General features: G+C 42.0%; 3 protein-coding genes, 2 long non-coding RNA genes, 1 other non-coding gene and 1 pseudogene across 15 annotated transcripts; 2 read left to right on the top strand and 5 right to left on the bottom strand.

Moving 5' to 3' along the window:
- Window positions 1-3,816: 3,816 nt before the first annotated feature.
- On the bottom strand, window positions 3,817-12,981 carry LOC139036555 (uncharacterized). The gene is made up of 2 exons (XR_011489343.1): window positions 12,895-12,981; window positions 3,817-7,867 (listed from the first exon to the last, which is right to left on the bottom strand). It is a non-coding gene; the product is annotated as an uncharacterized lncRNA (long non-coding RNA).
- A 19,226-nt stretch (window positions 12,982-32,207) lies between these two features.
- ECHDC3 (enoyl-CoA hydratase domain containing 3) lies at window positions 32,208-50,592 on the bottom strand. The gene is given in 8 exon segments (XM_070471862.1): window positions 32,208-35,735; window positions 35,737-35,828; window positions 39,170-39,370; window positions 42,891-42,995; window positions 44,394-44,451; window positions 44,453-44,500; window positions 49,839-50,017; window positions 50,584-50,592. Coding segments are annotated over 8 exon segments (888 nt in total). The 3' UTR covers window positions 32,208-35,539.
- A 2,494-nt stretch (window positions 50,593-53,086) lies between these two features.
- Window positions 53,087-62,478, bottom strand: LOC139036554 (uncharacterized). 2 transcript variants are annotated; one of them, XR_011489342.1, is made up of 3 exons: window positions 62,305-62,478; window positions 56,598-56,711; window positions 53,087-53,625 (listed from the first exon to the last, which is right to left on the bottom strand). It is a non-coding gene; the product is annotated as an uncharacterized lncRNA (long non-coding RNA). The 2 variants fall into 2 exon arrangements; XR_011489341.1 differs by having other exon boundaries at window positions 53,087-56,711.
- A 41,735-nt stretch (window positions 62,479-104,213) lies between these two features.
- TRNAK-CUU (transfer RNA lysine (anticodon CUU)) lies at window positions 104,214-104,286 on the top strand. Its single transcript has one exon. It is a non-coding gene; the product is annotated as a tRNA-Lys (tRNA).
- Window positions 104,287-142,369: 38,083 nt separating this feature from the next.
- On the top strand, window positions 142,370-282,558 carry USP6NL (USP6 N-terminal like). Of its 8 annotated transcripts, none has more exons than XM_020892951.2 (16): window positions 142,370-142,706; window positions 160,721-160,807; window positions 195,056-195,195; window positions 229,287-229,354; window positions 231,158-231,240; window positions 239,246-239,285; window positions 253,074-253,154; window positions 258,772-258,879; window positions 262,754-262,863; window positions 265,139-265,187; window positions 266,779-266,899; window positions 270,028-270,122; window positions 270,813-270,878; window positions 270,971-271,070; window positions 273,553-273,705; window positions 279,232-282,558. In XM_020892951.2, exons 3-16 carry the CDS (start codon window positions 195,147-195,149, stop codon window positions 280,590-280,592), a joined length of 2,484 nt encoding a protein of 827 aa, XP_020748610.2. In that variant the 5' UTR covers window positions 142,370-142,706; window positions 160,721-160,807; window positions 195,056-195,146; the 3' UTR covers window positions 280,593-282,558. The 8 variants fall into 8 exon arrangements, with proteins under 8 accessions (XP_020748610.2, XP_020748629.2, XP_070328070.1 ...); XM_070471969.1 differs by lacking the exon at window positions 142,370-142,706 and adding an exon at window positions 142,880-142,953; XM_070471970.1 differs by lacking the exon at window positions 142,370-142,706 and adding an exon at window positions 143,153-143,404.
- Window positions 218,949-219,417, bottom strand: LOC110136978 (nuclear nucleic acid-binding protein C1D pseudogene; annotated as a pseudogene).
- LOC110136967 (protein phosphatase 1 regulatory subunit 14A-like) lies at window positions 245,636-246,170 on the bottom strand. Of its 2 annotated transcripts, XM_020893098.2 has the most exons (2): window positions 245,982-246,170; window positions 245,636-245,903 (listed from the first exon to the last, which is right to left on the bottom strand). In XM_020893098.2, exons 1-2 carry the CDS (start codon window positions 246,168-246,170, stop codon window positions 245,742-245,744), a joined length of 351 nt encoding a protein of 116 aa, XP_020748757.1. In that variant the 3' UTR covers window positions 245,636-245,741. The 2 variants fall into 2 exon arrangements, with proteins under 2 accessions (XP_020748757.1, XP_020748748.1); XM_020893089.2 differs by having other exon boundaries at window positions 245,636-246,170.
- Window positions 282,559-284,209: the final 1,651 nt, after the last annotated feature.

Below are 284,209 nucleotides of genomic sequence, written 5' to 3'. Positions count from 1 at the left end.
GGACCCAGTGAGACCCAGTCCTGTTTGTGTCAGGGACATTTGGAAGGAGAGATAAGTACAGTGCATTGGAATACTTAACATTTGTAGCTTGTGTTACCTTCTGCTAAGTTGAATTCTCCTAAAACAATTTCAGTGAAAGGATTTCATTGCACCCAGTTTCTAAGTTTGAGGGCTGATCACAGTGACCAAGCCATAACTTCTTCTTTGAAGTGACCCTTAACTTAAGGATGTTGATTCTCTGATTTCAAGGGAGCAAGATGTGCCTAGTGTTACAGTCAGAGAGTCAGAGGAATCACCAAGCAGGGTCGTTGACCACTTAGCCGGACAGTGCGGTCCAGGTCTGTCCCCAGCTTTACGGATTCAATAACTCGATTCCTTCAGGACCATCTGGATGTGACCAGGCGCTCCGACACTGGGTCTCAATTGTATTCCCAAGTGACAATATTGGTGGAGGAAAGGATGGGGAAAATCAAACTGGCAGTTCTTTGATAAGCTTAAAAATATTTTACTTCAATTTCAAGATTTTTAAATAGGATTTAAAGTATTCTCTCTACAGAGAGTCACAATAGGAAAAGAAAAAGGAAATTACACCAAATGCTTCCATTCACTGTGTGATAAAATGTGAGATTTTTTTCCCCCTTCTTGTCCTAAAATTGCCCTGAGAGCCAAAATACTTGTTATCTCTTACACTCCCAGTTGAAGACGTCACTAGGAACTAAGCCCCTCCTCAAGACTTATTGACAATTGACGCTTCAGAACTGGCCCTTCTGACATCCACACTCTCAACCCCATTTTCAAACCAGGAAGCTTGCGGGTCCTAAGCTTTGTGGAGGTGCAGTTAGTATTCACAGTGGGAAGCTGGTTCCCCACTATGGGGGGAAGCTCCCCCCATAGGGGACTGGAGGCAGGGGCAGAATACATTCCCTTTCTGGCCGCCCCAGACCATCTCCTTTCTAATTCTCTCCACGTCGACTGATGAGGGACTTTACATCCACAGAACCCCTTTTGCCATAAAATGTGGCATAATCACAGAGGTGACATCCAAGCATATCTACAGGCTCCACTCATGCTTCAAGGGGCTGGAATCTTGGGGGCCAGTTTAGAATTCTGCCTGCCACAGAGAGGATGAGGGATGAGGTACCTTTAATCCCTGAAGCCAAGTCTGAGGAGAGTCTTAAGACAGTCACTTATGGAGACTGGAGCACAGCAAAAGAGGGAAATTGGACTCTTGCTGGGGTGACCCTGTAGTTGTCCCCGGGTCACAAGATGCTTAGCAGGGTGAGAAGGTCTTAGCAAGCATTCTAGGAGCCCAGGAGCAAGGCACAGTGTGTCCTCCCCTCTGAAGTTTGGGAGCAGCCATAAAAGGCTTGTTACTTTCCCAGGTGGAGATTTCAGGGTGGTCCCTTCCATCGGGACTAAAGGGCTGCAAGAACAGTAGGCCAACAGCAATCAGGGCAGAAAAAGAAGTAAAAGGAATCCAGATAGGAAAAGAAGAAGTGAAACTCTCTCTGTTTGCAGATGACATGATCCTCTACATAGAAAACCCTAAAGACTCTACCAGAAAATTACTAGAGCTAATCAACGAATACAGTAAAGTTGCAGGATATAAAATTAACACACAGAAATCTCTTGCATTCCTATACACTAACAATGAGAAAACAGAAAGAGAAATTAAGGAAACAATACCATTCACCACTGCAACAAAAAGAATAAAATACTTAGGAGTATATCTACCTAAAGAAACAAAAGACCTATACATAGAAAACTATAAAACACTGATGAAAGAAATCAAAGAGGACACAAACAGATGGAGAAATATACCGTGTTCATGGATTGGAAGAATCAATATTGTCAAAATGGCTATACTACCCAAAGCAATCTATAGATTCAATGCAATCCCTATCAAACTATCAACGGTATTTTTCACAGAACTAGAACAAATAATTTCACAATTTGTATGGAAATACAAAAAAACCTCAAATAGCCAAAGTAATCCTGAGAAAGAAGAATGGAACTGGAGGAATCAATCTGCCTGACTTCAGACTATACTACAAAGCCACAGTCATCAAGACAGTATGGTACTGGCACAAAGACAGAAATATAGATCAATGGAACAGAATAGAAAGCCCAGAGATAAATCCACAAACCTATGGTCACCTTATCTTCGACAAAGGAGGCAAGGATATACAATGGAAAAAAGACAACCTCTTTAACAAGTGGTGCTGGGAAAACTGGTCAACCACCTGTAAAAGAATGAAACTAGAACACTTTCTAACACCATACACAAAAATAAACTCAAAATGGATTAAAGATCTAAATGTAAGACCAGAAACTATAAAACTCCTAGAGGAGAACATAGGCAAAACACTCTCCGACATAAATCACAGCAGGATCCTCTATGACCCACATCCCAGAATTTTAGAAATAAAAGCAAAAATAAACAAATGGGACCTAATGAAACTTAAAAGCTTTCGCACAACAAAGGAAACTATAAGCAAGGTGAAAAGACAGCCCTCAGATTGGGAGAAAATAATAGCAAACGAAGCAACAGACAAAGGATTAATCTCAAAAATATACAGCTCAACTCCAGAAAAATAAATGACCCAATCAAAAAATAGGCCAAAGAACTAAACAGACATTTCTCCAAGGAAGACATACAGATGGCTAACAAACACATGAAAAGATGCTCAACATCACTCATTATCAGAGAAATGCAAATCAAAACCACAATGAGGTACCATTATACGCCAGTCAGGATGGCTGCTATCCAAAAGTCTGCAAGCAATAAATGCTGGAGAGGGTGTGGAGAAAAGGGAACCCTCTTACACTGTTGGTGGGAATGCAAATTAGTACAGCCACTATGGAAAACAGTGTGGAGATTTCTTAAAAAGCTGGAAATAGAACTGCCATATGACCCAGCAATCCCACTTCTGGGCATACACACCAAGGAAACCAGATCTGAAAGAGACACGTGCACCCCAATGTTCATCGCAGCACTGTTTATAATAGCCAGGACATGGAAGCAACCTAGATGCCCATCAGCAGACGAATGGATGAGGAAGCTGTGGTACATATACACCATGGAATATTACTCAGCCATTAAAAAGAATTCACTTGAATCAGTTCTAATGAGATGGATGAAACTGGAGCCCATTATACAGAGCGAAGTAAGCCAGAAAGATAAAGACCATTACAGTATACTAACACATATATATGGAATTTAGAAAGATGGTAACGATAACCCTATATGCAAAACAGAAAAAGAGACTCAGATGTATAGAACAGACTTGTGGACTCTGGGAGAAGGCGAGGGTGGGATGTTTCAAGAGAACAGCATTGAAACATGTATATTATCTAGGGTGAAACAGATCACCAGCCCAGGTTGGGTGCATGAGACAAGTGCTCAGGCCTGGTGCACTGGGAAGACCCAGAGGGATCGGGTGGAGAGGGAGGTGGGAGGGGGGACCGGGATGGGGAATACATGTAAATCCATGGCTAATTCATTTCAATGTATGACAAAAACCACTGCAATGATGTAAAGTAATTAGCCTCCAACTAATAAAAATAAATGAAAAAAAAAAAAAGAACAGTAGGCCGGAGGGAAGATGGGGAGCTCTAACCACCCCACTCTTCAAGTCCATCCTGGTTTTTGAAGGGGACCCCTCAGTTCCTGGGGCTCCATAAGAGGGAATACATTTACTGACGGGGCAGAACCAGCAAGCTGCTGGTGGGGAAAGCGGGCAATGGGCCAGCAATTGAATTTCAGATGGAATGCCTATGACTGAATCTTTTTAAAGAAAATTTAAAACATTGTGGTAAAATATACATAAAATTTACTGTTTTGACTGTGGTAGTGTACAGTTCAGTGCCATTAAGTACATGCACAATGTTGTGCAACCATCACCATTCTCCATCTGCAGGGCTTTTCCATCATCCCAGACAGGACCTCTGTCCCCATTAATCTTTCCCTCTCATTCCCCAGCCCACACCCCAGGCACCCAGCACTCTGCTTGCTGCCTCTATGATTCTGATGACTCTAGGGACCTCACATAAATGAAATCACACAGTACCTGTCTTTTCGTGTCTGGCTCCTTTCATTTAGCACATTTTCAAGTTCACCCATGTCATAGCATGGACTAGAATTTCCTTCCTTTTTATCAGTTCAGTTTAGTCGCTCAGTCATGTCCAACTCTTTGCGACTCCGTGAATCACAGCACACCAGGCCTCCCTGTCCATCACAAACTCCCGGAGTTTACTCAAACTCATGCCCATCGAGTCGGTGATGCCATCCAGCCATCTCATCCTCTGTCGTCCCCTTCTCCTCCTGCCCCCAATCCCTCCCAGCATCAGGGTCGTTTCCAACGAGTTAACTTTCTGCATGAGGTGGCCAAAGTATTGGAGTTTCAGCTTCAGCATCAGTCCTTCCAATGAACATCCAGGATTTATCTCCTTTAGGATGGACTGGTTGGATCTCCTTGCAGTCCAAGGGACTCAAGAGTCTTCTCCAACACCATAGTTCAAAAGCATCAATTTTTCGGTGCTCAGCTTTCTTCACAGTCCAACTCTCACATCCATCCTTTTTATAGTTTGGTAATAATCCATTGTATGTATGTGTTCGACTCTTTTTGACCCCATAGACTGAAGCCCGCCAGGCTCCTCTGTCCATGGAATTTCCCAGGCAAGATGGTGTGAGTGCCATTTCCTTCTCCAGGGCATCTTCCTGACCCAGGGATCGAACCTGAGTGTCCTGCATTGGCAGGAGAATACTGCCACTGTGACACCTGAGAAGCCTCACTGTATGTATAGGCTACACTTTTTTTTAATCCATCCTTCTGTGGGACATTCTTCTAGGGACTTCCCTAGTGACTCAGATGGTAAAGAATCCGTCTGCAATGTGGGAGACCTGGGTTCGATCCCTGGGTTGGGAAGATCCCCTGGAGAAGGGAATGGCAACCCACTCCAGTATTCTTGCCTGGAAAATCCCATGGATAGAGGAGCCTGGCCAGCTACAGTCCCTGGGGTCGCAAAGAGTCAGACGCGACTGAATGACTTTCACTTCACTTCTGTGGATGGATGCTTAGGTTGTTTTCACACTTTGGCTATTGTGAATAATGCTGCAGTGAACTTGGGTGCAAAAAATTGAGTTCCTGCTTTCAATGATTTGGGGTGTATACCCAGGAGTGGAATTTCTGAATGGTATGGTGTGTCCATGTTTACTTTTTCCAGGAGCCACTATACTGTTTTCCACAGTGTCTGCACCGCTGTAGATTCTGACCAGCGATGTCTGTCTGAGGGTTTTAGTTTCTCCACATCTTCATCAACACCTGCTATTTTCTTTGTTGTCAACATTGTTTAATAATTAGAATTGAATCTTAAATAGAAAAATGAGACTGGTCTAATAATCAAAACATTAGGCAATTTTTACAATCTAGCCAATCTGATCACCAGTGTCCTGCTACTCTGTGGGAAATGGGAACTCCAGCGGAGAGCAGCTGGGGACAGATGCTGATAACGATGGAACCATTCCATGCTCACACCCTAACAAGGTGAGAATCTTCTGTAAACCAGTTACAGGCATAGAGTTCTTTTTCTTAAAATGCTTACTAGCTTTGAAAATGATTCATGTAAGAATACAGCAGCCCAAACATATTTACAGCCTTTTCCATTTCGCCTCCATTTGCTTCCTAAACCCTGGCTGTCCGGGTTCTGTTGCCACGGATGTTTGGAAGCTGTCTTTTCTGAGTTCTTATCCCAGCTTACAAGCATCTAGCAGCTTGGACCATCCATTAAATAGAAGTATTTTTTCCCAGAGTTGAGTCTGTAGCAGAGTTCACTCTTTTCTCCTTGGGCAAAGACATTCATCACCCTGGCCTCAAGTATGACTTCTGAGACCATGACCTGAACAGTCTCCACCTCTGGGTGTTATCCACTTTGTTGAACAAGCTGGTGCCTCCTCTGTGTAGTCAGGAGTCATGTTTTGAGTTGTCCGTCGGGCATCTCATTAAACTTAAATTCATTCATTCATCTGTCATCCCTACTGGGTTGTGAAAGGTAAGTCTCTCTCCTTAGGATGCTTGAGTTGGGAGAAGTATAAACCAAAAAAAAAAGTTAAATCATTCTGCATGATATAGAAACAGGAGTAATTCACTGGTATCTCAAGAAGGGAGTAGAGGTCTTGAAGAAAGCAGTGTAAGAGTCTAGAGGAATGGGGTTGAGGAGGGCTAGCTAGAAACATGGGAGAAAACCAGAGAGATGTGGATAGATGTGTGTGTAGACATTCTGTATGTGGGGGGTGATGGGACTTAGGGCAGCAACATCCAACATTGAATTTGAAGGGTTTGCACATCATGTGGTAATTCTCTCTGCTGCTCCCAAGCTGTGTAATATCGGCAGTGCTTTAGGGGAACAGAAGGGGTCACATTCCACGATTTCAGGACAGCAAGGATGGCTAGAGCAGGGCTGGGAGTAGTGGTGTCAGAGGACAGCAAGGAAGTTGGTGACCGTGTGCAGGAGAAGGAAAACCCCTTTGCTCTCAGATATTTTAGAGAAAAAGACAAAAATGTTCTAGATTCAGCTGTTGTGACTGCATTTCATTTTGATATTAAGTGAAACAGTGACCTCAACAAGAAGTTGGAGGCCAGGGAAATGCTTAGATTATAGAACCTTCATGAAAAAGAATTGACCTGGGGCACGAAGTGCCTGTTCTTCATACAAGCTAGCATCCTCATAGGACCAGCAACGTGTGTTTATCATGCCAAATGTTTGGCCCTTGTCTTTTGGGCTCATCATCTCTCAGATCCTGACCTTCTTTCTTAAACACTTTAAAAGACCTGGAGGGAATTCCTTGGTTTCCCAGTGGTTAGAACTCTGAGTTTCCACTACCAGGAGACCCAGGGAGCTAAGATCCTGCAAGCCATGTGGCATGGAAAAAAAAAAAAAAAAAAGGTCTGGAGCCTCTCTTGCTCACATTTCAGGAGTGTAAATAATAATAACCCTTACATCCTTATACCATTTCATGGTTAACAAAACTCATTCACTCACATTTAATCTTTTTAGAAGGTGTGATTATTCCCATTTTATAGATGAGGAAACTGAGGCTCAGAAGCATTCGGTGACTTTGTTCAATCTCACTCGAATAGTAAGTGGCAAAGTGGCCATTCTAATCCACTGCTCTCTGCTTTTCACCAGAGCTGCTGTTCCTGAGTCTGTGTTGACTGGGTATAGCAGTACTTTTTCCATGTATTTTCTCTCTATAAAGCCAATCAAGGGATTTGTGCTCATACTGTTGACTATTTTCAAGGTTATTAAATTACTGTTGGGGGAAAATATAAAATTTTTTTAATAAGAGTTTCAGGAATAGTCAGACTTTAGAAATGTGGAAATCTCATTAGAAATCTAGAAGTCTCATCTTATTAAACATTCATCTGAGTGGAATCAGCTGAGGAAATACTATGGGAAGGCTATGGGGATGGCAAAAAATAGAATTTGTGTTTCAGCTAAAGGTTGAGAACTACATAAAAATCCATTATTTCAATGGAATGCACCAAAATATTTTCCCAAAGCATTCCACAATTACTGAATGCCAAATACAAAGTACTACTACAGACTTGTGAAAAGATTCTGTGCTTTCATAAATCAAATAAATCTAAAGCAATAATTCCACGAGTAAGGATAATGTACTTAAAGCAGCATCTCCTCCAACACAGACCAAAGGCTTCATTCAAGCAAAACCGCAGAAACTACAAGGAGTTAAGGCTATGGACTTACCTGTAGACATCATTGTTTTGGCCATCATCACATCTTCCTTTGGTTTTATTTGAAATCCTTTAGCCCGACTGACAGGGGTCACAGAAACAGACTCAAGACCCTGTAGGTGAGGGGCAGAGCTGGTCAGAGAGGAGACGTAGTCTACTTCCTACTGACCACCCCCGCCCCAACCTGGGCAGGACAGATGGTCCATCCTGCAAGACCTGTATTATGGTTGGGGAATAATTACTCCCAACAGGGAATCTAGACATCCCCATTTTCCAACAGCTGTTTGAGAGTAGCAGGGTTAATTGATAACACAAATGTCTCCGTGATAGGTTTTGAGTTTTGTCTTCCATCAGCTCATTTCCCACATTTACTAAAAATACAGCAAAATTAACTTAATTTTCATTGGCTTTCCCTTCCCTTCATCTCCTGGGACAATGTGCTTATGAGCTCTGAAGAGGAACAGGCCTGCCTAGATTCATAAATTGCATCGTTGAAGCAATTGAGGTCTGACTCTAGAGCCAAATGCAATATACTCGTAAGGTTGTCTGATTTCATCAGCAGAGAGCATGACAGATAACAAGCCTCTCTGACTCATATTGTATTAAAGTGTCCTGTTAAGAAATTCCAAATGTCTGAGACATTTCTAAGAGGGCCACATAATTTTTCCTTTGATAAATGCATTTACTAAAAGATGTACTTAAATTGTAAGCTCCTCTGGTGCATTAAGAATATTCAAGTTACATATAAGACTATGTCTGCAGCTTAAGCTATATCTGCAGCTCTGGTCTTAGAGCAGTTTTTATACCTCATCCTCAAAATACTTTTCAGATACCAATTCATTAACTAGATGACATTTTATATTCCATTTTCAGAAGAAGAAACTGAGGCTTCCAGAAAACCTGCAGAAGGATATGGTTTCTGCTCCCCCATCTGTAGTTTTCTTCAATAAAAGACCTTTGCAAATTCAGGGACACTGCCCAGCAGGTAGAGTGATTATAAAAGCAGGGTGTTTTTACAATAGGGGTAGCTCAGTGGTAAAGAATCTGCCTGCAATGCAGGAGACACAGGTTCCATCCCTGGGTTGGGAAGATCCCCTGGAGGAAGAAATGGCAACCCACTCCAGTATTCTTGCCTGGAAAATCCCATAGACAGAGGAGCCTGGTGGGCTACAGTTCATGGGGTCACAAAGAGTCAGACATGACTAAACAACTATATAACAAATTATTACAGTAAGGCAGTAGTAGAAAACCACACTATGATTTTTGGCAAAATTGCTTTCAGACAGTTGAAGAAAGCCATAAGCATTGGAATAGAGGGATAAAAGGCTATTTAAATGTATGTAAAAAAATAAAGCATTTGTCCTCTGGCCCAGTGAAGGGTGGGAGTGGCATTGCCTGGACATCTTTAAATAAGTAAAAAAGTATCTAGTAACTAGAACTGCAGGATCCATGCGTGCCAAGGCTGTGTGTCATTTCTGCGCCAGCCTGTGGGCCCACCACCCCCTGGGGTCTGATCACTATCTCCTGGGCACGGTTTGCTATCTGAAGGCCTTCCATTTCACCAGGGCTTGCCTCCAGGAGCAGCGTACGCAGTCCTGCGGGGACAGAGCCTTCTTGGCAGCCATTTCAAGAATGTGAAGTGATGACCCAGTTCCCTTAAGAAATAAACTGGGAGGAGACCATGGATGAGGGGTGGAGGCGGAAGGCCTGGGGCTCATCAAATCCCCCCAGACATCAGAGACCCACCCTTCTCCCCTGGTTTGGCTCATGAGGCACATGTCCACACATTTTTTCACGGGAGGTCAGAATGGAACCTGCTGCTCATGTCAAGATGTTGAGGTCAGGGGCTTCCTTGATGGCTAAGTGGTAAAGAATCCACCTGCCAATGCAGGAGACACAGGTTCAATCCCTGGTCCAGGAAGATCCCACATGCCGCCGTACAGCTAAACCCATGTGCCACAACTACCGAGCCTATGCTCTAGAACCCAGGAGCCATAACTACTGAGCCCATGTGCCACAACCACTGAAGCCCAAACACTCTGGAGATTGTGCTCCACAACAAGAGAAGCTGCTGCAATGAGAAGCTCATGCACCAAAACTAGAGAGTAGCCCTTACTCTCTGCAACTAGAGAAAAGCCCTCACAGCAACAAAGACCTAGCACAGTCAAATAAATAAAGTCGTATTAAAAACAAAATGCTGAAGTCACTTACTCATTATGAAGCCATTGAATGGTCTCTTTTTTTTTTCTTTTTCACAAGTGGGACTGAACCACCAAGCTTGATGCAACAGAACTTGGGGATCTACTGTAATAATGACTCAGTTCTTTTGTGGCTAATAAGCAGACAAGTCTGAGTGAAGCCCCAGTTGGTGAGGTGTGACTGTTGCTGATAAAGGTTCCTGCTCACACATGCCAAGCTTAGGCCCACCTTCTCAGCTGCATTCCCAAATTCATCATCATATGCTTCCCACCCCCAAATTCCCTCTTCACTGGATCCTTGCTGCTTCTGTGGCCTGAATTCTTCCTGACCTGCACCCCCATCTGCCGGTTTGCTCTCATCCTGGCTCCTTAAAGATCTTGCTGGTCCTTGAAGCTCACAGCTTGAGTGCTGCTTCTTCATGGAGATTTCCTGTGTGTCCCCCAAAACTCCCACCTCCTCCTCTCTCTTTTGTTTTTGCCTTAAATATATATTTCTTTCTTTAAATTGAAGTATAGTTGATATACAATATTTTGTTAGTTTCTGGTGTACAGCAAACTGATTTGGAGGCATGTATATATAAAACTAGAGAGTAGGATTTCTATATATACATATATTGAATTGATATATATATACCAATCCTAAGGGAAATCAACACTGAATATTCATTGGAAGGACTGATGCTGAAGCTGAAGCTCCAATACTTTGGCTACCTGGTGCAAAGAGCCAACTCATTGGAAAAGACCCTGATGCTGGGAAAGATTGAGGGCAGGAAGAAAAGGGGACAAAAGAGGATGAGATGGTAGGATGGCATCACCGATTCAATGGACAGGAATTTGAGCAAACTCGAAGTGATAGTGAAGGACAGGGAAGCCTGGTATGCTACAGTCCATGGGATCACCAAGAGTTGGACACAACTGAGTGATTGAACAGCAACAACAATATTATTTTTCAGATCATTTTCCAGTATAGTTTATTATAAGATATTGAATATAATTCCCTGTGCTATACAGTTGATCCTTGTTTGTTTATCTATTTTATGTATAGTACTGTGTATCTGTTAATCCCATACTCCTAATTTATCACCCCCCCACCAAACTTTTGTAACTGTAAGCTTGTTTTCTGTCTGTGAGTTTGTTTCTGTTCTGTAAATTAGTTCATCTGCATCACAGTTTAGACTCTACATATAAGTAATATCATATGATATTTGTTTTTCTCTGTCTGAGTTACTTCACTTAGTATGATGATCTCTAGGTCCAAATGGAAAATGGCATTATTTCTTTCTTTTTTATGGCTGAATAATATTCTGTGGATATATATACACCACATTTTCTTGACCCATTCATCTCTGGATGGACATTTAGGTTTGTTCCCATGTCTTGGCTATTGTAAATAGTGCTGCTCTGATCACTGGGATGCATGTATCTTTTCAAGTTATAGTTTTTCTTTTTTTTTAGCTACATGCCTAGGAGTGGGATTATTGGATCATATGGTAATTCTATTTTTTTTCTTTTTTTAAAGAACTGCCATCTCTTTTTCTCTTTTTATAGTGCTTGAAACATTTTGTCTGGCGGCGTGGTTGTCTCTACATCAGCCTAACTGAGCAGGCACAAGGCCCAGGAGAGGGAGGCCAACCTGGAGCCTGAAGGACCGCTCTGAAGTGACAAGAGCTAAAGTGCACTGTTCTAGATTAGGGAGGAAGGCTCTGGGGCTCAGGGGGTGGAGGTGGAGAAGTGCAGACAATTGTAGGCCAGGCTGGATTAAGACAGTAGTAAACAACCCATTCAACCTCTGCTCCCAGCTTCAGCTCCCTCACTCACCCATCCATTGCACAACTGCCTAACTTGTTTCTCATGACTCAGGCCTTGACCACCCAGGGTCTTATCATGTCTCTCAGGAATATATGCAATGTAGTGGGGGACCCCTGAAGATGGCACAATATCTGTTCCTCCCCCAGTGATCTCCATTGGTAGAGTTTCATGACAATGGTGGAGAAAGCATTTGGAGTAAAGGCCTTTCCTAGGTGGCCTTCAGATTATATCACTTCGGGGACTGCCAGCTATTTCTACTCTTAAGGCTTCCCTGGATAAAGAAGGAAAAAATTTTAAAAAAAAGATATGGACTGTGGGATACAAAACTGAGTTAAAAAATTGAACAAAATCTTCAATGTGGCATCCCCAGGTGGAGTCCTATGTCTTACTCATTCTCAGATATTGATTCCTCTCTTTTTTTACTTTAGTCCCTTAAAACAATCAACAGAGACTTCCTTGTAATCCAGTGGCTAAGACTTCAAACTCCCAGTGCAGGCGGCCCAGGTTCAATCCCTGGTCAGGGAACTAGACCCCTCATGCCACCTCTAAAGAGGTCGAATGCCACAATTAAAGACTTCCCATGCCACAACTAAGACCTGCCAAATTAACTAATTAATTAAAAAGAAAAAACAACCAACCTCAAAACATAACTGAACATGGGCCAGTATTGAAGGTTTTCCTGTTGAGTGGGCTCAATTCTTTCCCCAAAAGTGGGTTATTTTACTACTTAGTGCCTTGATTTTCCATGTGCAGAACTGTTGGTCATGCTAGCCATTGCCTCCTTGCTCAAAATGCCATCAGGGACATTCAAGCTGAAAAAAAGATTTAGGTTCTCAGTAAATATTTGTTAAATCTCTTGCTCCAACCTACTTACTAGAAGCGAGAAATACAGTGACCTAGACCTAAGTTCCCGTTTTTAATTTTTCAACTTGGAGGAAACTTATTGTTTTTTATGGAAAAAAATTCACTTGGTTCATTAAAGTGTTATAATTTTCTTTTTAATAATAGGTCTGTAAGAGATAGAAATGTCCCCAAATTGTGGAAAGTATGACTTCTCATCGCACTATAATTCTGATAATTATAGCTAACAGCTGCTCATTTAGTTGGTATCACTTGGGAGAACTGAGACTTACCTCTTCATTGTCCTCACTATTATAGTTCATGTTTTGATAGAATCTCTTCAAAATCCATTAAATATCCTTTTATCTTCCTAAACACTGGATATGTAACACAGTGCTACCTAGTCATCTGGGTTGCTCTGCACCATCTCCCCCAACCCGTTACCAGACAACAGCTGGGCAGTTTGGGCGGAGACTGGGGGCGGGGCAGGGACCATTAGTAGTCCTGTCATTGGTCTGGCACCAGAGTGGGCCCCTCCCCCAAGCAACCAACTGTCAATGAGCGACCGTTAGTGGTCTCGCTCAGCCATTGGTCAGCACCGTTATGGCCCCTCCCCCAAGCAAGCAACAGTCAGTGAGCTACCGTTAGCGGTCCAGCTCAGCAAAGGGTCATTGGAGTGGTGCTCGGGGGAGTGGTGGTCGTCAGGCGGGAGAGTGAGGTAAGAGGCGGATCCTGGGCCTCTCCCAGGGGCCCTCCAGCTCATCTGGCCTCAGGTCGGCAGATGAACTGAGGGGCCCAGGAAACAGGTTGGGGGCCGTGTCCTGCAGGCTCCAGAGCCCTCATCAGCTGCCACCCACTGGCCAGGCCCAGGCCTTGAGGTGACCCTCTCCCCCACCTCTGTGACCTCATGGCAGCGGCCGTCTGCCGGGGTCACCGTCTGCGGAACCTGCCCTTCCTTCACCTGCCATACAGGCAGCCTGAGGGGCCTGAGCTCTGGTTGCATCCCGCAAGCCTGTTTTTCTCAGGGGTGACGGCTGGACCGGGTCTGGAGACCTGGCCCTGAGGGAGCCCTCAGCTGAGATCTGCGCCTCTCAGCCAGGACTGGACCTCAGAGGGTGACGGTTCTCCCTGGGGACTGTGTCCTTTCTTGTCAGAACAGAGAATAATATTCATTTGGTGGAGGTTTGTAGGAGCATCATTCCTTGACTGTGACCTGACCTCAGGAACACAGGCTCTGCCACCAAAATGTTTGCAACAACTCACTCGCCCCTCCCTCCCCTTCCCTAGAAAAGGGCTTTGCTGAGAGTTCCCAGGGACTTTGGGGTTTGGGGGGGCTTGAGCCATCCATCTCCTTGTGTGGCCCTACAGTAAACCTTTCTCTGCTCCAAACTCTGACGCTTTGGTGTCGTTTGGCCTCACTGTGCATTGGGTACACAGACTGGTGTTTCGGTAACAGATAGTTTAGAAGTGTCATTCCTTCAGGTTGTCATACCATTCCTGTCACACTGAGGTATAATCGGGGTGTCATTGGTGAGCCACTGTGTTGGCTCTGACCTACATGGGTTGGGAGCACTTTGGTGAAAGGGTACAGTGGACATTTGTGAACACCATCCCAGCTTGCATCACTGCCTTTTCAGTCCCTGAGTTCTTTTTTTAAAAAATTTATTTTTTGAAGTATAGTTGATTTACAATGTTGTGTCAACTTCTGCTGTCTAGCACAGTGATTCAGCTGTGCAAATATATATATGTACACACACACACGCATATACATTCTTTTTCCTATTCTTTTCTGTTATGGTTTATCACAGGATATTGACTATAGTTCCCTGTGCTATACAAGTAGAACCTGTTTATTCATTCTACATATAATAGTTTGCTTCTACCAACCCCAGAAACCCAATCCATCCCTCCCCTATCCTCCCCTTCCTTGCTGAACACGAGTTTGGTCCTCTATGTCTGTGAGTTTGTTTCTGCTTCATAGATGGGTTCATTTGTGTTATATTTTAGATCCCACATATAAGTGATATATCATATGGTATTTGGCTTTCTCTTTCTGACTTACTTCACTTTGCATGATAATCTCTAGATTCAGCCATATGGCTGCAAATGGTGGTATTATTTCATTCTTTTTTATGGCTGAGTAATATTCCATTGTATATATGTACCACATTTTCTTCATCCATTCTCTGTGGATGGACATTTAGATTGCTTTCATGTCTTGTCTATTGTGAATAGTGCTGCTATGAACATCGGGGTACATGTATCTGCCTATGAATTTTTAAAATTGGGACTTTATATGATAAATTTCCTCATTGTTTAAGCCACTCTGAGTCAGCCTTTCTGCTATTTATGTCAAAGAGAGTTCTAACTGACTGATAATGGAAAAGAATTTAGTACTTGACAGAAAATCTATGTTGTTACTTTAGAAGATATCACTGGTACACTTCATGGAAGTACATGGATGTGCACTTATTCTTTAAATTGTACATATGCATTATGTTCATTTTTTTATATATGACATTTCACTATCAAAAAGAAAATAGTTGATATCATTATCCACCCAAGCAGGCAGAATAACCAATAGCATTCATTCAAAAAATATTTATTGAATGTCTATTATTTGTCAGATACATTCTAAGTCTTAGGGATATGGTTGGGGAACAAGAGAAAAATCCCCATTCAAACCCAGAGGATCTATAGGAATGTCAGGGAATGATGTGTGCTATGAAGGAAAGTAAAGAAGGTTAAGGGAGGCACAAAGAAGTGCTGTCATTTTAGGCAGTGTGGCTGGGAAGTCCTCTCTGATGAGATAACATGAACAGAGACCTGAAGAAGTGAGGGTGAGCCTTGCAGATACTGGGGGATTCAGAAAGAGCTCTCTATGCATGGGAGCAGTGTGTGCAAAGGTCCTGAGGTAGGAGTGAGCTCGGAGCACTCTGGACACAGCATGGAAGCAGGTGGGCTGGGGTGCAGGGAGTAGAGAAGTGGGCATCAGAAAGGGATCCAGGGACTTCCCTGGTGGGCTAGTGGTAGCTGCTGCTGCTGCTGCTAAGTCGCTTCAGTCGTGTCCGACTCTGTGCGACCCCATAGACGGCAGCCCAACAGGCTCCTCTGTCCCTGGGATTCTCCAGGCAAGAACACTGGAGTGGGTTGCCATTTTCTTCTCCAATGCATGAAAGTGAAAAGTGAAAATGAAGTCGCTCAGTCGTGTCTGACTCTTAGTGACCTCATGGACTGTAGCCCACCAGGCTCCTCCGTCCATGGGATTTCCCAGGCAAGAGTGCTGGAGTGGGGTGCCATTGCCTTCTCCAGGTCTAGTGGTTAGGACTCTGCAATTCCACTTCAGGGGAAAGGGGTTCCATCCCTGGTCAGAAAAATAAGATAATAAGATGCCATGTGGTATGCCTCCACGTCCGCAAAAACAAAAGGCAGCCAGGAAATCCAGCAATGACAAGGACTTTGATTACCTCAGAGAGAGATGTAGTCTGTTGGGAGGATTATGAAGGAATATTAGGACCCGAATCAGTATTCAAAAAAATCACTGTTGGGATTTGAGACAAACAGTCTGTAGAGACTAAGGACATGGGGGCTCTGATGCTGCTTGCAAAAGCTTGCAAAAAGCACTGACCTGAAAGAGAAGAACACACAGGTTATTGCATTTCATGTTTTGTCCCCAGAGTCATTCTGCAGGATGCCCTTCCCACTGATGAATAGGGAGCCTGTCAACACAGCTGGAGTGGTGCCTGTGACTTTGCAGAATGTGGGAGTGCCTGCCCTGGGTGTTGGGTAGCCTCTGACCTGGAGGCAGCCCTGGGAAGCCAAAGCAGCAGTGAGCATGAACCTCATGATCCTGCTGGACCCCGGGCTCTGCTTCTTCTCTTCTGTCCAACACATCTGTACTTTAGCCCATGGGCTGGTTCTATGTAACATGATTTCAAAATGAATATTTAACATAATGTTCTAGGAGTTGAAATTTAAAATGCTCACTTAACCTAACCAGATTTTTTCTATGTTTTCCAAAAGGGAGAGGGTAAAGAGAAGAGGTTTGAAAGAGCATTAATAACTCTCCAGATGATCTCTGAATACTCTTTCTATGGAAGGATTAAAGGTTTCTTTGAGGCCACAGGCCAAAATGCCCCCCTGTGGCGTTGCATTCAAATTAACTAATGAGATAAGCCTTCTATTTTAGTTTCCTGTCTTGGGTTATAATTGCTGCTGCAACTTCACTCATCATTTCCTGCAGGTTTTCCTTCTCTGGCTGTGATAAATATTAATGCCTTTAATTTTTCATTCCTCCCTTGGGCCTGGAATTCTGTGAAAAGTGAGATTTTCTTGTTCTTGAGGCTTTTTCAGTGATGAGCAATTTTCATTTTTTGTAAAAGATTCTCTTAGGTTAGTTTTAAATTTAGACCTGCACTTTGGTTTTCTTTGACTGTTTTAAAAAGACAGAGAAGCCTATAGCAGCCAGAGCTGAATTCAAGGATTTGAAGCTCATCATAGTTTCTTTTTCATTTTTTTCTCTTGAGAGAGTCCTTCACCTGGGTTGTCAGTTCCCTGTGATTCTAAACAGCGTTCTGTGTGTATAGGAGCATGTCCTTTACTTTGCCCAGATACAAATGTCATATGTTTCATCAGGTTTTCAAAATATTCTTACTAAAATAAATTTAAAACATTCAGAATCCTTGCTTAATTAACCATTCCGGGGAGTATTGCTTTGGGCAAATCTAGTGACTAATCCTTAAGATATGTGGAAGCAAACATAATCATATCTTCTAGAGACTGTAGGGAAAGGCTCTCTCCTCCCTTAGAACCACAGGGCATTTGAATTAAAGATGACTTCCACTTCCCCACTCCTCCTGCACTGCACAGATGCAGAAATGGATTTCTCAGATCTCACAGCTCTAAAGCAGCAGAGCTGGGATGTGGGATTCTGTTTATAATCATAAGCAAGGTGACACCCTAGCACTCTGCCTTCCAGACTCTTCTCTCTCTATTAGGACACACTAGCTTATTCCCTCCAATGTCGGCAATTTCATTCCAAGTACCTAAGTAACATTTAGTAATGGACAAGAAACCTAACAAACCACACAAAGGGTCTGAATGTCATAAACCTGAGAAGTTTCCTGACCAGGGGTTGAACCTGTCTGTGCTCCCTACAAAGGAAGCACTGAGTCTTAACCACTGGATTGCCAGGGAAGTCCTAGAAATCATTTCTTGTCCTTTGCAGCCTACAGAAAATAGCCCTGTGCTTATCATGGGCTCCAGCCATTGCATTGTTGGTTATCTCTTTGTATCCATGTTCCCCATCTCCCCTGGGATTTTGGGGGCCCTGAAGATAAGGACCTTATTATGAATGCTTTTCTGTCCAAGAGGATGTGGCACACAGGCCTGAGCACTATTTGTACATTCCATTGCACATTTAAGGGCTTGTCTAGGTTTTCACTCTGGATCATTATTCTTAAGCTCAGTGCCTTCAAGGGTGGGGCAGATAATGAAGCACAAGTGTAGAACCGCCCGGACCCTGGAAACAACAGAAAACCAGGACGTTCTCGCTGCATCACAAACATTTGACAAAATACTTCTGAGGCCAGACTTCCAGCTATTATGGCATGTAAAGGTCAGTAAATCCTCTCCTCTGCAAACAGCATGAAACTGGACAAAAAATTGAGAAGCATTTACTCATGAAAAATAAATAGAGCTTCAGGCAAGAACAGCAGGGTCTGCAGCCTCTGTGTCTGCCTCCATCCCAGCCCTCTTCCCAGTTCTGGTCGAAATTTTATCAGCAAGGGATTGACCAGAAAAAAAGATCAAGTTCACTGCCAAAGGGTCAAATCAAAGTTGGGCAATGGGTAGAAACCTGCAGCATTGACAATAACAGGAGAAATTGGCAGGAGACAAATGGGGAAAACTCCCATCTCTGCAAGTTTGAGAATGTCTCCTGATTGGGGTAGGTGGTGAGCCAGCTACAAATTTAACAGAAAATCTTGGAATGGGAGTGCCAAAGGGTTGAAATGGACTCCCCACACATCCCTGCCGTCTGGGAAACTGTGCATGTGTGCAGGAGGGACATAGGAAGTGCTCCGTGTATGTCGAATCCATGAGTGCTCATTGCCATATGCAGTATAGCTGTGAGTTGCTATAATCGCTTTTCAGAACAATACAGGGTGTAAATAAATATATTAATTAAAAGCTGTATTATTAAATAATATATGTTGGGAGAGGGCTCAGGAGAAAAGAGCCATTAAAGACGTGGGAGCAAATCCAGGGAGAAGCGATGGACATGGTAACAGACAAAGCATTTGCTTACCTGGAAAAGCTCTTTTCCTGACACCCTAAATATACAGGCCTGACTCTTGGTGCTTTTCTCAGTGCAGGCTGGCTCCTTCATGTTGTTTAAATCTTGCTTGGGAGGAAAACACTGTGCTTAACACAGTGTTGCAATGAGAAAATTCAGTATAAATGTGTGTTGTTAGGAATGGTATAATAAGGTCTTAAAGACATTCCTGCCTTGATCCAGATTTCATGGCTCCATATCATTTTGCCAGGAATGATGAAGACCCAAATGTTAAGACACCTCCTCCATTGCCCACTCTTGATCTGTAACTTCCCTAGGGAACACAATAAAGCCCAGTAGACCAGAGGTTTGCTCAGAATTTGGGGCTGATTCAGCCTGGTTCTTGGGCAGAAGACTGGCTCCATGTGTGCTCTGCTGCTTGGGGCTTGTGAGACCAAGAAAGGCCTTTTCTTGAGGCTGGAACAGAGCCCAGAAATATGTGAACATTTGGGTGTGTTGGGCTGGCATGAGTGACTGATGATCCCCAAAGACACCCCACTTCCTTCCTCAGGGTACAGTGGCTTCTATTTACAAGGAGGCAATGAATCCCTAGGAGAAGAGACACCCAGCAAATATCTGGTGGAAAACATCCAGCCAGGTTCCTAAAGTGCAGTCCTCCCAGGGCCTTGCAGCTATTGGGTGCCTCATCCTACCATACTCAGGTTCCCAAGAGGTACCCCAGGAGGCCAGCAACACTATATTTGTACTCTCAGCCCTTTTCAGTGAACCACCAAGATGCTTCTTGGACCTGAGGGGCTAGCCCCTTCCTTCTGAGGAGTGAGGTAATGTGGCGGGTGGTTACAGAGTAGCAGGGGTGTATACAACAGTAAACCACCACTTGTGCCTGTGGGGAAGGTCCTCTCCCTAGAGCTTTCCTTTTGATTTTCTTCCACTGCTCCTGAAGTCTAGCCAGGGTCCAACCTCATGCCTCTGTACACAATTCTGAGTTTCAGATATCTAAAGTCGGGGACCTGCCTCCTACAATGTTGTGCTCAGAAAGTGGAAAGGAGGGACTTTGCTGGAGATCGAGTGGTTAGGACTCCACACTTTCACTGCAAGAGGTATGGGTTCAGACCTTGTCACGGAACTAACATCCCACATGCCACATGGTGAGGCCAGAAAAATAAATAAATAAAAAATAAACTCAAGTAAGGATCTAACAAAAAAGTGGAAGGGATAAGTAGAGAGGTCAGCAGGCACATTTTCTCACTGGCAGTAAAATTCTCTGAGAGGATGCCAAGGGCAATATAAACCCAGCCCGACCAAGAAATCAAAGCATCATTTAAAAAGCAAACAAGCTTCATGGGCAAGGATTTCTACTCCCTTGTTAAAGGCAACTTTAGGACTAGACAAAACAAACAGCAGTGGAGGAGGGTTATTAAATGCGAACTTGTGTGTGCTGTACAGAAATATTTTCTACTTGATCACTCGGTCTGTCTCTCTCCCCCTCTTGATATTCTGTATAAGGATCAACAGAGGAACTTGTTAAATTTGCAAATACCTGCATTCCTCCAAACCCTGAGGTTCTGCTTCAGCAGGTCTGGTATGAAACATTCCAGGTGATTCTAATATGCATGGCCCTAGGAGGAAATTCTGACAATCATTGATGATTGTTTCTGAGCTACCAAGAGGCTCAGACCTACCGTCTGGTAGTTCAAACGGTAAAGCGTCTGCCTATATCGCGGGAGACCTGGGTTCGATCCCTGGGTTGGGAAGATCCCCTGGAGAAGGAAATGGCAACCCACTCCAGTATTCATGCCTGGAAAATCCCATGGACTGAGGAGCCTGGTGGGCTACAGTCCATGGGGTCGCAAAGAGTCGGACACGACTGAGCGACTTCACTTCACTTCACTTCTGAGTTACCAAAGTGAAGACAGCTTTAGTCCACTCTTGAACACTCTAACGAGTGGGACCCTCATACTTCTTTTGATTTCCTGCAGTGCCTCTCTCTACAAAATTTTATTAGGTGCATAGTAGTTCTCTAATAAAAAAAATTATTTTGTTATACAGCATCATGTTATATAATGCTGACTCTAAACATGTTGAATCCAGTGCCTTTTGCATGTAGCAGTCTAGTTTTCCCAATTAGGCTTCCCTGGTGGCTCTGGTGGTAAAGAATCTGCCTGCAATGCAGGAGACCTGGGTTCAATCCCTGGGTTGGGAAGATCCCATGGAGAAGGGAATGGCAACCCGCTCCAGTATTCTTGCCTGTAGAATTCCATGAACAGAGAGCCTTATGGGCTACAGTCTTTAGAGTCTCAAAAAATCAGACACAACTGAAGTGACTTAGCAGCAGCAACATGCCAATACTATCCTGTTTTGATGGCTGTTGCTTGTAGTATAGTTTGAAGTCAAGAAGCATGATGCCTCCAGCTTTGTCCTTCTTTGTCAAGCTTGCTTTGGCTATTTGGAATCTTTCTTGGTTCTATACAAATTTTAGGATTATTTGTTCTATTTCTGTGAAAAATGCCATTGGAATTTTGATAGGGATTGTATTAAATCTCAAGGTGGCTTTGGGTAGCATTAACATTATTAGTTAATATGGGCATATTAACAATATTAGTTCTTCTAATCCGTGAGCATGGAATATCCTTCCATTTATTTGTAGCATCTTCAGTTTCTTTCATCAGTATCTTCTAGTCTTCAGGGTACAGGGCTTTCACCAGCAAGGGGAATTCTCGAGTTCCCATGCTTCATCCTTGCTTCTCCGCCTCTTCATTCTCTCTCTTTCTCTGTTAAGAATTCTTTCTCCTTGACCTTTCTTCCTTTTGTAATCCTTTCACTAGTTGTAAAGAGCTTTCCAAGCAAAGCCAGAAACTGCTGAAGCAAGATAAGAAGCCTTCTCCTCCTTGCCAAGAGCTCACTCATTCATTCACTCATTCATTCGTTAATTCCATAAATAATGGTTGAGTGCCTACTTTATGCCAGACATGTCCTCAGAATGAGAGGTACAGAGGTGAAGAAGACAGGCAAAGTGCCTGCTCTCAGGAAACTGATAATTGTAGTGGAAGAAAATAGACGAGAGGAAGTAAGAGCAGAGGAAAGAAAGAAAAGCAGGGTTGTAACTGCTGAGAAGAGAATTAAAGTGAGATGGCAGATTGTGTGACCAGAAGACTCTAGACTGGGTGGTTAGGGAAAAGTAATCTCAGATTAAACATCTGAGAATCATCTCAACATCAAGCAGTCGTTAGGCTAATATCAGAAAGATGTGCATTCAGCCAAGAGGGACTATGTGCTCAGGCAGTTTAAGATCAGACCAAATGAAATAGTTAATGGTATAATTTTGTGCCTCCACTAAGTACATTTTCAAAAAATCTTATTTCTCCTTTTCATATCTCCATTAAAATGGACTATTCAGAATCATAGTCAACAGTGGAGAAATGGAGCTTAGCAAGTAAGAGCCTACTGAGAAACGTTAGCCATTGAACAGAATAATCAGTTCTGATAGATTTTCTTTCCACAGTAATTAATTTGCCACCCTTCCTAGGTGGGAATCCTGCCTTTTCTTATTCTCAGAGTAGAAAAGAAGAAAAAACCCAAGCCCAACCCAAAACATCCCATCTCACCCCATACAGAAATAATCGCTATTACTCACCAGCTCCAGCCGTGAAAGAAGAGCTTGCCATCAGGGTACGAGGTCATTAAATTCTGTAGTGATTGGAGCAAAGGAACAGAGAAGAGGTGAAGTTTTTGGAAAGAATGCTTCGGGAACTATACCCTTCCTCCTTTGTTGTTTAGAGCAAACTTGCAATAAAATACTAAAGCTATACGTTATAAATTGTTTGACCAATACACCAGCTGTGGACTGGATTGTCATTCCCAAATTCATGTGAAGTTCCAAACCCCTCATGTGACTGAACTGGAGATGGGGGCCTTCAAGGTGGTGATTGAGGTTAAAGTGGGTCATAAGAGTGGAGCCCTGATTCCATGGGCCTGGTGCCCTTATAAGCAGAGGAAGAAACACCAGAGATCTCTCTCTGACACATGAGGACTCAAGGAGAAGGCAGCCATCTGTAAGTCAGGAAGAAAAGCACTTGCCAGGACCAGGCTGTGCTTGCTCCTTGAACTTGGACTTTCAGCCTGTAGAACTCTAAGAAAATAAATTTCTGTTGTTTAAGCACCCTAGTCCATGGTATTGGGTTGGCAAAAAAGTTTGTTCGGGTTTTTCCATTATGGAAATACTTTGTTATGCTGCCTGAGCAGACTAAGACATCACTCATCTCCACTGGTATGGAGATGGTGCAGTAAAAGAGTGGAGGAGCATGATTCCCCCACCCCTGGTCCAGGGCTGGAAAAGTATCTAATGAGATCACAGTGCCTCAAATTAAAAAAAAAATCTCATTTTCATAACTTGTAACTAATGTAGTATTTAAGTGAAAGTTTAATAATTTAAAACTGCCATATGACCCAGCAATGCCACTCCTGGCCATACACACCGAGCAAACCAGATCTGAAAGGGACACGTGTACCCCAGTGTTCATCGCAGCACTGTTTATAATAGCCAGGACATGGAAGCAACCTAGAGGCCCATCAGCAGACGAATGGATAAGGAAGCTGTGGTACATATACACCATGGAATATTACTCAGCCATTAAAAAGAATTCATTTTAATCAGTTCTAATGATGTGGATGAAACTGGAGCCCATTATACAGACTGAAGTAAGCCAGAAAGATAAACACCAATATAGTATACTAACGCATATATATGGAATTTAGAAAGATGATAACAATAACCCTATATGCAAGACAGAAAAAGAGACACAGATATATAGAACAGACCTTTGGACAATATGGGAGAAGGCAAGGGTGGGATGTTTTGAGAGAATAGCATCTAAACATGTATATTATCAAGTGTGAAATAGATTGCCAGTCCAGGTTGGATGCATGAGACAAGTGCTCGGGGCTGGTGCACTGGGATGACCCAGAGGGATGGGGTGGGGACGGAGACGGGAGGGGGGTTCAGGATGGGGAACACACGTAAATCCATGGCTGATTCATGTCAATGTATGGCAAAAACCACTACAGTATTGTAAAGTAATTAGCCTCCAACTAATATAAATAAATGAAAAATTTAAAAAATTAAAAAAATAAAATTTTAATTTTTTTCATTTGCAGCAAGATATTTGAAATGTTTTTGAGTGAATAAATAAATCTATGAAAATGATACCATAATATGACCCCACAATAGGTAAGAGTTGTACGTTTACATTTTTCTGCCAGTATTAAGGTCAGCTTTATGTTGGGCCGAGACTGGACCTGTATTAAGCAGGTGTATATCAAGAGCAGAGCCCAATGTCGGGGTGCAGGATGACTTTAGGGGACCCCAAGAACTTTTGACTTGATGAGTTCCTTCCTCCATGAAAAAAATTTAGTTATGTTTTATGATGACATCCTTCTGATTTTAGAAGAAATGAACATGAAAACATTTTTGTGAGCTGGTGAAAGGATTGTGCGCCCCGACAGAGGTTCCTTCTCTGCATCTGGAGTCTGAGTACTGTTTCCATACTTCTTAGCTGTGAGATTTGGGAACAAGCCCTTGACATCCTTATCTATAAAAATGAAATGAAAGAAGGTGTAACAATATGGAGAAAAATCTTTGTTAGAAAGAAACTTGTTTGATGGAGGAGTTCTTGGATAAGGGTCTCAGGATGGGGTGCCCTGGAGGAGTCATGCTGCCTTGTGAGGAGTGTGGAGTGAACTGGAGCCAAAGACAGAAGAATCTGCCCCTCCCTCACCAGGCCTGGCCAAGGAACTTTGGGGTCAAAGGACAGAAACTTCAAAGCCAGAGTCTTCGGAAGAGGCTTATCTTCATCTGCTCAGGTCATCCTCAACAATATTCCCATTTCCCTTTAACGCTTTCTGAGCGCTGAATCTATGTTGGGGGAGAAGACGGTGCTGAGTTCTGCTCCGAGGGCCTGGATCTAGCACAGAAGCAGCCTCCCCCTTCCCCTGCCCTGAGTTATGTGGGGAGATCTTGGCCCAGTGCCTGAGAGCTCTCAGTACACACTGCCTTCTGATGTGAGCAGTCCAAGGCAGGCGTGAAAACATGGTTCTGGCCTCATTCGCAGCATCAGCACTATGTTTAGCTAATAAACTAACCAGCCAGATGATTGTCCAGGGCAGAGCTTCTCAATTCAATTGGTGGTGATCTTGTCCCTCCCTTCTCCCCAGAAGACATCTGGCAAAGTCTGGCCACAATTTTGGTTGTCACAGCTGGCCGGGGAGGGTACTATGGGCGTCTAGCAGACAGAAGCTGCGTTGCACAGACAGCTCCATGACAAAGCCTCATCTGGCCCTGAATGTCCACAGCGCTGAGCCTGAGAACTCTGAGAAGGAGCCCTTCCTCTGATGACCACCCAGAATGAAAACTCAGAGAGCAGTCTTTATAGCACACTATGAGGTCGGCTTTTTCATACTGCTCATGGGGTTCTCAAGGCAAGAATGCTGAAGTGGTTTGCCATTCCCTTTTCCAGTGGACCACATTCTAGCAGACCTCTCCACCATGACCTGGCCATTTTGCGTGGCCCCACACGGCATGGCTTGGCTTCACTGAGTTAGACAAGGCTGTGGTCCATCTCAGCAGTGGCCACAGGCCTGGAAAAGGTCAGTTTTCATTCCAATCCCAAAGAAAGGCAATGCCAAAGAATGCTCAAACTACCGCACAATTGCGCTCATCTCACACGCTAGTAAAGTAATGCCCAAAATTCTCCAAGCCAGGCTTCAGCAACACGTGAACTGTGAACTTCCAGATGTTCAAGTTGGTTTTAGAAAAGGCAGAGGAACCAGAGATAAAATTGCTAACAGCTGCTGGATCATCGAAAAAGCAAGAGAGTTCCAGAAAAACATCTACTTCTGCTTTATTGACTACGCCAAAGCCTTTGACTGTGTGGATCACAATAAACTGTGGAAAATTCTGAAACAGATGGGAATACCAGACCACCTGATCTGCCTCTTGAGAAATCTGTATGCAGATCAGGAAGCAACAGTTAGAACTGGACATGGAACAACAGACTGGTTCCAAATAGGAAAAGGAGTACGTCAAGGCTGTATATTGTCACCCTGCTTATTTAACTTATATGCAGAGTACATCATGAGAAACGCTGGGCTGGAAGAAGCACAAGCTGGAATAAAGATTGCCAGGAGAAATATCAATAACCTCAGATATTCAGATGACACCACCCTTGTGGTAGAAAGTGAAGAACTAAAGAGCCTCTTGATGAAAGTGAAAGAGGAGAGTGAAAAAGTTGGCTTAAAGCTCAGCATTCAGAAAACTAAGATCATGGCATCCGGTCACTTCATGGGAAGTAGATGGGGAAACAGTGGAAACAGTTTCAGACTTTATTTTTTGGGGCTCCAAAATCACTGCAGATGGTGACTGCAGCCATGAAATTAAAAGATGCTTACTCCTTGGAAGGAAAGCTATGAGCAACCTAGACAACATAGTAAAAAGCAGAGATGTTACTTTGTCAACAAAGGTCCGTCTAGTCAAGGCTATGGTTTTTCCAGTGGTCTTGTATGGATGTGAGAGTTGGACTATAAAGAAAGCTGAGTGTTGAAGAATTGATGCTTTTGAACTGTGGTGTTGGAGAAGACTCTTGAGAGTCCCTTGAACTGCAAGGAGATCCAACCAGTCCATCTTAAAGATCAGTCTTGGGTGTTCATTGGAAGGACTGATGTTGAAGCTGAAACTCCAATAGTCTGGCCACCTGATGGGAAGAGCTGACTCATTTGAAAAGACGCTGATGCTGGGAAAGATTGAGGGCAGGAGGAGAAGGGAATGACAGAGGATGAGATGGCTGAATGGCATCACTGACTCAATGGATATGAGTTTGGGTAAACTCTGGGGGTTGATGATGGATAGGGAAGCCTGGTGTGCTGTGGTTCATGGGGTCACAAAGAGTTGGACACGACTGAGTGACTGAACTGAACTGAACTGATGAGGTCAGTTATATAATTTTTTATTTATATTTATGAGCTTTTCCCTCTCCACTGCCTCATAACATCCGACAAACTTACTAGCATTGAACCTGCTAAATATGCTTTTTATTCTCAGGATTTGAAACCATATGTGGTTTTTCAGTCCAGGTAACCTGGCCCTGGAGAAGGAAAGGGCAATCCACTCCAGTACTTGTCTGGGAAATCCCATAAACAGAGGAGCCTGGCAAGCTACAGTCTATGGGGTCAAAAGAGTCAAACACAATTTAGCAACTAAACAACAAACCTAGCTGCATTTCAATTCAGTTCAGTTCAGTTCAGTTTGGTTGCTCAGTCCTGCCTGACTCTTTGCAACCCCATGGACTGCAGTACACCAGGAGGCATGCTGTCCATCACCAATTCCTGGAGGTTGCTCAAACTCAAGTCCATCAAGTCGGTGATGCCATCCAACCATCTCATCCTCTGTCATCCCCTTCTCTTCCTGCCTTCAATCTTTCCCAGCATCAGGGTCTTTTCCAGTGAGTCTGCTCTTCATATCACGTGGCCAAAGCACTGGAGCTTCAGTTTCAGCATCAGTCTTTTCAATTAATATTCAGAACTGATTTCCTTTAGGATTGACTGGTTTGATCTCCCTGCAGCACAAGGAACTCTCTAGAGTCTTCTCCAACACCACAGTTCAAAAGCATCAATTCTTCAGTGCTCAGCCTTCTTTATGGTCCAACTCTCACAACCACACACCACTACTGGCAAAACGATAGCTTAGACTAGACAGACCTTTGTCAGCAAAGTAATATTGCTGCTTTTTAATATGTTATCTAAGCTTGTTATAGCTTTTCTTCCAAGGAGCAAGCGTCTTTTAATTTCATGACTGCAGTCACCATCTGCAGTAATTTTGGAGCCCACCAAAGATAAAGTTTGTCACTGTTTCCACAGTTTTCCCATCTATTTGCGATGAAGTGATGGGACCAGATGCCATGATCTTTTCTGACTGTTGAGTTTTAAGCCAACTCTTTCACTGTCCTCTTTTACTTTCATCAAGAGGCTCTTTAGGTCTTCTTTGCTTTCTGTCATAAGGGTGGTGTCATCTGCATATTTGAGGTTATTAATATTTCTCCCAGCAATCTTGATTCTAGCTTGTGAGTCATCCAGCCCGGCATTTTGCATCATCTACTCTGCATATAAGTTGAATAAGCAGGGTGACAATATACAGCCTTGACGTACTCCTTTCCGAATTTGGAACTTGTCCATTGTTCCATGTCTGGTTCTAACTGTTGTTTGTTGACCTGTATACAGATTTCTCAGGGGGCAAGTAAGGCTCTAGGTCTGGCTCTAGGTGAATGATCACTCATTGTGGTCATCTGGGTCATTAAGATCTTTTTTGTATAGTTCTTCTGTGTATTCTTGCCACCTCTTAATATTTTCTGCTTCTGTTAGGTCCATACCATTTCTGTCCTTTATTGTGCCCATCTTTGCATGAAATTTCCCCTTGGTATCTCTAATTTTCTTGAAGAGATCTCTAGTCTTTCCTGTTCTATACTTTTCATCTATTTCTTTGTACTGATTACTTAAGAAGGCTTTCTTATTTCTCATGGCTATTCTTTGGAACTCTGCATTCAGATGGGTATATCTTTCCTTTTCTCCTTTGCTTTTTGCTTCTCTTCTTTTCTCTGCTATTTGTAAGGCCTCCTCAGACAACCATTTTGCCTTTTTGCATTTCTTTTTCTTGGGGATGGTCTTGATCACTGCCTCCTGTAAATGTCATGAACCTCCGTCCATAGTTCTTCAGGCACTGTCTATCAGATAGATCTAATCCCTTGAATCTATTTATCATTTCCACTGTATAATCATAAGGGATTTGATTTAGGTCATACCTGAGTGGTCTAGTGGTTTTCCCTACTTTCTTCAATTTAAGTCTGAATTTTGCAATAAGGATTTCATGATCCGAGCCACAGTCAGCTCCTGGTCTTGCTTTTGCTGACTGTATAGAACTTCTCCATCTTTGGCTGCAAAGAATATAATCAATCTTATTTTGGTATTGACCATCTGGTGGTGTCCACATGTAGAGTCATCTCTCGTGTTGTTGGAAGAGGGTGTTTGCTGTGACCAGTGAGTCATTCTCTTGGCAAAACTCTGTTAGCCTTTGCCCTGCTTCATTCTGTACTCCAAGGCCAAACTTGTCTGTTACTCCAGGTATCTCTTGACTTCCTACTTTTGCATTCCAGTCCCCTATGATGAAAAAAGCATCTTTTTTTTTTTTTTGGTGTTAAGTTTTAGAAGGTCTTGTAGGTCTCCATAGAACTTCATGGCTGCACTTAGGCCACTGAGATTTCTATCTAGAGCTAAGCTACCACTGCCCTCTGCTGGAGACGTTTGGAACTGCTGCTTTAAGTGCTGAGACTAAGAGAGTAATTCAACAGAGGTCTTGTGCCAGGTGATCACCCAGGACTCCCTTTACTGGATTCTTGGAACTCTCTTCGCCCCTCTCTTGGGCTGGCGCCTCAGCCTGGGTTTTCTCGGAAAGCAGAGCCTGAGCCCAGGTCTGCACGGAGGTAGTTATTTTGGAAAGTGATCCCTTGGAACCTGAGGGAAAGACATCCAAGGGGGTTGTTGTGAGATGAGAGAACATGTGCTTGCTTGTCATTGCCCACCCTGGCCCTGGTGCAGGGCTCCTGAGACTCTTGGAATATCCTGGGTGACAGCAGCGTTTTCTCTTCTGAGGAGGCGACTCTGGGATCCACTTCAGCATAGTCAGGGGTTGGCTGGGAGGAGCAGGGATAGGGCGGGCAGCACAAGATTGGCCATAATGGCTATGAAAGCTGGGCCATGAGTACCAGGGTAGTTTATTACTCATCCTCTTGATTTTTCCCTATGTTTGAAATTGTTCAAAATAATTAAAAAAATCCTTTTTTGGGGAAAAATAGTCATCCAGGCTAGATTCATGTATCTGGTGGTAGGGAAGATGGAGGTATGTATGAAGGTTGACATCAATACTGATGAATGACAAGGGCCTCAGACGTCCCCAGATGCCTTCCTGAAGCATTGCTGTGTGCAGACAATGCCTGTCAGGGGCAAGATAAACAGTCCGTTAAGGAAACCAGACACCTTGCACCAATACCTGCTGGTTCCAGACTTTTCCAAGGCCGGACTTGTCATTCATGGTGAGATCTTGTCGTCTCTGAGAAGTGAATCCTAGTGATCGTTTCACCAGCAAGTTCTCTGTAGTTCATTTTAAAAAGAAACAGAGAATCCGACCTGAAATATGTCTTTAAAGGGATAGGGAGTGCCACGCTGGAAGCTGGCTGGTTGTCTGAAGTCAGTGCCAGAGCCCCAGGGTGGCTGTCAGCCCAGAGGAGTGTTTAAGTGGGATTATCTGAGCTCCTTGCTGCTGCAGGGATGGATGTTTTCTAAGTGGAACCTCTTCTCCTCACAGTGATCAGGCGAGTGGACGAGTAAAATCGTGGTCACAAAGAACATCACCAGGCCCCTAATGAGAAGCTGTTGACAGAAAAATTGCTCTGACATTCATCAAAATGCCAGTAAATGTCAAGGGAGGCACTAGAGACACCGCAGCTCATAAATTCTTTCTCCAGGGGCCTCTAGAGCAGAGTTTGGGGACGAAACACTTGCTCTGCCTTTCTCCTGAATGGTGCTAAGGAAACTTCCGGAAAACTTGGAGCACTTATTGGGCATTTCACCCTGACGGTCTGGGGGGGGGGTGTCACTAGGAGGGGCACCCCAACTTTCAGTCAGAGCATCCTGTGTTGGGTACCAAGACTGGCTAGGTCTGTATCTCTAGTCATTTAGACCTTGTCTGTGTGATGTCACAGTTTGTAAGGTAGCTGGGTGCTGAGTTCCCTCCTGACTTGAAATGCTAAAGCTTCACACAGAAGGAGCCATCGGCTCACGAATAAGTCAGAATTTATTTTTCCTCTTGGTTCCTGTAGTACTTACTGCCTGTGCTGGTCATTTGGCAACCGGCCCGGTGGCCTCATTGTAAGGTGTGTTCCCTGGCTAAATCCTGTTTCTACTTTTTTTGTGAGGGGAGGGGGTGTTCTTTACCTCTTGCCAACCAACCATAAATTTTTTCTCTCTCTGTTTTATCACCAGAAATGTAAGCATTTGGAGGCCAAAACATGTGTCAGCTGTGCTTTAAAGAAAGCAAATGGACTTTTCAGAACCCCCTGGGTCTGATTTCATCCAATGTGACTCCTGAATACTAACCTACACAGAAACTCTATAAACTTTCTTGGACATACAGAGAAAACATGGATTTAATTCACGTTCTGTTCAACTGCTTAACTTTGCAAGACTGATTTAGAAAATATGGTCTTGAGAATTTTAAAGAAATTTCTCATGTCTGTATCTTGAGCTTGGATGGGGTTGGGGGAAACTGTTCCCTGGCTACATTGAACTGGACCCGGCAAATATCATGGGAGATCTGCTCCGTCCTGGGCAGCGTCCAGGCTCTGAGAAATAAATGACAAACAAGACTGATGTGGCCTGCAGTGTTGGAGCACTGGGGGCATGATACACTAGACTGTGAGTTAAAATAATAATTCAGCGTGCTTCCTGCACAACGAAAGAATCTACAAAGTGATGGGACGTCGCCTTCACCTAAAAGCCTGTACAAGGGGTGGAACCCCTGGATTTCAGACTCAACCCTGCCCCCTACTGGCTGTGTGCTGACAGGCACATCACCTAGTACCTTTGTGTTTTAGTTTTTTTTTTTTCTGTAGAATAGGGTTCTTTATGAACCTCTGTGCCTAGTGCACAGAGATTTTGTGAGGATTTATGTATTTACATCCATAAAATGCTTCAATGGTGCCTGGCACAGAGCAATCACTACATCAATCAAAGCACTGGTAAGCTTTAAATCACACGACATTTTGACCCATACATTTCCCCCCCTCTTTCTAAATTCCTAGAAATTTCTTAAAGTGGTAAGTACCACCTCAATACAAAACTTGGTAAGGTATATATTGAAAACATAGAACATAAAAGCGAGAGACTTCTTAAATGTGTAGACAAATACCTGCAAATTGTTTTTTGGGTCAAAGCTGAGACATCATTATAAAATCAATGAGGACGTCAGGGTACATCCATGGTGGGAACATAAACCCCACAACACTGGACTCACCCAGCCCCTAGTCTTCCTCCCTGCCTTGCCTGTGGCAACAGCCATCTCCCTCTCCCCCAGGGAGCCAGAGAGGGCCAGGTCATCCCACCAAGACACCCTACAGGTCCAGGATGGCCTGCCAGTTTCTCAGGGGGCCTCTGTTTGGAACCTGAAAGATACATTTGGGGCTCCAGACCATGAAATGAAAACCCTTGCATAACTGAAATTTCACAAGTTTATTAATGGTAACAGGTCAACTTCAACCAACTCTGGCCTCTTGATGACTGCAAGGAAAGAATACTCATTCATTAATCAAATATTTTAAAACAATTTAAAAGCTTAGCCCAGTGGGTTTGCAGAAAGCAGAGAGGAAAGGGGGGCCCCTAGACAAAACTAGGCTTCCCTGGTGGATTAGTCAGTAAAGAATCTGCCTGCAATGTAGGAGACCCAGGTTCAATCCCTGGGTTGGGAAGATCCCCTGGAGAAGGAAATGGCAATCCACTCCAGTACTTTTCCCTGGGGAAATCTCATGGATACGGGACAGAGGAGGCTGGTCCATGGGGTTGCAAGAGTCAGACACAACTTAGTGACTAGACCGCCACCAGAGAGAACTAGGGTGATTGCCAGTTTCGATAGAGTTCTGCCCACCGGGTTAGCTGGACACCTTTAAAAGGCTCATGTGTGGCTCCCAAGAATGGAGGATCTATGATGGAGCTCTTGTTCTCCAGGGTAATCAGGTGTTTTCACTCTTCACTACTTCCAGGGAAAAATCCATCTCCATTTGTAGAAGAACATTTTCTTTGGGCAAAGCTACCTGTTTTGGGGTCTTGTGGCAAGTTTCCAATCCAGTGCTGCAGAATCCACAATGTCACAACCAGGAGGACAAAAGGGTCCACGCAGCATTTTTACAGAAGGGGACCTGGGCGCTGAAAGAGGCCCCATTACCCGCACGGACACACGGCTGGTTCGTGGCAAACCTGGGACTTGAACCTGGTGTTCTTCGAGGTCAAACCTGTGCTTTCCTCATAATTCCCTTGGTAAGCAAAGCTGTGTTGCTGCGGCTTGACAGTTTCTGATTGGTTTCCTTTGAGTGCGTCGTTCGTCTGTCTCTCTTGGCTGGAACAGCGATCTTTGGGGGGAGAAAAGAAATACGTATGGTGTCAGGGGGAGGGGATCCACAGTCAGCTAAATGCTGGTTCGACTGTGGCCACTGCCTTCACTTCTCTGAGCCTCTCAACTACCAGGGCAGCGGAGAGAGATCCTTCCTAGGCTAGCCTGGCTCAGCGTATCTGCTGGGTCTCCGCACAGTCGCTGCGGGGAAATTAATCACGTATCCGCGCTGTTTTCTCGAGGGCTCAGGCCGAGCAGGAGCAGATGCCCCTTTCACAGACTTTCCAGCCCCGTCCCCTCCGGGCGCGGGGACCACTGAGCTCAGAGAATCTCCCTGAGCAGCGGACGGTGCAGAAGGAAAGGTGAACACACGCTTTCCAAACGCGGTCGTCCTGTGTGCCGACCAGAGAGCTTTTATTCACTGTCCCAGTGGAAGGAAGTAGAGATGCAAATTAACCCCCAATTTATATCTGCCTTGGGGATGAATTATGTGACACTGGTGGTTGGGTAGCAGGTTTTATTCCAGGATTATTTTCCGCTCCGACGATTATTAGGATTTATAGCGCGTCCCGCGAGGGCACTTCAGCTCACAGGCTGGGAAGCCGGCCTGGAGGCCTGAGAATTTCCTGGTTGGGAGCTATGGTTCAGCGCGTACCGAAACTGGAAAGGCAACTTTTGGTTTTCACTGGGACGTGGGAGAAGGTTTTGCTGACTTTCAACAAAAGCCCGGAGAGTATAACACCCTCTCCTCACTGTGGGGTTTGAGATGGCCGCACAATGACCCCCACGGCGGGCAACCCGAAAGGGCCCCGCCGGCGGCGTTATTAGTGAGCAGATCATCATGGCCAGTCCTTCACAGCCTGGTCTGGAATATCAGCCCGTTGTTTGTCAGACTCCTAGTAAAACAACAAAACTGCGCTGGTGGTTTGCCAATAGTCAAATCCCACGTCGCCGGTGAGCTTGCAAAGTCCTCCAGCAGGGGGCGCGCTTGGCCCAGCTCTGGGTTCTGAAAGGCTGCCCGGTGGCGGTCAGGTCTGCAGGCCCGCCTCACTGCAGCCCAGGTTCCCCCACAAGGTGGGCAGGCTGGGGAGGGCACTCACGGCTTTATCAGCAGACAGAGCCTGGGACACTCACTCTACCCCGTCTCCCCCACTCGTCTGCAAGCTGGAGGTGATGGTGGCCCTGCTCGGCGGGGTGCTGGTGGGCAATGAATGAGGACCTATGGGGTGCTGGCATGTACTGGTGGCGGCTCTAATGATCTCTCTTCTGAGGAACATTCTTAGCAACAAGCTTCTCCTTTCCAAGAAAACACTCCTTGTCACCTTTCTAGACTCTGGCAAGGAAAAAAAAAAAAATCCAATCTCAACAGAAACCCACTAGGAGACTGCCCTTCCAGGGGCTGATTGCCTTACTGGCTTAGAATGAGAACCAGTTAGTGAAGCCTCAAGGTTCTGTCTTTGGTACTAATTACACTTATAGCCACTCAACTGGTAGGTTAAAAAAAAATCAGCCCCAGGCGTGACCAGAGGTCTAGGACATTTCTGGAGCCTAAATGGGCCAGAAGCCAGAAAGTAAGATGTTCAGGTCCTAAACCATCTTTGGGAAACTTAAACACTTGAAGTTAATCTGGACTCTTTACTGGAAGCTGAGCAGAGCTTGGAAATGCTTCCGGAGAAGATGATTCTTCACGGGTACAATGTGTGTTCTGTGTCCCTCCTTTTCTTCTGCAATACTTGAATTCTCAGTCCAGGGTCCAGGTTCCTAGTACCTGGGACCTTCATTAGAGAAGCACCAGGCACCTGCTAGATGTCCATTAGCACAGGCATCAAAGAAAGAGCTAACTGATTTTCTTCTTTTAAGCAGCTTGGAAAATTGGGAAGATAAAATGATCAGTCTCACTAAATAGGTAATCTTTCAAAGACCCCAAAGATTATCCCAAAGCCATAGGTGTGATTATTTTTCAAAAGAACCAAGATTTTCAGAGTGAAGAGTATCTTGTGGAGATTTGAAATGCTTCACCTGTGAAGGCAAACAGCACCACGTCCACCTTGGGGGTACTTTCTGGTAAGAGTCAGGCTGAAATCCTTCCTTCCTGCCTCAGTTTACAGCACCTTCTCCCCCTGTGGGGCGTCCTCTCACCTAAGGTCCCAGAAGGAGCATCACAGGTGGGCTTTCTCACACAGCTGACTCAGCTGAGGTGCGCACGGCCCTTCTGCTGACATTGGCCCTTCTCCTGACTCTCCAGGTCGCCCCTTTCCCAAGGAGTCGTGGCTCCTAACACAGACCGTGTGCACTGAGACCATTACCAATTCTGGAAGAGCAGCTGACAGCTACAGTCACAGGCAGCGGCGGTGGTTGGGGGTTGGAAGGCTGGGCATGGGGTGGTGGGGTCCTGAGTACTGCCCACTGGGCTCACGGCCCCTGGTTCCTCTGATGAGGCTGCTCAGTGTGACCAGACGGGCTTCCTCTTCTGGAGGAAGGCCTTGACCCCCTCCTGGCCATCCAGCAGGCCCAGGTTGTTCACCATGGTCCGGGAGGTGAGGTGGTAGGCAGTCCTGAGGTCCTGGGCCAGCTGCCAGTAGAAGGTGGCTTTGCCCAGCGACAGCACCGGCCGGCTCAGTGAGGCCACCTTCCTCCCGCCACTCCTCCGGCACCACCCTGCTCAGCAGCCCGTGGAGCAGGGCCTCTTGGGCAGAGATGGGCTCCCCAGGGAAGAGCATCTCCAAGGCCACCTGCGGGAGGAGATGGAGCTGTTACTAAGTCGTCCTGCAACCTGGGCCCCACCTGCTCCCGTTCACTCTCCTGACAGCCTCTGCCCAGTTACCTCCTCCTCAGACACTATGTCGCCCATCACCTCTAAGGTCCTCTGTCCCCAGACTCTGGCTGGGATGGCATCTGCAAGTGCCCAGGAGAGGGGGACCCTCCTTGTCTCCTTCTGGTCACATGTCACTGCAAATCACACCGCAGCACCATTCCTCTTTCAGGCTGCATTTTCCTTTTTTGCACTTTCACCACTTACTATAGATTTTACATTTGTTTATTGTATTATCTCCTTTGTTGGCATGTGAACCTCTCTAGGTCAGAGACTTCTTTTTTTACTGCTCTGTTTATTTCTGTATCACCAGCACCTGAAGATGTACCTTGTACATAGTAGGCAGCTTATAGGATATTTATTGGTGAGTGTTGTCCCCCCACCCCCACCCCGACTGTGCCAGGTCTTAGCTGCGGCACACTGGGTTTAGTTCCCTGACCAGGAATCTGATCCGGGCCCCCTGTATTGGGAGCTTGAAGTCTTAACCACTGGACCACCAGGGAAGTCTCTTGGTGAGTGAATTAAGGAATAGATGGATAGAGGCGATGCTACAGACCTTCAGAGGCCAGGCCAGAAGCAGACACAGCTTCTGCTGAGGCCCCATTCCCCATACTCTCTGGTGATTTGCACACGGGCTGGGTAGCTAGGCTGTCACCTAACGCTCTCCAGCTTGTGGGTTCTGATTAACCAGACGGTGAGAACTCAGATTCCCCAGATACACAGAGCCCCTGTGGATAAACAGGGGGAAGCGAGCGTTCCTGCAGGGAGACGTGGCTGGTCTGGGAAGCGGGAGCTCTGGTCTTTCACCGTGCTCCTGGGGCCCAAGGTACCCACTACTGGAGGGGCTGGGCGAGGCCAGCTCTGGGGGAGGGAGCAGCCGCACCAGGAAGGTTGTTTATAAGGTGCAATGAAGATGCAAGTTGAAGTCACCCCGGGGGCGGGGACACTTTGCATGTGGGGGAAATGATGCGCGCCCAGGTTCAGCCTGTTCGGTTCAGTCTGGTTGGCACACGAGAGCTCCTCGCCACGGTTGCTGGTCCAGTGGACAAAAGGCTGCAGCCACCTCACAGCTGGGCAGTTCCCGACGATGACCAGCAGAGGGCACTGGCGACACACGCCTGCTGCTGCAGCAGCCGGCGTGAAAGGGGCGGAGCTTCCGGGCGGGGCCGGTGTGCAAAGGCACCCGCTAGGTTTGCGAAGGTTTTGCGGTTTTGCTTCCCGGCGGATGTGCACGGGGGTGCGGTCCTGTCACCCGTACAGTCGGTGGCCGCTGTACCAATATGTCCCCGAGGGGTGCAGGCAAGCATCGACCAGGCAGGTGTGTTTTGGTTAGGTTTAGATTTCTGTGACTCCCTGGTTTTCCTCTTAGAGAGGCCACGCCTCAGGTGAGGTTTAAGCCGCTTGGTTCTGGGACCTGGGTTCCCTGGGAATTAAAGGCCTGTTTTGTCGCATTTTCCCCCCTTCTTTCTTCTGAAAAACTAATTTAAAGGTTGACACATATGATCAACTTGTAAGTTTCTAGGACTCAATTGCAAACCTTGATTTTAAAAGTTTGTTTTGAGAAAGAATAGATTCTTAGCTTGGAGAAGGAAAGGGCAACCCACTCTAGTGTTCTTGCCTTGAGAAGTCCCATGGACAGAGGAGCCTGGCAGGCTACAGCTCATGGAGTCCGCAAAAGAGTCTGCTATGACTGAATAAACAACAGCAGCAGATTCTTATCTGGACATAAGGGCTGATCTAAAGGTTTCAAAGGCCTCAACACAGAATCTTCCAGAATGTCAGGGGTTGGAACTGAGCAGTGGCAGGTTGGTCAAGCAGAGAGCCACCACTTTTAATGTGCAAAAGGCCTGGAGATGAGAGTTGATTTGCAATTATAACAATTATAAAACTGTTCATAAGCTCCAACAATATCTTTGTGATGTGTTTTAATTTAAGATCCTGGTGCTGAATAGGGACTTAAGTATTTATTGAATATATAACATTTAAGGTAAATGTGTATCCTGGTGGGATCTAGACACCCCCTGACTGAGGACACTGGAGCAAGCTGTTGTGTTCTGAGGGTCACCTTCTCTCACCTGGAGCCCACGTCCAGCTGGTTTTCATGGTGTGGGTGTTTGTAGGTACTTGTGATCAGAATTTTCTCACAAACATATTTCTGTAAAAGTTCATGAGGAGGCACACGGAAGGCAGGCGTGCGCCCCTGAACTTGGACCCTCGGCCTGATTTCCCTTGGGTCTCATTTCTTTTGTGCCTCAGGCTACGAGCAACTGCTGATTTTCCTAGTTGGTGCTAAAATGGACAATATATTCTAGAAAGCAGTTTAGGTTCCCCACCTGCTATGAATCTGCATGTATGCATGCTAAGTCAATTCAGTCATGTCTGAATTATGCAATCCTATGGACTGTAGCCCGCCAGGCTCCTCTGTCCATGGGATTCTCCAGGAAAGAATACTGGAGTGGGTTGCCGCGTCCTCCTCTAGGTGATTTTTCCTGACCCAAGGATCAAACCCACATCTCTTAGATCTCCTGCATTGCCAGGCAGACTCTTTACCACTAGTGCCACCTGGGAAGCCCTATGAATCTGACCCTCCTTTAAAAACAGATTTTCAATTGAGAATGAGGATGTATTTTTCTAGAATGAGGAAACCACCAGTTTTTACTTGAGATGTTCAGTAAACACTCTCACAATGTTATAGGAAGGAGGAAAGCTTTGTGAAGACAGTGGACTTCACTCAGGGCAACGATGGCAGGAGAGCTCTGGGCACGTTCAACACACCGCGTGCAGGACGCCCCTGCAGCCACCGCGAAAGAGACGCACTCAGTGTATCAGCTCCTTTCCAAGCATTCTGGAGCGAGACAGACTGTCAGCAAACAGAAAGCCAGCGACAGTGTCCTAGCCTCTTACACTGGCAAATGTCACCATGCTGTTACGGCTCATGGGCGGCCTTTCTGTGCAATGAAACTGTGTCTCAGTTGCATTTCACATGAGCGCAAAAGATGTTTGCCTTTATGAAGACAAAGCAAATCTGGAAACTTAACCAGCTGTACTGAGGGGCAGGCAAGAGTGAAAAACAGTGATTTACAGACAGCTACAGGGATAACGTCCTGACACAGGATGTTAGTACATTAGCCAGCGCTGCTTTGGGCAGAATGTCCTGACTCACACTGTACTTTCAACAAGAAAGTTCTGGAGCTGACCCTCACAGGCACTCAAGGATCACAGCTGCGGGAGGGGCAGGGGGAGGGCACAGGGAGTCGTTACCTGTCTCGGCACTGCTCTCCCCAAGGCCGCTGCGGGGGTGGAACAGAAGAGCCCTCTGTTCACACCTGGCGTGGCAAAGGAGGATGTGTCACTTGCCACGGCAATGTCACAGCTGGCAACCAGCTGACACCCAGCCGCGGTGGCCAGGCCATTCACCATGGTGATGATGGGGACTGGATGGTTCTGGATCAGCATCATGACCTGAGAAGCAAACACACCTGCTTCATTTCCCTCCAAGAGTGAGGTGGACGTCAAAGCTTGTCATTTTATGTGATTTTACTGATCAGAGCCCCTTTCAAATCCATAAGTGTATCAGATTCTATGGCCAAGGAGAATAAGTTGCATGAAATCTCAACTGTGAATCAGACTGTATGATTTGGTCTCCTTGAGATCCAGGAGGAAGGATCCAGGACTCCCAGGCTCACCAGGCAAGTGACTCCCTAAGGCCATCAGGCCCAAGAGTGGGGTTGTGGGGTCTGAGCCGTCTCTGTCTGACTCCAGGCCCCTAGTCTGACCCTGAGCATGACTTCAGTGAGGGCGCTGTCCTCCGGACCACTCCGCTCACAAACCCCTAGAGAAGAGGGTTGAGTGACTGTGGGAAACAAGCTGCTCTGTTCCAGTGATGGTGGTGTGGAGCTCTCATGTTAAAAGCTGGGACACAGCTTCCTTACTGATTACTTCTCCAGTTGCCACCGTGATTCTCACTTCTACTAAGATGGGGGGAACACCCTGCTGTCATCAAAGTAAAATTCCAAAGTGCACAGAGAGGGGAGCCAGAAACTGGCTTGCGTGAGACCTCTGCCCTCAAATCTCCCGAATTTTAACTTATTTTTGCAGCTTGTGAAATAACTTGGCTAATTTCTCCATCTTTTCCCTGACATGCTTAACCGATTGTGTTGCTATGATAACTTCGGTGTCAAAATGTTTGCCCTTAGACCCTGGCTGGAGGAAGAGGAGGAGGGACTCTGGGTTGGCTTCCCAGCAGCCACTCCAAGGAAAATGACCTTCACGGGTTCCCAGGTTTTGCCTAAGGAACTCACCTTTTGTGTTCATGAACATTTGGCACTTGTCAGCTTTATTCTAAAATGACCAATTGTGCATTTAGGGATATGATATCATATTCTTGACTTCAAGGGGGTCACCTTTTCAGATTCTGGTAAATGCTAATGGCCCTCCTCCAGAGGAATGCACCTATATACCCCCACCCCAAACTGTTGGTGGGTTTAGGGAGTTTGTGCCTATAGGTGAGGGTGGAGATGGTGGGGACTATGGTAGCCAGGAGGCTACATAAAAGCTTCTGAGGTCTGAGGTCTGAGGTTGGACTGCAAAGACAGAGAAGGCTGTTTCAGCTCTGAGTGTCATCTGTGGCCTGATCAACTGAGGGTGTGAAAACTCCGTTGGCTATAACTTGGGCAGCACAGTCTGTCTCCCGCCTTTCGTCTATGAAGGCCTGAGATTTCACATGAGCTGGTTGAGTGATACTTAGGCAATCCAGTAGATCACTAACATTAAAAATATCCTACCCTGATCAAGTGTTTCTTCTCCTTCTCATTTTGCCCCATTCTTGATGTGTAAGTAATTAACCCTCGTGAGGCACTTGTGTTCAGTGACAAATCTACTATAAGATTCAGATGCCAAGCCAGTCCATGGATCTTCCTTCCTTTCCACCATCCCCTCTTCTTGTGCATGCTTAGTCACTCAGTCGTGTCCGACTCTTTGCGACCCCATGGACTGTAGCCCACCAGTCTTCTCTGTCCATGGGGATTCTCCAGGCAAGAATACTGCAGTGGGTTGCCATGCCCTCCTCCAGGGGATCTTCCCGACCCAGGGTTTGAGCCCAGGACCCCCACATTGCAGGCGGATTCTTTACCATCTGAGTCACCGGGGAAGCCCTCACCTCTTCTCATGCAGGAACAAAATGAGGAAGTATTGGCCTCATTCTGCTCCAATCTGCCTGCTGGTTACACCTGCAAACTGAAATCTTGCACAAGTTCATGGTGCTCAGACTTATCAGGACGATTTGATTTTCTTAGACAAAGTCTTAAAGAAGTCAGTACACTTAAACCTCTCTTTTACTACGTCAGGACAAGGTCCTATCTGTGTTTTTTTTCAGTGATCTGCGGGCATCCATATGGTAGAAGCTTCCAAGAAACCTGGCCTTTGTCCTCTAAAGAAGCTTGGCTCCCCTGTGGCCCTTTGCTGACTGTTTAAGATCTCAGTTCATGAAAGTATCACAGCAAAGTGACAAAAGCAGGCCATTTAGGGGAAGATGGAAGGGCTCTGCTGGTTCTCTTTGCCGATTTTCTATTTGGCCAAACATATCAGTAGGAAATAACTTTTAAAAGCACCAAGTCCTATCAAACAAACGGCAGAATGTCCCATAAACATCATTAATGTGAAACGAAAGACCAGGTCTTGGTTCTGACTTGCTTCTATCTCTATGAAGTCAAGTCAATCACTTTTCAGGTTTGTCCCTCCACAAAATGAAAACTATGATCTCCTTAGGGGGTTCTGGAAGGGCGAGGAAAACAAGAACGTATCTCAATCACCTTCCCCTTCCCCTTTCTGATGCTCACTGCTGTCTGGTCTGCATTGAAGGTCTCCTCAAGTATTTGTTGAATCATTAATGACCAAAGAAATGAATGAATAAGTCAATGTATGAAGGATAAAATTAGGTGAAGTAATCCTAGGGTTATGAAACTGCTTTATACACCTTCTTTCTCAACTCTATTTCCAGTTTTCAGGTCGGCTGGAAATTCTCTGTTCCTTCTGTTTCCCTCAGTATCTTGCAAGTATGCATATAGCAGGCGCTCCGGAGAGGCTCATTAAATGGACAGTGTGTTACTTAAGGTGGATTCTATATTTTTGATTATCCGGTTGATCTGATACATGTATAAGTCATCCCCAATTTTGGGCTTCCTCCTATAGGTTGTTGATGTTGTTTAGTCACTAAGTTGTGTCTGACTCTTTGCAACCCCGTGGACTGTAGCCTGTCAGGCTCCTCTATCCATGGGATTTTCCAGGCAAGACTACTGGAATGGGTTGCCATTTCCTTCTCCAGGGCATCTTCCCCACCCAGGGTTTGAACCTGCATCTCTTGCATTGGCAGGCAGATTCTTTACCACTGAGCCACCAGGGAACCCTCTTCTTCCTCTATATCTGTTGTCAATTTCCCTTCTTAATATGGTTAAAGAGACGGAAAAGGGAGAAGAGGAAAAATGAAGAGGTTGATTTTCCTACTTGGAGGCAGTGATTATAAAGGTTAATTGAAAGAAGGGTTTGGAAATAATTTTTTAAATCATTATTGTTATTAATGCTCTCTTTCCCATTGACAGAGTTGTTTTAGTCTAAAACTTTAAACATTTTAATAATCTTAGGTCCTTCTTTTCTAAAAAGCTATAGTTCCACTCTTTACTTCTTACTTAAGATGTGGATACCAAGATGTATCCCATAAGGCAGGAATGGCAAATCTTGGTAGCAGTGTGTGTTTTCCTTTCTTTGGCCCATTGCATGATCAAATGCTAACCACAGTCACTTCTGAAAAGTTGAAACCAAATATTTGCTTGGATGAAGGGTTCACCAGTGACCACAGAGGTTTCAGTAGTTCTGCAGTGGTGACGTATCATAGCTTACATACTTATCTGTACACTAGAAGCCTAATTCAATATTTCATACAGTTATCACTCTCAGGCTTGCAGTGTTGACCATCACCCTGGCTTACCTCAGAACAAGTTCAAAATACTTCTGCATGATAATCTGGGCCTTGTTCATCCGTCAGTTCCTTTAAATCATGTCCAGAAGAAAATACAGGCCCTTCAGCTGCAACGTTTCCAGTTGAGAAAAGAAAAGACAAAGATGTAAACAGCCAGAGCTGAGACAGTCACTTACCTGTCTACTGAATAACTTCAGGGAGTGATCGAATTGATGCTCTGGACACTTAGAGAAAGCTGTTCCTTTTCTTTTTTCTACTTCTTTCACTATGGAAACAGCCTTAGAGAAAGTTAGTGGCCTGATTTTGATAAGAATAATTCCAGTTAGCTGGAAGAGCTATAGCCAGTATTTTATGATGACAGCCCAGGGTGAGGCTCTAAAAAGGTCCCTGGTGGAGACCAGTGACAATACGCATTGTGAAAAGGAGAAGGCTCAGTAACCAACTATCTTCAGAGTTGTCCCCTGGGTCTCAGCTTTTTTTTTGAGACTTGGCCTGGCCTGAGTGTATCAACTCACCCAGGGCCACGTCAATCCACCAGAGCCTTTGGCAGCATCCCTGTCTATTTAGTCTACCCCAAAGGCTGGAATTAGGAAGGTCAGGGCGTGAAGAGAATCCCTTTATTGTAAAAACAAGGGACCTGAGGAGGTGGTTTAGTTGTCATTGTTGTCATTAGCAACAACAGCAAAATGTGATCCCATGACGAGCTGGCAACATTTTACATTTCCTCTGATCACGGCAGTTGTGACAGGAAGTACTGTTCCTTTTAAGCAAGCCAAGGAACAGTGTCATTTGGAAGTGACCTGCCTTCGATGTATCCAGGTTACAGCAGTCAGAGGACTGCTGATCTCTACCAGCTGTATTTCTTTTTTCTTCACCACATAAAACAGTTGAAAATGTATATTCAACTACTGATAAAAGGTCACATTCTCCAGAAACACTGATCCTTAATTAAAGAAATACAAAAGCATCACAGAGCAGTTTCCATATTACTTGTCTGCGACTACTTTAAAATGCTGATGTTGCTATTATTTATACCATCATCATCATCACCAGCTCATCTGCTAAAAATTCTTACTGGAAAAAAGAGCAAGGAAAGAACTGGGCAATATCTGGCACGCATTCTGGCACCACTGAAGAAGGCTGCACACCTCAGCTGAGAGCCTGGTAAGAGTCGGAAGACACCCATCGTACATCCTAACAGCCTGGTCCTAGCCAACCAGGCACTCTACCAAAAGGAGTGGCGATTAAACCCATCGCATAGAGCCCACAAGGACATCAGTTCTCAGCATAGCCTCGTATGGCAATGTTCAGTATCCACCAAAAATGGAAACACATGCTTTTACTGCACGGTAATGTTTGCTATAATTTCCATAGCAGACAGTGTCAGGACCAAGGTTCCTGCCATGTACAGTTTAAGGAGCTTCAAAATAATGCCCTAGTTAGCGAAATTTGAGACACCTCTTCTGGGTTCTGCAGAATGCTGAGGATGGACATTTCATCAATCCCTGAAATGAAAATGACCTTCAGATCCTTGCTTTCAGCTTCAGGAAGGATGTCGCTCTGGAGAGATGGCCGGTGACAGCGCGTTTCTTCTCTTTGGATCACTTAAGATGATGGTCCTGCAAAGAACATTTTATAATTACTGGTTGTGTGCCAGTCAAAACAAATCAGGACCCCTGCAATTCCTTTCTAATTTGGGAACTGTTTTTTTTTAATTGTTGTTTTTTTTTTTTAACTTTGTACTATGTATTGAGGTATAGCCAGTTAACAAAGTTGTGACAGTGTCAGGTGAACAGGGAAAGGACTCAGCCATACATATAAACGTATCCATTCTCCCCCAACCCGCCTCCCATCCAGGCTGCCACATAACATTGAGCAGAGTTCACGTGCTATATAGTAGGTCCTTGCTGGTTATCCATTTTAAATATAGCAGTGTGTACATGCTCATCCCAAACTCCCTAACTATCCCTTCCTCCTAACAACCATAAGTTCATTTTCTAAGTCTGTGAGACTCTTTCTGTTTTGTAATTAAATTCTTTTGTATCATTTCCTTTTAGACTCCACATATAAGGGATGTCATATGATATTTCTCCTTCTCTGTCTGATTTACTTCACTCAGTGTGACACTCTAGGTCCATCCATGTTGCTGCAAATGGCATTATTTCATTCTTTTTAATGGCTGAGTAATATTCCATTATATATATATATTGTATATATATATATATTGTATATATATATACATATATATATGCCCCACATCTTCTTTACCATTCTTCTGTTGATGGACACTTAGGTTGCTTCCATGTCTTGGCTATTGTAAACAGTGCTGCAATGAACATTGGAGTGCATGTAACCTTTCGAATCGTGTTTTTCTCCAATATATGCCCAGGAGTGGGAATGCAGGTCATATGGTAGTTCTATTTTTAGTTTTTTAAGGAACCTCCATACTGTTCTCCATAGTGATTGCACCAATTTACATTCCCACCAACAATGTAGGAGGGTTTGGGGACCTATTTTTAAACCCCTGGAAAAGAGAGCTGTGGGCACTCAGAGGACATTGAGAGGGTTTGTCAACTCTCTGGAGTGACAGCTCAGTCAGAACAAGGGGACTACCTGAAATGTGGGGGCTTTCCTCCCCTTGCTCTCGAGTTGTTTCCCTTTTTTTCCACGTCTGTCTTGGACTATTACCGCCAGCTCCACAGAAAGGGCAGGCATAGGAGTTCCAACATAATCACCACCTAGGCTGAGTGGCTGCGTGGAGTGTCAGACAGGTGGGGCTGGAGGAGTCCAGCATACAGCGCCACCTTCAACCTGCTTCTTCCCATTGTTCTTCAGAAAGAATGCGTAGAAAAGGAGCCAGGAATGAACAACATACGCCCCCGATTCTCCTCCCACCCACACCATGGAAGAGGCAGCCGAGGTGCAGACGCCAGCAGGCACATGCATCTCCCCACCTTTCCTGTAGCGACACTGTGTAAGCCAGCAACATCATTCCTGCCGTCTGAGAATGGGGTGCTACGTGCAGAACTGTTGCAGCAAGAGGGTCTCCCGGCCATGTCGTCCCTCAAAAACCAGCGTTCAAAGGCTTGCTTGCTGTTTTAAGGTACTCCATGAGCTGGTGGTGATAACCCGGGTTGTCACCTTACTGCCTGCACACAGAAATGTCTTGTTTTTGCTCTTATAAGGAACAGCCAACAAGCTAGTTGCCAGGTGTATTTTCTGGTTCCCAGCTGCCTCTGGCTATGTCTTTTCTGCCTTCCTCATTCTGCATCTGGTATTTCCACTGCTGTGTGTGTCACCTTGCGTCTTCCTTAAATAGCCTCTGTGCCTGTTTTCTGGGAAACCCACTGATGACTGAGTTTATTTCGGAGCATTAAGAATAACCATTTTCTCTGGAATGCCACTTTGGTTTTGCTGCCATCTTTAGGTGGTTGCGATAGTCATCATAGTCATCATTTGGTTTCTCATACTCTCTCCTAAGCACAAAAATGACTCATAACTGATATGCTGACAGCCCCAGAAACCTATATTCTGGCAGTGGTGGAGAGAGACTGCTGATAAACCTTCCAGTGAAATAATTAGTGTGCTCACTGTGACAAACCTAAAAGGCTGCCCTCCTATCGGTGACATAGGCTTAAATTAAGTCCTAAGGCCTTGGGCAAAATTGTGTAAAAAGATGCCAGTCCTCAGATGCCCTTGATTTGTTGTGTGTCGCATTATTCCTTTGGCCTGAGCGTCACACACCCTGTCAGAGTGCTCTGAATTGGGAGTTCGCTCTTCAGCCCCATATCACCAGGCTTCTGTTCCTGCCATTCCACTGAGGCTGTTGCCACCGAGAATCCCGATTGCCAGAACTAAACCCAACGCCACTGTGATCCCACCTGCCTTCTGGAAGCATATCCCTCCTAGCTCATTTTTTTGGTGCTTCTCCGGCCACTCCTCCTTGACTTTGGGGATGGGTTCCTCACCTTCTGCTCACCTCTAGATGCCACAATCCTCAGGGTTTTCTCTTCTTGTTTCATACACTCCTCCTGGGTACCTTCCCCGTGGCCTTGGCATCAGCTACACCTCTGTGCTGACCATGCCCAATCTTTGCCTCAGTTCAAACCTCTGAGCGCCAGACCCACAAGTTCACTAGCATGGCTTCTGGACTCTCCTGCCAAGGTGCCCCTTGAGCCTCCTTTTTCCAGTGACCAAACAGACCCCCTGTCTTTGCTTATCTCAGAAAGCCATCCTGGATCGCTGTTCAATGGGTTATTGAGACCTGATTGCTCCATTCCATGTCAAAGGTCATCAAACCCGGTGGATAACACCTCCTGAGAATCTCGCGGGTCTGAATTCCCCAGTGGCTATCTTGTCTTGCACCTGGAGCTTTAACACCGCCCCTTCTGAAAGGGGATCTCTTTAAGAGTGAGGTCACCACCAGGTGATAAAAATGTAAACTTTTTTTTATTTTTTATTTTATCACCACCAGGTGATAAAAATGTAAACTTTCCATTTATGAGGCAAGAGACGGTCCCTGTTGATGCCACAGTGAGCTGCCTGGAGTCCATCCCATTGCCATAAACCACCCACAGGTCTGTGGGGCAAGACGCTGCCAGGCTCCCATGTGGAGGAGACACTTGACATGTATCTGTTGATTGAATTCATGACCAAAAGGAGCACTTCTATTTTGCAAGGCCAGTTCCACCAACCGCCGTGGATTTTCCCCTCGTCTAGTCTCCTGGTATCTCTTTTAAACCCAAGTGGAGAGCACCCTGGAATGGCTCAGCAAGAGTGGGGGCAGCTTTGGAGGCAGATGGACCTTTCTCTCTCAGCCCCCCTGCCTCCTAGCTGTGTGGCCTCCAACAGGCCATCCTCTGAGCTCTTTTCCTCACTGTCAAGCGGGGATGATGTGATCTATAATGCCTGGTGGCTGTCGGGAGGGTTGGGGGTGAGGAAGGCGCAGCACCACGCTCAGCACTGGCCCTCACAGGAGGCAGCACACAGGCGGCTGTTGAAAGCGACACATCAGTGAGTTGCTGCAGCTTGCCCCTCAGCGCCTGACGTCATTCTGCTTTAGTGCTGGCTTGCCTTCCTTCCTACTAAACCATTCCTGACATCCTCCTTTCTTATTTATGTTTGTTTTACCTCTGGAGAATCAGGGAGCCTCCCCAGTGATTCACTGGTAAAGAAACCACCTGCAGTGCAGGAGACATCAGAGATGTGGGTTTGCTCCCTGGGTTGGCAAGATCCTGTGGAGGAGGAAATGGCAACCCACTCCAGTGTTCCTGCCAGGAGAATCCCATGGACAGGGGAGCCTGATGGCCTACAGCCCATGGGGTCACAAAGAGTCGGACACGACTGAGCGACTGAAAACATACACACACTGGAGAATCAACAACACCTTCTGTCATCTGGTTGCCATGCCAAATGGGCCAGATTTGAAGAAACAGAGTTTTTTAAGGGCCCTTCTTTGCCCTTAAAAATGGGCAAGTAGGGCCCCTGCCCTGGCCCTGCACTTTGGAGAACTCTGCTCCGACAGGCCCCCTTCCAGCGGTACCCCTCCTGGAGAGCAAGGAGTCCAGTGGGATGTTGAGATGTGTGCACCTGGAAACCACCACACCCTTCCACACTCCACTGCAGTCACCTGAAACCCTGGAATTCCATGGCTCTGCAGTGGGCACCCTGAGACCTACGGGGTGGCTGTGAGCAGCTGAGTGTAGGTGAAGGAGTAGACAGACTGTGGGCATGCTGCACACGATGTCTGGGACCTGTGTGCCAAGACCCCAGCAAAGCAGCAGGACGGAGTGGGAGAGAGGTGAGGTGGGCCAGGGCAGGGTGGGAAGAACAGAACAAAGCTGAAGGCCAAGAGTGCGCTCCACTGCTTTGGGGGAGCTCCTCAGAGCCTGAGGACTCAAACAGCCTTCCAAGTCTTGGGCTTCCCTGCTGGCTCAGCTGGTGAAAAAACCTTGCCTGCTAATGCAGGAGACACAAGAGATGTGGGTTTGATCCCTGGGTAAGGAGGATCCCCTGGAGAAGGAAGGGGCAACCCACTCCCGTATTCTTGCCTGGAAAATTCTATGGACAGAGGAGCCTGCTGGGTTACAGTCCATGGGGTGGCAAAAAATCAGACACAACTGAGCACTCACATACACCAGATTTTAGCGCTGCCTACTTGTCAGGAGAGAAGGAAATATATTGACCTATCTTGCAGTTTGCTTGATTTGTAAGGTCTAAATACTCAAGACATGTCAGGTAGGCCTCCCTCTGCACTCTTGCTTGGGCCAGGCAAAGGTCAAGGTGAGGCCTGGATGGAGCTGAAGGCCTTCTGCCTTCACCACTCCGCCGTCCAGTTTCAAGTGTGTGCCCAGGCACGTTTTTGTAAAAGGGGTTTAGGTTTGTGGAGCCAAAGGGCAGAGCTCAGTACGGTGTGTCCTTCCTCCTACTTATTTACCGCCCTCACGTGGGCACTTCTGGCTGCGGGCCAAGGAGCAGCTCGGCTAAGGCTGGCGGTGCCTTGGAGCCACGTCAAGTCTGTGAGGCCCAGAGCCCTCTCTACTGAAGGGCTTTCTCAAAGACACAGCAGCGGAGGGGCCTCCCACAAGGCTGTCCACGCTGAGTCCAAGTGCGAGGTCGACTCGGTCTGCGGTTTACGGGCAGTGCTGGCGCCGTCGCAGGCAGCCCCACTTAAACCCTCGGTGTGAATCCTGCAGGGTGCCAGAGGCCATTGAACCCAGGCAAGGGACCTCTGTAAACGCCGCAGCCGCGGATTCCTTTCACGTCGGACACTTCCGCCGGACACATGGACTGCGATGGATAAACGGCTCTGCGGCGGGCGGAGCTGACCACCGACGGAGCCGCTCTGGACTCTGCGTGGGGTGGCACGGTTGGCAGCCGGCCTCCTGCGCCCCTCTCTCTCTGTGTCCCGCCGGCCACCCCCAGCGGAACAGCCCCGCAGCCAGGCGGGCCGCTGACCTGATGCCGTCCCGCTGCCGCGCGATGGTGGGTCGCGGCCCCGGCTCCGGCCGCCTGATCCTGGCCGGCCCCCTGCTGTAGAAGCCGGTAGTGAGCGGAGCCCACGGATCACGCCGGAGCCAGCCCGACCCCTTCGCTCCCAAGACCCGCAGGCCCGCGGCCGCGGCCGGCCGTGGCGGCTAGAAACGCGCCGGAGTCGGACGCCGCTGAGCTTGACGCCGGGGCCCGCGGGCTCTGGGCGCTCCGATGGGCGCGGGTGCGGGCCGGGCCGCTGCGCTCCGATCGCTCCAGGCCGCAGGCAAAACTGGATCGGAGACCCCGGGCCCAGGCTGGGACCTGACTCTTTTCCACAGGTCGTTCCCCTCCTCCCCGCCCCGCCCTGCGCGGGGCCGGGAATCCTCCCGCGGGGCCGCTAGTCCTCCCGCTGCGCCCCGAGGCTCCGCCCCCGTAACCCCGCCCCTGGCGCCGAGTCCGCCCTTGCCCCGCCCCTTGCCTTTGGCGCCCCGCCCCCGAAATCCCTACATCGCCTCTGACCCCGCCCCTCGTGGCGCCCCGCCCCCGAGGCCCTGGCGCTCCGCCCCCGGAGGACTTGAGGGATCAGGCCAGGGGTGATCACAACCTTGCAGGCCTGGGGTGAACACAACCTTGCAGGCGTGCTCTGAGGTTTGTTTGCTTTAGCAAGCCCAGATGAAAGGGTTTAAAAGAGGCGAGGCGTGGGTTGGCTTGTTCCCTTTTGTTACAACACCAAGAACATGGTGGTTTGCCTAGATCAGAAGAAACATGAGAGCCATAGGGAGCGAATGATGTGAGCTACGGGACGCTGCTTTTTTTTTTTTTTTTTCAAATTGCTTCATCCTACTCATCCTATCCCAGGCCTTGCAGGTGGCCCCAGGTCACTACAGGACCTGTGTCCCACTCAGGTACTGGCTTTTGAATGCTCTGTGTCTTCTCTTATCGAGAACCTGTGGGATCTAATTTGTATTGTGCGTTTTTTCAGTGCACCAAGGAGGGTGCATTTCAATGCTTCTAGGCCTTTGGCTAACATCACGAGTAGTATGAGGGGCTTCCCAGGTGACACGGGGGTAAAGAATCCGCCTGCCAATGCAGGAGATGCAGTAGACATGGGTTGGATCCCTGGGTTGGGAGGACCCCCTGAAGGAGGGCACGGCAACCCACTCCAGTATTTTTGCCTGGAGACTCCCATGGACAGAGGAGCCTGGCAGGCTACAGTCCATAGGGTCGCAAACAGTTGGACATAAGTGAGCGAGAGAGCACACACACAAGGAAGGAGAGGGAGGCCCTTCCCAGGCTCCAGGTGGCTGGCACCAGACACTGGTCCTGTGGCTGAAAGCTCAGGTGTGATAAGGGTCCCGGTGTCACTTGCTATTAAACAGCTTCCTGTATTCATCTAATTCACAGAGTCTGGAGATTTGCATGACCCTTGGAAGGGAAGGTCTGGCCCTCAAGGCTCCTCCCTAGTCTGTAGGACGACCCCTCCCCTCAAACTGCCCCCCCCCCCCCCCACAGCAACACACACATAAGGAGCTTTCACACTGAAATTTTGCAAGGATCACAATTATACAAAGGCATCCTCAAGCAGGGCTACTGAACTTGCACAGAGACAGGCTGGGTTCCTTTGAGTGAGGCTCCCTTCAATTCTCAGCTTTATGATTGCTCAGAACACTTCTGTACAGAATAATATTTTGAAATATCAATTGAGATCTCTACCAACACCACCCTCGCTCCATTTCTTGGGTCCTTGTTCCATTCAGGCACAACTCAGAGACACACAAGGGCAATTCTTGGCTTTTGATTTGTAAAAGCCCAGCCCTTGGAAGTCGGAAGGAACAGGCATGATATTGATTGATTTGGGAGGCCACTGATGAATCAAAACAAGTCTCCAATTTGAGACCAGATTAAGATCCCCTAGTTGTTGTTTTTTTTTTTTTTTAAGATCCCCTAGGTTTGAGGGCATGGATAGGGCAAGTAGGACTTGTAGGAAAAACCAGAAGATGGTAACTGGCTTTCTGTGGGGTTCTGAAAAGGGGTAAACAAAAGCCTCCTGGAGGAGAAGTGGGAAAAAGACTTTGAGAACTGTAAAAAAAAAAAAAAAAAAAAGAAGGAAGGAAAAATTGTTCAAACATAGTAAGTCAACTATACTTCAATAAAATATATATGTTAAGAAAAAAATTTTTTAATTTAATAAGTCGCTCCATACAAAGCCCTGATTCTGGGCCAGTACGTGCACTTGGTCCTCCACTTATGACACCTCAAGATCACTTATGAGACAGGTACCATTAACCTAGTTCAGAGCACTCAGCAGAGCAGTTACAAAGTTGGGACTGGGAGCTGGAGGTCACCTGAAGGATGGGCTGTGAGGGAGGTCTCTGTGCTCATCTAAATTCCTCTGCCTGCTCCCCCATCCCTTTCAAGTCTCCTTCCTCCCCTCCTGTCTTTTGGAGCCTCTAGCCCTGGTTTTTGGGAAGTGGTGCTGGTCAGCCATTGTGTTATTCATGCAGAAGTCGATATCACTTGCAGAAACGCTCGTCCATCCTTAAGCAGCGCAAGAATCTTTTCTGTCAGGCTGTTCTCCAGGCCTCCTCTGCCTCTCATTAATTTTAGTAGGGGCTGCCTGTCTTTCTTCTCTCTTGTTCAGTGCCCTTCTAATCTATTTTTCTGCCCGGGCCTTCTCCCTGACACAGTTTGATTTCCAGGCTGCTAGCGGGCTTCTTTCTGGCTTTGATTTATGTGCGCCGTGTCTGTGCTACATGTCTTTGCCGAACGGATGTGTCTTCGTTACCTTTTTACAGTCCCTTTAAAGACCCACCGGTGCTTGGCAGAACGTCGAAGAAATAATACAGAATAAAAGACAGTTCTGGGGAGCCTGGCTTCTCTGGCTTGATGTTGGAATGAGGGAAGATTTAGAACTCCTCAGGGTACAGGCAAAGAAAAGTGAAGGGCAGATTTTCAGCTGCCTAAGGAGCAGTTTTTGAACTTCTTTTTTTTAATTGATTTCGGGCCCTTCGAAGATAGGCATGAACTGACATGGTTCAGAGTACAATGTGAACGATCTGGGGGCTTAGCTTCAGTGGAGGTTCCTCTGGCACCTGACTTAGCCCCTGCTCTAGCTTTTCCCCCTCATTCTCCCCCGTCTGTCCGTCTTCCCCACCCCCAAAAGAGTCATGGGAGGATTAAACACCCGCAAACCAGACACGTTTCAGACGTTCTTCATTTCACACAGCTGCAGATGGTTTTCAGTGCCCCAGCTTTATTTTATATTTTATTTATAATCCACCAGTCATTATCCAAATGCCTTTTGCAAACCTAAAACTTCTTCACAGAGATCCATGCCCCAAGCTGGGTGAAAATTAATTTAGAAACGAAGTGGGGTGGGGAGCATGGATGAAATGAGCTTCCTTTATCCCCATTTAATTTAGTACAAATTCTTGAGTTTGCTCTGATGCCTTAACCCAATGAACTCAGTAACTGCAGGTAAAAGTTATGGAAAAGTGGTACAAACAGACGAAGAGGGTGTGTGGATGATGTTTTGAGTGAGCTTGCCAAGTTAAAGGGTTCTATTGGTTGACTTGATAGAGACCTTTTGGATGGCTAAGATTCACTTAGGAGGGGCACGTCGAATGTTTGCTCCACTGAATAGTGCAACAGAAAGAGCCATGCAGCCCAACACTGTTCCGGTCCCTGAACAGAGCATTGCAGGGGCGGGAGCCACTGGTTCCTGCCTTTCCCACCTTCTGCAGCTGCATCACACCTCCCAGTAATTACAGTCCTGCAACAGCAGAGGAGGGTAAAAGGAGTCAGTACTTGAAAAAGAAAGGAAGAGCGGTGGATATCCTGGCATGGAACAGGTTAACCTTCGGTCAGAAGGAACATTCCACCGTGCAGAGTGGTCTACTGCCGGAAGATCCCGGATCGCCTCAGCAGCAGTGACTTAATCGGGTGTTTAAGGGGCGGGAGGATGGAGGCAGGTTTGCTTGGCTGGAAGCGGAGCATTTCATTGAACCCCTCTATTTCTCCGTCTACTGAGTGCTGATAATAGCGCCACCTACCTCACAAGTGGATGAATACATGTGAAAAACTCGCACCCCTATCTGGCATCTGCTAGTGCCCTATACCTGTTTGCCGTTGTCCCCTTCCATGATACACATGCAATGTATGCGTGTACACACATGTGTAATATGAGCTGGCGCACTCAATGCTTAGCTGCTATTTGTTTATTTTCAACAAAAATTTACTGAGGTAAAAGGCCAAGGTTGTAAACCAAAAAGATTCTAGTTCAGTTGTCCAGATGCTCATAAAGTAGGAGGACATGAACCTAGAGACAAAATTTGCATATGATAATAGTACAGACTTAAGTGGATACTTATGCAAACATGAGGGAGACTTTAGAAAGATCTACATATGAGGTTGTTAAGAAGGGTTTCCTGGAGGAGGGAGCTAAGCCTTAAAGATGAAGAATTGGGACTTCCCTGGTGGTCCAGTGGTTAAGAATCTGCCTTGCAATTCAGGGGTTGCAAATTTGCTCCCTGGGCGGGGAAGTAAGATCCCACATACCTTGGAGCTACTGAGCTCTCGTGCACATGCTGCACCTAAGAGCCAATGCAGCCAAACCAATAAATAAAAAATAGATTTAAATAAGTAAAGATGAAGAATCAAAGCCCCAGAGAAGTGACTATGAAGCCACATGATTGAATAGTAGAAGATGCAGAAAGAAAACATCAGAATTGCAGAGCTTACAAAAGGTGTGGGAGGGCCAGCAGGCATAGCTGATTCCTCTGGGGCTTTTGCAGGGAGATTGGGTCCTTACAGAGTGAAAATACCAAGAGGGTGGATGTGAGCCAGCCCCCTATTTGGCAGCCTTCCGAGTCTGCATCCCTCTGGTAAGCCCTGTGCAGAGCTGAGCAGCTCTAAGGCTCTTGGTCTCTTTTTTTAATTGACATGTAACAGTATATTCATTTTAGATGTACAAAATAATGGTTCAATGTTCGTATATACTGCAAAAGGATCACCACAATAAGTCTAGTTAACATCCATCACCACAGATAGTTACAATTTTTTCTTGTGATGAGAACTTTAAGATTTACTCTCTTAGCAACTTTCAAATATGTAATATATTATTGCTAACTATACTCACCATGCTGCAGATTACATCCCCATGACTTATTAAGCTTATAACTGGAAGTTTGTGCAGTTTGATCACCTGCACCCATTTCACCCACCCTCCAATCCCTGCCTCTGTAACCATCAATCTGCTCTTTGTGAGTTTGTTTTTTGTTTTTTAAGATTTCAAACGTAAGTGAGATCATACAGCACTTGTCTTTTTCTGTTTGACTTATTTCACTTAGCAGAATGCCCTCAAGGTCCTTCCATGTTGTTGCAAATGGCAAGATTTCCTACTTTTTATGGCCAGGTAATATTCCATTACATGTATTCACTGTATTTTCTTTATCCACTTATCCGTTGATGGACACGTAGGTTGTTTCCTTGTTTTGGCTATTGTCAGTAATGCCTGAAACGCATGTAGGGGGTGCAGATATCTTTTAGATTTAGTACTTTCATTTCCTTTGGATAAATACCTAAAATTACAATTGCTGGATCATATGGTAATTCTATTTTTAATTTTTTGAGGGGGAGACAATTCTGTTTTCCATAGTCGTCACACCAATTTATTCTTTCACCAGTAGTGCACAAGCATTCCTTTTTCTCCACATTCTTGCCAACACTTGTTATTTCTTGTCTTTTTGATAATAGCCTTTCTAACAAGTGTAAAGCTGTGGTTTTTATTTGCGTTTCCCTGATGGTTAATGATGTTGAGCATCTTCTTGTGTATCTGTTGGCCATCTGTATGTTTTCTTTGGAAAAATGTCTGTTCATATCCTCGGATCATTTTTTAATTGGGCTTTTGTTTTGCTATTGAGTTGTATGACCTTTATATTTTGCATATTATCCCCTTATCAGATATATGGTTTGCACATATTCCCTCTTATTCAGTAGGTTGCCTTTTCATTTTGTTGGTGGTTTCATTTGCTGTGCAGAAGTTTTTCAGTTTGATGTAGTCCCACTTGTTTATTTTTGCTTTCATTGCTTTTGCTTTTGGTGTTAAATCCCCCAAATTGTTTGCCAAGACTGATGTCAGGAAGCTTACTGACTGCATTTTCTTTTAGGAGTTTTATGGTTTCAGGTCTTATGTTCAAGTCTTTAATCCATTTTGAGTTGTGGTTATTTTTATAGGCCACATGTAATTCTATTTAAAAGTAGGTGAGAGTGATTTTCGGTAACTTAACGTGCATTTGTATTTCACTTTTAGGCAGAGCTGCCTTGGGCAGCTTTCTCTTCTCAAACCCCTCACCCTGCCCACAGTGATACCCTCACTGGTCCTCCTGCACTCCACACCCCGTCTGCCTCCCCCTCCCACATAGGGGCATCATCCCATGCTCCAAGTGAGCCAGTTTGTCAGAGGCTAGAGAATCACAATCTATCAAGAACCCACAGCTTCTGGCCTTATTTCTCGCTGCTTTCTGTACATCTCCCCAAAGTTGAGAGGCCCCAATCCAAACTCATCCTCTGCCCTCACTCCATCACACTTCTTCCCTTTATTCCTGCACAGACTCAAAGCTTTCGTGTCTCCTTGAAGGCTTTGAGTGCCTCCTTGCTTCATTTTGGGCAGCGTGTGGGATCCTTGTTTTCTGACCAGGGATCGAACCTGTGCTCTCTGCATTGGAAACATTTGTCACTTTTTACCTCTTTTTTTCAGGTTTCTGTCTGTGAGTCTGATTTTCTTTATGAACCACGAGTCTCTTGAGGGCACGATCTGTGTTCTGATCATCTGGGTATATGCCTCCATGATATTTCAGTCTAAATAAAGTAAAAAAAAATTATGGATTATGAATCAATGTGATTACGATTTTTCAGGCCGTAAATGTTAGTTCCCTCTAGAGACACGTGGGGGCGCCTTAACCAAGCAAAATGATGTAAATTCTTACAGATGGATTCCTTTTTAAACTGCTATTTCTTTTTATTCAAGTATAGTTGATTTACAATGTTGTGTTAATCTCTGCTATAGAGCAAAGTGATTCAGATATATATGCACATATATTCCATAATCATTGGAAAAAACCGTGATGCTGGGAAAGATTGAAGGCAGGAGGAGAAGGGGATGACAGAGGATGAGATAGTTGGATGGCATCATGGACTCGATGTACATGACTTTGAGCAAGCTCTGGGAGTTGGTGATGGACAGGGAAAACTGGCGTGCTGCAGTCCATGGGGTCTCAAAGAGCTGGACACGACTCAGTGACTGAACTGATATGCACATATTCTTTTTTAAAAATATTTTTTTTTATTATGGCTTCTCATAGGATATTGAATATAGTTTTCTGTGTTATACAGTAGGGCCCTGCTTTTTTTTTTTATTATCCATTCTCTAAATAATAGTTTGCATCTGCTAATTCCAAGCTCCCACTCCATCCCACCACACTACTCCTTGACGACCACAAGTCTGTTCTCTGTACCCATAATTCGGTGTTTCTAAACTATTTGATTAAGAAAGTTGACCGCCAAAGAATTGATGCTTTTGAACTGTGGTGTTGGAGAAGACTCTTGAGAGTCCCTCGGACTGCAATGAGATCAAATCAGTCAATCCTAAAGGAAGTCAGTCCTGAATATTCATTGGAAGGACTGATGCTGAAACTCCAATCCTTTGGCCACTTGATGCGAAGAACTGACTCCTTGGAAAAGACCCTGATGCTGGAAAAGATTGAAGGCGGGAGGAGAAGGGGACGACAGAGGATGAGATAGTTGGATGGTATCACTGACTTGATGGACATGAGTTTGAGCGAGCTCTGGGAGTTGGTGATGGACAGGGAGGCCTGGCGTGCTGCAGTCCGTGGGGTTGCAAAAAGTCGGATACGACTGAGCGACTGAACTGAACTGAAACTATTTGATAGATGATGGAGCCCCTTCTGAATTCTGTCTCACTGATCATCATGTTGACTGAGTGTGGATGACAAGAAAGGAATTTAAGAAATGATTTAGTGGGTAAAGCCAGAGAGTTAATAAATCAAATCCAAAGGTTGCGTCTGGTCAGAGAGACAAGGCAAAACATAGCACCTGCTTCTCTGAATGAGGGGCCCTATGATCACAGACTATGAATATGACATTGATATCATGGACCTCCAAGTAAAGAATGGCTGGGGGTTGTGTTATGGAATTAATTGCGCCCTGTGGAAATTCCTATGTTGAAGCCCCAACTCCCAGTGGAGTGGTATTAGGAAATGGGGAACTTCGAAGGTTTTAGGTTCACATGAGGTCACGAGGGAGGGGCCCTGTGGTGGGACCTGCACCCTTAAAAGTAGAGAGACCAGAACTGTCTCTCTGCTGTGTGTGGAGACAGTAAGAAGGTGGCCGTCTGCAAGATAGCTGGCCACGCTGGCCCACTGATCTCCAGCTTCCAGCCTCCAGAACTGTAGGAAAATAAGTCTGCTGTTGAACCCCCTAGTCTACAGGGTTTTGTAGGCATCCCAGGCTGATGCAGGCAGACTGTGTGAATGGGAGGGGCTGCCTTTCAAGCTCTTTTTCTTGTCAAGGAAAACTCAATAGATAAGAAAGTGTTGAAACATAAGTCAGGATTAAACAATGGGATTTCAAGCTCCTATCAGATCCTCTGATTTTATTTTCTTAAAGTATATGTGGTGTTTTGAATACTTATCTTGCTTGTCATACAGAAGCACTGTTAGCCTTTGCTTTCCTAACAGGCATATTGGTGTCAAATCTCTTTTGTTAGTTTGTTTAGACCAGAATTTTATTTTGATTAATATTTTTGAATGTAATCCATCCCATTTTTTTTTTTTTTTTTGGTGGTGCCATGCATCTTATGGGATATTAGTTCTCCTACCGGGGATCAGACCCAGGCCACCTGCAGTGGAAGCATGGAGTTCTAACAACTGGACCACCAGGGAACTCCCAATGCTTTCCATCCTTAATGTTGAGACATTATGTGGGAAATGGGCTCTGAGAGCTTTGTTACGTTTTCTTTCTTTCTTTTTTTGCTATTGGTCTAAATGTGCAAAGCGTTAATTATAATTGATCGAGTTGTCTGTACAACAATAGCCATAGAAACTGCCATCCAGGGCACTGGACAGGCCTGGCTTTACATGTGTCAGACCATTGCTTTCCTGATTCCTCCTCACTACCCTGTGTTACTGTAAGACTTCACATTTTTTAAATTTACATGTTTGTTTATTTGAATAAACTGAATTTGAATTAGATGGATATATTGGTAGAGCTCAAAGGTACAATTTAAGGTGGTTTTCAAGCTGAAATGGGGCTTTCCCAGTGGCTCAGCAGGCAAAGACTCTGCCTGTGATGCAGGAGACACAGTAGATTCAGGTTCAATCCCTGGGTCAGGAAGATCCCCTGAATAAGGAAATGGCATCCCAGTCCAGTATTCCCTGGAAAATCCCATGGACAGAGGAGCCTGGCAGGCTATAGTCCAAAGGGTGGCAAAGAGTCAGACACGACTGAGCAACTAAGCAGGCATAAGCTGAAATAGAAACCCTTCCTTTCTGTCCTCCAGCCCTCCTCCCCACTCCTCCATCCTCCCCAATGGGCTGGCTATTGAGTGCCTGTCTCTGTGTGTGGGTGTCTGTGTATAATTACACGGTGCACAAAGACGGGGCTGAGTTTCACATCTTGGTCAACTGGTGTAGCCATGATAACATAAGTGTCTTCTCCCTCATCCTTCTCCTTGGGAACCTCAGGAATCTCAGGGAAGGCTCTGAACTTCCATATGCATAGACCTGCTGAGGGGGTACTGAACCCATGATCTTCAGAAGTAGAGAGGTCTCAGTTTATAGCTACATCACAGATCTTTTCTAAATGTGTGTGTTTCATAACATATCATATAAACTTAGAATAATACAGTGTAATGTTTTACAGCCTGCTTTCCCCCCTAATAAATTGTAAATACTTACATGATGCTGAATATTCTACAAACGATTTGAATGGCAGCATGCTATTTTATTCTATTTTTTAAAAATTGCTGCTATAAGCCCATCTATTTATTTATTTGCTTGTTTATTTTATTGGGGGTACAGTTGTTTCTACAATGTTGTGTTAGTTTTTGCTGTCCAACAAAGTCAGTCAGGTATTTGCAGACATATAGCCCCTTCCTTTTGGACCTCCCTCCATCCCCCACCATCCCATCCCTCTAGTTCATCACAGAGCACCGAGTTGAGCTCCCTGCACTATATAGCGGCTTCCCACTATCTATCTGTTTTATACAACAGCATGCTATTTTATAATACTGCCTTACCATAATTTATTTAACCATTCAGCTCTTAACCGACATTTAAATTGTTCCTAATTTTTAATATGATAAGTAATATCACAATAAGCAACCTTTTGCATAAGTTTTTCTGCACACCTCTGGTATTTCTCTAGGATGAATTCCTAGAAGCAGAGTTGCTGGACCAAAGGATAAGAACATATCTGATGGGCTCTGGTACTTGTTGCAAAATTGTCCTCCAAAAGTGTGGTTCCTTTGGTCTCAAGTATTTTAAAGAGAAAAGGTCTAGGACCTAGGATCAGACTTAGTAATCATCTATCGATATGGTTTCCCTTGTGGCTCAGCTGATAAAGAATCCACCTGCAATGGAGGAGACCCCAGTTTGATTCCTGGGTCAGGAAGATCCCCGGGAGAAGGGATAGGCTACCCACTCCAGTATTCTTGGGCTTTCTTGGTGGCTCAGCTAGTAAAGAATCTGACTGCAATGCGGGAGAGATTCCTGGGTTGGGAAGATCCCTTGGAGAAAGAAACGACTACCCACTTCAGTGTTCTGGCCTAGAGAATTCCATGGATTCGCAAAGAGTCGGACATGACTGAGTGACTTTCACTTTCATCAATATGGTTATTTTCTTCAGGGAGATTAAAATCCCCATTGGATATCTCACATGGTATATGTACATGCAGCTGTATCTGTTGACAAGTTTTTTGGATAAAGACTTCCTTTGCATTCATGACAATGGAGGGAAATGTGGCTGAGATGGGGCTGGGCAGAGGGTGCATGAGGAAATCTTAAGAGTCACTGCAACTTTGCTATGTTTCTAACGGTTCCAGACAGTTCACAGATTGATTAGCAAAAACTCCAGAGAAAGACCCAAATGTTAAAACTTTGAGTTTAGATTACCATTGATTTAAGAAACAGAAGTTTATGAAATGCCCATTTCCATAAGTAGGCTATCTCAGTAAGTCATGCCATGCCCCTTTGGAGCAAAAGTGGGGTGGTCCTCCTGGCCCACCAAGCATCCTCTCCCCTGTTCTCATCTCATGAGAAAGGAATCTCCTTCTCCTTGTCTGCACTGCCTTAAACACAAAGGAAATGCCTCTGACATCCTGCAGTCAGATATTGTTTAGTCGCTCAGTTGTGTCTGACTCTTTGCAACCGCATGAACTGTATAGCTCGCCAGGCTTCTCTGTCCATGGGATTCTCTAGCAAGAATACTGAAATGGGTTGCCATTTCCTCCTGCAGGGGATCTTCCCTACCCAGGGATTGAACCTGCATCTCCTGCTTAGCAGGCAGATTCTTTATCACTGAGTCAACTGGGAAGCCCTGCAGTCAGATAAGCACCCTTGGTTTTCTTCTGTTTTGTAAAAATGTTGCTCACACCCATCTGTTGGCTTTTGTCCTTATCCTCCCCTCCCCTTGCTGACTTGCCGCCATCGCCACTTCCATCACCCCGTTATTGACGGCTCCCATCGTTCACAGCCTGGTGTAAAAGGAAAGAACTGAGTCAGGAATCAAGCCATCCAGGTTCTACTAATCCTTGTCTACTAATCTATCAAATGAAAGCCTGAAGCTAACTAGGGTTGTTTAAGAAAACCCAGAGCTAGACTGACTCTGGTTAAAGCAGCAAAACCATATTTTATTGAGAATTATTGCAACAGAGAAGAAAGACCTGAATGTAGAACCAGACAAATCCAGCATTAACAGTGGGAGTGGGTGGAGTAAGTGGATGGATTCCTAAGAAAAAACACCAGGGGAAGGGGGGATTCTGACTAACCTGCCCCAACAGGATTCTTGCTGAGGGCAGGACAGGGTGATCAAATATCGCCAGGGAGTGGTAGAAGATGAGGAACCTGATCAATATTGAGGGTCATCAGATATGGAGGGTTGGGAGTCTAGCTAAACCAAATCAGCAGTATTTTTGCTAAAATCAGACAACCCAGAGATGAAGATGGAAGTCCTAAAAGTGAGGCCTGAAAAAGTTCAGAGAGCCTGCGTAGGGTTTTATCAAGAAGAGATCTTTGTCAGGATGTTTTCAAACAGTCCTGAGAAGCCCCAGGGGTCCTGAGGAGGGGACTTAGGATTGTGGGTTGCAAGAAGGTGGGGCTGAAGGCCCCGAGCAGACAGACCAGCCTCACCGCCAGCCCAGCAGTTCCTCTCTTACCTTGCTGATCTGTTGGGCTCTAGCCAAAATTCCTGTTTGTGTTGTCAGTAGAACCCTTTCTTCAAACTTAGAAGAACATTAAACCAAAAGGTGTGTGAAGACCCTTCCAGATACATGTTTATAGGACTTGAAGTCAGCCTCCAGCCATTTAAGCACTTTTCTTTCTAACAGACATCTCAGGGAAATTTGCATGAAAGGAAGGGAGGCTTTTTGTGAGTTACGGAAACTCACAATGCTCAGAGTGCCCCTTCCTTCTGTCAGCAGCATCTCCTTCAAGGACACACCCTTCTTAAGCACATTAATACAACCAGACCCAAAACATCTGAGCGCATCTCTCCCGCTTCCTAGAGATGAGTATTCTTCGTTGCTCCTGACTTGCGTTTTAGGGCATCTGTCCTCTGTGGGAGGCCCTGATTATTCATCCATTTCCACAACACATGCTGTAGTATGATTAGAGCCTGTTCTGCAGAAGAGGAAACTGGGGCACAGAAGGAGTGAACGACTGACCTCAAATAGCACGGATTGTCTCTCAGGGGGAGAGAATCAGGGCTGGCGCTTCCCCAAATCAGTTCCCTTCCTGCTAAATGCCATCCTGCTCATTTCTCTTTTCTGATCTCTTGATGGCACCGAGTGCTTCTGTCTTTTGATTTTACTCGTCTGGGAAGCCAGCCCATCACAGTTTGGCTGCAGCACACAAGGGGGCAGCCTCTAGGCTGGGAGGGCAGGGCTCAGAGCTGAAAGACACCCCTCTCTGGCATGCTTGGGAGAGTGACAACACCTTTCCTGTGTGGTTGGGTCATAGGAGATGGTCAGTGGGGTCTGACCATGTTGCTCCACCTTTACCCCTTGTTTTTGTTGCCATGGGGACAGTCATGGGCTGTGGTAAGAAGATATCACAGAATATTCTGGAGGCAACCTAGATGTTGATTGCATCTCAAATAACATTTAAACTCATCGTCATCAGTCATGACCTAAAAGTCCAGTCATTTGCAAGAGTTTTTTTTTTTTTAAGTTAATAGATTTTACAGTTCCAAAAGTTTAACTTTCAATCAAGAGGGAAAGTCCAAAGAACTCAACAAAGGTTTTATCATAAGAGCACCCCCAAAGGTTTTCATTTTGTGGCATACAGAGAAAATACTAATACCGTATTCATACAGTATACTGGCAAAGCCACCGGCCACCAACTCAGGGTGACCACCTCAAGGAAGGTCAACTCAGTCTACCTTGCAGTCCAGCTGACCACCTAGAGGCTGAAGGGGTCCACATCTAATCCCACCTGTAAAGAAAAGAATGTTGCCCATCATTCAAATTCTGTAAGGATCAAGCCATCAGCCACTGCAGGGCATCCTGGGAGGAACTGAGTTTGGCAAAGCCCAGGAAGCATTCTGTGCTTGGGAGACACATCCTTAGATGGATAAGATGCATATTCAAGGAAAAACTTCAGTAACTGTGGATTCTTGCATCTTCCCATATAGAGAAAAGCACTAGAATCATTAACTTGAGATATCTGTGTGTGTGTGTGTGTGTGTGTGTGTATGTGTGTGCACATGAGCATGCAATTAGCAGTTATCTTTTACCAGGATGTATGCTTGACTACACGTATTTCCCAGCCAGAAAAAAATTGAATACATCCTGGCTCCTCACCTATCTCTACAGAGCAGTTCCTCAGAGCTGTCTGAGAGGCTTGTCTCCTGGGCTATCAGTTCAGTTCCTCAGTCATGTTTGACTCTTTGCAACCCCATGAATCACAGCACCCCAGGCCTCCCTGTCCATCACCAACTCCCGGAGTTTACTCAAACTCATGCCCATCGAGTTGATGATGCCATCCAGCCATCTCATCCTCTGTCATCCCCTTCTCCTCCTGCCCCCAATCCCTCCCAGCATCAGGGTCTTTTCCAATGAGTCAACTCTTCGCATGAGATGGCCAAAGTATTGGAGTTTCAGCTTCAGCATCAGTCCTTCCAATGAACACCCAGGACTGATCTCCTTTAGGATGGACTGGTTGGATCTCCTTGCAGTCCAAGGGACTCTCAAGAGTCTTCTCCAACACCATAGTTCAAAAGCATCAATTTTTCGGCGCTAAGCTTTCTTAACAGTTCAACTCTCATATCCATACAGGACCACTGGAAAAACCATAGCCTTGACTAGACAGACCTTTGTTGGCAAAGTAATGCCTCTGCTTTTTAATATGCTGTCTAGGTTGATCATAACTTTCCTTCCAAGGTAAGCGTCTTTTAATTTCATGGCTGCAGTCACCATCTGCAGTGATTTTGGAGCCCAAAAAAATGAAGTCTGACACTGTTTCCACTGTTTCCCCATCTATTTCCCATGAAATGATGGGACCGGATGCCATGATCTTAGTTTTCTGAATGTTGAGCTTTAAGCCAACCTTTTCACTCTCCTCTTTCACTTTCATCAAGAGGCTCTTTATTTCCTCTTCACTTTCTGCCATAAGTGTGGTGTCATTTGCATATTTGAGGTTATTGATATTTCTCCTGACAATCTGGATTCCAGCTTGTGCTCCCTCCAACCCAGCGTTTCTCATGATGTACTCTGCATATAAGTTAAATAAGCAGGGTGGGTGACAATATATAGCCTTGATGTACTCCTTTTCCTATTTGGAACCAGTCTGTTGTTCCATGTCCAGTTCTAACTGTTGCTTCTTGACCTGCATATAGGTTTCTCAAGAGGCAGGTCAGGTGTTCTGGTATTCCCATCCCTTTCAGAATTTTCCACAGTTTATTGTGATCCACACAGTCAAAGGCTTTGGCATAGTCAATAAAGCAGAAATAGATGCTTTTCTGGAACTCTCTTGCTTTTCCGATGATCCAGCGGATGTTGGCAATTTGATCTCTGGTTCCTCTGCCTTTTCTAAAACCAACTTGAACATTTGGAAGTTCACAGTTCAAGTACCGTTGAAGTGTGACTTGGAGAATTTTCAGTATTACTTTACTAGCGTGTGAGATGACTGCAATTGTGCAGTAGTTTGAGCATTCTTTGGGATTGCCTTTCTTTGGGATTGGAATGAAAACTGACCTTTTCCAGTCCTGTGGCCACTGATGAGTTTTCCAAATTTGCTGGCATATTGAGTGCAGCACTTTCACAGCATCATCTGTCAGGATTTGAAATAACTCAACTGGAATTCCATCTAGCTTTGTTCGTAGTGATGCTTTCTAAGGCCCACTTGACTTCATTTTCCAGGATGTCTGGCTCTAGGTGAGTGATTACACCATCGTGATTATCTGGTTCATGAAGATCTATTTTGTACAGTTCTTCTGTATATTCTTTCTTTTCACCTCTTCTTAGTATCTTCTGCTTCCATTAGGTCCATACCATTTCTGTTCTTTATCGAACTCGTCTTTGCATGACATGTTCCCTTGGGATCTCTAATTTTCTTGAAGAGATCTCTAGTCTTTCCCATTCTGTTGTTTTCCTCTATTTCTTTTCATTGATTGCTGAGAAAGGCTTTCTTATCTCTCCTGGCTATTCTTTGGAACTCTGCATTCAAATGGGAATATCTATCCTTTTCTCCTTAGCTTTTTGCTTCTGTCTTTTCACAGATATAGTCCTCAGTAAGGTCCCCAAACAAAACTTAACTCACAACCTCTACACTGTGCATTTTTATCTCAGCTGATGCACCATCCTGGTTACTACTCAGCATAGGGAAGGTCTGCCAGATAAACAAGAGTTGGGGAAAATCACAATAATGTGACAGTAAATATTTCCCATAAAAATAACATTAAGATAGCAAAGAAGGGAGTGAGACCCTGATGTGGATACCCTGAATGGGGCTTTCTCTGGGGGAGGGGGGATGGTCTTGAATGTACTGGAAATAAATTTTTAAATCTTCAAGATAGGACCATGAAGGGATACCACCCCACATCCACTAAGATGGCTACTATATAAAAGAAAATAACAAGTGTTGATGAGAATGTGGAGAAATTGGAACCACTGTGCACTGTTGGTGGGAATGTAAAATGATGCAACAAGTATGGAAAACAGTATGGAAGTTCCTCAAAAAGTTAAACTAGAACTACCCTATGATCCAGCAATTGTATTTCTGGAAGTACACCCAGAAGAATTGTGAGCAGAGACTTGAAGAGTTATTTGTACACCACATTCATAGCAGCATTATTCATAATAGCCAAAAGGTGGTAACAAACCAAGTGTCCTTTGGCAGATGAATAGATGAGCAAAATGTCTTATATACATTCAGTGCAATATTATTCAGCCTTAAAAAGGAAAAAAAATTCTGGCACATGCTATAATATGGATGGACACAATGTCCTCAAAAAGACATTATGCAAAGTGAAATCAGCCAGGTCCCTAAAAGACAAATACTGCACAATTCCACTTATAAGAGACACCAAGAGTAGTCAGATTCATAGAGACAGAAACTAGCATGAGGATTGCCAGGGCTGGGGGAAGAGGGTGAGAGAACAAGTTGTTTAAAGGGTGTTGAGTTTCAATTTTGCAACAGGACAAGAGTTCTGGGATGGATAGTTTCAAAACAGTATGTGCTTAATTCCACTGAACTGTACACTTAGAAGTGGTTAATAACCTTTTTCAAGAATATTCTTTTCTAATTTTAATTTTTTGGCTGTGTAGTATGTGGGATCCTAGTTCCCCAATCAGGGATCAAACTCATGCCCCCTGCATTGGAAGCACAGAGTCTTAACCGCTAGACCTCCAGGGAAGTCCCTAAGATAGTCAACTTTATGTTACATGTATTTCAGGACAACTTAAGAAAAAATCAACAAGTAGGATTAAAAAAAAAAGAAAATCAAGATAGATTTTGGGAGGATCTCAAAGAGAAAAGGCTTGTGTCTTAATTTTCTAGAAAAGCACCAGAAGGCTACAAGCCTTGGAGAGGAGTCACTTTGCTAAAGCAAGTGACATCTCTGCAGAAGCTCGTAGGACAGAAAGTGGCCTCTCTTTATCCCCCTACGTCTTCTGGCCAAAGGAGAAGCCGGGGAAGGAGACGATCTGACGGACTCAGAGTGATGGGGGTGTCATTGAATTGTCTCAGGCTGCTCCGAATTGACTGGATCAATTTCTGCCAGCAAGGACAAATCAGGTTATAGAAATATAGAGAGCACATCCTTCCACATTTGAGGTCACGACCCTAAAACTCACAATCTGAACAAAGAACAACATACACCACGAGAAAACAAGACAGCGGCTGGATTCGCCCCAGAGCCCTCAATCATCTGGCCTTGACTTTAACGGTAACCGTCACTTCCTCTCCTCCATGGGGTCCTACCCACGTGAACTTCCTTAGTAGATGTGACTGGAGGCCCAAGGCAAGTTATCATTTGGGTCCCCCACGGGTACAGAACCCTTGCCCATTTTACAGAGTCTAAGAGTTTTAGCTGTGCCTGTGATTGGTCCTGATAGAAAACTTTAGCTTTTGTGAACTGTCAGACTGTAGTAGCAAATTTTTTAAAGATTATGTTGGACTGTTTTATTGTAATCGGTGTGCCCTAAACATCCCCAGTAGATCAGGCCTCATATACACTCATGTCTGCACTACCACATGGCTGTGCTTCTATCTTGCCTACCTAGAAGAGCTTCTTTCCTAGGGTTTCCTGCTGAAGCATTTTTGGGGCTTTCCAAGGACACTGACATGTTCTGTGAATCCATGCTGGTGCTCTCTGCCCGGGGGCCCGTGCAGAACTCTGAGCTGGGACCACCGCCACCACGGCTCCCTCCGCTTTCTGTGCGAGTTTCTGGAACAAGGAATTCCCTCCGGCTCCCACCCAAGGTGGGCATGAGCTCTTCTCACTCCCCTCTCCTGCAAAGTGAAAGCTCAAGTCAGGTTGTCACTTTGGCAAGACTTTAACTTTATAAATTAATTTTTAATGGAGTATAGTTGCTTTACAATGTTGTTAGAAGCCTATTTTTAAGAAAGTATAACACAGAGATTAATATCAGGATGGTGACAGGCACAGGGCCCTGAATAGATACTGGCTGAATAAATGAATTATGCTCACAGTCTATGAGGGTTCTAGGAGGCAGAAACTGACTTACCCTTGAACCAATCTCAACAATGAAGACTGGGCCCAGCTTTCTCCTCCAAAGAACCTAAGGGAGAAACCTGTTTCTCTCGCGCTCCTTCCCTCCTTATGGGTGGCTTCTAGCATGACAGGCAGGGGGCACACCCACCCCTTACTCATGGGAGTGGGGTCTTGCCCAGCTACAGCCCAAACCCAGCCCCTTCCAAGTCTTCAATCTTGGACAACCTGGTGGTTTTCACAGCCTCTCCTTTCCCCATGTCCTTGCCCCACTAAGAATAAACAACTCACAAACACAACAACAACCAGAACACCCCATATTCCAACCAAAGAATAAGCAATGTTTCCTGCAAAACATCCTCTCAACCTATGAGCATTGCTTTCCAGTCATCATTTGTTGATTCCAACCACCCGCTTCCAAAACAATTGGGAAAAAAAAAGTTATTCTTAGTATACTTTCCCTTTTCTGGCCATCCTTTCCCACCTCCTTGCTCTCTCTCTCTCAGAGGTTGGATGTTGCTGTGTCAAGTGGAGGCCTTGATGCCTCTTTTGTGTTGAAAGGGAGAGAGGGGGCCTTCCCTGGTTAAGACTCCACACTTTCACTGCAGGGGGCACAGGTTTGATCCCTGGTTGGGGAACCAAGATCCCGCAAGCCCCACAGTATGACCAAAACAGAACAAAAACAGTAAGGAAAGAGAGTGGGCATCTCGATTTCTGCTGTGGGGGTGGTTGGGGCAAGGCCCCAAGAGTCTTCTCCTTCGGCTCCTACTGGGTCAACCTTGCTCTGAGGGGAGAGAGTGGGGAGGTCTGATACAGGGGTGGCTGCTCAGACGGCTCTTGGGGGTTCCTGGAGTGCAGACTTCTCCTCCTGTTCCCAGCACCAGCTGGGCCTCCATCCCTAGCTGCTGACATCCGGCCAAGCCAGAGCAGAGTGTCTGAGCCTTGGGTCCACTGCAAGCTCCCGGAGAGAATCCTCTTAGTGGAACTTTCCAAGGCTTCCTGCGTGATCGCAGTGTTGCAGATCCTTCTCGGCGCGTATGTGGATGTTAGTGTGTGTGAATGCATGGGCAGCCTCTTGTCTGTGCTGCCAGGCCACCCAGGCCTTCCTCCCACTAGCGTTTGTACACTCAGAGGGGTAGGAGGCCAAACAAACTCACTCCCATTGAGGCTTCATGCAAATGTCTCGTGTGCTCCCTGAGATGCCACACAAGAGCAGTGCCTCATCTGTCTCTCTCTACTTCGAGTTCTGGAAACACAGACACCTACACCACAGCAGGCTTCCCAGTGAGGGCTGCCAAGGGGAAAGCTGGAGCCGCTGGGTGTCTGTGGATGCCCCAAATAGCAGCTGTTTCTCACACAAATATTGCAAGGATTGTGTGATTTTTCTCAGAGGCCTTTTCATCAGGAAAGAAAACATAAGTTGATATTTCTACTGCTTGCATGATGAAGATGCTCCTGTCAGTTCAGTTCAGTTCAGTCGCTCAGTTGTGTCCAACTCTTTGCAACCCCATGGACTGTAGCACAGCAGGCCTCACTGTCCATCACCAACTCCCAGAGTTTACTCAAACTCACGTCCATTGAGTTGGTGATGCCATCCAGCCATCTCATCCTCTGTTGTCCCCTTCTCCTCCTGCCTGAAATCCCTCCCAGCATCAGGGTCTTTTCCAATGAGTCAGTTCTTCCCATCAGGTGGCCAAAGTATTGGAGTTTCAGCTTCAACATCAGTCCTTCCAATGAACATTCAAGACTGATCTCCTTTAGGATGGACTGGTTGGATCTCCTTTCTGTCCAAGGGACTCTCAAGAGTTTTCTCCAATGCCACAGTTCAAAAGCATCAATTCTTCAGTACTCAGCTTTCTTTATAGTCCAACTCTCACATCCATACATGACTACTGGAAAAGCCATAGCCTTGACTAGACAGACCTTTGTTGACAAAGTAATGTCTTTGCTCTTTACTATGCTGTTTAGGTTGATCATAACTTTTCTTTCAAGGAGTAAGCGTCTTTTAATTTCATGTCTACAGTCTCCATCTGCAGTGATTTTGGAGCCCCCCAAAATAAACTCTGCCACTGTTTCCACTGTTTCCCCATCTATTTGCCATGAAGTGATGGGACCGGATGCCATGATCTTAGTTTTCTGAATGTTGAGTTTTAAGCCAACCTTTTCACTCTCCTCTTTCACTTTCATCAGGAGGCGTTTTAGTTCTTCTTCACATTCTGCCATAAGGGTGGTGTCATTTGCATATCTGAGGTTATTGATATTTCTCCCTGAATCTTGATTCCAGCTTGTGCTTTATCCAGCCTATCATTTCTTATGATGTACTCTGCATATAAGTTAAATAAGCAGTGTGACAATATACAGCCTTGATGTACTCCTTTTCCTATCTGGAACCAGTCTGTTGTTCCATATCCAGTTCTAACTGTTGCTTCCTGACTTGCCTACAGATTTCTCAAGAGGCAGGTCAGGTGGTCTGGTATTCCCATCTCTTTCAGAATTTTCCACAGTTGGTTGTTATCCACACAGTTAAAGGCTTTGGCATAGTCAATAAAACAGAAATAGATGTTTTTTTCTGGAATTCTCTTGGTTTTTCAGTGGTCCAACGGATGTTGGCAATTCAACCTCTGGTTCCTCTGCCTTTTCTAAAACCAGCTTGAACATCTGGAAGTTCACGGTTCACGTACTGTTGAAGCCTGGCTTGGAGAATTTTGAGCATTTCTTTACTAGTGTGTGAGATGAGTGCAATTGTGCGGTAGTTTGAGCATTCTCTGGCATTGCCTTTCTTTGGGACAGATGCTTCTGTGCAAGCTGATCACCTGATCTCCGAGCGCTACCGCCCCCTGGCTTCCAGGTAGGGGAAAGCAAGACGGCTGAGGTCAGCGGGCCTATTCCTCTGCCTGGCTTCCGTCCTGTGAAGTCCCTCTATGCTAATGGAGAGTCAGGCCCTTCCTTGGACTAGAATTCACAGTGGATACTGATTTCACTTGCTTCTGAAAAAACTTCAGCTTCTTTGGAAAATCTGTAGATCAAGAGGCGCTTTTACCACTGTAGCAATGGTGGCAAATGGTGATGCTTCTGGTTTTCAAAAGTTCTACATACTGAAAGTCTGACTTAAGAATGAAGACTTGGGGATGATGGCAATGTATTTATTTTTTCTGATGGCAAAAGAGACTGTCGACTTTGAAAAATGCACAACGTGAAAGTTTTATTTGTGGCAAAATGAGGACAGTGTCCCAGAAGACAGCACCTCAGATAGCTCTGAGAGACTGCTCCAGAGAGGCAGGGGGGAAAGGATAGTATATAAGTGATTTTGGTGAAGAGGCAATACATGGAATCAGGCACGTATTTTTCCGGAAGGTTTCTACTAGTTTTGTGGAGCTTTTGCAAGTCATGAGGAACAGTCGTCACCATGAAGGATTTTGGTGCTTTTCTAGATATGAAGAGACATAAGAATTGGGCTCAAAAAACTGGCTCCTGAAAATACCTAACTCTTTGAAGACCTGTCCTGTCAGTTTCTCCCTAAGCACAGAGTGACTCATTTCTGCTCTCCACCCAGAACTCCATTCAGGGGGTGTTGAAGGTCGTCAGTACATGATTTGATCCTTGTAGAGGTAGATGGTAAATGCCAATTTGTAGTTGACAACACTGTGAGTCAAACTTGTTTTCATCTCTAATAAAGAAATTGTGTTTTGTTCTCCCGGGGACGGCGTACAGGAGGCGTCGGAACCTTGTACACTCAGGGCAGTCTGTTTAGAGCAGCAGGCACTGTTCTTTCCCCTTGTTTTCTGGATGGCCTGCTTCCTCAGGGGCTGTTTCTCAAGAGGAGGATTCCTGACTCAAGTTAGGTCTGGGAAATGCAAAACAAAAGCAAAGTTACACGGGCAGGTTTATTACAGAACTTCTGAGTCCTTCATTTGCTAAATCAGCCATCAAGTCAGCACCTACCTCTCGACCACCCAGTCTGGGTGATGTTATAGGAGGTGCTGCAAACACGGGGATGAGAAGCTTGGTATGAACTTTATGTGCCAGCAGCAGCCAGACAGGAAATAACTACTTCTCCACTGAGAATGCACTTTTGACCATCAATAAGCACCACACAGGAGAAAAGCTCGCTGCTGTGAGAACCTATCACTAGGTCCTGATCAGCCCAGGGAATCCTGGAATGCCTTTTCTGGGAAGATGGGGCTCAAGAGAAGCTCTGAGGAAGAAAAGGCTGTGGACCTGGAGGAAGAGGTCTGGGTGTAAACACCTCAGGCACAGGGTGATTTATGCAAATTTCTTGAGTAGGAAAGGGCTGGGCATCCGTGCATGTTTTGGAAATAGATCTGGTTTCTGATCAGAGGACTCCTTCTCTACAACCCACCTGCCCTCCCGTGTGTGGGATCAGCATTTACCTGGCTTTGATTTTATAGAAAGATCCCTGGCGGGGGTTCGGGAGACTCTGGCTGCGGTTGCCACCTGTCAGAAGTTGTTGGGGAGACAGTGCCCTAACATCTTTGAGCCTTGTCTTTCTTACCAAGAAAGCCAGGGACAGACAGTATGATTCTGAAGGTCCTTTCCAGCTGCAGCTTGCTGCAAGTTCATGGGACTGAATCTCAGTTTCTCAGGGTGGAGAGAAAGGGGCAGTCGAGCTCATATGAAACAGAGCTCATGGTAAAAAGCTCTGAGGCTAGGAGGGCTTCCCTGGTGGCGCAAACGGTAAAGAATCTGCCTGCAATGCACAAGACTCGGGTTCGATCCCTGGATAGGGAAGATCCCCTGGAGAAGGGAATAGCCACCCACTCTAGTACTCTTGTCCGGAGAATTCCACAGACAGAGGAGCCTGGTGGGTTACAGTCTACCGGGTCGCAAAGAGTCAGAAGCTACTGAGCAATTAACACTTGAGGCTAAGAGCAAAATGGTTCCGTACTTTGGAGGCTGAGATAGAAAAATGCAGCATGTTGACTATCCTTAGGCCTGAGACAGGATGTTCTGTACTCCCTGGGGCCCCATGTCACCACGCAGTTATCATTTATCAAAGAGCTGCTCTTTCCCAAGTGCCCTGGGGGATGCGGGGCCTTGCTGTGAGTCAGGAGGGCAACCTGGGAGGGTGGGGGCTATTCACCCTGCAGGCTTTCTCCTCTCAAAGGCAGGATTTTCAGGGACATGACACCTAAGGGGCTCTATTGGGGACAAAGGGCTCTGCTCTACACTGCACAGGCCAGAGCGCTGCCCAGGAGGGGCCGGCATCTCTTCCTGCCATCTCACCCCCATTCCAGGAGACCCTGGAGCGGGAATCCCAGAGAACCCAGCAGGAGACTTTTAGAGGAGCATTTATTTGGCAAGTAACTGGTGCACTCAGAATGCCAACCAGTCCTGTTTTTCAAACTCCTGCTGGTCAGAAAAGAAGACACCCCCAGCACCAGCCTACAAATAAGGACTGAAAACCATGATCTCCCAGGATCCCTGTTTCTCTGTTTTTCCACTTTTAATCACTCTCTCTCACTTTTTTCAGCTCCTGAGGGTCAGACGCTTTGTTCCATCTATTCCTCCCTGTCCCAGAAAACAGACCCTGGCTTTTCTGCTGCTCTCAGATTACTTTGCTGGAAGAACTTGGTGCGAAAGGTTTTCTCCCTGCTCAGAGGGAATGAAGTCCTATCTTTGAGCTGTGGCTTGAAGCATTCTGCACCCTGCCCCCAGGCCCACGGAAGATACACTTCTTGCTGTGGGGCTGGTGTCTTTGTTCACTTTGCAGCTTAAACAGCAGGCGTCTATGATCTCGCGGTTCTGGAGGCTGCCGACCTGAGACCAAGGGGCTGGCAGTGAGGGGCGGTGAGGAGGGTCTGTTTCAGGCTCTCTCCTTGGCTCGTTGACATTGGCCACCTCCTCCCTGTGTCTTTTCCATCATTTTCCACCTATGCAGGTTTCTGTGTCCCCATTTCCTCTTATAAAGACACCAGTCATGCGGGATTAGGGCACACCCCAAGGCCCTTGTTTTGACCTGATTACCTCTTTGAAAACCTTATCTCCAAGTAAGGTCCCATTCTGAGGTCCTGGGAGCTGCAACTCTGACATATGAATCTTGGGGAGATGCAGTTCAACCCATAAGAGCCAATAAGTCTTAAAAAAAAAATTCATTGGCATATAGCTGCTTTACAATGTTGTGCTACTTTCTGCTGTGTAGCAAAGTGAATCAGCTGTAAGTATACATATCTCCCCTCTTTCTTGGATTTCCTTCCCATTTAGGTCACCCCAGAGCGCTGAGCAGAGTTCCCTGTGCTCCAGGGCAGGTTCTCACTAGTTATCTGTTTTATACAAAGTCTGTATGTCAGTTCCAATCTCCCAAGTCACACCACCCTACCTCTCCCACATTGGTGTCCATATGTTTGTTCTCTACATCTGTGTCTCTATTTCTGCCTTGCAATTAGGTTTATCTGTACCATTTTCTAGATTCCACATATGTGCATTAGTGCACAATATTTGTTTTTCTCTCTCTGATGCGCTTCACCATATATGACGATCTCTAGGTCCATCCATATCTCTTCAAATGGCACAATTTCATTTCTTTTTATGGTTGGGTGATACTCCATTGTATTTGCGTACCACATCTTCTTTATCCATCATCTGTTGATGAACAGCAGCAAGGTAAGTCTTAAATGTCAGTGTATTTATGGCTTCCATCAGGGCTTATTAAAAACAGAAGTGCCGGTGACACTCCCACAGATTCTGACTTAATGGATCTGGGGTGGAGATCAGGACTTTGTATTCTCACAGCCCCCGCCTGGGGAAGTATGATGTGTCCCCTCTCCCCATAAAACCCTCCTAGATTTCAGACAACAAACCCAGCACCTTGCTTACTGAGGGCCAATAAGGGCGTTGGTCCGATCACCTCAAACTGCAAAGAAATGACTTTCTCTTGTATCTAGCTTTTCTAAGTCCCCACTGCAGGGCCAGGCCCTGCTCACATGTCACTGTACACCCTCTTGAACTTTCCGGTCAGACCCTTGTCATGTCTGGAGGCTGCCAGGCCCACTTTGATAGTCATTGTCCTCTCTGACTGACAGGTGTATGGTGTGACTTGAGCTTGGGACTTTGGGGCCCAGCTCTACTGCTTGCTTGCTGGTTGACCTTGGAAATATCCCTGGGCCTCTTGAGGGTGAGTTCATATGCTTCTGCATTGACAAGCTTCCTTGCCCATCTCAGAGGGCCCCTGCCCGGATTGAAGGAGGCAGTGTTTTCAAAAGGTAAGTTACCTGGTGTGTAAAGAGGACAGAATGGACTTTGGTTACTATTATAATCCTCTACCTGCCTCAGATGGCAAAACCAGATTTAGCTCATTTCTTTGCAGTTTGAGGTGACTGGCACAGCAGGAGGAGGTGGGTTGGCCCATGTGGGGCCCAGAGCCCCCTGTCTGACCACTGCCTCTGAAACCATGAAAGAATAATTTCTGTTGTTTGAAACCACCCAGTTGGTGGTCATTTGCTATGGCAGCCCTAGGGGGGGCCCTCCAGGCTAGATTTAGTCCCCGGGGAGTGGCTGACCCCACCTCTAAGGGCCCAGGCCTCCTGTACTCAGCTCTGGCCGGGGGTGGACAGCTATGGCTGGTGGGATCAAGGAAAAACAGTTTCCAGCAGCAGCGCTGGGTGGCCTCCAGGAGCAAAGACATTGTAGACTAGATGCTTTTCTCTGCTCAGGTGGTGTGGATCGCTTGGGGTGAAGAGGGGGAGATCCCTGAAGCAAGTAAATGAAATTCCTGATAGTTACACAGGGTCTGAGTATTAATGGTAAAAAAAAAATAAAAGGGATGTGACCCTATGTGCACGCCATGGGAGTGGTTTTTACTGGTCACACAGGGCTGGACCTGCCTGGGTAGGTCTGCTCCGGGCGCTGCCTTTGAACGTGGAGATTCCTCACGTCTGTTTCTGCGATCACATCTCAAACAAAGGGTATCACAGTGCCGCCATTCAGATGTTTGAAAGAAGACAGTTACTATTAATTAAACTAGAAACAGCAGTGGACTACTGCGGGTGACCTGCCCCTCCCCCACCCCGTGCTCCCCCTGAGCCAAATACCAGACCAGACGGCCCCCTGGCACTGCCAGGGGGAACCACTGCTTGTTATGGGAGTGTCTGTGGCCAGGAATCAGGTGAGGAATTCCCAGCAGCTCTGGCAGGCGTAGGCGTGGGTTTGCCAAATAGCGGCTCTGCTTCCTGCCAGATTCTTCCTGCTGGCCAGGAGCTGCACCCAGCTCGAGGTGTCTGGCCCTTCTCTCTCTGTTCAGCAGATTCTTCCTTGGCTTCCTCTGTGCCCAGGCCCACTTCATACACCATGTGAAGGAAATCAGGTAAATTAAGGACATAGGTGATCACGCCCTGCGGGGGTAGGAGAACCTCGTGTCAGGAGAGCCTGGAGCCCCACCCGAGGGCTTGGAGTCGACCAGGAGCCTCCCTGGGACAATGTGAAGCCCAGGTCAGGGCAGAGAGGCTGGGCTAACACCGGATGCCAAATTGTATAGGGTGCAGATTTTTAAAATAACGGCTTTTTGTTTGTTCGTTTTTGCCACATGACAATGTGTGCTTAGTCGCTCAGTCACGTCCAGCTCTCTGCAACCCCAAGGACTGTAGCCCACCGGTCTCCTCAGTCCATGGGATTTCCCAGACAAAGATACTGGCGTGGGTTGCCATTTCCTCCTCCAGGGGTTCGTCCCAACCCAGGGATCGAACCTGTGTCTCTTGGTCTCCGATACTGGCAGGTGGGTTGTTTATCACTAGCGCCACTTGGGAAGCCACAGGTGGGATCTTAGTTTCCTGACCAGGGATGGAACCCATGCCCCCTGCAGTGGAAGGTGAAGTCTTAACCAATGGACCACCAGGGAAGTCCTGAAAAGATGCTTTTAGAAGACTGTAAAGTCCTAAGCTGGTAACTCTTAAGGAAATGCCCTACCACATTCCTTGCCTCTCCCATCTGCACCTGAGGGCAGCTTCACGCTGAAGTGGCCAGGTGACCCCTGTCCCTGTTTCAGCCTCGGTGGGCACCAGGGTTCAGGGAGGGAACTTTGTCTACGTAGGAGTCACTCTCCCCTCGCCATCTGGTATATGGTTGTTCCCTTGACCTCAGAGTACTTTTCACATTCCAAGCCTCAAGAGCCAGAATTGCTAGTTACCACCTTGGTGAAAGATGCTCCCTGGGGGGAAGACGGACTCCTGTGTGCCTGGAGAAGGACTGGATGGAGGGATCGGAGAAGGGGGTCCTTGACAAGAGCCCACCGAGGTGCCAGCCACAGGCGCCGTCTGCACGGGTGGAGTAGACAGATTAACTGTGAGGGTGGAGGCTCCTAACAGAAATGAAAGGATTCCTTTTTCTCCCATGTCAGCTCAGTTGAAAACAGGTCCCTGTGTTTCTGGCTCTGGCTGAGGCCGTGAGGACATCTGTCTCTGGGAGGGGGACTAAGGGCTGACAGTGGTATTGTGGGGATGTCACCGAGGCCACTGTCCCAGAGCTGGGAGATGGTGACCCCACAGCCTGGGTGCCTGTTCTCTGCCACCCACACCCTGCTGGGTGGAACCCTGATCTCCAGTTTCATGGATCTGCATTTCCCCAGAATAAATGAAGTCAGACCACAACTCTCTCAGTCCCCAAAGCTTAATGAGATCAGAAGATGGTTGTGTCCAGCCTCAAATCTCACTGTCAAATGGGGAAAAGGGTACGATCCCACGCTGTAACCTTTGAAAAGTGGTCGCTGAGAGAAGAAATATGATACTCTAAGTGGCTCCTCATTCCACCTGCACCCCCACAAAAGTCCTACAAAAGCAAAATGTAAAAAGGACAGTTAATCAGTAAAATTAGGAACATTCTCTAGTGAATGAGGCAGGTTGACAAGTATTGATAAGGAAACTGTTGTTGTTCAGTCACTCTTTGGACATGCAACCCATGGACTCCAGCATACCAGGCTTCCCTGTTCATCACCATCTCCCAGAGTTTTATCAAACTCATGTCCATTGAGTTGGTGATGCCATCCAACCATCTCATCCTCTGTTGCCCCCTTCTCCTCCTGCCTTCAATTTTCCCCAGCATCAGGGTCTTTTCCAATGAGTCAGCTCTTCGTATCAGGTGGCCAAAGTATTGCAGCCTCAGCTTCACCATCAGTCCTTCCAATGAATACTCAGGGTTGATTTCCTTTAGGATTGACTGGTTTGATCTCCTTGCTGTCCACGGGATTCTTAAGAGTCTTCTCCAGCACCACAGTTCAAAAGCATTAATTCTTTGGTGCTTAACCTTCTTTATGGTCCAACTCTCACATCCATACATGAGTACTGGAAAAACCATAGTTTTGACTATATGGACCTTTGTGGGCAAAGTGATGTCTCTGCTTTTTAACACACTGTCTTACAAAAGCAAAATGTTAAAGGAAGGTTAATCAGTAAAATCAGGAATATTCTCTAGTGAATGAAGCAGCCCCAGGAATATCCATAAAGAAACTGCTTGAGGGTAAAATCTCTTACCCAGCCCCCTGGGGGTAAGCCCCCCCCAGGCTCTCAGGATCTCAGGCCCTTTCCAGAACTCCACAAAATCTGGAGGAATCACCCAAAGAGCCAAGAAATCCATACAGTAGTTAGAAATACTCTCAACGAGGTAGAGTGAAATCTAAGACATTTCACAGGATCTCAGGAGAGAAGGCCAGATGCAGCATTGCCAGCAAAGTTTGCTCAGAACTCCACATAAATGCCCCTGTTCCCATCCTTGCCAAATAACTGGGTATAGAAAAATGACTATGAGTGCAAAACCCTCGTCAGAACTGTAGCTTGGAAGGGGGAACATAAAAATGATCTGATAAGGACTTAAGTATGTCTCTGAATGGACATTCAGCCACACTCTCTCTAGGAGAGAGAAACGGAAGCCTGGAACACCAAACGTGCAAAAATAATCAAGGAAGCAAAGGTGGGAAGAAATAAACATCCATACAGATGATGGACTAAGAAACCAGTCTGTGAAAAACCTCATCAAAGTAATAGAAGTAGACTGGAAGCCATGTTTCAGGCCGGAATAGATCCAGGTGGTTCCCCAGATTGCCTCTAACCTAGCAGGCTGTGTTGGCCACTGACTGCCCTTGGCTGCCCTTCTGTCTTGCACCATCTCCCCACTCGCCCTTGAGTCTGGAAGGCAAGGCTGCCTCAGGGTGAAAGTCTGGCCCCTCGCCTTAGGTGGACCAGCCCCATGTTCAGTGCTGGCTTGTGGGGCTCACAACTCTACCCATCAGTTTGTGGGCAGAGCTGGAGGTGCATATGGGGGAGACACTTCATACCCACTGAGACTCACGGGTCACCTATTTCTCAACAAGCACAGAAAGTCTTGCTCTCTCCCACGAAAAAATAGTTCTAGGCCCTTGATGTGGCTGTAAAGGGAGGTTTTTCTGCCTAGGAACTAGGTTTCGCTGAGGCTCTTCCTTGACCTGGCATCCGAGCCCAGCATCAGCAGGCTGTGGGCAGGGAGCAGCCGGTGTAACTGGTTCTCTGGGCGATGGCAGTAATGAGGTCACTGACGAGCCAGCCCTCCTGTGTGTTTCAATGGCACAAGCCCAGAGTACCTGTGTCCCTCCTGGGGACACACCTGGGGCCAGTCTGACTCTGCCAATACCATTTTCTTTTCAGATACTTCCCTCAACCGTGTGTGTGAAGCCCTTTTACAGGGAAGGTCTCCTTTCCTGGCAGTCAGAGTTTCCACCCCCCAGCATGGAGCACTGCCAGGCTTTGGTCACTCTTGTCCTCTGGTTAATTAGCTGATCAAAGGTGGTTTCTCCTGAACAACTGGTCTACCCCGTAACACCTGGCCTGGTCCTATGTATGGTTCATGTTGGTAATATCTCCTCCGTGTGACTTCAGAGATCCTCTGTGGCTTTCTCCCTACCCCTTGCCTTGTCCCATAGCTCCTCCTTCTGACATCTGAAATCCAGTTAAACCATATTCCTCTTTGTATTAGTCAGCTTCTTCAGAGAAACAGAACAAATAGGATGTATATATATAGACAGACAGATATACAAAGGAGATTTGTTGTGAGGGATTGGCTCATGTGATGTTGGAGGCTGAGAAGTCCCACAATCTGCCATTTGTAAGCTGGAGGTCCAGGAAAGCCAGTAGTATGGTTCTGGTCCAAACCTGAAGGCCTGAGAACCAGGGTTCTACTGAGGTGAGTCCCAGTTCTGGTCTGGGAACCAGGAGTGCTATTGTCTGAGGGCAAGAGAAGATGGACGCCCCAGTTCAAGAAGAGAGAGCAAATTCATCTTTCCTATGCCTTTTTGTTCTATTCAGGCACCCCATGGATTGGATGATGCCCACACATATCAGAGAGGGAAATCTTTACACTCTCTAGATAAAAGCTAGTGTCTTCCGAAAACGTCCTCCTAGGCACACCCAAAAACATTATTTAACCAGCTATTTGTGCATCACCTGGCCCAGTCAAGTGGACAGTTAAATTACCCATCACTTCAAGTTTTGTCAAGAACGCAGATGCTGTTCAGAGAGGCAATAGCTCAGCCGCTGAAGAGCAGCCATGGACATCTTGATGAAAGACCATCACATTTTCCCTTAAAGCCTAAGCTTTAGGAGTGCATAGGGCAGGACTGGGGCCTACAGGAAGAAGGAAAGGAGTGAGATGGACATTTGGGCGGGCAGGTAGAGGAAGCTGAAGATTCCTTTATCTACTTTACAGTCTGTCCCTGGGCTGGGCTAGCTCTGGACCAGGTGTGGGAGAGAGGGACACGGGTACAGAGGTCCGCTGGGACCCTAAGTGCTTCTTCCCAGACCTCTGCCGAAGCTAACGTTGCCTGAAAAATAAGGTCAATGCATCAGTGAGCTGCGGTGAGCTCTGAGGGCTGTGGAGGAACCCAGCCTGGCCGCCCCAACCTGTCCACTTAAAACTAGGGGGAACCCGGGAGTGTAGCTGCCTTGGGCTTCGTACTCTGTGGGTCTGCCTAATGACTAAGGACACCTTCTCTGAGTCAGGTTTGTGGAGTTTGGCTCCTGGAGTGCATTGTTTTCTTTCCTTTTTAAGACATGTGAAGCCCTTTGATGAGCTGATGTTTATATTTCATGTTTTCTCATGCCAAATGAGCACTTATTGTTATCTACAATTACAAAAGCATTTGCTGTTTTCCGAGCTTAGCTAGCTTCAGATTCCAAGAATATTTTGCTTTTTATACAATAGAGGGGTTCTGAAGCAGTTGGATGTAAATTAGATTTCTGACAATTTAGTAATGCTTAAAATTCACTGGTGACCAAAAGGAAACTTCTGGTGGATTTTTTGGGTGAGAAATAAAATTAACATTCTGTAATGATAATAGCTGCCTCTGTGCTAGACAAAGTGTCATAAGTTGAGATTTCGGGTTGGCGTTTTTTTTCATTAATTAATTAATGAGTTAATTTGTGTGTGGGGGTGTCTTTGTTGCTGTTCGTGGGCTTTCTCTAGTTTCGAGGAGTGGAGGCTGCTCTCTAGCTGTGGTGTGTGGGCATCTCATTGTGGTGTCTTTTCTTACTGCAGAGCATGTGCTCTAGGTTTGCACTGGCCCAGTAGTCGAGGCACACGGGCTTAGTTGCCCTGTGGCATGTGGAATCTTCCCAGACCAGGGATTGAATCCATGTCTCCTGCATTGGCAGGCGGATTCTTAACCACTAGACCACCAGGGAAGTCCTGGGTTGGTGTTTTTAGAGCAAGGCGTCCTGTAACATACATGCTTACTGGTCTTGTATCTTCTATGGAGTTCGGTCTTTTCTTCAATTTTTTTTTTTTCCTCCGCCACTTTTATTTTAATTGGACTATGACTCACAGAACAAGTCAAACGCGTTAAAAGCCAGACTGAGACATTCAGGGATAGTCCCCAGAACCCCCAGGGCTGGCAAACACCTTGGCTGCAGGGGAAGCCATCCGTTTCTTCAACTGGTCCAACTGGCATAATGTATTAATAATTATAGTTTGCAGTGCTTGTTAAAGCAGCTGGTGGAGGGAGAGCAGGTTGAGCTGCCTTTTCCCTTGGTCTCCAAACATATGAAACACCTCTTGTTCACCGCCCCATCCTAGGCGCTGGTGCAAAGAAGGCCTTCTCTGGATCTTTAGAAGTCGACCTTGAACATGGGTCCCTGCTGCCTCTGAATACTCATAGGTGAGTCCCACCAGGAGGCAGGGGTGCTCAGAGCCTGGCCTTCCCTAGACCTGACACCGGACTTCCCCTGCTTCCCCGCCCTGAACCAGAGTCCCAGAGTCCTGGTAACTGGTCAGGCTAGCTGTGGTTTTAAGGTGTGGGGAGCCAGCTCCCGGGCTCCCATAAATGAAATGCAACCTTCTCTTCTTCCTTCCGAGAGGGAGCAGCAAGAACCCTGGTTCAACACGGGTTAGACAGGTGCCAGAAAGAACAAAGAACTCCGGGCCTGCTGATCTGGTTTGAACACTGCTTGTGCAAGCGGCCAGGGCAGGGCCACCCCCGTATTTCTCTGCCCAGCCCTCCTGCAGCCCAGCTGTCCTGAGGTGGCTGTGTGTTCTGGTGTGAGGCCATTGGCCAGTATGGGCGCACTTATCTCCACGATCAAGAGCAGGCCTGGAATCTAAAGGGCAGAATCTTGTCCTTCTTTTTCCAAACATGTGTGTGTGTGTGTGTGTGTGTGTGTGTGTGTAAGGAGTTGAGAGCGGGGGTGGGTTGAGATGTGACGAGGGGAGTCCTGCCGGAGAAAGAACAGCTTCTCCCACTCCCAGTGGGAGTGTCTCTGTCCTGTCTGTTTCACTCACATTGGAGCTGGGCAGTGCACGAGTCTGAAGTCAGTGCTACTCCACTAACAGAAAGAAGCTTTTCTGTTAGTGGCTTCTTGGCTCAGGCCTTGGTGATAGCAGGCAGAGGTGTTGTTAATAAAGGGAGCGAGATAGTAAAGTTGCCCTGTTTCACGGGGCCCAGAGACCCGGGTCCAAATGGAGGGAAGATGAACACTTGGGAGCCGGCTCTGGTTAGGATGATGGCAGATGGGACTTTGCAGCTTTGTGCCTTTTTAGGAGGTCAAGCTCTTTCTGCTCAGTGCCTTCTCCGAGAAGCAGGCTGGGGAGAGCAGCTCAGATGGCTGGATTGAGCATGGGATGGGGCATGGAACCCTGGCAGCCTTTTGGGAGAAAGTCAGAACAAAAGCCAAGGCCAGGCCAGTCAAATAACAAGGGTTGTTTCACCTTGTTAAATCAACTCTGACCCCAGGACACTGTGTTGAGAAGGATGCCGAGTCTCTATCGTAGCAATCTTTCATGTTCCACCAAGGCTGTCAGGGGCCCTTAAGCAGCAGACCGCCCGGCTCATGGAGCTGTGCATCTTTCCTCATCTCTGACATGCGTGTGACCCCGGTCACACAGAGCTCTGATTCCTGGGATGGGAAACCCATTTTGCTATAGGGCAGCCATACCTGGGCTGGGAAACAGGGGCAGGCCAGGACCTGGGAGGTTGAATCCAGATCTCTTCCTCGTCAATGGACAAAGAGCTCGTAGCTAAAAGTGGGGCCCCATCTCCGGAAACTCTGGCAAGTTGGGGCAGTTTTCTGACCATTGCCCTGGGGGTTAGGGTGGATGTGAGAGTTGGACTATAAAGAAAGCTGAGCGCCAAAGAATTCGTGCTTTTGAACTGTGGTGTTGGAGAAGACTCTTGAGTGTCCCTTGGACTGCAAGGAGATCCAACCAGTCCATCCTAAAGGAGATCAGTCCTGGGTGTTCATTAGAAGGACTGATGTTGAAGCTGAAACTCAAATCCTTTGGCCACCTGATGGGAAGAGCTGACTCATTTGAAAAGACCCTGATGCTGGGGAAGATTGAGGTCAGGAGGAGAAGGAGACGACAGAGGATGAGATGGCTGGATAGCATCACCGACTCAATGGACATGAGTTTGGATAAACTCCGGGAGTTGGTGATGGACAGGGAGGCCTGGCATGCTGCAGTTCCTGGGGTCACAAAGAGTCGGACACAACCGAACGGCTGAACTGAACTGAACTGGGGGCAGGGGCTTACAATGTGGTGTGTGCACTCCTCCCAGAAAGGCCTGAAGTCTAGAATGGAGGGTGGTCTCTGGACACCTGACCAGGTGCGGTTGCTGACTGCCTTGCACAGAACCCAGAGGATTTTGTTTGGGATTAAATGAACTGAAGCACATCAGTTATGGTGGTGCTGATATATGTTAGGTGCTCTATGAATATTAATTCACTTTCCCTTTCTTTTTAAGAAAAATCTGGCAAAAATATGCACAATGTGAAATTTACCATTTTAAACATTTTAAGTCTACAGTTGAGTGGACTTAAGAACATTCACATTGTTGTACAACCATTACCACTGTCTGTCTCCAGAACTTTTTGATTTTCCCCCATAAAAACTCTTGTCTGCATTAAACACTGCCTCCCCAGCCCCTGGAAACCTCCATTCTACTTTCTGTCCCTATGATTCTGACTCTTCCAGGAACTTCATATAAGTAGAATCACACAATACGTCCTTCTATGACTGGTTTCTTTCACATAGCATGGCGTGTGGGCTTAGGTGAGTCCCACTAGGCATCCACGCCCTCCCTGGTTGGACAGTTCTGTAAAGCTGAAGGTTAACAGAAACACTGAGGGCTCTTCGAAAGGGAGAAGCCACTAAAGGACATGGCATAATTGGAAGTTGTATGTGGAGCATAGTGGGGTGATGTGGTTCTGTATGGGTTATGCATACAGATTTACATGCACAGATCAATGTGTGAATCTATATGTGTAGACAGAGCTCTATAGGAGTCTTGGTGTTTTCTCAGTAGCCGTGAACAGCACTGCCTTCCTGACTTGTCCCCTGGTCCCCAAGGTCCCATGGCAGGGAATGGGGGAGGGGTCAGAGAGCAAGGTTAAGCTTTGCTCTGTCCTGGGAATATTGCTTTTTCCATCTAGGTTGTGACTTACATATTAATAACTCTGTTTCTTGCTGTCCTCAATCTGGTAGGTTGGTCCTCCCCCATGGGGTGCTTGCCCTACATGAAGGCACATTCTTCCTTGTTCTCCGGTTCAGACTTAAATACTACCCTTTGCAGAGAATGTGAATGCTAGGATGAGAAAGCACAGAGTTGTTGGTTATAACTAGTGATTATACCACTTTCTCAGCAATACCTGCCAACAATCAGCACAGTGTATATGTTATACCCCACATATGGGGGCTGCTTAAATCTCCTTGGTAGAGACAGACTTCAGCTGCAGCTGCACTGGTTTTAAAATCAGATCAGTTTAGTGTGTGAGAGCACATTTTGTCACCGGAAGCCAAAGTCATTGTGACACAGCTTGAACCACTTAACCTTTGAGTCATTGCAACAGGGGTTGAACCATTGAAACTTGGGGTCATGGCAGCATTTGTCTGATGGGTATTTTTCTGTTTTCAGTATATTTAAAAAAAAAAAAAAGGAAAGGAAAAAAAAGCCACACAAAGCCCTGTGTAAGGAGGACAAACCTTCCTTTCGGTTCATCCCTCTGTCTGAGGCTGGAAAGAGATAAGACGGAGCTCTCCAGAAGAGGCTTCCCTGCGCAGGCCAGCTCTGCTGACCCATCCTAGCTGGGATTCCATTCCAAGCTGGGGTCATCCCTCAACCTGTGGGATGTTGCAAGAGAGTTCCCCACCAGCCTATACACAACCACCTTTCCCACAGTATTTCTTCCCTCCACTCTGTTCTCCCTGGTCTCTGCCCTTAGGAAGTTTGCAGACACACAGGAGATCATTATGGTAATGGAGGAGATGATTGCAGGAATGCAGGAGAGCCAGATGGAGAGCCCAGCCCAGGGGAGGGGAGCAAGGCAGGCACTTAAAGGAGGTGACTGCCCGGGGATGGGGGGCAAAATCGAGAACACTTCTCAACTTCCTGATGCTTCCTACCAGGTAGAGGAAGCTTTGGTAGTATAACACTCCCAGTCTCCTTCTGCCATGTAGCTTAGAGGAAGAGGAATTCCTTACATTTGGAAAGAGATACTGGGTTTTTAGGGTTCAGGTATGTCCTCTCCTCTTTTAGAGAATCAGACTGTCTGCAGAGAATGCAGATCTCCTCTGCCCTTCCCTGCTGTCAATATCCCAGGGGCAAGACCCCCACACCGGGAGGTGTGCTCTGACATAGCACAGCCTGTTACTGGTGGGGGCAGGTCTATTTGAACCTGGTGATAGTGTTCAGAAGCCACTTGTTTGCAGATAATATAAGCTACATTCTCTGAGATCTATTTTATCTGTTGTAAAGGCAATATTTGGGCTTCCATCTGCTTGGCTCCTTTGACTTATTTCTTAATGACTCAGAACTTAGATAGAGAAGAAGGGTGCCATTTGGGGGGCCATGTTGAATTCTAGTAGTGACAGTTCAGCCCCAAATCCTGATCATTTAAAGAAAAAGGCAGTTGAGAGCACGCTCTATGGTCAAAGTGGCTGTCTTTGAAGTATGTGGGGGTGCACTGTGCAGACATAAGGAGAAGGATTGGCATGCAAAGACTGGAACATACCATTGTGGCTGGAACATTGTGACTGAGGAAGGAATAATTGAGCAAATGCTCGAAAAATTACCTGACCAGACCATGCAGGCTTTGCAGGCTAAGAAAGAAGAGTTTCAATTTTATTCTAAAAGTGATGGTAAGTCAGTGAAGGTCTTAACAGAGCAGTGATACAGTCTTATTTACACTTCAAGTCATTCTTTTGAATGGTCTGTGGGCTTGGTAATGACAATAGGAGAATTGAGATGAATCCTAAATCTGGCTTGATGTGTGGATGGTTGTGCCATTTACAGAACTGGTGAAGACCAAGAGAAAATTATCCAGGAGGAGTATGGGGAAGGTAATTAAATTTCAGTTGTTCTGAGACTTCTCAGGGGCAATGTCAGATCAGCAGTTGGATATGGGCTCTGTAACTCAGAGGATCTGGAGGAACCCAATATTTAGAGGGGTGTGTATGTGTGTGTGTGTGTGTGCGTGTGTGTGTGTGTATACCTCACAACAGAAACAAATGAAAACATCCGTAACCAAGCCATGTCATCCTGCCTGGACACTCACTGACAAGGAACACTAGCAAAACACCATTTTTTTTTTTTTTTTTTAGCAAAACACCATTTTTTTTTTTAACTTAAGTTTTTATTTTTATTCAGCAAGGTTTGGGGCTGAATAATACAGACAAGATCCCTTGGAAAATTCTGTATAGAAAACCTAGCATTATAAAGAACTATCACATGATTTTATTTGGGAGAAATTTTCATAACTTCCAGGATATTTTTTCTTCTCCACACAATAACTAGTTGTCAATCATTTTCCTGTTGAGGGCAAAGAATTCAGAAGACTTTTTATTCACTACAATTGATGTCTTTTGCAAAAGGACCCCTTAATTAATGTTTATATGGGGCACATAGATTTTTCAAAGACATCTGGCCCTTCCTAACACACACAGCTGTGTTTGAGAGCCTGATTTTTCACCCAGCCAAAGGACCCCACAGGGATCCACTATTCATCTCAACCTCTGCCTCTCCACATTTTTCATAATGGAGCCACTTTCCTGCAATGCTCCTGCTGGCTGAAACCCATTCATCTCCATGAAAGGGGATGCCGATATTTAAAGTTCATTTCAGGAAGGTTTCATAATAAGAACTGGGGAAAATAACATAATCTCATTTTAAAACATTTCCTTCCTCTGTTCTGCTGATGGAATCAAACAATTCAGAGTTCCATCTGTCCTGTAACAGGTCCAGATTGCCTGATGTGGTTTTGAAGTTGTTTGTTTGCTTTGTTTCAGGGCACCTCTGGTGGGATTCCCTCCCCTCCTTGCTGTATTCAGACTGTGCCATTTGATCCTCAGATTTGCAATTCCAGGAGCAAAAATAATGAGCCAGCATTGTAGGAAAATGTCACTCACCCCCAACATGGTCAGAATGCAGGGCTGGTGAGGGATGTCAGACTCTAAAAGGCAGAGTGGATTTTTGCTTAAACGAACATTTTTATTTTCTCAAATTTTATTTATTTATTTTTGGCTGTGCTGGGTCTTTATTGCCACGAGGGCTTTTCTCTAGTTGGGAAGAGTGGGGGCTAATCTTTAGCTGTGCATGAGCTTCTCATTGCAGTGGCTTCTCTTGCGTGGAGCACAGGCTCTTGGCATGCAGGCTTCAGTAGTTGCGGCTCTTGGGCTCTAGAGTGCATGCTCAAAAGTTGTGGTGCGCGGGCTTAATTGCCCTGCAGCATGTGGGATCTTCCCGGATCAGGGTTCAAAACTACATCTCCTGCATTAGCAGGCAGATTCTTTACCACTGAGCTACCAGGGAAGCCCAAGGAACATTTTTTAAGTTAGCATAAAAACACACAAACATCAAATAAGACAACAGTAATAATAATCCAAATGTGAGTCTATATGTAATGTGCTGACAGGCTGCATGGTGTGTTCATCTTTTTCCCTTCCCCAGGCCTCTGAACTACCAAGGCATTGTAAGATACTGCAAGCCTCACAGACAGACCCTTTTCTGATGCGAGCTCAGTCCTGGATGAAGGTGGGATGGGACGACCTTCTACAGCTTTGCCTGACTCTTCCTTTCTTGAGTTTCTGATCTGTCCATTCCCTTTAACCTTGAGGGCTGGCAAACCTTTTCTGTAAAGGGCTATGTCTTATTGGTTTAGGCAACTATAACAAAAATACCACAGACTGGTGACTTGTAAACAGAAATTTGCTTCTTACAATTCTGGTTACCAGGACATTCAAGATCAGGGCACCAGCAGATTCAATGTCTGGTGAAGGCCCACTTCCTAGTCTGTGCCTTCTATTGTAACTTCACATAGTGTAACAGAGGGGCGAGGGAGCTCTCTGGGGTCTCTTTCATAAGGGCACTAATCCCATTCATGAGAGCTCCACCCTCATGACCTATTCACCCCCAAAGCCTTCACATCCTAATACGATCACATTGGGTGTCAGGTTTCAACATAAAAACTTTGGAGAGATACAAGTATTCAGACCAATACAAGCCAGATGTTAAATATTTTAGGCCTTACAGATCACATGTCTCTTTTACAATGACCCAGTTCTGTCTCATAGCATGAGAGCACCCCCAACGAAGGGTGATCCAACAGGATTATTTATGGATGTTGAAATTCAAATTTCAGATATATTTCACATGTCATGAAATAGTATTCTTTTCGTTTTTAGAAAACCATTTAAAAATGTAAAAGGGATCTTTGGCCCACAGGTTGTACAAAAACACATACAGGCTGTGGGCAGGACAGATTTGACCTGTGGGCTGTGGTTTGCCAACTCCTATTCAAGTCTGTTGCTTTTGTGCTAATATTCCTCCTGGCCACTGGGGCACTTGACTTTCTCTTCACACTGATCAGAATTCCTTCTCTACAAAAGTAAGGATGAGAGAGTTTCTATCAGATTGGAGTTGAAAGGTGGAAGGATCCTTCTTATTTTAATTTTTAACCCTCCCTTTTTACTCATTATCCTTGGTAATGTGGTGAGCCTCACCCTATCAGTTCAAGGCCCAAATAGAACAAAAGGTTGATTTCTCCTGAGCTTGAAGACTTCCTGCTGCCTAAAAGTCTTTGGATTAGTACATTTGCTTTTTTTCTCTCTTTAGACTCAAACTAAATCTTTGACTCTTTCTGGGTCTTAAGTCTATTGGACTTGAGACTGGACTACATCATCAGCTTCCCTGGGTCTCAGGCCTTCAGGCTGGGATTGGAGTTATACTCTCAGGTCTCCTGGGTTTCCAGCTCTGGGTCATCCTTCAGGTATTAGGACTTACATGCCCCCAGAAACACACGAACCTATTCCTTATAATAAATCTCTCTCTATATATACACATCCTACTTGTTCTGTTTCTTTGGAGAACTGTAACTAATACAATCCCTTCCCATTTTATTTTATTTTATTATTTTTTTAATCCCTTCCCATTTTAAATGGCAAACCACTCCAGTATTCTTGCCTGGAAAATCCCATGGACTGAGGATCCTGGTAGGCTACAGTTCATGGGGTTGCAAAGAGTCAGACACGACTGAGCGACTTCACTTCACTTCCCATTCTAGTTACCTGTAGCAATCTGATCTTTCAGTTCCTTGAAAGCACTGAGTCCCTTCCCTCTGCGAGGACCCTCCCTCCCTCCTTCATGTCCTGGCTAAGGCCTAATCCACCTCAGGCCTCAGCTCAAGCATTATATCCTTAAGAAAGCCTGACCCCTTGGCATCTTCACTCCCACTGCTAGACCAGCTCTCTCTAAACTTCTTTCCTAATACTTACCATTGTGTGAAGTGTTACTTGCTAAGTTGTGTCCAGCTCTTTGCAACTCCTTGGACTGTAAACTGGCCAGGTTTCTCTGTCCTTGAATTTTCAATAAGAATACTGAAGTGGGTTGCTATTTCCTTGTCTAGGAGAGCCTCCTGATGCAGGGATTGAACCCCAGTCTCCTGCATTGCAGGCAGATTCTTTACCATCTGAGCCACCAGGGAAGCCCAGTTCTTACCATAACTGTAATTTAAATGTTTATTTGCGAATTTTCTTGTTTAATGTCTTGTGCCTTCCGGGACAGGGTACTTCCTAAGGGCAGGGACCATGCCTATTTTGTTCAACACTGTGGTCCCAGCACATGGACGTGGCCATGCACGAATTGATGAAATGATTGCGTGGACTCCTGTCCCCACGGCTGGTAGTGTTCTGGAACTGATTATGTTCTGCAGAAGACAACAAATGTGTCAGGGCAAGGTAAAGAAATAAACAACCTGCCTGCCTTCATCTGTATCAAGAAGTCTAGATCCTGAAGAGAAAAATGTTTTTTTCTTCTAGTTAGAAATATCACTATTGCTCAGTCATAGTTAAGATGAAAATCAATCTTATTAAGGCAACAAGGTATTTTCCGGCTGGATAATTTTATTTGTTGTGGTTTTTAAAGTTTGTGTGTATAGCTAGGTGATAATACATGACTAAGAGTCAGGATAGATGAAATTTTAATGTTTGCTTCTTCAGTTTTATCCATCTTCCACTTTGTATAATGACTTTCGTGTGGGGATAAACGTGATTCATAACTCATGTTTTTAAGCTAAAAATGTATAAATTGTAGCTCCTCAGTCTGCCTCATTTGTTTCAGTTTACAGAGACTTCCTCTGAAACCAGGTTGTCCTTCATTACTGAGGCCTCCCTGGACAGAGGGCAAAATGGATCTGAACTCCCTGAGGCTGAGTTTCCCACAGAAAGACCTTACAGTTCCCTCCTTCCATCTTTTCTGCCTACCTTCTTCCTCCCACACACCGACTTGACTGGTTTCCGTCAAAGATTTGGAGTGGGATATTTCTTTTATTCCCTTACCATGTGCTAAGTTCTATTAACAGTTTTCCAAAGGACATAACTTGAAATCAAAGGAAGAAAATGTTCCTAAAATAGTGGTGAAGATTTTAATAATATTAAAAGTATGTACATATTAGTCACTCAGTTGTGTCCAGCTCTTTGCAGACTCCATAGGCTGTAGCCTTCCAGGCTCCTCTGTCCATGGAATTCTCCAGGCAATAATAATGGAGTAGGTTGCCATTCCCTTTTCTGGGGGATCTTCCCAACCCAAGGATTGAATCTGGGTCTCCTGCATTGCGGGCAGATTCTTTACCATTTGAGCCATCAGAGATATTTTGATAATGAAAGGCCATTAAATAATAAATCAGTTAGCAGACTTGATTTTGAAAAAATTTTATTGAAGTAAGGTTGATTTACAATGTTGTGTTAATTTCTGTGGTAGAGCAAAGTGATTCAGTTATATATATCCTTTTTCATATCCTTTTCCATTATGGTTTATCACAGAATATTGAATTTATTTCCCTGTGCTATACAGTAGAGCCTTGTTTATCCATCCTATATATTAATATAATAGTTTGCATCTGCTCATCCCGAACTCCCAATCCTTCCCCCCATCCCCTTGGCAACCACAAACCTGTTCTCTATGGACAGACGTGTTTTTGAGTGTCTTCTTTGAGATATGTGCTGTAGTAGACAATCGCGAGATACAGAAGTACACAGTTATCTATTTGCTCCCTACCTAATATAGTATGCATTGGACATTTGCCTTAAGCAATGTGGAAGCTTTTGTTGGAGCGGCAAAGCTCCATGTACTGAAGTGGGGTGTGTCTGGAGGAAAGAAAAGAGAAAGCCAGTTAAGAATCGTGTCCTCTGGTGTGAGTTGCTGAGTACCCGAGTGCCCACACCTGAGAGGTGATACAACCTCACCAGGCTCATCCCCTGCTGGGTTCCCTCTGCATGGCTGCCCTGAATGCTATTTCTTTAAGTATTTCATGGCCGACTCCCTCATCTTCTTCAAGCCCTTATGCAAATATCACTGTCTCAATGAAACCTCGTTATTTGCTATATTCTGAGTTTTGTATTTGGTGTCTCCCCCCCAAATTATGTGGTGAAACACTAATCTACAACTATGATAGTTTTAGGAGATGGGGACTTTGAGAAGTGATGAGGTCAAGAGGGTAGGGCCCTCATAAGTGGGATTGTTGTTGTTTAGTTGGCCAGTCATGTCCGACTCTTTTGCGACCCCATGCACTATAGCCTACCTGGCTCCTCTGTCCATGGGATTTCCCAGGCAAGAACACTGGAGTGGGTGGCCATTCCCTCCTCCAGGGGATCTTCCCAACCCAGAGATTGAACCTGAGTCTCCTGCATTGCAGGTGGATTCTTTACCTCTGAGCCACTGGGGAAACCTCTATGAGTGGGATTATCACCCTTATAAAAGAGATATATATTAGTTATGTTTGCACCCCTGCTCCCCACAGAATATCTGCTCTTTGAGGGCTTATCTGTATTATTCATTGATGTATCTTAAGTTCCCAGAAAAAGCACCTGCATAGATACTCCATCAGTTTGTGTTGAACAAACACACGGCAGGGTCACGTACTCTTAGCTAATTTGCTTTTGTGTTCCTCTAGAGCATCACTGCATTGAAAGTGGTAAATAATTTACTTTCCAACACCTGTTAGTTGATGCTTGTTCTTTTCATCTCCTGGTTTTTAAGTAGCTGAGAGGGAATCACCGAGGTGGTAACTTCACTGAGAATGCAAATGCTCCATTTGCATGCTAGGAGCAAGTGGGTACTCTTTCCGGGTGTACATGGTTTGGACTCCAGGTGCTAAAGACAAGGGATGAGTGCGGGCAGCGAGACGTAGGCTGGACTGGAATAGCTGGACCTTAGATCAGTCATAGGAAGCACCTTTCTGGCACGATGCCCAGGGGCAGAGATGCATGATAAGACAGAGTGTTGGTGAGCAGACCAGCTCCTGGATGATGGGGACCAAGGAGAAACAGGGGAGAGGGCCGGATGCTGAGAACAGGGAAAGCTGGGCAAAGAGCTTTGACATTTTGTGATGAGCCACAAGGAGACAGGGAGTGGTCCAAAGACAGCTTATTTTAGAAGAGACATGGAGCTTCGTTACACAAGCTGGCCTTCAAAGTAGAGTCAGAGAAGGTCAGAGCCATCTGCCTCTAAGTTATCACACAAGAGAAAGCCAGAAAAAGGTGTAGTAGTACTGGGATCACCTCAAAGAGATTTTGAAAGAAGCAACTGAATTTCTTCCAATTTTTATTACGAAAAAATTTCAAACACACAGAAACATTTGAAATATAGTGTATTATACATATACATGTATACACACATCGCCTGGACTCAGCAACTGAAGCAGCACAATTAAAAAAACTTTTTTTGTTTTATTTTTAATTGAAGGATAATTACTTTACAATATTGTGATGATTTCTGCCATACATCAACGTGAATCATCCACAGGCATACGCATGTCCCTCGCCTCCCAGATCTCCTTCCCACCTCCCTCCCCATCCCACCCCTCTAGGAAACAACAGAATTTTAAGTGGGTTTTATTTCATTTACCAAGAGCCAACGAATGGGTTACAGTAGGGATACTATATACACAGAATAATATTTCTCCAATTGTTGCAATAAGACCTTTGATTCAATATATGATCACATTGCCTCATTATAATTTCAATGAGTCAACACTATAATACCACTTTTAGGAAACTTAGTTCTTGAATATGAACCTCTATGTGAAGTCACAATTCATTAAATTAATGAGGAAGGCAATGTGATGTTGTTTGGTTCAGCGCATCTGTGATTATAATCTCTGCCAGCAAAATATTTTTTAAATGTTCCTGTTAGCTGGGTTGAGATGGAAAATATTGTTTTGTTCCCCTCTAAAGAAAATAAAAGCTTGTACAGTTATTTTTTTATGCCAAACATTCTCTGAGGATAAAGGGCTCATTCATGCTTCAGTATTTTCACCTGTCATGTAGGAAAATGAAAAAGTAAAAGAGTAAAGTATGAAGGTGAAAATACTGAGGAAAATGAGACTTAGCAACTTAATTTGGAGGGTTTTTTTTTGTGTGTGTGTGTTTGTTTTTTTTTTAAATCAAGTTTCTTCCTTTCCGCAGTCTTCTGGTTTAGGTTGTTTTTGTTGCTGTTTATCTGTTTTGTTTTGTTTTGTTTTGTTTTTTCCCCAGTCTTTTCATCTGAAAGGGTTACTTTCTGTGCCCGTCAATTCATAGGTCACCTTTGTCACCAGTTCTCTTGTGGGTGACTTGTTAAAGAGCCAATTCAGTACATTCAAACTAGTCTGGTGTATCTGTTCTAAAACCACAGATACTGCAGACTCACTGAGACTGAGGTTCTTTGAATTCTCTGTGTAATAAATCAAACTCCCTTGGAGGTAAGTCAAGGAAAACGGTCTGACGGTGAGTTCTCAAACTATATGTTATCGAGTTACAGTGAGGACCTAGCGGGGAAGTTCCCATAGGGTGGTTCTTAGTCCAGTGTCTTCCTCATTCTGTGGAGGGTGGGTCAGTGGTTTGGGGTACCACTGCTTCAGAATAGATTGCTGGGGCCACCCGGCCAATAGTGATGGATGGGACCATGTGTCAAACATCCAGTCAGTGCTGAGGGAGAGGGTGTAGGGCGAGAAGGACATGGGTAATTTAGCTTCATTCCCTGGGAAGAAGCTCCATCCTTCTCAGCGATCAGCTCTATTTATTTGTCTGGCTCATGAAGACAGATGCTCTGTTCATTCCCCTCATTCTTTTTCTGCTTTTATTTTTTAAAAAATTTTATTGAAATTTTAGTTGACTTACAATGTTGTGTTAGTTTTAGGCTCACAGCAAAGTGATTCAGATAAATACATATGTATATATATATTCTTTTTAAGATTCTTTTCCATTATAGGATATTACAAGATATTGATCATAGTTCCCTGTGCTACCCAGCAGGTCCTTGCTGGTTATTTATTTTATATAGAGCAGTGTGAATATTTTAATAAAAACTCCTAATTTATCCCTCCCCACCCTCTTTCCCCTTTGGTAACAAGTTTCTTTTTTGTTTCTTTTTTAAAAAGTTAATTAATTTTTGGCTGCCCTGGATCTTCACTGCTGCACACCGGCTTCTATCTAGTCGTGGTGAGCAGAGGCTTCTCTCTAATTGTGGCACATGGGCTTCTCATCGAGGTGGCTTCTCTTGTGGAGCGCGGGCTCTAGGGCACTGGCTCACTAGTTGTGGCTCAACGGCTTAGATGCCCTGAAACATGAGAATCTTTCCAGACCAGGCATCAAACCCATGTCCCCTGCATTGGCAGGCAGATTCTTAACCACTGGACCACCAGGGAAGTCTAGTAACCATAAGGCGGTTTTTTTTTTTTCTTCTATATTTGTAAGTTTATTTTTTGTTTTGTAAGTTCATTTGCATTCCTCATTCTTTTAAAATCCATTTTTAACTTGCACAAGTAACCCATGAATATATTCTCATTGTAAGAGAAAATTCTATGCAGATAAAGACAAAAATCCCTCTGAATTCCCCACTGCCCAACCTACCTCCTCCCCTAGACATAATTGCTAGTATCAGTTATGGTTTAGTACAAATGTCCAGACTTTCTTGTTTTCATTTGAGTGATCATATTTACATAGAGAAATATATAATTTAGTGTATGTATTTGCATGAACAATGTCATGTAGCCTTCTGCAACCCCAGATTGCAGTCAGTGATATATCTTTGAAATCTTGACATAAGGCTATTGATGTGGTCTTTTCCATATGAATTTACTTCGTTTATTTAATTTTTTTGCTGCTACAGTGTATTCCATGGATGTGCAAAGTTTTAACTAGTGTCTCTCATGATAGCTTTTAAAATTGTTTCCTTTTTTTTTTTTTCCAAATTTTAGACACTGCTATAATAAACATTCATTGCTTCTTCTGTGCATACACTTGAATAACTCTCTAGGACAGATGGAAACTGGGACAGACATCCAGAAGTGAATTGCTAGCTGAAAGGCATGGACATTTCATAAAGATAGATCCTGTCAAATTCCCATTCCTTAAAGTGTTATCAGTAGACTGCCAGTGTATGGAAGAGAATCTATTTCTCTACCTTAGCTATGGACAATCTTGAATTTTTACCACTCTGTTTTGCAAAGGTGTAGTATCTCACTGTCATAATTATAATTGGTGTTTCATGAGAATTAGTGGCCACTGAACGCATTTATTGGCTATATGCTCTCCATCTTCTTGTTCCCTCATTTAGATGCCTTAGATGTTTCTTTTAACATACGTGCATATTCATGGGAAGACGTGTGTTATTTGAAGGGGTTGAAATGAGATGCTTCAATCTGGGACCCAGCCCCTCTCTACAGGTGCATTATCTGTGTGTGGGATCTGGACTGTGGTGGGACCAGGCTTCTACCTGCGGTCTAAAAAGGTCTAGAAAGCTTGTAGTTATTAATTAGCAAATCTGATGACTTTTAAAGACAAAATTCTCTTTTCCTCTGGGGGCTTCATGACACCAAGTTGGGTTTGATACTCACCCCTATCCTTGTACAAGGCCTGATCGTAAACTACAGTCAGGGGATCAGCTGAGATGTTCTGGCCCCTGTTCCTCCCATTCCGAGTGGTTTTCACTCATCTACAGAAATACCAAGGGCTTTGCTGGGGTCTCCTCATCCCGGAGAGCAGACTTAAAGATTCTCCTGGTACATTTGGTCCGGTCACTTGTCAGGACTCCCTGTTTGTGCCCTTCACTCCTTGACTCGGCTCCACAAGTGTTAACCTCACCGGGATCCTCCTCTTCCCCGCCCCCACCCGTCACAACCATCCTGGGATCTACCTGAGGTCCCTTAGCCCAGTGGAAGGCTTCGAAACACCTTGGGCTTAAAGGCACGGGTGGCGCTGCCCGCGGCCGCTCTTCTGTTGTGTCCCCTCGCCTGTCCCTCTCTCTCCGCTTCGCTGACCTCTGCTGGTCACACCCGCACTGCTTGCCCTCTGCCCCTCCTCCTCCACCCAGTCCAGCTGTTTATCCACTTCCTCCCTCCTGGCCGCAGTCTCATCCAAAAGCCTGCTCTGCCGATTTCTTCCAAGAGACATGGGCAGCGTCTGCGATTGAACCCAAGGTCCCTGGGAAACTGGACAGCCCCTCACCCCCACATGCTTTCTCCTGGCTCCCCACCCCGAAAATGCACTGACACGGAGCAGGTGAATGCTTCAGCGGCCAGCCACTGGTGTGTTTTCAAGTTCCCACCTGCTATCATTTCGTCCTGAACCTGTTTATCCCGGTGAATTCTGCTTCCCGTAGAAGGTGAGGTCTTGAAAACAAGAGAGAGACCAGCTCTATGCAATTCCCTCTGCACAGAGCTTCGTCCAGAACCACAAGCACTTAGGCATTTCACAAATGCTTCCTGGTGGTAGACTACTACAGGAAATCTTTTCTTTAATTGTGTATATCTCGGACTTTCTTGGACTTATGAATTAGGTGGAAAGTAGGTGGAGTAAGGGTGAGATGGTGGTGATTATGTTTTAAAACTTTTCCCAGGGCTCAAACTTCTAATTTGCATAAACATGATTGCATAGACATGCATAGAATGTCTGATTTGACAGACATTCTGATTGCCTGGTTCTGGAAGAGTGAAGTGTATTCACTTTATGTCTTACGTTTCAAATGTGAAGCATATTCATGGGCTTCCCAGGTGGCTCAGTGGTAAAGAATCCAACTGCCAATGCAGGAGATTCAGGTTCAACCCCTGGCTCAGGAAGATCCCCTGCAGAAGGAAAGGCAACCCACTCCAGTATTTTTGCCTGGGGTATCCCATGGACAGAGGAGCCTGGTGGGCTACACTCTGTGGGGTTGCAAAGAGTCGGACACAACTGAGCACATACACACAGAATGTATTCAAAAAGCCAAGTCACATTTAGTCCCCAGATGAGCTGCCGTACACAGATCTGAACAAATGTGAGTGAAGCCACCCCATTCTTGGCCTCGAGTGGGTGTACTTCTGCTTTGGACACTTGTTGTGCCAAAACAAATAAAACAGGAAGGGCAGGCTGAGGAGGGAGGAGATGTACTATACTTATATATGATTCATCTACTGTGCAGCAGAAACCAATGCCACATGGTAAAGCAGTTATACTCCAATTAAAAATAAATAAATTTACAAAATACAGAATAAGCCCCACGAAGGGCGAAGAGCATGTCCCCATCTCCACCCCCACCACCCCCCACCCCCAGACTGTCTTAGGCAGGCAGGACACCTTCCTTTATGTCCAATTTTTCATTTTTAAATAATAAACTTCTACAATTTTAAGAATTTTTTAAAAATTTACACAATCTAAAGTTTTAACTGTGACTCATTTGTTGGGGAGGGATGTGGGTGTGTCTATCGTATTATTTGAAGAATAGATAAATTAGAGGAGGAAGAAAGCTGAGCACCGAAAAATTGATGCTTTTGAACTATGGTGTTGGAGAAGACTCTTGAGAGTCCCTTAGACTGCAAGGAGATCCAACCAGTCCATCCTGAAGGAGATAAGTCCTGGGTGTTCATTGGAAGGACTGATGCTGAAGCTGAAACTCCAATACTTAGGCCACCTCATGTGAAGAGCTGACTCGTTGGAAAAGACCCTGATGCTGGGAGGGGTTGGGGGCAGGGGGCGAAGGGGGCGGTAGAGGATGAGATGGCTGGATGGCATCACTGACTCGATGGGCATGGGTTTGAGTAAACTCCGGGAGTTGGTGATGGACAGGGAGGCCTGGCGTGCTGCGATTCATGGGGTCGCAAAAAGTCGGACACAACTGAGCGACTGAACTGAGCTGAACTGAACTGATAGGGCTTGGGTTGCCCAGGAGGTGCTAGTGGTAGAATCCACCTGGGTTCTTCCCAGGGGGCAGAACCTACCTGCCAATGCAGGAGATTTAAGAGATGCAGGTTCGATCCCTGGGTCAGGAAGATCCCCTGGAGGACTGCATGGCAACCCACTCCAGTATTCTTGCCTGGAGAATTCCATGGACAGAGCGTCCATGGGGTCACAAAGAGTCAGACACGACTGAGGTCATGTAGCACGCACCCATAGGATTTGGAACCAAGAAAGCGAAGAGTTTTTGTTGTTTGTCTGTTCTAGTCTAGGCAACTTAACCTTTCTAAGTTTTAACTCTCTTACAATAAAACAGGTGTAACATTTTTTAAAAAGCCGATGAGCAGACTATTATAATAGCTCTCATAGCTTTAAGTTTAAGGCATCATCAGAGTGTCACCCCAACAATTAACCTGGGCCTGTTTGATAAGACGTAGATCTGGTTCCTGATGCATTCTGATCTTGGCCTAACCCAGCGACTCACTATGTGACCAAGAGACGGTTGGTTTCCCCATTCAACTTTTAGAATTGTGAGATGGGAACCCTAACAGCGACCAGGTTACTGTCTGCCACCCTGATCTACTCAGAATAAAAAGCTGCTACATGCATGCAGCATAGAAAACGAGCTCTGTGTTGAAAGGACTTGCCCCCAGACCACATGTCACAGCTAAAAACAAGTGCTCAGGACTTCCTGCCTCATGGTCTAGTGCCCAGGCCAGATGTTTGGTGAGAGAGGAAGTACAACTGACCCACTCCAGAACTGTCTGCTCTCACAAGCTGCCAGTTGGCCTGGCATCAAGGGACTTTCCCGGTTACTCAGTGAAGACAGTTTCTGCTTGGCTGTATCCAGCCTCCTGGTGAGGGCCAGGGACACGGCTTCCCTGGTAGCTGGATGCTTGAGGGAGCTCGTGCCAGCCCCATAACCCTGCTCAGCCCCTGTGTGTGTTCCCGAGGCCCCTGCTTTCCAGGGCTTGTCATCAGAGCAAGGCCCAGGGCCCTCCAGGAAGGACCTCTTTGGCGTGATGGGAAGGGGCAGGGTCCCACTTGAGCCTGTTGTGAGCAGAGCTGGGATAGGAAATCCTAGGAAATCTGCCGGGAAGACAAGGAGCGGGAGCAGAGAAGGCGGAGGGAGAAGGGTCTGTGTTGCAGAGGCCAAGAGAAAGTGCGCTCTCCTGTCTCTTTCGACTTAATTTTTATCTCAAAATTCTTTCCCTGTCTCTCTGTCCTGGGCTGTATTTTCCACTCTGCTTTCTGATGTCCTGACTCTCTGCTTTGGTGCATATAATCTGCTGTCAGCCTTGCCCTCTGTCTTGTTTCCCACATTTGCCACATGGATTCGGGCTTCTCTCTCTCTCTCTCTCTCTCTCTCTCTCTCTCTCTCTCTCTGTTTTTGCCTTCCTGCAGTTTCCAGAACACAACTTTAGACACAGCAGTCTTCTCAGGTATTAGGTGAAATCCCTTTTCTGATTTTTTGTAAGAACATACTTTTTCCTTCCTCCCAGGAACTCTCTTGATCTCCCTCTGATTTTCCCCAACCTCACAGTTCATTTCCTTCTATGTTGTCTTTTCCTTTTCCTGCTTTCTCCTCATTGTCAGCTGTGTTTTGATAACAGCCTTGTGGAGATACAACTCATGTATCATACCATTCTCCCACTTAAAATGCATAATTCAGGGACTTGCCTGGTCATCCAGTGGTTAAAACTTTGCCTTCCAGGGCAGGGGGTGCAGGGTCGATCCCTGGTTGGGGAGCGAAGATCCCATATGCCTCCCAAAATGCCAAAATATGAAACAGAAGCAATACTGTAACAAATCAAATACAGACTAAAAAAGCTCTACATAGAAAAATAAAATCTTAAAAAAAAAAAGTACGATTCAGTGGCTTTCATATAGTCACAGAACTGCATACCCCTCACATCCCAAAGAAACCCTGCACTCATCAGCAACCACTCCCCACACCCCCCACCCCCAGCCCCTGGCAAGCAGTATTCTGCTTTCTGTCTCTATGAATTTGCCTGTTCTGGATACTTCATATAAATAGAATCACCATATAATATTTCATCTTTTGCGACTGGCTTCTTTTGCTTAGTCTGGTGTTTCCAAGGTTCATGCATATCATAGCACCTGTCAGTGCTTGTTCTTCGTTATTGCTGATACCCAGAGATTTCGTGCATCCAAGTAGCATGGATAAGGCTGGGGCAAGTGTCAGATGTGATAAGAACAACATGCATTGTGAGGAAAAGAATGCAAAGCGATGTTATTGAAATACAGTTGGAGCTTTTGCCAAAAATAGTGCTAAAATCATATTAAGGATCATCAAATAATCCTGGCAGAAGATATGACATAAATCTCCATCATTCAAGAAGGCCCAGTCTAGAAAATTCCTTCCACGCACATCTCAATGCTCCCAAACTCCCTCCTCTTGTCCCTTTCTTCTTTTTTAACTCTGCTCTGTCTGTACAAAGCAGCAACACCACCCTACTTGGAACAGCATGTCCTTGAGGTTGTCCCCATGCCTGGGAACTTCAGTTCAGTCTTGGTCAAGAAAGAGGGACATGCTTTCTTTGCTGGGAATTTGGAAGGGCTTGCATGAGAAAGCATCAGTCAATAGAGAGGTTGAGTTGGCTTCTTATGGTATCAAAAGATGTTATTGACTCAGGAGGAGATGAAAATGGCCAAAGATATTGATAGTCAACAACTTAGAGACTAATTGGCATTGAGGTCTGATGTCATAACTAGTCACTCAAGAGCCAGCAGGCGCAGGATCAGGGAGTAAATGTTGGTAGGTGTGGGTGGAGGGAATCGAGGAAATGGTGTCTTGAATTTTCTTCATTTTCAGGGCAGAGGTCGGAAACCATCCTTGGAGCCTCCAGTGCAGCTGTTGTAAATGGGAACAGCCTCCGGTGCAACTGTGGTAAACAGGAAGAGCTGGCCACGTTTAAAGTTGAGGAGTAGATCCATTGGTGTTAATATGAACCAGAAGCTGAGAAGCTGAGAAAAGGATAGAGGAGCAGGATGGAAAAGTGCTCCTCTTGCAAAAATATCTCAGAAGTTATATTAATCATAACAAAATCCAATCACTTTAAATTTCATGAACTTGATCCATGAGGCTCTAAAACATTAATATAGAAAAAGGGAGAAAGGCCATTTGAAGCTCTGAGATGGCTGACGTTAAGATATTTTGAGGTTGGATTGGAAAGAAAGCAGAAAAGTCAAGGTGTGGTTTGCCATGTTCCATTGGCAGGGGATACTGCTGCTGTGAACTCTGAAATCCTGAGACTCAAGCCCATCCCAAAGGTCCTCATCTGCCTGCCATGTTCTCTAAAGAGCCTAAGTAGTGTTGCTCATGCCCCAGAGTTTGACAGAGTTCACAGCGACAGTTCTTTTATTTGCAGTTTCCTGTGAGCCCAGGACCCACGTATGCATCCCCAGAACTGGGCAGGAACAGGGATGCTCCCCACCACCACACAGTGTTCTGAATCCCTTCAGTCCCTTAAAGAGGGAATGGGCAGGTATTAGTACTAACAGTGGGAGTCAGCTGGGTGGTGGGGGGACAGAGCCATGAATAAAATAATCATGGTCCTGCCTGTGAACTGAATGTGCCTCCCCCTCCCCCTCCGCATTTTACACGTTGAAATCTTGACCTTCAGGGTGATGGTGTAGCCTCTGGGAGGTGATTAGGTCAGTGGATTAGTGTCTTTATAAAGAGACCCCAGAGAACTCCCTTACCCCTTCCACCTTGTGAAGACATAGCAAGCAGACAGCTGTCTATAAATAAGACAGTGAGTCCTTACTTACCACTGCCTTAAAATTTTTAAATTTTCTATACAATTTTTAAAAGTTACTTTCCATTTACATTTATTATTACATATTATCTATATTTCCCATGTTGTATAATACATCCTTGAGCCTATCTTGCCCAGTAATTTGTCTGTCCTACTCTATCACCCTCATATTGCCGCTCCCCACCTTCCCAGTGATAACTACTAGTTTGTTGTCTATATCTGTGAGATTGCTTCTTTTTTTGTTATGTTCACTAGGTTGGTTTTTGGGTTTTTTGTTTTTTTTTTTTGGTTCCACATATAAGTGATAGTATGTGGTGGCAGTCTTTCTCCATCTGGCTTATTTCACTCAGCATAATGCCCTCTAACGCCAACCATGTTGCTGCAAATGGCAAAATTTCTTTTTTTTTTAAAGGCCGAGTAGTATTCATTGTGTATATGTACATACACATCTTCTTTTGGAGAAGAAAATGACAACCCACTCCAGTATTTTTGCATGGGAAAGCCCATGGACAGAGGAACCTGGCAGGCTACAGTCTATGGGCTTGCAAAGAGTTAGACACAACTTAGCGACTAAACAGCAATAACACAGACATACTCTTTAACCACTCATTTGTTGATGGACACTTAGATTACTTCTGTACCTTGGCAATTGTAAATAATGTTGCTGTGAACATTGGGTACATGTCTTTTAAAATTTGGGTGGTTTTTTTTTTTTTTTTTTCAGATATATACCCAGGAGTCAAATTGCTGGGTCACATGGTCATATGCTAGGGCTTCTCTGGTGTCTCCACTGGTTAAGAATCTGCCTGCAATGCAGGAGACCTGGGTTCGATCCCTGGGTTGGGAAGATCCCCTGGAGGAGGGAAAGGCTACCCGCTCTAGTATTCTGGCCTGGAGAATTCCAAGGGCTGTGTAGTCCATGGGGTCGTAAAGAGTTGGACACAACTGAATGACTTTCACTTTAGCAGCTGCCTGGCTAGCTCAGTCAGTAGAGCATGAGACTCTTAATCTCAGGGTCGTGGGTTCAAATCCCATTTTGGGCTTCCCTGGTGGCTCAGATAGTAAAGAATCTGCCTGAAATGCAGGCAACCCAGGTTCTATCCCTGGGTCTGGAAGATCCCCTGAAAGAAGAAACGGCAATCCACGCCAGTATTCTTGCCCGAAGAATTCCATGGACAGAGGAGCCTGGTGGGCTACAGTCCCTGGGGTCGCAAAGAGTCAGATGTGACTGAGTGACGAACACTACTACATATGGTAGTTCTATTTTTAGGTTTTAAAGAAGTCTTCTTATTTTTTTCCACAGTGGCTGCTCCAATTTACATTTCCATCAAAAGTGTATGAGGGTTCCCTTTTCTCGCCAATATTTGTTATTTGTGTCCTTTTTGATAATAGCCATTCTGACAGATATGGACTAACATCTCTTGTCTCATTGTGGTTTTGATTTGCATTTTCCTGATGATTAGCCATGTTGAGCATATTTTCATGTGTCTGTTGGCCATCTGCATTTCCTCTTTAGGAAAATGTCTATTCAGTTCTGCCCATTAAAAATGTTTTTGGTGCCCATTTTTAAATTAAATTGTTTGGGATTTTTTTATGTTGATTTATATGAACTGTTTATATATGTTTGATGAAAGTGAAAAGTGAAAGTATTGTCGTTCAGTCGTGTCTGACTCTGTGAACCCATGGACTGTAGCGCACCAGGCTCCTATGTTTGATATTGAATCACTTAGCATTTGCAAATGTTTTCTTCCATCCAGTAGGTTGTCTTTCTGTTTTGTTAGTGGTTTCCTCTGCTGGGCAAGAGCTTTTAAGTTTAACTGGGTCCCATTGGCTTATTTTTGCTTTTATTTTCTTAAGTTCAGGAGATAGATCTTAAAAGATGTTGCTGTGATTTGTGTCAAAGAGCGTTCTGTCTGTGTTTTCTTCTAGGAGTTTTATAGTATCCAGCCTTACATTTTAGGTCTTTAATCTTGAGTTTATTTTTGTGTATGGTGTTAGAGAGTGTTCTAATTTCATTCCTTTACATGCAGCTGTCCAGTTTTCCCAGCACCACTTATTGAAGAGATTCTTTTTTGCATGGTGTATTCTTGCCTCCTCTGTCATAGATGAGTTGCCCACAAGTGCATGGATTCATTTCTGGGCTCTCTACTCTCCTCCACTGATCCACGTGTCTCTTTTGTGCCAGTGTCATACTATTTTGATTACTGTGACTTTTGACACTACTGAAGTCAGGGAGTTGGTGAATTTGCAGGTGTCTTGACCTTGGATTTCCCAGCCTCTAGGACTGGGAGAAGTAAATACCTGTTGTTTGTAAGATCCCAGTTTATGGTGTTCTGTTACAGCAGCTGGCATGGACTAAGGGATGCTCATGCAGTTTGGAGTGTGTGGCAGCAACAGGCATTAAGCACATCTTTCTCTGTAATTGCAGGAAGGGCTATACAGACGCTAAAGGGAAGAGTGTACTCAAGGACACTGAAGGGGAGAGTGTGCTCTATGGGCCCCTCCCTGAATTGGAAAATTGCTCTTGCCCTGTTCGGAGCCAGACTTTGTTTCTGGACCAGCTCCCTGGTGCCTGGGTCTTTCTTCTTTTTCAATGAATTCCCAGTCCTCTTGCAAATAAAATTCTTTCAGGCCACCCCAACATTTCCCCAAATCTGCCCAGGTATATCCCACCACAGGACAAGGTTACAGTCTGAACTCAAGTAGAGGTCCCTATTGTGTGACAGGAATTTTAAAAGTTTTCTGTTTCTTTTATTTTTAAGTTATGGTTTAAAAAATACATAACATGAAAGTTGTCATCTTAACCATTTCTATATACAGGGTTCAGTAGCATTCCCTGGGCTTCCCTGGTGACTCAGCTGGTAGAGAATCCACCTGCAATTTGGGAGACTTGGGTTCAATCCCTGGGTTGGAAAGATACCCTGGAGAAGGGAAAGGTAACGCACTCTAGTATTCTGGCCTGGAGAATTCCATGGACTATAGAGTCCATGGGCTGGCAAAGAGTTGAACATGACTGAGCAACTTTCACTTTCAGTAGCATTAAGTACATTCGTATTGTTGTACAACCATCACCAACATTTAACTCCAGAATTTTTCCATCATTTCAAGTGGAAACTGTGCTCATTAAGTAAAACTCCATATTCCTGTTTCCCCAGCCCCTGGTAACACCATTCTACTGTCTATCTCTATGCATTTGACTATTCTAAGAACCTTATATGGTAAAGTCATATATATTTATCTTTCTGTGTCTGGCTTATTTCACTTGCCATAGTGTTTTCAAGGTTCATCTATGTTGTAGCATGTGTCAGAAGTGTGTGTGTGCATGTGTGTTTAACCCATCATGCCAAGGTTTTATTGTTCTTTGTAGCCTCTATTGCAGGCATTAAGTCTCACTTCAGTCTTATTCAGTCTTATGCAAACTCAGAAGACTCATGGTAGGAAGGCTTTCTGGTGATGACAAAGCCCATAGAATAAATCCTCCACTCTCAGGCACCTGCAACAGGTATGTTTCTTTATATGTCAGTTTCCACAGAGAATTGAGGTACTTTCAGGCATTGCTGGCCAGAGTTCAAAGCAGCTTAACAACTGAGGAGGAGGACTTTGTAACCTTTAATAAACATAAATGGGTCTCACTAAACTGAAATGAAAGTGTCAGAAGGTCTGCATTCCCTTTGATTCAGCAATTCAGCGTAGACTCATTTATTCTGAAGAAACAACCTCCCAGATGCAAAATGCCAAATGAAAAATGTTATTGATTTTGGAATTTTTTATAATATCATAACACTGAAAGCACAACCAAAGTTCTTGTCCATAAGAGACTGGTTGAATCCGTCGTGGAGCAGTCATGTTATGGAGTATTATGGCTATGAAAAAGAGTGACTGAATCTGTATGAACTGAAGTGTAAGGATTTATAAGCTATATCATTAAGTGAAAATGCGGAAAAGAATGTATAAAGCATGTTACAATTTATGTAAAAAAAGAAGTTTGTGGGGAGATAAGTATGTGTGTGGTTGCTAGTTTCCATCAGATTCACAGGACAGGTAAATCAGAAACAAATGAAGATGATCACCTATAGAGCATAGATGTGAGTGGAGTGGAAGGAATACAGATGAGAGTAATAGTTTTCACTCTTTGAGGTTATAAGTATTTAAAAAATGAAATTAAATCTAAGAGGAGTTTTTAAAAAACCCTGGAAGCTGAATGTGAACAGAAATAAAAGGATCTGTGTGGTTAGCAAATTGACGGCGTAACAGCACAGATAAGAACGACATGTAACTTTTGAACCTTGTGTTCTGATGTGTGCTCCTGCTCAGTGGCTCAGTCATGTCTGGCTCTTTCTGACCCCACGGGCTGTACACGGACTTCCCCAGGCAAGAATACTAGAGTGCGTTGCCATTTCCTTCGCCAGGGGATCTTCCAGACCCAGGTATCAAACTCATGTCTCCTGCATTGGCAGGTGGTTTTTTACCACAGAGCCGCCAGGGAAGCCCCATGCTCTGACAGGGGAGAAGACCTGCAAGAAGTTTATGAATTAGGCTAGTAATTAATATCGGGGTCATCATGTGAACCTCTCTTCTGCGTGTTGTAGGATACAGCAAATGAGTCAATGTATTAATTGTGTGTGGGTGACCTAAGGCTCTCATTGTAGTGGGGGAGAAGTAACATAGAATGGAGGTAAATATGGAATGGTAATATGATCCTGAATGAGAAATGGAGGTATCAGTAGGCATTCATGGTGTTCCAGTTCGATCTACAATTAAAGGCAAAGGGGAATATTAGTTAAAGCTGTGAAAACATATTTTATTCAGTAACTAGTGACTGTAGGAAAAGAACTGAGACTGTTTTATTTACTTCTTTCTTTTCGGTTGTGCTGGGTCTTTGTTGTTGCACATATGCTTTCTCTAGTTGCAGCAAGTGGGAGCTACTCTTCACTGCAGTGCTTGGCATTCCGTTGTGGTTCAGGTCAGTTCAGTTCAGTTCAGTCGCTCACTCATGTCTGACTCTTTGCGACCCCATGAACTGCAGCACACCAGGCCTCCCTGCCCATCACCAGCTCCCGGAGTTCACCCAAACCCATGTCCATCGAGTCAGTGATGCCATCCAACCATCTCATCCTCTGTCGTCCCCTTCTCCTGTCCTCAATCTTTCCCAACATCAGGGTCTTTTCAAATGAGTCAGCTCTTCACATCAGGTGGCCAAAGTATTGGAGTTTTGGCTTCAGCATCAGTCCTTCCAATGAATATTCAGGACTGATTTCCTTTAGGATTGCCTGGTTGGATATCCTTGCAGACCAAGGGACTCGAAAGAATCTTCTCCAACACCTCAGTTCAAAAGCACCAATTCTTCAGTGCTCAGCTTTCTTTATAGTCCAACTCTCACATCCATACATGGCCAATGGAAAAACCATAGCCTTGACTAGACGGACCTTTTTTGGCAAAGTAATGTCTCTGCTTTTTAATATGCTATCTAGATTGGTTATAACTTTCCTTCCAAGGAGCAAGCGTCTTTTAATTTCATGGCTGCAGTCACCATCTGTAGTGATTTTGGAGCCCCCCCAAAATAAAGTCTGCCACCATTTCCACTGTTTCCCCATCTATTTGCCATGAAGTGACGGGACCGGATACCATGATCTTAGTTTTCTGAATGTTGAGCTGTAAGCCAACTTTTTCACTCTCCTCTTTCACTGGTGGCTTCTCTTGTTGTGGAGCACAGGCTCCAGGGTGGCAGGCCTCAGTCATTGTGGCACACAGGCCTAGTTGCCCTGCTGCTTGTGGAATCTTCCCAGACGAGGGATCGAACCCATGTCCCCTATATTGGCAGGCGGATTCTTAACCACTGGACCACCAAGGAAGTCCAATGTCTTTGTTTTTAGAAGATACTAACATTTAAGGGTGAAATGCCCCAATGTCTGCAACTTATTTTCAAATAAAAGAGAGAGAGAAAGGGAAAGGGGAAGAGGAATGAGGAGGGAGAAGAGGGAGGAGGGGGGAGGGGTGAGGAGAGAGGGAGATGGCAAATGTGGCAAAATGTTAACAACTGTTTGAATCTGGTGACAAGTATACAGTATTCCTTTTTCTTTTATTTTTTGCATGATAACAATGTAATAATGTTAGTCGCTCAGTCATGTTTCTTTGCGATGCCATGCACTGTAGCCCACCAGGCTCCTCTGTCCATGGCATTCTCCAGGCAAGAATACTGGAGTGGGTTGCCATTTCCTTCTCTAGGGGATCTTTCTGACCCAGGGATTGAACCCAGGTCTTTTGCATTGCAGGCAGATTCTTTACTATCTGAGCCACCAGGGAAGCCCATATAAAAGGAAGGGAAGCTGCATGATAGGAGATTTATTAGAACAAATTCCATGATAAATCATATAAAATAGCCATTTTTGAAAGACATCTATAAAGACCACCTGAGGAGAGACTCACAGAGGTGCCTCCAAGAAGCCAGATGAATAAGTTACCAATCCCAAGGTGAAGGCTGGAGGAGAAAGGGGCACAAAGGGGTGAATGAAAAATTGTACAGTGATCATCATGGGGTGTGGGGGGTAGATGGAGGTGACGTGAATGGACAGCCACTGCTTGTTTCTGAGGGACAGCTAAGTGGGGCATGGTCAGGGGGCAAGCACCTCCTCCGTGTGGACACAGCAGACTCGAGGGTGGGGCTGGGCATATACAGCTATTCTTGTACTATTCTTTCACTTTGCTGTAGGAGAGATATTTTTAAAATAAAAACTTGGGAGAAAAAGTTTTCCTAGCAGAAGTCACCTATCAATGAGAAACATGGTAATACATCAAGGGCAGAAAGCCTCTCTAGGTTGATTGGCAGGACCCCGGAAGCTGCAGACATGCCCCCCTGGCACTTCAGCATCATTCAGATTGTCTTCCAATCTGTGTGCCCAGCACAATCAGTTGTGGTGAGCAGAGCAGAGCTGACAGCAGACAGGGATGTGAGATGGGCCCTTTCCCCATTGTGGGCTAACAAGATGAGCAGAGGCCAGATTGGTAGACCAGCTGGCCAAAGGCAGAGGTTCCTTCTGTACAGTGAGAAAGGGGGAAGTCAGGTGCCAGTTCAAGCTTGGACAACTTATTTGGGTCTTATTTGAAAACTGGGGAAAATATAGTCTCTTTATTTATGCAACAGAGATCAAATAAGGTCTTGTACAAGGCAAAACAGTCTTCACAGATTTTTCTTACTATCTTGTTTTGCAGATTATCTCATTTCATTTTATAGATTTTTTAATTCTGGAAATATGATAGCTTTTTTCATATCTGGGTTGTTACAGATGTACTTGCTCTTTGTAGTTCTTTGTAGTTCTATTACAGTTTCTAGTACAGGATTTATGATCATTCCACTTCACATGATTCCCATCAAAAAAAAAAAGAAGCACTATGTCTAAAAGGGTGTTTGCCATGTTGTTGAATCCTGCTAACTCTTTAGGAGTCATAAGCAGAGGCCTTCTTTTTTGACTGGGCTTCACTGAGAACTGATTGCATATTTCAAACTTGTTTCTCTTTCACTATTGATACGCTTTCAGGGCCTGGTGCAGTAGGACACTTTCATATTAAGACAGGCTTTCTAGGTGAATCAGCCTAATGTATAGTAAGAAATATTTCTGGAAGCTATTCCTACACTAGGGGGGCTGATAACAACCATACACCCAAGTGATTGTGAACCACATGGTATCCCAACAAACCCAATAAGATGTATCCCTAGGTCAACTAACTTCCCCTTAGCTGGAATCCAAAATGCCATAGGTTTCTAATCTATCTGTGCAAGGGGAAGGAGGATGGAGAGGAACCCAAGAGGAAAGACATGATCTTAATTAATTATAGTTAAAATATCTTACTTTAAAGCGAGAGAGGGGGAGAGGTGGTCAGGGAGAATTTCTTAGTCTTACGTTTAACAGGAGATAGAAAGGTCCATCAGGTAGTCAGAAATGTGGGTCTGAAGAGATAGTGAATGGTAGCACAGAAGTTAAGGATGTCATTTCACAATCATAGCTGCATGAATGGATGAATTCCCCAAATGAAAGAAAAGAGAACTGAGGACAGAATATTGGGCAATGCCTAAGTTTCGTTGCGAGGTATAAGGGAAGAGATGGCTATAAAATCTTAGTCTGAGACTCTGATTACAAACAAGATATGAAGAATGAAGATAGGTTGGTTTGGGTTTTTGTCATTTATAACAGAAAGACTTTTAATAATACATACATTGAAATATTTAAGATGAGCTATAAACCTATATTTATAGCTCTTCTACAATTATAAAATAAAAACATATTAAGTACAAGCAGAACTACAAAACTCAAAAAATAGAAATTGACATTCTGTATGACAGATGGTATTGTTTTGCTGAAATAAAATAGCTGCTATTGGCGTTAATAGTTGAAAATCTATTTATATTGTTTAGATTTCTCTTGTTTTGTTATTTTGATTTTGAGCATACTTCCCATCATTTGGGTAATTGTCATGATCTCTCTGGTGATATTTTTCCTTTTTTGACAGAGTTTATTTTATATCCCCTATCCATTATTAAGAAGAGACCATCTAATGCTGCATCTCAGATATGATGGCAAAAGTATCAGATAACAACATTTATTCACTGAGTGTTCACTGTACCCACTAGTGGCTTCCCAGGTAGCTCACTGGGTAAAGAATCTTCCTGTAATGCAGGAGATGAAGGAACCGTGGGTTCAGTACCTGGATCAGGAAGATTCCCTGGAGTGGGGCATGGCAACCCACTTCAGTATTCTTGCCTGGAGAATCCCATGGACAAAAAGGTGCTTATAGGGCTTATAGGACAGAGGGGACTATAGGGCTATGTAGTCCATGGAGTCACAAAGAGTTGGACATGACTTAGCAACTGAACAACAACAACTGTCAAAAACATGTCTGTGTCAAGCTTTCCACATCAAAGCCCTAATGGGAGTCAGTGTACAAGGAGTGTGGGTGTGGAAGTCAGACAATTTAGAATTTGGTGATGCTCTCACTAGCTTTAACATTGGGAAGTTATTCAATCACTTGTTTTTCTCATCTGTAGAGAAGTGTTATGATGGTTAAATGAGGTTATGTAGCTAAAATGCCTCAAGCTGCCTGACACATAGTTGGTGTTTGGTAATAGTTGCTATTATCAGTTTTAGACTTTTAGTAGGGCTAGGATAAATGTGGAGCTCAAACTGCTGGTAGATTAGGTAAATAAGGCTCAGAGGTCTGATAGGTCTGGACCAACCAAACTAAGGTTGGGCGTTGGCATGTTGGATGATTCAGAGTCTGTATCCAGGTTATTGCTTGTTCTAAATTTTTGCAATGTGATGTCCTGCTGTGTTTGTGTCTAGATAATGCACCCGCCTCCGAGCTGTTCAAAAACCCAGAGTCACTTACTCATCACATCTTTTTGTAAATTTCATTATCAATTTGGGGGAAAGGCTTTGGTACACAATCCATTCCTGGGGGGTAAAGTGATTATTTCCTTCCTCTTTGAGGATGATGATCCTTTTGGGTTTCTCTGGACTTTCTTCCCTTAGTCTTTCTTAAAGAACTAATTTCTGTTCTTTTGCTGCTGTTGTTGTCATTGTTAGTCTAAAGAGTTAAGTGCTAATCATGCAGGAGCAGAGATTAAGTTCATGCAGACCTGATTTCGTCCTGGGTCTGTCACTTCACTGTTGCTTTTTCTTTCTGAGCATAAGTTTCCCCTGCTGGCAAATAACGAACAACAAAACTCACCTCCTGGATTGTTAGGAGGATCAAAGGAGAAATGGCGGTGAAACCCTGGACCCTTCAGCACTGTTCACATCTTCCTAAGTTCTCCCACCCCACTTAAAGAGCTCTTTTTAAGATCAGCAGTTCTTTGGCATGCAAAGAAAGCATTTTTAATTCCTGTTTGGAAAATATGAAAAATGATAGCACCAAGCTGAATTTTAACCACATATGAGAAAATTGGAGAGGAGTTTTAAATTGGAAGCTTACTTTATTCAGGATGAAGAAATCCAGGGGGGAAAATCTGCTGTTAACTTAAATACATAATTATTACCATAATTTCTTTATTTTTTTTAACACTGAGGAGTACAACTAAAACACAAGTGATTTCCAAAGATTGTCTGCAAATGCAGTTAGCATGACACGGTACAGGGCAGGGGCCCTGCCACTAATGAGCTCTAGAGTCTCAGCAGGTCCCCCCTCCCTCTCTCCTCAGTTTCCCACCATAAAATGAGTTGGTTGTGCTTAACTGGGAATAGGAGCACGGCTTGGGTGTGTGTGGGATGTTTCTGTTCTCACATGGGTGATAGGTATATGGTAACCAGCTTCCCAGTTAGCCCCCACTGACCCCTAGCTCTCTAGGCACCTCCTCCCCAATATTGCAGCAAGATTGATCTGTGTGACCATCTTCAAAAGCGAGGGCCATTCATCTATCGATGGACACTCAGGTTGCTTCCATTTCCTAGTTGTTGTAAATAGGGCTGCAGTGAGCATTGGGGGTACATGTGTCTTTTTGAATTATGGTTTCCTCAGGGTATATGCCCGGGAGAGGGTTGCTGCATCATAAGGTAGCTCTATTTTTAGTACTTTAAGGAACCTCCAAACTGTTCTCCATAGTGGCTGTATCAACTGAGGTGGGAGGGGGTTCCAAGAGGGAGAAGATATACATATACATATAACTGATTCACTTTGTTGTCCAGAAGAAATTAGCACAACCTTGTAAAGCAATTGTACTCCAATTTAAAAAAAAGTGAGGGCCGGTCATTCTGAGATAAGGTTAGGAAATGTACCACGGCCTCTGTCTTGAGCTTCCTCTCTCCTTCCTCCCCCTCCCTTTCTATCTCTCTGTCTCTCTCTCCATTTGATCTGTGGAAACCCTATAGAGAGCAGCTCGGGGGAGAGGTTCACAAGACCAGGGGCTGAAGCCTCCTGCAACCCAGCCATGTGCGTGAACTTGGAAGCTGGCCCTCCAGATCGGTCAGCTCACACCTTGACTGCAGGCTCGTGAGAGACCCTGAGGCTGGAGCAGCCAGCCGAGCTGCGTCCAGGTTCCTGAGCTACAGAATCTGTGTGATAACATCAATAAGTGGATATTTGTTTTAGGATGCGAAGTTTGGAGTGATTGGTTTTTCAGCAATTGGAAACTGATAAAGGATGCATATGATGATCCAGTTGCTAAGTTGTATCCAACCCTTGCGACACCATGGTCTGTCTGTAGCCTGCCAGGCTCATCCGTCCATGGGATTCTCCAGGCAAGAATACTGGAGTTGATTGCCATTTCCTTCTCCAATATAGGATGCTACTGGCTTTTAATTAGCAGAGTCAGGAATACAAATTGTCCTGTGGTCTGTGGGACAGTCCTGCTCCCCAAATTTCTATATTGGAATCTAATCCACAAAGGTGATGGTATTTGAAGGTGGGGACTTTGGGAGGTGATTAGGTCATGAGAGTGGAGCCTACATCAGTGGGGTTAATGCTCTTATAAAGGGACCTCAGAGAGTTCTCACTCCTCCTGCCATGGGAGGACACAGAGGGAAGATAGCTGTCTATGAACCAGAAAGTGGGCCCTCACCAGACACTGAATCTGCCAGTGTCTTGATCTTGGGCTTTCAGCCTCCATAGCTGTCAGATGTAATTGTTTATTGTTTAAGTTGCAGAGTCTATGGTATTTTTGTTAAAGCAACATGAATGGACTAAGACACAACCCCAGTGTGGAGACCAGGCCTCTCCCAACACTGGCACGACCTCTCTCAGCTTGAAATATGTATGATTATCTTTGGTGAGTATCCAATAGCCCAATGATCCTTTTTTTTAATCTATTCTAAGAAATCTTGGCAGATGTGAGCAATATTATGTACAAGGATATCTCTTGTCCCTTTGTTTACAAATCTCACTGAAAATAACCTAAATGTCCACCAACAGAGGATTGTAAGTTGTAGTACATCTGAAATATTATGCAACTCCTAACAAAAATGAAGTCAACCTATCTGTAATGGCATAAAATGATCTCAAATGCCAAAGAATGCTCAAAGTACCACACCATTGCACTCATCTCACACGCTAGTAAAGTAATGCTCAAAATTCTCCAAGCCAGGCTTCAACAGTATGTGAACCATGAACTTCCAGATGTTCAAGCTGGATTTAGAAAAGGCAGAGGAACCAGAGATCAAATTGCCAACATCCACTGGATCATCAGAAAAGCAAGAGAGTTCCAGAAAAACATCTATTTCTGCTTTATTAACTATGCCGAAGCCTTTTACTATGTGGATCACATCAAACTGTGGAAAATTCTGAAAGGGATGGGAATACCAGACCACCTGACCTGCCTCTTGAGAAATCTGTATGCAGGTCAAGAAGTAACAGTTAGAATTGGACGTGGAACAATAGACTGTTTCCAAATTAGGAAAGGAGTACGTCAAAGCTGTATATTGTCACCCTGCTCATTAACTTATGTACAGAGTACATCATGAGAAATGCTGGGCTGGATGAAGCACAAGCTGGAATCAAGATTGCTGGGAGAAATATCAATATCCTCAGATATGCAGATGACATCACCCTTATGACAGAAAGCAAAGAGGAACTAAAGAGCCTCTTGATGAAAGTGAAAAAGTTGGCTTAAAGCTCAGCATTCAGAAAACTAAGATCACAGCATCTGGTCCCATCACTTCATGGCAAATAGATGGGGAGACAATGGAAACAGTGGCTGACTTTATTTTTCTGGGCTCCAGAATCACTGCAGATGGTGACTGCAGCATGAAATTAAAAGATGCTTGCGCCTTGGAAGAAAAGTTATGACCAACCTAAACAGCATATTAAAAAGCAGAGATATTACTTTGCCAACAAAAGTCTGTCTAGTCAAAGATATGGATTTTCCAGTAGTCATATATGGATGTGAGAGTTGGAATATAAAGAAAGCTGAGCGCTGAAAAATTGATGCTTTTGAACTGTGGTGTTGGAGAAGACTCTTGAGAGTCCCTTGGACTGCAAGGAGATCCAACCAGTCCATCCTAAAGGAAATCAGTCCTGAATTTTCACTGGAAGCTGAAACTCCAATATTTTTACCTCCTGATGTGAAGAACTGACTCATTTGAAAAGACCCTGATGCTGGGAAAGATTGAGGGCAGGAGAAGGGGACGACAGAGGATGAGATGGTTGGATGGCATCACCGACTCAATGCATACGAGTTTAAGTAAAATCCAAGAGTTGGTGATAGACAGGGAGACCTGGTGTGCTGCACTCCTTTGGGTTGCAAAGAGTCAGACATGACTGAGCAACTGAACTGAACTGAAAGTGAATTATTAAATGAAAAATCTAAATCACAGAGCACTATAAATGTTATACTATTTAGGTTTTTAAAAGCAATAGGCTGGGGTGTGTGTGCACATGTATGTAAATGCACATAAATAGATAAGATATGTATGATTCCCCTCACACCCTTAACGGTAAACTGCTATGCAGGAAGGGGCTGTGTTAAGTAGAACTTAGTCTTTCATTCTCCAAACCACTGTTCTGTTTGAACTTTTTACAAAAAAGCATTGCTTTGTCATTATAAAATGTTTTAAGTCATTATATTCAGTGACATTGGTAATGTCCTGTGTACTTTGGGTGCCACAGAGGTTGGCAGAGCAACAGAATTGAGGACATTGGTGTGGAGCATATTTCACACTGTGGCCACAGCCCCCTCAGCCCTGTGAATTCCCAGGTCCCTAAAGGACCCATTACTAGCTGATCTGGAAGCATTAGAAGCAGCTCCGCACCCAGAGATGGAACTGGGAACTCTTGGACTCAGAATGTCCTGAAGACCCTCTGTTTCTTCTTGGCTCATTTAAAATTGAAGCTGTGTTTCCACCAACATTTCCAGTTTAAAAGTGGAGTCAAAGATTTCTGAAGTATGAAGTAAGAAGTATGACTTTACATGGGTTGGACTGGAGTGCGTCTACTCTGCTCACAGCTGGCCTCCCCCTGCTCATAGGCTGGCTGCATTCTACCTCTGCAGGTCCTTGCCAGATAAGGAGACCTCGCTCATTATATATCCAAAGTCCAAAAGTGTACAAACAATGAGATGAAAATGAGAGTAATAAATATGACTAAGGAAACGCAAAGTTAGATTTATGTGTGAAGATAAAACAACAAGGGGCTAGGGCTTCCCTCATAGCTCAGTTGGTAAAGAATCTGACTGTGATGCAGGAGACCTGGGTTCAATTCTTGGGTTGGGAATATCCCCTGGAGAAGGAAATGGCAACCCACTGCAGTGTTCTTGCCTGGAGAGTCCCCTTGGGCAGAGGATCTTGGCACGCTACAGTCCATGGGGTCACAAGAGTTGGACACGACTTAGCGACTAAACCACCACCACAATAAAACAATAAAGATAAGTAGTATAGACATCTCAGATAATGATAAATAAGATCCAAAGATGAGAGGGGAACAACTATAGCAAAAAAGTACATTTTTGAAGACCTGGTTGGTTACTGCTTGACAATCATCTCAGAATAATATGAAATCGTGTTTTCTAGGTTGAACAAAAATTCAAAGAACTCCCCTGAGGCCCTTTGGTTTGTTACAAACAAGACTTGTTCAAGATGTGTGGAGCTGAAGATGTTGTTTTTCTCCACAATCCACAAAACCCTTACTTAGGACAGGAAATGTACATTCAGCGAATGACTGTGTTGAAAACACAATAAAAGAATGGGAAAGCCTTATTTTTTTCCTTTGTATGGAATTAAACTGTTGGAAGGAAGCCAAGGAAATGACACATCTCACCTCTGTTCTGGCTAAACAACCATTTAATCATTGATAGTTGTTAATCAAATTGTTTAGGGTCTTAGAGACTGTAGGCTAATTTACTTATTTTCCAGCCAACCAATTTTAATTTTTTTGTATTTCCATGAAGAAATGAGATATGGTGCTTTTACGTAAATTATAAATCTGTACTACTTTAAAAATGGAAACTAGTGGAAAATTATCCTTTGTATTATCTACTTGAGTAGTTGTTTGGTTATTTGTGCTGATTCTTTTTTTTTTTTTTTTTTTACAAAGACTGTAATGTTTTTTTTTTTTTTTTTTTCATTTATTTTTATTAGTTGGAGGCTAATTACTTTACAACATTGCACTGGTTTTTGTCATACATTGAAATGAATTAGCCATGGATTTACATGTATTCCCCATCCCGCTCCCCCCTCCCACCTCCCTCTCCACCCGATCCCTCTAGGTCTTCCCAGTGCACCAGGCCCGAGCACTTGTCTCATGCATCCAACCTGGGCTGGTGATCTGTTTCACCCTAGATATGCTGATTCTTAATATCTTTATTTAAGTAACTTCTCTCCAACCAAGTCAGTGTAGAGAATAAATCTTTCTTTTCCTTTGTGTTTTTCTGAATATATGGGGTTGGCCAAAAAAGTCTTTTGGGTTTTCTGTACAATGTTAGGGAAAAACCCAAACAAACTTTTTGGCCAACCCAATACTTGACTTTTCACTTTACCTCTCAGTCTTAGTTTCCTTATCTGTACAGTATAAGTATTTACTATATGAGTTACAGGTGTACTTTATTTACTTTATACTATACACAAATGTCTGTAGATGAAAGCACTTTGTAAACAGTAAAGTGACAGAAAAATAATAGCTACTTTGTTTCCTGTTCAGTTTATGGAATTGAATATTTTTTCATAATTCTTGGATAGGATATGTCTAGAGCCAGACATCCTGGAATGCGAAGTAAGTAGGCCTTAGGAAGCATCACTAAGAACAAAGCTAGTGGAGGTGATGGAATTCCGGTTGAGCTATTTCAAATCCTGAAAGATGAAGTTGTGAAAGTGCTGCATTCAATATGCCAGCAATTTGGAAAACTCAGCAGTGGCCACAGGACTGGAAAAGGTCTGTTTTCATTCCAACCCCAAAAAAGGCAATGCCAAAGAATGCGCAAACTACCACACAATTGCACTCATCTCACACTCTAGCAAAGTAATGTTCAAAATTCTCCAAGCCAGGTTTCAACAGTATGTGAACCATGACCTTCCAGATATTCAAGCTGGTTTTAGAAAGGGCAGAGGAACCAGAGATCAAAATGCCAACGTCCGTTGGATCATCGAAAAAGCAAGAGAGTTCCAGAAAAATATCTACTTTTGCTTTATTGACTATGCCAAAGCCTTTTACTATGTGGATCACAACAAACATCTTCAAGAGATGGGAATACCAGACCACCTGACCTGCTTCTTGAGAAACCTGTATGCAGGTCAAGAAGCAACAGTTAGAACTGGACATGGAACAACAGACTGGTTCCAAAATGAGAAAGGAGTATGTCAAGGCTGTATATTGTCACCCTGCTTGTTTAACTTATATGCAGAATACATCATGAGAAATGCTGGGCTGGATGAAGCACAAGCTGGAATCAAGACTGTCAGATAGTGAAGAAATATCAATAACCTCACATATGCAGATGACACCACTCCTATGGTAGAAAGCAAAGAAGAACTAAAGAGCCTCTTTATGAAAGTGAGAGGGGAGTGAAAAAGTTGACTTAAAGTTCAACATTCAGAAAACTAAGATAATGGCATCTGGTCCCATCACTTCATGGCAAATAGGTGGAGAAACAATGGAAACAGTGGCAGACTTTATTTTCTTGGGCTCCAAAATCACTGCAGATGGTGACTGCAGCCATGAAATTAAAAGACGCTTACTCCTTGGAAGAAAAGTTATGACCAACCTAGACAGCATATTAAAAAGCAGAGATATTACTTTGCCAACAAAGGTCTGTCTAGTCAAAGCTATGGTTTTTCCAGTAGTCATGTGTGGATATGAGAGTTGGACTATAAAGAAAGCTGAGTGCCAAAGAATTGATGCTTTTGAACTATGGTGTTGGAGAAGACTCTTGAGTCCTTTAGACTGCAAGGAGATCCAACCAGTCAATCCTAAAGGAAATCAGTCCTGAATATTCATTGGAAGGACTGATGCTGAAGCTGAAACTCCAATACTTTGGCCACCTGATGCGAAGAACTGACTTCTTGGAAAAGACTCTGATGCTGGGAAAGATTGAAGGCAGGAGGAGAAGGGGACGACAGAGGATGAGATGGTTGGATGGCATCACCGACTTGATGGGCATGAGTTTGAGTAAGCTTCGGGAGTTGGTGATGGATAGGGAAGCCTGGCATGCAGCAGTCCATGGGGTCACAAAGAGTCGGTCATGACTGAGCAACTGAACTGAACTGATACATATAAGAAAGCTAATCAAACCTAGTTGAAAAGTGAAGATATTGAAGAGTCAATTGAATATATGGTTTTTAGATGAAGGATAGGAGTCTGAGCTGAGAGGAGGCATTTGGAAGTTTTCAGCCTCTCTATGGCAGCTGAAGCCAAAGATGTGGCTGAGGTCACATAAGGAGAGTATGCAGTGTTAGAGGAGATGAAGATATGGCTTGAGGCTGAACCCAAACTAATACTAGTGGTTTATGGCAGAGGTTTTTGTGACGTGTTAGTTGCTCCGTCATGTCTGACTCTTTACAGCCACTTGGACAGTAGTCCTCTAGGCTCCTCTGTTCATGGAATTCTCCAGGCAAGAATACTGGAATGGGTAGCCATTCCCTTCTCCAGGGGATTTTCCCAACCCAGGAGCCAAAGCTGGGTCTCCTGCATTGCAGGCAGACTCTTTACCACCTGAGTCACTAGGGAAGCCCATATCTTTCTTTACGTCAGAGGGCTATAAACTGGGATAAATTCCTCCCAGTGAGGACTTTGTAAGAGATGGAAGAGTATGGATGTTTTAAGGGGACTCCATTTATAGATCCCCAGCTTCCATTCCTAAATCTGTAGTAGTGGTGGGAGGGTGGTTGGTGAATGGGGGAGAGGGTCTTCTTCCTTATTTTTTCACAGTTGCCTCTCTTCCACTTTCCAGAAGAAAGGCACAGTCTTTACCGCACCATGTTACATTACCCTGGAGGGTGAAAAACCTCAGGGGTGTCAAACAAAGAGGCAGTTGGAAATACTGTTGACACTATTTCTGAGGAAGTGAATGACTCTACTAAGTAACAAACCCTCTGCCAGAAGAGTGGCCTCCAACCTTGTGCCTTAGCAGAATTGAAGTTGTCAGCCTTACTGAGTAGTTAGCTGTTAAGCCATCACAAGTGATTTGTGATTGTAGATCACTCTGCAATTTGGGGTACAACGAAAAAAGAGTTCAAAGATTTGAGAGACATTGCTATTAAAAAAAAAAACAAAAAACAGCTTTTCTTTTCCCATCCATTTATTTATGTGAAAAAGGTTTCTCAAAGCTTCCATCTGTAAAAGTGAAAAATAGGGATGAAATTAATGCTGAACCCTATCTCATTCTGGTGACAAGTCATATTTACCAACAGATGACTAAGATGACTACATACTACACTGGGGGAGCAGGGCACAGAAATATATATCTCTGGTCGCATAAATTAAGAGATGACTTTCTGTCGTATTCTGTTCAGGCTGCTATAACAAAATACCACAGACTGGGTGCTTTATTAATAACTTTATTTTTCACAGTGTTGGAGGATGGGAAGTCTAAGATTGAGGTGTCAGCAGATTCTGGTCTGCTAAGAGCATAGTTTCTGGTCCATAAATGGTATTTACTATGTCCTTACAGGGTGGAAGGGTCAAGAGAGCTCTCTGGGGTATATTTTATAAGTGCACTATCCCCATCATTAGGGTTCCATCCTCATGATATAATCACCTCCCAAAGACCCCACTTTTTTTTTTAAAATATTATACTCTGAAAGAGATCAACCCTGAATATTCATGGGAAGGACTGATGCTGAATCTGAACCTCCAGTGTCAGTGGCTACCTGATGAGAAGAGCTGACTCACTGGAAAATCCCTGATGCTGGGAAAGATTGAAGGCAAAAGGAGAAGAGGGGAGCAGAGGATGAGACAGTTAGAGAGCATTACCGACTCAATGAACATGAATTTGAGCAAACTCCAAAAGAGTGAAGGACAGGGAAGCCTAACGTGTTGCAGTCCATGGGGTCTCAGAGAATTGGACATGACTTAGTGACTGAACATCAACATACCCATAAATTAGTTGCTGAGGTCTCTTTTGTTTTGATTTTTTAAAATTTATTTGTTTATTTATTTTGGCTGCACTAGGTCTTCACTGCTGCCTGAGGGCTTTCTGTAGTTGCGGCAACCAGGGGCTACTCTCTAGCCGTGGGGCCCGGCCTTCTCATTATGCTGTCTTCTCTTGTTATGTTGCATGGTCCCTATGCACCGGCTTGGTAGTTGTGGCACATGGGCTTGGTTGCCCTCAGGCATCTGGGATCCTCCCAGAGCAGGGACTGAACCCATGTCCCCTACACTGGCAGGCGGATTCTTAATCACTGGACCACTAGAAAAGTCCAAGGCCCCATCTTTCAATACCATTATATGGGCATCAGGATTTCAAAATCTGGATTGGCAGAGATAACAACATTCAGACCATAGCAACTGGCAAAAATAGTCACAGAGAGCAGATTAGTGGCTGCCTAGGGTTAGGGGCAAGAGTTGGAGATTGTCTGCAAAGAGGCAAGAGGGAAATTTTGGAGTTAAGAAAATGTTTTAGATTTCGATTTTGATTGTGGTGTTGGTTACATAATTGAACACAATAGTCTAAATTCATCAAAATGTACACTTAAAATGGATGAATCATTTTTGGATGAAAATGATACTTCAGTGAAATTGCAGGAAAAGTTTACTTTTCTATTAAATATCTATCAAATTTATAATATTTTTATTGTTTTGATCAATTATGTACCAATAATTATTGTAATGACAACTCAGCACAGAAGTCTTTTTTCTTTTTTGCCTTTTTGGTTCTATTTATTTTATATTCACTCTAGATCTTAGTAAAAAAATAATTACACAAATTGTACTATAAGCCAATATAACTATGCTTTTCCATATTTTATCAAAGAACAATATACATACAAAAAAGTATATATTTCATAAAGTATTCACAGTCATACAATGAACTTGGACATAAATAGTGAAATAGTCCAAAGTATTCTACAGTGAATATTAACTATTCAAAAGATCAAAACACCTAATCTTCTATATCATTTATGATAGTAAATGCTACATAAGGCTAACAGACCCATTGAAATTGAACTGAACCTTCAGAATAGTTTATAGTTGCATCCATTAAATTTATTAATATTGTTCTTGGAAATCACTGCAACAAAGTCAATGAAATCACAAAAGAAATCTTTAACACTTAGAGGCTTATGGCTATGTTAAACACTGCAATTTTTAATTTATACTTTTTTTTTCCAGAGAAGTAAGAAAGTGATCAGTTAAAGGCTGTAAAGTGTAAACTACATTAAGGAAAAATTCTTTGGGAAAGGAAATGTGATATCAAAGGGGGGAAAAACATAAAATACCATCTGTTAAAAAAGAGATTGTTCAAATATTTAAAAATATGATAGTGGGTTGTAATAAATCATCATATTTTGTATATTTCAGTAGATTTATTTAGAAGAATGATTATAACAGCTTCATTTGAAAACACTTGTATTTATGCTATATTAGAAAACTCATTCTTGCAGCTATTTAGAGTTGTTGTCATTGTTTAGTCGCTAAGTGAAGTGAAGTGAAGTGAAAGTCACTCAGTAGTGTCCAACTCTTGGGACCCCATGGACTGTAGCCCACCAGGCTCTGCTGTTCATGGGATCCTCCAGGCAAGAATTCTGGAGTGGGTTGCCATTCCTTCTCCAGGGGATCTCCCTGACCCAGGGATCGATCCAGCATCTCCCACATTGCAGGCAATTTCTTTACCACTGAGCCACCAGGGAAGCCCATTTAGACTTGAGATAACATTTTTTTAAATGTTGGCTTCAGAAGGTACAGAGATAGTGTATAATCTTTCAAAGTACTTTTAGGAGAAAAAAAGGAAAAAAGAACTATTGATTTAGGGGTAGGTAGAAGAAAGAGGACTAAGAAAGAGTAGTCAGGAGAAAGAAGGAAAACTCAGGAAGCATGTTCACAGAATTCCAAGGAGGAGAGGCTTTGGAGGAGGGGAGATTGTTCTGGGCCTCAGAGAGCAAGCAAGCAAGCTCTAAGAGCTCATCTACGGAGTGCATAGGTCAGTGGGACGTAGTGCGTCTTTCCCCTGCTCCAGGGGCATTTGAGTTTGGAGATCAAGGAGATCCTTGTCCCCTTAGGAGCTCAAAAGGATTTGGCTTGTTTTAGAGCAGAGGAAGGACTCCAAGGAGGCTGCAAAATGGAGAGCGGACCTGTTAGCGAGAAGATGGTGTCTTGAGGGGTGGAGAAATGAACTGAGGCCTGTGGACTTGAGAGCAGTGGGGCCCAAGGTCTCCCCACTTAGGATGAGTGGGCACATCTTAAGTGCAGTGTTCACCGAGGGGAAAATCAGCTTATAGATAGCACCCCCACGCCCAGCCTAGAACAGAAGCAGGGGGACCATTCATCCCTGATGGAAGCATATGGGGTGGACAAAAAGCAGATCACTCCAGACTCTAGGGAACCAAAGACCCCACCTTCAGTGTTGTGTGCTGTCTAAAACTCTCTGGAATCTTGCTGACCCGGGTCCCAGAAACAGAACCTCAATAATAGCAGAAATTGGATTTCTTCCCTATCTAGTGGGAAAGGGAGCTTAGATTAATTTTTAGAAAGGGAAACATAAATAGAACATTTCTTAAAGTCTGCCTGTTGTTACATATTCAAAGCTGCTCCGTAAGGAATGAAAAGCATTTGGTTGTATCTGACAGCTAGAAGGTCATAGGTGCAGTTTCAGCAGAGTTTGGGGGTGAGATCTAGATTTTATGGAATGAGGAATGAGTGGGAGGTGAGGAAGCAGAGGAAACACATGCAGATGGCTATTCCTAGAAACTTGGCTGTGAACAGAAGGCGAGATGAAGGATGCAAGCTTGAGAGGATGCAGAGGAGAGGGTTCTCCCGTGAGGCCCCCACAGCAGTGTTGGAACCTCATTCTTGCTGACTGTGTTCCTCCCATCCTGTTTCCTTGGGCATCTTTTTATTGTTTCCTTGGTATTTATAGAGGAATGTATAACAATAATAAAGATACTTAACAACAAGGTCCTACTGGATAGCATAGGGAATTATATTCACTATCCTGTGATATGCCATATTGGAAAAGAATATGAGAAAGAAGGTTCAGTTCAGTTCAGTTGCTCAGTCGTGTCCGACTCTTTGCGACCCCATGGACTGCATTACACCAGGCTTCCCTGTCCATCACCAACTCCCGGAGCTTGCACAAACTCATGTCCATCGAATCAGTGATACCATCCAACCATCTCATCCTCTGTCGTCCTCTTTTCCTTCCACCTTCAATCTTTCCCAGCATCATGATCTTTTCCAGTGAGTCAGTTCTTTGCATCAGGTGATCAAAGTACTGGAGTTTCAGCCTCAGCATCAGTCCTTCCAATGAATATTCAGGACTGATTTCCTTTAGGATGGACATACAAAGAATGTATACATATGTACAACTGAATCACTTTGCTGTACAGAAGAAATTAACACAGTATTTGTAAATCAACTATACTTAAATAAATTTTTAAAAAATCTAAAGAAAATAGGGATATACCAAATTCAACAACACCAATAATAACAAAGGTATTTATTGTTAAGTGAGCTGCTTCAAAAAATGAACCGCCAACTCTCAGTGGCTTAACACAGTAAGGTTTTCTTTCTCATAAAGACAAAACCCTTTTGGGTTTTCCTGATGGGACCCAAGCTTATTCCATCCATATCATCTTCCACACTTGCTTCCAAAGTTGCCCCGGAAAGGAAAAAGAGCATAGAGAACTGCCTCTGGGAGGGTTCAGCGGGCCGTGACGGGGGGGGATGAACACGACTTCTGCACACTTCGAGCAGAGCTCAGTCACGTGACCACAGGTTATCACAAAAGGGCTGGAATGAGTCTGTAAGGAGATGAGGCTGATGAATGTGAACGTGTCTCCACTACGTTACTTACTCACTTACCACTATGACCCACTTAGCCTATATCTTAGCCTCTCAGGACCCTCAGGATCTTGACTAGGGTGCTGCTCAGATCCCTCCCCTAATATTTCCAGCCTGATGCATTCAAATCTCAGAGTTTCTCATTGAGACAGTAAGGGAAGAAGTTAAATCACAAAGCTCCTATATTCTGGGCTTGGGAAGTACCAGAGGGGAAGGTTTAGGGAACTGGGCAGCAGGATCAAACACCCTGCCCTCGAAACATGAACATTTCACTTTCTCCTGGGGTTCTCTACTGTGATGACTACTGACACCACCGTGGCACAGATACTTTCCCAACAAAGAGACTTTACTACATTCTACTGCCACCTAAGTGAAGAGCTGACTCTTTGGAAAAGACCTTTATGCTGGGAAAGATTGGATTTCCCAGGTGGCACTAGTGGTAAAGAGCCTGCCTGCCAATGCAGGAGATATAAGAGATGTGGGTTCGATCCCTGGGTCGGGAAGCTCCCCTGGAGGAGGGTATGGCAACCCAGTCCAGTATTCTTGCCTGGACAATCCCACGGACAGAGAAGCCTGGTGGGCTATGGTACATGGGGTCTCAAAGAATCAGACACGGCTGAATCGGCTCAGCACACACGCACCCTGGGAAAGGTTGAGGGCCAAAGGAGAATGGAGACTCAGAGAATGAGATGGTTAGATGGCATCACCAACTCAAGGAACATGAATTTGAGCAAACTCCAGGAGATAGAGGAGGACAGAGGAACCTTCTGCAGTCCATGGGGTCGCAAAGAGTTGGACAGAATTGAGTGACTGAGCGATAGCAACAAGGGATGACAAATGAACACAGCTCCACCAGCTTTTCCTTGTAAGCATCCTGGTTAGCCTATTGTCTGCCTCCAGCTATTATCCTCCGTGTCAGGTAGCTGAAACATTAAAGACTCTGCCTTGCTTTGTAATCCAGGCTGCTGGGCAGCCAGCATCTGGAGCCTTGCTTTGCTCGCCGTCATCGCTTGTCATCATTGTGACAGAGAGCTTTGGAGGGTAGCGTGCCAGCAATCACGTGTTTCACACAGAAGTTTTCCATGCCACATTCTCTTCATAACTCATTAGCCAGAAGGACCCCACCCAACCCAAAGGGGCTAGGAAGCAGTTCTACTGAATGTCTGAGAGGTAGAGAGCCAGCAATATTTGTTGAACATCCCTAACGACTGTCACACCCACTGAGCAAACCCAAAGGGGAAATGAAACTCAGGTGCAGAGGCAAGTCCTCCATTGTCAGCATCTTGTCCTCCTGAGGAGCGTCTTCTCTCAGAGACAGGGGAGACAGAAATTCCTTATATTTGTGGGATTTTTTTTAAATGTATATTTAAAAATTATATTCCATGTGTTTTGCTTACCATGCCTTTACAGGTTATTTTTACTATGACTAATTTTTTGAGGAAGGATTGCAAGGACTCCAAGATTAAATACACAAGTTTCTCTACTCCTGAAGTAAGTGATGACATTCTTTTTAACCTCAACATAGTTAGGTCTTATTAATAGTTTTATTTGTATATGCCCTGTTTACTCAAAGACACTCACAGCTTATACCCAGTTAAGTACACAGTGTAGAAGTGAATCACTGGCCATTATCTATAGCAACAACTGCCATCTTGTGTCTGCCTACCAGAGCAAATTTCACTATATTTTGGTCCATTGGTGTAATGAAAATGAAAAGATGGTTCCATATTGATTTGCGTCCTAGATTTTGCAACGTCAGAAAAGGTGGATCTTAACTTTTTTTTTTTTGTCAAAAAGAGTGTATTTGGTATTCTTTGAGATATGTCTTGATGCTGGTACCACACACATGTTCGCCATTAGACATTCTTCCACTGAACTGCATCTTTTTAGCTTCTTGAGAATAAAGTCACGTCAGAATCTTTATTGAAGAAAGATGCTGTAGATCATAGTTACGGCTCCTTATCGGCATAGCCTCCACTTCATCCTAGAAGGAAACGAAATTGCACTGGCACAGTTTGCTCTGTTCAGAGCTCTCTCTTCTATTGCACTTTTCTCTGCCCCTCGATACTTATTTTTGTTGCTGTCCTTCCTTTTATTTGGCAATGGATTATTTCATAGTTATCTTAGTATCTCCTGGTAGCAAAGATGTAAATGTGTGATTTGTAATTCCAGGGTTGTCTTTTATTTTTCCACTTTCAAAGATCCTCCCCCCTCCAGTTGTAAGTAATACGGGACTTATTGTCATGACCACATAATATACTCTAGGGTTCCCCTTGTACTTCTTGGTGAAGAGTGAAAAATGAACAAATAACATGTTAAAAAAAAAACTTGGGAAGAGCATTAATGTACAAAGGACATCTGTTTTGAGTCTTTGCCTGGAGACCAGCAGGGATTAGGTTAGCCTAAGAAAGGATTATTAGCCCAAAGTTATCCCAGATGAGGAAAAGATTGACAATCTTGATCTAAGAGCAGTCATTCCTTTATTCAGTCAGCCTGTCAATCATTCACTGAGTGTTCACAGGCACTTTGCTTTGAAGCTCTGAACTAGCAGCTAAGTGACACGGTCAGATTTAAACAACAGGAAAATCATGCTGTGAACAGTGTGAGCCATAGCTGTGTAAGACAGAGGGAGGAATAGGCGGGAGATAAAGAGATTTGTAGTAACCCAAATGCAAAGTGATGAGAGATTGAATCAAAAGAGTGATGGTGGTGGGAACAGATGAGGAGGAAATAGATTCAGGAATTATCTGAAGATGGAACCTGTTGACTTGTTGGAAATGGGGATGGATGAGAAGGAATGGGAGAGAGAATGCCTTGGTGGCTGGCTTGGGCAGTTAGGTGGATGGTGGTGCTAGTTATTGAATGTGAATATGAAAGGAAGAATGGTGTGTGTGTGATGAAATTAGTAGTAGAGGAGTTCCTGAGAGGGATATGATGAGTTACTTATGTGGGTCTGCAGATCAGCAGAAAGTTTCATTTATTTAATAAGTCACAATGGGCCTGGGCTCCAGCTACAAGTGGGGCAATTGGATCATTCTCATATAAAGTGAAAAAGTGTTAGTCGCTTAATTGTGTCTGACTCTTTGTGACCCAATGGACGGTAGCCCACCAGGCTCCTCTGTCTGTGGATTTCTCCAGGGGAGAATACTGGAGTGGGTAGGCATTTCCTTCTCCAGGGGGTCTTCCTGACCTAGGGATCAAACCTGCATCTCCTGCATTGCAGGCAGATTCTTTATTGTCTGAGCAACCTGGGAAACCCCATTCCCATACAATGTGGTAGTTAAAAGTATGGTGTGGATGAAATTGCGCTAGACTGTGAGTGCAGTTAGAAGAGCCCCCTCTCCCCTGGACCTTCAATCTCTTTCCTGCTCCTGGATGCTTTTATCAGCAGTGAAACATGCTCTCAGGTTTCCCACCTTGAAGATCCTCTCTGGACCCCTCCTCCCTTCACCTCTGGCTTCACCCTCTCCTGAACTTGCTCTTTCTAAGGCATCTTCAGAACGCTCCATTTTCTGCAGTGTCGTTGGAGCAATATCATTGTTCTATTTCTAGCAACGTGAGGATGATCCCACAGATCCTCACTGTTCTCTGGCTGCTCTGAATGTAGGAGAATGAATCTTTGTCTTCCTCTGGGTGACCTGCCATGTGCCCTATCTGGGCATTGAAGTTAACACTGTTTATGCCTCTTTGTCTCACAGTGTCCCCTGGGAAAACATCCCTTTTGGTCCTTGCTTACAACCTGTTTCGCCGTTAGGCTTGACTCTAGTCTGGGGGCCTGGGCTGCAGGTTAGACCGTGGCTGTCCCATTTCTCAGCTTCTCCATACTCCCCATCTCCTCCCCATAAAGGCATCCCCAAACTGCTTTAGACACTTCCTTCAATGAAAATTCCCATGCAAATAGGTGTAGCATGTTCGGATGTTTATTTCACAAAATGCAGAGTTTTAGAGGAGAAGAGATGTTTATAGTAATACAAGCTTACTGTAGAAGTTATTCAGAACATGTGAAAATGTATAAATACAAAAAAATTTCCAGTTATTATTATTCAGAAATGACCACTCTTTAACATTTTCAATGGGCTTCCTTCCCTTCGCACTTTTGTCTATGTGTTTTATACATATTTTACTCAAAATAAGATTCTACTATATATGTAGTTTTTAAAAAGTCAGTTAAAGGTATATTTCCATTGTTAATAAATACAAATGGACACAGTTTTAAAAAAAATTGTTTTATTGAAGTATGGTTGATTTAGAGTGTTGTGTTAATTTCTGGTGTATAGCACAGTGACTCAGTTATATATATGTGTATTCTTTTCATATTCTTTTCCATCATGGTTTATTACTGGATATTGAATATAGTTTCCTGTGTTATATGGTAGGAACTTGTTGTTTATCCATTCTATACATAATTGTTGGCATCTGCTAACCCCAAATTCCTAATCCATTCCTTCCCAACTACCCCTTCAGCTTGGCAACCGTAAGTTTGTAGATGGACATAATTTTTTTTGGACATAATTTTTAATGGAATTGCATTCTGTTAGATGGGTTGCTCTATTTTAATCAATTCTTTATTGGCATGCAGGTGGCTTCTGATTTTTTCATATTATAAACAAGGCTGTGATAAATGGCCTTGTTATACATAGATTTTTGTGGGGCCTTTCTGTGTGTGAGTTAGTTCCTTTAAAAATATGGCTAGACACTACAATATTGTGAAGTAACTAGCCTCCAATTAATAAAAAAAAAAAAATTGATCTCAATCATAAAAAAAAAAAGGCTAGAAAGTAAATTACTGGATCAGTGCATTTACATTATAAAATCTAATACATACTGCAAAATGCTTTTTAGTTAAAACCTACCAGTTTACTCTTCGGCCAGCAAGATATTCTCAACATATTCTGGGTGTTTTAAAATCTTGGCCAATATGATAGATGAATAATTAACATTCTATTGGCCTCAATTTAGGTTTGATTACTTGAGAAACAGAACAGGTGGTTATTAATCATCTGTGTTTCTATTTCTTATGAACTTGCTTGCCGTGGACGTTGGTGGTTGCCCAGTTTGCTACTGGCACATCCGTATTGACTCTCACTACATCTAGACAGGGTAACAACAATGATTACTGTCGTTATTTAGAGTAAAATTGACTGAATCTGATGAACACATTCATATAAGTTCTGTGAGGGCAGGAACCATATGTGCCCTGTTCATTTTTGATGTTATAATGTGTTTCACAGTACTTGGCATATCTAGGGAATTAATAAATATTGGTTGAATTAATATAACCCCCCTTTTTTTCATTGGTTTTAAAAAATAGACTTTATGTTTTAGAGTAGTTTTCAGTTCACAGCAAAATTGAATGGAGGGAACAAATATTCCTCATATGCCATATATCTCCTGCCCCACCCCAATAGTCTCCCCCAATATCAGCATCCTTCACCAGATGATACATTTGTTACATCTGATGAACCCGCACTGACACAGCATCACCACCAAGAGTCCATAGTTCACATTAGGGTTCATGCCAAGCCGCTTCAGTCATGTCCATCTCCTTCTGACCCATGGAATGTAGCCTCCAGGCTCCTCTGTCCATGGGATTCTCCAGGCAAGAATACTGGAGTGGGTTGCCATGCCCTCCTCCAGGGAATCTTCCTGATCCAGGGACTGAACCCACGTCTCCTGTGGCTCCTACATTGCAGGCAGATTCTTTATTGCCGAGCCACTGGGGGAGCCCACTCTGATTTTAACATGATAATATTTAGGTCATCAATGAGGCAAAGCAAAATTGAAGTAAAGAAGTTCTTTAGGTGTACCTCGTGTCCTTTTATCCAATTAGGGCTAAAGAATGACCTTTCTGTAGTGAAGTATTAACCAGACTCAGAAAACTCATGATAGGAATGGATAAACTTGGCAAGGAACATGGAGGTCTTGAGAACCTTCTTGGTCTCTGAACTAACCCTGATCAGCTTTGGTGACTATAATTTAAATGCTTTCTTACCTTGCTCTCCACTGGCTATGAGTGGTTCAGTGGCTGTAATTCTCTTCTGGCCCAGAATTTAACCAACACTTTCCAAAGGCAGATGAAACATTAGAATCTGATGACATGATGAGTTCTTCATTGACTAATACCCTACCCAAAGGTGATGACAGTTCTTTTGCCACTGAATCACCAGCTCATTACAGTGCACAGCATATATTAGGGATTCAATGAATATCTGTTGATTGAATGAGTGAATGAATGATTTTCTTTTTTTTATGAATGATTTTCCATAAATGATTAATATCAAATACCAAGTCCTTGCATTAAAATGAATTTTCCTAAATTCTTTCTTTTTTGATTTCACCTCAAGTCATGATATTAATTTCTTGATCTGGGATCAAACCCACACCTGCTATGGTGGAAGCATGGAGTCTTAACCACTGGATCACCAGGGAATTCCCCTTTAAATTAAAAAATATATATTTTTATATTTTTAATAAATTCTTTCATTTCTATACAGTTTTAATTAAAGAAACCTCCCTGCTTCTTTTTCTTTTCATAGAGTTTTTTTTTAAACCCCCACCACCATTTTTGCTGCTATTTAGTTAATTAAGTTTAGTGAATTAAGTCTAAACTCATTAGTCAAGCATTTGAAGTCCTCCATAACGCTATGCTCTCAAACTATCCTCCTAGGATTACTAATTTTCATATGGGCTTCCATGGTGGCTCAGATGGTAAAGAATCTGCCTGCAATGCAGGAGACCTGGGTTCGACCCCTGGGTCAGGAAGATCCCTGGAGAAGGAACTGGTAACCCACTCCAGGTTTCTTGCCTGGAGAATTCCATGGACAGAGGAGCCTGGCGGGCTACTGTCCACGGGTCTCAAAGAGTCGGACGTCACTGAGCAACTAACACTACTCCTACTCAAACTATTTTGCTATTTGGCTCCCACTGACCAGGTCAAATTCCATCTCCTCTGTTACAGTGCCTGTAAGATTACCTGTGGTGAATACTATGACAACCTCCCCCATAGCCATTCCTCTGATCTTTGTCATCAGCCTAATTTTGCTTGTGAGAACCATGCCTTCCCCATGTGGGAAGAAGCCTAACTCCATTTTTGGCGCTAAACGGAGTTGAAAGCAATTAACACAATCCTATATTCTGGCCATGAATATTGATTCAGAAATGGGTATGTGATTCAGTTCACACCAGAGCCTGAAACAGACTAGGTTTGCTGGGAGTTGTTCGTTTTCTCTGAGATAAGGAGGCATGAAATTGTGGAAATTGTTGGCAGCTGTCTTGCTTGGGTGGAGCTGACATAATGGGAAGCTGAGAAAGAAGCTGGTCCTTGACAATATCATCAAGTCCTACAAAGCCCATCTTCTAGTAGATTTTCAGTGATATGAGTGAAGTGAAAGTGGCTCAGTCATGTCTGACTCTGCGACCCCATGAGTCCACCAGGCTCCTCTGTCCATGGAACTCTCACTGGAATACTGCAGTGGGTAGCCATTCCCTTCTCCGGGGGATCTTCCCAACCCAGGGATTGAACCCAGGTCTCCCGCATTGCAGGTGAATTCTTTACCAACTGAGCTATCAGGGAAGCCCCCAGTGACATGAGATGAGCCAATAATTCAGCTTTATTATTTAGCCTAGTTAGAGTTGGGTTTTTTGTTGTTATTTGCAACTGTTCTACCTGCCTTCTCCTAAGTTCAATCCAGTCTCTCTCCTAAGCACTTTCTTCTAGTACTTTTTATATACTTCCTATTATTTTATATATATGTATTTGTTGTTGTTCATTCACTAAGTCGTGTCTGATTCTGTGACCCCTTGGACTGCAGCACACCAGGCCTCCCTATCCCCCACCAACTCTTGGAGTTTGCCCAAGTCCATGTCCATTCAATTGGTGTGGCTCAGATAGTAAAGAATCTGACTGTAATGCAGGAGACCCAGATATCTGGGTCAATCCCTGGGTAGGAGAAAGGAATGACAACGCACTCCAGTATTCTTGCCTGGGGAACCTGGAGAATTCCATGGACAGAGGAGCCTGGTGGGCTACAGTCCATGGGGTCACAAAGAGTCAGACACGACTGAGCAGCTAACACTAACAGTTATTATATAGCAAAAATATGCTGTTCTAATAAATATACTAACAAATATACATAGATATATGTATGTGTGGATTGACTTCTATTGATGGTAGGTAAGATGGACAAGCCTTTAAATAGCATTGCCTTTCATAGTGAGAAATTTAATTTCTTTTCAGTGATTTCAGTCACCTTTTAGTCCTTGTGAATTTATCAATGACAATCTCCACCTATTGCCAGGATGTTTAGTACTTTTAACATCTCTCATACATGCTAATCTCCCTTTTCAACAAAGAGAACTGGCTTCAGACTCAGAACCCTCTAGGCAATGCTATCTAAGTGGTTTTAATATTACTGTTTTCAGTGTATTCATTTTTACTTTATCTTCTGTTTATGTCACATGACATCTCTTTTCTACTTCAGTAATTTGCATCCTACTTTAGATAGTGATGCAAAATTTCCTCTTTAGATTGCTCTGAGAAATGTGAATCAATAATAATATAAATGGTATGAAGATTTAAGGGATAAGGTAGAACTCAGATGATTAAATAGGACACTCTGGTGTAAAGACACACTCTCTAGATCTGGAGTGCAGGACCAGAGTCTCTCCTTCCCCATGCGACTCCAGACGCACCACTTGGCCCCTTGTGCTACAATTCCTGCCTATCTCACAGTGCTTTACAAATACCGATTATCCTTATCAAATTACTGTTTGTGTTGGGTATTGCCTGTGGTGCTAGCGGCAAAGAACCCGCCTGCCAATGCAGGAGACAAAAGAAATGTGGGTTCAATCCCAGGTCAGGAAGATCCCCTGGAGGAGGGCATGGCAACCCACTCCAGTATTCTTGCCTGGAGAATCCCATAGACAGAGGAGCCCGGTGGTCTACAGTCCATGGGGTCCCAAAAGAGTCAGACGTTGCCTGTATCTCAGAGCTGTATTTCCCAAAGTCCTTTGCCAGCAGGTTCTGATAAGGTTTACATTCTGCCAGTGAGATGCACTTGGGATTTGAACAGCACAAGGATTGTGTCATTCTTCCTCCTGCAGACACTCACACGATATAAATTTGTGCAGTGAAGCTAGATGCCAAAGACTGCTCTTGACAGGCACTAGCTTCTAAACTGCAGGGTGGCTGTGACATTCGCCATGGTTTCCTGTCATTTCCTGCAATTTCTGATCTCTGGGTGCAGTGGCTTCCTGACATAAGGTCCACAGCTGATGCGGAATTACCTGAAAGTTACAGGGGATCCCTCTCTACCTTCACCCATCCCCTCCTTCCAAAGCCCTTGTGCGCATCTGATTTCATGGGTTCAATATCTTTCTTCTGATAATACCTTGAGTCGTCTCTTTTTTCCTCACTGAATCCTGAGATGTTATTTGTTTTACTGAATTTATTAAAAAAAAAACAAACAACCACTTATGTTTAATAATAATACAATAAGAGTGAACAAAAAGTTATTATTAATACTCGTCACTTGGGCTAAGCATTTTGCAGGCATAACCTCCTTCTGCCCTCTTAAGAACCCACGAGGTAGTTTTTATTACTCTCCTCATTCTGCAGAGGAGGAAACTAAGGCAGAGGGTTGCACACTAACCCAGGTCTCAGAGGCGGCCAGCGGTGGACCTGGAGTTTGACCTTCATCTGTGTGAATTCAGAGTCCTCAGTGACTCTGCAGTAGACTGCCCTGCCCCTCGCAAGAAAGAGTTTACTTTAGGTCACCTATAAAGTCAACTTTGGGTCTGAAACCAGAAGTGTTTTTAAATTCAGAAGTTTCCATTTTTAGGAGGGTGACACAGTACACATATTGCATGTTACTTGCAGGGACAGCACAAGTGGGGTCTGGGATAGGACGCTGCAAGCAAACATACTAATTCTGCAATGAAATGAGTGTTCATTTAAATAAGATAAAGCCTGTAATAAATAGTCATAGGGCATTTCAGTTGCTACCCAGTGAGTTTAAGTGGCAAATTATTCACAAAAAAATCTTTTTGTAAAAAGAATCTTTTCAGAGCTTTGTTGATTTCAAAATTACAGATTAGGAATTATGGACCTGAATTTGTTTTTAATTTTTGTTTTTTTGCCACCCCTCATGGTATATGGATCTTAGTTGCCCAACTAGGGATCGAATCTGGGCCCTTGGCAGTGAGAAAGCAGAGCCCAAACTACTGGACTTTCAGGAAATTCCTTGGACCTGTATTTTTAATTAAGTATTAGCAAATAGAAAAGATAAGCTGAATAGATTTAAAAAAATTTTTTTTCATCTATTGTCTTATTTTAAGTGTGTCTTTGGTTTAGCTTCTTGTAACCACTCCTTCTTTCCTCTTTTAGCCAAAGCATGCAGGCAAAGATTTTCATATTATTTATGTCATTATTTCATATTTATTTATGTCGAATGTACTTACAAGTATATTTACTTTATAGACACCAAAAGGTTGTCTGTCCTGTTGTTTCACAATGCCTAGCGTATCACTCTGCATCAAAGGAAAGAACCAGACAGAAAATCAGCAACTTAGTAGTGAAAAGCATGCTCGAAATACGTTAGGTTCACCTTCTTCTAATACAACTTGACCTTCTTATATGGCATTTCTGTTAATATTAAGTTATTTGTTCATTAAGGTCTTAGCTAAAATATAAGTATAGCTTTAACACTATGTTAATCAATATATTCCAGTTATTTGTAAGTGGATAACAAACTGTCCTAAACTCAATGGCTTAAAATAATTTATTATTGCTCTCATGGTTCTGTGGGTCCCATGGGTTGACTGAGATGGCCTCATTTGGGGTTTCTCATGGGGTTGCACAGTTGGGGCTAAAGGCACAGTGAAGGTTTGACTGTGTAGAATGTCCAAGATGGCACAGGCATCTGGCTAGCAGTTGATACAAAGGCTCAGCCAGGGTTATCATTCAAGCCACCCGTGTGTGGCCTCTCTGGCTTGGGCTTCCTACAGCATGATGGCTGAGTTCTGGGAGAGAGCCCACTAAAAAGAAATATTCCAGAGACCCAGGTGGACGCAGAAAGACTTCTTATGATCCAGCCTTAGAAATCACCTAACATCACTTCTACCTGATTCTTTTCATCAAAAGTGAGCCACAGGCCCAGCCCAAATTCAAGAGGAGGATGATATGAAAGGATGTGGATGTTGGAGGCATGGCTCATTGAGGGGTGGGGTCATCTTTGAAAACAACTCTCAGACAACATATATAGATATATGTTTACAGAGTTTAAAAGTAAATTAAAAAATCATATACACAGAGACAAAAGTTTTATTGCCCTGCAATGGAGACAAAAATGCCTTGAAATTGTACTTCAATTTTTTTTTCAATATCTTAGAACTTTTGAACACAGGCAAAAAACAAATAAATAGAATGACTGACATCTAAGAGGTAGTCAAATGTAGAGCCGAAGTAAGGAAACTCTGAATTGAGCAGACAGCAGAAATTCTCTAAAGCTTTAAAAATATAAGGACAGGCTTTTCAAATGCTGTGACATTATTATAGGTCTCTGGCAAACCACGATAACCCTTCTGGTATATAATCAGGATCAGGTTGGCTTACGAACAAAAGACGGGAGGAGATAATGAGGTGGCCTCTGTAGTTGTAAACCAATCATTCTTACCTTTTTTTTTTCTTTTGAGTCACACACCCTGTTGAACATATGAAAAAAGTTAGGAAATTTTTTTCCAAGAAAAAAAATGTATTTTTAAAATTTAAGTAGAGTTGATATACAGTATTATACAGAAAAAAATGTATATTTGTTTACTTTTGTTCCCTCCTCTATTCTTTCTTCCCTTGTTTCCTTCCCTCTTCCCTCCTTCTCCTCCTTCATTCCTTCTACGATTATTTATAGAGCACTGATTCTGCATTTCAGACACTGATCTGGACCAAGGGATAGAGTAGGGAAGACAGATCCCTTCTCTAGTCTCACAGCATGTCCATTCTTATGATACAGAGACAGAAAAAACCCAAGTATACTAATAAGACAACCCCAGAATGTTATAAGGAACAAACTGTACACAACATCTTGCATACAATTTTATTGGGGTTCACAGTCATGCCATTGACCCTCCTTCCTTGCTGTGCAATCAGTAACTTCTCTTTTAAACCAAAGGGTAAGTTTTCAATATAAGCAGTGTGGATATGGTTGTTGATTATCCATTGCTTTGTCACTTATACATGGAACAAAGGTGTTGACTGGCCCAAGTTGTTTCCAACAATGAGTAACAATTATATGAAGTGTCATTTGAGCTATTTTCCTAATCAATGGAAAAGCACTGATGGCTTCTGATGACATTTCACAAAGTACTACTGCTGGTGAGCACAAAAATGTGCATTGCAAGGCTTTCCATAGCTTTCAGTTCAGTTCAGTCGCTCAGCTGTTTCCGACTCTGTGATCCCACGGACTAAAGCATGCCAGGCTTCCCTGTCCGTCACCAACTCTCAGAGCTTACTCAAACTCATGTCCATCAAGTTGGTGATGCCAACCATCTCATCCTCTGTCATCGCTTCTCCTCCCACCTTCAATCTTTCCCAGCATCAGAGTCTTTTCCAAGAAGTCAGTTCTTCCCATCAGGTGGCCAAAGTACTGCAGTTTCAGCTTCAACATCAGTCCTTCCAATGAATATTAAGGACTGATTTCCTTTAGGATGGACTGGTTGGATCTCCTTGCAGCCCACAGGACTCTCAAGAGTCTTCTCCAACACCACAGTTCAAAAGCATCAATTCTTTAGTGCTCAGCTTTCTTTTTAATCCAACTCTCATATCCATACATGACTACTGGCAAAACCATAGCTTTGACTAGACAGACCATTGTTGGTAAAGTAATATCTCTGCTTTTTAATATGCTGTCTAGGTTGGTCATAGCTTTTCTTCCAAGGAACAAGTGTCTTTTAATTTCATGGCTGCAGTCACCATCTGCAGTGATTTTGGAGCCCAAGAAAATAAAGTCTGTTACTGTTTCCATTGTTTCCTCATCTATTTGCCAGGAAGTGATGGGACCGGATGCCATAATCTTAGTTTTCTTTTTTTTTTTTTAATCTTAGTTTTCTGAATGCTGAGTTTTAAGCCAACTTTTTCACTCTTCTCTATCACTTTCATCAAGAAGCTCTTTAATTCTTCTTCACTTTCTGCCATAGTGTTTCCATAGCTTTACTAAAAACAAAAAACTGCCCCTGCTAGGGAGCTATCTGCTTCCCTTTATTAAAAAAATTAAATGAATCCATTAGCCTTGGGTTCACATTTCAAATTCTCATTTTACAGGAGACTTTAGGAACCCACCCTTTCATCCATATTCTGAAGATGATAGTGAAGGGTGTATGATTTGCTTTGGAGATTTTTTGCCTTTATGTCCTATGTTCTTCTGTTTTCACCACAAATTGTGCTTCTGGCCTTGGTTATTATGACACCCTGTGAGCATTTAGACATATACTTTTACCTCTGGCAACATTTTAAGTTTTTTTCACTAGCGTAACTTTTGCAAAAGTGAAATGCAAATATCCACCTATCTTATTCCATCATAATATGTGAGACATAACTCTAAACTTTTTGTTATTTGAGAAATATTTTAATTGGTAACATAAAACTGTTACTCCATGTTTTTTTCTACTTTCTGGTGATTTATGAATATCAAGCTTTTATGCTTTCTTCAGTTAAAGGGTATTTTAATATCTGGCATTTCATTGGAATGAATGTAAAACTGGAGTGAGTATAGTCCAGATATAATTATTTAAGGAGTTGGTAAAATACATCCCTGTGGGTCAGATCCTCCTATTTTCATAATAAATTTCTAGTGGAATACAGGCACACTCATTCTTTTATATATTGTGTATGGCTGTTCTCATGTTTGCTCTTTTCCCTTTAAAAACAAATTTGCCCATACCTGATTTAGAGGAAAAATGATTCTATTTCCTTGCTAATGATTGACACAAATTCTATGTATTTATCACATGCCATAGATAAGTCAATTTACATGACTACTATGTGTCAAACACTATGCTGGGGATATGAAGACAAAAAATTGTGTTTACAGTTTAACAATAGTTCCAAGATGATTAATTAAAAAAAAATTATGGTAAGTCCCTAAAGTTATACCTTCCTATCATAGCTCAGTTGGTAAAGAATCCACCTGCAATGCAGGAGACCCCTTGGGAAGATCCCCTGGAGAAGGGAAAGGCTACCCACTCCAGTATTCTGGCCTGGAGAATTCCATGGACTGTATAGTTCAGGGGGTCGCAAAGAGTTGGAAATGACTGAGCGACTTTCACTTTCACTTTTCAAGAATGAATACAGGTTTTATACCGAGATGACACAATTCATTGGTGATACTTTGACTTGGGAGAAAATGTGGGTTTTTCTGAACTTTAATCATGCTATAATTGCAATGTAAAATTGAGTCAATGCTGCCCAGAATTAGGTCTAAAGTTTAAAAAAAATTACCCATATAAATTTACGGAAAAAAACATATCTGAAATTTCCATTTCATTTTGCCAAGTGAGCCTGGGGCTGGGGTTGTTCATCCAAAATCCTATTAACTCATTATCTGGTGACTCCAGGTCCTCGTTTACGAAGTTCTCAGGGAAGTCCCTTGAGTAACATCTCCTGTGAGTCTGTTGTCCCCAAGGCCGCCTGAAATGAGAGCTCAACCACAAAAATGGTGATTTAATTCAATAAACTTTTATTGAGGGCCTACCACGTGGGAAGCAATCTACTGGTGCAGTGGGGGCTCCTGCCTTTTATAGATTCATAAGATCCCAGTCTGCAGGATCTTAATGAGAGCAGTCTATAGCTTGTGGAGAAGTTTAGGTGTTGAAAAAATTACCCATGTCCTGCCAACTCCTGATCTATTTTTACCCCAATTCATTTCATGTATCAGACTGTTCATGGGTTTTGGCTGTTCCTTGAAGGATGTGGGATCTTAGTTCCCCAAGTAAATATCAAACCTGTCCTCCCTGCAGTGGAAGCACTGAGTCCTAACTACTGGACTACCAGGGAAGTCCTGCTCTTGTTGGATCAGAATCATTAAACATCAGTCTTCACAAATCTGGCTTAAATATATGAAGGCAGACCCAAAAGGAAGTATACAATTGTATTTTCTTAAAGAGTGTATAAACAAGGTCACAAGACTTGTGAGCTATAGAGAGAAGCCTAAAGGCTGTTAGAGACCTAACCAACAGTAGGCTCGGTTCTTTTAAAAGAATCCTTTGGAAGAGCCCAGTGACCCTGCCTCCTCCTCCACCCCTCCTCTCCCAGAGCACCCAGTTTCTTGGTGTCAGTTTTCAGCAGCTGGAAAGAGAGATAATAGCAGCCATGCAGAGTTGCCAGCTTTAGTAACTCTAGTTCCTGGAATGAAGGACAGGAAGCCTTTAGATATCAGCACACCCTAACTCTGCTAGCTCCTATTGCATAAATCATTTAGCTGTCAGCTAATTACAGTATTGGAAAGTTTACATCATTCATCTTTTTATGGAACCTCTTGATGGAGGATTCTGGAGACGAAAACTCTTGACAATTTCCACGATCTTAAAAAAGGAACGCTGACCTAGAGAAAGATGGGACAAAAGATGAGCATCTGATAAGTTTCAAGCAGCAATGAGATCTTACACAGTAGCCTATTTAAAGTGGTGCTGATGAGCACTTAGATTAAGTTCTTGGGAAAAGAAATGTGACTTTTGTCAGACGCAATGCTATTTTATTGAAAGCATGGTTATTTTGCACTTACTGAAGTATCAATACTATGCACTTGCTTCCAGGTAACAACCCTATGAGGCAAGTATTAAACCGCCACTTTACAGATAAACTGAGGCATACAGAAAATTAAAGTGTCCAAGCTCTGACAGCTGGTGGGTTGTAGAGCCAGAAACGAAATACGAGGCAATCTGGCTCCTGAGCCCATGGCTCTCGGCCGCTGCTCTGCTGACCTCACCCCTGGTCTCAGCCATTCCTCGACCTGCCAGTGGACACCAGCTGAAGCCTGTCGTTTTCGTGCAATTACTCGAAGCCCCGGTCCTAGCTCTCCAGTCCCCCCTGGGCCCTCTCTCTCTCCCTCCCTCCCTCGGGGTCCCGGGGGCTGCTCCTGGCCGCGCCTCCCGGGGAGCGGCGCCAGCACCCTGCGGCCCTGGCAGCGCGCCCCCGCGGCCGGCGGGAACACGCGGGAGCGGCGCGCACGTGCCGCCGGGAAGGGGCCGCCCGGGCCGCGCCAAGATGGCGGCGGCTGCGGCCGCAGCGGCGACGGTTGGCGGCGGCCCGTGAGGCGGGCGGGGCCGGCGGCTCGGAGGCGGGGTCCCGGGCGAGCCGCTCTGGGAGGCGGGGGGCCGTTTCCATAGCGGCGGCAGGAGGTGTCGCGCCGGGGAACTTCCTGGTTCCCGGGCTCGGCTTTGCCGGGATCCTCTCGGAAGGGAAACAATGGGGCGGAGGGCACTGCGGTAGCCGCCGCCGCTGCGCCGGGACCTGCTCGGCCCCCCGGGACCCCCCGCCCTCAGCCTCCGTCGACGGGACCGTTCGGAGGTAAGTTCATTTTCCCCTTTCCCACTGCGAGGGGCTGGCGGCTGCTGAGCTCGGCGGGCTTCCTCCGGGCACGGACTCGGAGGTGGCCCCAGGGAGCCGGACGCCGCCATTCGCGGCCCCGGAGGAGGTGGACGAGCGGCACTCCCGGCCCCCGCCCTCGAGGGGGCCGGCTCCGGAAACGCGCGCGGCCGCCGGGCCCCCGCCCCCTGGAGCCCCGACGGCTGGGTGCTGCGGGTGTGATTGGCAGGTCTGCGGGCACCGGGCGAGGGGCGCCGGGGGGCGAGCGGGCAGGATCTGGCTGGGACGGCGCGGGAGGGGGACCTGTCGATCTGTGAAGGGGGCTCTTGGAAGGAGCGGGGGCCGGCCAGATTCCGGGGGAGGGGAGACCCGCTGCCTCTCCCCCCTCCCCCCACCCCCGGCAAGTTTCGGTCCCCGGGAGACGTGTCTCCCTTGCAAGTTTCAGTTGCGTCCTCCAGAGTCCAAGTGGGCAGGACTGAGGCAAACTTCGTTCTCTTAAAATTATTGCCTTCCTGCCGCGGAACTTCATTTCGACTAGGCAAGGGGAGGATGGGAATGAATGAGGGCTTTGGAGAACCTGGAAATCTGTGCGCCTTTGCAAAGTTTGCAAAATACTTAGGAGCTCACAGCCGGGTGGTGTTGGTGCGGCAGTTGTGATGCGGGCGAACGGTTACTCGTAGGTATTTTAATTGAAATTGTGAGGGATCTGTGGATCCACGGGTGAGCATTTCAATACATTGAAATGCCCGCGTCCCCCCGCCCTTCATTTTAATCCCCAGATGCTTTTTAGTCGGTAGATTCCAACATGAGTTAAATGAGTCACTTATGGGACTGGGAAGGAGTTTTGAATTGGGGCAATAACAAGTCATGAAAATAATGTGACATATAGAAAAAAAGTGGGGACTCGGTTTTAAGTACTTTGCTGGAAGAAAGTGATTTCAATCGTGTATTAATCCATTTATAAATAGAAGTAAGTCTTTGGGATACGTAATATTTCGTAGCGCAGAGAGGTCGGACAAAACTTTAGATACCACTCTGGCCAACTCTCTCATATATTGAATCTACGGGAAGTTCTGTTCAGGAAAGTCAGGGTGCTTTTTTCTTTTGTGAAGTCATCTTAATAAGAATCAGATTAGGCAGCATTAAATGGACGGTGCTTTATTTGCTTATATTTCTCACTCTGTCAGACCCTAAATTTAAGAAAAAACGATACTGAGCTTGCTTTTTTTTTTTTTAATAATAAAGTTTGTAAACATCATCTAGTTTATTACTTAAAATGGGTGTTGTTCCTATGTTATGTTCTATATAGCCAATTGAAATATGTAAAAATGTAAGAGAAAAGAAGCTACACGAATAAAAGTATAGATTAAAAAACCAGAGCCTTAATTACCAGTACAGGTATTCTGAGTTAATAGAAATTCCTTTGCTGATTATGTCTTTAAAGAATCACTCAGGTATTACGAGGGCCTCAGAGAAGCATCCTTTCCCAAACATTAAGAACCTGGGCCCTAAGTCTTGCTGTTGGTGCCTACTTAATGTTTTTAACTAGCAAACCTGGGTCTCTGGGGTTAGGGTTATGTTTCTGGTGAGAATAGCCCATTACCAGTTATAACATTGTTTTGATATGAAGTAGCTCCGTGGGAGGACAGCTGCCATTGGTTAAACAAGCCAGTAAGTACAAGTGTTGGCTTTGGCACCATCTGTTAATTGGCTGGTCATCCTTGGGAACTGAGACAACTTCCTGGTATGGCAGATGCAAGCTGGGCCCCAGTGCCAGGCAGAGGTTGCATGGTCAGTTCAGTTTTTGGTCAGTTCAGTCTTTGAGCATGGTGTTCCCATCTATCTCAAGTTACTGTTAAATTTTGTAGCTGAAGATGAGTGAAAAAGAGGCCAGTAAATTGAAGCTAGTGGCAAATTGAAAAGAAACAAAATAATTTTGATTGTAATTGCTAGGAATGTTAAGGCAGTTTGAAGTCCTGCAAAAAACTTAGACATAATACCAGAACTTTTAAGAATTGCTGCTTCAGTTAGAAAGTGGCAAGGGATTACATTTTCTGGTTTATGCTTGCAATTTCACTTCAACCATTTTTGGTTTGTTTAGTGAAATAGTACTGTTACCAATAATACTCTGATCATTTATTACTAGATAAAGGTAATAGTTTGTCCCTTCAGTGTGATTTTTGAAAGGTGTATTGCCTTGCTAGATATGATTTGTTTATATTCAGTGTCTCATTTTTTCCTTTAGGAAGTGTCTCAATTTTTACAGTAAAAGTCAATACCAAAATATTTCATTTGACAGGAATCTGACTTCTACAACACTTCTTTATAGTACGTGGACATTAGAGCCTGAGAATTAATCACAAACACTTGAAGTCTTAACTGTTCTCTGCCATTTCCAGGTTATGGCATTTCATGAAAATAACTTAGTTTTTAAAAGGTTGTTTCTTTGTAAAATTGGGGAGAATTATAAATTCACATTTGTTTATTCAACAAATATTTCTTGGGTGCATTTTTGTACCCACAGCCTTGTGTCATGTACCTTGTTTTGAAAAACTAGAGCGATCAGTCCTTTGAAGTACAGTGCATGGAACTATAAAACCTGTCACCAGGGAACCTGACTTGATTGGGAGGGGCAGGGCAAGCTGTCCTGAGGAAGTGGCTGGTAAGACCTGAAGGATGAGGAAGAGATGGCAGGTGGGAGGGCGGGACACTGAGCATGAGGGAGCGCATGTAGAGAAGAGAGTGCGTGTGGGTGAGTGAGTTCTCGCTGCGGCTCCTGTCCCGCCACTGTTGCTTGTGGAGAGAAGGTAGGCTCTTGGCCTCATGAACTGTCATTGTCTGAACCAGGTGGCTGAGCCTTTGTAGAAAGAGTCCATCCAGATGACTCCGACCTCGCCAGGCTGGAGATGACTCTCTTCGGTGTCCACTACTATACAACTCTGGCACTGATTACTTGATAATTTCTATATCTGTAAAACTGGAATTAATTATTAAAAGATTCTTTGATTTCCTTAGACAGACTGTATAATATTGGTGTTTTTAAATTTTGAGAATGTTTTCCTTGGAAGAGCTTAGACTGCCTAATTTAAAATGTCTACTCGCAAAATGCAAGTAGAAATTCACTGTAAGCTCTGGAGTTTCACATCTTGTTTGGTTAAGTATTTGGGGCTGTAAAAGGATTACTTAATTATCCTCTGAGAGAGGTATACATTGCACCTCCGTCTTGATGACATTGATACTAGTGTAGAAGTTTTCATTTAATCCTGGGATTTTCCTTCACTGAATTAACAAGGGAATTAAAAAATATTAGAGTAATGCTTCTCATGAAATAAGTGAAAGATGATCATTTTAAGCTTCTTAATATATTAATTTTGGTTGTCCTGTGTACTCAGTCGTGTCTGACTCTTTGCAACCCCATGGACTGTAGCCTGCCAGGCTTCTCTGTCCATGGGATTTTTCAGACACGAATACTGGAGTGGGTTGCCATTTCCTTCTCCAATGAGTGTGAACTCAGTGCAGAGTATGGAATTTTGTGGACAAGAATACTGAAGCAGGTTGCCATTTCCTACTCCAGGGAATTTTCCCCAGCAGGGATTGAACCAGCGTCTCCTGTATTGGCAGACAGATTCTTTACCACTAGCGCCACCTTAGAAGCCCCCACATGCCCCCTAAAAGGGTGGAAAATGTGTGAGACATATAGTATAGTTAAAATCCTAACGTACACGTAATTTAGTGCCAGAGGAGAGGGAGAAGAGTAAGACAGATTCAATATTTGAAGAAATATTTCACATAGAAGTATTCTAAATCTTAGACTCTTTCAAAATGAAGCCACAGACTGAAGAATATCCATAAAACAACCCTCTTCCCCCAAATCTAAATACATCACAGTAATCTGGAGAAAACAGAGACAAAGAGCATATCTTAAAAGTGAAAGCATTTACCTCAGATTGGGACTTGAACCCAGCCACAACCCAGTGTGGGACTCAAACTCATGTGGGTGGGACTCGAACCTAGCCAAAACCCTGCTTGGGACTTGAACCCACGTGGCTGGGACACAAACCCAGCCAAACCCCACGGTACCTGATTTAAGGACCTGGTGAAGCTCAGCTTCTTGATGCCTCATCAAGTAAAGAATTCAGTGAGAGAAAAGGTGATAGCTGAGAAGAGGATTTATTCAGACTCCGAGAGTGGCACACTGCCCAGACGGAGTGTGGGCCGTCGCAGAGGGCGAGTGTGCCCTTAGTGATATTACATAGATCAGTAGCGGCAGAGTAATGTTTTATTGTGGAATTAATGCAGCATTTGTAAGCCAGTTCTCTGGGGTTTTTTTCCCCCTCTTGTTTCTTTTTGTTTGTTTTCTTTTTGAATCTTTTAATGCTTGTTAGCATATCTGTTGGAGAAGGCAATGGCAACCCACTCCAGTGTTCTTGCCTGGGGAATCCCAGGGACAGAGGAGCCTGGTGGGCTGCCGCCTATGGGGGCACACAGAGTTGGACACGACTGACGCGACTTAGCAGCAGCAGCAGCATATCTGTCGTTAGAAAAGAAAAGGTGAAATAAGGCTTTGAAAACTGAGTGACCCTGGAAATAAATGTGGAAAGTAAAATTTATAAAGGTTAGGTATGTGAATGGGAGATAGATATTTCTGTGTATTTTGCTGATGCCTATTATAAAAAATGAATTGGCAGATAATAACAATATGAATGTTTAAAAATTAAGAGTAATGTATTTGTCTCACCTGTTCCATGTTATTTTTTTCTGGATTTGTTTTGGGTTGATTTAAAAAAAATAATTATTCCATTTCCTCCTTTTTTTTTTATTACCTTGGGATTATATATTCTTTTACTCTTCTTTAGTATTTGCCTAAGAAATTCTAACCTTTTCTCTACTTATTAAAGTGTAATATTGAGACTTTCACCTTTTTTCCAGATAATATGTCTTTTAAAAACATGTAAGTCAATTTCCTTCCTTTTTTTAGTATTTCATTGTTATTATGTTTTAAAATGTATATGTTTTATACCCCCAAAGACCTATTTTTATTGTGTTGTACCATAATTATTCAATTAGGCTTACTGCCTTTCTTTTCTTCATTCTTATGTTACTGACTTTCTGTCTGGAAAAATTTTCCATCTGCCTGTAGAATACCCTTTAGTATGTTCTTTAGAGTGGATTTAGTATTGACAAAATCTAAAACTTTTAGTTTGAGAATGTTTTTATTTCACCTACATTTTGCTAGGTATAGAATTATAGATTGGCAATACGCACATACATATATTTGTATATTCTTTGGAGAAGAGATTATTCTATAGTATTTGTCTTTGTTGCTATTGAGAAGGCAGCTGCTGTTTATCACTTCTTTGTTGATAATTTGTTACTTCCTCAGGCTATTTTTAAGATTTTCTTTTTGTCTTTCAGATTTGATTTCTTTTTTTTTTTTTTTTTTATTAGTTGGAGGCTAATTACTTTACATCATTACAGTAGTTTTTGTTATACATTGAAATGGATTAGCCATGGATTTACATGTATTCCCCATCCCAGTCCCCCCTCCCACCTCCCTCTCCACCCGATCCCTCTGGGTCTTCCCAGTGCACTAGGCCTGAGCACTTGTCTCATGTACCCAACCTGGGCTGGTTATCTGTTTCACCCTAGATAATATACATGTTTCAATACTGTTCTCTTGAAACATCCCACCCTCGCCTTCTCCCAGAGTCCACAAGTCTGTTCTTTACATCTGAGTCTCTTTTTCTGTTTTGCATATAGGGTTATCGTTACCATCTTTCTAAACTCCATATATATGTGTTAGTATACTGTAATGGTCTTTATCTTTCTGGCTTACTTCGCTCTGTATAATGGGCTCCAGTTTCATCCATCTCATTAGAACTGATTCAAATGAATTCTTTTTAATGGCTGAGTAATATTCCATGGTGTATATGTACCACAGCTTCCTCATCCATTCGTCTGCTGATGGGCATCTGGGTTGCTTCCATGTCCTGGCTATTATAAACAGTGCTGTGATGAACATTGGGGTGCACGTGTCTCTTTCAGATCTGGTTTCCTTGGTGTGTATGCCCAGAAGTGGGATTGCTGGGTCATATGGCAGTTCTATTTCCAGCTTTTTAAGAAATCTCCACACTGTTTTCCATAGTGGCTGTACTTATTTGCATTCCCACCAACAGTGTAAGAGGGTTCCCTTTTCTCCACACCCTCTCCAGCATTTATTGCTTGTAGACTTTTGGATAGCAGCCATCCTGACTGGCGTATAATGGTACCTCATTGTGATTTTGATTTGCATTTCTCTGATAATGAGTGATGTTGAGCATCTTTTCATGTGTTTGTTAGCCATCTGTATGTCTTCCTTGGAGAAATGTCTGTTTAGTTCTTTGGCCCATTTTTTGATTGGGTCATTTATTTTTCTGGAGTTGAGCTGGAGGAGTTGCTTGTATATTTTTGAGATTAATCCTTTGTCTGTTGCTTCGTTTGCTATTATTTTCTCCCAATCTGAGGGCTGTCTTTTCACCTTGCTTATAGTTTCCTTTGTTGTGCAAAAGCTTTTAAGTTTCATTAGGTCCCATTTGTTTATTTTTGCTTTTATTTCTGAAATTCTGGGATGTGGGTCATAGAGGATCCTGCTGTGATTTATGTCGGAGAGTGTTTTGCCTATGTTCTCCTCTAGGAGTTTGATAGTTTCTGGTCTTACATTTAGATCTTTAATCCATTTTGAGTTTATTTTTGTGTATGGTGTTAGAAAGTGTTCTAGTTTCATTCTTTTACAGGTGGTTGACCAGTTTTCCCAGCACCACTTGTTGAAGAGGTTATCTTTTTTCCATTGTATATCCTTGCCTCCTTTGTCGAAGATAAGGTGACCATAGGTTCGTGGATTTATCTCTGGGCTTTCTATTCTGTTCCATCTAACCCTAACCCTAACCACTACTATTCAACATAGTTTTGGAAGTATTGGCCACAGCAATCAGGGCAGAAAAAGAAGTAAAAGGAATCCAGATAGGAAAAGAAGAAGTGAAACTCTCGCTGTTTGCAGATGACATGATCCTCTACATAGAAAACCCTAAAGACTCTACCAGAAAATTACTAGAGCTAATCAATGAATACAGTCAAGTTGCAGGATATAAAATTAACACACAGAAATCTCTTGCATTCCTATACACTAACAATGAGAAAACAGAAAGAGAAATTAAGGAAACAATACCATTCACCATTGCAACAAAAAGAATAAAATACTTAGGAGGATATCTACCTAAAGAAACAAAAGACCTATACATAGAAAACTATAAAACACTGATGAAAGAAATCAAAGAGGACACAAGCAGATGGAGAAATATACCGTGTTCATGGATTGGAAGAATCAATATTGTCAAAATGGCTATACTACCCAAAGTAATCTATAGATTCAATGCAATCCCTATCAAACTACCAACAGTATTTTTCACAGAACTAGAACAAATAATTTCACAATTTGTATGGAAATACAAAAAACCTCGAATAGCCAAAGTAATCCTGAGAAAGAAGAATGGAACTGGAGGAATCAATCTGCCTGACTTCAGACTCTACTACAAAGCCACAGTCATCAAGACAGTATGGTACTGGCACAAAGACAGATTTGATTTCAAATGATCTCTCTCTCCCTCTCCCCCCTTTTCTTTTCACAGCTGTTTATGCTGTGACCTGATGTCTTTCATCTGTCTTGGATAGTTCTCAGCTGTCATCTCTTCGAATATTGCTTCTCCCCATTTCTCCTGCTTAATCTTTCTGAGACTTCAGTTACCCAGTGTTAGGTCTCAGTAACTCCACTGTGTTTCACCTGCCTTCTAGGTTTTACTTTTTTTTGCTAGTCGTTCAGTTTACCTCTGGCCTTTCAATTTAGTCTTCATCTCTAATTTGCTCTTAAATGTATTCATTTTCTGGATTCTTAATTTTTGTTACTATATTTTTCATTCTAGAATTTCATTTTGGTTCTTTTAAAAATCTGCTATGCCACTTTTATAGTTTATAATTCCCTGTCAAAATGTGCAGGCTCTTCACGTGTCTCTGTGAACAGAGTAAGCAGGTAACTGTTTCAGAGTCCTGCAGAGTCCTGGTCTGTTACTCTTTGAGGAGTGTCAGCTGCATGTACACAGCTCACTGTGTACTGTTCATTGTGTTTGAAAGATTATTTCTGGAAGTAAATGTAGATTTAGATGAGGATTTTTCTGTTGCTTTTGCCAGGCACTTAGGATCACCTTGATTCAAACAGATTTATTTTAGTGTCTGTGCGAAGTCTGGCTTAGTTTACTTCTTGTGTTATCCTTCCTTCTGGGATTCAGCTTTTCGAGGTCTTATTCCACACGGGGTGTGGCTCCCTTACAGGCTCCTGGACTCTGATTTGCTGTCTTCTGAGCCCTCAAGGCTGCTTAGGTATAAATTAGCCCCTCAGGCAAAGAAGTTTGATTGGGTAAACATTTCCGGGAGGAAAGAAGCTCCAGGCTTCTTTGCATTACAATTATTTCTCCATTCTACTTTTAACAGATAGTTGCATTATTTCCAATTTTGGGCTGTTAAAGCTGCTTATGAACATTCTTATATATGTATTTTGTTGAACATACAGACTCCTTTCTTTTGGAAATATCCCTAGAAATAGAATTGTTGAGTAAATATTTAACTCTTGTAGCTGTTATCAGTTTTTCAAAATGGTTGTACCAGTTTTTAACCCTTTGATATTTTTAATAATTAAAAAATATGCTTTACATATATATATATTTAAGTCTAGGTTTTTGTCTTTAAGAATGTTGTGCATTATGTGGCCTAGCTTTGTTGGAAATGCAGGCCCCTTATCTTGTCTTTTATGTAACTCCCATGTGTTTGTGTTTTATCTCCCAGCTGATGCTTAGTTATTGGTAAATAGAGGCTTAATAGGATAATCTGGTTGTGAAGTAGAAGACTCATTTTGAAAGCAGCATTTTAGAATCTATTCAAGTTAGTACTGACTGTGGTTAACATTAGTAGACCATATCAATTGCTGAAGAGAAATTTCTCAAACTTCTTTTTAAAAGTTGCTTTTTAGAAATATTGAACACTGTCATCAATTTATATCACATTTTATTGTTAGTTTGAATTCTAAGCTCCTTTACCAGGCTTGCTTGGGAATATTTTTCTTTTACAAACCCTGTTCCCTCCAGAGTCAATGATTTCTCATCACTGAGGATTGCCAAAAGAATATCATCTGGATTCCCCCTTCAAATTTAGGATTACCTTTGATTACTTCACTGTTAGTAGTCTTTTTGACTTCTTTCCAAGTTGTCCTTTGAATCTGCCCTTCTGTCCCCCTTTTTAAACATAACCAGCATTTCAGATCAGTTTGTTTTAGTTCATACTTCGTTTATTGCAATAATTTATTAATTGATTCTACTTATAACGGCGAGGGATTAGAATCTTTCTTAGTTATCCATTGAATTGAAATTGATTTTTAGGTCACAAACCTTTTAGTGCTCAAAAGAGAACTTAAAAATGGTTTCAACTCCTTTATTTTATAAGACCAAAAATGGACCTGTGCTAATCCATGTGCCAAATATATGAGATACTTAGTTTATGAGAGCATTTTTTTTTTTCCTCATACGTAATCCCTCAACTCCCATCGTATTTAGGACTTTTGTCCTAACTGAGTTCTGTTAGCTGGGACCAGGTTTGTCTCTATTGCTGTATCTTGAGCCCTTTGAAAAGTTTTTACATGTTGCAAAGATGAATTAGCATTTACTGAATGGATGGATACGTACTTGTGTTTAGAATCCAACTAGATGTAAATCCTTAATGTAGGGCCTGGAATCTTGCCTACTTTTCTTTGTAGTTCTCATGGTATCTGCTATAGGGCTTACTATTACAATTAGTTGTCTAGACTTTTTAACTGACTTTTAAATTTTATTTTTATTTATTTATTTTGGGCTGTACTGGGTCTTCTTTGCTGCGCATGGGCTTTCTCTGGTTGTCGTGCGCAGGGGTTGCTCTCTCTGTTGCTGTGTGTGGGGCTTCTCTTGTTGCAGAGCATGGGCTCTAGAGCCTGTAGACCCAGTAGCTATGGTGCAGGGGCTTAATTGCCCCGCAGCACATGGAATCTTCCTGGACCAAGGATTGAATCCGGTGTCTTGTATTGGTAGTTCAGTTCAGTCGCTCAGTTGTGTCTGACTCTTTGCGACCCCGTGGACTGCAGCATGCCAGGCACGTTAGTCCATCGCTAACTCCCAGAGCTTATTCAGACTCATGTGCATCGAGTCGGTGAGGCCATCCAGCCCTCTCCTCCCCTGTCGTCCCTGTCTCCTCCTGCCCTCTATCTTTCCTAGCTCCGTGTGTGCTGTGCTTAGTCGCTCAGTCATGTCTGACCCTTTTGACCCCATAGACTGTAGCCCGCCAGGCTCCTCTGTCCATGGGATTCTCCAGGCAAGAATACTGGAGTGGGTTGCCATTTCCTTCACTAGGGGATCTTCCCGACCCAGGAATCGAACCCAGACTCTTTACTGACTGAGCTATCAGGGTCTTTTCCAATGAGTCAGTTCTTCACATCAGGTGGCCAAAGTATTGGAGCTTCAGCATCAGTCCTTCCGATGAATATTCAGGACTGATTTCCTTTACGATTGACTGGTTGGCTCTCCTTGCAGTCTAAGGGACTCTCAAGAGTCTTCTCCAACACCACAGTTTCAAAAGCATCAATTCTTAAGCTCTCGGCTTTCTTTATAGTCCAACTCTCACATCCATACTTGACTACTGAAAAAACCATGTATTGCCAGGCAGATTTCTTAATCATTGGACCACCAGGGAAGTCCTTAACTGACATTTATTTATTTATTTTCTTAACTGACTTTTAAAATGAAGCCAGACCCCTGAAAATCAGAGATACTGTAGCCTTCATTTTAGCTTTTATCTGTAGACCTCAGGCATTATGTATAGTTCTGATAGGATATATTAAGTGCATTAGGCAAACATAAGCTAGTTTGGAAAGACCCACCTCTCTGTAACAGATAGGAAAGGAAGCCTTGGGAATGACATTTGTTTTTCCTAAATACCTAGAAGTTGCCCAGTGTAAAGCTACTAGAATTTGATAAGTCCTTCTGGAAACCTAACTTAAATTCTATCTGTAGAAGGGGAAATCAGACCTCTTTCTTATCAGCTGTTTCATTAACATACATGTGTAAACAAACCTAGGAAATCAGATGATTTCTCATTTTGCCCATCTCCTTTTCTGATCTTATTAGTAGGAAGTACTTTGTTAATTTAGTGAATGGGCTAAATAAACCTCCTTTTACTCTAGCTGTAGTAGAAGATTGGCTTTACTTCTCTTGAGAAGGAAAAACACAGAAAGCCTTGAAAATTTAGAATTGTGTTTGGGGGTGTAAATTGCAGAAAGAATGAATATTCTTTATAAAGAGCTCAAGAATTGTGAAAGTACAGTGGTGAGACCATCCATATCAATGAATGACTTTAATAGTCATCATTCATTGGACTACAGCCCTCCAGGCTCCTCTGCCCATGGAATTTTCCAGGCAAGATGGAGTGGGTTGCCATTTCCTTCTCTAGGGGATCTTCCCGACTCAGGGATCAAACCTGTGACTGTTAATCTCCTGCATTGGCAGGCAGTTTCTTTACCACTAGCACCACCTGGGAAGCCCACTTTAATATTAACTGAAGTTATTTCTTTATCTGGTGTGAGAAGATACTACCCTGGAATGCCCTGACATATTTATTTCAACTCATGAACTGTGCACCTGAATTAAGGGGAGGTCCTAGAATTGCTGGGATGTGAGTTCATGTAGAAGGGGTCTTTGTTTTGTTTATGGCGCTGTCTGCAGAGCCTCGGACACTCCCTGGCTTGTAATAGCTGCTCAGTGAATATTTATTGAATGAATAGTAAATTTATATATTATCTGTCTTTTAAATTTAAAAATTGAACATTAATCATTTTAGATTTTGGTTTATAAGCCTTTGGGGTATTACATTTAAATTGGCTGAGACATCATTTCTGATATTTCTTGTTGGTTATGAGAAGGTTGCACGAAGCACATTGGAGAGCATTCATTCACTTGTCATTAAATCTTTTTGAGATATTTTTTACGTGGATGCAGGAAACCCCATTCCATGTAAATTAACAATCATTCATTTACTCAGTTCCTTATTATTGCACATTTAAGTTTATAATTATTTTTTTGCTGTTACCAATAATGCTTCAAAGAAGAAAATTTTCTTAAGCTTTTTCTTGGGATGGCAGTTCAGTACATAGCAATTTAGCAAAACAGGGTCTAGGAGTTTCTACTAAAAAATGAACTTGGGTTATACAGCTGTGAAGGTGAGATCAGAATCTCCAGTGATCAGAGAGCTGAGCAACGCAGCTCATTGAGAAGGCCAGCTTCTTCTGCATCTAGATAAAGGATGATCATCAGTCTCTTCAGTCAGTGCTGTCTTGCATTTTGTAGTGAACCTGGCTATCACTTGTATTTGTCTCTTTCTCTTAAAGAATAAATGATACACGGTTGGTGGGAATGCAAACTAGTACAGCCACTATGGAGAACAGTGTGGAGATTTCTTAAAAAGCTGGAAATAGAACTGCCATATGACCCAGCAATCCCACTTCTGGGCATACACACCAAGGAAACCAGATCTGAAAGAGACACGTGCACCCCAATGTTCATTGCAACACTGTTTATAATAGCCAGGACATGGAAGCAACCCAGATGCCCATCAGCAGATGAATGGATGAGGAAGCTGTGGTACATATACACCATGGAATATTACTCAGCCATTAAAAAGAATTCATTTGAATCAGTTCTAATGAGATGGATGAAACTGGAGCCCATTATACAGAGTGAAGTAAGCCAGAAAGATAAAGACCATTACAGTATACTAACACATATATATGGAGTTTAGAAAGATGGTAACAATAACCCTATATGCAAAACAGAAAAAGAGAGTCAGATGTATAGAACAGACTTGTGGACTCTGGGAGAAGGTGAGGGTGGGATGTTTCAAGAGAACAGCATTGAAACATGTATATTATCTAGGGTGAAACAGATCACCAGCCCAGGTTGGGTACATGAGACAAGTGCTCGGGCCTGGTGCACTGGGAAGACCCAGAGGGATCGGGTGGAGAGGGAGGTGGGAGGGGGGACTGGGATGGGGAATACATGTAAATCCATGGCTAATTCATTTCAATGTATAACAAAAACTACTGTAATGATGTAAAGTAATTAGCCTAGAAAAAAAAAAAAACATAAAAAAAAAAAAAAAGAATAAATGAGTCACTACAACTCTTTCTGCCTCTTAATTATGGCTTAAAGATTATAAATACGTTTACCTCTTTTATACATGTGGCTATATAAATTTCTTTTATAATCATTTCTGAATTTTGTTGGAAATTTTGCCTTTCATATTAAAATGTAAAACATTCTGTTCATACAAAGGACTGTATGTAATAAGTGTGTTATATACTTCTAATAGAATGATGTGTATGTGTCCCTTCTCTCAGCTTAAGTGGCACAGAGTTAGCCCTGCCCTCTTACATCTCCCTACAGCTCCTCCTGTCTTGCTTCTGTCCCCAGAAAACCATTAGCCTCAACTCTGCTTTTTTCTTTTGCTTTTCGAAGCGACTTAGCAGCAGCAGCAGTATAGTTACTTGTGTTCATGTATTGTTAATTTTATTTTTGAACTTTATATAAATAGTATCACTTCGTGTGTATGTATACATATATGTATTTGTGTGTATATACATATGTTTGCCAACTTAGTAAAATTTTTTAGTTAAACTAAAACCCATGAATGTAATTTGCATATAAAGTTAGTATCTTTGCCTTTTGTATTAGTCATCTTTTGCTGGCATAATGCTATGTAACAAGTCACTGTGAAACTTCAGTGACGTACAGTGACAGACATTTATTTCTAGCTCATAGGTTTGGCAGTTTCTGCTGGGTGTGGCTGGGTTTGGTTATGTGCTCGGCGTCTCCTCATTCTGGGACCAGCAGAGACTGGGGTGCAGGGTGGGAGTACAGAACGCAGCTCAGAGCTCGGAAAGCCTTCAGTTAGAACTGGGGCAGTTCTGTTCACGTTCCTATCTGTCGTGTCCCCAGGCCTTCAAATCCACGAGGTGGGGAGTATCCCAGGATGACAAGTGATAGAAGGCATATGAACAAAAGATAGTGTCTGCTTCATCTTCCTCCTAAAAAGCAGTATAAGAGACTTGGAATAGTGCCATTCCTGTTATGGTACCTTCCTCCTAGATTACATGCTGTTTTTGTTCAGTACTTTAGGTTTGTTTGCTTTTATAACTCATCATTTCAAAATTATACCACTAATATTTGCATATACCCATTTTTACGGTTCTCTTTTCTCACCATTCTTTCCTGTATTTCAGACTTCTTTTTTTGGCATCATCTTCCATCTTTATGAACTACAGTTTTGGAAGCATCCTTAATGATGATCTACTTATAGTATATTTCCTCAGCTTACGTCTGAATTTTCATTATTTTGCCCCTTTTCTTGAAAAAATAGTTTAGCTGAGTTGGTACCTAATTACAGCTTAAAACTTATTTTCTCTTGGAACTTTGGTGATACTGTTCCAGTGTCTTCTGGCTTCCATGGTTGCAGTTGATCAGTCAGAGTCTGATTGTTGCTTTGTACGGTCTGCTTTTCTTTCTGGTTGGATTTAAGAACTCTTTGTCATCGATGATTTGCAGTTTCACTGTGATATCTCTAGGTGTCCGTTTCTTTCTTTTCTGTTTTAAATTTATACCTCTTGGAACGTGCTGAACTTGAATCTGTTTCACATTAATGTGCAGCCATCACCATTCATCTCCAGAACTTCTTTAATCTTCCCGAAATGAAACTTCACCCATCAAGTACTAACTCCTCATTTTCTGTTCCTCCAACCCCTGGCAACCGTGATTCTTCTTTCTGTCTCTGTGGATTAGACTTCTCTAGGTCCCTCGTGTAAGTGGAATGTAGAGTATTTGTCCTGTTCTCCATGGCTGCTGCTCAGGCATGTCCGACTCTTTGAGACCCCATAGACTCTAGCCTGCCAGGCTCCTCTGTCCGTGGAATTTTCCTGGCAGGAATACTGGAGTGGGTTGCCATTTCCTACCCAGGGAATCTGCCCAACCCAAGGATCGAACCTGTGTCTCTCGTGTCTCCTGCATTGGCAGGTGGATTCTTTACCAATGTGCCACCTGGAAAACCACTTTTCCTACTATGACTTGCTTATTTCACTTAGCACAGTATCTTCAAGATTAAATCTGATTTTTAAAAAATTATACTTTGTGATGAGATTAAAAATGAAGATCACATCAGCTTTTAGTGGATATTGGGATTTTTTGTGTATTCTCTTTTTAAGAAAAGTTATCATACAATGAAATAAGTTAATATTAATTTGATCTCTGGGAAGAATACTGTTAGAGACAGTAGTATGTGATCCTGTATGTTGTGATTTATAATTCTGTTAAATTTAAGTTTTAAGTGACCAAGAGTGACGGGAATTATTTTTAGGTCATGTTTGGTGCCTACAGTAAAGAAACGCGTATGGTGGAATTTCTTTCCTTTAACTAGAACCTGAGTTCCCTGAGTATGGGTCACAAAAGTTGGAGGAGTCACTTGAAAGTACCCCTGGCTCAAGTTCCTGTAAAACGCGTTGAAAGGCCAGCTTTTGCAGAAGTACCCCAATAATGCCTTTTATGTGAAACTGTGGATTTGAAACAGAGTACTCTTTCCCTCTTAGATGGTGTGAAAAACAACATGTAAGATTCTTCTTTCTGCTTTGTATGTCCAGGCGATAGCATTTACAGGAAGAGAAAGGAAATCTGAAAATGTTATCTTGTGCTACTAAACTGCCTCATTGCTGAAAAGAATTGGTAGTCCACCTATTTGTGCACAAAGGGTTTGCATTTCAAAGCTGTGATTGGCATTAAGAGCCTTGAATACGTGACTTCAGTTGTAAGTAATTTAAAAATATGTTTTCTAAGAACTGCTCCATGACATTAATTCCAGCTCATGCATGGTTGCATATTTTTCAAGTACATTTATCACTTCAGATGATAAGGTTATAAATTCAGTGTTTATAAGTTTTACTGTCCTGTTTCTTTTGAGGTTACTATTTTTGGTGCTGAGAAAACTCCTAATGTCTGAGGAACCTCAGTCCTTAAATAAGTATTTATTGGCAGTTCATAACTATGGGTAGGAAGGGTGCATGGCTTAGTACAAAGTGCTTTGATGTTGCCATTTAGGAATTTTAAATTTAAGATAAGAAACTTCGATATAAATATGAACAAAGAGCGCAGTCCCGAGCAGAGAGAGCAGTCCCCACAGGTGTGAGTGAGCTGCGTGTGAGCTCCCAGGTCCTCAGCGTGTGGTCTACTCTGTGTCACAGGACTGAACCCCGGCCACCCTGTGACACCAGGAGGCCTGGCCCACCTCCTAGTCTCCTGGGTGGGCTTGGTGAAGCGCCAGGAAGACAGTGTTTTCATGGTGAGACCCTATTGTCATGCGGATTATTTTAGATTTTTCCATACAGCTTCTCATTTTGGGGAGAATAATTGGGTTATCTGGAAATGGAAATCATTTCATAATATCCAGTGCGAGATGCAGGCCAGGCCATGTGGGAAGAGGGCCAGGTGATCATGCAGCGCTCCCTGCAGTGATAGGCCATGGCTGATGAGAGCACGTGGACCCTGCTGGCATCCAGGTTTGGGCATCCTTCTGTAGGTTTTTACTGCTTTCATATATTATGTGGTGTGAGTCAAGATGAGTTAGAGATGGGGCGAGCCTTATTTCTTCAAAAAACGTTTCTCGAACTGTAATCTGTTTCAGAAGCAGAGGTCCTTACTATTGTGCTGTTTTCTTAATTGACTTAGAACATCATCACCCCTTCTTGTGATCCTGAGAGGTAGCTGATCAGCTTATGAGGGCAGCTCCACATGACTGAGCACTAGTGTACATTTTGTATAGAATCTGATGTTATCTGGTTTGTGGAAATTCATGTTAGGTTCATGGAGACACTTGCGCATCCATGGTTCCTTTGTGCCTCATTTTCTTTAATATATTATCAAAAAGGAAAGTGAAGTTGCTCAGTCGTGTCCAACTCTTTGCGACCCCGTGGACTGTAGCAGACAAGGCTCCTTCGTCCGTGGGATTTTCCAGGCAAGGGTACTGGAGTGGGTTGCCATTTCCTTCTCCAGGGGATCTTCTTGACCCAGGGATCAAACCCGGGTCTCCCACATTGCAGGCAGATGCTTTACTGTCTGAGCCACCAGAGAAGCCATATTTTCAAGAGGAAGATTTATGATTACCTCCTAACAAAGGGTTAACTTTATAATAATACAGGGTGATGCATTAAGTTTTACTCAACTGAAGAGAAGCAGATACAGAATTTTGTGTGCAGTATTTATAAAAGTACACTTTAAAAATATATACAGAAAATTCCTGGAAAGGAGACATGTTACAAATGATTGGGTAGATGTAGTGGCATTGTACTTTTGAGATAATTTTTTCTTTCTATTTATCTGTTTCCAATTTTTTAAAACAATGAAGCCGTATTACTTTGTAATGAAGAAAAGGCCCATTATTAGAGAAAGTATAGTAGTAAATGGTAATTTTTATTTGATGGTGTATATAACTCATTTATGTGCAGTCAAAATACATTGAGCAGGTGTGATGTGTTTAATTTACCCAAAATGGGGTGCTTTCTTCCTATGACTTATTTATGTGGCGATGGAGGAGGGAACTGAAGAAAAATTAATAAGTTTCTGTGGTAACAACTTTATACATATTATTTGCTTTTGAGGTAACTTCTTACAGAAAAAGGAAAATATGAACAGAATCATGATGTTCCAAAGGTTGATTGGTAACTTTTTACATTTAGATGATGTCAGAGTTTTTTTTTTTTAATAGAAAATTTTTGTAAGTAAATTTTTATTTCCCTTTAGAATATTTTAAATACTGACCTTTAGAAAATATGATTTCTTTCTCTGTTTTCTTCCCAGGACATGTATTCCTCTGAGAAACACTGGACAGCAGATTTGGGTGTAGTGCCTGATCGGGACCACATACAGAGACATCTCCAGTCATGGGTAAGTGTCCTAGGTAAATTGGAATTATGTCATTTCATCAGTGATTGAATATTCTGGTGTGGCCCAATACTGTGCCTTTGTCTCTATTTAAAAGAAGGTAGTACTGTTTGGTGTTTGATTAATTCTAAGAAGTTAGATGTGAGGATCTCTGTGTCATTAGCTTCTTGGCTGACTTAGTTTACCACCTAAACTTTTCTATTGACTATTCATTGGAAAGTGGCTCTTTAGAAATATGAAGAGGGAAGATGGCAATTGACTGTAAGTAGCAGAGATTTTATTATGTGACATTTAATCATTGGGTAGCATGGGTTAATATTATTTAATCAAAGATATAGCAGTGTCTTTGGATCAAGGAACCAACTCTACCTTATATAGACTTATCTTTTGAATTAGATTTTATCTTCTCAGTTGTAAGGGGATAGAATATATAATATTTTCTGTCATTCCTTTCTACGTCTGTTCATGAACAGGAGAACTAGATTTTACTGTTTTAACTGTTTACTTCTAGAGAGTGAGGAAAGAATTAAAGACTTTATCCTGATTGGAATCCTATGACAGTTTTGGTGTACTTTTAGAGTACAGCCTTTTTGGTAAGGGAAACTGGGATGAAGTGAATATTTTATTAAAATATAATAGCACAGAGTTTAAAATTTTTCACATACTGATTATGTATTTACCTTGATAGGAATACAGTAGCTTTTCTCATCAATTTGAATAATCAGGCAAAAGTTGGTAAGTGAAAATGAAGCTGTTGTTATTGTGAGATCTTTGAGTACTTTCTACTAAAAGTAATATTGCAAGCTGTGGTCTTGGGTTTTGGAGACTTTTCAGTGGGTTACTTTTTTGGTGGTGTGCTTTGAATAAATAAGGATAGTTGCCAGATGAGTTCAAATACAGATTAAGAAAGAAGCAGCTTTTGTTATTTCAGCTCCATTCATGTGAAATTTGGTGAGAATGTTTCTCTCTTGTAGAGTGCCAACTCTAGTTAAAGATGGTAGCATGAGTTCATGAACACTAAGAGCATTTTAATTTAAGAAATGCTTACTTTTTTTGAAATTTAAATTTTGTTCTACTTTGTAATCTTAGTGGTCTAGTAGTGTCACTTACAGATGGCAAGTTCTTTGAGGACAACGAATACCCAGGTGTCTTTCATTTTTGAATCTTGGAGTCTGACACAGCTGTCCCCCAAAACTCAGAGCCCTGTGAGCCTGAAGGTCGAGGGAGGGCTGGCTTACTAGGCATCTAATGATGAGTACTGGGACCACAAACAAACAAATTTTTATTTATAAATTACTATGGTTATACTTCATCTGCAAGATTTTTAATTGGTTCTTTTTTATATCCACTAGTTCATTTCTCATTTCTGCTTGTTTGTGTTTAAAATGTTCTCAGTTCTCTTGTTATTTATCTCTTTGAGGGTCTTTTACATGTTTACTTTAAAGTCTTTTTCAGGTCATTCAATGATTTGTTTTGTCTGCAGTGAATTTATGTTCTGGTTGTTGATGTTATTGGTGTCGACATCATGTTCTGTAATTTTGCAGGGACAGGAGTTTTCTTTTTCCTGTCTCTCTGTCTCTGATTTCCCCTGATGGTCTGGCTGTTTTGCCCTTGTCTCTGCCTGGTTTTAGAGTTCCCAGATCAAAATTAGGTCTTGTGTTAGTGGACCAGGCCCCGGCCCCAGTGACATTGGGGATATCACAGATTCGGTCACTGGGTCAGCTGGCATGAGGTCAGCTGTTCCCTAAGCTGTGGCCTCGGTGCAGTTAGCAGAAATCTTTTTCAGTCTAGTTCCCCAAACAAGGCAGACTGCCACCCCAGTGCCTGGTTTTCAGCAGAGTGCCTGCTGCTGACCCTAGTTCCCGTGGAGCCCTTGTTACCCCATCCAGTCGACTCATAGTTAGTCCCTGGGGACCCACTGCCTGCCTGCTGCCTTTTCCTGTCTGGGGCCCAGAGCCCAGCAGACCTTCTGGCCTTGCCTAGGCTCACACTTTGTGTTCCTGTGAGATTTCTGGTCCGTGGAGATGTTTGACTTGTTAGGGGCATAGGTAATGTCCTTTTGGTCATTTGTCTTTGTGTTTTATCGGTGATTTCTCAGTGTTTGTTGTGAAAACAGGGAGCTGCAAAGCATGAACAGTGCCATTGGGGGTTTAACCACTGGGATTATCATGAAGTCTCATATCCTTACGTCAGTTTCTGTTCGGTTCCCTGGATTCTAGAGCTCCTCTCCACCATCCATGCACCCCTTCACTCGCTGGAGGAGCCCTGGGGTGCTGCTTCTCCAGAGCCTGCCTCACTCTTGCAGCTGGCATCCTCCGGGAAAGTCGCTGGCCTGTTCACTCCAGTCTGCATCTAATCTCTAAACTCCTTCAGGGTGAATACTTATTCCTAAGGCTAGGCAGGGTTCCTGGCACTCAGTAGATGCTCAATAAATAGTGCATGGATTTGAGTGTTCCTGTGTGACACCTTTACTGTGGGATAACTGTTCCGTGTGTTACTGTTCTTAGGTGAAGTTTGAGCTGCTCCCATGAAGTGTGTGTGTGTGTGTGTGTGTGTGTGTGTGTGTGTGTGTGTGTGAATAGGATAAAGCATCCCAGGTAGGGGAGCGCTGTGAGAAAGGCGTGGAGCTTTGACCACAGGAGAGTGTTGCTGAGAGTGACATCCTGGAGTGTAGAGCTGGGGAGGAGCTTGTGAGAGGTAAAGCTGGTGTAGACGAAATCGGGGTCCAGGCTGTACACATTTCGGGAGGTTTGGACCTAGGTTATAGTGCCCAGCTTAGGAACTGTTGAGAGACCTCAGTGAGGGGGAGTACTTAAGAGTTCATTCTGGAAAAATTACTCTGACAAAGAGACATTTTTGTTAGATACAAATTAAAAAGATGGGTTACAGGCAGTGTTTGCATTTCCTAGATTTGTTCTTAGTTTTCAGCTCTTTCCTTGCTCCCTTTGAAATAACACTTTGAGTCTCTTTTTCTTGCCAAATGGATTTTCTCTAGTTGGAAATCATTCTTGAGTCGATGATTGGAACCATAGGTTAGGGAATGTTGTCATGGTCTTTGCTGTGCTGCAGTTTCCAGGAGCTTGTAAGTTTTCATAAAGGTGGGAGGGAACTGAGTAAATCAGAGTTCCTGTTTTTGAAAAAAATATTGGAGAAGATATGGTAAAATATGGTACAGGTTAAAAAAATAGGAAGATATGTCATTAAAATCTAGATAGAATTTCCAAACCTAGATTTGGGTGAGATTGTTGGGTATAGAAATTTTGTCTGTTTCTCTGGAGATTACAAGAAAGATTGGGTACTTATATATACCTCTGTAGCATTTCCTAACCCTTCCCACGTCATGAACCATGTAGGACATGGTGGTGGTTGTACGGTATGTGGGATAAACTGATGGAGATGTTGGGGTCTTGGAGGCAGCCGGCTCTGACACTTCAGGCCAGGCCCGGAGATCAGTTTCTCTGTACATCCTGACACATGAATTGGGATGCCCCAATGTAAGGCCTAGAGAATTTGTTAAATGCTTTAAGAAGTTTTTTGGCATTTAGTCTAGATTTTTATATATTCTGTCAAGTTCTGAGGCTGAACATGTATCTTGTGAAATCTGTTGTGCTGCTATGATGTGCATTTCATTGTGAATTGTTAGCTTTGTTACAATCGACAAAAAGCATTTTGATTTTTCAGTACTTAAATTTTTCTTAATTTTCTATATTTGCCATGTTTAGCATTTACCAGATTCATTAAACATTTTATCAGATAGTGCCAAAGATGAAATAAAGCTGTTATGTTTAAAGTCTGGCTATAATTTAAAATGGATTTTTTAGATCTTTGATGGAGATTGTAACAGAATAGTTTGTGTAAAGATCAGTGCTTAATAATTTCTAGATGATTATTTTGATTAAATGTTTTTAAAAAAGCCAAAAAAGCAACAAAAACCAAAAGTGGTAATTTAGGGTACTACTTGTTTTTCTTTTCCCAAGTTTCAAGTTAAAAAGATAAAGTTTATCCAGTCTGTTTTAAATTTTTAAATCTTTACTTCTGTATTTATTTCACTTTATTTGGAAAAGTTTTGCTCTGTGAGTAATTACATGACATGTTTCCTAAGAGAGTCTTTTTGGATGTTGACTGGGCAATCCAGGAGTGAATCTATTGTGTTGGAGTGTTTGATTCTGCCCTTTGGCCTAAATAGTGGAGTGAGTTTTTTGAGTCACTTCTGAATATGAAATATTTCTCTTTTATCTGAAGAAAAAGTAATGGTGGTGAATAATTTGGGATGTAGTGTCTTTGTGTCTTTCTAGTAAGAGGAACAAATGTCATCATTCATTGGAGCGTAGACTAAGAGACAATGCTGAAGTGAAGAGCACTTAGAGTGTAACGTTCAGAGCAGATAATGCTGTAACTGTTGAGTAGGTTACTAAACCCCTGAGCGGCAGCATAAAGATTCTTCTGAGTCCATTAAATAGAAAAATCATGCAGCAAGTAAGATAAGACTTTTCTTAAGTATTATCTTCTCTCTACAACAATAGTCTATCTGGATATATGTCCTATCTTATGAAATAGCTGTGTACCACAGAAGATAAAGAAAAGAAAGTTTAAGTTGACTTGGATTTTAAATACTGACATATCTGCATTTAACAAAATCTTGAAAGAAATCTCTTTGAAAAGGGTGCTAATTTCAGAAAATAGAATTTGATTTGATTTTTGCAGTTTCTTGAATCCACTTTATTAGAACTGATGTACTGGTTTGAAAATTTCATACATAAACTTATCTAAAGTGAATGTCTATATGAAAATATTATACCTGTGACTTTCAGTATTTTTCATTTATCAAAAGATAAGTCAAATAGACATTTTCTATTAAAGGAATTGGAGCCTGTGAATGTATATGATGGATGTCATTGTATAGTTGTCCTCTCATTTCCCAGATGTGTGAAATTCATATTAAAATTTCTCTAGCCTCTGTCTTTTTCCCTGAAAACTGGTCTAAAGTGGTATGTTGGTGTTACCTTTTTTTCCGCCTTTTTTGGAGATTAGAAAAGCGATTATGAAATAATTATTTCTAGCCTCTCTTTAAAACCTTGGGCTGAGAGGGTCAAGAATAGAGTGAAAAGATTTCCTCAGGTTCCCTTACCCCCATCCCCGATTCCCACTTTAAGCACTGAGCATAGTTAGCTTTTTAAAACAGGAAATGTTGCATAGGTTTCTGTCATGATTGGGGTCTGGAAGTTAGGAAGCCAAATGGAATTGGATGCTTCTTTTTTAAAATCTAATTAAGTTAATTTATGGCTGTGCTTGTTCTTTGTCTTTGCACAGGGTTTTCTCTGGTGGCGGCTACTCTCTGTTGCGGTGTGCAGGCGTCTCATTGTGGTGCTCCTCTTGTTGCGGAGCACAGGCTCGAGGGCGCGTGGGCTTCCGCAGCTGTGGCTCCGGGACTCTAGGGCACAGGCTCAGTAGTTGTGGCGCACAGGCTTAGTTGCTCTGCGACTTGTGGGATCTTCCTAGACCGGGGATCAAACGTGTGTCTCCTGCGTGGGCAGGCGCATTCTTTACCTCTGAGCCCCCAGGGAAGCCTGTGAACACTTCTTGTATGAGTTATCTCTTATTCAGGTTTAAAGATGGTATCATTGTGTAGGCAGATGGTAGTAGAGTGCTGTCCCCGCCCCCGGCCCAAGTTCAGAAGCTGACTTCTGCTGGCGTTACCCAGGTACCCCTGGAGCTACAACAGTTTTCTTTGCACTTACACATTTGGAGCGGTCAGGTGGTAAGCTTTAAACAGTGGACTGTAGAAGCATTACAGTTAAGCATTAGTGTGCACTCGTATACATCTATTAAATTGTGGGGCATTTGGAATTGCAGTGCCTTTTAAAAATTGCCATTGCCTGTTTTGGATTCTAGAACAGGATAGAATGGAGTTTGTTGGATGCATGGTAAAAACTTTTAACCCTGTGAAGTTCTGTGTTTGATCTCACTGGTTAACCTTGTTACATTCTCTAGTAAATGCAAAGTAGAACAAAATATGTTTGCTTGACTATAAGTTAAAAAAATTGGAAAAGCAAAAGTGTGTAAAGTTTTTTGTGAATAGTTGGTCGTTTCTACTCTCCCTTCGTGCCTTTGTGCTGTTTCCTTCTCTGGTATGTAGATACAGCCCAAGTGGGAGGTGTTATGTATCAGGAAAGGAGGGGCTAGGCATTATCAGTGCTGGAAGAACTCTGCGAACTTGTTTGTAACAATTATGGCACAGCAAAACTTGAGTTTCCAACTGGCTTGAATTTACTGAGTTGCATTCTCATGGACAGTAATGACCTCTAGGTCTACAGAGCTGTCCTTCTCAAGTTATTTTTTTCTGTTTAAGTGTGTATCTGTTCTCAGCAGGTGAAATTCTATCCCTCTTTCCCACCTGGTCCAACTTTATTTTTCCCATGGGATCAGTTCTGTATTTTATTTTTAAGTATCTGAATGTGTATTATTAAAAAATACACGTTACTGATTTTGGAACCATGTGAGAATAGGTTGCATATTATCATGCTTCATTTTGTATTTCAGTAGGTAGTTCTGAAGAACAAGGCTCTCTTAACGTGATCACAGTAAAACTAATTTACTGGACTGTGTTTGTCTGGTCTACAGACCGTACATCATTGTTTACAGTTTCCCCAGTAGCGGTAGCGCTTCTGTCTCTGAGTGCGGGGTCCCGCTGAGTGTCATTCACACCTGCGCTTGGGGTCCGTGGTCTTCAGTCTGCTCTAAGCTGGAAGATTCCTCAGATGTCCTTTATCTCACATGATGTTGTGTTCTAGAAGAATGCAGGCCAGTTCTTTCAGAGTGTCCCTCAGGTTAGGACTGTCGGAGGCTCCTCTGCCGGGATCCTCCCTGGCCTGTGTGACAGGTTTGGGGGCATTCCTTCAGGAAGCCTTCTGGAAGGGAGGGGACTGCATAGTGATCTCTCCATTTCCTTCCCATTTGGTTCTTTCACAGAAGATTTTCCTGTTTCTTCTTTAATTGAAATAGAGTTCAAATCTCTTCCATAAAAACAGGATTTATTGTTCTGCTTTGCAAGTTTCTGTTTCACTTAATTATGAAGGTTTAGAAAAACGGTGATAAAATATTTCCTAGAATATGAGATGACCTTGAAAGGAGACAACATTTGGCTTTCAAGAGAAATTCCTTTCTGTATGATTTCTGTTTTGAATTCTTGAGACGGAAGTCTCAAGATGCTCTTGAACAGGTACTGTGAAGATACAAGGTATGGCACTGTTGAATTTAGTGGGTTTTTTTTTAATAACAGTAAACCAGCTGCAGCTCTTCATCTGTTAATTGAATTTGCTTCACTAAAGATTAGCCCTTCCCATAACCTGGTGCTTCTTTGTCCTAATAAATTTTCTTTAGCTAAAATAGAATAAATGAACATATCAAGGCTCTGATTCCCATTTGGTTTTAGAGATTTATGGGTTATATTAAATTTAACGTGAAATGTCAGAGAATACTTAACCATCTATAGTTATAACTCTTAAACGTTTAATAATTGGAAGGTATATTGGAAGCTAGAAAATTGATGGACTATTGCAAAAGTATGAGACTCAAAATTTGTTTTTAGACAACAGTGAGACAGGTGATATAAATTAATTTCTTAAAATATTTTAAGAGTTGTAGCGTTCGAGTCTGATTTTAAAACAGATTTTAAGGAAGAGAATCCATGACTTGGAGTAAATGTTAATAATGCTTTTATTTAGTACTAACAAGTATTTAGTGAGCACCTCCCCATGCACTGTTGCTGTGTTGGTCTTCGGGGATTTATTAATAGACAAGGACAAGACCAGCATCTCATGGAGCCCTTAACTAGTGGGGAAGACGGACACTCCAGTGCTGGGAGTGCAGACAGGAGCCAGGAGCCTCTCTCCCGGGAGCACAGGAAGCCCGCCCTGGGGAAATCATCTTCCAGCTGAGGCTGGTTAAGTGGACAGCAGGGGAGAGAGGGTTCTAAACAGAAGACATGACAAGTGTAAAAGTCTGCATTGAGAGACTGAGATTAAGAAATGGAGGCGAATTCAGCATTGGTAGAAATAGGTGTTTGGAGGGGATTAAAGTTGACAACTTTAGTTTAGATGAACACCCTCCTGTTGCCTCCATTTTGTACTAATTTTACCTAATATCATCTAAACTAATCTGTTTTCTTCCATCTTCGCTAATCCTCTTTCATTGTTGTTTTAAAGTATAACCATAACATTAAAATAAGTCCATTTGGGAATGGGGAGAAAGTCATTGGTAACCCCATTCATTTGCTTTTTTACATATGACCCTCTGGTATTGTCTCGCTATATATATTTTGATATAATTGGATTCATAGTGTATATGCACTTTTATATTTGGATTTCTAACATTGACTTTAGACAGTTACCATATTTCCATAATTGTTTTTATAATTAGAATTCATAATTTTATTGCTTAAAGGCAATGGTGCATAATAACTTAACTATTTCCCTATTTTTTTTTTTGTTTTTTAAGATGGTTCATTTAAAAAAAGGCTTGCAAAATGAATATTATTGGTGATTTTGCCTTATTTCTTTAAAAAAGCAAAAACCTATAATTCCTTAGGCTAGATTTATAGCACTGAAATGTTTTTGCTTATATCTTCCTGTCTTTCTTTAAAAACTACATCGATTTATAGTGACTCTGGTAATCAATATACAGAATATCAGTTTCACCATGACTAGTTTAGTAGGCTCAAAACAACATAAAGTTGCTTTCAGTTGCATATTTGATTTTTAGATAGGATAACTTTAAAAAAAAATTGTGGTAAAATATCCAAAATGCAAAATTGGCCATCTTAACCACTTTTAAGAATACAGTTCAGTTGTTCAGTCATTTGGTTGTGTCTGATTCTTTGCCACCCCCGTGGACTGCAGCATGCCAGGCTTCCCTGTCCTTCACCATCTTCTGGAGCCTGCTCAAACTCATGGCCATTGAATCGGTGGTGGCATCCAACTATCTTTCGCTCTCCTTGTCCTTCTCCTCTTGCATTCAATCTTTCCCAGCATCAGGATCTTTTCTAATGAGTTGGCTCTTCGAATCAGGTGGCCAAAGTATTGGAGCTTCAGCTTCAACATCAGTCCTTCTAATGAGTATTCAGGATTGATTTCCTTTAGGATTGACTGGTTTGATCTCCTTGCAGTCCAAAGGACTCTCAAGAGACTTCTCCAACCCCAGAGTATCAATTCTTTGACGCTCAGCCTCCTTTATGGTTCAGTTCTCACATCCATACATGACTACTGGAAAAAACATGGCTTTGACTTTGTTGGCAAAGTAATGTCTCTGCTTTTTAATAAGCTTTCTAGATTGGTCATAGCTTTTCTCCCCAGGAGCAAGCATCTTTTAATTTCATGGCTGTAGTCATCATCTGCAGTGATTTTGGAGCCCAAGAAATAAAGTCTGTCACTGTTTCCATTGTTTCCCCATCTATTTGCCATGAAGTGATAGGACTGGATTCCATGATCTTAGTTTTTTGAGTGTTGAGTTTTAAGCCAGCTTTTTCACTCTCCCCTTTCACTTTCATCGAGAGGCTCTTTAGTTCCTCTTTGCTTTCTGCCATAAGGGTGGTGTCATCTGCATATCTGAGGTTACTGATATTTCTTTAATATCTGGCAATCTCGATTCCAGCTTGTGCTTCATCCAGCCCTGCATTTTGCATGATGTACTCTGCATATAAGTTAAATAAGGAGGGTGACAATATACAGCTTTGACGTACTCCTTTCCCAATTTTGAACCAGTCCGCTGTTCCATGTTCTACCTGCATACAGCTTTCTCAGGAGGCAGGTAAGGTGGTCTGGTATTCCCATCTCTTTAAGAATTTTCCAGTTTGTTGTAATCCACACAGCCAAAGGCTTTGACGTAGTCAGTAAAGCAGAAGTAGATGTTTTTCTGGAACTCTCTTGCTTTTTCGATGATCCAACGGATGTTGGCAGTTTGATCTCTATTTTCTCTGCCTTTTCTAAATCCAGCTTGAACATCTGGAAGTTCTTGATTCACATACTGTTGAAGTCTAGCTTGGAGAATTTTGAGCATTGCTTTGCTAGCCTAGTGTTGAATACATTCACATTATAGTGCACCCAGTCTCCAGAACTCTGTGTCTTGCAAAACTGAAACTCTGTTCATTAAACAGCTTCATGTTCCCCTCCCCCAATCCCTTAGCAACCGCCATTCTACGTTCTGTCTCTATGAACATGACTGCTCTGGGTACCTCTTGTAAGAGGGAGCAAATAATATTTGTCTTTTTGTGACTGGCTTATTTCAGTTATACTGTCCTCAAAGTTCATCCATGTAGTAGCATGTATCAGAATTTCCTTCCTTTTTAAGGCTGAATAACATTCTACTGTATGGATTACATTTTGTTATCTATTTATCTGTTGATGGATACTTGGTTTGCTTCCACCTTTTGGTTTCTGTGAATAATACTGTTTGTTCTTTTGAGTACATACCCAGAAATGGAATTGGTGGATAATACGGCAATTCTATGTTTAATTTTTTGAGAAATTGCCATGCTGTTTTTCGTAGTGGCCACACCATTTTGAATTGTACGTTAATTCCAGTTTCTCCACAGCCTTGCTGACACTTGTTATTTTCTGTTTTTTGCACAGCAGCCATCCTAATGCTGTTGAGGTGGTGAATCATGGTTAGGAAATCTTTTTTCATGTGCTCACTGTTTACACTTTCTGTTGTATCATATCCTTCTAAAATAGTTGTCCAGAATTCTTACTGAAAAATCACAGATTATTAACCGTGGATAATGCTTTTATGTCTCCAAAAATTTATTATGGAACAATACAGTTTTTGTATGTTTATTGGAACTTTATTTGTTTCTTGTGGGACATGCATCATTTTGTGGTGATCAGAGGAGAGAGGACTCACAGTATACAGAAGAGGCAGAGGAAGAAGGTTTCAGAAAGAGAGGAAGAGGAGAGAATGATAGGATCAGTTTTGCTTAATATATTGTTCTGTCAGGGATGCTCTTGGTCGTTAATGTGCAATGATGATTACAGATTTTACATTGAAGAAACTCTGGAAAGATCTTTTTAAATGTTGAAGAGACTGCTGTGTTTACGTACACAAGCACTTTGGTGAACTCTCTAGAAATACCTATGTCTTTATGTTTGTATGTTATATATATGTATATGTATGTCCATATATGAATATTTGATACTGTGTGATGAATTATGATTTATTCCAAATTGAGTTGTGATTTAAGGGATAAACATAGATGCAAATGATTTTTAATATGTGTTTTCTTAATGGTAATGAATTTTTTAAAACTGCTAATGTTATTTTACAGTTTTGTTATAAGTAGGAGTAGGTCAGACTGGAGTAGGTCAGACTGCCTGGATGTTGTGTTTTCTTTGAATTCTTGATTTTGAAAATAAAGTCATATTTAAGTTTCCTTATAATGACTAGCAAGCCTCTTTTCTTTCCATATCTGCATTCATCTACATGTAGCTTGGAAAGTCAGAAGAGAGGTCATTTCTGCACAGAAGGAAGCTTACTTTAAAAATTTGATATGTGGTAACTCAGAAATTGGAATATGTTCAGTTATAATGTACTAGGTATGGCCTTTAATTCGCACTTTTTCCACTTCAGGACTCATGCTCAGTCACCTAGTAATTATTGACAGTAGTCAATTCAGTTGTCATTCAATGATGAATTGTGTTAATTACTTGTTTAATGCCAGTTTCTCTTGGAAGAAGGGAAGGGTAGAAGGTTGATCACCCCTGTAATAACCAGCAGCTGATGTTGTTATCCATTCGATGCCTGCTAGGTATTGTACATACATACTAGGTGCTTAATATTTTGTATGGATTAATAAGATTTTATTGCCTTTAACATGCACTTATGGTATACAGACAGTACATTAAGAATTTGTGAAGTTCTATTGGGATAATATGTCTGTATTTCCCTTGTTTGTAAAGCATATTTTGTGCATATTTATGACAGTTTCCGCTGAGCTACAGAGTTGAAAAGTTTCTTGATTGCTTTTTATAAGTAAAATGGATTGCCCTTTGGTAAAATATTTCTAAAAACTAGTTTTGAAAGAATCAGTAGCTTGATTACATTAATACAGGTACTTCATAAGCAGTTACTGTATCTAATATTCTTGGAGATTATATATAAGAAGGATAGTGTTATCATCCATAAACACGTGTTCTGTGGCTCATTCCATATCCTACAGTTTTAGGACATTTACCTTTATACCTATGAAGAAAATCAGTCAAGACAGGTGCTTTTGGCAATGTTAATTTTTAAATGCTCATTATGAATTGTTACGAATGCTGGACAGGAAACAGTATAGTTTTAGGTATAGAAAGAATGTGCAACTTTTATTTTTTATAAGCAATATATATTGTATTTTATATTAATAAGTTTGTAGAGATTGATTTTCAAAATTCTAGAACAAAGTGATTATATCTCACCCTTAAGGTAGAATGACAAAGAAGTGAAGTATATTAACTGGTTTATTAACCCAAGAGGAGACCAGTCATAGGTGGGTTTATAGCTTAATATTCAGTAGTGTTTTTCTATCTGCAGGCCAACTAACATCTTGAATATTTACAGATTATTTTTGTCATGAGAAGGGTAGCCTCTTACATTTTTTCTTCTCATTTATCTACATGTTCTGAAAAAAGAATGACAGTAGTTTAATTCTGAAATATATTTCCAGGAAAACCAAAGATGTTTTCTGAAAATTGGGTAGAAAAAGAATCTGAATCTTTGCCAAGAATGAAAAGATGCTGGGCTGTTGTTCATTTGATCAAAAAATTTTGTGGACAGAGCACAGTGCGAATAGCCTTGTCTTTATTTTATGAAAAAGATGTCAATGAAATATTCAGAATTGTGAAAATACATATTAGTTCCAAAGGAGTATGCATACTGTTATCTCATTTTTGTTAAATCAGCAAGCAGAAAGTACATGAAAAGTCTAAAAGGTTGTTATCAGTGCTTATCTCTATACAGTGGGCCTGAGCAAGATTTTTATTTTCTTTTGACTTATTTTTGGATAATTTTTTTCTACAATAAGCATGTATTCTTTTTGTAATAAAAACTGTTAAAGATGTAAATTGAAAAAAAGCAGAGATTTTGTTTAATTAGTTTGTAGTTCTTTAAGATTCTAAGGAGTTGGTTTGAAGTATCTATAACATTATTTGTTATGGATAGTAGTATAATTCTGCTTTAGAATATATGGATTCTCTTGTGTTTCTTTTCACTTTGGGACAAGAAAGATGCTTCAGTGAACTTGTTCATGTTTTATTAAATGAGTGTGAGAAAGAATACAAATGAGATCAAATTCAATCTTGTTCTTTCTCTCTTCCTGTTTCTCTTGTTGTTGAATGAGGTATGGTGGGAAAAGATTTCTTTCCTCTCCCAGACTGTTTTTTCTTTACATCATTTGCTACGCAGTTCCTGTTTTTGATCCCCTTTCATCTGAAAGAAGTTGGTTTTTGCCTTTCATTCTCCTTTGGAGAAAGGAAAGTGGCACAGTTGAAATGTCCACATAGAAGCAGATCGAGAGTGCTGTCTCTCCAGCCTGCTGGGTTTCTCTCTCTGTTGTCATCTTTCTCATTTGCTCATGGGTTTTCTCCCTTGGTTCTGCTCTGGGAATGCTGGATTTGGAAGTGATGGGAAGGAAAAGTAAATCAGCAGTGTTGGGGCTTAGCCCAAAGTTAGTGGTTTTGGAGGTGGCCATATATAACAAAAATTCAAATGTAGAACCCAAGATTGAAGTAAGAGTTTTTCTGTTAAAAAAAGAAGTAGCTTACAAGTGTTTGCAGGCAGCCCATCTCAAGGGTGATTATAATATTTCTTGTCCTCCAGGCCACATGGATCTCTCATGTATGTAGGCAGTTTAGATTTTTGTGTTAAGCAGTCTCTCTCCTGTTAAACTCTGTACTCTTTGGATTTATCTTTGTATTAAAGTCTGAAGAGTAGGATGCAGATTAAATATATATTAAGCATAGATTAATTCCTTTTTAATTTTTTATAAAGAGTTTTTTGTTTTTCAAGAAAAGTTTTAGGCTTACAGAAAATTTGAGTGGAAAGTACCAAGAGTTCCATTATACTGCTGCTGTTAACATCTTACACCAGTGTGGTACATTTACTGCAATTGATGAACTAATATTGAAGCAATATTGTTAACTAAAGTCCATAGTTAACTTTAGGGTTCCCTCTTTGAGTCATTTGTTCTGAGTCTTGACAAATGTATGACATGTTTCTGTCATTACAGTAATATGCAGAGTGGTTGCATTGCCCTAAAAATCCACATATTGATTCTTCTTTCCTTCTTCCCAAATTCTTGGCAACTGCTGATCATTTTATTGTCTCCATAGTTTTGCCTTTTCCAGAATGTCAAATGGTTGGAATCATGTACTGTGTGGCTTATTTGAGATTGACTTCTTTGACTTAACAGTATGCATGGAAGATTCCTCTTTGTCTTTTTGTGCTTGATAGCTCATTTCCTTGATGAATAATATTCCATTGCCTGGATGTATCACAGTTTGCGCATTCAGAATTCACCTACTGAAGAATGTTTTAGTTGCTTCCAGGTGTTTGGCAATTATAAAAGTTTTTATGTGAATATAAGTTTTCAACTCATTTGGGTAAATACTAAGGAGCACAATTGGTAGATCATATTAGTATAGTATATTAGCATATTTAGTCTTGTAAGAAACTGCCCAATTGTCTTCCAAAGTGACTGTGCTATTTTGCATTCCTATCAGCAGTTTATGAGAGTTCCTGTTGCTCCACATCCTTGCCAGAGTTTGATGTTGTTAGAGTGTTGGAGTTTAGCCATCCTGATAGATGTGTATTGGTATCTTGTTGTCTTAATTTGAAATTCTCTAATGACCGGATGTTGAGCCTCTTTTCCTATAGTTACTTGTTTTCTATATATATCTCTTTTGGTGAGATGATGCAGATTATTTAAAAAAAAAAAAGAAAGTATAATTCCTTAAAAAAAGGTAGTAAAATGTGTTCTCTGTGGAAAAGTCTAGCAAGAGAAGACAAAGTTAATTTATAATGCCACAAGAGGAAAAATCATTGGTATCATTTTGATATTTTTCTTCATACATCCAGCTCTCTCTCTCCCCTCATGTATGTATAAAGAATGGTAATAGGGCGTTCATGACATTTTGTACTTGTTGTGTTTACTTTTTCACATATAGTTCGCTTTTCCCGTGTCATTCTTCTAGAATAGTGCTTCTTAACCTTGTCTGAATGTTAAGATCATTTGGGGGAACTGTTAATGTTTATGGTGCCCAGGATGCACCCCAGGATAGTGAAGTCAAAATCCCCGTGGATGGACCTGGATATCATACTTTAAAAAATTTCCCAGGTAATTACAGTGTGTATTGAAGATTGAGATTCAATGGTCTAGAATGTAATAGAATTAACTTTTAAGAAAAAAATATCTAATTCCCAAAACATCACATAAAATATGATGCCCTTTTTATAAAGTTCAGAGCAACCAAATAGCAACACTAGGATTGTGTGTGTGTGTAGTGTCATATAAAGAAAGTCAGTGAAACGATAGCTGCTGGATTCAGGGTGGTTCTTTCTTTGAGTTGAAAGCAGGGGGTGATGAATTGGTGGTTGGAAGGACCACAGGTTACATGTAGATTATTGAGGTCCTAGTTTTTGTTTTGGTGGTTTCTTTGTGGCATTAAGTGAATAAATAAAAGTGGGCTAAGCATGACCCAATGATTAGAGCTAAAGACTGTGAATAAACCAATTCTTTGTACTAGAGGGCCAATAAGGAAACATATTAAGTAGTTGAAAACTGTTAGATTCGTCTTGTAAGTTTATCCAGCAGGGTTTAAATATCACAGTGGTTTGATACCCAATTTCATCCATCTGAAAAAATTGACAGGCTATTCCTTGGTTGCTAGAGATTTTAGGTACTATCCTTTTTTCCCCCTGAAATATACATTCATTCCACTTTCCTCCCAGAGTTTTATTCTAATACAGTTGGTTGAAACAACAAACATGATAAATTTTGATAATTATTCACTGTAACCTGATATTTTATTAAAAACTCATATCTTAATGAGTTGAATGGGCTTATGTTACCTGTGTCTTGATCAGAGGAGCTGTTGAATTTTCTTTGTCCCCACCTCTCACGTTTTTCCCTTTGGGGCTCTGCATTGTAGTAGGATGGGTGACGGTTGGCCTTTCTCTTAAGATGGGAGGAAGGAGACGTCCTTCCCGATGTGCAGAACGTCAGAGTGGGGACCACTGCTGAAGGCGTCTCCTCCAGACTAGCTTTAGTGGTGACACTAGTTCTTCTAAGACTGCCTGTGCCAGAGTAGGCCCAGAGGGTTGTGGGCCTTCAAAATTTGCCATCCAGGAGGGTTCAAAATGATTTCTGGGGTGAAGAAAGCGAATATGAAATTGCTGGTAAGGAGCCCTCCTGCCAATGCAGGAGACACAGGAGATAGGGATTTGATCCCTGGGTTAGGAGGATCCCCTGGGGAAGGGCATGCAGTCCACTCCAGTGTTCCTGCCTGGAGAATCCCGTCAACAGGGGAGCCTGGCGGGCTACAGTCCATAGGGTCACAAAGGACATGACTGGAGCTACTTAGCATGCACAGATGCACGCCCACGAATGTATGTAAACATGTATATACATATAGAGTTAACGGAAACACATCATATATACAAATGTGTAATTCTTTTTACATTATGTATCTCATTTTAAATTACTGCCCTTTATGATTCAAACATATTATAAACATGAGTACATACTTATCTTTTTTAAACAAATACATTTATTGTTCAGAATCTATTTTAAAATAGTTTCAGTCTTTGGAAAATGTTGCAAGAGTAACAGACATTTCTCATATATTCTCTCATCTAGATTTCCCAAATGTTACCATTTTATCTCATTTACTTTATCATTCTAATAAATACTTTTTGACCGATTAAAGAGTAAGTTAATGTATTTGCCCTTAAGTACTTCAGGGTATATTTCCTAACATCCAAGATATTCTGTTACATAACTGCCCTGGAGTGGTCATAGTTAGGAGATTAACATTGATAATCTGTAGATTGTATTCAAATTTTGCTAGCTGTCTCAAAATGTCATATATTTTCCTTCATCCTTTTCTGGTCCAGTATCTGGTCTGGAATCATGTGTTCCATTTAGTTATCCCGACTCTTCATTCTGGCTCTAATCTGTAAGTGTTCCTCAGTCTGTCGTTGTATGCTGTGATCTTGGTATTTTAGAGTACAGCTCAGCTCCATATATTAGAATGTATGCTCAGATATTTTAAGTGATGCAGTGTGTGATAAAAACACAAGAAGCGAATGAGAGAAACAAGGAAAAACTGTGGCTTGGCAAAGGTTGACAGTGGCGAACCAGTATGTTCAAACTGATTGTTGTATGATTTTCAAGATCAATACTGATATCAGTAAGGATAGGGAGTGATGATAATCAAAATTTATGGAAACACAAATACAGGTGTTCTTCTCTTCACTGGTCAGATTTGGAGGACAGAGTTGACTGAGAGGATGATGTCCTATGTAATGGAAAGAGAAGCAAAGCTACCAGAAAGTACTTTTCACAAACATCCTTTCTTTCCTAGGAAAAGTACTTTCTCAGGAGCTGGACTTGCAAAGGACTGGAAAATAAAACCAGTAGATATTTAACACCCATTTCATGTTTAGGCTTCCCTGGTAGCTCAGACGGTAGAGCATCTGCCTGAAATGCAGGCGACCCAGGTTTGATCCCTGGGTTTGGAAGATCCCCTGGAGGAGGAAATGGCAACCCACTCCAGTATTCTTGCCCGGAGAATTCCATGGAAGGAGGAGCCTGGTGGGCTACCATCCACAGGGTCACGAAGAGTTGGACACAACTGAGCGATGATCACTACTAATACTTCATGTTCAGAACTGTCCTGGGAAATGGGGCAAGGGATGGAAAGAATGAGGGGAACTTCGGAAGGATTTGACTCAAATGTTGATTTCCCTGTTTCGGGTCTTCAAAGGGATGCATTGAAAAGCACAGTTTTGATTTGAGGTTTAAAATTTGCTCTTTGACCCATTTGAACTCTTCTCTTGATTTGGTTTGCAAGTCCAGACAAGCTCTTTTATCGTTAGGATAACTGCTGGGTTTTGTCCTCCATCTGCCAATGTTTTCTGACTACCATGGGTTTGTAGCGCTTGTGGGCTTCCAGGTGGCACAGTGGTAAAGAATCCGCCTGCCAGTGCAGGAGACACAAGAGACTCGGGTTCTATCCCTGGGTCAGGAAGACCCCCTGAAGGGAATGGCTGCTCACTCCAGTATTTGCCTGGGAAATCCCGTGGACAGAGGAGACTGGCTGGCTACGGTCCATGGCGTTACAAAGAGTCGGACACGGCTGAGCAACTGAGCACACACGTCTTCCATTAACACCCAGATAGAGAATACATTATGGGCGGATGTATATGCACGCATTCTAGCACTTCTCTGAAGAGCTGGAAATTTTACCCTGAGTTTCAGAACTGTACATTTTTTCACAAGAGGCTTGGTGCCATGGGAGGCAGAAGCCTTTGGGTTGGAGCCTGTGCTATACTTCCAGCCGTGGCTGATTCACCATGTACCTCAGTTGTCCAATTGGAAAATGGGAAAGTAACAAGCAAGCCTTTAACTGTGTTGTGGAGGTAAAGGAAGTAACTGCCTTTGATTTGCTCCAGTATCTATTATTTTATGATACATTAAGAATATCAGTAAATGGGAAGGAAAGAAAACTAGGAAAGTCGACACTACAGAGGGAGGAACAAATTGCTGGTGAAGAATCACTTTAGTAAATGTAACATTTGACCATATTAACTAACCTAAAGCTTGTTTTTCTCTTTTAATTAACTCTGTAGGTTTACTGTGAAAGGGCTGCTGTGTGATGAATGGAACACGTGACAAAAGTATTATATATTAATTGAGCACAGTTGCAGCTTGACTGTTAAAAATCATATGGCAGAAACAGTGGTTATACTTGATTTGAAATTCTCTGGCCCACGCCTCAGATGGTGAAACCAGTGAATTTACAACCATTCTGGGGGTTTCTAGTGTGCAGTGGGACCAAGACCTCGCTGCAAGGGCTAGACTGTCAGTAGGGCATGTATAAGGGGGAGGGCAGCGGGTTCTTAGGGCATTTTTTGAGGTACCATATCTTCTATGCAGATCTGAAAGCTTGGAGTTAGCAAGATAAGAGTTGTATTTTTATCCACATTTTATTTTCTGTATTTCAAATAAGAGATTTTTGAGAAAATTGAAAAAAAATATCAGGGCTTTGACAGTGCAGGGTATTTTGGTTGACTGCTTCTGCGTGTGTTTTTAAAAACTTGCACACAGCATCTGTGATCCACTATGTGAGGATTTATAGTGTAGCACTTTATTTTTCCTGTCGTGACTTTTGTCAGAAAATGTTTGCACTGTGCTCAGTGCTTCACAGATTACTTATATTTTGTTTTGTATATAACTTGTTAATGCTCTGCAAAGTTAACACATTTTGGACTCTGAGCATGGTGGTTTTCACATGTGGCAAAAATCACTTTGAAGCCTTCATTTCAAGGAGATGCAGCCCATCCTCTCGTGTATCTTACTGACTGCTTCAGAGCCTTCAGGGAGAGCTGAGCAGAGCATGTATTCCTCTGGAGTTGAACTGTGCTTGTTCCGAGCTTCCTGAAAGCAGAGATGCAGTGAGCTCGCGCTGGTGAAACTTGTTGGATTCCTGGGGGATGCAGCTGGAGCCTTTGGCTTGTTCACTAGCAATGATTCAAGTCTTGCAGATTGTAAAGGAGCTGGTGACACCATCCAGACAGAGAGCAGCCAGAGCGAAGGAAGGTAGGAACCGCAGCAGGATGCACAGTCAGAGCACTTTAAGGCACTTAGAGATTTTTATGGATATCGACTTTAAGGAGCAGCTATCAAAGAGGAGTTTGAGTTAGACTGTGTGCTTTTGTTCTTCTGATGTATTTTGGTATCTGAAGAGGATCAGGTAATGGCATAATTGTTAATGCACCTCATTATTGCTGTTTTGAAATCGCAAATTAGAAGCGTATCATTTTATTATGAGGCCTGAAGAGAGAGGAGAGGTTGTAACATCCGTTGCAGCCGTACTTTCCTGCTGTTGGGATCCTCTCACAATGTTTATTTTGGGGGTGAGAAGAGTAATTTATATAATCCTCTTCTAATTTTAAAATATAATGTTTATGGCAGAAATCAGAAGAGAACAAGCTCGAATTCCGCCTATAGCAGAGCAGAAGGACTACTTGGTTCTTATTTGTGTGAATAAGTGATAAATAATAGTAATAAATATGAATTTAGCCAGTGAAAGGTAGATCTTATTGCCTTTTTCAGTGAATAGTTGCTTTTTTCTGTTTATGATATATGCTTAATTCTGTTAAAATAGTCCAATATTTATAGTCTGTGACAGTTTAAGATATGCTGGAATACATTTTCAAAATCTTTTTTAATTGCATGCCTGACTTACAGATCTTAAAATAAACTATGCAGATAGATCTTTGAAGAAATATTAATACTTCTGTGTTTTGATTTTTGAGCATTTGAAATAGTTTAGTTAATCTCTAAAGTGACAGTTAGGAATTAATTTAAAATATATTGGCCTTCAGCAAAGTTTGTAATCCTGGCAATTTAACTAATTTAATCTAGAGCTTAAAATCAGCCAGTTGACAAATTTACATGCCAGCTTTTTCATATGAAGGATATATCATTCTGTTTTTATATCATTAGAATAGCATAAGCATACCTCAGATGATATAAAATATAGAATATTTTGGATTAAAAACTTGATATGATCTGTGTTTAAAGTTAAGTTTATGAGATTCCTTCAAGTCCTATGTAAAATGATTTAGGGTGATATTAAATAATACTGTAACATATAATTTAATTAGTAATATACAGAATATTACAGCTGAAAGCAACTATAGAAATTTTCTTGTATGTTCTCATTTCATGAGAATGAAGTATTTAAATGGACAAAAATATCTCACTAATCAAAGAAACTATTTTCATTATGAAAATGTGAAAGTTTTATCTAGGCTGCTTCACAGTTATTTACCTCCTGTTTTCTCCTTCACTTTCTTCTGAAACAGAAGATTGTTTTTTATCTCTGAATAGCAGAATTCTAACAATTAGGCATTTTTTTAAAAAGCTTATTGCTTTTACTATTTCAGGAGAATATAAATTAATTAAATCCCAATCTGTTTGAAAATGTCAGATTTATACAGTTTGACCTTTACAGACAGAATTTTTTATTAACTAGTTTCTTCTAGTTTATATATTTTCAGGCACAATCATTGTTACTTGGGATATATGTGGGGAAAGAATAATAATACTCTTCTTGCCTTTCATAATGTGCACACACATATACTTATAAATAATGTTATAATATTGACAGGAAATACCATATGAATATAGGAAACATAGTACTAAAAGATACTAAATACTAAAGTAGTAGAATGGTTTTTGCTTTTAGATTTTTTTCACCTTTATTTTCTGATAGAATTTTCCATGAAGCAGCTTACATATATAGCCATTTTTCTTGGAAGCTTGTTTTTATCAAACTTGTCCTAATGGTGTTTTTAATCATTTAGCTAATATGTTTACTGTTAGTTTTATCTTTTTGCAAAGTAATGTTGTATTTTACCAATTTTTAATATTGGTAACTGCTTGAGAAAGGTAAAGTCCTACAGACAAATATAAAACAGTGACTCCTTGGAAGAGAGTTTTAAACTCAATTCTTTAACAGGTAGCATGAATTTGGATAGCTGCAGGGATTGCAACATTTCAAAGCATTGTGTTCACATTAATATTAGTAAATACAATGGGAAAATCAATCTGTGAGTGGAAGTATCAAAATTGGGGATGAAATAATTGATAGATGCTTTGAGAAGTTTTCATCAATTAGTTTTCCTTGATATGAGCCAGTAAACAAACTTAACATGTTTTAAGTAAGATCCAAGGGTATGGCTAAGAATTACTTTGGAGGAGAGAAATTATAGAATATTCATGAATACTTTCTCTCAAATTTTTCAGAATATTTGCCAAATCACTGCTTTGTCACTTAGTAGAAAAGCTAATCAAGTATCCCAGACTACCAAAATTTTAGTGAAGTGTGGTGCTTAGAGTTCATGCCAATATTCTTTCGGGGATTTGGATTTTGCAGCAGTTAGCACTGTAAGAAAGGGAGAGAACTGGTGATAGTACTGTCTGAAGGATAACTTTCATGGAGCCACAGTCTGTTCTAATGATGCTGGGGGAACTGCTGAAAGTGATTGACATTTGTAAGACAGTTGAAGTGGATAGGAATAGATGTTTTGTAATATAGCCTTGGAAGACTAGGCAAAGGACAACTGGTCTTCAGGAAAGTATCTTTGCTTTATGGGAAGGAGGGTCAAATATGTATGTGTATGTATTCATTTATTCTCCTTTATCAGGTGTCCACTATTTGGAATACACTTTGCTAATCAATCACTGGGGATACAAAATAAGATGTGATCCCTGCCCACACCTGGGACAGCTATTTATTGAGTAAAGGAATGAGTGGAAGAATATGTTTGTTCATACAGCCTAGTTGACAGGTTTTTGTATAGTCAGGGCAGTATTGTGAGTTGTTTGTTTTCCCATGAGGTCATCATGGGCAGGATTCAAGCAGTTTAGTCTTGTGGACCAGGGAAGGGAATGGGATAAATGATTCTATGCTAAGTGGAAAAATAAAGTATCACAGTTTTCCTCTCGAATGACCTGGTTAGCCTTCATCTCCAGGGCTAAACTTGACTAGATTGGGAAGGAACCATGTCATAGAATAGGCTGGAGGTAAAACCTGCAACCTGTTCAGATGTACATCAGGCACAAATGTCATTGTAGCTGTGTGTTAGTAAGGAGCCTGGTTTATCCTTTAAAGGCATTGTGTTTATTTGAACAAAAATATTTTGAGAATATTACATATTTATCTATCTGGCTAAACAGAAGTATGCTAAATATATATCTTTTCTTAATGATTCAAGTTTGTTATTAAAAAAGTTTTTTTTGTAGTTAACAAAACCAGATGACCATGTTTATCAAAATTACTCTTAAAATCTGTAGATTGAGAGTGAAGCCCTGAAAATATCTCCTGCTAGTAAAACATATGAGCTTTTGCTTCTGTCTTAACGGTTTCATTCCCACTTTCATGCCTTAGCACCTCTCCTCGAGATTACTAAAGTAGCTTCCTTCTTTTATTTGATAAACATGCATTTAACACTCATCGTGTCTTAGATGCAGGGGTTCAATTCAGTTCAGTTCAGTCACTCAGTAGTGTCCAACTCTCTGCGACCCCATGAACTGCAGCATGCCAAGGCCTCCTGTCTATCACCAACTCCCGGAGTCCACCCAAACCCATGTCCATTGAGTCGGTGATGCCATCCAACCATCTCATCCTCTGTCGTCCCCTTCTCCTCCTGCCCTCATCTTTCCCAGCATCCAGGTCTTTTCCAGTGAGTCAGCTCTTCACATCAGGTGGCCAAAGTATTGGAGTTTCAGCTTCAACATCAGTCCTTCCAATGAACACCCAGGACTGATCTCCTTTAGGATGGACTGGTTGGATCTCCTTGTAGTCCAAGGGACTCTCAAGAGTCTTCTCCAACACCACAGTTCAAAAGCATCAATTTTTCAGCTCTCAGCTTTCTTTATAGTCCAACTCTCACATCTATACATGACCACTGGAAAAACCATAGCCTTGACTAGGTGGACCTTTGTTGACAAAGTAATGTCTCTGCTTTTTAATATGCTGTCTAGGTTGGTTATAACTTTCATTCCAAGGAGTAAGCATCTTTGAATTTCATGGCTGCAGTCACCATCTGCAGTGATTTTGGAGCCCAGAAAAATAAAGTCAGCCACTGTTTCCCCTGTTTCCCCATCTATCTGCCATGAAGTGATGGGACCAGATGCTTGATCTTAGTTTTCTGAATGTTGAGCTTTAAGCCAACTTTTTCACTCTCCTCTTTCACTTTCATCAAGAGGCTCTTTAGTTCTTCACTTTCTGCCATAAGGGTGGTGTCATCTGCATATCTGAGGTTATTGATATTTCTCCCAGCAATCTTGATTCCAGCTTGTGCTTCTTCCAGCCCAGCGTTTCTCATGATGTACTCTGCATATAAGTTAAATAAGCAGGGTGACAATATACAGCCTTGACGTACTCCTTTTCCTATTTAGAACCAGTCTGTTGTTCCATGTCCAGTTTTAACTGTTGCTTCCTGACGTGCGTACAGGTTTCTTTTTTTTTTTTTTTTTTTAATTTTTATTAGTTGGAGGCTAATTACTTTACATCATTACAGTAGTTTTTGTTATACATTGATATGAATTAGCCATGGATTTACATGTATTCCCCATCCCAGTCCCCCCTCCCACCTCCCTCTCCACCCGATCCCTCTGGGTCTTCCCAGTGCACCAGGCCCGAGCACTTGTCTCATGTACCCAACCTGAGCTGGTGATCTGTTTCACCCTAGATAATATACATGTTTCAATGCTGTTCTCCTGAATCATCCCACCCTCGCCTTCTCCCAGAGTCCACAAGTCTGTTCCATACATCTGAGTCTCTTTTTCTGTTTTGCATATAGGGTTATCGTTACCATCTTACTAAAGTCCATATATATGTGTTAGTATACTGTAATGGTCTTTATCTTTCTGGCTTACTTCGCTCTGTATAATGGGCTCCAGTTTCATCCATCTCATTAGAACTGATTCAAATGAATTCTTTTTAATGGCTGAGTAATATTCCATGGTGTATATGTACCACAGCTTCCTCATCCATTCGTCTGCTGATGGGCATCTGGGTTGCTTCCATGACCTGGCTATTATAAACAGTGCTGCGATGAACATTGGGGTGCATGTGGCTCTTTCAGATCTGGTTTCCTTGGTGTGTATGCCCAGAAGTGGGATTGCTGGGTCATATGGCAGTTCTATTTCCAGCTTTTTAAGAAATCTCCACACTGTTTTCCATAGTGGCTGTACTAATTTGCATTCCCACCAACAGTGTAAGAGGGTTCCCTTTTCTCCACACCCTCTCCAGCATTTATTGCTTGCGTACAGGTTTCTTAAGAGGCAGGTCAGGTGGTCTGGTATTCTCATCTCTTTCAGAATTTTCCCCAGTTTATTGTGATCCACACAGTCAAAGGCTACAGATTTGTAAACTCAAGGAATTCATGTGCTGTTGGTAAGAGGTGAAAGACAGTGATTACAATATTATGAGGAGTATTGTAATAGATGAGATGTCATGGGAACCCCAGGGGGAACTGGGCCTGGTTTGGTAATTACGAGAGTGAAGGGATTAAACTCTTTGATAAAGTGACAGATACTCTTATTTGAGCTAAGTAGCAAAGGATATTTCCAGAAAAACATCTACTTCTGCTTTATTGACTACATCAAAGCCTTTGACTGTGTGGATCACAACAAACTGTGGAATATTCTTCAAGAGATGGGAATACCAGATCCCTTACCTGCCTCCTGAGAAATCTGTATCCAGGTCAAGAAGCAACAGTTAGAACCGGACATGAAACAACAGACTAGTTCCAAATCTGGAGGGAGTACGTCAAGGCTGTATATTGTCACCTTGCTTATTTAACTTATATGCAGAGTACATCATGGGAAATGCCTGGCTGGATAACTCACAAGCTGGAATCAAGATTGCTGGGAGAAATATCAATAACCTCAGATATGCAGATGATACCACCTTTATGGCAGAAAGCAAAGAAGAACTAAAGAGCCTCTTGATGAAAGTGAAAGAGGAGAGTGAGAAAGTTGGCTTAAAACTCAACATTCAAAAAACTAAGATCATGGCATCTGGTCCTGTCAATTTCATGGCAAATAAATGTGGAAACAATGGAAACAGAAACTTTATTTTCTTGAGCTCCAAAATCACTGCAGATGGTGACTGCGGCCGTGAAATTCAAAGATGCTTACTCCTTGGAAGAAAAACTATGACAAACCTAGACAGCATATTAAAAAACAGAGACATTACTTTGCTGACAAAGGTTCATGTAGTCAAAGATGTGGTTTTTCCAGGAGCTATGGTTTTTCTCACATCATGTATGGATGTGAGAGTTGTACTATAAAGAAACCTGAACATTGAAGAATTGATGCTTTTGAACTGTGGTGGTGTTGTTAATCCTAAAGGAAATCAGTCCTTAATATTCATTGGAAGGACTGGTGCTGAAGCTGAAGCTCCAGTACTTTGGCCTCCTGATGTGAAGAACTGACTCATTGGAAAAGACCCTGATGCTGGGAAAATTGAAGGCAGGAGGAGAAGGGGACGACAGAGAATGAGATGGTTGGATGGCATCACCGATTCAATGGACAAGAGTTTGAGCAAGCTCTGAGAGTTGGTGATGGACAGGGAAGCCTGGCTTGCTGCAGTCTATGTGGTTGCAAAGAATTGGACACAATTGAGCAACTGAACTGAGCAAAGGATGCATAAAAGCGTGGGGGCGGGGAAAGAGAATAGGCATCTCAAGCAAAATAAATAGTGGAAGAGAGCTCAGTGCCAAACATGAGCTTCTATCTCCTGTGAAAAAGTTTGGAAATATTCCTAAGGTGACAGTGGGAGAAAGTGAGAAGACTGATAGGTGTGTCTGGTCACTGAGCTCATATTCCATCCTCCCATTGTTGTCTGAGCTCATTTTGTGAATCTGCCGTAAAACCTGAAGTTGGGACTTTAACTGTATTTCTAGCTGTGATGATCACTAGCTCTCCCCATGCATCCTCTGTCCCAGCAGCAGCAGAATGCTTGCTGTTGCCCAGGTGTGCTGCTCCATCAGGATGGGAAGTCCTTCCCTTCTCCAGTGGCTTACAGTCCTTATCAGATCAGCCTCCAAGGCGCAAACAACATCCTCACCAGAAAGTGCTCCCTGAATTTTTTTTCTCCTCTTGTCTTTCCGTGTCAGAGTTAATCATTTCTTTCTTTGTAATCTCATAGCGTTTTACTTTTGCCTCTATTACTAGATCTTTAAAATTCTACTGTACCTTGTGATTATGTTTATTAAATCGACCAGTAAATGTTAATTGAAATAATGTTTTGGCTTACTGAACATTTTAGTTTCCATTCTGATTTTTAGCTGTGTTTTAGATAGTTGAGATTGTCATAAACTCATCATTAGAAATATTAAGTGAAATATTATAGCTAATAACGTAACAATGGACAGAGAAATGTGTGATTTTCCCTTAAGATATTTTGTAATGGTTTGATAGGTAATGGTTTTCAGCTTATGTATGTTTATTTGTTGCTTTTTCCCTCTTATTTTCTCTTCAGCTTATCTTTAAACGATATCCGTATTTTGCTACATGTTGACTGTTTTAACTTTGAGAAACTGAAGTCATAGCATATAGTGTGCTTTATTTCTTTGAAGGTCTCTGTGACTTACGGAGAGTTTCATGCTCTTAACCAAGAAAGAAGATACCATGATAATTATTTCACGGGAAGCTGAGAAACAGCTGCTTGTGGCAAACACTGTTCACTGTCTGCCTAGTCTCCCTTAAACCTTTACTAACAATAGGGTCTTGATTTTGTTTGTAATGAGATTGTGCTCAGTTAAAAGACAAACCAGCAAATAAACTGTTTCCTGAGATTTAAGCAAAGGCCTGCTGGAGACTTCTGGGAAAGTTTTGCTTTTTGAGACAGTTGTCACCTCTGCTTCCTTGTTACGTCTTTCTTTATACCTGTTATGGGAATGTAATTCCTGGAGTTACAGCAGCCATTATGTGACCATGAGGACAAAAGCAGTATGGTGGAAGAGAAACATAAAAGTCTGGTCTCCAGTGAGACCAGTGAGCATTTGTGTCAGCCTTGACTTACCTAGACTTTTTAGTTTATTACTTGTAGTCAAAGTGTTCCTCACTAGTGTAGTATCCAATGTGGTTAGAAAAGTTAAAAAGCAAGTTGCATCTTTTAAATGCATTTCAAGCACTATTACACTGTACTTTGTTCAGTGCAGGGTTGGTCAGTCTTAGTAAGGAGTAACATATATCCCAGGTTAAAACATAGATGTGGCCATTTTAATATGATGGGAGGGACACTGATGATTTGGGCATCAGAAGACCTATAATCTAGTCGTACCACTGTGTGAGTTTGTGCAAGTCAGTGAATGTCTTTGTGTCACGTGGTTTTCCATCTGTTATATGAGTTGTCCCCTAAGATGTCATAGAGACCTGTCATTCCTATTCTACTTCTTAATGCCATTTTTGTTTTCTGTGATAGCCTCTTACATTAAAATATCAAATTTATAAGGCCTGCCTGCCTACATTTGCTCTTTTAAACACACACAAACACATATACACAGTACATTGGGTTGTGTAATTGACTTAATGATGGAGAGCTTTTAGACTTCACATGGTTTACTGCTCATGAATGACAGCAGCCCAGGGGAGGCCAGTTGAGAACATGGGCTATAATCAGGCAGATTGGATCTCAGTCTTGGATTTACTACTCACTTATTAGCTGTGTGACCTTTGGCAAGTTACTTAACCTCCCAGTACATTAGACTCTCTATCTGAAAAGTAGGGATAATAATATGTATTTCACAGGAGTGTTGTGAGGATTGAGATAAGCCATATGAAGCACAGTGGCTGGCACATGGTAAGGTATGTAAGCTGCCATTAATATTTTTGTTTGTTTTGATATTTTTATCTTTGTTATTACTGTTGATGCTACATTTCTGATCACTTAGATGGTTTATAGGAGTTTATATCTGAGACAGTATAGGGTTCTGTGGACAATGATCTGATTCAGTATAGTGATATTTGTTATTATTGTAACTATTGTTAGTATTGGTTCATTTGTACTTGGAAAACTTTAAGCAGTGAATTTCTTCTTTAGATTTGTAGTATTGGAAGTTGCAGTTGTATGTGTATCTTGTGGGCAAAGTTAATTGATAAAAGTTTATCAGAACTTTGTTTTAGGGAAATATACTCCTGTGTACACATCTTATAACCTTGTTTTACTTTTATTTTTTTAAACTTTTTTTATATTGGGGTATAGCTAATTAACAATGTTGTGATAGTTTCAGGTGAACAGCAAAAGGGATTCAGCTGTACATATACATGGATCCATTCGCCCTCAAATTCCCTTCCCATCCAGTCTGCCATAGAACATTGAACAGGGTTCTCTGTGCAACACAGTAGGTCCTTGTTAGTTATCCATTTTAAATACAGCAGTGTGTACATGACCACCCCAAACTATCGCTACCCCCCCACTCCCCCAGCAAATGTAAGTTCATTCTCTAATTCTGTGAGTCTCTTTCTGTTTTGTAAGTTCATTTGTATCATTTCTTTTTAGATTCACATATGAGATGTCATATGATATTTTTCCTCTGACTTCCTCCATTTGTTGCTGCAAATGGCATTATTTCATTTTTAATGTCTGAGTAATATATATATATATATAAAAATGTACCATGTCTTCTTTATCGATTCCTCTGTTCATGGACAGTTAGGTTGCTTCCCTGTTTTGGCTATTGTAAACATTGCTGCAGTAAACTTAATAACTTTGTTTTAAATGTTATTTTAAAGAAAGATAGGTCAATTTTATTTAGCTCATTGGCCCAGTGTATCTTTGTCTTATCTTTGGTGAAGAATTTCAAGAATAAAGAGTGAATTTTACAATCACTTACTGCTTGAAGCTCAGTTAATCAGGTTTTCTTTGAATTGTTTAAACTTTAAAATCGGATGCGGTGGCCTGGCTGTCTGGCCAGGTTTCCTCTCTTGCTTGTCGCTAAGGCAGTGCTCTGGTGAAACAAAGAGCAGAGTCTGAGCTCTTTCTAGCATGCTACGCTAGCCACTAATACGGGATTATATAAGCTTAAATAACTAAAATTAAGTAAAATAAAACATTCAGTTTCTCAGTCATCCTAGCTGTACCCTAAGTGCTTGTTATGTTTGGTCACACTGGATAGATTGTATGGGCTTCCCAGGTGGCGCTAATGGTAAAGAACCCACCTGCCAATGCAGGAGATGTAAGAGACTCGGAGTTGATCCCTGGGTCAGGAAGATCCCCCGGAGGAGGGCATGGCAACCCATGCTAGTATTCTTACCTAGAGAATCCCAGCCTAGCAGGTTCCATCCAGTCCATGAGGTCGCAAAGAGTCGGACAATGCTGGAGTGACTGAGCACTCACGCCTCCTGCACGGATAGATTGTATGGGCTTCTCAGGTGGTGCTAATGGTATAGAACCCACCTGCCAATGCAGGAGATGTAAGAGTTGTAAGAGTTGATCCCTGGGTCAGGAAGATCCCCGGAGGAGGGCATGGCAACCCACTCTAGAATTCTTACCTAGAGAATCCCAGCCTAGCAGGTTCCATCCAGTCCATGAGGTCGCAAAGAGTCAGACAATGCTGGAGTGACTGAGCACTCACGCCTCATGCACGGATAGGTTGGATAGCCAGATTGCTTGGGTTCATTGCCTGTATTCGCTACTTAATAGTCATGTGACCTTGGGCAAGTTAGTTTATTTTCCTGTGCCTCAGTCTTCTCATATGTAAACTTGGACAAAAGTTCTCCTGAGGTTGTTAATGTGGATTACGTGACTCAACATTTTTAAAGTGCTTAGAACAGCACCAGGCACGTTGTATGTGTTCGTGAAATAAACAAATACACATTGTGTTCAGATTTACTACGCTTCATAACTTGTGTAGTGATTATCTTTTTGTCCTTAATGTATCTTTTATTGCCCTTTTGAGAAAAAAATTTATATATACTGACCTGCTTGCATAATTTTTTGTATTTGAATTTTTATATTTGACTGCAATTTAGAGTAATGTTTCTGTCACTGGCTTGAAAACTGCTCTGGGAATCCTCACTGCTTTCAAGGTGAAGCACAGTTTCCTTTGTCAGGCATTTTGGGAGTTCCAGCCTACTCTTCCCGACTCATTTTCACTGCCTTCCAATTCTATCCCCTTGTTCCACTTTTCCGTTAATCACTGCCTTTGTTATTAAAAATATTTAATGGTGCTAGTTTTATTTCTTCAAATGGTAGGTAAGCTCTTTTAGAATGTGTAGCATTGTTATTATTATTTGTGCATTTAGTAAATGCTCAGGGTATGCTTGTTGAGTAAAAGAATCTTCTGTTTTTGAAATGCAGACCTTATTTCTATTAATATCAAAACCACAGCTATTTGTCATCTCTGAAGTAAAGGGAATTCAAACCCCTTTCACCATCTGTGATGTCAGTACCAGGAATGTGCTCCATTTCTTAATACTCTGCTACTTGGCTGTACTTGTCTCAGTGGGGAGGGATCTGACCACTGTGGTCACCACCCTGCAGCGTGGTCATGACAGGTGAAGCACCAATTGGTGACAAGTGTGGTGTTCTTCTTGGTTATGCCTTCTGAAAGCATGGTGATTTTATCTTGATTTACTCATTTCTTTAGGTTATTTCCCATATTCTTTGGTTTGCTTCTTGTTGCTTCTTTCTGTGTTTTTCCTGATGATTGTTGTTGTTTAGTCACCAAGTTGTACCTGACCCTTTTGCAACTCCATGAACTGTAGCCCTCCAGGCTCCTTTGTCACTGGGATTTCCAGGCAAGAGTGCTGCAGTGGGTTGCCATTTCCTTCTCTGGGAGATCTTCCCAGCCCAGAGACCAAACCTGTGTCTTTTGCATTGGCAGGCAGGTTCTTTACCACTGAGCCACCTGGAAACAAATGCTTATCGCGTGAATATAACAAAGGAAAAAAGTCATTCAAAAGGAAAAATGTACCATCTATTCTAGTGAGCAAAACTTGGTTTTCATGTTTCTATAATAATGATACCTAGGTATAATTAAGTATTTTACACTTTGAAGAAGTTATTTTCTCCATATGAGGGAAAAAGTGTAAAACCTCTGAACCTCTACTATAGAATGGTGTGTGCCTGTGGTCTAAGGTCATACAGAATTCCCATTTGTTATTAAAAGTTGCTTAATATATAACAACATCAGTGGCAAGTCCATGATTTTCTGTGGATAGCTGCATTTTGGACTGCATATACTGTATTGCAATATATTGCATCTGTGTTGTGCAGGTTGCCTTGAGTTATGCTGGTGGAGAAGAGAGTGGATATTATGAAACCTGAGTAAATGTGAATAAAATTTGAGTAATGTGAATAATAAAAGTTACGTGAATAAAATTCAGATGTAAATTGTCTTGGATTGTAACCGGAGGTACTCAGACCTCACCTCTGAGACTTTGATTCAGTGTTGTAGTGTTTGGTGTTTGGAGGTGGCCTGGGGGCAATTGGGAACTGGAAGACAGAGGTGCCAGGTTCTGCTAAGGAGTTCTGTAGAGTTGCCCTCTGCACATATGCCTGCTGGTTACCCTGTGGCGTGATATTTACGGTTACTTTTCAGAGTGCTGTGCCCTCACTGCTCTGTGAGCTTCCTGAGGGCAAGGACCACAGTTCATTCATCATTTTGGAGAAAAGTCAATTCTGAGAAATGCAGTGGTTTGTGAGCTTGTCTGGTATTTGTTTCTCTCTAGCTTATCATCAAAGTGATGAATGCATGTGTGGGTAATAGGTAATTGGTATATTTAATCAGTTACCTAATTACTGAGAGGACTTAATTCTCACTTTATATTATTTTATTACTGAAACAGACTGCCCAGTAGATGTTATAAACATTCTCTAGAGAACAATTAGGTTTACAGTGACTTATTGTGCTTAGAATGCTACTTGGAATTAAATGTTTGTTTGAACCGCTATCTTGGTATAATTTAAATGTAATTTAGAAGTGCTGCAGTGTCTTGATTCAGATAACTTGCTACCCTTTAAAAATTGGCTGCTTGAGTATTGTTTCTCTCCCATTTGGCAGACACCAGATGCAGTGATTAATAAAGGTCATTATGCTACTTACTCATGGAGAGCTTTTAATGACTATTACCTGAACATCTGCTGGTTTCATCACTATAGTTACCCAGAACATCCAACATAATGTAGATGCTATACATGGAAAATTTTACTTAGGCTAATCTAAATTACTACTTTAGAACATTTTAATATTCCTTTATATGTTAAATAATTGTCAGAAAACACTGATTTTTCTATAAAGTGAACAATAAAAAGTATCAAGAAAAGAGTTTTGGAATGGTTGTTTTGGATACTCCTGGAGTCCCATAGGCTGAATTCTCAGTGTCCAGTTGTCTGTGCACAGAATTGAGTGGGAGAAGCGGTGACTTTCTCATGCATTCTGTTATGTGAAGCCTTGACTGAAAACGTGGGGCTTGGAGTGGAATTGAAAGGAAGGAAAATGGTTACCCAGAGTCTGCTGGAAGAACACTGAAAATTGATGATGGGATTTTCAGAAATAGGAACAAATACTTTTCAAATTTTGAAACAGGTTCAGTGCTTGCTTTGGCAGCACATATACTAAAATGGAAATTACTACAGATTCCCAGAAAGTTGCAAAACATGATACTGAGAGGTCCCATGTATCCTTCCCCCAACTTCCCCCAATGGTAGCACATTACAGAATGATAGTTGAATATCAAAACCAAGATATTGACATTGATGCAACTCACAGACTATATTCAGATTTTACCAATTTTACATGCACTTGTGTGTGTGTGTGTGGGGGGTAGTGTATAATTTATGTAGTTTTATCACACATAGAGGATCCGTATAACCATCACCAGTAAGATACAGAACTGTTCTATCACCTTCAAAGCTACCCTTTTATAGTAACACCTCCTCCTTTCACCCTGCCTGCCCTTCCCTAACCCCCTGCAACCACTAATTTGTTTCTCATCTCTGTAATTTTGTCATTTTGGGAATATTATATAAGTGGAATAATATAATGTTACTTTCAGGAATTGGCTCCCCTCACCCCCCAGTATCCATGCAAACTGTTTCATACATGAATCGCTAGTTTAGTTTTATTGCTGAGTACTATCCCATAGTGTGAATATACCAGAGTTTAACCATTTACCCATTGAAGGATATTTGGAGTTTTTTCAAGATTTCGATCAATACAAGTAAAGCTGTTATGGACATTCGTATCATATACAGTTTTTTGGGTGGATATAAGTTTTCATTTCTCTGAGATAAATATCCAAGAATATGATTGGTAGCTTGAATAGTAAATAGATGTCTTGTTTTCCAGGAAATTACCAAAAGACCAATACTTTTATTTAACCAAAACTTAATTACTAATGCCTGATAAAACTGGGACACTGAGAAATTAGTCAGTTCCCATATGATTGTGTTCTATAAAATTCCATGTCTGCAGGTCAAGAGACAACCAAATGGACATTTAGCTGATATAGCAGATAAATTTCAGAAGAAGTACATACGGCTAGTAACCCATGAAGGGATTTTGAATGTTACCGAAAATCAGACAACTGTTTATTGATGGACTTGTATTTAAATGTAAGTAATTTAAAAGGAGACGGAATGGCTGGAACAGTCCAGTGTGGGCAGTGTGGCAGGTACATTGGGCAAGAAATGCCTTGAGCAACCCGGATATTTTAATTTTTCTCTTCAGTCACACTCAGTGTTTGTCCTTATATTTGCATGGTGGCTGCTGCATCCCTGTCCTTGGGTCCAAGAACCAGTCAGAAGAAAGCAAAAGGGGGAAATCTACAGTGAGTGTCACCTGTAGAAAGAAAGCAGAAACTTTGCTTAAACCATCAGCTAGAATTGTGTCATGTGCTACCAGCAGCTGCAAGGGGACCTGGGAAGCAAGTGTTTTTTTGTTTTTTTTACTTGAAGCATTCTTGCTGAAAAGATATGGGGTGTTCTTAGTAAGGAAGATGTGAGAATCTTGGATAGGCAACTAGCAAACTTTGTTGGATAATGTAGATACGAAATGTCATGTGTGCTTAAGATTGGCTGATATTTAAAAATATGAATAACATAATGGTGTTATGTAAGAGGTTCTAACACATTGTTCATAAGAGAATAAGGTTTATGATGGGTGATATATTCTTTATCAGCATTAAGGGTTGTATTTCATCCAGTCCATCAGAACAGATTTCTGACTGTTCTATAGAAATACTGTCCCTTGCCTGCTCATGTGCAGAAAGATCTCCTTTATGTAGTTTTCATAATATCAGACCACTAGGAAGTATCTGAATGTCAGTGAGAGAAAAACTCTTGCATCATGGTATATCCACACAGTGGAGTACGGCAAAGCCCACCAGTAAAAATAATACACTTGATTTATGAGAACAGATCTGGAAAACATCCGTGAAATATATGTGAGTAGGAAAAAAATCTCTATAGATTATGCAGAGTTCTACCACCTGCCCTCTACACATGCGTTCTTGCACATGTGTGCAGGTGTATATGTGTGTGGTATGATTACATCTTTTTTGGCCTATTCAGAAGAGAAGGACTCTATAGAAGAACATCAAGAACGGTTAACTTTGGAAAGTGGCTTTGGGAAGGGAGAATGTGGAAAGAGATCTCACTTTTCTGTATATACATCTGTATTGCTTGAATAGTTTACAAGCTTGTAATAATTGTTCAGTTAGCAAATGCAGTTTTGTATAATATAAATTTTTGGATGCTTAAAAAGCACATAGTTATAAGTTATTCTGGATGAAACTATGTAGCATATCATTTCACCATTTTATGCCATAGAGTGTACTAGATATTTTTTCTTAGTAAGGCAAAGAAAGTTTGAAGGTGGGAGGAGAAGGGGACGACAGAGGAATGAGATGGTTGCATGGCATCACTGATTCAATGGACTTGAGTTTGAGTAGGCTCTGGGAGTTGGTGACGGACAGGGAAGCCTGGTGTGCTGCAGACTAAGGGGTGGCAAAGAGTCGGACATGACTGAGCGATTTAACGGAACTGAAGACAAGGCCTAATGAGATACTCAGGGCTGCTTAAATATACTCAAAAAAGATTTAGATTAAATGTTTTTAAATGCTTTCTTATACATCTTTTAGTTTTGACTTATTAGGCAGCCGTACCTTTTGTATTTTATCAGTGTTTCTGCCTCTCACAGTTCTTCCTATTTCTAATTTCCTGCTTCAATCTTCTTTGACTGGAGAATGAAGCAACCAGTAACCTGGTTTTAATTGTGTCTGAAAATAGTTCTGAATAAAAACAGGATAGATTTGTTCTGAATGAAGGTTTTGAGAGACTCTGGGTAAAGTATGTGAATTTTAACTACTATTTGAACACCCCCCTCCCCACCCCTGGTTCAGGGCTGGTTTTTTCTTATTTACCTTTGTTCTCAGCTGTATTTTAGTTATCTGAGATGGCTTGATACATAAACTTTATGTATCAAACTTTGCTAAATCCAGGGATGTTTAAAAAACAGATATCCTGTCAGTGTTCCTCTTTTAGAGAATCTTACTAACAACAGTAAAGCAAGGAGAATAGAGTGTTTTAGGGCAGAGTTATATAGGAAAAAAATCCCCTGAACCTTCAGGTATTTGCATTTCCTTTCTGTTCCTTAATAGTAAAATGATTCTTGCCTTTGTTGACAAGTTAATAATTAACCTCTTGTAAAGTAGTGTGTGGAGCACACAGATCAGGCTGGAGTTTGAATCCTGATTCTGTCATGTCCTTAGCTAAGTGACCTTCCTGATCCTCCATTTTCTTACATTTAAAAGCTTGTTTTGCTTAATATTAGACATAGTTTATATAAATGCCTCGTTGACCCACTCAGAGATTACTGTGAGCCCTGAACAAGGACAGTGTGTCTGTGCTTGTGTAATGTATCTGCACACAGTATTCAAACAGTGAGTGCTATTAGGAAGAATTATGTGAAATTTGAGATTTGTGTAAGATACTGTACTTTTTTCTATAATAAAACATTGTATTTTTTCCTTTTATTTTTACAGAATTATTATCCTGGTGGAGAAAACTTAGACAGTGCAGAACATCCAAGGGGAATTAAAAAAAAAAATCCTCTAATTTCCTTACTCAGGAAAGATCTCTATTAATATTTTATAGTCTGTCTCTCAGTTTTTTCCCATGTACAAATACTACCTGCTTTACAGACTGTGTTAAATCCTGCAGACAGCTGTACACAGTGTGGGGCTGTCCCAGTCTTCTCTTACTGGAAATGAGGCTCAGAGGTTAAGATCAAGTTGCTGGTCAGTGGTGGAGCTGGTGTTCAGGATCAGGAGTGAGAAAGGGGCTCCGCTCCCCAACCAGTTGGAAGCAGTCATCTCTCTCCAAAATCAGTTCGAAACAGTCTGTGTTTATAAAATGTTTGATCAAGATTTAGGTTGTACTTTGTTTAAGAAAGCAAAGTAGATTTGGACTTAATGCATTATATGTCCATATATTATTGCACTATAGTGTTACTTAGGTGATACACATGCTTGGCGCTTCATAAATGTTAAACTCTAATAATTCAGGACAAAATGAGACTTTGTATTACTCCATTGTGATCTTTAAGCTGTACTCTTTAAGCTGTAACAAGTCTTAATTGTGGTGCTTGGAATACACATGTTCACTTTGGATGTTGAATTACTGAGTGGTCTGGAAATTGATCTTAAAGTTGCTGTTTTATTGTATTCAGAAAATGATTAAATCAGCCATATCCTTATTTTTATGTTTTTGATGGTGTAATTTCCATGATCATGTATTTTTAAGGTAAGAAGTTGTTATTTGGGTCGGTAAATATTGCCTTTAATATAAACATCCTAAAGCGTTTATAGATTTATTTATAATCTTAAGAAACTCCCTGAGAAACTAGTTTGTGTATTGTACTGTATATACTGCCTATATAGTACCTTTAGGTACACACACACACACACACGAATCTTTTTCTTATGAGAATTTTCCTTTATTACACTATTATACGTGGACCAACTTCAGTATGTTGTAACCTTCTTCTTGATTGGGATTAAGTGGCTGTAGTTTATATAAAGTTAATGAGGTGACTTTAGATACCTGTAGAGGTGTGCGGTTGTTAAAGAGCTGAGTGTGTCTGAGGAAGAAGTACAGTGTGTTTTGACTATGGAGTTGTGTTTGGAATTCCACAACCACAGACAGGACCAGACTGTCAAGGGTTGTTTTAGCTACATTGGGATTTAGCCTGTAGATAGCCAGTGTAGACATCCAGAAAGCATCAGGAGAGTTTAGCATCTCGGTAGTGCAGGGTAGACAGAGGGACATGGATGCAGGATTCGTCATTTTGGGAAAGGATATGATCACTCGTGGGAGAACTTGATGACAGAGGGCACGAAGACAGGAGAGAGACCTCAGGGAGCCCTGCTGGTACAGGATGCCCTGAGGCGGCGGTGTTGCTCTGTGCACGGGGGTTGGTGCTTCTCCCGGTGGAAGAGGATCCAGTGGAGAGCAGAGGGACAGGGGAGGAAGAGGCCAGGGCCTCGGAGTCTCTTTGGTGACTCTTGTGACTTCCCGACAGGCTCTGACCAACTTGACACCCACTTTGCCTAAACCAGTGCAGCTCGATGGGGCTGGAGAATACACCACCTCTGACGACTTGTCCTGAATTTTATGCTCCCTGTCAGTCATACTGTATTACACTACTTCATTCGTCTCAGTGACTGTCTCCTTTCCCCCACGTTTCTCTCAAACCTTCAGCCTCTCTTTGACATATCACTTCTCAGCTGATTATCTTGTCTTCCTTTGTAACTGAGAAACTTGGAGCTAATTACTTCGGTGGACTAGCGACTAACTCGTGTCAGTCCTCTCCATCAGCTGAACCCATGGATTCTGCCTGTTCCTGCCCGTGTGAGCTTGCTGCTCCCACGTAGGGTAGCCTCTGCTCAAGCGCTAAATTCTCTGTCCTCATCTGCTCATAAACCCTGCTCACTAAGCTGTCTGTCCTTTCTCTTGTCCTCAGTTTCTTCTCCAATTCATCATTCCTATCTTTACTCCATGTGCCGTTATTTCTCTTATCAAATTTAAAAAGTAGTTCTTTTGAACTCTACTCTTCTTGCCAGCAACTGTTCCACTTCTCTCTTCCCTTTTGCAGTAAATCTCCTCCAAGGAGCTGTCTGTACTCACTGTCTTCAATTTATCCTTTTCCATTTTTCTTTTAAATTCACTTTGGTCAGACTTTTAGCCCCGTGACTTCGATTTAACGTTGGCAGAAAGTCAATTTAAAATTTGCTTTTAAAATCATAAGTCTGATTTGAAGTGGGATGTTATTCACACCCACTTTAATCTCCTTTGCTAAATGTACTATATTTTGAGAAATGTGTAGACTTTACCATCATCCATAGTTGCTATGGTTATATCATAAAGAGGTATTAAAAATGGCAATAAAATTTAACTGCTGTTGTATTATATTGAGTATCATACTTGCTGGCTTTGTAGTACTGGTCTCCATATGTCTTTTTTTTGGTGACTATTCCTTAAGCTTAACTACTGTTAAGAAGTTACCTAGTTTTGACCAAGAAGATGATTTCAAGTTTCTCTGACATGTTGAATGAAGTTGTGAATGAATAACTGAGCTGAGTGAGCATGAAGGAAGCATGCAGGAACTTTGGTATAGAAGGACAACAAAATATTCAGCAGTGTTAATGAAATGATATCCATAATTGATAATGAGTTGTATGCTTCAGCTTTAGTAATCCATTAAAAGTTCTTTTGAGTATATGGAGTTGCTCTAGAATTCTTTTAAAATTCTCTAATTATGACCCCTAAGGCCTTCTTTCATGCAGGGATTATAAAAAAAAATATAGGTTGTCAATGGGTGGTACTTCTAAAATTGAGAGCCAGATCAGTTTACTCAAAAATACTGAATATGTTCAGTTGGATAAGAGAGGTCTAGAGAAATCTAAGACTATCTGACTTTTCTCTATATTAAAATTTTCTACTATGAGTTTGAATTGAAGAACCTTAAAATACTTTACCTGGTCTGTTTTTCCTTTTAATTTTATTGGTTTTTGTTTTATGTATTTTGAAGCATACTAAAGTTTTCCACATGGATTGATTCTTCTGGTGCTGTGAAATGTAACTTTTTATCTCTGCTAATGATTCTTGTCTAAATCTACTCTGTCTCATCTAAATACAGTGATAACTTTTTTAGATTTGTGTTTGCATGGTATGCCTTTTCCCATGTTCTGTTTGTTTTTAACTTTTGTGTCCTTATATTTAAGATATGTTTCTTCTAAGTAGTATATATCTGTATGTTTATATTTATTCTGATTATTTTTATCTTTTAACTGGAGTGTTCAGTCTATTTACATATATTACTGTCAATGTATGAGTATAAATCTGCTTTTATGTCTTACCACCTATTTAAAATTCGTTTTCTGTCATTGCTTGACATCTTTTAGATTATTCAAATTTTTATTATCCATTGTCACATTTATTAGCTTGTTATAAATTCTTTTGCTGTTTCTTAGTGTTATCCTGGATTGCATTTTTCATCCTTGAGTTATTTGAGTATATGATAAATTAGTGCTGTTACCCATTTCCCAGAAAAATCTTAAACTTAAAGAACCTTAAAATGTTTTACCTGCATTTATATCTTTCTGCCTTTAGGTATTATTCATGTATGTTTTGAGTCTAGGTACATTTTGAGTCCCATGTATTTAATATCCTTATATTTACTTTTTATATTGCTCTTTATTCCTTCCTTCATGTTCTTTCATTAAGGCTTGTATTCTTCTGCTTGAAGAACTTTCATTATTTCAGTGTATGTATGTGACCAATTCATATCTCGTTTGTTGGTCTAGGAAATATCTCTATTTTTGGATTCAATTTTAAAGGATATTTAAAGAATTTCTGGAAATTTTGAATTGCTGATTATTTTCTTTCAGCAATTTAAAGGTATTGTTTCATTGTCTTCTAACTTTCATAGTTTATGTTTAGAAGTTTGCCGTTAGTCTTATTTATTGCTGCTTCTTTGAAAGTTATCTGTCTTTTCCTCTGGCTGCTTTTAGGTTTTCTTCTTTAGATTTCAGAAGTTTTACTCTGATATGTCCAGGAGTTTTTTTCTTTGTATTTATCCTGCTTGAGGTTTATGTTACCTCTTGAATCTGTGAGTTACCATTCTTGCTTATTGGCTTTTTAAAACTGCTTCTACAGTATTATATCTATCTTCCCTTTCTGAGTCTCCAGTTATACGTGTGTTATACTATTTCTTATGTCTCATATGTGCTTCATGTATTTTCTGTGTGTTTTTTTTTTTTTGTCTCATTTCAATCTATACATTTTCTACTGATTTGTCTTTCTAGATCAGGAATCCTCTCGTTAGTTTTATCTAATCTGCTGTTAAGGCTGTCTGTTGAGTTTTTAATTTCAGTGATTATATATTTTAGTCCTTGAGTTTTCATATGCTTCTTTAAAAAAGGATGGGGATTCCAAGTCTTTGGTGAAATTATCTTGTCATTGATTTTCCTGAACATCTTAATTACAGAATTTTAAAAAATGTCTGATACTGTAATATCTGACTTACCTTGTGGGTGTCTGCTTTCTTTTTTTTTCTTTTTCTTGGTACTGTTTCTTCCTATGCCTGATTTTTTTTTTTTTTAAATAGAATAGCAGCTATTATGTGAAATATTTGTAGAGGTTTTGGGTAAACTTTTGCTTCTGGCAGGCAGTTAGAGATGAGACATGGTAACTAGTTCACTGGGTTTGAACTTGAGTTGCAAGTCTGAGTATTAGGCTTCCCTGGAGGCTCAGAGGTGTGTCTGCCTGCGATGTGGGAGAACTGGGTTCTCTCCCTGGGTCGGGAAGATCCCCTGGAGAAGGAAATGGCAACCCACTCCAGTATTCTTGCCTGGAGAATCCCATGGACGGAGGAGCCTGGTGGGTCCACAGGGTTGCAAAGAGTCGGACACAACTTCACTTTCGCTTTCACTTTGTTTATTCGCAGTTCTCCGTTCATCCTAGTGTGTTGTCACTCAGCGAGCTCTCCTGAAAGTCCGGGGCACCTACCGGTTTCTCTTCTGGCGGTGGGTGTTGAGCTGCAGCTTCCGTCATTTCAGGGCTGTGAGGTCGCCACAGGCCGTGCAGCTTTTAACTGCTGTGCTGCACTCTACTTGGCTTCTCAGACTGCGCTGCTCAGGAACGGGCAGGTGTGTCGCAGAGCTGAGCCGCTGAGGCTCTGACTGACCGACTGCTCTTTGCTTTCCTCTGTGGGGTCTTGGCTTTGTTGCAGATGCTGTGAGCACCAGCGCTTATCTTCCTAGCCCTGTGAGACTGTTGCATTTTCTGCCTCTTCGCAGGTTTTACCTGGGTAGGTAGTGTTGTTTCTCTTTTCCTTCTCTACACTCCTGCTTCCTCTTGCCATTTATCTTCCTTCATTTCTACTGACTGTAACACAAAGTGATGGTTGAAGATCCAGCAACCATTTTGGTCCATGAGGTGACTTTGAGGATGGACGTCTTGAGGGAGATACTGGAGAAGAAAGATTCTGGAATCCTGTTGACTCTGTAGAGTCTTCATATCAGACCTAGATGACTTAGATCTGGATTTCCTTGGCATCCAGAGGGAAGTCAATATTTTCTTTCATTTCAGTTTTGCTATTTTAAGTTTTATGTTGTACACAGGGATATCTAACACTAATTAATGGAGTGAGGGGGTTCAGTGAACTAGTATAAGTATACATTCACATAGCATAGTAAGGGTCATTGATTTTAAGCCTTTTATATGTTTATAACATATATAACAAGAAACTGGAGTGAAGAGTCTCATGGACAGCTTATCTGTTATCTCTACAGTAGTTGCCCAAGTGCCATCATTTTATTTTCTGCACAAGGCAAGATGGAAATCCAGGTTAGAGAAACTTTAGGGAAAGACTCAAATTCAAATATTATTCTGCTTGACAAGTTGCTTACGACATACCTACCAAATGATCCCTATAGACCGCAGTTGGGAATTATTGGACATTATCATGGAACAGCGTTTTCTTTCCATTCACCAAATATAATTCCATGAACAAAATATGGTTGTAGACTAATGTGGTAGTCGGGGAAATGAAAAAAGCAAGGGATGATTGAAAAAAAAATCAGAAATTAGTGAAAAGTTACATGTAGAAGAGTAAAAGAAAAAGAAATGTTAAAAATGACACTAAGCTTTTGAATTTAAGGTCTGGCATGGTGATACAATTGGTGGAGATAGGTAAATTTGGAAGCGTTTCTTGCAAGAAAAAAAAGTTGCATTACCTAAAGTTAAGAATATGTTTAATTGATGTGCTTCCTCTTGGTGTGTATGAATTCTCTTTGTAACATGCATTGTATTACACCAAGATAAAAGGGTTTCTTTATTTCATCTCCCCCGCCACCCCAAGGATATTACTGAACTTTACCAGACCTTTGGTTGGTTTTGTACCCTTATATATTCCATTATATATTCCCTGGCTGCCCCTATCCATAGATGGTATTTCAGGAACTAATCTTAAAACCATTTACAATTCTAATGTAGGTGGCAAAACTATAACCCCATTGAAAACAGGCATTCAGCACAAAGCTACATTATGCCCTTATTTTAACATGATTATAATTAGCATCCTAGGACCTGCGGTAGTATCTGTTCACATTTTTGAGGTACACACTTAAGGATGACTCACTATCCTGACTCACTTGTTCAAGTTCACTGTCATTCAAAAGCTCTTTTATTCTGCTGTTCTTTTTTTGGCTTTTAGTTTTTTTTCCTGATGAATAGAATTATTGTAGTAAGTCTCACTTTGCTGAATATAACCTTTGTTTTTTTCTTAATTGGTGTGTACATGCCACGCCTCTAGGCATATTTGAGCCTTTTACTTATGATGGCTGGCATTTTGTTTTTTGGTCTTGGCAGGAAGTACAGTAGAGTGAGAGCTGATAGTGATAGGAGCCGTGAGACTGCAAGCTCTGTGGTTAATAGGGTAAGCGTACTTTAGTGAAAATACACACCTATTGTTAGGAATGTTCTGTACGTTTAGTCATACCCAATTAAAGCCTTTTCCAGGAAGTACCATGAGGCATAGTAAATATTTCTGCTTAATAATTGAGCTGGCCCAATTATTTCAAAGAATATTTGGTCAAACAAAATTCCAGGGAAATAACCTGAATAGTTCTTGAGTTTGTGATAGGGTCTGACCCGTGGTTTAAGACTAGATGAACAGACCTCAACAGCCCTTTGTAGAGCCACTTATGGGCATTGATGCACTGTGAGGCGCACAGGATTTGGAGATGGAGAGGCCTGGGTATGGTTTGTGGCGCCCCCACTGTGTCATGGCGGTGTCCCCCCTCCAGGCCTCCAGTGGTCCCCGCCTCACTGGTGCTGTGATGAGGGTTGGATCAGGAAGCTCTTGTCTGTTCACTCAGTCATGCAGTGACTGTAGTGAGCATCAGTTTTGCGCCAGACACTGTTCTGGCACTGGTTTACAGGGGAACATAAAATGACACGGACTAACCTGTGGGTTCAGTGGAGAAGACGAAAGAAAACAAATCGTTGACAGCCGTGGTGCTTTCCGTCAAGGAAGATATGAAGGCACCTTGAAGAGAACCCCTGAAGATGGTCCTGAGGAGGTAGCTCTTCGACTGACAAGGGAAGAGAGTCTGGAGTCAGCCGGTCAGCATGGAGAGGAGAGCGCCAGCTGAAGGGAGCGGAATATTCGCTGGCCCTGACGCAGAAAAGCAGAAGGGGTGAGGGGGAGGGGGAGGTGCTCCTCGAACTGAAGTCTGTGTGGGTGGGAGCATCGTGGGTGAAGAGTAGGGTAAATAACCACGCGTGATCTCTGTGGCGCCTGCCTGGGGCGGAGGGGCCTGGGTGCGATTACTGTTAGTTGCTATCATTGTTCTTATTATAATAATCCTTTACTTTATTTAAAGGTTATTTTATGGGCTGAAGGAAGCTAATAGCTTCCGAAGTAGATGCTATGAAGTCAGTGAATTAAACTCATGCATGCTGTTTAGAGAGGGCTCAGGCCCTCAGTCAGAGCTTGTTGGTGATTATTTTTCATACTGTTTGCATTAATTTAGTTATTTGATTTTTCTAGCAACCTAGACGTACATATAAGGGCATGAATCTAGAGGTTCTCCAAAAGACAGCAAGAAGTTACAGTGTAATAAAGACAAAATTTAAAGTGATTAGTGACTATTAAAAGGGTGAGATGACGAAATCTTTTCCCTCCAAATTTACTGAAGTATCATTTATATACAGTGAAATGAATCCATTTGAAGCATAACTTGATGAATTTTCATAATTATATATAGTCACACAGCCACTCCCATGTCCTTATGTAGAAAATTTCTATCAAGAATCCTAAAAATTCCTGTTTTCTTGTGTCTCTCTCCCTTGGCCATCAGACTTAAGCAGCCTCTAATCTGCTGTCACTATAGTTCTGTGTTTTTTGGAATTTCATGTAAATGGAGTTGTACATCATGAGGTCTTTTGGTTTGACTTCTTTTATTCATAGTATTGCATGTGATAGTAATGTGTTCCTTTGTATCATTTCATTGACTGAAAAAAATTGCGCAACCTAAAAGCTGAGAATTATGTTTTATTCAGTGGACATACTGAGGACTTCAGCCCAGGAGACAGGCTCTCAGGTTGCCTCAGGTAAGGGAGGAGCCAGGATATGTGGAGCTTTTGCAAAAACAAACCAGGCAATTGAACATCAAAAGATTGCAGCTAATTAAAAAACACATCTCAAGTTAATGAATTTAGTGTGTCTGGGCTTACTGAAATAATTTCTTTGATATGTACCTTAACTACCTAGGAACAGTCTCCTATTTTTCTCCGTCTTTAATTCCCTCAGGGTGTACAACTGTGGGCAGCTGCCGTGGCTGATGGCTTGATGGCCAGAGCGCCCTTTGTTTACTGATAAGTCAGGATCCATTCATTTGAGTTGTTTTGGACAATTTAGGGACATTTTAGTTGTTTCTCATCTTTGATTATGGACATTTGAGTTGTTTCTCATCTTTGATTATGTTGAATAATATTTGTATGTACATTCACATAAAAATTTTTTTGACTATATGATTTTGCTTTGGGTAAATACCTTTTGGGTAAATACCCAGAAATTGTATTACTGGGTTGTGTGGTAAAGTTCATGTTTAACTTTGTAAACTACTGAATGGTGTACCATTCTGTGCTTTTCCTAGCCCTGTGTGAGTGTTCTAGGGGTTTCACACCCTTGGCAAGCTCAGTATTGTCCATCTTTTTATCTCTGGTGGATCTCAGTGTGGTTTTAATCTGTGTTTCTCTGATAACTAGTGATATTGAGCATCTTTTTATGTTTATTGTATCTTTTTTGTGAAGATACCTGCTTTAAGTGTCTGTAAAATCATTTGCCTGTTTAAAAAAAAATCTTATCTTCTGGACACAATCTCTTTGGCAGGTATTTTACAAATATTTTCTCTGTGGCTTGTATTTCATTTTCTTAACTGTATTTCTTGAAGTTGAGTTTTTAATTTTGTTGTTCTATTTTAATTTTGATGAGATCTATTTTATAAATATTTCTTTTATAGTTTGTGCTTATTTTAGTTAAAATAAATCTATGTTTAACCCAATGTCACAAAGATTTTCTCCTGTGTTTTCATCTAGAAGATCCATAGTTCTTTCTTATACATATAGATCTGTGATTTATTTCGAGTTAATATTTGTGTACTGTTTGGGGTAAGGGTCAAAGTTTATTCACTTCTCCCCATATAGATTTCTAATTATTTCAGCACCATTAATTGAAAAGACCATTTTTTTCCCCACTAAATTATTTTGACATCTTTAAGACTGAGACTTTGCTATCATTTGTAACCATCTTCTTTCACTGAGAATTTAAGCCTGACAACAGTGCTTATTCAAATATAAATAAATCCATCTTGTATTCTTACTGGTAAGTATATATCTTAGGATGTTACAGGAACAATGAAGGGAACTACTTTTCAGGGCTAATTCAAGCACTTTCAGGCCTAATTCAAGCAAAGGAGGGGATGTTTGTTGGTAACGTAGAAATGAGGGTAACTTCTTAGAGTTTGTCAGATTCTAAGGAAAAAGTCAGTACTTAGTGATGTATGATTGTTTTCAGGAAAGTAAGTTAGAAAAACATATTAGCATGAAGGTGAGCTTGCTTATATTCACAGACTCTAAAAGGAGATCTGGATCAGTGAAAGAAAGATCTCCAGTGGCTACTGATTCTAATGAGAAAGAAAGGATAAAGGGATTTGCACAAAATGAAGTAGCTTCTTAAGGTACTCTTTGAATTCAAGGTAGAAGAATGAAAGATAGAAGAAAAGATTTGTAACCAATAATGAATGAAAAAGAGTAGTAGGTACTTAAAACACCAGTGTCAGAAGGATCAAGCACAAATGAACTGATGTCTGTGAGCAGTGTGTGGAGCATGTTAAAAACATCTGAAGAAGGATAATTTGGATCCTGGAGATCAGTAATGACCAGGTAGGCCTGCTGTTCAGGGCAGGTCATGTCATGTAAATGTGAGAGTGCTTCTGAGTCTTGACTCTTACTTCACCTGCTTTTTTTAAAAAGTAAAAAACAAAAAACAAAATTATCTTCAAAAAAGATAAGGGAATGGACAGAAGTGAGAGGTAATTGGAGCCCAAGGTAGTTTAGGACATGGTAACACCCTTTAAGTCAGGTGTTTAGGATAGGTTGAATAATATAGTTTTAGACTATTTGGAATAACTGTAAATAGTCTTTTAAGAGTAATAGAACATGGAGACGGTACCTGAAGACTGGACTCAGAAGAGGAACGAGGGTCAACTCTGGTAATTAGAAACCATTGGGTTTCATGATCATTTGACTCAGAATTCTAGCTTCGTTTTATTAAATAATGGCTCATGGATGATTTTAAAAGGAAGTGATTTTTAGGAATTTTTTTGGATATAATAAGAATAAACTAATGTTGTTGTCATTAGAATGACACCCTGAGGAAATGCTGGATATATTGGTTTTATTGATATTTGGGTGTTAGAAAATTATGTGATATGAAGTCTTCTATGATGCCACCATTGACTAGAACTCATGTAGGGATGTTATAATTAATTGATGAATCATGTTTAAAGTAGTTATGTCAGAGTGAAGGTCTCTGCCAGTGTGTCCTATGGTCTTAACTTATTCACAGCTTTTCAGCAGCTTGGATAAAAATTTAGTTATGGTCATTGGAATTATGATGGAAGGAGGAGGGTACAGAGTTGGCAGAGCTCATGAGATTATGAAATGGAGATTTACAAAGGCCTTTATAGACCAGAATATTGGACCAAAATGAAAAAAATTTGAAAATTATAAAATGTCAACTTCTACACTGAAGTTGCGACAGCTCCTAAGAGAAAATTGAGAGCTTAAGTGAATGCTAGGTTGGAGCCCGCTATGCTGACTTACCAGCTGGTTTGGTTGCAGATCAAGGGAGTAACAGAGCTGCAGTTCTCCTTCTATCAGACTTTTTCTGGGCTATCATGTTGGATTTAGGTGTCAAATTTCAAATGAGAACTTTAATAAAATGTCATGTGTCACACAGTGTGAATATATCAGTGATTTGTATTTGTAGATTGTCAGGTGGAAAAGCTCAATTTTGTTTAGAGCTAAAAGGAAGCAAGACTTCTAATAATAAGTAGAACATTTTAAGATGGAAAAGGCTGACTTGTGAGATTTCATCTCTGAAAGCACTGAAGGGCACTGATTTCAGGGACCACTTCTTAAGAATGTTAATAGAGGGTAGGTAGAGCTAGATAATCATTGAGGTTCCCTCCAATTCCTTTAACTTTTCTTTTTCATTTTAATTTTTATTTAGGTACCTACACAAACTTAGGTACCTACTTAATTTCTTCAATCTTGTGTTATGTTTATGTGGACTTAAAAGTTCTAGAATGTTTTTTATGAGCCTAATTAAATTAAGTAGGATGTTTGCAAGAACTTCACAGGTTGGACAGGAGATGTTTTAGAATTTTTAGGAGCAGTATCTTAACGATTTAGAGTCTGGCTTCTGTATTCCATATGTTTTTGGACTCTGGCATTTGCTGTGAGACCTTTGGAAATTTCTGAATGTCTTCATTTTCCTCATCTCTAATCTGGTGACAATAATAGTGACTCCACCATAAGGTTGCTTGAGTTGACATTTGATCATATGCTTGAGAATATATGGCTAGGATATTACGCTCTGCTTAGAGCCATACCTGACACATAGTAGACGCAGAGTAAATGTTAGCTAGCATGCTTGTTCTTAGCACCAGGTACCTCTTGTCCAGGTAAGGAGACTGATGCTCACACAGGTTGTGGTCCAAGTTTGTATTATCACTTAGTGATAGAGCAGTTATTAAGAATTCTGTTGAATTCTTAAAATGTTGAATTCTTAAAATGTTGAATTCAAAAAAATGGAGTAAGATGACTGTATATGGACTAATTTGTGAAACAATATTGATTTCACTTAATTAAGACTTGTGAAATTGTTGATTGTAGCCTCACATTCCAGACGTAATTCAGTAGGAAGGCCTTTTCTAAAGCATATTATGAATAATCACATTTTCCAGAAGACTTTTGGTGCTTGATAGTGTTTGAAAGGAAGTAGGCACTTCACTTTAGTTTCTGTCGGCATTCTAGCATACTTGCAAAGCAGTTGAGCTTCTGATTTCTAGATGTGCTTAAATTTCTCAAGGATCATTAAGTCAAACTGAAGACATCTCCTGGAAGAAAAATCCAAGTAGGCTCTCATGTGTAACATTGCAGTAAATAAAAGTGATCTCACTCAAAGTCTGTTCTGTCTTCAGGTGATCACCTCTTAGAATGAGTTTATAAAATGCTGCATAGTTTTCTGGTCACCTTAGAAACAATTTGGGTTGTGTGGCAACCTCCTTCTTCCCTGTAGAGGGTGTGCTGTTCTTTAAGCATTGTTACTTTTGCCTTGCTTCATTGCTGGTGAACACATCTCTTAGAGTAAGGATCCTTTTATTCATTTACAAGGTGTAAACATCTTGAGAGCAGATACTATGTTTTAATATTCTGTGTTTCTCAGTACTTGCAAAGAGCTTCACACATTGTGAGTTTGTGAAATTGTCAAAGCATTGATGGCTTTATTAATCTGGCTGTATTAAAAATGGTCAATTAAAGTAACTTGCCATTCATAACAGATTACAAATGTAATCTATTTGTCAGCAAGTTTATTAAAGTTATGTTCTTGAAAAGGACCGCTATTGGTAAAACAGCAGTTGGCAAGATCAGTGTCGTAAGGAAAATACAAGTATAAAGAGAAAAAAAAAATGCTCTAGATGGCTTTAAGGGCATTTCAGAAACATTATAAACCTAAGTCCTGTAAGACATCCATTTCTAAACAGCCCAGATTTGTCAGTAATAAAAATCTCCTTTGGTCAGTGAATTGATCAGGAAAGTAGTGTGATCTGCTCAGGCAGATTCTCTGTCAGTTTTGTTGTTTGGTTTGGGCTTATTTTTTTTAAGTATTTGAACCAGCCCCTAACAGTGTAAAATGTAATGTACTGTCCTTTGTTTAATTTTTGCAGTTCTCAGTACAGCTGATCTTTTCACAGATTATTACGGTGGGTAAGGATAAGTTTCTCTGGACCTGGTTTTCTATTCATTTATCCAGAGTGTAGACTATAGACGCTTAATCTCCTCTTCCTGTGTGACACAGGTCCCCTGCCTGCTTGGGCTGCTGGAGGTGAAAGTATTAATTGGTTTTCTTTGGTCATTGGAAAGAGATAGTCCCAATCTCTTTGAATTTCTGTTCTTCCTTTCCTTCCTTTAGAGCAGTAAAGACAACTGGAAGGTGAGGCCATTCCATCAGGAAAAGCTGAGGTGGCCTTGCACTGGAGGCTAAAATGAGGATTCATCTACTTGTGCAGAAGCAGCTATGTTGGATAAACAGTCAATCTCAGCCTTTTCCTGAGGAAGGATTTTTCTCCTGCTCATTATCTTGACAGTTGTTAACACTTTCATGTGTAAGTTTCGATAAAGTGGCACATGTACATGGTAAACAGTTCAAGGGTATTGAAGGTTATCCAGTGAAAGATAAGTGTCCTTTCCACTCATCTCCCCCAGATAACTGCCATTAACTTTGTGTTTTAATGTTCATCTCTGACCCCCGTCGTGTGTCATACACACTGTTCTGAACCTTGACATTTTCCCCCTCTACTTACAGTATATCTTTGAGATGAATCCAAGTCAAATCAGTACAGAATATTGCTTCATGATTTTTAATAGCTGAATTGAGGGACATTTTGCATCATTTCCGATCATTTTGCTGCTTTGGGAAGTTGGCCATGTTTGATAACTCATAAAAGAGGAATTGCATTACTGTCCTAAATGCATTTTGTAATTTCGGATAGTTTACTCATTGAGTGGTTAACAGTGCTTTCTAAGAAACACTTCCTGCAATGAGAAGGATGGCAGGTCTTTAATATGAAGTGTGTTTTTATAGTTAGTCTTCTGGAATATGGTAATCTTTTATGTGGAAGTTCTCATAACTCATCATGCTGGAAGAGGCTGTCTCCCACTTAGTGACTTAAAAGAGTTTTATTGCTTGGCTGCTGTGTACAAAAAAAGAAAAATTGTTTAGAATCTGATTGAACCTGTGTATAAGTTTTTGAGGTAAATTGAGAGTGAGGCATTGGGGTGGGAATGGGATTTATAGGTTACTGACAAGAAAACTAAATGTGAATTTTCAGGGTCTCCAGGCAAGTTGTTACCTGGAGCCCAGTGGCATCCCTTTCCCCTTTTCTTTCATCAGTCAGTTGCATTTAAGATTTTTGTCTTGTTTTTAAACCTCGAATGTAATGGTGCAAGTTTCTTTGGAAATCTATACGCTATGACTGCTTTTTTTCTCAGGTATGTTATATACATTATCTGGAAGGTAATGTATAGAACATTATGTAGGCATTTCATAATATTAAAGGAATATATCTTTGGATGTATTTAGACTTGTTTTTAAAGTTTGTGATGGCATCTGGTCTTTCTTTAAATTGTGCACATTTGTGTTCCAAGGTAATGCTCAGATTGCACTGTTGGACTGCTTTAGCGAGTAACTACTGTGAGAAACAGCTGTGCCTCCATTGGAACAAAGGTGTGAGAAACTCACTGCTCATTCCTTTAGCTTTGGTGAACAGTGTCTGTTTCGTTTTATTAAGGTGTCTTTGTCAGGGAAACTCTGGAATCTTTGTACAGTATTATTTATTACAAATAACTAATAGTAGATGTGTTGGGAATTTTTTTTTTTAAGTCTGATATACTTTTGAGCTAATCTTTACTCTGAAGAGCGATATGTGTTGTATATAGAAAGAAACATGTGGTTGAAAGGTTTGGAAAAGAAAAAGTGTTGGATTGGGTTATAATGAACAGACAGTATGTAAGATGCCCTTGGTGGGGAGCCCATGCTCTCCTGTTTTCCTGCCCAGGGTCTGGCAGTTGATAACTAGTAAAGCTTTTTTTTTTTTTTTTTAAAGCTTACTTGTATCTAGTTGTGTATGAAAACAATATTTAGCTGCCTCAATTTAAACTTCGAAAAAATTTGCTTCCTTGTTTATGATACTGTGAAAATGCATTTTATATCCATAAAACTATGGCAGCTTTATAGTATCAATGGAGGAAACCTTGGACACTTGGGTATCTGAAAGTGTAAGAAATAAGTAACTCTGGAAAGTAATCATTTTCAAATGTAGGAAGACTTTTCTTTATTAGAATAGGGCACTCACTGTGGAAATACAACCAGCAACAATAGTTTTGAGCACACTGGAGTTAACTAACCCACTTTCTGGTGACCCTGCACCAGTTTCTTGGTAGCATATACCTTATTAATTTAGACACACACATATACTTCTCTCTCTAGCATAGTGGGCAGGTGGACACAGACTTTGGAGCCTTTCAGATGTGGGTTTGAGTTGAGCTCTGATGATAATTTAGACTTGGACCAATCGCTTGACCTCTGCATTTTATTTTTGTCATCTGTAAAATGTAGAAGATTATAGAGCTGTTTGAATGAGATTTTCTGTGTACCTAGCACAGTGCCTAATGAGCTGTAAAAGTTCAACAAACAAGTGTGAGCTGTTAACAGGCAGACCAAACTGTTCTTCCTTCCTACGTGTGTGATAAGCCAGTTCATTCGTGCCCAGCTCCTTGAGACTCTGGACTGAGGCCCGCCAGACTCCTGCGTCCAGGCCCTCCTCCAGGGGATCTTCCCGACCCAGGGATCGGACCCGGGTGGTCTTATGTCTCCTGCACTGGCAGCTGGTGGTTTACCACTAGCACTGCCTGGGAAGCCCCTTCCTTCCTGAGTGGCCTTCATTTTCTCCACAGCTTTTCTGCTCTCTCTTCTCTTCAGAAACATGTTGACTTCCTGTTGACTGGAGAGCATTTCCTTGGCCTCTTGCCCTTGTTTAACACTGCTCTGAGCATTCCTGTTGACAGATCCACTTGATAAACCTTTGTTCATTTTCCTTTTTTATTTATTCAGAGACCATATGGAGTGGTTAAGAGCACTCTGGAGCCATATTGCCTTGGTGTGAATGCCAGTTCTGCAACTTCAAAGCTGTGTAATCCTTGCAAGTTCATTTACCTAATAATTTTCTTGTCTCTTAAATGAATGATAATGATACCTACTTCATAGTTTTGATGTGAAGACATTAAATGAAATAATATACATGAGACTTTTAGATTGTGCAGAATAAGTGCTAGCTACTACTTATGAGCCTGGCTCTTTGTTGGCACTTAATTCATCAGGACTCCTGGTTAGTGACAGACCCTATTTGTATAGCATTTTGATGTTTGTTATGTAAAATAAATCTTATCCTATACTGGTCACTCAAATACAACATTGTTAACACAGTTACAGTAACCATGTAAAGAAACATTTCATATTAAACACATACACATGAGATATGTATAGATCACATCCTTAGGATTTGTTAGGTGAAGTTTGCTGTAAGTTGTGAGAATTATGTGGTATTGTGTCGGACTTTAGGGCTCTCTATCTTTTTTAATGAGCGAATGAATGGCAGCTTCAATATGACGTGAGCACATAAAACATTTATCGTATCCCAAATTTCTGACTTTTGATGGGCTTTATGTCCCAATTTGAACCTAAGGGCCATTTGGGGACCGAATACTTGCATAGTTCCTACTTCCGCTTATGAGTTAATGCAGTTCTTCCTGTGTGCTACTCAGTTGTTCTGGGTGATGCTTAGTTCTTATTTTCGTGTGCCCTTTTGAGCACAATTTGGTTTTTACATATTTGCATCTTTGATTTAAAGAGTGGAAAAGTGACCCTTGGGTTGAGAATAAAGCTTGCCAAACTACCTGTGGGATTAGTTATTTGCTATTAGGATGAGCAGTCTGTGAATTCTCTGTCCTGTATCTGGCCTTCAAGAATTTGCTGTAATTGCATTATTTCTTATTAAAATCCATTGGGCTGAATTCAGCACAAAGTTTTATTGTAGTTTATAAAACTATACATGCTTACAGTTCTGAATGAGCTGAAAAGAATTGTGAAAGTTAAGTAAATTAAGTGAATTCAACAGAATTCTTTCTGTAATCATAGAAATTAATCATGAAGACATTTGATTATGTGAATATTACACATAGCAAATGCATGGCAAATGTCTGGTACCTATTAAACCCTCACTAAGCAGGTTATAAGGCATCCACAAACAGAGAGTTGTTGCAGACCAATCCTGTGTCATCTGTTAATACAGTCATGCTCTTGTGCTACTGGAAGAACTGCTAAGGTATAATCTTGAGTTTGCCAGCAACTGTAGGCGGGTTGAAGTGAGTAAAATGACTCATGTGCTTGTCTTGGTTCTAAGGATCTGTTGTTGCAATTTTGTCATTCAACCCTGCCGCCAAGTGTGAGAATTAAACTCACATTCAACAAGTAATAATTATGTTTCTCACCAGTAGTAATGGTATTTAAGCATTGTTACATCACTTCACGTCCTTGTTCTCTATGAATCACCTTACACATAAACATTGGAGTTACTAGTCTGATTTTGGGAGTTCTAGGGAAGCAGTCGGAGAAGGCAATGGCACCCCACTCCAGTACTCTTGCCTGGAAAATCCCATGGACGGAGGAGCCTTGTAGGCTGCAGTCCATGGGGTCGCTAAGAGTCAGACACGACTGAGCGACTTCACTTTCACTTTTCACTTTCATGCATTGGAGAAGGAAATGGCCACCCACTCCAGTGTTCTTGCCTGGAGAATCCCAGGGACGGGGGAGCCTGGTGGGCTGCCATCTATAGGGTTGCACAGAGTCGGACACGACTGAAGCGACTTAGCAGCAGCAGCAGGGAAGCAGTTGTGATGCTCTTTGTCTTTGAGAAGTAGGGCAGGAGAGATTGACAGATGGAGAGCAAAATGCCTCCTGTGTTGGCTGATGGAGGACATGACATTAGATCTGAAGTAGAAAGGACTTATTGGCTTTTCTTGATTTAGATTTACCCACGGGTGACTAGCACGGCCAAGCCAGCCCCCAGCTTCTGAGAGGAGTAAGGGGAGAGAGGGGGGAGTTGGGAACATTGCTCTAGCGAAGGCCCTTCATGAAGTGTGGTGTGGGCACACACAGCCAAGTGAGCAAGACCTTCCCATAAAGCAAGCAAGACAGTAGTGGTCTGTGAGTAGGCTGGGGAGCTAGAAGAGGGGAAGATATGAGGGGCATAGATGGGAACACAGATATAACGAGTCTCTGGTTTCTTCATCTTCCAGGAGCCACACGTGTACATACGCACACTTACTCATGTATGTCTTCATTCGTTCCTTAGTGAATGTGTCTTGTAAATAATCCTAAGTGCTACTTAGATTGCGACTTCTCATGTCTGAGTCTTAATAAAATTTCAAATGCTCCCTTGAAATAGTACTTTAAAAAAATAATAAAATATATGAGAAAGCAAAGAATCTTTAGCAAGTTCAGTTCAGTTCAGTCACTCAGTTGTGTCTGTCTCTTTGCAACCCCATGGACTGCACATGGACAGACCTCCCTGTCCATCACCAGCTCCCGGAGCCTACTCAAGCTCATGTCCATCGAGTCGGTGATGCCATCCAACCCTCTCATCCTCTGTCATCCTCTTCTCCTCCTGCCTTCAGTCTTTCCCAGCATCAGGGTCTTTCCCAATGAATTGGTTCTTCGCATCAGGTGGCCAGAGTTTGGAGCTTCAGCTTCGGCATCAGTCCTTCCAATGAATATTCAGGACTGATCTCCTTTAGGATGGACTGGTTGGATCTCCTTGCAGTCCAAGGGACTCTCAAGAGTCCTTTCCAGCACCACAGTTCAAAAGCATCAATTCTTCGGCGCTCAGCTTTCTTTATAGTCCAACTCTCACATCCATACATGACTACTGGGAAAAATGTAACTTTGACTAGACGAACCTTTGTTGGCAAAGTAATGTTTCTGCTTTTTAATATGCTGTCTAGGTTTGTCATAGCTTTTCTTCCAAGGCACAAGCGTCTTTTAATATCATGGCTACAGTCACCATCTGTAGTGATTTTGAAGCCCCCCAAAATAAAGTCTGTCACAGTTTCCATTGTTTCCCCATCTATTTGCCATGAAGTGATGGGACCAGATGCCATGAGCTTAGTTTTCTGATTGTTGAGGTTTTTTTTTTTTTTGATAATAACATTTATTTCTCTCATGAAGTTACTTAAAAAAAAAAAACGAATTTAGAAGAGATAAAGGTAAAACATGGAGTGAAATAACTATAAATGTTTGTTCTTCTACTTCAAAAATTGCCTGACATCTGAGCCAGAAGACTTTCTGCATCTATCAGTGATTTCCTCTTCATGTGTCATAGAAAGAGTTCAACATGCTTTACAAAATCCATTATATTTTAAGACCATTTCCAATATCTGCTATCATAAATCAAATCCATTTATTCAAGGTTACTTATAGGGAATTAATCACACAGAAAATTTTAACTTCTTTTTCAAAAATTAAAGTACAAGTACTTTACTGTATTTGGCATTCCTATACATAATGATGTGAATTCAAAGACTGAAAGCATTAAGGGTACATAATTAAAATTCATAGGCTTAGACATTTTAAAAGTTTTAATATTTAGAATTGTCAGTAACAAACATTACAGAGAAACAAATAAGAATATAAATACAATGTACTCTCCTTCAGATTTCTGCTCTGATTAAGTGGCATTATATAACATACAAAATTGTTCCAAAATACTGGTACATACTTGTTATACCCTCATAAATATTTAAAAAAACCTGAAAAAATCGAGGCCAAGTTAACCATGGGTACTCTGCACAAGGAACAAAAACTCATGGATTCCTCCACTTCTGAGGACTTCTAAAACCGACCTCCCTAATTCCAAGGGAAAATTTGCTCGAAAGAGAAAAATTAAAAACAGGTCAGCCATGCATCAATAGCCTTGATAGGGTATAGCTATTATGTCAAAATTCAGCCATCAATATACAGCCTCATTTCCCATCTAAAGTTAATGAGAATGTATTTTACTTTAAATGGGACATAGTGGCAAAATGCCAAGAATTAAAGAATAACCTTAAAGTCTTAATTTCATACTTCAAATATCACAAAAAGCAGTAATTCCCCAAATGATGAAAGCATAATGAAATAACTACACAGAAAAAATGGACATTTAAGTCATTTCACTCTCTCATAATATCCATAGAATGAGAACAGATGTATTTATAACTTCAGCATACTTCATAAAATCATTATTCATTGAAATAGACAAATGTTTACGAGGAACATTTAACTTAAACTTCATAGTTGCTTATAAAATGGCACTTGAAAGACTGACCTAAGCAAATAAGAGTCTGACCAAGAGACAGTCAAGTATAAATATAAAACATACTACAGTGTTGCTTGGGATTACGTGTAAACACTGCTGTAAATGTATGCATAAATGTAAAATGCGTAACCAGCAAGGACCTCCTGTAGGGCAAGTGGAGCTCCATTCAGTGTTGCGTGGCACCCTGGGTGGGAGGGGAGTGTGGGGGAGAGTCGGCACATGTGTGTGTAGGGCGGAGTCCTTCTGCTGCCAGCCTGAAGCTATCACAGTGTTAATCAGCTATACTCCCATACAAAGGAAAACATTTAAATATATATACACACTACAGTGTTAAAAACCTCATAGTGCTCTATAGGAAAACCAATAAAGATAACAGTCTTTCTGGGGGAGAAAGTTTTTACCATTACAAATGTTAAATGCAAGTTTTATACATGAATTCAATAAGGAATACATTTAAACCTTACAGTGCCACATAATCATCATCCATTTTGTGGAAAACAATAAAAATTATGTACTTTTTAAATATGTATACATCAAAACTGAAAGGTTAATTTTTACTTTTTCCTTTATTGGCAACTTTGGATGCATTTTTAGGTTTTGGTTCCCAGAGGGCATTTTTTACAAATCTTGAAGCTGCACCCCTGTCCAGCTTGCCAGCCTTTTTCTTGTCTGTTATTTCCTTGACTCTGTTCACGTACACTCTGATTCTCTCCAATTCCTGCTTTACTGGGTGTTCCTTGGGATTGACTCCCTGAGTTGCCAAATAAACCCAAAACATTGAATTTAATGTGTAAGCAGAAACTAAATCCACTTTTGCTGGTTGAAGTGGGTCCAACTTCTGCAACAACTCATTTCTAGAAACAGACATCTTGGTCTTGAGCATTTCATCCACAGCACCAGTGGAATTCTCAAATGTTGATAAATATTCATGAATTTCTACTGGATAGTCTTCATTAATTCCTTCACCTGCCATTACGATCAACTCGCTAGCCTTCCACGTCTGCCTTCCGGAAAGTAGTCGGCAGTGGTTGAATGTTGAGTTTTAAGCCAACTTTTTCACTCTCCTCTTTCACTTTTGTCAAGAGGCTCTTTAGTAGAGGTGTTTTTGTTTTGTTTTGTTTTGTTTTGCAGTGAAGCTATATAGAAGTATTTAGTGAGCAGCTACTGTGTGCCAGGCACTGTGTTAAGACACAAGAGATGCCAAGATGAGTGAGGTACAGTCTTTTGTTCGTGGAGATTACAGTTTAATAGGAGTGACTTGGAAATAAGTATGTTCAGTAGATTGTTGTAGGTAAATAGATGGTGAAAGTACAGTGGACCTAAAGGAGCCATGACCAGTTCTACCTAAGTCTGTAGTCATGATTAAATTTGAGGGGAAAATATTATCCTCTCTGTTATAATAATGAAACCTTGTTAGTAATTGTAGGACTTTAAAATGATTTTGTTTCTCATCCTTCTGGAAATCAAGAAGCAAGTAATAGAAGCATGCCCTGGAATTAAGATTATGATTTAAAATATTTTATTAGTAACAGAAGTACTATAAAGAAAGCTGAGTGCCAAAGAATTGATGCTTTTGACCTGTGGTATTGGAGAAGACTCTTGAGAGTCCCTTGGACTGCAAGGAGATCCAACCAGTCCATCCTAAAGGAGATCAGTCCTGGGTGTTCATTGGAGGGACTGATGCTGAAGCTGAAACTCCAGTACTTTGGCCACCTGATGCCAAGAGCTGACTTATTTGAAAAGACCTTGATGCTGGGAAAGATTGAGGGCAGGAGGAGAAGGGGACAACAGAGAATGAGATGGTTGAATGGCATCACCGACACAATGGACATGGGTTTGGGTGGACTCCGGGAGTTGGTGATGGACAGGGAGGCCTGGCGTGCTGCAGTCCATGGGGTTGCAAAGAGTCAGACATAACTGAGCGACTGAACTGAACTGAACTGAAATATCTCTCTGATGCTGCGTGCTTCGTTTTAAAATATTGGAGATGTGTCCTATTCTTACAGCTCTTAAAATGTATATGCTTACAACTGAAACAGAGCATACAAATGACCTACTAGTTGTAAACTGTTGATCCTTTTGCTGGTAAAAGCAGGAGAAGGACCTGGAGAAGTGAGGGGACCCGGTGAAAGGAGGTTGTGATGGCAGTTGGGAAACTGTCGGGAGGAACTCAGTTGAGCAACAAGGTACAGACCTGCTCACAAGGAGGACTTTTACATCTCTCCTCAGCCCCACTCACCCTCCTTGTTGAAAACTGGGCTTCTGTGTAAGAATTTGAAGAAATGTGTTCTGCATATTTAATGAAAAGTTTTAAAATGAAAGCATGACATCATAGAAAATGTTGACATCATGCTGCTAGTGAGATAATAGAAATATTTTGAATGGAAAGGTACAAATCCTATTTATGCTGACAAATAAAAGCTAAAATTGAGGATTTAGGTTTGTTGTTTTGAACACTTTTATCGTATCAGACAATGCATATTACCAGAGGAGGAGTATGAAGATGTATGTGGAAGCTTGTGTGGCTCTTCTGAAGTGGAAATTGGGGCATTTCTGGGGACCTTTGTGTTTATGGCCTTGGTTCTTTCCTGTATTTGGCTTTTAGTCTTTGGCTGCCCCTTTCCTTGATCATGATTAGTTATGCTATTTTTATAATTGCAGCTATGATGAGAATCTTGTTGTTATGTTGTTTCCAAGTTAACATGGAAAGAGGGAAGGAAGCCAAATGATTTTTCTAAGATTATTGCTCTAGTGGGAGAAGGAAGAAGGAGAGAAATGGGTTCTTGAGGTTGTACTTTTTTTTTTTTTGATGAGACACTTGTTTAATGTGGAGTTAACCGAGTTGTGAGAGGCGGAGGTGGGACTGCTGGAGGGCTCACAAGCCAGGGGATCAGAGTTTGTCCCAGCGGAGGGGTAAAAGGATTGGAGGTTCTGGATCGTTTCTCACAGGACCACCAGGGGGCGCATTTGGCAAAGGACGTCAGAGTCTCCTGGGATGCCGCTCCAGAATAAATTCGGTTGCAGAGCAGGCATGTGTCACTTTAAGTGCCGTATTTAATTTCGTCTCTCACAGAATGACCATTTAAAATAAGTGGTATTTCAGGTTTTCATGTGACTGGTGTGCCTTCCTTTATTTTGTTTGTTTTTAGTTGTATTTTGATGTTTATAGTATTTCTCCTCTGAGCATTCCTTCCACTCTTGGATCTAGAGCATGGCAAGATAAATGCTGAAGTATTTAGCAGCGGTGCCTATTAAGGTTTTATTATTTTAAAAAACTTTATTATAGAGGTATCTTAGTTCATAATCTGACTCAGTGGACATGAATTTTCGCAAACTCTGGGAGATAGAGGGGGACAGGGAAGCCTGGCGTGCTCTAGTCCATAGGGTCGTGAAGAGTCAGACATAACTTAGTGACTGAACAACTACAACACCAAAGTCTATAATATACTAAGAAGGTGATCACAAATAACTGAAACATTGTTTAGGCACCATTGATACTCTGAGCCTCTTCTGTTTGAAAGATGAGGTGGCATTAAGGAACTCATAGACATGGATAACTTACTCAGAGAATTTCAGGAAAAAAGCACTTGTGTGCATGCATTGCAGGGGAGAGGAAAGCCAGCAGCAGCAACTCAGGGACAGGCTTGTCTGTCTTACTTTTAGGCTGAAAGGTCTGTATGATAGTGACTGCCATGCCCTGCGTATTGGGGGAGAGTAAAACGTTCCTCTCTGCAGCATCTTTTTCTCAGCTTGCTTGTGGTTTCTGCTTCCTCATTTTTTCTGCTTGCCTTTGGTCACCGTAGCTGGTTAAGCTCTTTAGCTCATAATGTTTCATCTTTAGCTCTCATTACAAATTGACTCTCTGCTTTATCCTAGTCACGTTCCTAAGAGAGGACTGATTGAATAACTTATGTTAGTGCATTAAGAAACTTTACAGCTGTGAAAAGGGGTTGAGGGAGATCCACTGACTTACTGGAACCAACCTGATCTCTCTGTTCAGTGACATCACGTTGGTACCTTGGGAATTGGCCACTACGGTGGGAGTCTTCACAGCATGGAAACTGGCAGATGCCACAAACCAGAGCTCACAGCCTGTACTTCTTCCCTCCGGGAACTGGTCGCTAAGCTTTTACTGGCACACCACTAGGTAGCTGTTGATACGCATAAGCTTGAAGATGCACTGTTAAGCAAGAAAAGAGTAAGATCTAGAATTATATATAGAATGGTTCTAGTTTTTAAATAGAAAAGGGATATTTAAATATATGTGCATGTGCATACATACATGCAGATTCTTGTACAGTGTGGAGAAGAGTTTTGGGAGAGAACGGTGTCTGCTTCTAGGAGGGGGACTTAGGCTTGAAGTGGAGTGTATGCAGCCGTTCAGATCAGAGTTCAATTTTAGACACTGTGTGTGTAGTTGATTCTGAACATTAAAAGCCAATAAAATTCTTATATAGTCATAATGTCAGTAGTCAGTATGGTTTACTTCAGTGTTAAACATAATGATGAGGTGTGTAGGAAGGAAATATAATCCTGACACTGACAGTGTCATGGTCAGATGGATTCACTTTTCTGATATGTATCACATCCATAGCCACACCCCTTTGTATATACTTCATATCAATATTTGACCATGACTTTTCATCTCTCTCTGCTTTCTTTGTTCTGAGATTTCTAACAGTCCTCTTAGCTCTTTTTGGTGTCTTTTATATGTAAGCATTTACCATATTGCAATAATGCTGTGATCTGTATGTTGCCTAGCATCCACTTTCTTCTTGAAGAAACTTTGTATTCCCTCTTCTAATGCAGTCTAGTAACTCTCTAGGCAGCTACCCAGTTGGCATCTGGAAATGTCCAATTTTAGCCTCTGGAGATTTCACAGATCTAGTGTCTGCTCCTCATTTTGATTCTGTTAAAGAAAAAAAATTATTCTAACACTTATTACAACAATAAGACTATTCAGGGCTGTTGCAAGGAGTGTCAAGAATATCACAATAGGGGAGAAGGATAGGGCTCAACTCCAAGTACAGTAAGGGATTTATCATTAATTCACCAAGTGAGGGCTTTGGTGGATGGAAAGTTACTAAGAGGAGACCTCAGGGACGGGGGAATCTTGCTAAACCTATGTAACAGGATTTTAGGTAGAGACAGACCAGGGTTACTAGATATCAAGGATGGAGGAGGAAAAATCTGACCAGATAGCAAAGGTGATGAGATATCAAGGGTGGGGGGATTCCCTGATTTAGCAGGATGCTTGCTACAGCTGGGTGAGGCAGGCTGAAGACAGGATGGAGGCCAAGGTCAAGGCCTAGGAAAGAAGATGACTGAAGTTTGGACAGGGAGAGAGTCTTTGTCAAAGAAACATTGTTGAGGCAGTAAACTTTGAATCATTGTATTAGTTTCCTCTTGCTCCTGTCACAAACTTGGTGGCTTAAAGCAACAAAATTGATCCTCCTACTATTCTGGAGGATGCAAGTAGTTACACTGGGCTAAGGTCAGGTGTCAGCAGGGCTGATTCCTTGGGGAGACACCAGGGGAGATGCTGGGATGCCTCGGGGAGTGGGAGTGGGGTGGGGGCGGAAGGTGTCCCCTTGTCTTTTTGAGCTTCTGGAGACTGCCTGTTTTCCTTGGCTCCCGTAAATGTAATTAGACTGGCATCAAATTTCTAATCATCCAGAAAGTAATGCAGCACTTATTTTCAGAGTTCTGAGGGAAAAAAAATTACCATGAGCTTGGAATTTTGTATGGAGACAAACAACTGATTAAGTATGAAGAAAAAATAAAAACATTTACAGATAGTACAAGGTGTGTTGAGCTGAAGATTGACTCCCCACAATATCCTGATCTCTGTTCACATCCTAATCTCTGGAAGGTGTGGATGTACCTAATATGTCAAAAGGGATTTGTGGATGTAATTAAATAAGGATTTTTCAAATGGGAAGGTGATCCTGGATCATGAAGGTGGACACAGTGTCATCACAGGAATCTTATGAGAAGAGGACAAGAAGGTCAGAGGAGGGAGGAGATTTGAGGATGGAGGCAAGAGGTTGGAGTGATGTGAAGGAAGGGGCCGGGAGCCAAGGAAAGCAGGCAGCCTCTAGAAGCTCAAAAAGACAAGGGGACACCCGCTGCCCCACACCCCCACATCCCGGTTTATGATTTCAACTTTTAACCCTCTTTCTGAGTTTCTGAGATCTTTTGCCTATGTTGAATGTTACAACTGGCTTAAGCTTAAGTGTAAGTTAAGTTTGATTGTAAACGTGATTCATTAGTGTCCAGTTAAGTGTAATTAATGTACATAAGCATGCCTTTAACATGGCTGTCATGTTTGCAAAGTTGTTCCCATATTGTAGGTCCCAACCCATTTTCAAAAAAAGAAAGGACACAATGAAGGGAAGAAGGTGAGACTCAACAGAATAGAGGCGAACACTTCACAGTGCTGCCCTGCAGTAGTTAGCATATTGTATCATGAAACTTTTATTTCACTTGTAAATGTGTGCTGTGTGAAATATTTCCCAAACCCTCCAGAATTTAGTATGTATTTGCTTAGTGTCTGAAAGGGGCTGAAGCTTTCACATTAAAAAGTATCATTAAAATTGTTATAAAATGTACTTGAGAAGAGTATTCATACTTAGGTTTAGTTTGTTTTAAATAAAAATTTTCTTTGTTGCTCCAAGACAAGTTTTGTTAAAATTAGTAAGAATGTGGCTAATTTTTGAAGCCAAGATTAAGGCTTATTGAAAGCCCCTGTTTGTTACTAGCTGGAATGCTGGGTGTAGGCTGGTGTGGCTCATACTTGGGATGGAGCCTGAGAGGCATGTTTTTACCCTCAACAAACATCATCTTTGTTTGAGTATCTGTAGTCTGTGTAACCACAGCAAGGTCTTTTTTCTCCCTTAGACTATATCTCAGACCTTTTCTTTCTTGTGTTTGTTTCACAAATAGTTTAAAGTAGAGCTGCCTTCCACACTTGTGTTTCAGTTTGTTGCAGAATATGTGAGGAACTGCCTAACACTGTTGGTGTGCTTGCAACTGAAAAGCAGTAATGGAGTCTTGGTGTAGATAAATTTACTCTATGAGGACTGAAGCTGTTGTTAATTCCCAGGGCCAGACTGGTTATCTAACAAAGGGTAAAGTACTTTTTATGTTAAAATATATATTTATTTAACATTCATCTGTCAAAATGTATAGTAGGAAAAATGGTCTGTCAATTTTGTGTCATTGGATTGAATTTAAAATTTAAAACCTTTGAATGAATTGTTCATTACAGTCTGGGGCTATTACAGTTCAAGTGGATGCTTTATTCTTAAAAGTTCTTATGTTTATATGGAATTAGAGGTGTTCGTAAAATGCTGTCGCTATTTTCTTCTGTACATTTGTGCCCCGAGATGTTTTATATGTACTTGAGTTTTTAATCCAAATGTCTTTTGATCCTTCACTGCTTAAAATGTGCCTCTTATACTTTGAGACTTTCTAATATTAGATGGAATCAGTTAAAATAATTGGATTGAATTTGAGTTGAGTGTTGCGATAGGCTGCTTGTCGGATGAGGTGCGGTTAAGCGCCCAGGCCTGCGCAGTTGTGTAACAGTTGCCTGGAAGCCGGTGCACAGTTGCACACACAGGACAGCTGTGACGCCCTCCGTGGTCAGTGTTTTTAGGGCAGACGCTTTGTCCTGCAGTGGAATTTCTAAATAAGCAATCAGAACAAAGCCACAGGGATTATTCTACTATAATTTTTAATAAACTTCTCAGCCGTAGATAAGACAGTGTGAAGCATAATTTATGTGAATTCTGCATAAGGACACTACTTACTGGAAAGATGATTGCCTTAAATGATGTCTCTAAACTCAGTGTCGAGAAAGATTGGCATTTAGTCTCTTCAAAGAAGCAGGTTTGGCTATATTTTATAAGAGAAGTTTGACTTTAAATCTGTTCTTTTTTACATTTATTAATAACAGATTTTTCTCCTTGTGGGGAAATAACAAGAGCTTTCTAAAGGAATTTAAGACTAGCACTTACTTGATTCAGAGTCAACTACGCTAATCATTTTAATCATTTTTCTCCCATAACATTAGAGCACAGTTTCATCCAGTTTCAGTACAGCCTCTATTATTGGCTAGGTTTTCCTTTCTAGAAATTTCTAGACAGGAGATGGATCCATGTAAAGCATAGTATCTTGCATTTTGCCACAAAGATGCTTTCTGGGGATATTTTATATCTTCATTTCCCAGCTCTATACTGTTTCCAGATCTTACCTTTATACTTTTATTAAACTTTTCATTGTTAGAAATATAGTTGAGATTCCTAGGGCTAGTAGCAGAAATAAAGGACTGGTATAAAATACTTCAAGAACGCCCTCATTTATTGAATTTTGCCCAGTTACCATAGAAATTCATGCTTATCTGTTCTGATACTGGAAATGGAATTTATTGTGTGGTCAGGGTTCCTGAGTTTAATTTCTGTTCATTTGCTTCCCCTGCCCTTTTGGTAGGTGTATGAATGCAATGTGTTAAAACTGGGTAAAGGAAGAGGGGGAAAGGAGTTGAGGAGGGTCCCTAAGTCTAAAATAAGATAATTCATATGTGTGATTGAGCTGAGTAGCCCAGACTGCTTACTGCATCACGTGTGTGCCAAGTCGCTTCAGTCACAGCCAACTCTTTGCGACCCTATGGGCTGTAGCCCGCCAGGCTCCTCTGTCCATAGGATGCTCCAGGGAAGAATACTGGAGTGGGTTGCCATGCCCTCCTTCAGGGGATGTTCTTGACCCAGGGATGGAACCTGCATCTCTTATGTCTCCTGCGTTGGCAGGTGGACTCTTTGCCACTAGTGCCACCTGGGATGCATTAGTTTACTGAAAATCTGAACGACTGATCTATATTTTTTGTTATTTTATCGGACCATTGTGTTATTCACATTTCCCTCAAAGGTTTGCAATTGACACTTTGAGAAAAGCAGTGGCATAAACACTTTTTCCCCCAAATAAGCTTTAAGAAATTGACAAATTTCCGTTGTGCTATTTTTACTATTATAAACAACCTTGTGATTATCTCCTTGTCATAAATTCCTAGAGGTGAAACTGTTGGGTAAAGGAGATGCCTCTTTTGCAGATTTTTGATATGTTTTATCAAGATGCTTTCCAGAAAGAGTTGATACATTTGTGAGTCCACCGAGTGTCGGTAAGGGCACATCTCCCCACACTGTATGGAGACTGAGTAATAGTGCATTTTGGGGTCAGTCTGAGATAGGTGCAAAGTGGTATTTTAAAACTTGCATTTCTTTAGTTTCTGATGACTTGATTCCCCCTGCCCTGCATGTCTTGGCTTTTAAAATTAGCTTTTATTTTTGTCAGAACTTTACTTGGTGTAAAGATTTAGGATCTGTAAACTTATTTTGAAAAATAAGCTCACTTCCATACCCCTCCCCACCCGGCTGCCCACCCGTAGAAGTAACTGCTCTCCAGTCCCAGCTGATTGATTTTCTATTTACTTCCAAAGCACTAGATAACATGCCTATGTTGCCACTTCCTGTTCTGCAGATTTAGTCATTATCTCATGATTTCCTGCTTTGGAGGTTGAGGATCGGGTTTGCTTCCCTGCACTCAGCCTCTTACATACACACATGCCTCCCTTCAACTCCTGGGAACTTGACTTCTTTAGTCAACTGCTTGTCTTCAGCCCCACCCTCACTTCTTCCCTGGAACCTCCATTGCCTTGCCACGGAGGGCAAGGATTTAAAGAATCCCCATGTTGTCAGTTTAGTGGGGTTTTAGGAAGAATGAATATAAAAGTGTGTGTTCCATCTGCCATTTTTCACTGGACATCCTTTTTTGCGTCTTTTAATGATCATTTAATAGAGTAATGGTTAAAATTATGGTCTAAATCCTACCATTGCTGTTTACTAGCTGTATGACCTTAGACAAGTTGGTTAAAATTTTTAAACCTTGTTTTTTTTTTTTTTCTTTTCCCATCTGTGTAACAGAATTAACAGGATAAAGCCCGGAATTAAGTGTGATAAGGCATGTAAGATCGCTGCTGGCAGGATCTTACTGTCTGCCGGGCACTTCCTGAGAACGGGTCGTCTCTGCTGTTGTTACTCCTCTGAATGTCTTGCTCATGACCTTTGCCTGGTTTCCACTAGAATGCTTGTCTTCCTTCTTGACCAGAGGTGCCTTTTATCCAGCCGGCTTTTAATTTATGGGATTTGGGTGTGTAATCATATCCATACTGTTTCATATTTTTATCTCTACTCATCGTCAGACTTATGTTTTTGAAAGATAACATAATGGATAATAAGAAAGAAGGGTGTGTGTTGTGGTAAAAGTGCACATTATGATAATAGTTGAGACAGTTGATAAGGGGGACCTCAGAGGCTAAATGTAAAGAAATGATTATATTCATCATGTCAGAGAAATATTTTTTTAAACCCTTAAACTCTATCTTGCACTAGTTTATTTTGTGAGTAAATTACCTAAAATTTTAAAAGCCTTCTTAAATGCTCTTCTCATCACCTACCCAGGTGGATTTCATCTGAAAACTTAGAACTCTTATTTCCAGTTTCTACTTTCTTATTTCTATGAAATTAGATACAAATATAACTCTTGAGGGGTAACATTTACATATCCCTAAGTGAATGCTGTGTTAACAGATTTGCTTTCTTTTGAGGGTGGTATGTAATATCGAAATAGTAGATATGTAGATATTTCAAAGTTGTAGTTACGGATACTTAACTCATCCTTGTAAGTTTATTTGTTTTTTGCTGGTTTGTCATTTTAGGCAGCATCAATTTATTGTTTTATTTTCATTCATTTTATCTTAGTTTTATGATTAACTTTATAAATCTTTAAACAACAGTTCACTGAAATTTGATCTCTCCACAGATTCAAACCAGGATGTAGCACTTAAACTTGCCCAGGAGCGAGCTGAAATAGTTGCTAAATATGACAGAGTAAGTATTCATCATTACTCTTTAAGTAATTTTTATTTTCAAAAATATAAATAGAAGTGGATTTGCTTTTTGGAGGGCTTAAATTGCAGCGGCAGTTTGTTTGTTTCGCATGACTGTTGAAGTCATCTAATTTCTCTGACTTTGTCTCCGTACTTTCTCTCCCTCCTCCCCTCTTCTCTAGCCACGCTGGCCGCCTGTCATTCTCCCAGGCTTGCTCCTGTCTCAGGGCCTTTGCACAGGCTGTTTCTTCTGCCTGGAGCACTTGTGTGCTGGATGCCCTCATGCCCTTTGGCCTCCTCTTTTTCTTTGCCCTGATGCTCCCAGTGAACTCTTGTTTGATCACACTGTTGAATATCCCCTCCATCCTCTGGCTCTCTCTGTCCCCTTTCTCTTCTTTATTTTTCACCATAGCTTTTAAAATGTCAGCATGCTTGATTACATTTTGTTGCCTGCCCTCCTTCCTAGAGTGTAAACTCTCCGAGGGTTAGAATTTCTCTTGTTTGATTTGCTCTTATATCCTAAATACCTGCAACAGTTCTGGCTTGTACTAGGTATTCAATAAATGTTTTAATTACGTTAGTATATAGAGTTAAATACCCATTTTATTTAATTGAATATGTGATATTGAAAATTGAAAACATGGATCTGAAATTTGAATTGGTACATGATGTATAATCTCTAGCTTTTTATACTTAAGTTAGTTGTGGAATCTGGTTTTTGATGCCCCAGAATATCACAATTGCTGACGATTTACATATGTCCTTATTAGTACCTTTTATCTCTTGAGATCTATAATGAGTTGTAGCTGTGATCTATAAATGTCATGTTTTATATTTATATTGGTTGCATGTAGTTTTGTATCTGTTATTTTTGATGATTTGTGAGAATAACAGGAACATGAAATTATAGAAGGCCATCTGGACTGTGCCCTACAGGAACATGGAGGCAGGGCTCAACTTAACAATCTGTTCCCAGAGTTTGTTTTTAAGTTGCTTGTTTGACACATCAGACACAGTTTCCTATTATTATGACTAGGTTTTAGCATATTCGGCAAGAAACCTAATTAATTTATTTAATTGCTTGACTAATTTAAAACCAATACAACCGTCATTCATTCATGCTTGCGTGCATTTTTTCCTGCAGTTAACACTCAGCGACCAGGTCAGGTGTCATGCTAGGCCTTGGGGAGTCAGTGTACAAATATGAATTACAGGAGGGCTTTGCCCACAAGGCTCTCCTGGCCTTCGTGGAGCAGAACGCGTGAGCTGACTGACTGTTGTGAATACCCTCAGGTGGAGGCTCCATGAGACAGTCAGGTACAGAGTGTGAAGTGGGAGGGATGGAATAGACCCTCTGGGGCTCCTGCTCTCAGCAGTGCTGGTTCACCGCTCAGGAGGGGAGTGATGGGCAGTGGGCCGAGGACAGAGCGCTGGGCCCACCGGCACTCAGGAAGGACCCACGAGGAAGCCAGCATGGAAGAGTCGGGCAGGGACGGGAGAACCAGGGCCCGGTGAGGCTGCGTGAGCATCACTGAGGGGCGCACTGGAACGGTTCACTCGATGAGGGTGCTGGAGCGTCCGTGGATCTGATGCTGGGAGGCCGTTGTGACCTTGGCAAGGATAGTGTTAGGGCCAGTGGAGCAGGGAAGTGGGAAGAAGAGAGGCAAAGTAGGTGGTCTGCTCTTCTGAGAAGTTAGGATGAAAAGGCGACATAGTTTTTTCTAACCCTTGTTTTTTGGTCTTTTTAAGAAATTATTCAGTTTTATACATTCCCAGTAACACTCTTCTTTGTCCCCTTCTATAGGGACGAGAAGGTGCAGAGATTGAACCTTGGGAAGATGCTGATTACCTTGTTTACAAAGTCACGGATAGATTTGGCTTCTTACAGTAAGTTGCATAGTTTGAAAGCTGACTTTTAAAATTATGTTTCTATGGTCACCTATTACATTGATTTTCTTTGTTTTTAACAGCATTGCTGTGATTAAGATTCCAGGATTAGTCCTGCAGCCTGCTTTTCTTTTCTTTTTTTTTTTTTAAGTTAAATTCCTGGCATTTTTTTTAACCTCTATGATTAAAATTGAACTATAGCTAAGAATATAATCTTTAATATTCACTGTGTTTTAAGAAGAACATTAAGTGCAATGAATGAGTTGTATTAATAATTTAGCAGAATTAAATGGAAATCAATAACAACTTGTATTTCAAAAATAATTATAAGGCATTTTATTTTATATGAATGCATTTAAAAAATAATTAGCAGTCAGAACGTCAGTGTTATGCAGCCTAAAAATGAGCAGTGGAAAGAAATGCCATTGATCTTCCTTACGGTTGGAAGTGTATTTGTGTTATTGCTTCTCAAAATTAATTCCATTTATCCTGAATATGTTGTACAAAGAGTTGAGAAAGGTCTGGAGCACTGTAAAGTAGTTAGAGTGGTTTTGACCCTTGTCCTGCCCTGATAGGAGCCTGCGGGTTCTTGTTCCAGCTTTGTTTAAACAGATTACCCAGGCTGGGGACTCTGCTGCATCTCTATAGTTCGTTTGGTTCCATACAATTTAGTAGTTACCTTTGCCACTTATTCACATTTTCCCCAGTCTCACTTATTATGAAGAGGAAAAAGCCAGGGACTTTTATTTTATGACATATGATTACATTTTGAAGAAAAAATAAAATTTCTTAGGGGGTTCCTAGCCAGTAACTTTGTAGTACTCAGACCTTCTTTTTCCTTTCCGTTCCGTTTTCTTGCATTTAGAAAATATTTTGTTGTATCGTGTTTTTCTCAGGGTCTCTCAAGCAAACAGAAAGAGTTCTGGGAGTTAGAGAATGTGTGCTGTTCTCCTGGCTTTGCTGGTCTCAGTTAACTATTTCATGCCTTATCTGTGAAACAGAAATCATTAACTGCCCTGCATACTTAGGGCTACTTGAAGCTTTGAAGAAATAAAGTGACAGAATACTACCTACAGGTCTAGACAAACCTCAGGTGTTATTATGATACCTAATCATATCAGCATATCTTAAATGTTCTCCTGAGTAGTTGTAATTAGAAGACTTTGAATTTCAACAGACCAACAAGGGCAGTCTTTCACGATGATGAAAGTACTATTCTTAAAGGAAACCCCCACTTCCACTTTTTTATAAGTAAATCAGACTTGGCTACAATGTGGCAGGAGGTGATGTTTACCTTTGTGTGGGTTCATGTGCAGATCTGAGGTATGTGAATGCTGTTTGAAGGACACTTTGAGCATTTGGCACCTTCAAGATCAGTGGGTCCCCAAATTTCCTGCATGTTAGAATTAGCTGGAGAATGTTTGTTTGTTTAAATAGATTTCTGGGTTCTATCTCAGATTTTGATTCACAAGGTAGGCTGCAACTCAGCTGATTTTTGACCTCTCCAAGTATTTGTGATGGGAGTGAACCACTCTAAAAGATGTTTTTATCAAAAAATGGTCTAATACAGTACAAAATAACATGAAAAGGGCTTCCGTGGTGGCTCAGAAGGTAGAAGAATCTGCCTGCAATGCGGGAGACCTGGGTTTGATCCCTGGGCGGGGAAGACCCCCAGGAGAAGGTAATGGCAACTGTCTTGCTGTATCTCACTGTGCACACTGTTCGCTGAACCCAGGATAGGCAAGGCGCAAGCTAAGAGGCTGGAAGAAGACTGTATGGAAGGAGCCCTAGAAACTGCAGACACATTTATTCTCTCCTGGCTGATGCAACAGACATAGCATAACCTAACACAACACAGCCTCTCTCCTGGATGACGCAGCAGCCGTAGCAGCAGACGTGCTCTATTCTGACCCAATGGACACAGCCATGACGCAGAACTAAATGCTGCTGCCTCCTAGCTCACATATGCACACAGTACCTCCTGACGTGCATGTTCAGTGCCATAGATGATCTCAGCCGTTTCATAGTCATTATTTACAAAATGTGGGGCAAGAGAACCTGAACATGCCATCTTGGCTAATTTGCTCTCTCCCCACAGCAACCCAGTCCGGTATTCTTACCTGGAGAATTCCATGGACAGAGGAAACTGGCAGGCTACAGTCCATGGGGCCCCAAAGGGTTGGACGTGACTGAGCAATTAACACTAACATATATGAAAACCTCTTAACATTCCAAAAGGGCCTGGGAGTTAGCTAAATTCTCTTTCCTCATTGCTTATAACAACTAGGCTCTGGCCCAGAAGCCTAACCTGTATTTGGCAATCTAAAAATCACACTCAGTTATTCCATATTTGTGTTCGCCTCTGTGCTCAGGTCCATTTGTCTCTAGTGGGAAATAGACCAGTGATTTACCTTAATAATAGCTCATATTTATTGAGCACTTACTCTGTGCTGGGCACTGTTCTGAGCTGTCTACATGGATTATTCCTTTCTAAACCTCTTAGACATAGGTACCCTTTTCATCTTTCTTAAGATGAACGGACACACAGAGAGGTCAAACAGCTTGCCCAGGTCCTGCTTGCAGTAAATGTAACTCCAAGGAGCTGACCTTGGCAGCTCATGGCAGAGCCTGAGTTGGGAACTTGTGCGTTCTACTGCCTGTTACTATTACTCCTCTGTAGTTTTAATAAGAGAAACATCACTGAAGCTCTTTGAAATGCCTGGAGGAAAATTAAAGGGGAAAAGAAGAGTGCCTAAGAAGGGGGCCTGTTTGAAATGATTCCTCTACTGAGATGGACGCTTAGATAGTGGTGAGCTCACCCAATCTTTGGAAACAAGGCCGAACCAGTTCTCAGGCCAGCCCACTGAATTTTTTATGTACTCCGTGATGCAAAACTAAAGCAGGCCCCATGAAGGAAAATGATGAACATAGAAACGGGGTTGACTGTGGTGTTGTGCTTTATGGAATTTCATACAAGTATTGATTTTTGTTACGGCGCCTCATTTCAGTGAGACGCTTTGTTCCAAGGTTGCTGCCGGTACTTCTGATCACTGGTCACTGTAGACTGGGGTTTTCTACGCTATTGAATAAAGTCACCTGGCGCAGGCATCTAGACCTTGCTCCCTGTCACACGTTGATCAAAAGAGCATTTCTTGCTGCTGTTTTAGTTCTTTGTAATTTTTGATTGGTTCTATGGTAAACATGGGTTTTAAGTGTCAATATCAATAAAATGGTACAAAGTAACTTTGTAGCCTTCTCTGAAGGCTGCTGACTTCATGACATTTTTTGTAACTTAAATTACTTGTTATATGTAAAGAAGGATGACCATAATTAACACGGCACAGGACTAACTTGGTTTTATAGCAGATTTCACAATAAATATAAAAACTGTTGGCAAACAGGCTTGCTGGTGGAACAGGATCATCTTTGTTTCGTATGCAGAAATGGGGAGCTGTCCCCAGCTATGTGCCTGTGATGGACTTGCATCTGGAGATTGGAGAAGTCCAGCTTATTTAAGAACTTAGAGAACTTTCAGTATTTGAACTTTCAACTTTTTTTTTTTTTTTTTTCAAAAATAGTCACTGCTCAACAAAGAATGCTTGGTATTTGGATAATGATAGATAATGCTTTTAGGCCACTAGTTATTAATAGAAGAATTACAAGGAAACTTTTTCAAAAAAAGATAAAATTAACACCAAGCCTCAGATTTTCAACCACTTCTTAAAAATGTGTATACATTGTCTGAAGTTTAGTATAACTATATAAATACTTGAAAGCCAGAAAAATGGTGTTTTTGTTAAAGAGTATCTGTTTTAAATACAGGATCTTGAGAACTCACTCCTTCTACCCATCCAGTAATTTTGACTAATTTTGACTAGTTTTAATCTAAGACAAAATTTGCTACAAAATCTGAAGTGAAATTTAGTCAGTATGTTGAGCTAACTGATTTTAACAAGTTAGCTAACTTTTATGTTTACAAATGAAACTTTATCTCATAGTTGCAGAAATACTCCACCTGAGCTATTGATTGAAGAACTACAAGTACATACAATCTAATTAGTAGTTCCTTTAAGCTTACTGGCAGATTGAAAAAACAAATAGATCAGGTAAGGTCCCTGTATTTCCAGCTGTGACTGTAGTTGCTTTTACTTAGTGTGTCTGTACAAGGCACAGCTTCTTGCTGTCAGCTTGGTGGTTTCTTTAAGCAGTCTCTAGGTGCCTCTTCTCATTAGAGGACCAGCCTTTGTTTTCTAAAGCAGGGGTAGGCAGACATTTCCATGAAGACTAGATCTTAAGTACTTCTTGGCTTTGTGAACCATATGGTGATTGTTACAGCTATTGAACTCTACCGCGGTAGCATTAAAAAAATCATAGACAGTACATAAATGAGCATGGTGGTGTTCCATAACATCTTATGGAAAAACCTGAATGAGCTTTTTGGGCAACCCAAAGTGGCTTAAAGACTTGAACATAAGACCTGAAACTGCTAAAAGAAAACTTGCATGGTATGCACTGACTCGATGGACATGAGTTTGAATAAGCTCCAGGAGTTGGTGATGGATAGGGAAGCCTGGTGTGCTGTAGTCCATGGGGTTGCAAAGAGTCAGACACAACTGAGCAACTGAACTGAACTGAAGCTCCTTGTCATTGGTCTTGGTGATGATTTTTTGGATTTGATGCAAAAAGCAAAGTCAAACAAACAAAAAGCAAGTAGAACTACATCAAGGTAAAAACTTTCTGCATAGCAAAGTGAAAGTGAAGTCGCTCAGTTGTGTCTGACTCTTTGCGACCCCATGGACTGTAGCCTACCAGGCTGCTCCCTCCATGGGATTCTCCAGGCAAGAATACTGGAGTGGGTTGCCATTTCCTTAAGGAAACCATGAACAAAATGAAAAGGCAGTCTACTGAATGGGAGAAAAGACTTGCAAATCATATATCTGATAAGGATTAATACCCAAAATATATAAAGAACTTGTATAACTCTAGCCAAAAAAACCCTCCAAACAATCCAAGAATGAGCGGAGGATCTGAATAGATACTTGATGTACAGATGATGAACAAGTCCATGAAAGTGTGTTCAGCATCACTAATCATGAGGCAAATGCCAAGCCAAATCACAGTGCAGTATCATGTTGTTCCTGTTAGAATGGATATCATCAAAGAGACAAGAAGTAAGTTTTGTCAAAGATGTGGAGAAAAGAGAACCCTTGCACACTATTGGTGGAAGTGTAAATTGATGCAGTTGCTATGAAAAATAGTACGGAGGTTTCTCAAAGAAATTGAAAATAGTACTGCCATATGATCCAGCAACTTTACTTTTGAATATGTATCTGAAAGAAATGAAAGCACTAACTCAAAAATATATCTGCATCCACCATGTTCATTGCAGCATTATTCTCAGTAGCCAAGACACAGAAAGAACCTAAATGTCCATCAACTGATAAGTGGAAATGTGGTGTTTATCTACAGTGGAATATTACTCACACATAGAAAAGAAGGAAATTCTACCATTAGCAACAACAGAGATAAACCCTGATGGAACTCTACTAAGTGAAATAAGTCAGAGAAAGACAAATGCTCACTTGTATGTGAAATCTAAAAACAGAAAAACCCAAACTCATCCATATAGAGAACATATTGGTGGTTGCCAGAGGTGGATTCATTCTACAGGATCTGCCTGATGCAGACCATGTAGCCTGAGCAGATGATTCCCATCTTTCCACAGACACATGCAATGCTTGGTTCTGGTTCAGTGTTGATAGCAGGCACAGTTAGGCCTGTTAGTCTTGTCTAGTGAATGGGAGGACGCTGAAGAACTTGACCTGTGGTGGCAGCCAGAGATGGCACTTCATTTGCAGTTAGGAATGTTTAGTGTTAGGTCAGGATATGCTCACGTCAGCCACACAGAAGGTTGCTCTTGCCCCGGCAGCCCACTCACCCCAGAGATACCACTCTTGGTGCACCCAGAAGTTGCCAGATGTTCTTATTCTTTCAAGATGTCCCTGCTGACCTCATCACTTAGCTGGTATGTCCCAGTGATGTTCGCAGGCCTTCTGCTGCTAGTCAGTGAAGAATGGATGCGTGCCATTCATTCATCACTGATCCCAGTGATCAGATCACAAATTAGCAGGGAAAGTCAGACTAAGAGCATAACAAAGGCTATTTTAAAAAGGAAAAGAAACAGATGAGTAGCCACTTATAAAAAAGCAACTTCAGAATCTTCAAAATTTCTTTTCTTCTTGAGAATTGATTTCTTAGCCTGTTTTTCATACACTCTTACACAATCTGAAAATAGATACATATCTAAGTTTGAACCCACTGGGTTAGATAATGCTGAACATCTCTGTATTAGGGTAAGTGATGGTGACTGAGTGAAAATGTTAGTTTTCTTATCTGTGAAATGAGGGGTTGTACTAGCTCTCTGAGATCTCTTTCAGCTCTTAACACTTTGTGGTCAGTTTTGTTGCTATAGCTTTATGCTTCACCTAAGAACTCTTCAGAGTAGCAAAAGAACGATTTTGAAAACACTGGACTCTTGTATACTAATGTATTGTGTTCCTAAAAGTGTTATTATCTGGTATGAAGAGAAAGGCAAAAATATGTATAGATCTTGTCAAAACCAGACTTCCTGGTGGCTCAGATGGTAAAGGATCTGCCTGCAATGCGGGAGACCTGGGTTTGATCCCTGGGTTGGGAAGATCCCTTGGAGAAGGGAACAGCTACCCACTCCAGTATTCTGGCCTGGAGAATTCCATGGACAGAGGAGCCTGACAGGCTACAGTCCATGGGGTCACAAAGAGTCGGACATGACCGAGTGACTTCCACTCACTTGTCAAAACATCAATACCACTGATAGAGCAACTCAAAGCACATAACACTGTTTATGGATAGTACAGATAGTTATTTTTACATTACTGACAGTTAATACAAGAGTCTCTGAATGTTTTATAATGAAGGTGATATCACAAAATTACTGTCTCAGAGAAATGGATTTGATCTTCCATTGTACATTAAAAAGTTATTCTTTCTGAAGTTTTGACAAACGAGGCTTTGCCTGTTTATTCTTAAATCTATGGGAGGCAGTTTTGTTTCCTTATACTAATTGTTTTGAACACTCATTTGTTACGGGCTAGTTTGAGACAAAGAGTGGAGGTGATGGTCTTGGATAGAGGTCGGCAAATGATGGCCTCTGGGCCAAATCCAGCTCTCCACCTGTTTTTGTAAACGTTTTATGGGGATTAAGCCACATCTGGTTTACATGCTGTCAGCATCTGCTTTCACAGTATGACATCAGAGTTGAGTAATTATGAAAAAGACAACACTGTATGGTCCACGAAGCCTAAAATATATGCTGTTCTTGCAGGAAAGTGTTGTTGACCCCTGGACTAGAGCAGTCTTGTCCAGCGGAACTTTCTGCAGCGTTCGTGGAGGTGTTGTCCCCTGTATCCATACTGTTCAGTGTGGTAGCTGAGTTATGGCTTGGGAGGCTGATGGCTGAACTTCTACTTTAACTTCATTTTATTTTACATTTAAAATTAAACAGCCACCTGTGGCTAAAGATGACGAGATTGGGCAGAGCGGGTCTAGAGATTTGAAGACAGGAGATGTGGTTTCAGAATGTTGTTGTTTAAGTCTCTCAGTTGTGTCCGACTCTTTTGCAACCCCATGGAATTGTAGCACTCCAGGCTCCTCTGTCCATGGGACTCTCCAGGCAAAGATACTGGAGTGGGGTTGCCATTCCCTTCTCTAGGGGATCTTCCTGACCCAGGGATCAAACCTACGTCTTCTGCATTGGCAAGCAGATTCCTTAACACTGAGCCACCTGGGAAACCTGTTTATAGAATAGCTCATTGTTTTATGCTGAATGTGGTGGAATGGAAGCTTACATAACTCTTGTGATGACAGGTAGATGGTTGGACATTGTGTGTACCTACAGATTTATAATTTTTTAAAAAAAATTTGCCCTGATTTCAGCTATTTCACACCCATTGTTTTTCCTCTGCAGTGAGGAGGAGCTCCCATATCACAATGCAGCTATGGAACGGGTAAGTCCAGTTCTCTGTTCATTTTTCATTATTGGGGAATTCCGCTCTTCAGAGGAAGAAAAGTTGCCACTTTTGTGATTGAGGGTTCCCTTATTATCTGTCAGTGCTGCTGTCAGCATTAAAATTTGACCCTCCAAATATCACTGTAAGAAAATAGTTAGATTAATGGTGAAACAACTTTAGATTTTATGGAACTTCTGTAGGTACTTGGACGAAAGGAGGGGTGGCCGTTGGCAGAGCCTGCACGGGATGGTGGTTCTCGGGCGAGGCCGCCTCGGGACGTGGGCCTGCTGAGAGCACACGCTCAGGACCCCAGGCCCCTGAGGTGTCATGTTGCCTGGGCACCTCTCCCGCACCACATGGCTCCTTCAGCCCTGGTCCAGACCAGCCGCTCTTGGCAATACAGCTGTGTCACAAGATTTCCTCTGCACCTCCCGCAGATGACTACAAAAAGAGTTTGCTGTAGTCAAATAAGTATGTTTGCATTTTAGACTTAAGTCTTATATATAGTAAACCTGTCCGGTTTTGGTAACTGAGTAGTTCCCCTTTCTCATTGTGCTTGGCTGGGGGCCTGGCTCCACAGCTGGGTGTGCTGACATGTAGGGACTGAGCATTCCGAGTCCCATGGAGTCCCCTCCCCGCCTCCCCATTTTTCTCATCTACCAAAAAATGAACTGTAGGAATTCATGAATGGAGAGGGAGACTGTTGATCAGGGACACTAGTCTGTTCATTTATGTTTATTGGGTAAACGAGGCTGAGTTTCACATAATGGAGGTAAACTTGGTGCTGGAATTTGAAAAGCATTTTAGGGAATCTAAAATCAAAATCTTCTGAAAATTAATACTGTAGTATAACACTGGATAAAATTGCTACTTTACATATGCCATGTAGAGAACCCTGTAGGTATTTCCTGAGGTTGAATTCTCCACTGACTACCTGATTCTGTTTGTGTCATAACCGTGATGTTTGGGCAAAGGAATTTCTTTTAATAAAGCTGTATTACTGCTTAGCAACAATGTGTCAGGTGTGGGTCTAGAATCAAGGCAGTGGCCTGGAATATCAGGAAAACATGACGTAGTTTCTGTTTCTGTAATGCTAGCTGCTCGGCAGTGACTGGAGGCAGGCCAGGGGAGACAGTTGAGGGACGTAAACGTGGCTTTCGGGGCCTGGTACTCATGTCATGTGAGGGCAGTGCTGCTGGAGGAGAAGGCTGGTCCCTGTGGCCCTGGGTTGCCGGAGAAGGAAATGATGGTGCAGCGCTTTCTACCAGCTCTGCTCCTGGGGAGCTCCTACCGCTCCACTTGGACGTGGACACACACACAGGGTTTAGCTGGTGTCTCCCCTCTGGCCATCCTCTTTCTGTTAGTGCCCTGACTTGGCTTATCCTTGGACCCCCTGGATCCCATCACTGTTAGGTCTTCAACCCCGTCTCTTCCCACCTCAGGGCGGGACCTCCCCTGTCCTGCTTCTTCTGAGCTAGCCTTCCTGCCCCCGCAGCGCCGGAGTGGCTGTGTGCAACCGGGGAAGACTCCCAACCGGGATGAACGGCTTTACATTGCATCCAGGATCTCAAACCTCAGCTGCACGTTTATGCTGCCTGGACTTCACGCCATGCCTTCCTGGTGAATTTCTGCTCCCACTTGAACTAGTGCCCTTTCCTCTTCCCTCTCAAGCCCCCAGTGCCGCTGCCTCTGGCCTTGCTCAGCTGATGCCCTCGCTCGTGCTTCTCACTTCTCCTCTGTACTGTTGCCCCAGGTCCTCAGTTCCCCGCTCCCTCCCACTGTTATGTGGTTGGTTGGCCTCTCACTCTCACATGTTCTCTTTTTTGTGATTAATAATTTATTTTAATTGGTGGCTAATTACTCTACAGTATCGTAGTGGTTTTTGCCATACATTGACATGAATCAGCCATGGGTGTACATGTGTCCCCCATCTTGAACCCCGCTCCCACCTTTCTCCCCATCTCCTCCCTCAGGGTTGTCCCAGTGTCCTGGGACAACTGGTATTGAGTGCCCTGTTTCATGCATTGAACTTGGACTGGTGATCTATTTCACATGTGGTAATTTACATGTTTCAATGCTATTCTCTCAAATCATCCCACCCTCGCCTTCTCCCACGGAGTCCAAAAGTCTGTTCTTTATATCTGTGTCTCTTTTGTTGTCTTGCACATAGGGTCATCGTTACCATCTTTCTAAATTCCATATATATGCATTAATATACTGTGTTGGTGTTTTTCTTTCTGACTTAATTCACTCTGTATAATAGGCTCCAGTTTCATTCACCTCATCAGAACTGATTCAAATATATTCTTTTTATAGCTGAGTAATATTCCACTGTGTATATGTACCACAGCTTTCTTATCCATTCGTCTGCCGACGGACATCTAGGTTGCTTCCATGTCCTGGCTATTATAAACAGTGCTGCGATGAACATTGAAGTGCACGTGTCTCTTTCAATTCTGGTTTCCTCGGTGTGTATGCCCAGCAGTGTGACTTCTGGGTCATATGGCAGTTCTATTTCCAGCTTTTTAAGGAATCTCCACACTGTTCTCCATAGTGGCTGTATTAGTTTGCATTCCCACCAACAGTGTAAGAGGGTTCCCTTTTCTCCACACCTTCTCCAGCATTTATTGTTTGTAGACTTTTGGATAGCAGCCATTCTGACCAGTGTGAGATGGTACCTCATTGTGGTTTTGATTTGCATTTCTCTGATAATGATGTTGAGCATCTTTTCATGTGTTTGTTAGCCATCTGTATGTCTTCTTTGGAGAAATGTCTGTTTAGTTCTTTGGCCCATTTTTTGATTGGGTCATTTATCTTTCTGGTATTGAGCTGCAGGAGCTGCTTGTATATTTTTTAGATTAATTCTTTGTCAGTTGCTTCATTTCCTCTTATTTTCTTCCATTCTGAAGGCTGTCTTTTCACCTTGCTTACAGTTTCCTTCATTGTGCTAAAGCTTTTTAAGTTTAATTAGGTCCCATTTGTTTATTTTAGTGTTTATTTCCATTACTCTGGGAGGTGGGTCATAGAGGATCCTGCTGTGATTTATGTTAGAGAGTTTTGCCAGTGTTTTCCTCAAGAAGTTTTATAGTTTCTGCTCTTACGTTTAGATCTTTAATTCATTTTGAGTTTATTTTTGTGTATGGTGTTAGAAAGTGTTCTAGTTTCATTCTTTTACAGGTGGTTGACCAGTTTTCCCAGCACTACTTGTTAAAGAGATTGTCTTTTCTCCATTGTATAGTCTTGCCTCCTTTGTCGAAGATAAGGTGTCCATAGGTGTGTGGATATATCTCTGGGTTTTCTGTTTTTGTGCCAGTACCATACTGTCTTGATGACTGTAGCTTTGTAGTATAAAGTCAGGCAGGTTGATTGCTCCAGTTCCATTCTTTCTCAAGATTGCTTTGGCTATTTGAGGTTTTTTGTATTTCCATACAAATTGTGAAATTATTTGTTCTGTGAAAAATACCATTGGTAGCTTGATAGGGATTGCATTGAATCTATAGATTGCTTTGTATAGTATACTCATTTTCACTATATTGATTCTTCCGATCCATGAATATGGTATATTCCTCCATCTATTTGTGTCCTCTTTGATTTCTTTCATCAGTGTTTGGCCTTTTGTTTCTTTAGGTAGATATATTCCTAAGTATTTTATTCTGTTCACTGCAATGAAGAATGGAATTGTTTCCTTAATTTCTCTTTCTGTTTTCTCATTGTTAATGTATAGGAATGCAAGGGATTTCTGTGTGTTAATTTTATATCCTGCAACTTTACTATATTCATTGATTAGCTCTAGTAATTTTCTGGTGGTATCTTTAGGGTTTTCTCTGTAGAGGACCATGTCATCTGCAGTGAGTTTTACTTCTTTTTCAATATGGATTCCTTTTTTTCTTTTTCTTCTGATTGCTGTGGCTAAAACTCCCAAAACTAGGTTGAATAGTAGTGATGAGAGTGGGCACCCTTGTCTTGTTCCTAACTTTAAGGGAAATGCTTTCAATTTTTCACCATTGAGGATAATGTTTGCTGTGGATTTATCATATATGGCTTTTATTATGTTCAGGTATATTTCTTCTATGCCTGCTTTTCGGAGGGTTTTTATCATAAATGGATGTTGAATTTTGTCAAAGGCTTTCTCTGCATCTATTGAGATAATCATGTGGTTTTTATCTTTCAATTTGTTAATGTGGTTTATCACATTGATTGATGTGTGAATATTGAAGAATCCTTGCATCCCTGGGATAAAGCCCACTTGGTCATGATGTATGATCTTTTTAATATGTTGTTGGATTCTGTTTGCTAGAATTTTGTTGAGGATTTTTGCATCTATGTTCATCAGTGATATTGGCCTGTAGTTTTCTTTTTTTGTGGTATCTTTGTCTGGTTTTGGTATCAGGGTGGTGGTGGCCTCATAGAATGAGTTTGGAAGTTTACCTTTCTCTGCAATTTTCTGGAAGAAAATTTTTGGTAGAATTCACCTGTGAAGTCATCTGGTCCTGGGCTTTTGTTTGTTGGAAGATTTTTTATTACAGTTTTGATTTCTGTGCTTGTGATGGGTCTGTTAAGATTTTCTATTTCTTCCTGGTTCAGTTTTGGAAGGTTATACTTTTTAAAGACCTCATCCATTTCTTCCAAGTTGTCCATTTTATTGTCATATGGTTGCTGATAGTAGTCTCTTATGATCCTTTGTATTTCTTTGTTGTCTGCTGTGATTTCTCCATTTTTCATTTCTATATTTTTTTTTTTTTATTCTCCCTTTTTTTGTTGATGAGTCTGGCTAATGGTTTTTCTGTTTTATTTATCTTCTCAAAGAAGCAACTTTTGGCTTTGTTGATCTTTACTGTAGCCTTTGTTTCTTTTTCATTTACTACTGCCCTAAGTTCTATGATTTCTTTTCTTCTACTAATCCTGGGGTTCTTCATTTCTCTGTCCAGTTGCTTCAGGCATAAAGGTAGGTTACTATCTGACTTTCTCTTGTTTCTGGAGGTCAGCCTGTGTTGTGTTGTCCCCCAGGACCCCTTCTTGTTTCCACTCCTGCTGCTCCTTCTTGGTGTCCTCTGCTTGTTCCTTCTCGTCTCCTCCATCTTTATTCTTTCTACTATGCCTCGGGGCTCAGGCCTGGAACTTCTCTCTCTTCAAGGACATCTGTGAGCAGGCCAGTGGCAGCTCCACCCATCCAGTTTGCTGTCTAAAATCTCCCCGAGTTGTCTCTGATGTCCTCTTTCACCGCACACCTCCTCTGTTAGCTCAGCTCACCATGAGTCCAGTCTGCCGCCTTCCCGGCATCTCCTCTTCTGCTCCTGGTTCCCTGGAGCCTCTTCTGGAGCTTCCGGCTCCCTGCTTCTGCAGCGCGCCCCTCCTTCTCCCCACAGCCTGTTTGCTCACTGGGAGAGTAAGAGGGATAACGTCACTTCTGAGGGGAGTGTGATGCCGACCCCCCATCTTACCCACAGCAGAAGGGAGGGTCCTGAGGACAGCCTCAGAGCTGCGCGTGCCTGGTTTCTGGCTCTTGCTCTCCCACAGGCCTCCTTAGTGCTCCCTGACTTGCCTGTCAGGTCCCTCCCCACAACCCCCGACCCCCAAGAACAACAAGACTGGGCGCTCCTCCCCCACACACGCTAGCTACCCTCTGCATCCTTTATTTCTCTCTTAGCGCTAACACTGTCCAAGTTACTCAGCATTTTACTTAGGTCTGTATTTTGTCTGTTTCCACACTAGGATGTAATCTCTCTGAAGGGGGTTTCCTCTGCTTTGTTCACTGTTGCAGCCACAGAACCCAGAGCAGGGCACGTAGTGTGTGCTCAGTAAATGGTGGCTGAGTGAATGACCAGGTGAACAAAAGGATGTGTTCTGTCATGAAACGCAGAGTTAAAGGCTGGCGGAGCTTGTCATTTCGAATGTGACAGCGTGCTTTATTTGAGAAATTAGAGAGAAAAGAGTTGGAAGGTGTCTTTCAACAAAATATGTCTATATTTGGGAGAATAAAAATCTGGCAATCCATTACAATACTGACTTTTCTCTCCAATGCCTTCTCTCTTCCCCTTTCAAAACGATTTCCTGGTCTAAAAAATTCAGAAGTATGGGAATCACTATTATAGATGATTCAAAAAATGTGACAGTTAAGGAAAGAAGAAATAAGAGACAAAACATTGTAGAGGATACATACATGCTTGGGGGAGGTTGTTTGTTTTTAATTTTTTTTTAAGAGACTTGCCTGTACAGTAAAAGACCTGTTTACCCAATGGAATTCAAGTTACAATTAATGGATTGTTTATAAAGAGTTTAATATACAAGGAAACCACTAAGAAATGACATGCATACCTTAACAGTTTAACACAAGACAGGTTTTTGTTTTTGTTTTTGTTTTATTGTTACGGAACCATTAAATACAACTTATAAACAAGCCAGGACGGCATTGGGTGGGGGGGAGACGGAGCAGGTCACGGAGGCCAGAGAGGGTCAGGGTGGCGCGGTCCGGGCTCGGCCCTGGCGGGGGCTCAGGCTGCGGTTGCCGGAGGGGCTGGGCTGACGGAGGCCTGGCTGCTTGTGGAGGCCTCGCAGCTTCGCCAGCAGCTCCTGGATGAAGTCCTCTGTGGGGTTCGTGCACGACTTTAGGAGTCCCTGGATTTTCCGGCTTCTCTCTTCTTCACTCTCTAATTCCAACAATTCATCGATGTTGACCTCATCGGGCATGTCTGCCTCCCTGCCGTGGTACAGCTCCTCCAAGCGCCCGTCGATCCACTTCTCCACGTCCAGCAGCCGCTGCAGCCCTTGCCGGTCATACTTGACGGTGACGCGCGCGTGCCGCTTCTGCAGCCGCCCGGGGCTGCCCCCCGGCCCCCGGGCCCGTGATGGAGCCTGCAGCCTGCCCAGCCGCTGCGCTTCCATGGTGGTCCTGGCCCCGGCCCTGGCGCTGCGCTGTGCGCTTTCGCCGGGCGCCCAGGGGGCCTCTTATGGGCCGGGGCGGGACCGGCTCGGGGCGGGACCGGCTGGGGGCGGGGGCGGCCCCGCCCCGACTGCCCCACCCCGACCGCCCCAGGCCTCAGTTTCCCCGCCTGCAGCGCTAGGACTGGCCGCTGCGCCCTCGGGAAGCCAGCGGCTGTTGCTGGTTCCAACACGAGACAGTTTTATATTCCCTGTCAATATCTCACTGGGAGAGGGCATTCTGATGAGATGCCGTTCTACCCTCGTCCATAAACTGAGCTCACATTGTGTGACTTGCCTTTCACAGCTTTGGTTTCTTCAAAGTGGGATGAGAACTCTAGACACATGAAAAGCAGTCTGAGGCTGGAAACTTTTTAGTTTATCCAGATTTCCCCCAAGTTTTCAGGTTTCATCTTAGTCCACGTGTTCTTCAGTGACTGCCTAGACCAAATGTTCAAGGTCTACCATTTCTAGAAAACTAATAAAAATTTCTGCATATATTGCTGCATTGAATAAATCAGTGGAAATGATAGCCTTGCCGAAGCTATAAGTGTTTATTAGTCTTCATGAAGCATCCACTTGCAGTGTGAACTTCCTGCCTGCCATTTGAGAAGAAATGTGCACTGATGCAGAGTAGTCTCAGGGCTTTAGTTCCAGCTTTGTGGTGGTGGGTTTTTTTGTTGTTGTTTGTTCGTTTGTTTTTTAACATAAGGCAATTCTCTGTTGAAAATAGGGGTAGTAGAAATCAGGCCTTCATAAGAGGATTGGTGTTGGTATTTGCAGAGTGCTTTGGATTCCCCTAAACAGACACATTAACAAATAAACACACTGATTATATTTACTCTGCAGGGAACACTATTAATAATGGATTATATTGTTTCTTTGAGCTTATTGATGCTTTTAATTAGGAGGAAAGGATATGTAAAACTATGAATTTTCTTGGATTCAGCTATTCGTTTTTGCAGTGTGATATTTTGCATAGCTTAATGGAATATTGGAGCCTATTCAGATTTTTAAAATTATATCTTAATTTTATGTGCTGTGAAATCTTACTCATAATACATGACTTTTCAATGTCATTCTTCTGTCAAAACACGTGTCTACTTCTTGCACTCCTTATCCTCTCCTGACCTCTGCTGGTGAGGTTGAGGAGTGCGTGGCATGGCCCAGCTGTCTAAAGTCACACATCCTAATATTCAAAAAAACATCTGAAGACTTGAACTTCTGTAAAGTTCTAAGATTTCTTATTCTAGAAGAGAAGACTGCTTAATATTCATCCATGCACTGTATATATGGTTAGCCTTTACTGTGTAGGTTATTGATCATGTTAGGAGCAGGAGGAGTGTTGGACCCAATACAGGGTTACTTCATACTGGGTGGGTCATGCAGCATTTGTTAAGTACTTCCTATTTAATTAGTTCTGCATGGGCTTAAAGTATAGTATCACTAGAGATTGAGGCAACAAAGAAGATATTGGTCCCATTTTTCATCCTTAAACCCTGCTTGCCCCACTGTGAGGGGCCAGTCTTGATTCAGAGGAGATATCAATTTTAAGATGATCAGGTATCAGACTGCAAGCTTCAGATGGAAACTTTTCCTTTTGATATGTGTTGGCGTGACATTCTCAGGGGAGTAGAATTTTCTTGTGCTGGGGTCTCCTGTGTGATTTTAAAAACTGCAATGATGAGCACATCTAATAGCCATTCCCCCTGAAAAAGTACCCCTGTTTCTTTAAAGAAATGGATGATCTAGGTCTAGGATAGAAAAAGTATAACGTGAACCTGAATTAATTTGCATCAGATCGGGCATGTCTAAAGGATCCACTTGAAGAGGGACATCTACAACCAGGTAAGAGGCAGTCCAACCAAATTTGGGACGACTTGAGCCTCAAAAGTAATAATGATGATAATAATGGATTATAACACATTGAATGAATAAAATAGTTCTTTACACCATCAGTTCAGTTCAGTCGCTTAGTCATGTCTGACTCTTTGTGACCCCATGGAGTGCAGCATGCCAGTCCTCCTTGTCCATCACCAACTCCCGGGAGTTTACTCAAACTTGTGTCCATTGAGTCAGTGATGCCATCCAACTATCTCATCCTCTGTCATCCCCTTCTCCTTCTGCCTTCAATTTTTCCCAGCATCAGGGTCTTTTCAGATGAGTCAGTTCTTCGCATCAGTTGGCCAAAGTATTGGAATTTCAGCTTCAACATCAGTCCTTCCAATGAATATTCAGGACTGATTTTCTTTAGGATGGACTGGTTGGATCTCCTTGCAGTACAAGGGACTCTTAAGAGTCTTCTCCAGCACCACAGTTCAAAAGCATGAATTCTGTGGCACTCAACTTTCATTATAGTCCAACTCACATCCATACATGACTACTGGAAAAACCATAGCCTTGACTAGACTATCTTTACACCATAGTGATATTACAAATTGGAAAGGACTCAGGAGGGAAAACATTTTAATAGAAAAATATCAGTTAGTAATATAGAAAGAATGAGATGAAAAAAACCCACAAAAATGATAAAAAAAAAATTACCACACACACATGAAAAAGTTAAAAAACCATTTTACCACCATCAGAATCAGAATTGATTCAGGCAGAAATTATAGTGGATGAGAAGATCACTGAGCAGAGTTGTTAAGGAGCAGGATGTCCATGTTATCTTAAAGTGCACCACCCAGATTACATATTAGATGCAAAAGGGAATGTCTCTGTTAACAGAGAAGTTGGGCAAATACCACTTAACCAAGGCATCAAAAGTTACATCACAGATAATGATACAGATCAGCATGAGCTGTCAGTGGATGCCATAAGGACACAAAATCTGTTATGTAGTATTCCCACCAAAATCTCAGGGAAACAATTAGATGAAGTCAGATAGTGCAGACTAGACGCTTCAAAAATCAACATCATGAAAGACAAAAGCCAAGAGACTGTTCTAGAGTAAAGGGAACTAAAGAGATGTCTTCTCTCCACCCCACCTAAAGAAAAACAGCTTTACAGACACTTTTGAGACTAGTGGGGAGTTTGGTATATGGATGGTTTGTTACCAAATAATGAACCAGTTTTAAATTTCTTGAAGGAGTGTGATAGTGGTGCTATGATTATATAGGATAATGTGTCTTATTCTTAGGTAAATATTTGGAGTGTTCATGATGTCTGTGATTTTCTAATAGCTCAGCGCACCCCCCAATAAAAAAGCACCCCAATATAAATAGATTAAATCTGGCAAAATGTTAGTAGTTGATGGATTTTGCTGAAGCATATATGGTGCATTGGTCTTCCAACTTTCTGCAGGTTTGAAATGTTTCAGTAAAAATTAGAGAAAGTAAGATGTAGGTGTAGAAAGTCAACAGAGTTATTTAATAGCAGTTTTGTATAGATCCCTAACAGAGGCATGAAAATACATTGTGTGTTGGGGATGACAGATAGTTCAAGATGACCAGGTCATCAGAGTAGCAGAAAACTAGAAGGTGAGTTTGTGTCATCCTGTGTTAGAGCATTGAACTTTAATTGTAGATAATGGGTAGTTGTTGAAGGATTTTTTAAACTGGGACTCACTTATAAGGTCACAGCAGTGTGGAGGCTGGCTTGAGGCCACTCAGAGCTGCCTGTGAGTTCTTGCCCTTGTCTAGGGATGAGCATTGCCCCCACCCCCACCCCCCAGAACCGGCAGAGGACGCGATGGAAGCAGGAGACATGGGTGGGACCAGCAGAGTGCAGTTTGGGTCTGGAAGGAAGATAAATGGAAGACAGAAAAGCTCAGCTTTTAGGCTGATTGACTTAGTGGCTGGTGGTGCTGTTAATTCACAGTAGGGAAGGGAGGGGTGGTAGCACCATGTTTAGGGAAGTCCTTTTGGATGTGTGGAGTTGGACATGTCTGCTGAACTTCTAGGTGTGGTTCTACCTTGCTGCTCTTATTCTAGTGTCTTGGTGTCAGTGAGTCCACGGCAAGCCTTTTTTTCTAGAGCATTTAAGTTCATATTTGTCACATGTGTTTTCAGAATAAATTCTGGAGTTGCTAAGCTGTAGCATCTTTGCTGATAAAGTATATTTTATCCGCTTATTACAGATTCATGAGTGCATTCAAATCTGGTGTAGTTGATCTGACAGCAATACAGAGTTAACACTTAAGCCCTATGGAATACCAATGTATAATTTTATACTGGTGTATAATTTTAAAATCTTACAGCCTGGGAGCTTTACCCAAAGTTTTTCCTTTTTTTGCTGTAGGGGAAAGAAAAGCAACTTAATCGTTCTTAAAATTGTGCATGTGTGTTTTATGCTTGCATGTAAGAATGTGAAGCATTTAAAATAATCTCTCTGTATATATGATAAGCGTTAGAACACAAAAATGTGCCTTTTAAAAAAAGGGATAGCTGTTTCTTAAAGTGAGTTATTGACAATTTAATAGTCATAAAAAGGAAAGATAGCAGGAGACCTGCTAGATCTCAGCAGGGTTTTTCCTGGCAAAGTATATGTTATTATGCTCTTGGGTTGGCTTGAATTATTTGGTGCTTTCCTGTTGGTGGAGAAAGGGATTGAGCTTTGAGGAAGTCAGGGGAGGAAGTGCGGAACAGTCAAGTGACTGAATGGCTCCTTAGATCAGTCTTAATTTTTCACAGCTTGGCCTTCTCTGAAGTCACATTTAGCAGAAACATTAATTAGATTTCAGTGCCCTGCTGAGGTTTAAAATTAAACATATTTCTGGAACCATCTGTAGCATTTTATCACTAATAATATAATGAAGAATATGCTTAATCTTTTGAAAAATGAGAATCATAACAGTATCTTTTGCTCACAAGTGATCATCTTTGGTTATGAAAAACCCATCAAAATTTTTAGCAGAGTAGAGAAGTAATTAAAGAGTTTTAAGGATATAATCCTCCCCCCAAAATTGCATAAAAATATTCTGATTGGTGAGAATCTTTTCCTAAATTCAGGATTTTCTTTGGGATTTTATGCTTCTTTTGCATCTAAAAATATTGATGGTGGGCCTGTGCCATCTGCCTTTTGGGGGCTGGATTTGTCCAAGAGCTGAGATTTCCCCCGAGGAGAGCCAGGACTGGGTGGAGGCAAGGGCCTAGGACACGGCGGCCCAGCGCACAGGTCCTGGGGCCGTACAGCCTGGCTTTGACCTGACCAGAGGGGAACGTGGAGAAGTCGGTTGGCTCCTTTGGGCCTCATAGGGTTGTAGTGAGCATACATTTTTGAGCATAAAATGTCCTTCAGAACTGTTCTTTCCTGTGTGGTCTTGTTTCCTTCGCTCTTTAGATGCACTTAATGCACTTACAGAGGCCTTCAGGGGAGAACATGCTGCCATCCAGGAGAATTAACAGAACAGCAGTAGCTCGCTTGCTCCTAGGAATTCTGTTGTTTTGTTCTCACAAAAGCTGATCACTAGGTGTGGACCCCGCGGCCCTTTCCCAGGCAGTGAGATGCCACAGGCACGTTGGCCTTCATGGAGGGAGGTGTCGCTGGGGGAAGGAGGTCAGGCGCGCAGCAGCGGGGGGCCGCCTGGACTGAGGAGAGACTCGCTTCCCTGGTCGCGGCCTACCCTTGTGCTTTCTGAGTGTAGGCTGGGCCCGCAAAGGGAAGAAGAGAGGGCTGTACACCCAGGTCTTTTTTTCTGAATGTACCGACCAGATAAGTCACTCTACCACCATGAGAGTTAATAAGAGCTTGGAGGGCAGGCTGGAGGACTTAGGGAAAAATCCCTTCTCCTAGAAACCAGAGGGAGGGAGAAGCCTTTTCTCTACCATCTCCCCCGCTCCCTTAGCCCCCTCCGCCCCTTCCACCCTGTTCCCAGCTTCGCCCAGAATCTTAATTTAGTGACAGTCGAGACCGCCGACCGTGTGCTCGGCCTCAGCCCTGGAAGCACCCTTTTTTAGCCCCTGCGGTGCTGCATTGCCTGAGGAGTGTATCTGTCCGTGCTCTCTGAATTTTGCACTTGATGAAAACTCTGACGGTCTTTCAGCTCTTCGCTCATGCGCGCCTCCTCTGCCGTCCTGGGTGGGTACCATTGCTGCCGCCACAGGACTTGTCGCCCTCTCTGCCTCTAGGCCCAGCACTGCTTGTTCCCTGTCAGGTGCCCTTGAGCAGATGGTGAGCTTTCCCAAGGGCAGCAACAGTTGCTTTGTACAGTTTTCACTAGCATAATGCTAGTTATGTAATGATCTCCCAGTAATATCCAGTTCTTTACAAAAACCACCTTTGTCACTGAAAGAATTAAAATGCCACAAGTTAGTACAGTGTTAAAGAAGAGAATGGAATTTTGAAGTTGTGTTTTTTGTTGCTTCATAAAGATGTTTCAAAATAATTTAAAATTTCCTTTTGGCTTAACTTTTTTTTTTTTTTTTTTTAATTAGTTGGAGGCTAATTACTTTACATCATTACAGTAGTTTTTGTTATACATTGAAATTAATTAACTTTGTAAAATACCAAGTGCCTAGTCGCTCAGTCATGTCCGATTCTTTGTGACCCTATGGACTGTAGCCCGCCAGGCTCGTCTGTCCACGGGGATTCTCCAGGCAAGAATACTGGAGGGGGTTGCCATGCCCTTCTCCAGGGAAAATACCCAGAGTTAGATTAATTTGAAATGTTAGAAAATATGAGTGACTCCTCTGTCTTTACCTGTCTCTCCTGTGTGTTTTAACTTAAGCAAGAGAGTACTATTGATACAGCAGTAATCAAGTGTCCCAACTATTTTTTTAAAAGTGAAGATATTGGCTGTCCAATGTTGCATAACTTTTTTTGTAGTTCTTTTTTTCAGCAGCATTTTCCTTGACATTTTTTGGTAATTGTAAGTAAAAGAAGTCTGAAACAAACAATAATAGTGAATTTCAATTTTATTTTTAGCAAAAGCACCTGGAAATTGAAAGAACTACTAAATGGTTGAAAATGCTCAAAGGATGGGAAAAATACAAGAACACTGAAAAGGTAATTAAAATATTACTTCCTTATGAAAAATGCAAATTCAATGTGCATTTTCCCAGTAAAATTTCCTCTCTCATTATAAGAATATTACATGCATATCCTTTAAAAAATTTTTAATTTTAATTTAATTGAGTGAGTGAAGTGAAAGTCACTCAGCTGTGTCTGACTCTTTGCAACCCCATGGACTATAAAGTCCATGGAATTCTCCAGGCCAGAATACTGGAGTGGGTAGCCTTTCCCTTCCCTAGGGGATCTTCTCAATCCAGGGATCAAAGCCAGGTCTCCCGCATTGCAGGTGGATTCTTTACCAGCTGAGCCACAGGGAAGCCCCAGAACACCAGAGTGGGTATCCTATCCATTCTCCAGCGGATCTTCCTGACCCAGGAATCGAACCGTGGTCTCCTGCCTTGTAAGCGGATTTTTTACCAGCTGAGTTATTGGGGAAGCTCCTGAGTGGAATGCCTTAAATTAGGAGTCTCTGTGCTGTCACAGAATACCCAGTTTAGACTGGTTGCCGGAATTGAGAGGACGCGGTGGACAGCCCAGAGGTCAGCAGGCTCTCAGGGGTGACGGAATTCTGCCACTTGGTTACGTTGCTGCTTGTGGTTTCGTTTTTCCATCTCTGTCCTCTGCCTGCTGTGGTGTCAGCTTCCCGCTGAATGTGGCTTCCCTTTGGGGTCAGGATTATTGCAGTCACTCCAGGTTTGGTATCCATCTGTCTTGCTGCTCAGAAGGAGAGAAGTTTTGTTTTGAAAAGTGTTCGTGAACAGGAGCACGTCCTTGTCTTAAAGCATCTAGCAGATCTCCCTCCTAAATCTTTTTGCCCTGCATTGATTTTGGGCTACTCTAAATCAGTTTTTTTTAAATGCATACATCTATTAATATTCCTACTAATCTCATCAGGAAAGTCTTTAAATATTGTTAAGTTGTTAAGTTCCTAGTAGTCGAAGTTTTCCAAAATTCTTAACTTTTGCCCTTTCAAGCAAAAGTTGTCAGTGACAAAAATACTGTCAGGTATTTTCCTTAAGGGCTTCCCAGGTGGTTCAGTGGTAAAGAATCTGCCTGCCAATGCCAGAGACTCGAGTTTGTCCCCTGGATTGGGAAAATCCTTTGGAGAAGGAAATGGTAACCCACTCCAATATTCTTGCCTGGGAAATCCCTTGGAAAAGGAGCCTGGTGGGCTACAGTCCATGGGGTCACAAACAAGTTGGACATGACTTAGAGACTAAACAACGACAACAAATTTTCCTTAAAGTAACAGGCTTACTTTGTTTATTTTTTTTTTTAACTTCATTTATTTTTGAGCAACTGTCTGCTGAACACAAAAGTGTCAACAACCATGGTTTGTTAGTCAGTCATTTTTTCAGATTAGTGTCCTTGACAAAAGCAGTTGGTTCAGACTGCAGTTCAGTTTCATAAATGCTCTTACTTGAGGCTGGCACTGTGCTCTCTGTGTCTTGCCTCATGACCCAGAATATTAATAAGATGTGTGTTCAGGATTGAGATTGAGTGAAACTAATAGTTTCCACTGCTTCATTAAGGGCATTGCTAAGTGCACTGACCTCTGTTTTAAGCTGTGATCAAAGAACACAGTGACTGCCTGCACAGTGCTTCTCTTGCCTTAGTTTGTGCCGAGGTGCCAGGAGCTTCGGCTTTTATGAGGAGCCATGAACCTAAGGTTTTTCTGCTCCCGGTGCCAAAGTCAGCACAGGGAAAGAGGCCAGTAATGTTTTAGTGTCATTAAGAAAATAGTTTGCATGGCCCACGCCTTGAGAACTGCTGACTTTAGCTAAACCTCTGTTTCCTCATTTTGAAATGGAGATAATAATACCCATTTCAAAGAGATGAAGATTTCATGATTTTATGCATGTAAGCCATTAGGCATTATACCTCACATGTAGTAAGCATTCACTAGCAGTTTCTTGAAGGGAGGTTAGACAATTTAAAAAAAATTTTTTTAAGATAAAAAAAGAGATCTTCCATAACCCTACAACAAAACACTGAGTTAACTGTTCCTATTTTTGTCTGTTTCCTCACATTTTTTTCTGTGCAATATATATACATTTTCCTATTTACATAGATTTAAATTGTTGTGTGTCAGCCTTTGCCAACAAGATTTCCAGGGAGCATCAATTCCTTGGGTTCTAACAGGTATTTTTACATAGAAGCAGTATTGCCTACTGATTAAGCAATAGACCATCCCAGGTTCAAACCCCAGCTCTGCCACGTTATTAGCCGTGTGACTTGGGGGAAGGTATTTAACCTTTTTTCTGCCTTAAAAGTCACAATACCTCTTTCACCGAGTTGTTTTGAGGATTAAATAAGATAATTCATGTAAAGCACAAAGAATAATGCCTGATATTTAATATGCAGTCAGTAAGTGTTGCTTGTTATTACATGAGAGAGAGGCTCTTTGGTTAAGTCATGTTGGGAAAATTAAAACTGAACAGAGGTAAGCAGGTTTCTTTACTACAGGACTCCTCAGCATCTTTAATATGTGGTAGAAATTTTCCAGAGGGACATTAAATTGCGTGACATTTATTCAACCTTGAAAATCTTTTTGTCACGGGGTATCTCCCAGGAATGACATCACTTTTCTTTTGGAGCATCCTAAATATCTCCACTTAAATTCCATTAGACGGTTACTATTTTATTTTCATCAGGAGTAAGTTCATTTCTGGGTTGCTAATTTTACTAAAATGTTTCAAGAAGAATCCGTTCAGAGTGGAATATTGGTCATGATCTCTGTGCTCTGGTTTAACAAACACTCTGCTTCTCAGACTGACCTAAAGCTGACAACTCCTTCACCTGATGTCATTGTGGAAAGATCTTTCAAGTGCTAATTACAGAATCAGTCTTGATGCATTGTACCTCTGCTTTAATCTCAGCTTCAGTCCAATAAAATACTTGTAGAATTACAGGACTTTATGTCCTTCTCTAGTATACATATGTCTGTGAAAGTATGTAAGCCTTTGTTAAAATGAGCGTTCTGCTAGGCTGTTATCCTGACAGCAACTCTGCTAATGTACTTCTCAGTGAGAGAGATTTTAATGGAGCTTTCTTTCATGTATCATTTTAAAGCACTTTCCCACAACTATAATGAATGCTAGAATTATTTGGTGATATATATGGTCCAATCTGGTATGAGGCAGAATGCACCTTCTAAAAGAATTGCTGCTCTCAGTTTATACCCAGTTTTAAATTACACTGAAGTTAAAAAATACTGTATATTTTTTTTTCTCTTCCAAAGGAAAGTATATGTTTTCTCTCAACAGAATCCTTACTTATGTGGTAGTAGTACAAAGAAATATCTATAAATATCTTGAAATAAAAATATGTAGGTCTGATAGAGAATATTTGTCTTTTTAGAATATAAGCTTTAATGAGAAAAATTGCCATTAAGTTTGCCTGTGTTTGCGCAGTGACTACTCTCTATGTGCAGTCACACTGTATTTTTTAAATGTAATCTATTAAATGAAGAGATGAAGTTATCTCTGCTGGCAGAGACCATTCTGATTTAGCTAGTCGTGATATTATTGTGTCTGAGCTCTGTCATAACAGAGTTCCTACAATGGATATATATATATACAGTGGTTTTTTTTTTGGTCAAATAACTGAATGAACCTTTGTTGGTCAGGTAACTGACAGACCTGTATTAACCAATATTAGATTCTACTGATGGGAAAACGGAGGCACGATGTATAGAAATAAATTTCTCAAGGCCATTTTTAACGATAAGCAAGAGATGGTATGTCCAGATGCCAGGGCTTGCTTATTGTCTGTTTGCTTAGCAGTCCCTTTTGGTGTGTGTCAGTTAAAGGCCAGAAGGAAATGGAATGTGGTTGTTAAGAAGCAGGGAGCCTCATGGATGGTTTAAAACTCTCAGATCCAGACTCAGGAGACTTGTGCCTATTTGGAGTCAGTAATTTATATATAATTGTTTGAATACAGAATTGAACGAAAACAATAAATAATGTCTAAAATCTTTGTGAGTGATGCAGTATAAGAAATGCATGTGGTTCTTATTTTACTCATGGAAAAACATATCTAATGGACATGCAAGTACATCCATCAGAGTTGATCTGTTTATTTGCCATTATTGCTTACAGTTTAACATCTTTACTCTGGAAATTCAGGAGAGAATTTGAAGTTGCTTTTAGTGGATTATATTCCTTTAAAAAGTGTATTATAAATTTGAAATGAATATAGGTGATAAACTTTCTTCGGAAAATAAATCTTAAAGTCACTTAAAAAAAAAAACCACACACACTCAGTTTGCAAATTTAATGGTGTTAAATGTTTAGCACACAGGAAATGCTAAAGCAGAATGGAATTTACACACAGCCTTTCTGTACATATTCTTCCAGTTACATCTACCGCCTGAGTTAACATTTCTGTGTTTCTAGTCACTGTCTGCCGAAATTTCAAATTTGAGACCGTACTGTGTTTTACCAAAGGAACAAAACTGAAATTATGTATGTGATTATATAATTGAGTAACCTCACAGTATGCACTGTTTCACAGGAAAAGTCATTCTACAGTGATACTCATTTAAATTCAGTTTCTTAAAGCTACATCATGATTTAGTAAAGGCTTCATTTTAAAAAATCTAAATAGTATAGTTGTTGAAGTTGAAGCTCTGCTTATTAGTTCATAGCTCATCAGCATTTTGGGTACTAGTTCTAATGTCTTATTTTCTTAGCCATGTTATTGAAATAATATTATTTTGTTCGTAATGGTAACTGCGTACTTACTTTTACCTCATTCCTGAAGTTTCTGCCATAATTTGTTTCACTTCAAGTTTGAAAGTTTCCTTATGTACAACTTTATAATGAGCATAATAAGCATCTGTTATTTTGAATATGTGGTTAGCTTTAAGGAAAAAGGCAAATCACAAGAAGTTGGGAGAGGTATGCTGAGTCTTAAGATCTTAGACTGATAGCAGTATCAAGTGCCCAAAGAGTTAATGATACTGAGATTTACACATAATTTCATTCAGAAGTGGCGGTCCTTCTTGGTGGAAATTCATCACTATTTCTGTCTGGTCGGAGAGGATCGGTGTCATTAGGAAAAGAACAACGTTTCCCTGAAGGAACTCTGCAGAGCTGAGAGGAGAGGGAAGAGGGAGTGTGTGTGTTGGGACAGGGAGGCGGGGAGATAAATGAAGACGGGGAGTCACAATGAGTTGTGAAATAGAAGGTTCTGGAGAGCCTCCATAAAGACACTTTGACACAAGAGAACCATTTTGTTATTCTGGACCTTTTAGATGTAAAAGGGGAAAGAAGGGAAGTGTGTAGCTCGTTAGGCACATCAGTGGGGAATGTCAGATGTTCATGACTTTAGAAAGGGCACCAACTGTGCTCTCGTGTGTCTGAAGGCACACCTTTGCAGTGAATAAAAACGCTGATGTATGGACATACTTGACATCTTCTTCCTTGTTTATTCTGTCCTTTCTGTGTACATGTCTCCTGATCAGATCTAAAGAGGAGAGGTGAGAGGGTCCAAGAGTGTTAAATTGTATCAGTTAGCAGGAATCCTTTGAAAAGAGGAACAAAAGTGATTTAAGGGACTAGTGTGAGCTTTGTGTTTGTAACTTTCAATTTATGTTTCTTTCCATAAGTTTCATAGGAGAATTTACAAAGGAATCCCACTCCAGCTCAGAGGTGAAGTCTGGGCACTGCTCCTGGAGATCCCAAAAATGAAGGAAGAGACCAGAGACCTGTACAGTGTGAGTACCAAGAGCCAGCCTGGCGTTTTGAAACCATCAGTCATGGTTGTATTTGTAAGGAAAATTAATACCTCGTTGCAGCTTTTCATTTGCAATGCAGTATTAATAATAGATTTACAGTGTCACTTTTAGAGGTTTTAGGAAAATAATAGCAGAATTCAGTTTATCCAGCAGCTGCGTGTGTATGACTGACTGTTTTCTTCTTTCCCCCAAGATTGTTACAGCATTTCTAGGTTTTATTATTTGTTAATTAAAGTGACCAGCAAGACTTGTAAATTGGCCAGTGCATTAAATTTACCTCCTTGTCATCTCAGCTATAGCCTTTCTAAACCTAAATTTTATATTAACCTTTGGAAGGAATAAGAAATGTATATCTAAAAATAAATGTTCCTCTGAAAGTACATATAAATAGAATAAGTTAGAATAACTGAAATGAAGAAAACTTATCATTTAAACCCAGTATTAATTATAAAAGGAACTTTGGAATGCTCTTTTAATACCTTCCTGCTTATGAATAAGTAAAATTTCATCAAAAATAAGGTACCCACGGTGCATGGGTTTATTTCTGGGCTTTCTGTCTGGTTCCATTGGTCTATGTTTCTGTTTTTGTGCCAGTACCATGCTGTCTTGACGACTGTAGCTTTCTGGTATAATCTGAAGTCAGGAGGGTTGATTCCTCCAGCTGCATTCTTCTTTCTCAAGACTGCTTTGGCTATTCGGTGTCTTTTGTGTTTCCATATGAATTGTGAATTTTTTTGTTCTAGTTCTGTGAAAAATGCCATTGGTAATTTGATAGGGATCGCATTAAATCTGTAGATTGCATTTGGTAGTATCGTTATTTTCACAATATTGATTCTTCCTACCCAGGAACATGGAATATCTCTCCATCTGTTGATGTTGTTTTTGATTTCTTTCATTAGTGTCTTATAATTTTCTGTGTACAGTCCTTTTGTCTCCTTAGGTAAGTTTATTCCTAGATATTTAATCCTTTTTGTTGCAGTGGTGAATGGGATTGATTCCTTAATTTCTGTTTCTGATTTTTCATTGTTAGTATATAGAAGTGCAAGTGATTTCTGTATATTGATTTTGACTCCTGCAACTTTGCTAAATTCATTGATTAGCTCTAGTACTTTTCTGATACTATCTTTAGGGTTTTCTATGTGCAGTATCATGTCATCTGCAAACAGTGAGAGCTTTACTTCTTTTCTGATCTGGATTCCTTTTGTTTCTTTTTCTTCTCTGATTGCTGTAGCTAGGACTTCAGAACTATGTCGAATAATAGTGGTGAAAGGGGATATATGTATACCTATGGCTGATTCATGTTGAGGTTTGACAGAAAAAGCAAAATTCTGTAAAGCAATTACCCTTCAATAAAATATAAATAAATTAAAAAATTTTTTTTCATCAAGATGTAAGGTTATAAATATTGGTTAATTTAAGCAGTTACTTTTTTTTTGACAAGACTTTTAAAATTAATTGTTTGGACCCTCCACAGATTATGAATTTATGTCCTGGGATTTTAGAGTTTCAAATTATTTTAAATGATTGATTAGATATTGATTTGGCTGGAAAGTTTGTTTGGGTTTGTCTGTTAGATGTTATGGAAATTCAATGAGAATAAAACTACTTTTCCTTAATCTACTAAGATGTTTCTCAAACAGTGATAATGGTGGTGGCTCCTGAGCAGGTGCTCTTACCTACTGTTTCTACCGTTCTTTTATCTGAATCTCATCGTTATCTGTCTCTCTGGGGTCTTGTGATCTGTGTCACAGATGGCAGGGGTCTGGCTACAGTGCTCAACAACCTCACCTGAAGCCTTAACAAGGCTGAAGAATGTTGTCGGCCAGACCCACAATGAGGTGGCTAGTTTTTCATCCAGGTGCTTTCCACTGTACTTCTGCCCTCAGGTTTATAGGCTCATTGGATCCTATTTCTTTTAAGTAAGTGTTTATTCTTTATTATTGTGACATTCATGGACTCAGTCTCAGAGATTACCCGAGAAGTTGCTTACCTCCTTTCGTTAAGATAAATATGCTTAATTTCTTGTAGTCTGCCCTTAGCTTGTCACCATTCTAGAATATAAATAATCTTTCTGTTCCATTATTTTTTTACCTGCTTAACTGGGCTTTGCTTCTGTCATGAGGTCTTTTTTGTGTTAAGTGTTCTTGTCCTCTAGAATAATTCATATTAGAGATGTGTTTGGGTGTTTTTCTCCCTTTCAACTAAATTGTATTTTAAAGCATATTTTATCATGTCTCGTCAAGCATTTCCTTTCTGGGGAAGTGGTTGGGGGGGGGTGGTGAGAAGCAGAGGGCCTGTGGGCTGGAGAGGACACAGACACGTGAGTAAGATGCAGGGGAGTGGATGCCCTGAACTTGGGGCAGACCAGCCTTTCCCTCACTTGACTCCCGAACATCATCAGTTGGGCACTTGTCCTCCTGATGGGGGATTGGAAGGGTGTTTCTTTAGGAATCTGACCAGCCCAAGAAAATAACCCCAAACTCCTGACTGTGGGGGAGGCCGGGTGAAAGCAGCTGGACCACTCTGCAGTGAAGACAGTTGTGAAGCCCGTCTGCACACAGAACTTTCCATCAGCTTTCTTGTGTCTTCTTTGAAATACAAGCAGACAGTGAGGAGAGGAGCTAGGAGCTAGCATGGAAAATGGGAACAAGTGGAAAAAGCAACTTATGAGAAACAGACCATAGAGCAAGAAAAAAACAGAAGAGCTATTGCTGATGTCTTCAGAGGGATAAAAAGAGATATTGCATCCATAAAACAAGTATAGGATGCTATAAAAGGAACATTTGAGAACAACAGAGCCTATGAATATAAAAGATGATAATAGAAATGAAAAATTCTAGAGGAGGGTTTGAAAATGACAAGTGAAGAAGTTTCCTAGAAAATAGATTGTGAAGTCAAAATTCAACTCAATGAGTTTTTAAGATTGAAAAGATCCATCAAATGCCCAAACCTGTAGCTAAAAATAGATCCAAACCAAACACAGAAATTACAAGTTTCAGAACTTAGAGACAGAAGCCCCTTTCTTATAAAGAAGGAAGTAGAATGGCAGCACTGCAAGCCAGAAGACAGTGAAGGTGATGCCTTTTGAGCAAAAATACTTTCTAACTTAGAATTCTAAAATAGCCAAATAGCTAAGAAAGAAGGTAGACTTAACAGACATTCAGAGTATCAAAAAATTGATCTTCCACACATCTTTTCACAAAAGCTACTGGAGGCCAAGCTCCTCAGAACAAGGAAGTAAACCAAGAAAGATGTGAGATGCAGGAGCAGGAAACCTAAGCAAAGCAAGGCCTCGCAGATGTTTGTGAAGGGGAGCCCCTGAGCAGCTGGTCCGGAGGCCCTGGGAGCCGGCTCTGTGGGGAGTAGAGAACAGGAGGTGCCTGTTCTCCTGGAACAGCCAGGAGAGGTGACAGCAGCCTAAAGTGAGCCTGGATTGAGCTAGCAACACTTTATAGAAAACTAAGCCAATTGAGAAACGAGCAACCGGGCAGTGATAAGCTCCAAGAAAAACTAGAACATTATGTTGGAAAGAAGAAAGGAATCACCGTGAACTGCCTGGCTTGCCTGGGAAGAGTCTTAGCAACACAAACTCCAAACATTCTCCATCCAAATGAAAATCTAGCTGCCCTGAAAGGATGGGATGGGGAGGAGGCAAGGCAGGGTGGTGGTGTGTGGACAGAGGGAAACCTTTCACTGTGCACCTTTTTATGTTGTTTTTATTTTTGAACCATGGAAGTGGTTTTCATAAATCAAAAAAGTTTTTTAATGATAATTATTTTACTGTTTGTCATAGACTTTTTGACATTTGATTTCCATTAAAATGTGCTTTCTTCTCCTCTTTTTTCCTCTTCAGAAATTAAAACACAGAGCACGGGGTTGTTCGCCTGATATCAGACAGATAGACCTTGATGTCAACCGCACATTTAGGGACCATATCATGTTTAGAGACAGATATGGTGTGAAGTAAGTAAAGTTTAATATTATGGACTATGAATAGCATTTACAAATAGCCTTTATCAACTTGAAATGTGAGTGTTTGGAATATCTTATATAGGTGATAATTTTGCTTCCACCTCTGAGGGTTTAAATTTTGGCAGATCCTTTGGTCCATATTATGTAAACTTTAGGATATAACTTAGCTTAAATTTTTAATCTTTGACATATCTGTGCTATACTATTTGCTATAAAATCATTTTATGATCTAGAAATTCTTAAATATATGGTAGATACTCTTATTAAAAATCTCAGAAAAGAAATGAGAGATTTTGTAACTTTTTGAGAACTATGTCAGTAATAAATGCATTCTTAGCCCCTGATTCCATGCACAGTTGAAACTAAAAAAATGGGAAATGAGTGAATAAAATGACAGTGGCTGTTGGCTGTTTAGGAATGAAATGTACAGTTTTGTTGTCCTCTGTGTCAGTTAAGTTTCAGCCAGAGAAATAGAAACCAGTAAGAGATGTAAACTAAGGGGTTTGCTGTGAGGAGTTCGCTTACAGCCTGCTGGAACTGACTAGCAGGTTCAAGGTCCATAGTGCAGGTGTCAGGAAGCGCCTTCAGAGCTCTAACGACCTTTTGACCGATTGCATCAGGGCTTCCCAGATTATGGAGGGTAATCTCCCCGACTTTGAGCCAACTGATTGTGTGTTTTGGTTACATTTATAAGAGACCTGTTTCACAGCCGCACCTCCATTAGAGTTTGAGTATCTGGGGATTGTAGCCCAGCCAAGTGCACATAAGAAGCTCACCATCACAGACCACACTCATCAACTTAATTTTTGAGTAAAGACAATAAAACTGTACTTCCTAATAATATTCTGTACTTCCACAGCTATCCTGGTTACAACTCAAAATATGCCAAGTGCCCATAAGAAGCTCACCATCATAGACAACACTCATTGACTTAATTTTTGAATAAAGACAATGAAGTTGTACTTACTTATAATATTCTGTACTTCCACAGCTATTCTGCTTACAACTCAAAATATGCCAGCCCCTCCCGACAAAATGATGCTGAGTCCTTGGGGATATGTACTCCTTTTGCTTTGATACGTATAACCTAAATGCTGTGAATAAAGTCAGCTATTATTAAACATCTTATGGTAGATGGGAACACAAGGGAAAAGAGAAGGAGCAAAGCACATTAAAAAAATATATGTATATACACAAACATATTGATAGCAAAATAAGGAAAAAGTACTCAGATGTAGTCGTCATCTCCGTGACTGGGCATGTGGTCACTGCTGGTCATACTTAGCTTCCACTTCCCATCCCACGTACCCTTGGCCCTCAGCAGGTCCCTTGGCTGCTGTGGGTGCTAAACCTTTGTTCCTGAAGAGCCTGCCATTAGCAGTCCTGCCTGAATTTGATTGTGGTGGTGTTCCATGGACTTGAATCACGGGGTTTGGTTGTACTCAGAGGCACCTTCAGTATTCTCTGTGTCCTAGACGTGCCTCTTGCTTACGTCCACCATGTCCTAGCACCTCACCTTTCCCCTTAGCGACCAGGATCAGTCACTCCAGCCGGTACACTTGCCTCCTTTGCGTGCTGATTGAGAGGCATGAGGAGCCCATAGTGGTAGGGGTGGCCAACCTGGCTCCCAGTTCAGTGGAAGTGTTTGTCTCCTAGTGGGGACACTCCTGTCTTTGGAGCCAGGACCTCTAGAGCAGCAGAGCCTAAGGTTGATGGAGCAGAAAGCAAACGAGTTGTTAGTGGACAAGAGGTCACAGTGGGTGGAGCCTCTCCTGTTCCCACACTTGGATCCTGGGCCCTGAATCCTGGCCAGGGGAGAGGTGATGTCAGTCTTGGGAGCTGATTTCCAGCGGACACAGCCCCCTAGGGGACATGCCCCCACCCTGCAAGGTGCTGCAGGATGCTGGCCCTGTGAGTGAGGCTTCAGAAGGCTGGTCCTCAGCTCCGTCCAGCCGGCCCCTTCTGTGGGGATGTCTGTAGTGAGAACAGGTCACAGAGAGGACAGCAAGTTGAAGACATGGTGAGGTGCTTTGTGCTTTTTGTTATAAGTCCTTTCTGTCAACATGAATGTTATCTAGCCTCAAGTTTAGGCTGTGTAGAGCACTGTTTAAATTTGAATTTGGGGTCATTTCTTTATAATAATAGTAGCTTTATCTGGATTATCTATTTATCATCAGTCAAACTGTTGCTTGTATTTTTTTTAAGTTCCTAATTTTAAAAAGGTGAAAAAACTAAATTGTGTTCCATGTAAATTTCTTTCCTCTAGGCAACAATCCCTGTTCCACGTTCTTGCTGCATATTCTATTTATAATACGGTAAGTCGGCGCCTACCTGCCCACAGCTCTTTGAGCTGTGTTCTGAGCACCTGGAGGAAATCTTTGGGCCTCCTTCCTGAAAAAGCCCCCTTGGCCTGTGTTGCTTCATCTCAGGACTGGACGGTCTGTGTGGACCTTCCCAAGCCTCCCTCATCCGCCCCACGGTATCAGAGCAGAGCTCTTGGAAAGTGGGAAGAACCACAGTGTGAAAGCAAAGCTCACTTTTCCCCTCCTTACCACAGGTTGCCTTTTTTGTGGTGGTGTTTTTCTTGTTTTTATTTTAAGCACTTAGGACTGGGAATCAGCAGGGCAAGAGGGGCAGGAAGTAGTGGCTAGATTAATTCTGCTTGACTCTTGGTGACTCTTCGTTCCCCTGGGAGGTTACCTTTCAGAATCACATTTCATTTATTTGGTGAGGTCCAGATGGCAGACCGTAGATACCTACTTGCTGTCTCCTGGAGTAAGCTGAAACTAAATGTTTTGGTATTAGAACATGTTATTCTTAAGGCATTGATTTCTCTTGAGGGAGAGAGATTTGGAGGAAGAGATCAACTATTGTTAGCACCAGTATAGATGCCAAGTAAACACTTCGCTGACTGGATTCCAGGAAGGACACCTTGAACCTTGAGGTGTACCTTTTCTATTGTAATCAAAACCTTTAAGTTACAAGAAACAGAAATGCACTCAAACTAGGGCAAGTTAAAAAGGAATTGATTAAAGGGACATCTCACAGAAGTGAAGCTGGGGTGGCTGTTGCAGCTGGAAGGTGAGAAGCCTACAGGGAGAAGAGCTCCTCTTTCTGTCCCGCTCAGGGCCACGTGGCGACTCCGTCGCTGGAAACTTCATGGTACTGTTTCTGTCTTCAGGTGTGTCTCTCTGCCTGCTTATCTGTTTTTCTTAGGCCTCTGTTGCAGCCATAGCCTCAGTGTGGGCATTCTGTTCAACTACATACCACCGTGTATGTAGTTGTGGCTTTATTCAGTTTTCCTGGAGAAATGAGTAAAATTGTCAAGCAGCCGAATTGGTGATTCCCTGGGGTTAGGTGTCCTCGTCTCCATGAGCTGTGGTTCACATGTCACGACAGGGATCCTTAAGGCCATGTGAAATTATGTGTAATTATGGGGAGAACGGGCAGTTCTCAGGGAAGGGGCTTAGACTGGAAGGGTACCCCAAAATGTGTCTCCATAAGGATCTGGAAATCTCGAGGAGAAAAGACAGCCAGTTGGGAACTGTGCAAGGAGAGAAATTTGCCAACATCTGAGCAAAGAGGAGGAATATTGAGCTGAGAATCACACATAAAACAAATATAAACAGTGCTCTTTACAGAAGGTGTAATAACAGTATTGAGCAGAGGTCAATAAAGTCCTTTTAGATTAGACTTGTCCACACTTCTGCATTTATTCTTCAACACGAACATAGTCGTTGATAGCATGTGGCTCAATACTGTGATGATTGTAATATTTCTTTGTAGAACTGCGCATTAAGTAATGTATTTAGGCATTTTCTGTTTTCTGCATCAGTTTTTCATACCTGTATGTACATGTAATTTGATCTTAAGAGCACCGGTTTCTCTGTTCTCGTTTCTGTTTAGGAGGTTGGATACTGTCAGGGGATGAGCCAGATCACAGCCTTGCTCCTCATGTACATGAACGAGGAAGATGCCTTCTGGGCCCTGGTCAAGCTGTTCTCAGGCCCCAAACACGCCATGCACGGTATGAGGGCCCTGAGGTTGATCCTCAGCAACAAACCCGGGAGGGAGAGACAGGCAGGTTCGAACAGTCAGACTCGGGGTGATGCTTGGTGGGGTCAAGTACAGCAACTTGTCTTAGGGGCGTGTTTAATTCATTAGTGTTTATTACTGATCTCTTATTTAATTCTTCACTGAACTTTTCTAAGCTTTTCTGTTCACATTTATATTCCTTCGTCTTTACTACCACATACACTATTGATGTTTTAAAATTATTTCCTTACTTGCCCTGGTTAGGAGAAACTAGGTTTGGAAGAATTTAGGAAAAACTGAATTATTGGAAGCTTTTGATTGAAACTGTTGGACAGTCATGCCTTCAGTGAAATGTCTACTGTTGATTGGATATTGTGATTTAAACCAGTTTGTTAGAGAATATTAATTGAGAAATGACACTCAGGTGTTTAAAGGAAAGGTCCACAGTAATTTGGTGTGTCAAATATGTGTTTTAGTTCTTTCAGCCTTAAAACTGATTCCATCTTACAGTAAAAAAAGCTGATAACATATTCTGGGCACTTTGATATTTCAAAGCTTGCGTAATCTTTTTGTTTTCAAGATATTACACTGTTTTGAATAATATTTTCCTTATATTTGCCAAGCATATGCAATAAACTTAACTTGAGAGAGTTTGGATTGAAACTTCTCTTGAATATAAAAGTGGCATTTGTCCATGTCATGCAAAATTATTTTCTCAATGCCACTGAGTGTGATAATACCAAATTAAAAACAGTTTTAACACTAATCACTCTTGAGAATGGACCATCATTCTCTTTGTGAACATTGAAGCTTCATGTGGTAGGGAACCTGCCACAAGTTAAAGTGATGTTTTAAATTTTCAAAACTATGACCTTCCATAGTATATTAAATCTCACATTCTTACCATGTGGTTATTGTTGAAGCAGTGTGTTTACATGTGTATGTTTGCGTTTAGCTATCTCCTTCAGTGTTTCCTGTGAATTAAAAAAAAAATAAATACTATCTGCATGATGAGTGTTTCTGGACACTCTGCATTCCATAAGTGGACTCCAGTAGTAAGACACGTTACATTGAGCTGCCACTCAACAGTATCACTGCAAAAGCATCTTGAAGAAACACAACTCTTCCTTAGTCTTTATTTTGCTTTAGCGTGAGATGGCATTGCTGATAATCTTGGAAGTACAGTGGAATATTAACAGCTTAAGTAGTCTGTAATTATGTGGAATACTGTCCAGTTTTAGAAAATCCATCTCTCTTAACAAGCCGGATAACTTGCTTTCAGTAATTATTGTCACCAGTCTAAGCTATGTGTGTGTGTACTCAGTCATGTCTGACTCTTTGTGACCCTATGGACTGTAGCCCACCAGGCTCCTCTGTCCATGGGATTTCCCAGGCAGGAATACTGGAGTGGGTTGCCATTTCCTTCTCCAGGGGATCCTTCCGATCCAGGGATCAAACCTACATCTCTTGTGCTTCCTGCATTGGCAGGTAGATTCTTTACCACCGCACCACCTGGGAAAGCCCCAGTTTAGTCTACAAAGCAGTATTTATTTTACTATTCTAACATTTACATTTACAAAGCAGTTCAGGTCATTATTATGGGTAAGTTTGTACCTAGAGATATTTGTTTCTAGATCTGCCTATGAAATTTTTTAACTGAAGGTTATCTCAGTTCTTTGCATTTCCTATATGAAGCTGTTATAACTCACAAAAGTGTCAAGTGAGGGCTGAAGCATGAGACTTAAAATAGAAAGTCTGGGACCCCACTAAAAACGAAAGTGGTATCTTAGCATCCTTGAGCTCATGTTTATTATTGAAGGAATTGCCTTTTTCAAAATCAGGCTTTTCTTGAGTTTCTTCCAACTCCCATTCCTCTCAAATTGACCATGAAAGTGGCAGAGAAAGAGAGAGAGAGATACAGATTTTTTTTTTTTTAATGAAATCATTTCACCAGAAAGTATTACTAGGGGAGGAATTTTCTATCTCTGGAGATTTTTACACACTCCTTAGAAAGCTGAGAATCAGTTAAGAAATAGCCCTTCCCCAAGGATCTTAAAGCAGTGCTTCCCAGCAGTGTTCCTCAGTTTCTTGCAGGGACATAGTTTTACGTTTTGGAAACATGTGTTCTGTGGGGAAAAATTGGACTCCATGATCAGATAAGTCTGGGAGATGAGGTAAACCAAGAAAAACAAGTGTCTTTAGTCTGTAAAACAACTTAGAAACATTCAGAAGCTAATATGCCTGTGAACATATGCAAAAAAGGGTATATGTGACATACAGTATTTCTCCTGGATTCTTTTAAAAACATAGAACACTTATTAATGTCTTTTGAAGTTACCTAGAACCCAGGCTGAAAAACTCATGGAGAAATCATAAATTCATTGTGTATGTGTCTTTTTTAATGGACTATTAGAATATCTGAAAGGAAACTTGTGAATAAAAATAGATGTAAATTTCCATGAGTTACATACACAAAGTTAATACTAACTTCCCATTTACAGTTACTTCCTAGAAATCTTATAGATTGTACTGCATAATCATTTGGGATAGAATATGTTAACATTGATCATACAGTGCCCGCATGTTTTAGCTTATGTTAAATATCACTTATAAAAAGATTAAAAAGTGTTATTAACCTGGGAAGCATGGTTACTCCAATGATACTGTTAGAGTAAGCCTGAAAAAAGTAATACAATGTTTGTTTTATATAATGGGGAAGCAAAATAAGTAATCAAGATTAGAATAATTTATAGAAGAAGTGTGTGTTTAAGACATCACCCAGTTTACATCAAGTAAACAGATAATCTTGATAAAAAGCTTCAGTTTCCATTTTTTCTTACTTTCTTAGTTTTCCTTTTAATTCAGAAATACTCTGTCCTGTTTTATACTTTTATAAGGTGATAGGCGATCCTTAGCAAACACATACTAAGCTATAAGTTTTCATTAATCAAAGCTTATACATAATTGTTTCCTTGGAGAAAAGTAAAAATATTTGGGTAGCTACTCAGTTTGTTTTTCTTGTTGTTGACAGCTAAAAGATAAAAGAAATATGTTGCATTTTAAACTAGGGATTTCTGTTGTTCTTATTTATGAAGTATTGTTTTTATGTTTGTATTCTAGGATTTTTTGTCCATGGTTTCCCCAAACTCTTGAGGTTTCAAGAACATCATGAAAAAATACTGAATAAATTTTTGTCCAAGCTTAAGCAGCACTTGGTAGGTAGATATGACCTTGACTTACACCCACCTATACCAAGAATCAAGCTGGAAGACTTGAGTGCAGCCGTTGGTCCCCATTACTCTGTTGGTGTGCAGTCTCATCCATTTCATTGACTGAGCAGTTACAGTTCCCAGGTGCTCAAAGGACATGAGCTTTGTGAAATGTAGTACCAATGAACTATCACAGCCCTAACTCATAGCATCAGTCGTCTTTGAAGCTGATATATAATAATACAAACAATTTAGTTTTTAAGGATATGTGATTTCTCAGTGATTTAGGAGGTTTTTTAATTGCACTAAAGTATTTGCACTAAAATATTTTAAGGATCATACAGACTCGTCCTCAGTGAATGACATGCATACTCCTCTGAAAAAATATAGTAATTTGGTAAAGCAAGGATGCTTCCTTTTAGAATATATTAAAAGAGAATCAAAGTATTGTATAACAGTCTTATCTTATGAGGGGTTGGTGTATTCTCAGGGTGATTTTAAAAAGTACAACTGAGGAAGAAGAGGGAGTTGGAAGAGAAAAAGGGGAAATACTCCAGCACAGAGGAGATTTGTAATGAATGGTTTTGTTTAGCTCTGACAGCTACCTCCAACAACCTGCCTAACTTTTAGTATTTATTATATCGTCATATTTTGTGTGCAGCAATCCAGAAATTATGAAATTTTTGTTTTTTCCAGGATTCTCAAGAAGTCTACACAAGTTTTTACACAATGAAATGGTTTTTTCAATGTTTCCTTGATCGGGTGAGTATTTATTTAAAAAGTCCAATCATAAAATTAAAAATACCAGACGAGGACAAACTGTTCATCTTATTTCTGTTTTGTTTTAATTATAGACGCCCTTTACACTAAACCTCAGAATATGGGACATCTATATCTTCGAAGGAGAACGAGTTCTTACTGCTATGTCTTACACAATCTTAAAATTACACAGAAGTAAGAAAGTGTTTAATTATAAAGATTTCACAAAAATCTAGCCTTGTTTTAAATCTTAACTTCTCATTACCCACCCAACCTACCTCAAGGTCATTTCCTTTTAGTAATGAGTTTAAAAATTCTCTAAAATCAGTGAGGAAATTATCTTCAGTTGGTAGTTTTCGCGCATTGGTTCCTCCTCGTGACTAGAAGCTTACTGATCGCAGAGTCTTTTAATTCTTTTCTCTGTGTCCGTTTCATCTTCACGTTTAGGTAGAATGCAGTATGTTGCTCTCACTAATAACATTCCTACTAGTTATTTGTTTCCACGGTGTGTGTGTGGGGGGATGTCCCTTATTTTTTTCATCGATCTGATTCTTTAAGTTTAATAGGAAAAGGGAGAGACCAAAGAAGCCAGGCCCTTTAGTTAACAGGTCTAGAGAGGGCGTTTTCTGTGATTGCTTCACCAGGAAGAGCGCATCCAGCCCCACATCACAGACCAGAGTTGGGGGCCCTCCCCCACCCCGTGTGGCTGCTTTGTAGCCTCTAGCAAATACCCTCCAGGCCCACAGTTGTCCAAACTGCAAAAGACTGTCAGTTGCAATATTGCAAGGGCTCGGTAAATAGGACATGCTGTGCCTTACTCTGAAAGTCAAGAAGTGAGAGTAGATCTTTATGAATGAGGGACCTTATTCATCTTAAAGTCTTAAATGACCCTTAAAATTTATGGTGCTCCTTTTGTGACCATGCAGAGAAGGGAAGAGAGGCTCCACGTGGTGCCCCTCACCCAGCACCTCCAGCCTACGGCACAGCCTGGGCTCACGTTCACCGTATACTCTGCCCTCTTGCCTTGTTGAACGGTCATCTCTTCAGTTTCCCAGCTCAGTGATACATTAGCTTAGTGCTTGGGATCATGTTCTGTAGTTTTCCTCCCTGTGTGGCTTTGTTCTAAGAACGTCCTTGGTACTTTGATAGGAAATGGTTTGATTACTTACTTGAAAAGCATGGTCTTCAGGAGAACCAGATTATTCAGATTCTAGATAAGACTGAAACTTTAAAATCACATCTGTGTTGTTTACTCTGAGAGAAGAGGATTCAGAAGTCTTGTGGTTCATTTCCCTGCCTCCCCAACACCAAACCACCACCCCAAGATGAAACAGTTTGGCAGTGAACTGTTGCCCAAACTCGGATCTGTGGTCATAACCACAGGAAATCAGTCAGTCTCCGTTCCTCCCCTCTCTCCACCATGTCCTTCTTTTCTGTCTCTCTGGATTATGAACTGACCAAGATGTAGAACAGAGCCATACTCTGTGTTAAGGTATATACCTACTAGTTTAACATTCCTTTAGCAGTGAGAAAGCCCCATAACTCGCTTCCTCTTAAATTGTGTTTTACTTACGACTCTTGATTAATTTTGACAAGTAAAAAGTTTCTCTACTCTTTGTAAATTAACCTTAAGCATAACAACCACTTTATATCCTACTATGTCATTAGGTTAAACACTGGAAAACGTTTGCTGTTGTGTATTTTTTCATTAGGAAGACAGAGATCAAGGACTTCCATGAAGTTCCTTCATCATATAAAGCTTCAAAAACTATGTCTTGGCCAATAGTTACCTGAGGCTCTTAAGATTTTTTTCTTGTTTTTTTCCTAATTCACTTACCAATATTTAGAGGCACTGTTATTTAAAAAAAAAAATCACACTGTGATTTTAACCAGTAAAAGAAAAAAAAAAGAAGCAACCTAAATGCCCAGTATTAGAAGACTGATGATTAATAAATTTAGAACATACACACAGTGGACTCTTATGCAGTTGTTAATAATGACAGCATAAAATCATACTTGTTGAAGTGAGAGGTATCAGTGATATACACCGTTGACTGGGGGAAAGCAAAGAGGTGAATAACATGTAAAGTATCGTTTGTTTCCTTGTTTGTTTTTTTCTGTAAATTGAACTGCACGTAGACACATCTGCTTGTAGTGCATTGGCATAAGTATCAATACAGATAAAATTAATAACCCAGATTTTCAAGAAATTTGGAGAGTGGCATTGGTGGTTTAGTGGTAGAATTCTTGCCTCCGAGATTTTTGAGAAATTCTGAGACAGTTAAAATACAGACCTGGAAGTGGCTATGCCTGTGGCAGTCACAGCTCTGTATCAGGAAAACACATACTCATCCGGGGTGGTCTTTGTCAGTCTACGGTCTCTAGGAACTCTTGCTCTGGGGAAATATTAATACCCAGGTATGGTTATCTTAGACCTGTGAGAAGGTATATAGCAGCGTTCACCTTCCCCCAGTTCCCCAAAGCTACCTGCTTTTCTCTATGACCTGCTTTTCTGTGTGCTTTAATATCAGGAAACAGTTTTGTCCTAACTGAGTTTTGTTGATATTCACAAGGCCGTTTGGAAGTTGAATGCAGTGCACTCTTAAAAATAGACATCAGAATAAAATACATTATCTTCTCAACCTAAAGTAGCCATTGTTTATTTTTCTCAACTTAGAACATCTTATGAGATTGTCCATGGAAGAACTTGTAGAATTTCTTCAGGAGACCTTGGCAAAGGATTTTTTCTTCGAAGATGACTTTGTAATAGAGCAGCTCCAGATTTCTATGGCAGAACTGAAGCGGGCAAAGCTCGACCTTCCAGAACCTGGTAAGGAAATAGCCAGACACTTTATGCATAACTTACAGTTCAGATCAGGAGATACTGTACAGTTAACATGGCTCATTGTGGTGTGAAAACGTCTGCATACTTGTGATGACATCATGTAAATCAGTGTTTACGGCTTCATTATTTTAAGAAAGAGCAAATATTCATTAAATCTGCCTCTCCTCAGAAAATTAGGAAGTTTAATAGATAATGTTGTTTCAACAGAAGTTAACCTTAGCTTTAAGTTACCATAACAATAAGCACTCTTTACATTCATCATCACTTGTAGAACCACATGCAGTACTGGATCAAGTAAAAGTCCCATTTTATAGAAGAGGAAATTGATACTAAAATGCTAAAAATATGAAGCCTGCAGATCCTGCAGATAGCAGTACTGCTCCCAGAGTCTGAGGTTCCTGACTGCTCATCCCTGGTTCTTTGCAGTATGCTGCAGTGTAGATAATGTATTTTATTGACTTATTCCAAAACATCTTTCAGTGCATCCTGTTAGGTTTCCTCCTCGGTGCTCTGTTGGGGATTTACCAACTAAAAAGAAAGACCTTCCTGTCTCAGGGTGCAGGGGGAGACCCGGAATTTATGCAGTAACAGTGGAGTGTGAATAGAGTCCTAGTAGAGCTAGAAACAGGGTAAACAGGGACGGGTGGATGAAGGGCAGTGTCGGATGAGAGGGAAAGAGAAAAGAAAATGCAGAGACAGCACAGTGGAAAGAAATTTTCAGAACACACTTTTGCTAAAAACCAAGATGCTTTGCTTTTAGTTATTTAAGTGCAAGGAGTCTAATGGGTGTTTCTCCGAGGTTTGTTTTGCGTCATCAGGGTTCACCAGAAGATGAGCCATCACTGCAATGGTGGCGTGTGGGCCTGGGCCCTGTGAGGCCAGCACCTCTGCTCCAGGAGGTCCCTCCTCTCTCATATTCTGTTGTGCCTTTCTGCTGATTCTTTCCTGTTACGGGGAATGCGTTTGGAGTAGCAATTACTAACTATGTTCTTGCGATTCCAACATTTATTTTTAAATGACTTACCTACTTTTAAAAAGAGTTTAAAACAAGTTTTAGTATAAGACACATATATTAATAGGAAAAATATATATATATACTAGAATTGTTTAAACATGAGAATAAAATATCCAAACCTGTGTAATGGAATGGATTGATTTAGCATCTGACTAGCAGCTAGTGTTATTGAATGTCTGCTCTGTGCCACATTCCACATACATTGTCTCATTTAATCCCTCAAATAACTTTTAGAAAATACTCAACCTCAGTCTACTCATGAGAAAACCTGGTAGCAGTAGTTGGTAAGATCTTTTTCCAGTAGAACGCAGATGGAGGGGGTGGGGGGCGGATAAAAGGAGAGGGGTGGATAAATAACCCCAGAGCTGGGTTGTTCTCTGGGCTGATGTTCTCTGCCTGGATAGAGAGCCGCAGTGGTCTTCTGAGGCAGGCAGTCTGCGGGACTTGCAGTTGCGTGTGGTGTCCACTGGGTGGTGACAGAGACCTGAGTAAGATGGATGATGGAGCAGCCAGAAGGGACTGAAGAGTCTCCCTTTTCTTTTTTTTTTTAATGGATGCTAAGGCGTGTTCTTTTTGTTGGTTTTTTTTTTTTTCTTTTTTTAAGAAAAAAGTGTTATTCAAGAAAAATAAGAAACTTTCTGAAATATATCAAGTTACAGTTCCTTTTTTTTTTTTTTTTGAGCAGAGTAGTCTAATTCTTGGCAGTGGCATAAAGATATTTACCCTTTATGCGATGGAACCCTAGTGCAAAGTGTCATTAGCGTGGTATTTTCACAGAAGCGTCCGTGTTGTGTGTGATGGGAATCACGCTGCTTTCCCACTTCTTCATTTAAACTCCTGGTTTTCAGGGGGAGGAAGTGAAGAATAGAATTTTAGGCAAGGAGCTAAAGTGAGGTGAGCAGAAAACAATGTCACGTCTATGGAAAAGAAGTCCAGAATGAAAGTATGGGTAATAAATATTAATACTTATTGCCTATTTATAGCCATCTGTTTGATATCAGTTATGCTTGAATCTTTTAGTTATACCCCGTTGCTTAGCGGTGAAAGGAGATCCTTAAACCAAAGACCAAATGCAGCAGTGTGTGTATTGGGCACATTGGTGGGGGTTGTGGGGGGGGGGGGGTGTGTGTGTGCGTAGTTTGAATAGTTTGAGATGAATCTATGAAAGATATTGTCCAAGAATGTTTAATGCTTATAGGGATCTACTTGTGCAGGAAAAGGGCAGAGAATATTTATCAGCACATGAGACGATGGTGTGTGTACTTCAGAAAGGAATCATTTTATAATGAAGTCGGAGAATAGTTTTCTTCGACCCCATACTTAGACACAGAGGTCAGCTCTCCTGGGCGCAGGGCCCGTGGGCTTTGCTGCTGTGGTTGCCAGGCAAGGCCTGGGCCTCACTCAGTCCAGCAGCGGCCTCGGGAGGGCCAGTGCTCTGCTGTGGGCATCTCCCGGCTCCCCGCCCCATCGCCCCCGTGATTCTCCCTGATTCTGTCCCATCCTTCCCCTCCCCTCTTCCCCTTCCTTCTCCTCGGGTCCCTCCTCTCCACCCCTTCTCACTCCTCTTCAGAGACAGGGCCCTTCCCACCACCACGGAGGCCCTTAGAAATGTGAACAAGTGTACATTTGCTTGCCCTTGAACTGCTGAGGATTTGCGCTCTTCAGGGGGGTTGGGTCAGTCACGGGAATAAACTGAACGTGGCAGGATCCACATGCCATCCATCAGCGGCTGCTGGTAGAAGACAGAAGTGGGTGCGGAGTCATGGCCCTACTCTGCTCCCCAGACACAGGTCACTGTGGACAGTAGTTGCTGTCTGATGCTGTTTTAAGTTATGCAGATCCCAGCACTGCGGTCCGGCCCTGGTGCCTGGGAATACACTTACCCCTCCCGCGTAGGCCTCCTAGCTTAACCTTCATTACTGTCCATAATATGGGGAGGAGTTAGGGTTTTTAAGCACTTAGGTTTTAGAAGGCTCTTTCTTATATGCTTGTCTATTGCATCTTTCAAAGTACTCTCCTTTTTTCCTACTTATAATCTTTATGGGAGCTAAGGGGCTGTATCCTCTAAATATCTTTATTCAGTTGAGGTATTCATCGTCACCTCTTACAGAGTCCTCGTTCCTAGTGAGAGACTGACATTCAGCAGTTAATTATAGACACCATGTCCTTTTGTTTGCACTGGATTTTTTTTTTCTCCAAACCCTGCTACATGTAGTTTCTTAGCTATAGAGATCTTGGGTGTTTATAACTGTTATGTTTCTGTACTTTTTATTTGAATGATACATCATTAATTAAGATTAATTACATATGAACGAGTGGACATTTTGTCAAAACCTTACTTGTGATTCTGTTACTATTTTAGACACTATAGGAAAGACTGCAAAATAAGTAGTGCAGTCGCACTTTGAGCCGGTTATCGACTCCTAAGGTGAAAAGGAGATGTATTATGGGTGACTGTGAAAGACCTTTAAGAAGCGAGTTTTTGGATGTTTTAGAACAATTGCAGATTTTTTCCCTCCTGGTGTGGATTTTGGCCTCTTGACCATTCAGTAAATGGAACATGCTAAAATTTTCTTTTAATTCTAATATGATGTGTAGATGCATAGAATATTAATGTCTCTTCTTAGAGAAATGCGTATATTGGCTTGAATATAAAGTAGTGTTAAGTGTAAGGTGAATACTTTTCTTACCCTTTATATTGAAAAATTAAAAATCCCTCATATGTATAACACATACCTTTCCATTTTGCTTCAGGCATGAAATTACCACCTCAGTCTATTACTTCCTCCTCATTTTTTCATTCCTTTTCTTGAGAAATACAGGCCTTATATTTGTAATTCCGCATTTTACCATGCATCCTATTAGTCTTTGCTGATGCATGCCTTTTATGTATCCAGAAGATTTCACGATGGAAATCTCTGGATATGAGAACATAGGGTAGGATATGATGTGGTGTTATTTTCCCCAGATGTTCAGTTCTCTCTTTTAGTCTTCTTTCCTCCCTACTTCTTTCCACTTAGAGCAGCTTTGTTTATTTTTTTATTTATTTATTGCAGTTTCATATGAGAGTTCCTTTGAGAAAGAGAATTTCCTTTTAAAAAGTTTAGAAAAACCACTGAATTAGGAAAACAGAGTTTATTTTTAGCTCAGTAACTCTGATTCTGACAGCTCATCTACTTAAAGGTTATTTACCATCATTTTCTGCTCCCTCCCAAAGAAAAACTCATTGAACTTTTAAAAATCTTAAAATTATAATATGTGGGTAAATAATACAGTTATTATCACCTAAACCATGAGCTACATGAAAACAAGGTGGTATCTGCCTGCTTACAACTGTGGACCCATGGCTTCCTCCTAACTATTTGTTAGTTGGGGGGACATTTGAAGAGAGAAACGACTTATTTTTAAGTGAGAATGTATGATTTTGTAGTGACAGGTAGAAAGCATATATCTTAAACTTTGGAATTTTTACAAGTGAAATCTCTCATCTTTTCAAGATGGTATTTATGGGTGTTCATATTATGGTGGATGGTTTTTAAACACTCTTCACTAAATGCACATTCCTTTAATTCTTTAGTTTTCTGATGTTATTTGAAATGTAAAACTAAAAGTATCTAATATGATTTTCTCCTTTTTATTCTTTTTTCCTTTTTTTTTTTTTGCATTTAAAGTAGGACCTTATTAGAATATTAATTTGGAGGTACAGAATATTGTTTCTTTTTATCCTGTGGAGTTACTTGAGAGAATAATAATGAGCTATTTGGGTACAACTTGGAGTCACAATTGGTCATCACTTGACCTTTAAACTTGGCAGACTTGCTTGAAGTTGATAGAAACTATTTTACTGAGATTCTAAATTCTTTTAGTTGAGGAATGCTTAAGTGGAAGGAATGTAATGGTAAGACATTGAACTACTGACCTGTAAGACTGTTTCAGGAATAGAAATGAGAATATCAGCTTTGCATTTTTGAAAAAGCAGGTAATCATACAGCTTAACAAAATTTAAGAATCATCTTACACGATTCTGTGACCCTTATCATGGGGCTTTCCTGTTGGCTCAGACTGTAAAGAATCTGCCTGCAGTGCAGGAGAGCCAGCTCTGATCTGACGGTCCAAAAGATCCCCTGGAGAAGGGAATGGCTACCCACTCCAGTATTCTTGCCTGGGAAATCTCATGGACAGAGGAACCTGATGGGCTATACAGTCCATGGAGTCCCAAAGAGTGGGCCACTACGGAGTCACTATCACTTTTTCTTACTACTCATATAAGGTTATATAAAATCTTCCCATCTGTACATCTGTACATTTTGGAATGTTTTCGTGTCAATCACTAAAAAATGCTTCTCCTAAGCTACTAAAATGCTGCATGTCTCTGTGCAGGTATGCATGTTGAGTGTGCATGTGAAGAGTAAGCAGTAATTCATTCATGCAGGTCTTAGGTTTGGTACCGTTTGGTCATGCACATATGGCACTTATGAATGTGTCTTTCCCTTTAGGCAAAGAGGATGAATTTCCAAAGAAACCTTTGGGGCAGCTTCCCCCTGAAGGTCAGTCGGCTGGTGTCACTCACCTGAGCAATGGACAGAGGAGCGTGGGCAGGTCGAGTCCTCACCCTGGCGGTCGGAGAGGAAGCGGCTCGCCCCACAAGAACCACGACCCTTCCCCGCCCCACCCACGCCGGACCGGCACCCCGGAGAGGGCGAGGCAGCAGCGGCGGAAGTCGTCGGACGAGGAGGGTAAGAGGCTTCGCGACGAGGCTGAGGCGCAGGCGCAGAGGAGACTCCCGCCGGCCGCCCAGGACGGCTCCGGGCAATACAACCACGCGGCGGCCAATCAGAACAGCAACGCCACCTCGCGCGTGCGGAAGGAGTTCGCGCCCCGATGGCACAAGCCTTCCGAGGCTGCAGTTCTGGAGAAGACCACCAGGTCCGCCGTGGAAGGCCGGAGCCGGGCCGCACCACCCGCGCTCGCCGACCCGCGGGCCCCACACGTGAGGCAGCAGACGAAGGTGCTGGACGCAGAGGAGGGCAAGCGCGGCTCCACCGCCTCGCAGTATGACAACGTGCCTGAGGACGGTCCGGGCGGCGCTGTGGAGGAGGCGCTGGAGCGCGCGCGGGCGCAGAGCCCCCGGAGGCCCTCCGAACCCGGCGCCAGCCCGTCCAGGGCCCCGCCCAAGTTCGCGTTCAAAGTCCTGCCTACGAGTTACGCCCCGCACCCGTTCCTGCCAGACGGAGAAGACCGCGGGGCCGCGCACCCCCCTGTGTACAGTAACCCCCCCACCTACCAGGGCAGCTCTCCAAAACGGGTCCCTGCCGCCAACAGCAGCTTCCCGTTCCCCCCTGGGGCGCACACGAATCCTTCCCGGAGACCTTACGGCTCCGCGCTTCCAGTCAGCGCTTCTCCAGAGAAATCTCACAGCCGCCCGACTCCTCTGGTTCAGCCGTCGAGTCGCATAGAAGTTCTCCCTGTTGATCTTGGTGCCGGCGGATATTCGGGCAATTCAGGGTCCCCAAAGAATGGGAAATTCATCCTTCCTCCAGGGGATGGATTGCCAGATAACAGAAAATGGTCAGAAGTTGGTTACACGTGGAGACCAGAGATGCACGGACAGCCGTGGACAAGAGATGTCAACCGTGGCCACTTGAGCAGTTTCCCAAGACACCCCACGTTTCACCACACCCCCTATCAGGACCACGCCCTCCCCGCAGTCTCCGTAGATGGTCCAGTGCGGTATAGAACTTCCCCAGCTCTGGAAGACGCCACTTCACCCGGGTTTCAGTATTCAGGGCCCTCACCTCCAGCGTATCACTACAGAAATCGGGATGGACTCTCTATTCAGGAGTCAGTATTGCTGTAAGAATTCATCTGTACTTGCTGCAGACAAGAGAATAGAAACCGTATGAGACCTGAATTGCTACGTTTATAATTGCCAAAGCAGTATTTTATACAATTGTAAAGAACTCGCACAGTTCTCATGTATGTCAGTAATAAGAATATATGGAAGTGATTTCATCCCCACCTAGATGCTGCCTAACGATGAGCTTTTAACGTGCATCATCACTGAACCCATTAAAAGGAATTTAACCTGGAAATATAGCAATAGCATTTAGGGATGCACGCACAGTTTCATTTATATCTTTCTCCAAAATCTGAATATTTGTACTCTCTTAGCCCATTCTATTTTGAGTAATGTTACAAAGCACTGAAAAGCAGTAGAATAGGTATTTTTAAGGCTCTATCTAGTGTATGGTGTTTTTTAATAGCTACTATATAGGCATCTACCCATATACAGTCAAACACAGAACTAAAAAAATGTTTGAAGAAAAGAACTTTCAATGTAGATCCATGGAATAATTTATTCTTCTTTTCCCTAACTTACCTTTTAGTCAAGTTTTATCCACCACCACCCGCCCCCCCCCCTTGTATTTTTAACCCAGGTCCTAAACTGACTTGAGAGTTTGCCCTGACTTAATTTGGGGTCTCATGGAATGCTCAGCTTTCTCATTCAGTTTTCAATTTGAAAATTAAAGACATTGGAGAGGAAGGCTAACCAGTTAATGGTGCTTAAAAAATCAGTGCAGTTTAAGTTTTGTTTTCAGAAGTGCAGCACGCAGTGTGTCCGTGTTCACAGAGAAGTCAGCTTTCGTGTGTCTCTGCCTTTTTCTGGTCTGACTCCTGTAAAGCTCAGAGCAGAGTATGCTTGCCAGACGCCCAGAGAGTGTGCGCATAACTCTCCAGTGGATGCCAGCTGAAGTTGCAAGTTACCAATCATCAGTCACTCATAGCAGAACCAACTGCTTTGAAATTCATTTGAAAGCAGGATTAACAATATGGTCCTTTCTTTCTTCTGTCCCTTAAATTCCTGTGAAACCTCCCTACAAAGGGCAGGGTGATACTTACATGGTCTTTTCCTGGCCCTCTTCCTTTAAAGAATGTAGTCAGTGGATATTGCTGCTCTTAGGCCGTTAAATTATTGCTTTGTAAAATTGTAAAAAATGATTCTAAGTATTACTAGGAATCTCAGATTTTGGTCCTTTTTTTTAATAGCATGGCTATCATATTTTCAGAAATCTTTTTTTGGTTGGTTGTTTCAGTTTCATGGTAACAAATCAGCAATGTCTTTCAGAATGTTCTTTTACACTACAATGACCAAAACGGCAACCAAGTTTTGGGCACTCCAAAAAAGTATGTCTTTGGATTTCACTGGAGAGCTTGTTTTCACCCTCACTTTGCTCTTGTTCGAACAGTAGAGAACAGAAAAGCTAACATTGATCGTTCTTCTTGTAAGTTGGGGCTTTTAAGCTTTCAAGGTACAGAAGTATATGTTTTAAAATGAGAGTAACATTTGTTTAGCTAGTGGATGTGACAATATTTTTTATGTATATAATGAGTCTAATGTAATTTTAATCAACTTGTTAATGATGTTATTAAAGGGCAAAACAAATGCAGCGTGTTAGCAGCTGAGCACTGCACAGAAACTGACAAAACCCAAATACCACATGGCTCCTGATTGAGATCATGTGGAAGCTGAGAAATAAATGTATATAAAAATGTAGCTGGGGATGTGAACTCCAATTTTAAACCATGATTCTGTGACTTGTAATAATCCAAGCTGTACAATTTAGTTTATGATAGCAGCATCAGAGCTGCTTCAAAATATATATATATCAACAGTGGTAAATACTGTAGATTTATATATATATATATATATATATGCAAAAAATATATACACACACACACACTATTTTCTTATGTCATCTATGACTTTTTTTATCTGTATACTTTTTTTGATGTGATTGTTTTTAACATGCTGAAGAAGTATATTTTGTTTGTGTCTTTTATGTGCTTTTTTCGTATGGCATCTCTGAGTTTTCTAAACCTTGTTCCCTTCTAACTGAGTAGATATGACCCAGTATTTGCCTCCATGCCTATATATATTGCAGTTCTATGTTACATGCTCTACTAGTTTCCAGTAATTGTGTATTTAGAACCATATCACCTGCCTTTATTTAATCAGCCATTTTTAATAGCTTACAAGTCTGTTAGTGTGTGAAGTTCACTCAGTTGTGTCCAACTCATTGCTATCCCCATGGACATATAGTCATGGAATTCTCCAGGCCAGCATACTGGAGAGGGTAGCCTTTCCCTTTTCCAGGGGATCTTCCCAACCCAGGGATTGAACCAGGTCTCCCACATTGCAGGTGGATTCTTTACCAGCTGAGCCACAAGGGAAGCCCTTTTAATAGCAATAAGGTATTATTATTTTCAGTTTTCCCCCATTGTGAAATGTAGCTGTTGGTTTTTCAAGTAGGAAAATTTAATTTGAACTTATTTTGCCACCATCCAGTTTTACTCTTTCAAATTTATCTTTTAATAAAAGATAAATAATGAAATGTTAAAAGATGGAATAATATTCATATAGGAGATTAAGTATATTTAGAAAAAATCTGGTAAGGATATTCATTTTTTTCTCTAGATATATACGAGGTAAATATTTTACCACCATTAAGTCTTTTCTTCATAGCAGTTTTGCTTAACACAGTAAGCACTTTGATATAGTTTATATATTTTAATAGTTTGAAAAATTAAAGAAACTAGACCTAGTATCTCAAAGAGTTTTAAAACTTAAACTCTTCCAGGTGCTTATGTTGTTTCCAGGACGTTTAAAACAGAAGACAGCTTTGGGAGCCGACAGATGTCTCTGCTGTCAAACCAGACATCCAGGGGAGGAACAGAATTACTCTCCTCCTGCCCTCTAGGTTCTCCATCCAGACCTTGTAGATTGGGCTGATAAAGGACAGACAAGCAGGAGAAAGGCAACCAGAAGGTTATTAACATGTGTGTCCCGCCTTCGCGTGGTATCCAGTTGCTCCAAGGGAGGGTTAGCTTTCCCCAACTAAGCTTTCTCCACCCAGCTTAGTTGGGGAAAGGGATGGGGAAGAAGGCACTTAAAAGCAAATGACTTTCTAGAAAATAAATGGGCCGTTAGCAAAGCAGATAGGAGAAATGATCATTTGTCCTGGGGGGCTGAGTGGGGTGTCAGAAGAGGAGATTATGAAGTTGCCTGGGGAGTGGATTTATGACAATTGCATTCTTTGGGAAGGCTCTGCTTTTAGGCAGGTAAAGGATTTCAGGCACTCAGATAACTTCAGCTCAGAAATCATTCGTACCCCCAAAGTGGCATGCTTTGGGGTGGCAGGTCCTGATCCCCTTCACCATCAATGACAGAATGTTTCTCTAAGGAAGGAAGAGAGATTCAGTCAGTGGGACATCTCCAAAGAAGAAAAATAGATGTTTACAGGATGTGATATGATTGTTTTAACTTTTTTTCATTTTAAGAAGATTCTGATACTAAGTGTTATGTCACAGTGAGTGTCACTTTATATTTGTAATCATTTCCGATCTTTGTCTCAGGGCTCGTTACACCATAAGCACAGAAATGATGCCTCGTCAATATTTCGCTAAGATCTCTTT

Source organism: Odocoileus virginianus, chromosome 9 (assembly GCF_023699985.2).
Source record: "Odocoileus virginianus isolate 20LAN1187 ecotype Illinois chromosome 9, Ovbor_1.2, whole genome shotgun sequence".
Lineage (NCBI taxonomy): Eukaryota > Metazoa > Chordata > Mammalia > Artiodactyla > Cervidae > Odocoileus > Odocoileus virginianus.
This window is presented reverse-complemented; position numbering and strand designations above follow the sequence as displayed.

What these genes read in the sequence shown, in the direction of transcription:
- USP6NL (XM_020892942.2), top strand. Translation starts at nt 225,484, where the DNA reads ATGAGGACTGAAGCTGTTGTTAATTCCCAGGGCCAGACTGGTTATCTA. An exon ending in AGACCAGAGACCTGTACAGT is followed by an intron (nt 258,880 to 262,753) that starts GTGAGTACCAAG and finishes TTTCCTCTTCAG; the next exon opens with AAATTAAAACACAGAGCACG. An exon ending in CATATTCTATTTATAATACG is followed by an intron (nt 265,188 to 266,778) that starts GTAAGTCGGCGC and finishes GTTTCTGTTTAG; the next exon opens with GAGGTTGGATACTGTCAGGG.
- LOC110136967 (XM_020893089.2), bottom strand. Translation starts at nt 246,170, where the DNA reads ATGGAAGCGCAGCGGCTGGGCAGGCTGCAGGCTCCATCACGGGCCCGG.